The 288,358-nt window shown below is 41.2% G+C and overlaps 4 protein-coding genes across 18 annotated transcripts; 2 read left to right on the forward strand and 2 right to left on the reverse strand.

Moving 5' to 3' along the window:
- The first annotated feature begins 22,495 nt into the window (after nucleotides 1-22,495).
- RBBP7 (RB binding protein 7, chromatin remodeling factor) lies at nucleotides 22,496-35,545 on the forward strand. Of its 4 annotated transcripts, XM_075175579.1 has the most exons (13): nucleotides 22,496-22,699; nucleotides 23,037-23,181; nucleotides 24,245-24,373; nucleotides 25,052-25,290; nucleotides 25,756-25,929; nucleotides 26,235-26,350; nucleotides 26,968-27,128; nucleotides 27,560-27,686; nucleotides 27,780-27,857; nucleotides 28,455-28,531; nucleotides 28,970-29,027; nucleotides 29,819-29,929; nucleotides 30,726-31,236. In XM_075175579.1, the coding sequence occupies exons 4-13, from the start codon at nucleotides 25,086-25,088 to the stop codon at nucleotides 30,792-30,794; spliced, it is 1,176 nt and encodes a 391-aa protein (XP_075031680.1). In that variant the 5' UTR covers nucleotides 22,496-22,699; nucleotides 23,037-23,181; nucleotides 24,245-24,373; nucleotides 25,052-25,085; the 3' UTR covers nucleotides 30,795-31,236. The 4 variants fall into 4 exon arrangements, with proteins under 4 accessions (XP_075031680.1, XP_075031654.1, XP_075031672.1 ...); XM_075175553.1 differs by lacking the exon at nucleotides 24,245-24,373 and having other exon boundaries at nucleotides 22,500-22,699; nucleotides 25,148-25,290; nucleotides 30,726-31,264; XM_075175561.1 differs by lacking the exons at nucleotides 24,245-24,373; nucleotides 30,726-31,236 and adding an exon at nucleotides 35,466-35,545 and having other exon boundaries at nucleotides 22,537-22,699; nucleotides 25,148-25,290.
- A 3,832-nt stretch (nucleotides 35,546-39,377) lies between these two features.
- TXLNG (taxilin gamma) lies at nucleotides 39,378-63,619 on the reverse strand. 2 transcript variants are annotated; one of them, XM_075175529.1, is made up of 10 exons: nucleotides 63,215-63,619; nucleotides 54,572-54,884; nucleotides 53,785-53,876; nucleotides 50,279-50,449; nucleotides 49,351-49,545; nucleotides 47,813-47,932; nucleotides 46,714-46,788; nucleotides 44,423-44,515; nucleotides 43,795-43,890; nucleotides 39,378-42,769 (listed from the first exon to the last, which is right to left on the reverse strand). In XM_075175529.1, exons 1-10 carry the CDS (start codon nucleotides 63,602-63,604, stop codon nucleotides 42,449-42,451), a joined length of 1,866 nt encoding a protein of 621 aa, XP_075031630.1. In that variant the 5' UTR covers nucleotides 63,605-63,619; the 3' UTR covers nucleotides 39,378-42,448. The 2 variants fall into 2 exon arrangements, with proteins under 2 accessions (XP_075031630.1, XP_075031639.1); XM_075175538.1 differs by lacking the exon at nucleotides 63,215-63,619 and adding an exon at nucleotides 62,314-62,334.
- A 6,539-nt stretch (nucleotides 63,620-70,158) lies between these two features.
- SYAP1 (synapse associated protein 1) lies at nucleotides 70,159-92,090 on the reverse strand. 3 transcript variants are annotated; one of them, XM_075175593.1, is made up of 9 exons: nucleotides 91,748-92,090; nucleotides 86,251-86,369; nucleotides 83,892-83,958; nucleotides 82,121-82,194; nucleotides 81,636-81,775; nucleotides 79,687-79,832; nucleotides 74,642-74,700; nucleotides 73,469-73,619; nucleotides 70,160-71,320 (listed from the first exon to the last, which is right to left on the reverse strand). In XM_075175593.1, the coding sequence occupies exons 1-9, from the start codon at nucleotides 91,971-91,973 to the stop codon at nucleotides 71,193-71,195; spliced, it is 1,110 nt and encodes a 369-aa protein (XP_075031694.1). In that variant the 5' UTR covers nucleotides 91,974-92,090; the 3' UTR covers nucleotides 70,160-71,192. The 3 variants fall into 3 exon arrangements, with proteins under 3 accessions (XP_075031713.1, XP_075031694.1, XP_075031704.1); XM_075175603.1 differs by having other exon boundaries at nucleotides 70,161-71,317; XM_075175612.1 differs by lacking the exons at nucleotides 73,469-73,619; nucleotides 74,642-74,700 and having other exon boundaries at nucleotides 70,159-71,320; nucleotides 91,748-92,082.
- A 47-nt stretch (nucleotides 92,091-92,137) lies between these two features.
- Nucleotides 92,138-170,672, forward strand: CTPS2 (CTP synthase 2). 9 transcript variants are annotated; one of them, XM_075175690.1, is made up of 20 exons: nucleotides 95,496-95,584; nucleotides 96,357-96,556; nucleotides 96,683-96,727; nucleotides 97,920-98,090; nucleotides 98,377-98,477; nucleotides 100,327-100,443; nucleotides 101,817-101,900; nucleotides 108,530-108,610; nucleotides 112,559-112,710; nucleotides 112,964-113,096; nucleotides 117,314-117,402; nucleotides 118,171-118,265; nucleotides 119,114-119,176; nucleotides 119,806-119,849; nucleotides 150,478-150,574; nucleotides 152,658-152,713; nucleotides 154,398-154,494; nucleotides 157,884-158,028; nucleotides 167,296-167,406; nucleotides 169,095-170,672. In XM_075175690.1, exons 5-19 carry the CDS (start codon nucleotides 98,415-98,417, stop codon nucleotides 167,363-167,365), a joined length of 1,386 nt encoding a protein of 461 aa, XP_075031791.1. In that variant the 5' UTR covers nucleotides 95,496-95,584; nucleotides 96,357-96,556; nucleotides 96,683-96,727; nucleotides 97,920-98,090; nucleotides 98,377-98,414; the 3' UTR covers nucleotides 167,366-167,406; nucleotides 169,095-170,672. The 9 variants fall into 9 exon arrangements, 8 of the variants coding, with proteins under 8 accessions (XP_075031735.1, XP_075031773.1, XP_075031726.1 ...); XM_075175634.1 differs by lacking the exons at nucleotides 96,357-96,556; nucleotides 96,683-96,727 and adding an exon at nucleotides 92,138-92,181 and having other exon boundaries at nucleotides 95,379-95,584; XM_075175625.1 differs by lacking the exons at nucleotides 96,357-96,556; nucleotides 96,683-96,727 and adding an exon at nucleotides 92,250-92,568 and having other exon boundaries at nucleotides 95,379-95,584.
- Nucleotides 170,673-288,358: the final 117,686 nt, after the last annotated feature.

The raw sequence follows: 288,358 nt of genomic DNA on the forward strand, positions 1-288,358 counted from the left end.
GAGGTACCTCTCCTCCTCTTCCCTCTCTTTGCAAGTGCGAGAGGACTCTCTTCACTCGGCCTCTATCAGAGGATACAGCCCCTTCGATTAGAAAATCCTGCTTCTGTGCCCGAGTGCATCATTTGGAATCTATGGCCGATGCCACCTTTGAATATTCAGCTCTAAATTGCAGCAAATTTGTAACACTGGAGATCAGCTGGGTGGAAGGAAGGAAGGAAGGAAGGAAGGAAGGAAGGAAGGAAGGAAGGAAGGAAGGAGGAAGGAAGGAAGGAAAGAAGGAAGGAGGAAGGAAGAAGGAAAGAAGGAAGGAAGGAAGAGAGAAGGAAGGAAAGAGGTCTGTCTGAAAGGATGCCTACGGCAAGAGGTGCAGGCAGAGTTCAGGCTCCTGCCTTTCCCCCAGGTTAGGTGGACAGGTAGGTAGTTGTGAGCAGGAGGCTGCCTCGGTGCACCGCTGCGACCATCCTCCCGTCTGCTGTCTCGGCCAGCTCTGAGCATAGCACTGGCGAGCTCATGTCTGCCTGCATGGATCCGCCCGGACGTATCCTTTGTCTCCCCTTGGCACGCACCGCTGCAGAACAAAGCGATAGATGCAGCCTTTCCTGTTTACTCCTCGGGGTGTGGTACATCAACCGCTCCTGGCCCTGATCTTAGAAAAACAGTTAAAGTTGGGCCACAGGATGTGTAGCTACTCTCTTGCCCTTGGCCAGTTAGATGTTTTACAAATATTTCCTACAACAACACGCCAATTCTGTTCATAACTGATGCTGCAATCCCCGCTGTTCGGGTGTAAGAACACTGCAGTGAAACTCAGGATTAGTCTGTCCTAAAAAAGCGCAGCTAGAGACAAAAGGCTTTACAAAATATTGCCACTCTAAATTAAAACTCCTAGGGATGTCTGGTGGTGTTGCTTTAACATATGAACCGATTCAACCGTGTCCCTGTCTTGTAGCCTTGCGGAAGCAGTAAAGGGACCTGAGGAAGCCACAGAAGAACCATTTTGAAGTAGGATGGCTCAAAAGCGAAGCCCTCACTACTCGAATCCCTGGGTTCCTAGTGAACATGTACCCTCTTTTTTTAGCAAGCGGACAAGCATTTTTGAACAGTTGTATTTTGAACACTGTTGTACTTTCCACAGAGTTTAAATAATGTAAATAATGTAAATGTAAATAATATACATTTGGCAAGTCTTGTCTTGTCTAAAACTATGGATAGCTTAAGGGAGGAACATTTGAGCGTGTCTGTTATAATTTAATGAGTGTACTTACTCAAAGTGTAATTGATTTGAAGGAGTAAGATTTGCTCAGAGAGGGCCAGAGGTTTTTTTTCTTCTTTTTTTGGTTGCTAATTTATTTTTCTTATGCTTATTCAGGATAAACAAAATAAATTTTTAGGAAGTCTATATCCTAGTATAGTTACAGAGGAGTGTATTAATTCCTAGAAAAGTTTATGCTGTCAGTGTCATATTTATTAACTTGCAATATTGGGACAAAACAATATGAAAAAGTTCATAAAGTATGAAGTCAAAACCAGAGTATGGCTATATGGAGTTTGGGGGTTAATTTTACTATGTTCTGTAGCATAACTGAGTCTTTCTTCTGCTAACTCTTGCTACAATAAATACAGTCGGGTAATCCCATACCCTCAGGGCCACACCTCTTTGTACGTGCCTAACTTTAAAATCCATGAAAGAATACTGAATTTACACAGGGCTATACACAGTTGCGAGGTTAAGCGTGTGCAGGACAATGGCCTAAAAATTTACTGCAAGATAGATAGCACTGTGAAGATTTGCAATAAATGAGCGTGCCAGATGAGGCTATTTTAGTGAATTGGCATTGAAGCTTTAATGGAAGAGTGCATCCTGAGCAGGCATCTAAATGAAAAGTCATCATCTGAAAAGTCATCATCTAAAAAGTCAAACAACTTTTCCAGTTACAACAAATGCCATGGAAAGAAAATTAAATACAAAGGTAAGAGAAAACTAAAAAGAATAGCTGACCAGCATGAGTGGGTATCAGTTTTACAAAATCCTTCAAGATTTAAAAAATATGTAGGAATTTAAAAATATGTAGGAATTTATCAGCCTTCAGGCAAATATATTTCTTCCAAGTTATGCACATTAAAAACATTTCAGCAAGGGGAGCGAAGATGCATGGCAATACTAGAGATGCTTGAAATTTGCAGTACAACACCAGTCTCTCCAGGACATTCAGTGAACAGATGTTCAGAGGCAGTCTGCTGCTTGGAGTACTTACAAATCAAAACCGTATGAGAAATGTTATAGCTGCTGATGTTCGCAGGAAGGACAGATTCTCTTGTGTGGATTTTTTTAATGTCAGCTCTATTAATCCTTGATGATCCTATAGATTCAGAAAAATCCTAATAACTTATTCCGAGAAAACTCAGAAGAGATATGCAGATGGAAAGTAATTTAGTTATCAGCATTCCTCATTAAAAAAAAAATGGTGAGAAGCAGGGTTTCTGAAGTGTGGTTTTCCCACAGTTCTCTCTTGTCCAGCTACCTGGGTACCCACAAGGGGTTGAAGGAACCCCACAGACTGTCCCCAGTGAGAGCACTGTTTTGGTCTGTCTCTACCTTCACAAGACTGGCAGAAAGCCTGAGTCAGAAAGGTTCTTCTCTTCCTTGGCGTGACCTTTTACGTGGCGCAGTCACTCAAGCCAGTGCACAGCGACCTCCTAACATCATTACTGAAGCATTTATTTCTTCCTTGGTAGATCCATCAGTTTTCTCTTGCTTTCTGCAGTCCAGATGACTACTGACAGAAGAGAATCAGCCCATTGATTCCTCTTTCCTTTCCTGAAGTTCTGTCCTACAAGCTGGGCAGAAGAATATTGCCCAAATTCAAGCAGCACTTGCTTGTAGCTTCTCCTGATCATCTGTGAAATTTAGCATCGTATGTAACAGGGAGAAAAAGCACTATAGCTGCCATAGCAGCTATTAGCCAAATCCTATGTTATCAGTTAAATTAAAGCTGAGAAAAATCTTCATGCTCAGGAGGAAGAAATTAGCATCCAGTTGGCAAGGCAGCTATATTAAACCAGATAGCAATCTCAGCAGCACGAGAATTAATTAGGAGTAATTGCGATCTACTTCTGCACTGGAGAGAGTAATTTTTTTATGATTATATATTTTCTTATCTTTATGTTTGAGCCTTTAAGATTGTGATCACATTTTTAAATGTTACTTTGGTTTGATAACCGAAGATGGTATCTGAGGATAGATGCCATTGTATTAGGACTGTTCTAGATAAAACATCCTTCACAAAAATAAACATTGAGATTAAAAAATAAAGTGCCCCGAAATTAGGAAATGTCACAAGTAAGATAGCCTACACAATGTTATTTCTCTCCTGTTATAGGCACAAAGGCTGATAAATGAAAGGTAAAAATGAATTCTTTAATATTCAGCTATATTTGCTAAATAGTGATGGAATGTAGCAGATGATCTGCTATGTGGGAGATGCAACCTTACTTGCTTCCCAATAAAGAGATGTTCTAACAGTGCACAAGAGCATCGTGTTTCGAAGTGCTGTTCGCGAGCCTTGAAAGAGGTGATGCTAAACAGGGCGGGGGGCTAGGCAGGAGCAGGCGGGGAGCCTACTGCCAGCCCTGGGCTGCGAGCCGAGCCTGGCAGTTACGGCAAGCAAGGGAGAGCTGGGGAGGTGATTTGTGATATTTCTCCGCCTAACTCATTCATCACTGAGCTTTGCAAAGGTGGATTGTGTATCACAGCTGCAAAGGAGTCAACAATATGGTGCTTCTGTTCGCAAGCAGCATAACTGATGAACTCCAGTTTCTCTCGCCGGGGTGTAAAATGTGTGGTGTATGTGGTTCATGGCAGTCTTTGCATGCATAGGCACAGAGGTGCACTTTCGTCATGATTAAATGATTATGAGAAAACACTTAGCAATAAGATTGTAAAGAAGAAGAGGTGAAAGTATAAATCATGGTAACTTGTCTTTTAAACCAGGACTCTCTCCACAAGGTCGAAGGATGTAGTTGGTGAAATAAAGGGCAAAAGCTTGCAGTGCGCCTGCTCTCACAAACCTCTAGAGTGCTATAGTAAGTTCAGCAAGCTGCTTATGCGTAGTCTGGTCTGACTTCTAAAGGTATGGTGATTTTTTAACCATATTTCTAAATATAGCTTACTTGTACTTCCACAACAATAAAATACCAGCAAGAAAAAAAATAATCTTTTCTTTTGCAACGCTTTAGCACATCTGTGCAAATTTAAATAACTATGTAGCCAGCGAAGTAAGAATAAGGCCCAGACTTGCTGCAGTGAATTCTACTCTGTGATTGAATCAGCGTACGTGCACCTCGGCTCTGTAATTAGATGAAATGCAAAGACTGTTGCGCTCATGTATAGCAGTGCTGACTATATTGGTTTCCTCGTGAATAAAGATACATATCAACATACTGCACTAATGACAGGGCTGCTCTGTAACGAAATATCTCACAGTAAAGGACAGTCATATGTTAAAGAAAGGGGAATAAAGAGGGGAAAAAAGCTCAGCCGCTCCATTTTTTCAATACTGCTCAAGACATTAATTGCCGAAAATGAGGCACCTAAAAATATCTGAATATAGATTTCCTCACAGTGCTGATGTTGTCAGTTATGCTCGTTTCTCTCCAGTGGATCTGCCTGCCCAGTTCTGTTGGTCTTTTCCTTCTGCCGCGTGACAGCAGAAGCTGAGGATGTTACTGTCTCCCAATATTAGTTGGTAAACAGATGCTTTTCAAAGCAACAGCTGCACTTCAACAAAAAACTTTAATTTTCTTTTACAGTTTTACAAGGAGATAAAGCAGCTGGAATGCCTTGGAGATAAAGGAGCTCATGAATAATTCACTTGACACCTTTATACTGAAGTATGGCTGTCTTCATTAAATAAAATTGCCTCCTGTCGCGGGCAGTGAGAGGGTTTTGGGAGGAAGGCAAAGTTGTTTCCACTTGAGACCCCAGATAATGATAGTTGGTGGCAAGGTGGAAATTAATGTCGGAATCATTTTGCAACTTTTTGTTTATCATTACCCTTTAGATCATTTCAATATAAAAATCACTTGGGTTCAATACTCTGGAAAGTAATGCAAAGGAAAAAAACTTCAGCAGGTATGTAGATTACAAATACTTCTGGCCAGCGAAAAAGAATAGATTATGCGTGTTTACACAGATGGCTAAAACCACATACTGTGGCATATGAGGTATTTTATCCTTTTTTTAGTATGAGGTGGTGCCGGACGCCCTCCCGAGTGCTGCTGAGGGGTGCGGGGGGAGGCCCTGCCAGCCGGCTGGGGTTCCCCCCCCCCCGGAGCCGGCTCCGCAGGCCAGTGCCCTGGGGTGGTGCAGCTCCTGAGCTTTGGGTTGCGAGCACCCGCCTGAGCAGGGCTTTGTAAGGATCAGCCAGACCCTTGGCCTGCCTGTTCCCCCCCCAAGGCAGAGCACAAACTGCGGGCGTTTATCGTCCTTGCTGCTGTCTCGCTGGCAGCATTAGGAGAGGTGCCGCTGCAGCTCGCTGCGGCAGAGCAGGGGTGCCAATCTGGCTCTGGCTAGCGCAGGACGAGGATGGAAGGCGCCGGGGTCTTTCTCTGGAGGTGGAAGAAGGCTGCGGGGATCTGAAGTGAGATGAAAGCCTGCTGCTCTCCTCCAAAATACCTGCCTGCTCCGACCCAGAAACAGGTTTCAGCTCTCAAGCAAGCCCCTAAAGCTCACAGAGCACAGAAATGTTACAGCTGGCAGGTGTAAGGGAGCGGGCAAATGTCTTAATCGGGTAGCAAAGGATGTATTTAATAAATTGCACAGACAGAAAAGCTGAGACAGGGCCTACAGCAAAGAACGGTCCCGAATTGCCAGCAGAAAAGGCACAGCCCTTCAGTCGGGGTCTGCCAAGAGGGAGGTATACAGAGGAAGCCGTATCAAGGTATTTACGAAGAAATGAAAAAGTTTTGGGGAGCTGGTTGAGAAGTAACAGTGAGCTACCTCCTTCCAACCAAGGGACCTGCAAACGAGTCTGGAGTAAAAGAGGGTCAGAATCTGCAGGCTAGTTCTTCAGAGGAACTCCATATGTGGACAACGACTACTACAGAATTATGAATGCCTTGCTAATAATGCATTACTCACCAGCAAAGTTGAATACACTAACGCAGAAAAAGGCAGTCTTATTCCACGCATCATTTCAGAATAATCCTGTGTCAATAGAGCCCCCTGGGGAGAGGATATAAAATCCTCGTTAACAAATAGTTTCTGATTGCCAGTCAACTCTAATGAACACATAGAGAGCTTGACCACTAAAAGTACCAAGTAAAATAGAATATGTGCCCATACTGCAATCAGTATGTGACTGCAGCTGGCAGGGACAGTCTGGAGTTATTTTCCAGGCAGATGATTTGGAGAAAGATGTTGTGGCAGCTCGGTGTGGGCAGCTATGCAAACTTTTACCTGGATACTTAAACAGGCTTTGCAGCCTCTACTGACCTATGTGGCAACACCTTCTATAGTCTCTCTAGCTAGCCTCAAGCTAGCTTCAGTATATCTACTTAAGTTATACTTATGTCTTTGCCTTCAGGGTAGAGATGCCGTGAGCTATGTCACCTGACCATGCTCCCACAGCTGGGGAAGGAAAGGTGAGTACTGTGACTGCAGCACCACTAAAAATCTCCCACTGAATATTTTTTCCCGTTTCCACCCTTGATGGTGTGTACTCGTGCATACTCCAAATAACTGCAGCCTTCTAGACAAAGGTACTGTATGGACAAGAGAACTCTACTATCTACCCCAGCTAGATACAAGAAGCATAGCTGTTCACACTGGGCAGCTTTTGGCCAGGCTTAATGATATCTCTTCTTTTTGATGACAGTGCATCACTGCTATTTTGAGTCAGCTCGAGTTTGGTGCACTGTAAAGAATTTTGCTCACAGTGATTCAGCTGCACTGTTGTTAGCAGCTTTAGCACGGCCAGTTCTGCCAGCAGAAGCCTCAGGAGCAAGGATAACTGACATGATACCGCGAGCAATGCAAAGCTGTTGACAAATACAGCTCTTAGTACCACTGACCGTGCTAAGCAAGGACGGAAAACTTCCTGCAGCTTCCTCGGTACAAGCATGAGTGCAAAGTCATTCCTTGGGTTTTCACATTGTCTAGTTGAAGGAAAGAACGCTATGGGAGGCTGCTGAGTGATGTTGTCTGGCAATGTTCCCATACTAAAAATACAGTGGAAGATAACTGCTATTTTTTGGGGGAGAATATTCCTCCTCAGTTTTCTGTGGATTTTATGCTGTGCATATATAGTGATGAATGGGAAGTATAATGCCTCTTTTTTCACGCAAGCTCAAAACTTCTTTGGTCTGGTGCCTTTTTGTTGGTGAATGTTTTTGCTCCTAGCTACATTTCTGAGAAGGTGTTTCATGGCCTTAGCATGCTGTCAATTACAATTTATTAAATCCTAGGGAGGCCTTTACACATTATTTTACCTCTCATTGAGAACAACTGACAATTTATGGGACAAAAAAATAGCACCTATTATATTTTGGAATCATTCTAGCCTTTCATTCTTCATGCAGATTGTCTAACTCAACATTCTGAAAGCTGCATTTCAAGGCAAAAATCAAATAGTATCTCCTTTTCGATACAGTGGAAAAGCCAAACTTTGTCTTAAACTGTCTCCTGAGTGACTAATGGCCATACTTCTGGAACGGATGTAAGTGAGCAGCCTATCTATTCTGAACACTCTTATCAGCATTTCCAAGGGGTTTGTAAAGGACAACAAAAAGCGGTGGTACAGTAATTACTGTGATGGCAAACTAGAATTCCAAGGCTTGTGTGCTTTTTCATTTAAGAACCAGTTGCAGTGATTTAAGATGTTGCCAATCCTTACTCTCCTTTCCGCCCAGCTCCAGTTATCTTTTCCAAACCTCTTACAAGTAACATTTAAATGTTCCTAAGCCAATATCATATGAAATCTGGAAGCTCAGCATCAACTGCCTCTCACAGTAAATTGGGTTCTATTACTAGACTACTAGATTTCACATCAAACTGGCTGAAGGACCATTTTGCTTTACTGATTCAACAGGGGAGGACGTGGAAAATGTGGCTGTGTTCACCTCTGGCAGAAGGACAACAACAAAGAGTTGGTCAATAAGGTATCTAAGACCTAAACTACAATTTTGCAATACCAAAGGGAATAAATCCAGAGTTAAACTCTGCAGCTGATCACCAGGTTAGTTACTGCACGAACTTTTTTTTTTGAATGCTGTGTAATTTTGGTGACTACTAATTGGTTGCAAGCCACTCTAATAAACCTCGTCAAATAAACCAATCAATCATTTTTAAGAGTCATAAAAGAAAAGCTACTCCCTTTGGCTCCACAGTCCTCCATTGGCTAGATGCATTTGTTGAAGACAGAGCTCCACTAGACTGATTCAAGCCAGGATGACAATATTTCCGTATTTCAGATGACAAAATATTTTCCATCAGGCAAAGAAATTTAAAAAAAAAAAAGAATCATTATCTTTCAGAGATAGATCTCGTCCATATTGGTGACTCCAGTCTTGTGACTACAATTTGTTGGAATTCGAACTGTATACTCTTTATTTTCAGAGTGTTGGTTTGAGCTTGTCAATAATATTCGGTAATAACTGAAAAAGCGTCAAAACCTAGTGTGCTTACTGATACGAGAAAATAATAAAGGATAGATTTTACAAGGTCATTATCAAAATCTCTTCACAGGCACTAAAATTGGACAACTTGGAAAAAGGTATATATTTTATTCTGCAGCTGACCTGACATAGTACATCTGCACCCCTGAATATATGCAGCAAGGAGAAACAGCTTGGAATACATAAGTATTTGCAAGACTTATGTTAGTCATCATTAAAGTGTTTTTGTACCCTGAGTGACCTGCTGAAAGAACTTTGAACTTGTCTTTTTTTTCTCCTGTTATGCAAATAAAAAGTATTACTTCTTCATATACGCTTTGTACCTTCATATAAGCTGTGAGGCATTCCCCAACTTCTTCTTTGTGATATTGGGAGGAATAGTGGTTGGAAAGCAGGAGTAGTAGCCTTGAGTCAAAGGCATGTGAAATGACCTTCAGCTGACTTCATTGCAGAGTGACGGTTATTTACGCTCAAATGATGCCCCTTGAGGTAACGCACTGGAGAGCAACACTTGCACATAGCACCAAGATTTCCAGGGCCATACCGCCAGCTTCTCAGTACTCTAGTAAGCTGATGTGTACTGTGAGTTTCTTTACAGTGAATGGTGGAAAAACTTGTTTGCCATTACGGGCTGTAAAGATATGTAACAAAAATCCTAGAATTGGTCTGGATGGAAATGCACATGTGAAAGCACCAGAAGAAACAATGGAGCAAAGCGGCAAAGCTACATCATACTGGAAGTGACATTCCTCCTCCTGTTATCGCAGCCTTAAGACAGACCATAATCATAAAGATATGTAAAATGAAGAAGCAAACAGAATGGGCAGCAACCTTGTTGAAGATTCATGGAGGATAAAATAAACAAGGTTCTGACGCAAAAATATTGCCCCATAGTAATTGTTGACTCCTAAAGAGTATAAAAATCTGTCCAAACCCAATTTATCGTCAACAATGAGAAGGAACCCAAGAGATGTAGTGAGGACCTGAAAGCTATTTGCTGTTGCTATCCATATCACATGCAGGTGATCCTGGCAAAATTGCTTAGGCATGCACATGTCAGTGCTTGCAAGTATGTGGGCATGACAGCGTGAATGGGTAGAATCAACTTACTTAGTGGACTGTAAATTAAAATCATGTTCTGCCTGCCTAAGGTCTTGTATTGTGTTTTGTTGCACTAACGACCTACAAGTACTGTGTATCTCCTGTTGTGTAATACTATGTTATGGACTTACTTAATGGGTTTGCCGTTCTCTTGAATGGCTCAGAAATTCTGATTCTGTTCTCACAACACGTTGTTCAGCAATTTCAAATTCAGGTAATTGTGGGAGAATGGAGGTTTTCCAGTATATATAGCAAGACAAACTTAGTTAATGGTTTTGAAAGTGAGAGCTGATAAATTTGGATGGAAATGTATGGCATGATTGCTTATGCAGAGTAAGAGCTGGCTCTGATAACTCTGTCAGTCCCTTCCAAATCCATATCCTGAATTGCTGTGACCAGTTCGGATGATATTATCATACAGCTGTGTATGGCAAAATGGTTGTACAAATAGCTGAGGACATGAATTCCTGTGAGCTTTATGCTTTGTTTTCTGCTAGGTCAGACCTCTTGAGTTAAAAGTTTCAGTACAACTAGAGATAACCATTCCTGCGCGAACAGGAACTTAAAGGCAATATTCAGTAAAGCAAAGCACAGGAGGGTTTGGTTAGAGGGAGTACAGCCACTTTGTGTCACTCAGTGGTCCAGGATAGACAGAGATGACACTGTCACATTACTGATTCTGGTGATACTGTTCCTGATGAAAGCCCTTATTTAAGATGAAAAGATTGCACCTGATTTAGCTCGTGGGAAGTATAAATTTCACATTTTTAAGCTAAATCTTCATTTGCTTTGTCAAAACAAGGACCAACTTCATCGGCATGTCCCTAAGTAAAAGCATACCCCTTAATGTCTAATTAAAGGTGCTGAAGGATAGAGAGTCCCTGGATGTACCTGAAACCCCCTGCCAGAACCAGAGAGGGAAGAGTTCTTACTGAAAGGGATATAGAGAAGAACAAGAGCAGAAGAACAAGAGAAAATGAACTAACTGTATCAATTGTTGACAACCTGACAGACAGCGTCTGCAGTGGATATCATTTGCTTTAACATCAGACTCCCAGTACTGTTAGTCCCTGTTGCAGGATCAATCATAAAGAGGATAACCTTTGCTGGCCTGAAAGCTACCAAACAAGATGCCTGGGAAAAACACAGTGATTGCATCAGTCTCTTGCCTCATCTTTCTGCTACACTGCTTTCCTCCCTCTGCTTGCTAATCTAAATGCTGGTAGGAGCATTGCTATTTTTCATTGTGCAATATTGTGTTATGGACTTATTTAATGGGTTTGTCTTTTTATTGAGCAAAATGGCACAGAAATTCTCTCACAGTTCACCCTTCAGCAAACAAACCGTAACTCAGGACATCACAAGAGACAGCATATTTTAGCTATGGGAGCTGTGTTTCTTCCACATTCCTTTGCTTGTTCTTTCCACATCTGTTTCTTTTTGGGGAGAAATGGACAATTTTGGTGGAAAGAAATGCACACACACACACACACACAAACTCAGGTATTTCATATCTTAAAAAAATCTAGAAATATAGCCAATTGCCCACTTACACAGAACTCCACAGCACTTGCTGGTGTAAAGCTTGGTGAGGTATGTCTTCACCCAGCTGCAGGTACAGATACACTCTGAGTGCTTCTAGCCTTCACTTTCCCATGAGAAAATTAGTTCGCAGCATGCTGTAACCCCTATGTGTATTTCAGCATTACTCTATGCAATAAACCAAATGTTAGTTGCTATGCAGCATGTTCACTAACATTTGTAAGGAGTCTCCTCGTCTTTTTCTTTTCACTTAGCACAGCAGCAGCAACTGTGCCAAAAAGGGTTTGGGTTTTTTCTCTTTTCTTTTAACCCAAATTCTTTTTGCTGATTAGAATTTCTGAAGACATCAAACATGACCCTGTTAGCTGGGGTCTGCTCCAAGACCCATTGGAATTCTGTGCCCTGTGCAGAAAGATCACCTATTAGGTGTTATCTAGGTCTGCTGCATTCTGAGCATAAAGAAATGAGAATCCTGAATTGAATTGCGCCTTCCTCTATGGCAACAACTCCCAAATCATCTTGCTGCCCAGCACTTGCAAGACTTCAGTGGCAGCAGCTGATCGCTTGCTTTCCTCTGAGACAGTAGCTGCTATGGCACTTCTTTAGGCTTCCTGCAAGCTGCTGTTATCCCAGAAAAAAAGGGGCAAGCTGATGTCTGAAAAAAACTGGCATCGTGGCATATTGCGACATGCTGCCCTACCTGACTCGGTCTTTACATAGACTTAATTTTGTATTGTGACGTGAACAACATACTTCATGCCACTATCAGTTGCTTAGAAAAATACTACTCAAATATTATGTATTTTGACTATTCTATTCTATTAAAATAGTTTGTCTTCATAGCACATGTTTGAAGTCCTTTTAAGAATGAATTACAAGTGTGACCTGACACTTGTAACATGCGGTTTAGTATTCTTTTATTCCTTCTTAGGAGAAGGGTTCTGTGTTTTTAATTTTAGCATGATTTTGTTTTGTTTCTTGCTATTAAGTGCCTATGTTGCTACTTATTTATATTGTATTACAAAGGCTTTGCTGAATAAATGTGCCTGAGATTTGTGGTGACAGGTGGTGAAATTTATTGTCCTTAATTCTTGTAGGAGTTCAGTCCCAACGAAACTGGGATTCTTCTGGGACCGCCCTCTCTGACCACCACCTCATACATATACAAGCCCTAAGACACAGCGCTACAGGAGAGGCTGTGGGTAGCTGTACCAGTCCAAGTCAAGTCTGAGGGAAGAACCGGGTTTCACCTATCTGGGGCCCTCTTTTTTCCTGTGGTTGACTGTGAGAGCATGCTACATTACTCCTTAACAACTTGTGGTAAATTATTCCCTTCCTTCTCCTTCAGTGTATAGAGACAGGGGAATGTTTCCATATTTCTGCCCACTACTTCATCTCTTTGTGTTCCACATGTTACCAGAATATTTCTCTTCTGAACTCTTCTGTAGGAGCTGAAAATGTGCTAGGCCTTAATAAAACACATACGAGATCAACAGTACACTGCCCCTACATACTTCCGTTGTGGAGCCAAGTAGGTGGGGAGGAGAGACTGCTGAATGACTCTATAGCCACACATAGGAAAGAGGGAAAAGTGTTTCCAAATGTTCTCTTAAAACCTGTAACATACTCTTTAAAATTCTCACATTTCAAGTCAAAATCCCCTGAGACAGAATTTCTGACCTTCACTATCTTCAACTGTTTGTTTCCATATGCCAAAATGCTGAATAGGCATTTGAGATTTACCTTCAATACGCCATTTTAGCTTACAAGATGCTTACCGTGAATCTAGAAACTTTGTCCTGAAATAGGTGCAATTTCACTGCAAATACTACGCAAAGCATATAATGCTACCTGAGCAAATGCCACTGAGGCATTACAGATGATAGGATATCAGCACACTTAGAAAAAGTGAAATATAAGCAGAAATACAAGCAAAGAGCACTTGAAACTCTATCAAAGAGCTGTATTCCTTTCAACAAAACAAAACAAAACAAAAAGATAATTTATGTCTACATTAGCAAGTAGGACCATGCAATAGGAGTGGATCTGTAGAGTAAAGCAATTGGTTTTGAGGATCTTGATCCCGTGGTGAATGTATTTGTGGGGATTTTAAAATTATTTAGATTATCTCTTGTCTGGTTCTGTATGTCTGACCCCCCATTGGAAGTTGGAACATATTTCTGATTTAGTTTCACTCAAAAAGAATCCAATTCATGTGCTCTGAGACCAGTCTGTGGTACAAACCAACGTGCTCTAAGTGGGGACAATCAAGAGGTTTGCTTCAAAAGTTCACTCCTGACCCTAAACTGAAATGTTAATGTTAACCCCAGAAGATTTACAATCAGGGTTCTGGAGCAACTCTTTGGGGAAGTAGCCTAAATAGAAAACAAACATTATCTGAAAAATTATCTATCCCTTTTTTTTTTCCTACTTACATGTTTCACCTAGGCACAGCTCTCCCATAAGCATTCACAAAGCCACTTTGTGGCTCTTTCAAATTCTCTTTCTATATTATCTCTGCTACCAGGGAGGTTGCAACCATGATGAGAACTGCTGATTTTGCTCACCAGTAATTGTCACCGTGCACGGTCCCATCTTCCTGTATCCAACTGTCTTATTCTCAAAATCTATGAGTAAGATAGATCTTCAGGTCAATAATTGACGTCTTCCTATGGTGTCTGTGGAGTGCTGACAGAATCAGGTAGTGACTTGGGACTGTGGTATGCAGATGTAATGATAACACATAACTAATAACAAAGCTGTCCTGGCATCCAATGTACTGCATCTGCGTCACTATTCCAAAAAAGAAACCAGGTTCTTCACACCCTCCTTAACCTCCTGTGTGCAATGTTTTTTAAAGTGAGAGATAGCCAAAAATGACTTCTCACACAGAAATATGTTATCATGTAGTCTGTACTTCTCTCCCCAAGCCTCAGGAAAAAACAGGACCTTCCTAAGAAAGAGGGCAGAGGTGTTATGTTAAGAGTCTTCACTGCTCTACTGTTCCCCCAATGTACCTCACAGCAAAGACTACAGGAAAAACAAAAAACAATAAAGCTAAACATTAGCATTCCGGGCATGTGGCTAGAAACTTGAGCTAGGATTAGCAGTCAGCAGTTCTGATTCCCTAAATTACTTTGGCCAAGTTGCTTAGGCCCTGTTTACATTAACTTTCCAGCTGCATGGAGAACTAGTTCAAATATGAAAGCTTAGATTTTTCTAAAGCCCCTAGTGTTAAGGATTTCCTCAGTTGATGGATGCTCAGTCTCAGACACCTTTTAAAGAGGCTCTCTGCAGTATCTCAAATCACAAGATGCTTTTGAAATTCAGATTTTATTTAATTTGATCCAGTTGTGCTGCCTCTCAGCAAAGCAGCAATTTTGTTAAAACCTTTTTCCTTTAAAAAACCTCTTTGAAGAATATTTTAAATGCATGTCATGATACTGGGAGTCCCTGTACTCACATTTAGCTCCGTTGTCTCCCACTGAATTCCTAGTTATATATCCCATTTATACCAGTAACTAAGTAGAAATTTTAAAGCTTTCCTCCCATGCCAGCAAATGAAAGCATGTGAATGGAGTTTTCACCTTCTTTCTCAGTTTCCTCATCTGCAGATGAGGAAAGACAGACAAGTGGCAGAGAGACAATACTACTAGCCGGCTGTTCAGGGAACCGAACACGCCAGACACAGCAGTGAACTAGCAGTAAAGTGCTAACACTATTGACTTGCATGGCCTGTGGTGCAATCTCACAATTGGTACAAACTAATCTGAAACCAGAGCCTGAATGGAGCCATCCCTGCCCTCGCCCTTGGCGATGTGCTCCCCATCGTGCCAGGTTTAAGACCAGCAAGACATGCAGTGAGTATGCCCAGCTTGATCATCTGGCTGAATAACAACTCTGCTAAAAAAAAATAAAATCAATTAGACTATGGGGACCTGATTCAGCTCCCCATTGACCACATGAGTGTTAGCGCTGACACAGGGGCAGGGGTGGCTAGCAAGAGGGGAGATCAGGTCTACTCCTTTTAGCATTATTATGGTCTTAGATTGGCTTAAGCTGTTCATAAAAACATACTGTGAAACTTATTGCAAAATGGCATGAACAGCATGATGAACTTTGAACTGGCCCACAGGGAATATAAGACAGACTGCTAATTGCAGAACATGTTCAAGTACAGTTCTGACCTGACAGGGCAGTGCCGCTATCTTTCTTTTCTCCCACTTCTGAACACGTGGCTGTGCTGCTTTAGCTGCAGACACCACTGGGAGTAACTAGTATAAACAGCAGCAAAGTTTATTTGCTGGATACTCCTAAGATAGTTGGGTACCCACCAGTTTTAGACCTGACTGCAGAAATGTAAACAGGCACCAACCTGGTCTCAGCAGATCTTCTGTCTGCCTCTTCCTTCTTCCCTTACATGATGTCCCTATCACACTGAGAATCCATAGTTAATCTGGCCCCAGCCTCTGCCTCCCAAAGTGAAAAGCTGTATGGCCATCTGACATAACACCTATCCATTACTACATACTCTGTGCAGTGGTCCTCAGTGTTCAAAACACTTGGAAAGAAGAGAGGATATAAAATTCAAGATCTCTAGAGCTTCTGAAGACTGCACCTGAGGGTGATCTGCCATAATGACCGAGTAGATCAGACAGAACAAACAGAAGTTTTCATTAGCACAGAAACTGATCAGTGAGCTAAAACAGCTTGCACAGTTCCTGTCTCAGTGGATTCACCTCTGAGATATCCAGAACCTTGAAGATAATGCCATTATTAATTGCTTTAAAAGAGTAAGAGTGAAGAACAAAGAAAGAAACCATATGGTGACCTCAAAGACGTCTCTGAAAAAGGTGGCCTGGCAGCTCAGGTGGGAAGAGACATTCCCAAAGATTAGAAGGCAAGAGCAGAGATCACTTTCCTTCACTGAATACTTGTATAAAGGCTTTTTAGCTCTAGAGTGGAAGATGAAGAGGAAATGGATTATAATAAACATCTCCCTTTCACCTTCTTTGGCACGGAAGGCTTAGACTTCCCTGTGCTTCACGATGCTTCAGCACATCGTTGAGAGCAGCAGTTTGCCTCGACTCCTTTCCATATAACTGAAAACAGCAGCTTCTGGATTACAGTCTCCTTTGATTCCTGTGACCCAGACACAGGCTTAGACCTACCCCATTCCTGCTCCCCAAGCTCCTCCGAGATCACAAGGAGAGAGGCCAGGGCAACAAGCAATGAGGAACTCCACTGAGCCAAGTGCTGGAAGCTTCAGCATTCAGATGTCTCCTTCCATTTTATTGAAAATCCCCCTCTTGGCACTCATTTAAGCATTTATACTTTCAGGAAAATAGATTGTTTGTTGTACAAATTTGCATGTCTGTTACTTCTATCAAAAAGCCAAAGTATTTTCTGCAGAGCAAAATATTCTCTGCCATTTCTTTTAATATCCCTACAGGTCTGCAAACTCACATAGGGGCAATAATCTGTCCAGGCCAGTACGCTGCAGAACTATAGCAGACTATACAATGAAAGCACACCTGACATCCTGTTGGAAATGTATAGCATGCAAACCAGCACATATTGCAGCACTGTTTCATAAGATGACCTGTTAAAACCACTTACATATACCCCTGCTCCACAGTAATTCCACCAGTTCCACTACTTTGTGCAAAATTAATAAAAGTGTACCAAGCCAGTTACATAAATGTCGATATCTATGTCTCAAATAATTTACCTGCCATTCTAAATGGAATTATTAAAAAAATGCATAGAAAATGCTAAGCAAATGCCGCAGAGCACAGACATAGCCCAGCAAGCCTAAGTGTTGAGGAAATGCTGCCATGTCCATGGCAAGCAACAAAAAGGTGTTCAGCAGGGTTGGATTTATTAGTCTGGGCTTAGTGCAGTGTTAATGTTATTTCGGGAGGGGAAGGGAGGGGCTTGTTATATGAGAACAAGCTTGGTTTGTAGTTTCCAACATACTCTACATCAAAGGTAAAACACTGTATATTCCTGAGTACTGAAGGAATGAACAAAGCTGCCATAGGATTGCTTCTCATTTGCAGCATGAAGTTCAATACAATCTACAGTGGTTAGCTGAAAGCGTGACAAATGGTGCTAGTTATCCAAAACATGCAGATCATGAGCTCCCACTACAGCATCCCAACAGTGGGAACAATTCCACCTCCAAGGTGCAAGAGGAGTTTGTCTACAATGCTGGATATAATCCGAGTGAGTCATGCCTTCCCCTAAGTACTGACGTTCCTACAAACATACTTTATTCGTTGCAAAGCGAAAGCCATCATTTGCACATGGCTATGCAGCATACATATGTTGCATACCAGGATAAAACACAGGCAAGCCTATTTAGAAGTGAACCGCCAGAGACATGCTGTCATTAGACAAGCCCCAAACTGCATGTCACAGAGAACAAGAAAGTCCAAGACGCTGTTACACTGCTACAGGTCAAGATTTTCTGTGACAGCGGGGTATTGGTTAGGTGTGATTTATATTGGGGAGATAATAATTGCTGGGTAAATACAAAGAAATATTGGATGAGCAGTGGGGAAAATAAACATGGTCACATTTCAAGAAATTCTGAATGGATGTTTGGATCAATTAAACTGAGGCGTGCTTTTCTTATCTGCATGTTTTATGAAAGTGATGCTTTATTCCAAACAGGCTACTGAGACTATGCAATGACAGCAAATATATTAGAGAATAATAAATGCTGAGGCTGCTACTTTACTTTTCCAATGGGCAATTTTGAGTTTTTGTGCAAACACGATTCTTTAAACAATTTTCTGACTGAGATGGTCATTCATAGTAATACCTATATCTTCTTGCTGAGTTGCATTATGAACATCCATCAGCTCTGCATAATGTGCAAGAGACATAAGCATCAGCAAGCCAGCTAATTCTTTGCAGAGTAATAAATCAGCATACATGTCCTCAAGCTGAAAATTAATAAGTACATGTAATTCTTCCTAAGTATATCTGGCGATTTGAGGCACGATGCAGCACATACAATTGAGGATGCAGGAGACAGATTTTTTTTTTTTACTGAAATGAAAATGCAGTATTTCATGCTTAGGTTTGAAAGAAGTATAGCTTAATAAAATAAAGCTTATGATTCAAGTCACTCTTTTACTTCAAAACTAATTTATCGCACACTTCACACATACTGCAAGTGATGAACAATGGTCTTGGGTAATTATTTTCCTTACAAAGTGTGGGAATCAAAGGATATGTTTTAGATGTGTGGTCACAGATATGACCATGCTGATGAATTGCAAATAACCAACCTAAGAGGAGATGATGTGCCTTCTTTGCTAGCTGTACTGTTTTTAAATTGTCTTTTCCATGACAATCTCAATGGGAGAAAAGCACTTAATAATAGGATTTTTGGTGCGTAGATTTAAATTAAAAGAAAATGTGGCTGTGTGCAAGTATAATTGCTAAAAAGGAGATTAGAACTGTGCTGGTTACTTACCAACTATTTTGATATATAAGCGTGACAGGTTTTGTTCACCAAAGCTAGTACTAGTCCTGGCAGCCTATTAGAATCCAACTCGATTTGCAGATCCTAAACAGACTCTGCAAAAATCTGTGGAGGGTTAGGGAGCAAATCTTCTCTTCACTTATAGTTCAGCCAAGCCCTACATGACATCATTGAAGGGCAATTTTGTTTATCATTTTCCAAAACTAATTCACATTTTCCCCATCATATTCCAGGCAAGCTGTGGCAACAAATACTGCTGTTTACAGCAAAAGGCACAAACAGCATCCCACCCAAATGCTCATACAGGCTTGATCTTACATGATCCAAGGGGCCATGTAATCATCCTTCAGTGAGAGGTAAGAGAGGTCACTTAAAGCCAGGAAGCCTGACAGAGATTTCCTTTACGCAGTATCTGAGGTTTAAGTGATCAACACTCTGTAACAACACACAGACTCTGAAAGGTTCAGTCTTCACTCTCCAACATTTTAGGAAGGCCTCAGCACTTTGTAGGAGTAGACATACACTTGGCAGCAAATACCAAAACAACAGCGCTGTTGTAGTAAGCGCTGGCAAAGGCAAGGTGGTAACACAGCTCGTATGATCAAGGCTCCGTGTCTGTGTTAACACACTCACTCGTGCACTCCTATGTAGCAGATTATTTTACAGCTTCCAATTAATTTAACAAGATTCCCATTTTGAATACGTAAGCCATGCATAGCTTTAATTCCAATTTGTGCAGGTTTAAGGGGAAGATTAATATATAGTTATTTAACCTCTTCACCAAAAGATTTCTATTTTTCAACACTCTGGCCAAAAAGCAACGGTTCATTAGGAAAGGCTTCCTGTTTGAGGAGCTGGCTGCCTACCTCAGCCTTCTTCCCAGATCCGATGCTACAACCTTCAGCTGCTATTACCAGCCTCTGACTCTCCAGCCTCTCCTAGACATAAACATTTTCCGTAACTGGATTCCTTGTTTGAAAAACTGGAGTCCAGACCATAGACAGCTCAGCCCATGAAGAGTGTCCTCACAGAGGGAAATTAAAAAACGCCGGCTCTTACTTGGCTGCGTGTTCCCCTCTCTCGCCTGCCACTATCTCTAGCTGAGCACAGCGGGCTCCACTAGAGAGCTAATTTCCTCCCCTTCTGGGACTCAAGGCATATGAGCCTTAGTGGTACAGGATTCATCTCTCTGAGTTTAACACTGAAGCAAGAATTCATCTTAAGACTGTAAGTCACATGGTAAGAAACCCGATGCAATTCGCAGCCAAAAAGTTCCTTCTCAGGGGGGGTTCAGGAGAATCTAACCTGATTCCTAACTGCCTCTATTTCCATTGTTCTGCTGGAAAGTAGTATTAGCTGCCAGAAAGATCTACCCTGGTTAAGGCTGTTACCCGTGGCAAGTACTGTTCACTTAAGCTGAATAGAAAGCAGTTAAATTAAGTGGTCTTTTGGTTAGTGATAGCTGAAACAAGAGAACAGAAAGGCTGGGTAGGCATGGGGCAGCTGTATGTTTGATTTGTATGTGACTGCTTAAACGAAGCTGTGTCACTTGCCACAGTGGTCAGACAATACCACTGACCCTATTAGATAACAAAAGAATTTAAAACTCTTGTAAGACTGACTGATACTATGTGACTGAGGATTCAATAATGCAGTTCAGTGTCTTCCATGCCCTAATTGCAATTAACAAATAGTTCGAACATGCATTTCTTCTAGAAAATTAAGCAACATCCTGTTATCTTCAGCACCATTCCTGAAAAATAGTAACTATTTAGCTGTGGCCTCTGTAACCATTTTTACTCACAGCTTTTCTAGTTGTAAACTGGGATTAGTATCTAAGTTTTTAATATATTTTAGGACTTATTAGATAAGACATACTAAATACAGGCCATTCTTTGCTGCTAAATGTAAGTTTGTTTCAAATGCAGACAGGGTGCCTGGCAGCTGCTGGATCTCCAAGAAATTTCTATTTTACCACCAAAGCCCGAAACCTCCGTATACCGCAGACCGCAGATCAGAGAAACACGCTGCTGTGGTGAGAGCCTCCGCAGCCCCCTGCGCCTGGGGCTGAGCACAGCCCTGCACTGCGCGGCTTGCCCCACAGCCCATGGCTGGCTGCCCAGCACCGCACCAGCTCTGCATGGCCGGCTGCAGCACCCCACACCCCCGCTTCCCCGGCCCCTCTGGGTTCCCTCAAGTCTCCTGGATGTATCGGCCTCTGCTTGTCTCCACGAGGCTAATCTCTACTTTTAATTTGTGCCGGGATCATATTTTAACTGATGTGGGCTGTTCTTTCCTCCTTTAATGGCTAAATTATTGTCATTTCTAACTGGTGGCAAGGGATATCTTGCATTTTGTATTTTGGACGCTTCCACAGAAAAAGTAATTTGTTCTCATTTCCCCCTTGTTGACTGCACTGTCCCTCCTTTCTGAATGTACCCCGGGTTCTGTTCAGGAAAACTAATGAATGACTTAAGTAATATTAAAACTAGTCCTGTTTCCCAATTTCTACTTCCAACGGGCAATGAGTGATGCCCTGTTTGCCAAATCTGCCTTAGAGCAGCAGTAACAAGTAGGATAGTTTAAGAGGAGGGCCAGAAGAATGTTCCACTTCATCCACTCCTGAGTGTTTTGGGGATTTTATTTAACACCTCTAGAATTTTTAATTTTTATCCCTCTGCAAGGAAGACGAGTGTAAATGACACTGCTGGATAGCATTTTGGTACTCTGATCTTCCCCGGGATTACTGACGAGAGCGCTTCCCTGTTTGGCTCGTGGCGGCACCACGTCCGTGGCGCCACGGTCCGTGTTATTACCGGGGGGAGCGCCGGTGCTCTCCGCGGCGAACGTGCCTGCCCCCGCGGGTACCGTCCGGCCAGGAGGGACCGTCCGAGCAGAGGAAGTAACCCCGCTGCGGTGTGCGTGGCTCCGCACAGCTTGTGGAGCGGCCTCTCAGCGGCACTGACGCCCTCCTCCTAAACTGGGATTTCGGGGCAACGGCAAAATTTTGGTGAGCAGATCGCATCAAACCCGTAAGTCTAAAGCGCACTCCACGCCTACGCCTCTGCGGTACGAGCTGAGCTCCCGCCGGGTGCCGTGAGGCAGCTTCTGGAACGGGCGGGCGGGTTGCTCCGCAGCGTCCTTCAACTAGGGTGAAGCAGCGCGAAGCCCGTTTGCTAGCTCCTGCTCCGCTTCCCTCGGTGGAGCCGCTTTACCTACAGCCCCACCTCGCGGTAACAGCGCGCCCAGGCCGACCTGCCTTCCCCCTGCCCGCCAACGCCGCGCGTCTGCGGCCGCGCGTCTGAGACGCCCTGCGTCTCCTCCTCGCCCCCTCCGCCCCGCCCCACCCCACCCCGCAATCGCGGGGCCGCCGCTCGGACGCGCCCGGGTGTAGCGTCAGCCACCTCGGGGCCGAGTCCGGGCGCTCTCGGGGAAGGGAAGGCCCTGCGGCACCGGCAGCCCCCGCCCTTGCGCCCCTCAGCTCCCCGCCCGCCAGCGCTTCCTGGGCGGCTCCTACGCGCTCCCGGCCGTTAGGGTGGCCCCGCCCCACCCCGCGTGGGCTCAGCGCGCGCCAGCGCCTGATTGGAGCGCCCCGGCCGCGCGCGCGCGCCGTCGCGGCCCTTCCGCCCACTCCATTGGCTGCCGCTGCGGGCGGTAGTGCCGCGGGCCCGCTGGCAGCGCATGCGCGGTGGTGCGAGGCGCGGGTTGGAAGTCGGCACGCCCGCGCGCGGCGGGGCGGCGGCGGCAGCGGCAGCGCCGTTGGGGCCCTCGGGGCCTTCTCACCGGCGGCCCTCCCGCCCTCCGCCTCTCCCCCCTCGGCGCCGTTAGCGGTTGCTTTCTGCCCCGCGTTTCGCCCGCGCACACCCAAAATGGCGAGCAAGGAAGGTAGGAACCCCCCTCCTCCCTCTCCCCGGCTGGGCGGTGGGGTGAGGACGCGGGTGTGTGTGCCCGAGGTGGGGCGCTGGTGGCGTGGCGGGGCTGAGGCGCTCCGGGCTTCCTCTCCAAGGAGCTTCCGACGGGGTGGTAGCGGGGGTGGGGCGGTGGCAGTTGTCCTCCCGCCGGCCGCCCCTGAGGGCGCTTTGGGACCCCCCTCTCCTACCCCGCCCCCTCCCTGGTATAGTCCCGGCCCGTGGTGGCGCCCCCCTTCCCCCCTACCCCTCCGCGCCCCGGTACAGCGGCGGCAGGCGCCGAGCCCCTCGTTCATCTCTCTCCCTTCCCGCAGTGCTGGAGGACACGGTGGAGGAGCGCGTCATCAGCGAGGAGTACAAGATCTGGAAGAAAAACACCCCCTTCTTGTACGACCTGGTGATGACACATGCTCTGGAGTGGCCCAGCCTCACTGTGCAGTGGTTGCCTGATGTGACCAGGTGAGAGAAGGGAAGAGAGGCCTGGAAGGTGCCAGGGATGCCCAGAGCTCAGCTGCTGATTTGCTTAGTTTGCAAAGCGGGAGCTGAGGCTGTGTGCAATTGCTTGTTTCACTGTTCTTTCTGTCTCTGTTAACCGTTTCTGCTAAGTAATTTGAGGATAAAAGCCATACAAGAGGAGAATAATTTGTGTTAGACTCCTCTTTGTGAGCTTGTAACACTTTATTTTGCTTACAACTTTAAAAACCCTTTAGGTATGCAGAAGCTTTGAGGAAAAAAGTCACAAGTTGATACTTTACAGAACTCTAGCTTAGCTTAGCAGAAGATGTCGTGAGTGTGAGGAGGGAAATATTTCTCAATTTATTGATATGTTAGAGACCTAACACTCTTCTATAGTTAATTCTGATCAGAGAAGTCTATGTACTAAATTAGCTTTTTCTGTTTTTCCTCGTGCACTACAGATTACTATTCTGTAGGAGCTATAGTATCTGCCTCTGATTTTTTTTGCTTGTTTGTTTTGTTTGAAATCTGGACTTATTTAAGAGGATATTGTTCTAAGACTGATGCTTCATGTCCTGGTTCTGTCCCTGGCTCACTGTTGACTTCACATATTTTAATTTTCCCATTCTGCCACCTCTCCCTGAAAATTGCGGGCTCACTGGTTAATTTCTTAAAGAATTTTGAAGGTGGGGATAGATTCTGTTTATGTGCCAGCTACTATAGAACTTAAATTGTCGCAGCAACCACTCAGGGCTCCATTGAGGTAGTGGACAAGGACTGGGTCCCTCATGTTCTTGTAAACTGGATACAGCTAGGTTTTAAAATATCTTATGTGTAAAGTTCATGCAGTAATCAGAGGATGGTCTCATTCCTCTTTAAAATTCCACCTTACATATGTGATGTTATACGTGGTGGTTAGATGATCACTTAATTTTGTATACCAGAATGTTTGGGGAAGATGTTGAGAGATGTGAGCTAACTAGTCATGGTATGGAGAAAATGAAGTGGGGATGTGAGGGTGTGGAGCCCTTATGAGGAACACTTCTGCTTACCTCGTATTTTGCAGATTGACTTAATATTCAGTTTAAAACCTGGTATTTCCAATTATCCAGTGTCAAAATATGTAAGCCATTTAAGGCAAGGACTGTCTCTTTGTATGGCACCTGACATGATGGGACACCTGTTCCTGATGCAAGTAAGTGCGTGTGCATTGTGTGTTTTTTGTTTTGTTTCGTATTTTTCTTTCCCCCTCAAAATGTATGATGATGCCTTGGAAGTGGTGTAGCAATACCTACGGTGGTTTATGATTGCCCAAATGATTCCTGTTTGCTTGGATTCAGGCAGCATAATTAGTTTGTTGCTTTCAAGAATGCAGAAGTTGCTTTGTTTTGATTGTTCAGTTTTCCTTTCAGAAATAAATGGCACTGTCCCTTCAGCCTTTCACTTACTACTAAACATTGCATTTAACCACCAGAAGAGAAATTCGATTCTAGTTAGCTAGGATTTGTGCAGTGTTTAAAAATGAGCCTCTGAAATAAAATAATTACTGGTAAAAGCTTCTAAGAGAAGTAGCTAAAATAGGTTGCCACTTGTCCTCAGTATTTATGTTTTATAGAAGGTAGTATTGATTGTTTTCTAAATCAATACTGTGCAACTGCCAGGGGAACTAAAGACAGAAGTAGGTATTAGTGTCACTTGTAACTAATTGTAATTGTCCCTTTCAAGCCATAGTGACAACGTTTACTGGCTTGTATTGTCACTCTAGCCTTCCTGGTTGTATCTTTGGCTTGTTTGTGTCAGAGGCTAGTTCACTTTATTGCACAAGTCTCTTGCGACAAAAAAAGGATCTCTTACATGAGTCTCTCTTTTCTAGCTTCCCGAAGAAGTTTGGATCTTGAGCGTTATTGATGCGTCAGATTTCTGGAACTGAGCACATAATTTTACTCCATGCATTTATTATTCTAAACAGGCCAGAAGGAAAGGATTATGCTCTACACTGGCTGGTTTTGGGAACGCACACGTCCGATGAACAGAACCACCTGGTTGTTGCAAGAGTCCAGATTCCCAATGATGATCAGTTTGATACTTCGCAGTATGACAGTGAGAAAGGAGGTGGGCATGCATGCATTCTTAGATTATGTTTTAGCAGTAGCGTTACTAAGTGTTCTGTCTAACGGTATTCTAACTTACTGTTAAATACTAGAGCTGACATATACTTATCAGTTCACACTAATTCTAGATCATTAATTGTGACTAAAAAGAGGAAACTTTTTATTTCAGAAGAACTTGAGTAACATTACAATAGCATTTCTACCAGCTCTGTCAGTTGTGTGAAAACTAATACACATCTACCTCAAATAGAGACTAAAGCTCTGAAAGAGTTTGTATCATAGAGGATTCAAAATATCTAAAGTGTTAATGCTGTTGTGTCACATGGTGCTAGTCTTTCATAGGCTTTATTGTATTATGGTAAGATGCTTACTACTGTTTCTTCGAGTGGGGGAGATGGTAGGAAATGCTGTTTCACCCATTTAAAACAGTTGATGTGATAAATGGACCTTTTTCTGACAAATGCAGAGTTTGGTGGCTTTGGATCTGTGACTGGCAAAATTGAAACAGAGATTAAAATTAACCATGAAGGTGAAGTAAACCGTGCTCGTTACATGCCGCAGAATCCCTGCATCATTGCTACAAAAACACCATCTGCTGATGTGTTGGTGTTTGACTACACTAAACATCCTTCAAAACCAGGTGGGTCAGACTCCTTGAAGTTAAGCAAAATGCCTCTTGTCATTGAGGGGTAAACTTGTGTTTAACTTGGGAGGAGGGGTGATGGACTCTGGAATCCGAATAAGAAGGCCCATATCTTCAGTGACTTCAACTGCCTGGTTATGCTCAATATCATAAGAGAATCTTGATAGAAGCAGCGCTCTCCTAAGAGGCTGACGTATAAAATATGATTATTGCAATGGAAACAAAGTTCTTAAATGATAATGATGCTCTTATGGATTGATGTGCAAGGTGGAGCTAAATGGAAGGAACTTCCTCTCTTTCAGACCCAAGTGGAGAGTGTAATCCTGACCTTAGATTAAGAGGGCACCAGAAGGAAGGCTATGGCTTATCATGGAACTCAAATTTGAGTGGACATCTTCTCAGTGCATCAGATGATCATGTAAAACCCACATCTTTTCCCCTATTTAAAAAAAAAAAATCAACAAAACAACCCCTCCTAATTTATGCTGTAATAAATAATTAGAGAAAAACTGGGTTAGTGTAGCTGTATATTGTTACGTGGGGAAGCTCTCACATATTGTAATTATATTTCTAAAGGCTGTCAGTTGACTTTAGGCTGTAGTCAACAGCCAGTTCTTTGTAACATCCTTGATGAAGTAAGAACAGAATGTTTTTTTATAGTTGTCTGCTGAAAGAAATTGTTGTATAACAACCCTTTAAACTGGCTTGGATCTGAGACCGTAAATTAGTAAGATTCTCAAAGATCAATTGAACTAATACCTTATAAATTTCTTTGTGGGCTTTAAAAGTGTAGATTGCTTTTGTGATCTTATAAATAATTCTTGAATTATTTGGGCCTTGAATTTGCAGAAAACCGATGGATAGCTTAGCTCACTTCTCGCTTATGGCATATTAAGTGTTCCTTTTCAAAAACAAAGAACTCTTTCAGCAGTGTCATGTCTCTGTTTATATGTAGAATGTGATTATTTATTTATTTATTTGAAAGATAATACAGTCAGAGTCTGTGTAACAATAGAATATGACTCTTATTTCCAGACTGTGTGTTTATGGGATGTAAGTGCTGGACCAAAAGAAGGCAAAATTGTTGATGCGAAAGCAATCTTTACTGGGCACTCTGCAGTAGTAGAAGACGTGGCATGGCATCTGCTCCATGAATCTCTGTTTGGATCTGTGGCGGATGATCAGAAGCTTATGATGTAAGTTGAGGTTAAGCAGTTTCTGGGTAGTGCCTGCTGTGTGCTGTCAGTGGACCAGTCCAGAGCACTCGAATAAAAAAATCTGAATTCTGGTTTGATCTCATGTGGCTCTTTAGTGCAATCAACTATAGTAATGCTGCAGAATCACTGAAATCTGCATGTCATTTAATGTGTTCACATAATTTGAAAATAAGATGTAGTTAATATGTATGTCAGCTTCCTGGTGCAAACTGCTCATGTAAAACAGACACAAAATACTGAAAGGTTATGGAATAAAAACCACAGCTTCAGACTTAGGTTTAGTAATAATGTAGTCTCTTAAATTAATGTGTAGTGTAGTGAAAAAGAACCTCCTGTGAAAACTTACGTTTGTTCACTCTTGCTCTCTCCTCCCTGCCCCTCACCCTCCCCCAAACCCGTCATTGCAACAGTTGGGACACAAGATCTAATACCACGTCCAAGCCAAGTCATTCTGTAGATGCTCATACAGCTGAGGTCAACTGTCTGTCCTTCAATCCTTACAGCGAGTTCATTCTAGCAACTGGTTCTGCTGACAAGGTTTTTACTTGTGTATACTTCAAATTCGTAAGTATTCTAGGTGATAGTTTTATAGCCGTTATAGTAAAAACAATTTCTTGTTACTTCTCCCAGACGGTGGCTCTATGGGATCTTCGAAACTTAAAATTGAAACTCCATTCTTTTGAGTCTCATAAAGATGAAATTTTTCAGGTGGGTAAACTTTTCTCACAAGCTGTCTTAAAAACTAGAAGAGTACTGACTTGGACAAGAACATGTAGATTTTCATATGGTGACCAACCACAATAAATAAGTCTGTTAAACATTAAATGGTGAGTTTTGGTTCAACAAACACAGACAGTACCACTAGTTCCTTTCTGCCTTTCCCCTCTGGACTCTGAAGCAAGTAGTCAACAACTTACTGCTAAAAAGATACTAGGAGTTTGCAAGTACCTTCAGTACACGTAGAAGGTTTCTCTAAAATGTCCTGCTGTAGAAGGGACTTGGGTTCAAATCTAATATTGTGAAATCTGCCTATTTAGTAGGTGCAAGTAACAGTGAATTTTAGACAATTAAATTTCACGGTACGGTAAATCTGTAACAGTGAAATAATGTTGGCTGTTCAATTTGAGAAAACTTAAGACTTTAAAGCACTCTATTTGAGCCATAGGATATCCTTTGTGCTGGAAGAAACTGATTTATTTACTGAGTATAGTTGTTGAAAATTAGTGGCCAGGTGCTGATGATAGTTATTCAGGGTATGCTTTAGAAATCAGTAACTGCTCCAGTCAAGTTGTTTTCTTTCAATAGGTTCACTGGTCTCCTCACAATGAAACAATTCTTGCTTCAAGTGGTACTGATCGTCGGCTTAATGTATGGGATCTAAGGTGAAGTGCAATTCCTTTCTTCTAGTATATATGAACAGATGGTAAAAAAAAAAAAAAGGCTGCAGACCTACTTTGTTTGGTAGGCTTGATTTGTGCTGTTCTCTAGCCTTCCTTGCTTGCTTAACTTGGACCTGGCCTTTCGGGTATAGAGTAGAAGCAGCACAGTACTTCTAATGTTACTTCTCTGTGAGGATTTCTTGCTGATAGAATTGTTTTCTGTGGTCTTCAGTAATAAGTGATTTCTGTCTCCATGTGCTTCACAAGTTAGATTCTATTTCAGTAATGATAACGCCAAGCAGTTGATGAGGCTTACAGTTACTTGACAGTGAGAAAGACCAATAGCAAAAGCAAATACTGGAAACAAAGGCTAGGAACTGTTAAGATGATATAGGATGCAATTTTCATTATTACTAAAAGGTATAAACTACTTCCTTACAGTAAAATTGGAGAAGAGCAGTCTGCAGAGGATGCAGAAGATGGGCCTCCTGAGCTGCTGGTATGCTTTTGTTCAGGTTTCAGTCTGCTGACGTGCTATATGGCAATATGATGCCTTATGAATGTGCTACTAAAACTGCAGCAGTTCATAAATCTTTTCACCTTCCCGGTTTTCAACCCTACTTGCAGTAGGCTTCCTCTGTTCAATTCTGAAGGTAGTTGTTTTTTTTTTTTCAAAGCTGTCCTGGACATGACTTACACATCTTCGTTGTTGAACATATTTACAGTTCGGCCATGTGCTTGTCAGTACTCTTTTATAAGTAAATGTGTGTAAAGCCAAGGCCTCAAATTGTTTATCTTGCATTAGACCAATTAGGTCCCATATAGCTAACCTTACTGATGTAGAAAGTACAAAGGCTTATGTTTTGTTTTCCTTCATTAGGAAACAAACAGTTAAAAATGCTTATAGTTTGGTTTCCCCATTTCCTGTGTAAGTAAGTGTATAAGTGCTCATATAATTAGGTGAGGTAATGGGTATAAAATATGGCTGGATTTCACAGCCCAACCGTGTGAAGCAGCACCATTTTGAGGATGTCAGTCAGTTGTTGCTATAATAATATGAACTGTCATCCTAAATGCTGTCTCAGCATTTGCATCTGTGTCCATAAGCAATGAATGGAATGCGCTGTTTCACACACGTCTTCTTTACGTCTGTATTGTGAGTCTCTAGTAGCAAGTTTTTCTTCGTTGTGTAGTCATCAGCATGACAAATTTAACTTCTGAATCTTGGGTTTTAACAGATTCCTCTCTAGAGACAAAATAGCTTACTGAAGCTTGTGGTTTTTTTAACAGTTTATTCATGGAGGACACACTGCCAAAATTTCAGACTTCAGTTGGAATCCTAATGAGCCTTGGGTAATCTGTTCTGTATCGGAGGACAACATAATGCAGATATGGCAAATGGTGAGTGTCACAACAGCTCTTGAGTTGCTCTGAAGCTTGTTGCATGAATGAAACTGAAATGGCTTGTTCTTCTTAGGGCAGCTTGTGCCTTCAGTGACTGAAAGTAGTCTAACCCTTGTACTACTGTTTGATTGGAGAGTAAGACTTTCAAAAGAAAACAAAGACTAAACCAACCTGAATAAATGCAACTGCTAGCTAATTCTTGACTCCGAGTCTTAGGTACTAGTTAATATGAAGAGTAAACATGGCAGTTGTGAACTTACATCTAGTACTAGCCAAGACTTTTCCCCCCTCCGCTTGTTGACTGTGAATCAAGATGCCTTTTAACTCTCCAGTTAGTTCATATTATTTTACGTTACAGGAATTTGATCAGTTATCTTATAAATGTGGAATAAAGTCGCTTGGGACTAATTTAAGTTAAAAAAAATGTAACAGACTTAAATGTGTGTCACAGGTCAGGCTTTCGGTTTTTTATACCTGTTCTTTAACTTGGTTTGTGTGTTCAGACTGAGGTTAAAATAAGTCCAAATAAGATGTTCATGGTAAGGCTAATGGTTAAATGGCTGATGCTTGTGCTGTTGAAATAATGCGAGAAGACAACTGCTGAAGTTTAGCCACTGTGTACACATTCGTAAATTTGGCTGCCCTTTAAGAAAAGGAAGGGAGAAGATTCCTTTAAGGAGGGGATGATGTCTGTACCTTCTTGATATTACCATGTTTTCTCTATATAAAGTGTAGAAGATTGTTTAAAAACAATTGTGTCTACCATTTGTAATGTAATATTTTGTGTCTTCAGGCAGAAAACATTTACAATGATGAAGAACCAGATATAGCAGCAGCCGAACTGGAGGGTCAAGGAACATAACTTTTCTTCCTTAAGGAAATACTGGGTGTGACATAGTAATATAATTTGACTACTGTATACATTTAAAAAAAAAAAGCCCCTAAAAAAACCCCAAAACCCCCCAAAAATCAAAACCAAGCACTGGGCATACATCAAAACGAGAATATTCTTAATTGGGCACGAAAAGCTTGTATAGTAAGTTGTCATGGGATACTTTTGGTTATTTGGGCACTTTGAGCTATTGTATACTGTACAGCAATTAGCTTTTAGGAAAGTGAGATTGACTTAATACCTATGTCTATATTTTTAAACAAACTTAGTGGGCTCCTGTAAATAAAACAGTCAAATCCTCACTTCCCACACAGAAAGTGCACAAAAAAAAAAAGTTTTTATTAATATGTAAAAAGAGCTTTTCACTTTTACACAGCACTTTTGGATTGGCTTTGCATAAATAAAATTTATTAAATAAAATGTTTGGTGTGTTTAATGTCCATTGACATAAGTTGCCTGAATGTAATTTAATTTTTGCATGGTAATAAAGATATGTAGTTCTTAGTTTATAACTTACCCTGCAATTAAAGGTCTGGGGAGATGAGAGTTGTCTTGATGCGAAAAAAACTTTTGGAATAGGTAACTTCGATCCTGGTGCTGGGCAATGCTTGCACACCACATCAGCTGGGGGGGGCGCGAGGTGGGGAGGGGACACAGCCAGGACCGCTGACCCAAATTGGCCAAAGGGGAATATTCCTTACCATGTGTCATGCTCGGCAATAAAAAATGAGGTAGAGGAAGAAGAAGGGGGCCTTCCATGGTGGCCATTGCTTGGAGGCTGGCAGGGCATCGGCCTGCTTCTGGGTGGCGGCAAGTGATTTCACTTCCCCCCCTTCCTTTTCTCACCGACCTATTAATCTGTCTTTCACCTCTACCCATGAGATTCTCTTCCTGTTCTCTCCCGTCTTGCTGCGGGGGGGTGTGAGCGAGCAGCTGTGTGGGTGTTTAGCTGCTGGCCACGGTCAACCCACCACTCTTCCATTCATGAATGGAAAGCTGCTATTTGAGGTAAATATTTCCATTTTTTAGGGATGAGAGTTGAATGAAAAGAATTTTGATTTAGCTCCTTTTGTGTTCTGTGTGGGAATTTGGTAGGCTAGACGCTCCCTAGGTATAGTAGACCTGTGTAATGTTACATCCCATTCTTAAAAGCGTTGATACCTGGGAGCGGGCTGGGAACAAACAAAAGACGGTTTTGACAAGGGAGCTAATTCACTTTCATGAGACTAGCACCATGTGCTAGCACTGTAGTATTGATTAACGCTCAGCCAAAGCTAGCCCTTTCCAGGTCAGAGGCGGCAGTTGTTAGCTGGAACTTGACTCTCGATGTCTGTGGTTCAGCATTTTGTTCTCAGGAGGGTGCTCACCTGTCTGCCACTGAGAGGACCAACTTCCAGCATGCCCCCTCTGGTCATTGTCTGCAGCAGGGTATCCCTGTGCTGGTGCCCTGAGGGAACGGCAATGAAGCTGTGGAGCGGAGGTATTGCTAACTTTACTGTTTACTGTTTGGCTAACGGTCACTTGGCTAAAAGAGTCAACATCCATTGACGAAGTCTTGGTATGTGTAAGCAGGCCAGCAGTTTTCTCTTCCTTGCCTCACAGGAAGGGTTCCACAATGATATCTAAGGGGAACTCTAGATGCTCTGGATGCTAATTTAATTTGCAAGTGACAGCAAATGATAAGCATTCAACATACTGAACTTGGGGACGGCTTTTGGTCGGGTCCTACTTCCTTTTGACATTCATTTTGACTTACACAGCTCTTGAAAAGTAGGAAATGAAGAGGTCAATGGCCTGACTGATTGTTACTGGAAAAACAGGAGCGTTTCCCAGAGAGCATGGTGGTGGCTCTTCCTGGCACAGATACGGCTGTGGGCTATGACCCCTCCTGCTGCGGGCGCTCTTCAGCGCTCACTTCAAGAAGACCTACTGGCTGATTTGCACTGGCCTGTCCAGCGTAGCTCATTCCTATAATTAGTGATTTCAGCTTTGTGTGTCCATTATGGTTGGGTTGTTAATACTTCAGTCTTCTTACGGCCTCACGAACCAGATGGAGTGGGAAGGAGGAGCGAACTACTAATTGCAGCGCTATTCTCATTGCTCTTCTTATGCTGCTTATTTTTAGTCCCTTGCCTGCAGGACCCCCCTGCGTTGTAGGCACTGGGTCATCGTGCACAGACATGTCTCCTTCCACACCTTTTTCCAGCGATGCAGGTAGGTGCAAAAGCTCTTGACTATTCCCGTGGAAGGCTGAGGTGCTGTCAGAGTTTAGCAGGTAGGCAGCAGCTGGAGAGGATGTGCTGAAGAGCATGAAAGGTCAAAGCTGCTGAAGGACAGCTAGGCCACTACCCAATTAAGCGTGCTTCCGTCTAGCTGGTCTTCGTGGGTGTACAAACACTAAAGTGCCACGCCCAGGAAGTGGAGGTGAATGCCTTCGCTACGCGTGGTTTTGGTTTGGCTAAGGGATACACAGGGCGGGGCTCTGCTGCTGAAGGGAGCGATCCGGCCTGAGACAGGCAATGGAGATGCCGTGCTAGCAGTTTCTGGCCCCGGCTGTCCAACTTGCCAGCCGGCTCCAGAAACAGCTCAGGCCCCCTCAGGAAGCTGGAAGCTGGTGACATGGTGAAGTGTTAGAGGCCCTGGTGATAGACTGGCCCTATAACTTTTCCTTCAGCTTCTCTGAATTCATTTCTGTTGGAAACAGGGTCTCCTGCCGAAGCACCACCGTGTCTGGCAAGACCCAGACAGATTGCCACTCCTTCACTCGTAAAAGCCTAAAGCCATTCTGGTTTTTTAATTACCTTGTTTTGCATCCCTGTTAATTGGATGAAATTAAATTATTGCAAAAACATACCTATCTGATTAGCGGCATATTGTCAAGAGAAATTTTGGTGCTGATACAATGCTATTGTACAGACACCCCTACCTTTTAAAAAAAAAAAAAGTGGTTGTCAGTGTTCCTGATTTGCTTTACCGAAATACCAAGAGCTCCAAGCTGGAGCTGTACGAGTCGCTCACTGGTGGATACCTTCAACGTCCCACGAAACCCTGCCGCTTCCCTGTAGCGCACCGAAGAGGCAGCTCGCTGGGGCGTAGGGGTACCACTCTCGTACAGCTGAAAGGCAGCAGCGTGGGGTAATTTATTATGGAACAAAAGGAGAGCATAATTTCATTACCTTTAATATACTTGTAGTTCAAAGTATGTACAGTATATTTGGAGTAAATACAACCTCTGTACTGGTTTCTTTTCCTCGAGTCTGAACTGTCTTTCACAATGTATGTGTACACACATACCTTCCTTCAATAGTGGCAACCTTGCACAAGCTTTATTTAGGTAGCTATAGGACAGCTTGGTCCCACAGCCAGGTCACAGGGCCAGTAATTAATTGAAGAATTAGCCTACATCTTGTTGACTTAAACCTTTTCATTACTGAGTGAGAATGGGCTGCTGCTGGGATCATTATGGTTTTTAATTTGCAAGTCCTATACTTTTTTTTTATTGCCTGAGTAGAATGTTTGTGAAACATGGGAACATCATCATTTTTAAGCCTCTTTGTCTATCGGAGTGCTTTAATATTTTGATTTGAAAAACTGGTACCTCCATAGTAAGTAGATACTGCTTATGTACTGCAGTTAGTAGTAAAAATAATGGAATTTGAAGTTTAAAAAAAAAAATTCATAAAGTAGTCAACCTGAACAATGGCAACAGCAAGGTTTTTATTTCTTTATTGCATTAAACAACAGCTATTTAGGTGTACTTACACAGTACTTACGGCGCATACTTAAAGCAGCACGCTTTCCATCCATTGGCCTTTCTTTTCAAGGGAACTGCATATAGAGTTGAGACCTACCTTTTTTCTATTAGTTATTTCCAGAAGTGCAGGCATAACAAAAACTACAGAAGGCAATTTAAAGTGAAAAATTGCCAGTTTAGGGTGACTTCCTTATTTGCTCTCAACACCTACGCATTTTATGGAGTTTTTCAGCATAAAGGGTATCTTCTCTCTAAAGCGTTTTCAGCCTGCACCAAGGAAATTGTCATGGTTTAACCCCAGCCAGCAACTAAACGCCACCCAGCCGCTTGCTCACCTCCCACCCTCCGGTGGGATGGGGGAGAGAATCAGGAGAGTAAAAGTGAGAAAACTTGTGGGTTGAGATAAGAACAGTTTAATAATTGAAATAAAATAAAGTAAAATAGTAGTAGTAGTAATAATGATAAAGGAATATACAAAGCAAGTGATGCACAATGCAATTGCTCACCACCTGCCGACCGATGCCCAGCCAGTTCCCGAGCAGTGGTCACTGCCTGCCGCCAACTCCCCCAGCTTAAATACTGAGCATGACATCACATGGTATGGAATACCCCTTTGGCCAGTTTGGGTCAGCTGTCCAGGCTGTGCCCCCTCCCAGCTTCTTGTGCACCTGGCAGAGCTTGGGAAGCTGAAAAGTCCTTGACTAGGGTAAGCACCGCTTAGCAACAACTAAAACATCAGTGTGTTATCAACATTCTTCTCATCCTAAATCCAAAACACAGCACTATGCCAGCTACTAGGAAGAAAATTAACTCTATCCTAGCCAAGATCAGGATAGAAATCTAAATTCTTTCACCTACATTGAAAACATGCTATTTTATTTCAACAGACCTGTGTTTCCAGAAGTTGAATCATAAAATCTTCAGCCGTGCTATCTTGTCAGACCACTTGAGCACTTCAGAAGAGAGGTCGGTAGCTGGAGAGTCGTGGCGGTTCATTATTAATAAGACCAACACACATTACTGGTGCACATGACAAATTTTTGTTCCTATTGTTTTCTTCCCTAAGAACCTGGTGGTTTGCATCACCAGCTCCTCTGAATGTAAACTTGAAAAACAGAAGTATCTCTGTGAGCAGTTGCAGGTGGTTAAGAGTAACTGATACTGAAATATTTTAGAAGACTGATACCTATACAACAGCAAAACTGGGAAAGCGTGTAACATTCCTGTATTTTGCTTCAGTGGGACAAAAAGCAACTTCAGGGTTTTTCCTTTATTGTGTATGAAGAACTGCATTTGCTTTTATTGTAGCATGCAAGACCCTTAAGTGTCAACTGTTTGATACCAGGCAATTTTTGATACGTAGCCATGTGATTTATGTCCTTATCCATACTGTATTTTATTATTGTATAGTATCCATACTATACTTTTTATTATATATTATTATATAGTATATATTTTACATATGAAATTATATATTATATATAATATATGCTATATATATTACATATAATATTATTACATATAATATATATATTACATATAGTATAAATTATATTATTATATAGTATAGTATCCATACTATACTTTATTATTATGTCATGGCAGTCCAGTTAAGTTCCCACTGACTGGAAAAGGGGAAACATAACCCCCATTTTTAAAAAGGGAAAAAAGGAAGACCCAGGGAACTACAGGCCAGTCAGTCACCTCTGTGCCTGGGAAGATCATGGAACAGATCCTCCTGGAAGCTATGCTAAGGCACATGGAGGACAGGGAGGTGATTTGAGACAGCCAGAATGGCTTCACCAAGGGCAAATTGTTCCTGACAAATTTGGTGACCTTCTACAATGGGGTTACAGTGTTGGTGGATAAGGGAAGAGCAACTGACATCATCTACCTGGACTTGTGCAAAGCATTTGACACTGTCCTGTACATCATCCTTGGCTCTAAATTGGAGAGACATGGACTTGACAGATGGACCTCTCTGTGGGTAAGGAATTGGCTGGATGGTCACACTGAAAGAGTTGTGGTCAACAGCTCGATGTCCAAGTGGAGACCAGTGACAAGAGGCATTCCTCAGTATTGAGACTGTTGCTGTTTAACATCTTTGTTGGCGAAATGGACAGTGGGATCGAGTGCATCCTCAGCAAGTTTGCTGACAACACCAAGCTGAGTGGTGCGGTTGACACGCTGGAGGGACAGGATGCCATCCAGAGGGACCTGGACAGGCTAGAGAGGTGCAAGGTCCTGCACTTGGGCTGGGGCAATCCCAAGCACAAATACAGGCTGGGCAGAGAATGGATTGAGAGCAGCCCTAAGGAGGAGGACTTGGGGGCGTTGGTTGATGAGAAGCTCAACATGAGCCAACAATGTGCACTTGCAGCCCAGAAGGCCAACCGTATCCTGGGCTGCATCAAAAGCAGCGTGGCCAGCAGGTCGAGGGAGGTGACCCTCCCCCTTTACTCTGCTCTCCTGAGACCCCACCTGGAGTACTGCATCCAGCTCTGGGGCCTCCAACATAAGAAGAACCTGTTGGAGCGGGTCCAGAGGAAGGCCACGAAGATGATCAGAGGGATGGAATGCCTCTCCTATAAAGACAGGCTGAGAGAGTTAGGGTTGTTGAGCCTGGAGAAGGTTTTGGTGAGACCTTACAGACCCCCTTCAGGTACTGGAAGGCTGCTACAGGAAAGCTGAAGAGGGACTTTTTACAAGGGCCTGTAGTGATAGGACAAGGGGTAATGGCTTTAAACTGAAAGAGGGTAAATTCAGACTAGATACAAGGAAGAAATTCTTCACTATGAGGGTGGTGAGGCAGTGGAACAGGTTGCCCAGAGAGGTCGTGGATGCACCATCCCTGGAAGCGTTCGAGGCCAGGTTGGAGGGGGCTTTGAGCAACCTGGTCTAGCGGAAGGTGTCCCTGACCATGGCAGTAACATATCTTGGACTTGGCAGAACTGAGGTGGCTATTTTGCCTCTTAACGCCAGGACATAAATTCAGCAGAAGTGATTGTGAACTACATCGTATGGAATATCTATTACATGGCTGTAGTTAGAATAAGGTTAAAAATGAGAGACTTGAATTCATTTCCTCAGCTTGAGCAAATATCACAAGGTGTAACAGGGTATTTAAATTTTTAGATGCTGTAAGTGATTACTTTCTTGAAGCAGAGCTTTAGGAGCAGTATTCTTGGCATAGTCTTGAATTATGCACAAGGCCTGCTTTAAGACTCAACGGTCGCAGTCCATAAGGTAGGCACCCCCCAGATCCTTGACTGAGCAAGAAATCCAAAATAATATTCAACCTCAAACCCAGAAGATCACAAACAGTTTAAAGGGAAATTAAAAGAAAGTCTTTGCAGGCAGCACAATATTCTTAAATTACTTAAGTTCAGGCTAGATGGGTGCCAGTCAGCAAGATCAATAAAAGCTAGCATAGTTAAATGAGACCGAGTTAGGCTGTTAGAAGAAAATACCTCCTTCTTCCAAGACGACATGTCTAAACAACAGGAAAAAGGTGAATAATGGGAAATTTAACTGTAAAAAAAAAAAAAAATTCAGAAAGGAGCAAAAAAAGTGCCTGTGAGGAATAACTTACTAAAGGCCTAAAAGCAAGTATCTTTTTCAAGTACATCACTTGCCAGTCTGCCAGGGAGATGAAGCCCTAGCAAGCAATGGACTGAAGGGCTCGGAATGCAGCTGGTGAAAGAGGTTCTCACATCAGAAATACTCTTCACAAGGAAAGAGTTAAAGTACAGCCTCAAATGCATGTGTGCATGTATGCATGTGCATATACATTATCAGAAGAGACTTAGCACTTAACAAAAAAAACTTTAAAAATGGCAAAATTCCTCAGCTATTAACTGTGATGTATAACCAAATTTATCTCTAGTAAAAGCTTGCAAATCTGACCAGTTCCTATAAAGAATTTCAGAAGACTGGGGAGATCCATGGAACTACTAGCAGTAGATTTGACTTCTGTATCAGTATGCACTGTAAGAAAGGATAGAAAGAGTAGAGATGCTTACATAGAGGCAGAGGCAGCACCTTTCGTGGAGACAAGTCTCAGATGTGAGGGAATACTGTGAAGGAGCAAACAAGTACAGCAAGGACAGCAACTGAGACCAGGCAATGTACTTGGATTTCCAAAATACTTGGCACAGCTCTAGGAAAGGCTCCGGAGTAGGACCGACATTGCTCAGCTTTTATAAAATGGGCATCTTCAAAAAAGTGAATTAATACTATCTGCAAAGAGTCACAGAGTGCATCATAGTATGTTGTTGTAAAAAATTCTATGTGCTATCTAGAAAAAAGTATACATAAAGGAAAACTGAACTCAAAAGCAGCTCTTGTAAATTTAGGGAAGTTGCCAAATATTTAGGAATATGCCAAAAAAGGCAAACCGAACACTCAGCATTATTAGGAAACTGGGAGAGAATCGTATGTTACCAACAAATGACCTCACATTCGTATGACAGAATAGGGAGCACCTGATGAGCTAGACAACCGACTTTCTAATGGAAACCCCGTTTTTCACACTGCACCCAATGGAACTATGGTAGATAACCTTTTGGAGACAGAAGGCACAAGCAGAATTCAGAGCAGGCAGCCACAGGCTCATGCCCCCCACCGTCCCATGCCCCCAAACCGAGGGCTGCTGGGCGAGCGCGGCCGGTGCAGCACTTGACTTACCGTTCTCCGCCTGTGCGGCTTGCGCCGGCTACCGCCAGTAACCTGCAAGTCATCGACCCGAGCCTGTAGCAGCACCCTTCTTAGGGCATTTCACTTGAACAATACGCTTGAACTCAAATTTCACATCTTTTAATTTTCATTCTTGAGTTTTCAAACAAATACAATGAGTTCAGTAGATCCAGTTAGAAGACATGAATACGTTAAAGAAAAACTCAAGAGTCCAATATATTAAGCATACTTATTTACTTAATCTATACAGAATCGAGTAGATAAAATTTCAGATTCACATTAGTGAAAAATCTCTACAAAATGTTTTTGAAAAGCAAAACAAAGACTGCCTGTTCATTTATCATTTTTCCTCATGAAAGCAGACATGGGTTGTAAAAATAAAGCAGTGTGTTTAGCACAAACTAGATTTCTGCATCACTTTTTTTCACAGTTATTTCCATCTACAGTCCAAAGAGGTAGATTTTCTGCAACACCTGAGAATTGAACTGTAACGTAACCAGGTGTAATGAAAGGAAGGACAAAACATTAGAGATACAGCCCTAACTTACTTGTGTACGTATACACATATTTGGGTCTTGCGTCACATATAATTTAGCTTTTTGCAGCTTAATCATGGTGAAACTGTCAATCAGGCCCCAGAGTTTTGACAATTAGACATACTTATTTCAGGCTACATCGGTTTACAGCCCAGGTTAAAGAGTTTATGGTAGTGGGAGAAAGGCATTAATACAAGTTTACTTAAAAACCCTACTGGAGCCAATTTGGCTGCAGACTGGCAGTGCAAGAGCCTGCTTTATGGCAGATCAGTTAAGAGTGCTGAGCTTATCCCTTATATAAATTTGTATTTAATTTTTTTTTTAAACAACACTCTAAGCAATGCATGAAACTGTACCGACTGGTTTCAGGAAGCAAAGTATAGCTCACCTTGGCCAGATAAGTTGATATGATATGGGTATGTTAAGGGTAGGAAAGAGAAAAGATATCCCCCATTTTAAAAGCCTTTCACTTGGGGCGTTCTGCTTTGTTTACATATTAAGTCAGTAACAAATATATTTGTATTGCTGTTCTATATATCTGTCATGTCTCTAAAAGCCCTTTAAAATATTCTTGCAGCAGGGTCCAAAAGTCCACTCTTGCCTCCATATAGAACAAGCACTATAGAAAGAATTGTTAAAGATACAAATGTCCAAATAATGAATTGTAAAAATAGAAAACTGCATGTTCTACCTTGCCAAGGGTATGATGCATCAGATACAAAGTTTTTCACTTTTCCTCAGGAAAATTACTTCATGCTTAGTGTTAGCTGAAAACCAGTTCTTGCAACAACTATTTTTTAAACAGTTTGATTCTATAAAGCAAGTAATTTGAAAAGCAGGTCTGAAATACTTCTTTCCAGTATTTTTTTATGCCATGATTAACATTTCAAAGCTCTGAGTCTAACTTGACTGACTGCTCATCGCTACCTTCTTTTCATTCCTGCATTGTGCTTGGACCACAAACACAAAACCCGCACAAATCTAGGAGAAAGATGGCCAGCTTCCATTTGCTCCACCATTTAAGAAATGTCAGTTTTGCACAGTTCCTCTCAGTGGTATGAGCTAAAACACATTTATCAGGCCTTACATAACCTTACTCTTTCAGAGACAGCTACATTATTTCAATGTACATTACTACAGGAAAAGGATCAGGAGCTCAGTGCAGCCTGAACATTCAAGTAATTTAGCCACTAAACTGTCAAGGGCAATGAGGGTGGGAAGCTCATTGAGAGATGTGCTTGGTTCAGAAATCCCCTCCCAAGTAAGTGCAAAGAACTTTAAGTACCAGAAAAGGCTACACATGCTCATATTTCTTAAAACGACAGCAACCAAAACTAGAAAGTAAATACATGGGAACGAAAGTTAAGGGTAGCTTGTAGTTATTTCACACATTGCCTTGCTATAAATAAACGTTGGTCCTAGTTTCTCTCAGGAAAAAAAGTCAAGATGTGGATATCAAATTTTCTAGGAAATCACTATATGGTTTAAGGTTAACAAGGGAGTGCTTGTGGTATGTTAGTGTAAGAATTTGAAGTACCATCTTTACCAGGTAACCTAACTGGGAAGGCACTCTGCCAACTGGTACAGCTTCGAGGTTGAGTGTGCAAGAATTCCACGTTGTACTTCAGGAAAAGTGTTTGAATCTACATGTTCAATTATAACCAGTATACGCTTAACTAACGCTTCAACACATTGCATACAAGGCTATTGGAGAAAGCCTATATGCCACGGACTTGCGTCTTCCACACCTATGGCAGTAAACGTCTATTTTCCAGCCCTTCAGATAATCCAGAGATTTGTCTAGACAGTAATGGATTTCTCTAGTCAGGATAACCACGTGATGACACACTGCAGCTAAGAGGGCAGAACGTGACCAACACCTGTGCAATAGGCTACACAACTGCAAAATTCCACTCAGTAACGTTTCTCACACATTTATATTTAACATGTTCACAGGTAGGGCAAATAGTCCAAACTAACCTTTACAACACAACCCTGAGAAGTCTGCAAAAAGTTGTACACCCTGTTTCACCAGCTGCAAAGTATGTATTTCAAAGCTGTTTTTTCATACCACAAAGTACATAAAACCCTTTAAACATATCTTTTACTATATTCTGGACCTTTACTTTTTCATTCATATATATATGAAAACATACTAGAGGGGAAAGCTGACATTTTTTTACTGGCCATTAGACATCCTTATGTAGATAAATTTACTGGAAAAATTGGTAATCTTTAGTATACTGAGTGGCAAATCAATGAACAAAACCAGAATGCTGTTCTTTAAACCAAAAAAGTGACATGCTGTCACTATTTTCCCCAGAACAATGTTATATCTGTACACGGTCTTCCATGACAGTGATTTGTGTTGTGGGAAAGAAACACACATGCATCCTTTTATGGAAAAATATTTTCTTTTAAAAAATGAGGCAGATGTGCAACACAGTTGTGGAAAATTTATAGTTTAAGCTATTCAAAGCTGCTATGCAGCTTCCTGTACCACATAAGTCCAGTAGTTCTAAGAAAATACAGATATGGTAGAAAAAGTAAGAAAATTTTCACCACAAAACCAATAGTTACCACCAACAGAGAAAGTTATACACAAAATATATCTCTCAATACAGTGTTTACACTTCATTTTAGTCTACAGATTCAGTGCCAGGAACAGGACTTGTTGGGACAGTCTTTTCAGAACTATTTGCCACACATGATTCCACATCAGGTTGGATTCCTTGTTCCATGTCAGTGGGAGTTCCCAGCTCCTCGTGGGAATTGAGTGTGCAGGACTGCAACACCTGCACAGCTAGATCCACATCTGCTTCTCTGAGAGAAACCTGCTCCTTAAGGACTTCCACCTTCTCATTCAGCTCGTTCCTTTCTGTCTGAAGGGCCCTGCATAGCTTCTCCAAACGCTCCAGTTTTATTTGAAAGCCCTTGTATTCTTTATCTCTTACTGTTTTCTGAAGGACAAAAGAAAATAAAAGCTCTGTGATCCAACTGATGTTTTTTTTTCTTAAATTACTGAAAAGAATCACCATTATTTAATCCTGAATATTAAGTCTTAATTAATCTAGCAGGTCAAATTCCAGCTGCACTAGAGCAAGTTTGCTCAGCATACTGACCACTACACTTCAGATGGTTTGTCTAAGCTGGAGTGGCAACAGACACCTTTCGAAACAAGCAATGAGAACTGTATAACTACATAATGCTAATTGTAAGTGAGGGCTGAGTATCCTGATATGAAGTCCCATAAAGCAGTTAATTACAACCCAAATAATGGCAACTACAGGGAGCAGAAGGGCATCCAAGTGGGAAATCTACAATTCAGCAGCAAAATCCAGGTCAGAAGATACCATGCTCATGGTTCTCCTAACCAGCTCCTTAAAAGAACAGAGAAGGATAAGCAGTGCTATAGCAGAACCTATATGACCTAGCGTGGTTTAGCAAGATCATACCTAATATACTTGAACTAGACATTAGACAGTATAGGCAGAACCGTATGCCTACGGCCTGTATGAAAACTGTTTTAGCTCCTCTCTTGCTGGACTACAATTAAGTAATGGCACCTTATGACCTCAAAAGCAGCAGTCATGCACAAAAAGTAACTGATCCCTTACGCACAGGTTATTTCCTCATGTCAGTCTTGTATATTTAAAATAGATTTCTATTGCAGCACTGATTGAACTTTGCTCAACATATTAAAATATAGTCAATTCATTCAGCTTGTATGATTTCATACACATTATCCCACCAATTAAACAGTAAGCAAGGAAAGATGAGGCTGAATTTTTTTTGTGTCTGAGTTTAGATTTATATAGCAGCTTTTTATTTTCCAATACCATTTACGCAACAGAATACATACAGCAGACAATCCAAGAAGAGGATACTGTGTATTATTTCCAATTCTCTAAAACTGAAAAACTGTATGAAGTTCTCTAGGATACAGACTCTAGTTTAGCCATACTGCTGCTTAAAAGATAATTACCTCTTCAGCCATTTGCAGAAGAGCCTTGTTGTTGTTTTCCCATTTTGTACGCCACACTATGGTTTCCTTTTCCAGTTTCTTAATCTTCTTCGTCATCTACAAAGGATAAAGGACTTAATTTTGTGGCTTGCATTGCAACGTAAGTAGGTTTACATGAATAATTCGACTTCTTAGTGTTACTTTCCAAGTCCAGTTTGAACAAGTTATTTTACAGAAAAGTCTTTCTGCACAAAATCAACCCCACAAATACAGATTCTGCATTCAAAGAAAACAAGATTGATTCTTAAAGAAACAGACTAGCAACCTTCAAGAACAACTAATAAACAGTTCCAGGAAAATAAATTTTAGAACATAAGCCAAAAAGACCGAGAAGTATTGTATGCCTTTGATAAAACACCGAAATTGGGATTTAGGTATTACGCAAGTATGTAAATAAAACAGAAAAAAACCCCATTTCTTTCCATAACATGACAAATTCTTATGCCCTATCTTATGATGCAAATTAAATGTCAAAATACTCCATATATTTTCAGAAGGCAAACACTGTTACAAAATCTAAAATGCATCCCACTAGGAGCATGCATTTTTGTATTACTTTTTATGAAACTCTAAGTAATCCTATAAGTACCTTCTCCATTTCTTGCCTGAAGGTTGTAAAGAGTTCATTACTTTTTGCCATGGTGGTCTGGAATTCTTCAAACTTATCCATGTAAAGAGAAAGCTGTTGGGAAAGAGGCAGGAACATTAATCTGTACAGCTGTATCCAAATACAAAAATATTAAGGTACAAGAGAAAATTAAACTCAAAATAGTAGAAGATGAACTTTTATCTTTTTTATACTATCCTACGATTTCCATTTGAGGACCATGCAGAACTTGTCTGAAAACATGCTATTCAAATTATATATGAAAGGAGAGTTCTATGTTTATAGAACAGTAATATATTCTAAAGAAAAAGGAATGTTATGCTTAATAAAATGTTGGAAGACATCACAGTTCACCACTATCTCATTTTTCCTTCCCCACTGGAAAAAAAAGTCTGTGGACTTTAATATACCGGAAATTCAGCAATGAGAACTGTATAACTACAGTTAGTGAAATTAAACTTAGAAAAGGCCTACCTTTCCACCTTAACCAGGCAAAGCTAACAACCAAGGCTGGGACAAGATAAACATGATTGATTCCAGATATCAAAATACACATTCACAATCTATGAAATCTGCCCAGTGAGCAAAAATCATGGAAAGTGAATATTGACAAGGAATTCATTTAATAGTGAAAAACATTACATTTTAACAAGTGAAGAGCATTAACATTCGATGACAGAAAATTTTCTTGCCCTGCACCACAAGGTCAATCATCAAGAAGTAACTGCAAAATATGTTAATTAACATAGTTTTTCCACAAAAAAAATAGGTTATGCTTCTTATTAAAACAACTTATACTATCAGTGTTGTGATTTGATGTTCTGAGAATACATGACCATTTACTAGTAACTCCTTACTCCATCTGAAGACTAATTCCTTCATTGGGGGTTGCAGGACAATACAATTCAGAGCACAGAAATATTGTATTTTCCTCTAATAGTAGACGAAATTTCATAACAGGAATTAGCCTACCTTGTCAACAGTAGATCATGACTCTACTATTATTGTGAATTAACTTTCTAGCTCATCTTATTCTACAAAAAAATCTGTTGGCCCCGGGAAACCACAACTATACCCATTGTTACTATTAAAAAGCATAACAAAAAGGCAGTGGGATTTTAAATAAAGGGTAACCAACTTGAAAAAATCATAAAAGACTAAGTGCAGCAAAAAACTACTTGGGAGAATTTGGATATTAATGAGTCTAAGTCATTGGACACTCCAAGGAGGGGGGTGGTGTGTATGCGATTACATTTAACTACATGCATACACACACACACTTTGAATATAACTGTTGGAAAGCCTGGAAAAGAATTAGGTACAGTAAGTGTGAAAAAAGGGCATGAAACAGAGCTTGCAAGGAAACTTAACACAAAACCTCACAAAACTGAAGCAGTAAGAGGTATACAACAAAAGGAATAGCTACTGCTTCTCAGATGCTATGATGTTAGCTGACCCTGCCATTTCTCTTTGCCTTACGTGCTGAGCTCACGTACGGCCAATGACTGCAGGTGATCCAGAACCACAGCACAAAAACTGGAGACCAAATCTCCACTCTCAGAGAGGATTTCGCTGTAGCATTTACAGTAAGAAAACAATTTGAAGATACTAATTTTTTGTGGACAGAGACACTCAGCTTTAGGTTACTAAACCTGAATAACTACAAGGATAATCATAACATTGCTTGCTCCCAACCCTCCACAACAGGATGGGACGGAAACAGTAAGGAGCAAATTCTAAAATCTGCATGGGTAAAAATCCCCACCCAAGTCTTTATAGTCACAAGGACCTCTCTGGTCCTGAACAGCTATAAAAAAGATAAAAATACCTTTGGAAGAGAAAACAACAGTTTCAGAGAAGCCAAGGAATGGTAAAGAAGTAGCCACAATGAATAGATTCTTAAGCTTTCATATATTCTAGTCTTCGTAATATTAACGCTATTAATTTAAAAGGATACTAACTCCAGGAATTCAATGTTTAGCACCTTCCAATAACAGTATACTCTCCAGATGTACTAAACAGCAAGTACAAGTCATCAAGTCTTTACAATTTATACATCACACTTCACTATTGAAGAGTTACCTACTGCAAATTAAATTTAAGACTTAATTAAAAAAATACCACGTACTTTTCACAAGTAGTATATTGCATCTGATGAATAATAACACGTAGGTTTTTTTTCTTATGTTGTGTTATGTTCACTACAATCACAAATCTCTTGGTATTTTTTTTCAGAACAACTGTTATTGAAGAGCACTCTATTAAAAAAATACCTGCTGCTTCAGCTGAGCTTCCTGTTGCTTCATCTGTTCACATTTGTGTCTGGACTCAGTAGCTTCTTTTAGCAGCTAAAAAAAAAAAGGAAAAAGCCACATAATGAAGAAAGTACTCCTAAGAATGGCTTAAAGAACTTGATTTATGATGAAAAATGAACAAAGTTTAACATCACCTAAGGGTTATTCAACCATGTTTTGTCACATGGGTTTTTCATTACTATACTATACTTTCACATATACGATTTAAAGCATGTGCTGGCATGCAGAAATTATTTTTATTGAGACATTTTTCTAATTGGTAGCATGAGTCAACCTTCCTATTTCTGTAGCAAGTTTGAACTGCTAAATTTATGAGTAGTTAGTTAATGAACTCTATGTAATTTATAACTGTTTTGTAACATCTCTAATTTATTTTCCACCTCCATTTCTCCAGTCACTAATATTACCTTTACGGACTAGTTCAATTTTGCTTCAACTTGACACCATTTTGTAGATTCATCTTTGAAGAGATTTTAATCAGCTTAATATTCCAAAATTATGTTTTAATAATATAGAACAATCCAACACTGGATGATCATTTTAAGATTATACAGGAAAAGCAAGGCTTTTGCCTAGAAGTTATAAATACACAGGGAGCATAAAAAAAATCTTCACCTAAGTATTACTTTTTAACTGGAAGCCAACTTCTTGGAAGACTGCAAGTAAATTGCCGATTATCAACACACAAATAAAACATTAGGCATAGTTCTGGGACAGATTGTTCAGAAGAGCATATGCTTTATTCTGCATTTGTTATTTCTTATAGCATAAAAACAGAAGTTACAACTACAAAACAGCAAGAAAGTACTTTTGGTGTTTCAGCTCAAGACATTTCCTAGTCTAAGAAAAATCTAAATGATTTTGAATCATTTAGATTAGTGAATGTGGATTCACATTAGTGAATGTGGATGTTAATATTGTAGGCATCATACACAAAACTTAAATCTCAGTCTTGATGTGGAAATCTATCCTAACTTCCAAAAGACAGTCTCCTCAGTTTGCTGTATTTGCTTTTAATAATTTGTTATTTCTCTTAACATAGATAGAATTCACTTACAAACTCCCTTTCTCGCTGATGTTTTTCCTCTGCTTCTTTAATAAGCTGGGTAGTTTGCTGAAGTTTGGCATCCACAAGTTGCTGCTGTAGTTCTTTATGTTTGAACACTTTATCAATATGCTAAAGGAAGAAAGAAAATCATATTAGTCAAACATAAACAGTGCACTGGTCAATTAAGATAAGTGTACATGTATGGGGAGATACATATTGTTTAGAAGTTTCATGCAAAAGAAAAAGCAGAAAAAGACTGTTTTACATGCTTTTTTCCTCCTGTTATTGCCATACATTACAGCTACACATTTTTTGTCTTTCACGGAAGCCAGATGCATATTTAACAAAATTGGTACAATACTGTCAGTCACTTCACACCAGGCGTTTCAAAAATGCTGTAACAAGTAGTCTACATCCTTTCTTCTGAAGTTGGTGTATCTACCTCTAATCCTAATTGTATTTTGTTACATCTAAAAGCTCTAGTCCTCATAATTAAAAAAAGCTCAAAAAGAGCAAGGTTTGCTACAATAGTTTATTTAGCTCATGAAATTCCACATATCATTGAATTTTGCAGTCTTACTTCCATCCGTAAAGTAGCATAAGGCAGCTTCCTACCTCTTTTCTTCCCCAAATTATCTCATGGTAGATACAAATATTCCATGAGCACAAAAAGGTGGGGAACTAGAGTCTACAGAGAGCTTTCTAACTGATCCGGATTTAAAAAAAAAAAAAAAAAAGAACAAAAACAGTTGTGAAATTATATTCCATACCTCCTATGCCAGCTAAAAACTAACTAATCTTAGCTGTAGAACTCCTTGAAGCTTAGTTCTCTCTCTGACAAGGAGAATTGGCTGTTTTCCATTACTGCAGCTTCGACTGGCTAGCTCACATACTGGTGCCAATTAAAGCTAGCTCCGTTAGCCCTAAAACACAGTCATTTCCATGACACCAGTCCAAATATATTCTTAAAGCGTAATAACTTATTTTGATTCTACGCCAACAAGAAGAGCTACATACACAAAGGAGTTCGCCAAAACACCCGAACCTTAATGAACCAAAACAAATAAAGACAGAGAATAACTCTTATACTCCTCCTCCCATTATAGCGTGAAATTATAATTCAGAAGAACTTCAAATATTAATACATATTTATGTTGGAAATAACCTTTGGAAGCCATTTAGTCCACTCAAATCAGGGTCAACTTCGAAGTCTGATCAGGTTGCTCACACCTTGCCCTGTTGAGTTCCAAATACCTCTAAAGACAGAGATTCCACAATCTCTGGACAACTTATTTCTATTTGACCGCTTTCACCGTGAAAGATTTTTTTCAATGCATCTTGAATTTAGATATGCAAAACAAGATAGGAAAGGCAGACAGTGGGCCAAACAGCTACTTAATTTTTCACAGTAGTGAAGCAAAAAGAATAATTTAAAATATATATACAATGGCTGTAAAGAATTAGGGTTTTTTCTCCCCTTTAAATAATTATCTGATCCTTACAGTCAAGGAACTAACAGAATCCCATTAGAAGCATAATGTAAGCACCTCTTCTCGCAATGCATACTGCTCAATGAGTTTCTTCAGTTTTTCCCCCAGTTCAATATTTTCTTGCCGGAGCTTGGCATTATGTATACCATGCTGTTCCAGTTGAGCCTGAATTTCATTCAGCGTAATCTGGAAGTGTGCAGTTGCTTCTTTCCGTCTTTCTTCTTCTTCACGCGCTTGCTGCATGTTTTCTTCCTTTTATGAGAGAATATCAATGTGTTCAAGCCAAATCATGCACCTTTTTCGTATTTTTTGAGTCAGAAACAATGGTAATAATTCACTTATGGACAGTTTCAAGTTCTGGAGTGCTAGAGTTAACATAAGCCACAATCATAATATGCTATGCTGACTACCCATATGAAGTGCACGGAATGAAGAACCTAGAAATTCCAAAACTTTCAGAGAATCTTGTCCTTACCACTACCAACATTACTCAGAGGCTGGTATTATAAGATGCTACATGAATACCTTTGCAAGCGTGAGGATTACCCAGATGTTAAAAACAGCACTAATACTATAATGAAATTTCCTACAGTAATCACAGGTAAGAATCTCTTCGCTCTCTTCCATTTCACTCCCATCCATTATATTATGACAGAATTAAGCCTTTTTTGATAACAGCAGCACGAAATGGTAGGGTATTTCACTTGTGCTATTTTTTCCAGCAGTCATCAGCACTGCTCCCAGAAACAAATATAGTAAGATCACATACTGCGAGTACTATGATCTATGAATCAGTTTGAGGGGAAAAAAAATCAGCAAGTTGAACTATCCCCACATTCTTTACCTTAAAATCAAATACACTCATGCCACATGCCACTCATCTTCTGCAGGTACGGGTGATGGGCAAAGTGGTAAGTAAAAAGCAGCAATCAATAAGTAAGACTTCCACCACCACGGGCAGTGTAATTTACGTAAATAAACTAACCTTCAAAGTCTTGTTATGACGCTGAAGCTCCCGACAGAGAGATTCCAGTTTACTACGTGCCAAAATGGCCTTGCTATGCTCACTCTGCAAGTGGACCTTCTCCTTCACAACTTGTGCTTGCTTCTTCTGCAGTATCTTCATCTGCTTTTGAACATTCCGGCTCTCCTCCAACTAACATTAGAGAGTATATTTATTAAATAAACATAGGTGAAACTATCTTTATGCATCTAGATGAGCAGACTGAACAAACTTTTAAACAATTCAGATGAAAGCAATGAAGTCAAATAATTTCATTAAGACCCCCAAGTTGATCTTAAAGAGAAACTCCCATCATCCTACAGACAATTCTAAATGTGTAAGGACAGAAGATGACAATATACAAATTCCAACTTAATAAACATTTGCCTTTGAGGAACAGGGGCCATGTACCTGTTGACCACAGGCTATCACCTTGCGATCAGCTACAGGGGTAGGACTAGTCCTCAGAAAGGAGGATGTGGCAGATACAATTAAAAGCCAACTGAAACTGGCTTTTCAACAAGTCATAACTTTTTCCACTCTCTTATCTGTAAGGTACACACATCTGTTTATCCAACAGGTCTTGTTTTTACTATCAAAATGAAAAACCCACTGAACTGTGTACAGAGTTCTTTCTTGTCAGCAGGAGCTCCTACCAAAGGAAGCAGTAATTGATACAAGCTTGTAAAATGCTAAGGTATTTCAGGAAAGAACAGATACAACCAGCAGCCCCGACAAATAGAGTAAAATACTGTTAAAGCTGCACAGCCCAGGCTTTGATGACTTAAGAGATCTGTAGTCTCAACCATTTAAAACAAAATTTTTATTCTATTTCCTTTTGACTGTTTAGATGGTAGATGACGGCGTTAAATTTTGTATATAGTGCTGACTTCAAAATCCATTCTATGAATACCTAGTGAATGGAAGTTTCTTGCATTATCTAGTTGAGAGTAAGTTCCATTACACAAGATTTTTGGGCTCCCCAAGAAACCATATTATTTAGAGTCTGTTCTACTGTAAAGAAGGTAACAATGTTAAGGGTAACACTGCTCCTTATTAGATAGTGCCTCAGCCTTGGGACACCACAGGAAAAGAAGGCTGGCAATGAGGAACATCACCATGACAGAGAAGAATACAATGCTGGTTTTCTGAAAGAGCTCAAAATAATGCTGAAGCACAGAAGAAAGAATAAATAAAGTTAAGGACCTCCATGACAACAGTACGTTAAATGTATATTTCATCTAGTTTAGAGAAAAGGAATGTTAAGGAAATGTTTTGATATCCAAACATAAAAAGCCCTTTTCTTGGGTGGCCAGAAAAAATACTTCAAACGGCTGTGCTGTTTGCATACTTATGAAACTTCAGGCCTGTAAAAGTATGCCAGTGTGAGACACACCACCAAGGATGCACACCTTCCTGCATCACAAATTGATCTCCTGATAGATTCCAAATTAGGAAAAAAAAAAATTGTGGAAGATCTTTTGCCAGGAGAGAGGCATTCCTACCTTTATTGTACAGTCCTTTTCATGAGACACCACTGAAAAACCTGACAGTGAGCTTTAAAGATGATGAATCTTTAAAAAAAGAAAAAAAGCATTGTAGGTGCACTGTCATAAACAGTTTAAACCTCTGCTGGCATTAAAGCTGATACCTATGCCAGTGGTTCACCACCACTATCATGAAGAAAAGAATGCATCTTAAAAGGAACACAACTAGATCCAACCTAAACTTTTTAAGGGGAACAGAGTACCTCTAAGACTCATTCAGCTAAAACGGAGCTGCTGTTACACCCGGACAAGTTCCCACCCAACTTCCCAGCAGTTCTGAGCATCATGGGGAAAGCAACTGGTTTTCTAGGATGGTGACTATCTGTGGACTGTGAATGCTTACTCTACCTACAGACTATGGATCCTCTCCTGGGAGAGGAAAAAACATAACATGAACACGTCTCTCCCGATTGCCAAGGTTCTTGAAGGAAATTACAATTCATTTGGTCTAGGTGTTCCCTAATTGTTTTGAGATCTTTCCTCCAACAAGAAAACTCAAAGTGAAGATGGTGCAGACTGTTTTCTTTCTGCAGAAGCGAGGAATTCATGCCAAGCTAGCTCCTCATGTAGGCCATCACCATCACCTCTGTGATTTGACATGGGAGCTGTTTGCTCAAATAGAAAAAGCATCACATGCACAAGCAATTGCTCATAAGAACTAACTCATTTACTGCATTTTTCTCTCACAATATCAAAGCTCATTTTTAAATGGGCTCCCCATCCTTAAGTTGCACTATGGAAGTACTATTGTTTCTCATTTAAATGAAAGTGACTTCTTAGAGAAGCTGCTGGTTTTGAAGCAAATTCACTCATGTGAACAAGAGCGGGCATGTGAGAGAGAGAGCAAGGAAAACAAAGCAAAAACATAACAGACCTCCAAGGAGGACTCAGGATTTCCTAAACAGAACTAATTTAAGTCTATTCTTAAGTAATTAGTATTGCCTCTGCTAGCTCATCCTCAAAGCTCTGGAGACATCATTAACCTCAAAGGAAAAATAAATTTATTTCAGAAGAGTTATGCCATGCTGTGCAGCCATTATGTCATTTTCAGAAACATTTTCATATATAATACACTTGACATCTACAGAAGGCAAATCTTATGCTTTTTTCAAGCTATTAAGTTATCTCTTTAGTTTTGCATTCATTTTATATCTACAAATATGGTGGGAAAACACACACACACAGTATTTCCAGTCTTTCCATTCTTGTCTGTCCCTGACTCAAGAAGACCAAGTGAAGCATTTTTGTCTCCAGGCACATTCTGAAAAGTCAACTTATGAGCATTCCCCCCCCCCCAGTTTTGCCATTAATTAAGTTAGAAAATAAATTATCATTTCTCCTACTTGGGGTGGGAATGCAATTTATGATCTATTACTGCTAACATTTTGCCTTTTTGGTTTGTTACTGAAGAAATGTATACTTTTCTATCCATTCCTTTGCATGATCAGAAAGCACAAAGCAAAATTAAACCTAGATCTTTCCAACTTCCCCTACCCCCCAAAAATCACTAAAGACTTAAGTATAACTGAACTTTGTTTTTCCAAATCTCGTTATCACAGTATATTCTTTCCCTTTATCCTAAAGGGTATAAGTTATAAAATGCTAGCACAAAAGCATTATCAACGGACAAAACGTAAGAAAATAATTAGTCCCAAAAGAAACTCTTAGCTTTTCTGTTAATCCTAATGTTATGCTTCAGCACCAAGTTATCAAAAGGTTATCATAACCTATTTTTTCTTTGGATTTAGGCAGTCATGTAGAAGTGAAATGACTACATGCAAGTTTGGCTGAAGCAATACTCATAATAAGCCTGAGTTCTTTTTTTTCCTACCAACACAGTGAAACATTCAAAATTGTTAACTGTCCTGTATTAGGAGTTCCTGCATTCCACAGTTAATATTAACACATGAATAACTCCTGCTATCTTTACAAATTACTTACCAGATCAGCATACTTCTTGCACAAAGCTGCCAGCTTTTCTTCTGGAGTAGAAAGTGTGTTCAAGGCTTGCATTAATAATAGCACTTCTTTTCCTATGAATTGGATGAAAGACAACCATATTGAGAAAAAACATACCAGAAAAGCAGCCTCTTTAGAAGTAAAATATAGAACCATGAGAAATTAGTGTGAATTAAGTTGTTCTGTGGTTTGATAGCTGCATAATCCAAACGGATGACAAATGGGAAGTTATCACAGTAAGAATAGATCTGCCTTGCCTATGTGCCATTATGCAACTTGGATAGCAAAAGTTACTTTAATCTTAAAATCCCCAAAATATTTTTGTTTTATAACTTATAATAGCACAGATAAAAAGAAAAATTGGAAAGAGTGAAATTTAAAAGGTTAAGTTTTGCTAATAAAGGATATTCACACAAGTGGTCTTAATAAGCCTTTGCCATTTAAATATCAGCACTGCTTTGGTAGCATTGAACACCGCAATCCCAAATTCAAAAGTTAATCCAACAACCAGACAGTTAAAAAAGCTGATTAGTGATTACCACATTATTATTAAAGTTCCTGTAAAAACAGCTTTACCAGCAGAAGGGTTCTTACATATGCATTAAGAACTGTCTTTTCCTAAGCAGAAGTACACATTTTCTCAGAATATCCTGTTAAAGATGACAAGTTTTGGCTACAAAGTAAACTTGAGACAAGACAGAGAAAATGCATAGCTATTTTACAAAAATATTAAAGCCATTTAAAAATCAAAATGCCAAAGAGAACATACCCAAAGTTTTCTCTTTGTGTTTTTCACCCTCTGGATCTTGTTGGCCATCAGGTGGATCAGTACGGGCTTCTTCTCTCCCAGGAGTCTCCTCACGAGACTCTTGAGAGCAGCACATGGACTCCAGGTGCTTTCTGTTCTTTGTGATATATTCAGCTTCTTCCGATGCACCCGTGTTTTCCAGGCCGTAACAGTTGGACTGCGCATGCTGCAACGCTGTATCAGACAACTCATTGCACTTGCTGTTCACCAGCTGATCCTGGTTATTCATTCCCACCTCCTGAGATCCAGCTTCTTCCATTGCACCACCAACCAACTTCAGAAGGGAAAGGAAGAAGTGGAAGTGAACAGTCAAGCAACTGTATTTAAAATGAAAACTTCCACCTTTCTTTTGCATGGACAAATAAGTAAAATTCCACCATTACTCAAGTCGATACTCACTGTTGTTAAGACAGATATATAAATAACAGTACACAGAATGAGCCTAAAGAGTGATGAGGAAAACAGCACACAACAGCCCAAAATGTTAATTACTCTATTATGAAACAACTTCGATACCTTGTCATTGCAGAAATGTTTATACTCTAGAAATTAAAAGTTCACATGGAAGTCTGTTCTTAAAGCTCAAAACTAATGGGCTATCATCTCTGCTGTTAAAGCACACATTCTTAAATGAAAACATTTCTCCCTCGTAGTTCTTAAAAATGTAACTCACAAATTAACACTAAGTATACTAAATCTAAAACCTAGCAAGAGTTTAGCCAGCTTTATGTACTGTTATTTGAAGAATAAGGTACAGAAATAGAGACAGGAGAACACCATTATTAAAAACAACTTTATCACATATTAGTTTGAGAAAACTGGAAGATACCAGTTTTAAAATAACTCAAGAGACATAGTCCAAGAAAGAGGGGGAAAAAATCATCCTACTAGGAAGTCTAAAGAAATCCACAGAAATACATTGTTTCGATAACATACATAGGGTTAGAGTTTAAACTACTTCAATTGATTTGGAGAAAAATCTGTTGGTATTACAAGAATGATAAACAGGACCAGGAGCACATCCATTTTCGAAATGTTAAAATTCACATCTATGAAATCATAAAAAAAAGTGAGTATTAACTGGCTTCAGATTTGGAGTCTTACTACCTATGATTTTTAACAATATATTATTTCTGCTCAATTAAACAGAACTTTCTCAAAAGATTTCTTAAACCCCAAAATGTTCAATCATTTAACCAAAAAGTTAAACATCACCAGTTGTTTTAACACTGCAGTGATATGTCCATATTTTGGAGCAGAATACCTGTTGATAGCACTCTATAGCTTATTAAGCTACCAGACTCCCCTCTTAATCACCAGAACAACATTCTCAATTTCCAGAAACATTTAAGGCTGATGAGAACTTCAAGAATGTTTGATTGGGTGTTGTTTTGTTACACTACAGAGGCTGGGACTCAGGACAGTACTTGGAGATGATTGGGGATTTCCATTTGCAATCCTACCACACAATATGGACACATAGTTAGAAGTATGATAAGCAGAGGTGAACCCACTTTACTGCCAAAGTAAAGTGATCATTCTCATTGATTTATTTTCAGTGAAAGTAAATTTCCTTAAAAAGTCACAAGGAATTATAAAAACAGGGCTTGTTTATACATGCAGAGTTATGCTGTTTAAATACAAATTAATTTCAGATTATCTTATATTTTAATATTAAAAATTGCTAATTCTTAAAGCCAGGAGTTTGCACTGGATTTTATACTATGTACAGATGGACCATTTTCCTCTTCAAAAGGAATTAGCCAACATCAAAGGAACTCAGCCAACACTAATAATATATTGTGAGATATATTTCAACTCCCAATTTGTTCAGCATGCTTGGAAGAGTTATTTAAAAGTCATTAAACAAATATGCATTAATATTGTAAAAAAACATAACAGCTTAGTTGTTCTCTATACTTGAAGCAAGTCTCTTGCTTTAGACCTTATCTCAAGGCAAATTCATTCTTGAGAAGATGGAATTAATACATTCACGAAAGACAATAAGCTTTTTAACTGCAAATAATCTGTAGAGACATTAAGGAGCAACTTTTGACTTATCAAGGAAGATTCACTTTGCACTGCTCTTTACAAGTGTGGAAATGATGCACCTGCTTTATGGACAAATATAAACACACTGCAGTTTTATCATTCTCCAACCATGTCAGACAACATATTTGATAAATGCCTGAAAAGGTAATGCAGTAATAGAATTGCTGTAACAAATAACCAACCCCAACATTTAACAGCTGACTTTTTAGAGCTGTAAAAATGCATATTTTTTTTTCCTTAGATTGTCTTAAACTGTGGGGCTTCTATTGGCATGGGAAAGGCTTACCCCTCCAAGTTTAGGGTCAGCTAAACAAACAAAAGATGCTTCTTAAAAAAGGACAAGAGATGTGAAAACAGCAGAGCTCACTTAACCTTTTTGTAGGTACCAACGGTACCAAACCATGGTACAGTTCTTCTCTAAAAAACACAATACAGAAGCTGAAGATACTGTGTCACATTACATTGACAAGACAGGAAAGATCAGAGGTATCTGAACACAATACATTAGAAGAGTAGAGTACAACTGCAGCACCAACACAACAGCTGAAACTTGCAGTTTTTCCATCACACAGAACATGAACTTCCGATTCAGGTACTTGTGCCTAAGAAGTCTGGCAAAAAGTAGGGAAAGTCTGCTCTAAACTCAAAGTTTCTGGTTTGGCACTGTATTTCCAGACTTTCTGAAATCTATAAACAGACTCAAAATTTTTTTTTGGAAAGCAGAGCACAAAATTGCCAGGAACTCCAACAAGCAGCTGAGGCGGCCTGACTGGCTGCAGCTGTGGTTACACATTGAACAGCAGCAGTGCCCAAACAGTTCTCTTGCTATCATTTCATTCCCCTTTTTCATACCTGCTTCTGTTGTGCTAGCAACGACATTCGTGCAACTTGTTCTAACACAGTTTATAGCCAGATCAGTACCTCAACCCAGTTCACTGCACAGCAATAGGCAATCCTGCCAACCAGAAGTGCTAGCACGGTGGTTGGAAAGAAGCCAAAGCACGAGAGTCGCTAAAAAAGTCAGTCTAATCACAGCCAGAGCACAAGGAACTAAACAAAAAATACCTTATCCTCACCACAGGTACATAGTTAACACTGACTACTGAGGTACTGGAACACCGTCAGCAAGGCGATGTTCATGAGAAGCACTGCTTCAAATTTAGACAACCCAGAAATTTTCACTGGTTTTCATCTGAGAAAATCCTGCCATTTCTGGGGAAAAAAAAGAACAACTACTGGCAGGGGCATACATGTGACCAGAAAGTCATGAAATGCCCACCTCTGCTAGCAAACCATCATACTAACCTAAACACCTGTCAATTCAGAGCTGGCAATTTACATGCATATTCCAAAGCATTTGGAAGTTTCACAGAGTCAACACCACCACCTCATTAATTCAGCAGAGCTTTTTGTAGAAGTCAAATTAGATGTCAGTCCAATTCTTCACTGACAATTTCTCAACTCTGAGTATTCTATATCCTTCGTCAAAAAACCCACGAGGATTTTCAGAACTTCAGACTTATTCTCCAAAATCTAACAGAGCAGGTAGAAATAACCTATCAGAATACTGAATTGAAGAAAAAGGTTTTTGTACAAGTGTCTTGTACATCTCAAATATATTTGAAAATAATACCAATAGTGAAAAAACTACAGAACTTGTCAAAATTCTTTTGGTTTTCCAGTGAACATGGAACAAATCCAAGCTTACTGACAAGCAAGCATGCTCCCTGCAAAACCAAAGCTCAGTGTGGCAGCAGACAGTTTTTGTAATAATATCCAATTTTCTTAGCTCAAATACAATTAAAAATTGGTGACCACAGGCTAGAACACTGTATTTAAAGAAGTGGTTCTACCAGCAGCTAGAACAACCTGATAACATACAAAAACAACTAAAACAACCCTAGTTAAATTCTATCAAGTTGTAGTCTATAAGTTCTAGCAAAACTGACAGTAGTGGCATGACATACTAAAATTCTAGTGTGTTTAACCTAGATTAGAAAGTGTTTGTTCTTCATTTTAAACAAAGAAGTCTGCTATTGCCTGACAGGGGCCACAAACACTAATAGCTAGATGACTTCCTGATTATGACTAACAAAGAATTTTCTACATTAGCTGTCACTTTAGATATTAAAAACATAACCAGAAGTCTAAACAGCCTTCTTATATTAAATTCTATTCTTAAAACACTTTAATTACAGATAGTTTCAGATTTGATCTGTATCAAGCTTCAAGTTGGAGTATAGCAATAATAAACATCACATTGAGAATGTTAAGTACTGAACCGTACTAGTATCACTGAAATTGCCCCCCCCTTACTGAGGCAATGGTCAGAACAACCCCAACTATTACCTCTATCTTTTCAAATGTGTGCTCAGACAAGTGAACTTCTCAGTTTAACATTCCAGCCAGAACAGAGCACTTCCAGCAGCACATTGTATAATAGCGCTGATTCAGTACTGACCGAATAAAAACAAAACAAAAACCACCCCAAAGACCTTCTACTGAAATCACCAATACCTTTTCTAGCTGCTACCATGCTCTCTCAGCTTCCAGCTGGCGTCCAACCTCCAGCTTCTAACCAGCTTTAATGATAGGTGGCTTATAATCTGACAGACCAGAATTAGATTGTTATATACCTTGAAAGATTTTCAGTGAGAGACAAAAAGAGTATTTTGCACAGATAATGTGCCACTTCATAAGATCACAAAATTATTTATCAAAATTCAAAACTCTACTGTTAAAAAAAAATAAGATACTTGCCACCTACCTAGCTGTGAAACCAGCTATTATAAGACACTGACATTTCTGAATAAGCGTATCATCTTCAAGCTATTTAAGACAGAGTTACAGGCCAAACAACTTGAGGATGCCTGTACGAAAATTACTGGTAACTTCGCTTCTGCTCACCCCAAAGTTTTTGTTCAGTCTTCTGCTCTGTTCTCTCAACCTGTACCTTGATCAAAAAAGGTGCACATCAGGAAAACTCTACCTTACTTCATATCTAAAAGGTGCGAGTACAAGATAGCCAGTTTCATAAATAGGATACCTATGATCACAAGAGCCTAAGCCAACTTTACTTCAAACAGCACTGCTTCAGTAACATGCGCTGCACATAAGGACAAAACAGACACCTGGGCAGAACTTATCCCATCATGCCAACATGTATCATGAATGGACTTTTTTTTTGTTCTAGTACCTACAAAAGACTAACATACAGTGCTACTTAAAATATACTGTACTTATTATTGGTACTATGTGTACTTAAGTACCTGTATTTTATACTCCTGTGCATACACACACTCAATCTTTACCTAAAACACCTGAAAACACCTCTCTGTACCTCTTATTAAAAGAAACCATAATTAGTAGCTACACCAACATCCTTTTTTTCCTATATGTTAGCAAATTACCTAAAAAAAAAAAGCACTTGCATTAATCTATCAAAACACCTCCTACATTCCCCATAGTAGCTGTTGGCCCGTACTGTGAAGACACTCTTACAGCCTTAGCCTTTGGAATTGCTAATACTTTCAAAAAATATCCTGGAAGCTCTACAACAAACACATGTACAATAAACAGATTTTCAGAACTGTAAGACAACCTAAGTATACAAGCAAATAAGTAATCATTTGCTCAGCATCAGACTCTAGAAAAGACCATTTGAGTAACATTGTTCAGCTGACTACATTTTCAAACTTATCGCACATGCAGCTGGACATAAAAGCCTTATATCCTTTACCCTGACCAATTACATAAAAAAAATTGTGGCAAAAAGTATGTCATGTTTACCATACATGTTTATGGTTAATAACAAATTTTAGGCTTCCTGCATCCCAGCCATTTACTTTTACCTGCTAACACAGGAAAACTTACTTTGAAAACACGTGTGTAATATACTTTTCCTCAGTGCAGATAATCAAGACTTCATTTAACATAACTGTATTGTGATGAAAAATCAGTCATTATTGGTAGTAATTTTATTCATGACTGCTCCATAAAAACTAGCATTTTGGGATGTCACAAAATTTGGCTTTGAATTTTACAGCAGGTGCACCTTCATCTACTGGTCTAGACACAACAGTTCAGGTGCTTGTGACCGCAAGACTAGCCTATTAAGGTTATTTCTCCATGCAATACTTCTCTGTACTGTGCTCACTGACCTAAATGATCATGCAGTCTAATTATAGCTTTCTGAAAACCTGTGGCCTCTGAGGTGGCTTCCCCACTGAACTAAGATCTTAATTGTGAGATCAGAAAGTCATTTCAAACAAACATTTCACCCTGTTCTGTCATTACATTAAAAATTATGTTCTATGCACTCATTTATCTACTTTCAAAATACTGGACTGAGGCACCTGCAGTATTACTCATCGTTAGTTTCAAAGCACTGCAAGGTTAGAAGTCCCAACACAGCAGGAGGATGATGAAGAAATATCTACTTTGGAAATCTGTATTTTATCTTTATAAAAGTCAATACAGAGTCAATGTTAATAGAATTCCACTACTAATACTGCTGGCCTTCTATTCAAGATACGGTCTTTTGATAATGGTTCAGACATTTATGTTCTCACATGACCCCTGCTTATGGTCCTTACTTTTTTCTGTTACCCTTTCCGTACTTCTTGCTCTGTCTTTCAGTGGCCTTATGACACAGAAGACATCCCTGCTTTTAAAAATAGCTTTATTTACCTCAAACATAACCTCAAAGGGGGGGGAAAAAAAAAGAGGTTGGGTTTCTATCATTTTTCTTCTCTGTGCTCTGAAAAAAGATTAGAAAGATCTCTTCCCTGTTTTAGCTTAAAACATTAAAAAACACTTCCTGTAATTCTAACAAAAATCTCACTGGAGGAACCCAAAGCTTAAATGGAAACTTTCAGTGCACTTACATGCAGCGCAAAGTGCTGCACATTTCACCAGCCCTTTTTTAATGCAAGCATTTGAGACAGGTGCTAATTAAGAAAACATTTAATATAGCATGAATCACTTCCGCCAATGGGGTTTCACTTCCTCTTTACTATAAACCTAATAGTTTTCTAGTCATCCACAGTACGTTTCTGGATAAAGCAGGGTAGACAAGTTCTGAATTCCCAATCCAAACAGGTCGCAAGGAACCTAAAAATAAAGAAGCTCCCGTGTACCAAGGCAAGGGGAGGGAAATCTGCAAGAGATTGCTGAAGAATTTTTAATTGACAAAAAAGTACAAAGTAAAAATTGCTTAATATTCCCTGCCACATTTCACCTTTTTAAAAAATTAAATTCCATTTGACTGTGGGTATATAAAATAATATGGAGATGCTGTTTGTTTGGTTGGTATATTTTTTTTTAAAACATCATCATCTGCTTTCATAGCAGACACCAAAGTTACTTACAAGCCACTTCCTAGTAAAAAACTTCGTAAAACACAGAGCAGAGGAGATGGTTTTCCATTGAGCTCCACAGCCTCCTAAATCTCTCTCCAACAGCCAAAATAAACAACCACCGCCACAAAGTTACTATTTCTGGGATGTCATTATCCTTTATATCACAGAAAAAAGTTACCACAAAAAGCCACTTGAATTTATGCAAGGACGCGGGATGAGATACCAAAGCGGCACATGAGATTACCAAGGCAGTTCTGTCACGTAAGACACTGTGCTGGTGATATTACGTACAGTAAATGAAATACAGCACGTTTTAAGTCTTTGCTGTCCGGTGCCCAAGCACACATATTTTAGGCTTTTCCTACACGGACACGCAACCAGAAGCGCCTGTGAAGTCACCGCGGACACCAGGCCACCGTTGCTTTCAGCGTCGTTTCGGCAGAGGAAGGGAAAAGAGAGAAAAGGCTATTTTTACCTATTATTTCGGAGGGTAAGGGAGCACTGCGGCCGCCCCCGCACGCCCACCGCGCCGTAGGCAGGCCGGCAAAGCCTCCGCTCCTGCCCGGCGCGCCTCGCACCTCCGCCGCCACGACGCTCGCACCGGCCAGCGCCAAGTGCCGGCAGCGGCGCCGGGGCCGCCCGACACCACCGGGCCGCGGCCCCTCCGCCGGCGGGGGACAGGCGTGGCCGCCCGGCGAAGGCCCCCTGCGAGGCTGGCGAAGACCCCGGCCCGCGCAGCGGCGGGCGCGGAGGCACGGCGGCCCCCCGCCCCCCCATACCGGGCCCCGCCACGTGCCGCTGCCCCCAACGGCCCGCCGCGCGCGCCAAGCAGGGGCCGCCCCGCCCCCGCCGCGCTCTCCGCGGGCGGCCAAGCTACCCCCCGGCCCCACGGGGCGAGCGCGGCTCCCCGGGGGCGACGGCGAGACCCCCCCCGACACACACCCGCGGCTGCACGGACGGGTCCGGTCCCGGCCGAAGCGCAGCGGAGCGTGGCCTGCCCGGCGCAGGCTCCCGAAAACGGGGGAAGCGGCGGGGGCGCTGCCTGCCCCGGTCCCGAGCGCCCAGGCCGGCGCGCGGCCGCGGAGCGCGGAGGCCGCATGGGGACGGGGGAGGCGGGGAACGGGGCGCCACAAGCCGGCGGGGCGGGGAGGGGGAGCGCCCTCCCCCCGGGCCCGTCTGCGCGCCGCCTCACCTCCGGGCTGTCGCTGGGGGCCGCCGCCGCCGCCTCCTCCTCGTCGCTCTGGCGCCGGCTCCGTCCCGCTGCCGCCGCGCTGCCGTTGCCTTCTCCGCGCGCTGCCTCCGCTCCGCGCGTCGCCATGATGTGACGGCAGCATCCAAACAAGCTGCCGAACCAAGGGACACCGGAACCTCTCCCTGCGGGCCCGCCCCTTCTCCCGACGACAGCCAATCGCCGTGCAGCCCTCTGCCCCACGTGAGAGATTTGCGCCCTCCCTGCCCGCCGCGGCCCCAGGCGCTGCCGGGGCGGGCGGAGTGGAGGAGTCACTCGCGGGCTCCCCGGAGAGAGGCGGACTGCACTTCCCAGCGTGCTTTGCGCAGCGGCGCAGCCGCCCGGCCCCAGCATGCACTGCGCGGCTCCCCTGCGCGCAGGCCGGGAGCCGTAGTCTGGCCTGCCGCGGGGTGTGCCGGGAGATGTAGTCCCGCCGGCGTGGGCCGAGGGGCGGGGGGCGCGGCGGGAGGTAGGGGAGCGGCCGCAGCCGTACGGCATCATTAATGGCCGGTCCTCGAAGGAAGCTCTGTCCCCTCCCTGCCACGAGTTTTTTTCCGCCTTCCTTGTCGCTATTGCTGCGTTTGTCATCGCTTCGGAGACGCGGCCAGCTCAGCGGCGTGGCCGTGACAGGGGGTCCGAGCGTGGGGTGGTTCCCGCGGGGCGTCCTTGGGTGGCGGCTGCGGTCGGCGGAGCCGCTTCTTCTGAAGAAAGAGTAGGACGTCTGTGGGGAAACCGAGTTGCGCAAGGAGGTTTGGCCCGCAGCTGCTTGGCAGGTGTAGCCGCGGCCAGGGCTGCAGATCCAGCGTCCTCCCAGGCCGGCACAGCTGGAGGAGCCACTTGGCGCCCTCAGCCCTTCTTGGGAAGATGGCGACGTGCTGCATCCCTCGCCTCAGCCAGGCCTGTCTCCTCCCCGCGCGGCTCCTGCTAGTAGGAAGGCAGCTATGGGTTTAAGGATTGCTCCTCGAAAGAAGGGATGACACCATGTGTCGAAGGAAAGAATGAAGCTGCAGAGGCACACGTGCAGTCCTTTTTACCCACCGCCAGTTGCATGTGCACATGTGGGCCTTGGTCTTCTGGTGGACCGCTGTAGAGTAACTTAAAACTGATGCAAGAAACATCTTGGAAATACATATGTTTCTGCTTGCCAGGGAAATAAACTTAACCTCTTCATAATATGAGGGGAACCTTTATGTTCTTTTATGTAGTTACTGAACAAAAATATCACTCTAAGCCTCCCTAAACACTTACTACTTCAGAGAATAGGTAGAGTGGATATTTGTGTCGAATAAATTAGGTTCTGTGAGGCAGTACCTGCTTAAATTATTTTGTCCTTACAGCCTAAATCTATATTTACCAGAACTATTCAATTGCTAATTTCAAGATGAAAAATAATTTCATTTTTCATTTTGTAATTTCATAATTTCATCCTGGTCTTTAGATGGAGTTTTTTTCACCCAAAATAACACTTGTTTTTTTACAAACATGCATAATACTGATACAATTCTTGCAAAAAGAAAAAAGGGCAGAATTTTGATGCTTTAAGATTTTTCCCACGCATCCCTTCCAGTTGAGAGTAGCAAGAGATCCATGCAAATATGCTCCGGTTGATACCAGGAAGGCTCGTGCAATCCTTGAATAGGGCTTTTAAGATTACTTTTAATTTCTCCCAAGCATTATTTGAAAGTGTATATATATAGTAAAACATAAATTACTCTTATGCCCTCCTTCCCCTCCCCGATAGGCACTTTTTGGAATAGCAGGAAGTTTAATTACAAATACGAGCTACTTTGAGAGAGAATGGAATAAAGAAGCACAGAGTTCTTGCTGGCTGTAAGCCTCTACCATAATAAACTTCATTATAAGGCCTATTTTGGTGAATTTGGGTGCCTGAGAGGTTAGCACACATTGTGCAGCAGAAGCAGGCATGAGGCCATTCCATCAAGAGGAACAAAAGTTTTCTTCAAAAACTACCAGATGTTAGAGCAGTAACAGCTGGAGAGAGTTTTCCAGCAGTAATTTTCACACTTGAACTGGCAGGGTTTTTTTTTTCTGTTGATACAGGGACACAGATCAATTATAATCATTTTGTGAAGAAAGATGCTGCTTCCTAGTAAGTAATTTTTTACAGAAATTTAGGTTGTTTTGAGGATAGCTGCTGCAGGCATAGCGAGAGAAGTACCATCAGCTTCCAACCTCAGTCACAGATCTCTGGTGCACTGATTGCTTCCTGTGCTGTTGTCCTCTGAAGAACACAAACATGAAATTGAACAAAATAACTACTTTCAGTATTTTCAGCTACATTTATGGTTCTCTCCCTATGTGTCTCTGTTGTTTTTTGTGAACTGTTTTCCTTCAAAAATGCACTTACCAGCAAAGTGCATATCAACAGTACTGGAAATTCATATTCCACTCCTGCAAGTAAATACAGGTACTGACAGGAGGATGAGAACATACCTGCAGTTGTGCCCTGTTAATGACCCTGCTGGAGATTGCTCGTGCGAGGGAGGAACGGTCCTGGACTATACACTAGGAGCAGCCGAGTAGATATTCCACCCAAATGGCCATTTCCAAGAAGCTGCTTAATTATTGGGCATCAAAAGTAGTGGTTTCAGCTCTTTCATTCACATGCCCACTAATTCTTTGACACCACATCCCACCGAGAGAGATTGTTGTCTCCACATCCACACTAAATGTCTGCAGAGGCTCCTCTCCACCCAGTAATGGTCTTACAGCAGCACTTTTCATCCACTCAACACATGATGGGCTTGAAAGTCTTGTTACACATGATACAGGATGCAAGGCGGTGACGATATGGCAAAAGCAAAACTGTTTGATGTTTAGATTGCAGGCATCAAAGTCACGAAAGGGCCCATGGCCAGCATGAAAACATTTCTGTAATTAAGTGGGACAAGAAGCTGGGTGTAATCACTCTATTCGCTGGCCATTATTTGACTGTGAGGTAAATTTGTCTCATTTCTCCTCGGGAAGGATAGGAAATGCAGAGAAACAGTAGCTTTATCTGGCTCTGAAACCTTCAAGTTTGAGTATGGAAACCATAGCTAAGAGAACGAATAAATCAAAGCAACTGCAGAATTAAGGTTTTGTGCATGCATACAATTGAAAAAAAACCACACTAAACATGGTTTTCTTTAGAGCATCATATATCAAAGCAGGCATCAAATCTTTATTCTTCTAATTTTATATATAACCCTTAACTCACTGCATTTTTCTTCTGTCTTTCCCTACTTTGTCAGGACCACTTATACTGAGAAAAAGTAAACTTTCTGCCCATGTAGTTTTGGATTAAGCATACCTCCCAAGTGTATCTGGAGAGGTTTGTCATAGCTTCGTGAATCCCTGAGTTAGCAAAGGAAAACGTTCCCAATCTATGCCATAATGAAAACCAGGCTTTTATGAAATGAAGCAAGTGAGTCATTCTTCCAAGATAATTTCTACAGAGCGCTGTCTCATTAAAAATGATGGAGTGACAAACTAATGATAATTATTTTGGTTGCTCCTCCTCTCGCAATGGTATCTACTTAAAAGTAGAAGCTGAAAAGGAAAAAAGTACATTGCGATTTTTAAAATATATTTAGACACACTAATAGATGTGGGTTTGCATTTATATATATGCATGATCTTCAAATGTATATATATAGACCTGTCCTGGTTTCAGCTGGGATGGAGTTAATTTTCTTCCTAGTAGCTGGCATCGTGCTGTGTTTCGGATTTAGGATGAGAAGAATGTTGATAACACACTGATGTTTTAGTTGTTGCTAAGCAGTGCTTACCCTAGTCAAGGACTTTTCAGCTTCCCATGCTCTGCCAGGTGCACAAGAAGCTGGGAGGGGGCACAGCCAGGACAGCTGACCCAAACTGGCCAAAGGGATATTCCATACCATATGACGTCATGCTCAGTATATAAACTGGGGCGAGTTGGCCGGGGGGCAGGCTAGGCATCATTTGGTGCGTGGTGAGCAATTGTATTGTGCATCACTTGCTTTGTGTATTTTTTGTTATTATTATTATTATTATTATTACTACTACTACTACTACTATTTTACTTTATTTTATTTCATTTATTAAACTGTTCTTATCTCAACCCACGAGTTACTTTCCCGATTCTCTCCCCCATCTCACCAGAGCGGGGAGTGTGAGCGAGCAGCTGTGTGGTGTTTAGTTGCTGGCTGTGGTTAAACCATGACAAAAGCCAATACTGGGCTATACTGAGAAGAAAATGAAGCCATGCACATCTTCTGATGTTTTGTAGGAATTGTTATTTTCTCAAATAATTAACTTCAATATAATACAAAGAAAACATAGCAAGAAATTAATTCACAGTAACTTGCCATTTCGTTTAAAAAATTGGAACGCTGATCTAAAAAACCACTAATGTTTAAAACAAAGGTAAAAAACACTGAAAATGAGTAGTTCGGGAAAAAAAACTAGGATGGATAACATCATTTAAGGCTAGGCTACTATGCAGTTGTTACAGAGATATCGGTCAGCACTTACTGCGACCTACAGCATCAGGCCATACAGTACATCTTTCTTCTAAACTTCTGCTGAATCGAAACCCAGACCATTATCAGTGTGGTTCCTGACCCTGTAATGGTACAACTGGATTCCAGATACAGTGCAGGGACTGAGGGCCCGATGTGGCTGCTGTTGCTTGGCAGTGCACCAGTAAGTAACCAGACACACTTCGTTCCCTTTTATGTAACAGCTATTTGCAAAGTAAAAGTCAATAATATGTGAGCAGCCAAGAGTTCAAGGATGCATCTCATGGTCAGGTGACATCCTCCTGTACATAGGATTATTCTTTTAACGCATGAGGTTAAGATTGACATCCTGTGCTTCAGTACTACATACCTAACCTCACCACACGGACACCGAGATAACCAAACAGCCTGGAGGAAAAAAATACTTTCATGACCCAACTGAAGTGACCAACTAAAGAAATTCAAAGTTTACTGAAATAATTCAGGAAATAGAAAGCTTTGGTTAACTTTGTTTAGAGAACAGCTGTAAATGATCGAATAAAAATGTAGGGGAACATTCTACTCACTTTTTTTATTCCAGGATTTTACGATCTTTCCTCTTCCTCCTCCTCCAAACAAATTACTGAATCAAAAAATTCCATACACACATATTAACTAACAGCAACTAGACTAGGAAACGAATAGTGGAAGAGGATGCTTCGGTGCACAGAATAACCAGAGATGTTGGTATCTCAGCAGAAAGCTGTATCACTATTCTAAGCTAACCTAAATGATTCCCGGGCAATCTTTTCCCTGTTTCTCAAAGGTTAATTCCATTAGCTGCTTTTAAGAAAACTTGTTAACAATCTTTTTATTTGTTTGCTTTTCCTCAATGTTTTAAACAACTGCATTTTCTGTTACATTGTCTCCACAGGTTGGTATTATTTAGATTCATTCTTGGTTTCTTTTGGTTTTGTCCTTGGTTTCGTCCTGTTGTAGTTTTGCTAGATTTTAGCACCTGCACCATCCCAGTGCTTGGAATGATGCTGTTAAGAAAATGCCAGCATACTTGCTTATGAAGTATATTATTAAGACACATTTGGGCTACGAAGACCTACAAAATTTGCATGAACATGAAGAGGTCTACCTATGTTCATCTCGTGTGACAAGTGGAATGCAGAGACCTTCCCTCTTACCATGCACAATAAAAACTGCTAGACGCTTGTAGCTCTAACCTAAATGAAAGGCATGGGCCAGTCCTGAAAACTGCAGGATTACACAAAACTTATTTCAGAGCTCAGGTCAGATTAAGCCTTGCTACATTATTGCCTTTCTAAACGCAAATTTAAATAGTGTTTTTTTTCAGACATACTTGCTTTTCATGAGACTTGGAAAACATATGTAGGAGCCATCTTTTATGAAAGATGGAGTTTAGTATCTATAACCATTATATAGGCTATGCTTACATGAAAAGGAAGATGAGGCTTGATGGGCAAACCCCATGCAAATAAGTCTGTCATATATTTGAAAACACTAGGAATGATCAGGCTGGTTTTTAAGAAAGCAGACATTTGGAGCAGTGATTTTGCGCTCTCAGTCCTCTGGGGAAGATTTGCCACTGTCAGAATAGAACTACCTGTCTTTTTAGAAGGTGTCGTGTCAAACTGTACAGTAGACAGATTCTAATGTCTCCAGCTGAAATATGTGAGCAGTTGTATTTGTCGCGTAAACATTGAACTTTGAATAGTCTCATTTTTATGAGCGCAACAGATTTAACTTTTGTGGCCTTTAATTAATCCCAGATATAAAAAGCTCCTAAAGTACCCCTTATTTACCATGACTTATCTTGCATCTGTTAAATAAAAGTGAAAAACACTATAAAAATACAAATTGTGCTTAAGATGATTTGTAGTTGAACAAGCGTATGTATGTATGTAGTTTCTTCTCAAAGAAACTACTTTGAGAAGTCCAATGTATGCAGATTTGAAACAATTCATTTTCCACAATGAGAAATACAGGAGGGCTTTCTGTCCAAGTTGCTAATAGAGACAATTTTAAATAGTCCTTTCTTACAGTTAACAGCAGTTAAAACTACTTAGCTCTCTTCAATTCCCATGGGATGAATATTGACTGAATAATTAAAGCTATAATCTTTTCAGTCTCTTTACAAAAGTTTTCTGCAGAATTATGTCATTAAGACAGAGCTTACTGTATGTAACATGCTTATAATTCAGTTGTGCTTGATGGCTCCTACCTACTTCATTTCACCCTTTTTCCTTCATATTTGGAACTTCATGAATGTTTTGTCACAAAAGTTTATGAAATAGATGACAAATAGAACATCAAATTTTCATTTATACACATAAAGATACGGACTTGATGGTAAAACTACAGGAAACATCCAGATACCTAAGAAGAATCAAAAAAATCTTTTTAAGAAAACTATTTTTTATTTAAATTCCATGTCTTAAGCACCATGACAAAGTATATTTTTGAAATCTGTATAAGTCTGAAATATGTTTGCCCCTCACTCTGCCCTCCCGCCAAATAAATGAGCCAATTTTATACATATCTACAATATTTAATAAAGATGTCCAAACCAGCTGAAGTTTTACATAAATGTTTCAGCACTTAAAATAAAGAGAAACATTTAATTTGCTCTCACTCAGACAGCAAAATTAAATGGAAACATAACAGTCTTCTGAAGAAAGAATGCATTAAAGCATTTCTCTCTGTGGGGAAAGGCAGTATCTTAATATGATGATTTAACAAAAAGAACAGTTTAATTCAAGCAGTTAATAACTTTGTTCTTATTTAAATGCTTAAATGTTTGCCAGTTAATCGTATCTGATCAATAATTAATCAGTACTTCTTTTGGAATCTGAATTAGTATTTTTTAATAACAAATTATTGGAAGTTACTCAATAAGGTTTTCTATAAATTCTTTGGCTACATATATTAAGGAACTTAAATACACATGAAAGCAACTAGCCACAAGTACCTTAAAAATAGGACACATTTACAGATTATACAGGGATCAGAGTGCAAACGGTATGAGAGTTATTTTGAAGGACTAAGTTACTTACAACATCCATTTTTAATCCCAAACAGAAGGCTGTAGACAAACAAATTGAGATCCTTAGAAATCTCTTTGTAGAGCTTCTTGACCACCTAGAAATGCCTCAAACTAAAGTGTTGCTTCATGTAATAATGTTATCACTTTTAATTATGACATATAACCTGCAGTGTCTGTCTCCTCTTTTTTTTTCTTTTGAAGAATGTAGAAGTTCAGAAACTGCTCATAGAAAGAACAGAAATAATGGCTGTATCCCCATATGGAATTATAACGATTTTAGATTCTTTTATGTCTTTTGAAGATCTTTCGTAAGCAAAATATGAAAGCAGAAATCCATGTCAGTCCTCAGAAAAAGCTTAGGGTTATAGTGATTTTATGAAAATGCTTAATTTTCTTCTTGCAGCATTTCTTCTATTTCTTTATCCCAATTTTCATCACGCTTTTCTGATTCCGTCACCACCTCATACTCTTGAAGCTCTTGTTGTAATTCCTTTTCCCAATCAGCAGTTTCTTCTACAAGAGATAAAAGATGTGTAAGAATTAAACTGATAATATAGAATGTTGCTTATTTATATAGAACTAGATGAACTTGCACTGAATCTCTCTTATAGGCCCTGAACTTTATGGACAATTCTCCTTAAAAACTAAAGAAACTTCAGGATCAGAAATTTCATCTTCTTATTGACCACAGATAAGAATGAATTAATATACAAATCTATGTTCCTATGTGCATACTATAATAAACACATAAAAAGCAAATATGCATCTTAGACGTAACAAGCGTCCCTTTGCAAGCTCATTTCCTACAGTATTTCAGTCTACTATCAGCTAAATCTCCTTTTGTACTTTTAAATCTCCGGAAAAAAATGAATGAAGTTTATAAGTTTGTTGAATACACTGTTAGGAAAAAAAAAACCAAAACCAAATCAAGATCAAATACTGTGGATAATTTAAAAAAAGAAGCAGGAATTCTCCTCACTGACATTTGTAGCTAGGCAAGCTCATTTAATCAGTGTTAAAGGTAATCATATTTCGTACTTCACGGCAAAAATGAGTCAGAAGGCATTCCTGTGTTGTTAATCTCTGTTTTAATTAGCTCTACCTATCATATGCAAGAGTATGGGGGAGGAGATGGGTGTTTGATGTGTTACATGTTGGTTAGTACTTCAGCCTAGATATGAAGGTACGTAATTCCATAGTCCAAGTCAGTAAGGCCAGCTGAGATTTCCCTGAACAAATTACACATTAATGACTTATTGAAACACTTCCATCAAAAAGCTAGATGCAAGGAACTGATACTACTTTTAAGAATACCTCAAGCTTGGCTATGCATTGGAAAAAATAACAATTCCAGAAAACAAGGATTCAGCAATGTCCAAAACACATTGTAAGATGAATTCTGAAAATTGTATTATGATAAGCACCTACATACACAAGTGTCCTTATAGTAAATAGTTCATTGTGTATGGCCAGAGTAACATCATCACAGATGGTTTCTATGCTTTTTACACTGATATTAGTTCTTCTGAATTAAGTATAAGCCCCACTTTATTTCTTCTCATCATTCTGAAAGCCATTTGTTAAAATTTAACTGTTCCAAATGCATGTAAACCTTTTACAGCAGAGGCTGTAAGCTCACAGTCTGGTGCAAATACCGCCTTTTTAGCTGGTGTCACAAGAAGAAAACATAGCCTGACTTCCAAATGCTGTACTTCACCTACAAGGATGTCAATTAGAGAAAGAAAAATTCGTACACATAAGAACTTATGAAAGAGAAGGCAGGGAAAGGAGGAGGTAGACAGAAAAAAATACTCCACTGTCACCTTCATAAAAGAGCCACCTAAAAATTGTTAGGTTCTTTGGATTTAAACTTCTCACAGCTAACATTCTGTATAAGACGTGGTTCAACTGTGGTAAGAATTGTCATTAATTTCTGCAATATTTCATTGCCGGTTGTTTCATACACTTTGAAAAATGGTCACAAATCTACTTCCCTAAATTGAATTATGATTTTTTTCTTAAATCAACCTATCTTAGAATTACTGTATTTAAGACTGTCGTGGTTTAACCCTAGCCAGCAACTAAATACCACACAGCCACTCGCTCACTGCCCCCCCCACTCCGGTGGGATGGGGGAGAGAATCAGGAGAGTAAAAGTGAGAAAACTCATGGGTTGAGGTAAGAACAGTTTAATAATTGAAATAAAGTAAAATAGTAGTAGTAGTAGTAGTAGTAGTAGTAATAATAATACTACTAATAATAGAATATACAAAGCAAGTGATGCACGATGCAGTTGCTCACCACCCGCTGACCGATGCCCAGCCAGTCCCCAAGCAGCAATTGTTGCCCCCCCAGCCAACTCTCCCCAGCTTATGTACTGAGCATGACATCATATGGTATGAAATACCCCATTGGCCAGTTTGGGTCGGCTGTCCTGGCTGTGCCCCCTCCCAGCTTCTTGTGCACCTGGCAGAGCATGGGAAGCTGGAAAGCCCTTGAATAGCGTAGGCACTGCTTAGCAACAACTAAAACATCAGTGTGTTATCAACACTATTCTCACACTAAATCCAAAACACAGCACTATACCAGCTACTAGGAAGAAAATTAACTCTATCCCAAACAAAACCAGGAAAAAGACACAGAAGGTAATAATAGCTTTACCTTCTACTACTGAAGGTGTCTCTTCTCTCTTTTTGTCTAGCACCAGTTGTTCCATTTCTTTTCTTAGGTCTTCCTGATTCAGATTACAGGCATCAAAAGCATCACTCACAAATTCTGATACACCTGGACTTGTGGAAATCTCTTCCTCATCCTGTAGGAAGATAGTTTTGTATAAGCTCATCCAAAAAAGGGAAAAAAATGTCACCAATACATACTTCCACTCATGTGACTGACTGCCTTTAGACAGAGTCAGCAAAAAAACAAACTAAATGCATTACTCTTACAACTATTTTTTTTATGGGCTATTTTTCTTCAAGAGTATTTTTGTACAGACAAAAATGTTAGATAGTTATACTGAAAATGATCTGCTTTTCATCCTAGGCTCCTTTTTGTGTTCTCTTAACAACTTCAATTCTGTTTTTGCAATCCTCAGACACAATAATAAACTCATAAGTAGTTTAGAACAGTACCTGAGACTAATATTAAATTTTGACCACAATTCAGTAACAGTTTCCTACACACAAATAAGATTAAGAGAGGACAGTTCTCTGGAAATCTTCCTAGCTCAATTTAGTCCACTGCGTATTATTGGCAAGTGAATGCACAGCTCTGCTTCTGCCAAGAGTGTTCTCTGGCACTGATTTTACAATCCAGAAATGAACAAGGGTCATTACGTGTCTAAATTAAAGTTTTTTGCAGCATCAAGCAAAACTCTTCTTGCCATTGCAACAAAAAAATGTTGCTATTGCAATGCATCATTTAGATTTCCGATAGTTAAGCCTGACAACTGCTGAAGAGTTGGACAGAACATAGCACATGAATATATTTTTATGCAGGCATCCCTCGTGTCTAAATATAATGCAAACCTTCTACTCCAAACATTTTGGAAATATTTTGGAAATGTCACTCTTCAGAGTAAAAACATGTTTTATTATAATGTACAGGATACTAATGAAAGTATTCTTCAGGTAAACTAGTGGTTTTTCTACTGAAAATGAGTTTAAAGTGTATGCACTAAAAATTAATATCACAGCAGAACAGCAGCAGGTTAGGACTGTCAGATATTATATTATTATGGTTTCATAGCACAACTTACTCAAAAGGATGCATAATTACCTATTAAGTAACAGTTTCACATACTAAATACCAGAAAAAATATAACAGCATTTTTACCTCTTGAGATTTTATTTGAGGCTTTATTGTAACAGGCGGTGTTTTTGGCCGTACTGTTTCTATCAAGAGGGAAAAAAAGGGTAGATTACACTTAAATATATAAAGATCTCATTTAATTTGCATAGCTATTAAATGTACAAGGAAATATTGTATTTTAAGTTTTAAGGAATCCTGGTGGTTAAAGGCTGAAGTCAGCCATAGGTGAAGCATTTGCAACAACAAAATGGAAGAGAAGCAATTTTCTACTCTTAAGGCAAATTTAGCAAACCATTTCCTCATTATGACTCCAAATTTAAATCATAGGAACCCCTCTGCCCCTCAAAACGATCCAAAGAACTATGTAAATAGGAACAGTTGGCAATTTGAAAGAGTGTCTTCTATAAAACACAGATTGCACCACATGTCACAAGATCTTTAAAGTTACAAAGGTGTAGACTTGGTCATGAAATCCAGTTGCTGCCTATCATAGGAGTTCTCAAACTCCCCTGGTTGGGTACTACTACTGACATGGGCACTAGTTAGCTCTTGGGTATACCGGACTACATCTGTACGTACAGATGCACACGGAAAGAGTGCTCCGCAGCCTTACCTTCTTTCACACAGGCAAAGGAAGTCACTGAAAAACATAAACCCTAGAAGCTGTTCCCAATTTCCTAAGAAAACTCACTGTGCATTCTGTATTTAGTAGCATGGTGCTAGGAAGACAACGATTGTTTACAAGCAAGGACAGATCTTTTTTCTTGGCAGGTAAAGGAACACCTCAGCTTTCCTCCTCATGCAACTAGCAGGGCAGAGGAGTCACAGTAAAGAGCCAGGTGGCTGCAAGAACATTTAACCTACTGGGCAGGTTGTGGTAGTGATGGAGTGCTTGCTTAGCAGTTCTATTTGTTTAAACATGCAAAGCAGCTCCGAGCTTGCAGCTCTGCTTACTGCAGTGTGCCCAGGCAGACCCTTCCTGCTTACTCAGCAATTTCTGAAGGGGGAATTTTTTCAGGTTTAATTTTTAAAATTAAGATCAGCTCTAATTAAAATAATTCCCTAATTGGTAGCTGTCACTGCTTATACAGCTCATCTATTCAATGCTCATTGCTCTGTCCCATCCTCTCTTCCTTCCCCTTCCCAGTCTTCAGAGGATCTGTTATTGCACGCAACACCACAGCCAAAGAGGGTCCAGCACTCCCTGCTCGGGGAGGTTGTAGAATATGGCACTAACTCATAGCTGTTCAGCACCGAGTGCCCAAAGCACCGTGCAAGAGAGGTGCCTCAAGCTCCATCTGCTGCTCTCACGCAGAAGCAGCACAGCAGCTCTGCACTGGGCCATGCCCAGTCTGATGTGACTAACATACCATTAGCACTGTTCTGGATCTACTAGCCTGGCATCGTCTCTTCCACTGCTGATGTGCTCTCTGCCCCTGAGGTAACTTCATTCCCAAGTAAATAGTTACTAATAACTGGAGAAGGACTAGAACTGGCATTTTGTAATAGATCTTATATAGTCTCTACACTAGAATGTGGAATGTCTTCCATATGTCCCTTCTTTTTTCCTTTCTTTTTTCCTTTCCAACCATGCTAATTTAACTTTGTGAAAACAGCAGGTAAAGAGGAGACAGACAGAGATAAAAATGAAAGGCAATTAATTCTATTTTATAGACATCAGTCAGCTTTAAGAAGAAACTCTGAATGTTATGAAGAGTTACCAAAAGGCAATTACTTCCCGTTTTAGCCTCCAATTAGGGAATCCAACCTTCAAAAAGGTTATTTAAATCAAAAATAACAGATGATTCAGAGCTTCCCAAATCTATGCAATTTTTGAATCAAATAAAACACGTATTTACTACAGCCTGGTAAATGTATCTTTGCCATTACAGAATATACAGTCATTAGGACAGTAAATTTATCTGCATATCCTATACTGGTCTTCTGAATTGTATGAGATCCGCAACAGGGCAAAAGACAGTGCTTTTTTTTTTTTGTCTTCTCTCGCTCTCTTTTTTTTTTTTTTTTTTTTTAAATGAAGATATGTTTTTTTTTCAGTCACAATGGTAATTTTACTAGAATAACTCTTTGGATACTCTCCAGCAACTTTCTCTTTGACTGGCAATTTCCAAGAGTTTGGATGACTCAAAGATTACAGTTTTGTTGTTCAATAGGGTCAGTTGCCATCTCTCCTGTAGAGTCACTTCAATTAAAACAGCCATAGTTTGGCAAATGTGACTACTGTACTGTTAAAAAAAAAAGGAGGTTATGCTGCCCTAGGAACTTACAGTTTAAGACTGCCCATTTAACTACATATTTAGCTTGCATAAAGGAAACCTTCAGCATTGTAATTAATGACAGAGTAACTTCTATTTGACTAGTCAATCAGCCACAACAGTGTCAGCTTTCTTTTTTTCTGAAATTGGTTTACTGAAGCAATGATATGCAGAAACAGAAATCAAATAAAAAACTCAGTGGAAAGGGGAAGCATACTGATAGTAAACAGACTTCACAGAGAATATGCTTATAAACAACAGTGAAGAAAATATCTTCTATTTACGTTTCTAATCTTTCCAAATGCAACCTTTTCCTCTATTCAAAGGACTAAATGCAGTAGCAAATGAAAAGATCCAATACTCAAAGATCTATTGTGAGGCACTACAGAAAGCAGAGAAGACGACAGTCACTACTCTTAATAGTCTATAATATAATCCTATCAGTTGGTGTCATAAAAAACCCAGAGGAACAGAAATCCAAAAAAGATTAAAAAAATCACAACAATAAAGAAATCCAAGAAAGAAAGAAAATTAGATAAACACATTTAGATGCCACTTAGGTGCAAAGGTTTACGAAATCATGACAATCCCAGTGATTTCCTGAGTTGACGGCACCTGCACAGGGTAACAGTAAACACAATTTGCTTACAGAAAATGACAAAAACGGGAGCTGAATATGGTGGGAGTGTAGAAGTGGTATGACATGAACAGGTAAGTAGGAAACGAGCCTAAATACAGTCTGCACTGAAAGGTAAAGACAAAAGAGTTAGTGTAGCACATTTAACAAGGAAAAAAATTAAGTCTCAGCTTCCACAAAACTGATCAGTTGTTTCTCCATATAATCACATTTCCTCTATTGCTCTTCTGTTTCTATGGAGAGAAAAGAACATGCTTACAAAACTACAAAAACAGTAAGAAGATTCACTGAGCAAAAGAATTACATCATTATAGTAAGCACATAAATCATGTTGGGCTATTTCTATACTGTCTTTGTCAATCTTCCCAGGGAGGGAACCCTGGTCCCCACAGCCCACTGGTGTGTGCTGGCAATAGCTACTCTCCTCAAAGGCTAGCATACTCTGGTGGGCACATGACTTGTGGTCACTTTGCACAGATTTGGCCTAGATCTCTTCTGTGCTCCATGTAATATGCTCAAGTGAGGCCATGATTTTTTTTTAAGCTTACAAAGCCTGAAATAGCATGAGTAGTGTTTCTATGATTGACAGCATGCTGTTCAAAATGGGGACTTGCTGCAATATTTTATTGTACATAGCCCATCGGGACATAAACAACTGTCCTGGATAAAAGTAGTCAGAATTGGTGTCTCTTGGTCTGAAGTAGATTCTGGAGTGACCTGTCCTGTCAGCATTGCTTGGATTTTAACTCAGAGAAAACTATTTTGTTCATTCTAGATGGGGACCTTGCCTATGCCAACACATGCGTGCTCTGAACAGAACCTATGAGAAACAGAATAAGACAAACTGACAGCAAAGGCACACACACAAAAAAAAGCTCAAGGAAACTACTACAGTCCTTTTTGAAAAGGTATCTTCTATGCAACATGCAAGCCTGGCTCTGTAATTCCCATTGTAACTTCCACTTCACCCCAAGGTTCAGCTGCCTGTGTCTAAGGAGCCAAGGCTCAGCTGAGTAACCTTAGCTCAGGCTGTGCAGAAAATTGCCAAGTTGTGCAAAAGACCTGTGAGAAAATCTGTAAAAAGATAAGAAAGGTGAAATTAGAAACTGAGGTAGGATTAGAAAGATGGGATCATTAGCAGTGCAAGGGCTCAAGAGGAAAAATACCAATATGGAAAGATATTATATCCAAAAGGGGGGAAAAAGAAGTCAACTCGGCAGGGATCAGTTGGTTGTCAGTCAGGCCAGCAGTGTCAACAGGACATCAGCATTAATGGATTTCATAGATGATAATTTATTGATGGGCATATGAGAATCTGTTCCATGGTGCAGCAAAGGCTTTTTCCTTCTGCCTAATGCCTACCCAGCCTGCCAAGATTCTTCAGGTGTCTTACCAGGGGTGGTGAGCGTACCTAGCTTAAGCTAAGATTTAATGAGCTACTAGTTATCTTTTGTGTCTTAGCCAGTAACTGCTTTATACTCTTTAAGCTGCATATATTGCTGCTTGCAGAATTTGTTTGCATGCAGATAAAGATGCCCAATGGTTCATAAGAGGGTCAGTAAGAATAATTGGTATAAACTGATCAGTGTAACTGAAGACGCCTACATTGAAGTGGCTTTTTCATCTCAAGGTTGAATCCCAGGTAGCCTCCTGGTCCCTATCTTCCTCCATTTCTATAATACACTGTGTGCCTTTCATGTCCTGCATGCACCTCTGCCTCCATCACCAGAGTGATTCTAACCCCATATCACTAACTTTGTTTGGACTAAGGCCTAAGCAAAAGCCAAGAGCAAACCATATGCCAGCTGGCTGGGTTGGCTAGTACCTGTTGTCTTATCAGGTGAACCAAAAGTACCTCCTACTTCTTTCTGACAAGACAAAAAAGCACACCAGAGACCACTAGTGGTGTTGAGCTCTTATAAGCCAAGTACAAAATTTCATCTCTTGAGATTTCCACTCTTCTGGCTGAAATTGGAAAACGGCTTAAAAGCACTAGGAGCCCCCTCTTCCCTCATCTGGACAAACAGACCAGGTATGATGAGAGAAACTCTCATTTCATAGGAAATCCAGGATAAAAATTCAATGTGACTAATGTATACAGTCAGTATGCATGACATTAACTTAATGAGCTGTGTTAAAACAAATCCTTTCCATACCTTTCAGTTGACTATCCTCTTCTCTGCCTTTGTTCTCTTCTTTTCCTACTGCTTGCTGTTGAGCTGCAAGTGCGGTGAGTTGTGCAGACTGTTTAATTAGGGACACCCTGTAGAAATAATTTCTCCAGAACACCTCCTCCTTTACGCTAGAGAGAACAAACAGATTTTGATTACTACATTTGGAAATATGGTTCCTTTTACCATCTAGCGATGAAATAAAATTAAATATGCAGAGGAAAGGAGTAGACATAGCTGCCTTTTAAGTAAAAACTTAGCAATTTGTGATATTAACACAGTTTAAAAAAAATCCATCATTGTACAAGTTCTTGATCTCTTACAAGACAGTTACAATGGACTTGGACATATAACATAATAATAATAAAATAATTAATAATAATTAATAATTAATAATAAATAATAATAATAATAATAATAATAATAATAATAATAATAATAATAATGTTATTTCTTTAGAAAAAGCTTAACAGCATGCAGCAATATGTAATCTGGAACAATATCATGCTGTTTCATCTCTCTTGCCAAATTATGTAAATAAACCTAACAAGCCAAATAACCCTGTTCTCTTCACTTACTCTCTAAAACCAACATTCTATTATTTTCAAACCATATTCATCACATCTTCCCTAGACCTCAGTTAGAACTGGAACATCTTTGATCTATAGGCAGAAGCCATTCCTAGTTTGCAGCAGAACTATTTCACTATCTTCACATCTTTCAGCATGTCCGCAGGACCTTTAGTAACTAGAAACTGCCATCTCGGAAACGACCAGTTCTGGTAAGCAGGAGACTATCCCATTTTTTAGGTAATATTTCCCTCTGATAATCCTCCAGCAAGCAAGAAAAGACCCAATTTTAACCCAGAGGGAAAAGAAGCCAGAAATGGTAAGGCCCATGGGGAGGAATGTGTGTAGGTCAAAAAAGAAAGAAAGAAGCGAGTGAAGTTACCTTCCCGCCCATTCAGACAAACAGTGACTACTGAGACTAAGAACAGAAAAAACCTTATTAAGCAATGGGGTAGGATAGGCAAGAATAGCATGACCAGAGGCTGAAGACAGAGCATCAGAGACAGATCTGATGAAGATCTGGAATATGGGCAGAGGTTTAGGACTGACAGCAACAAAGAATAGCAGGGAAGGGTGTAAATAAAATAAGGAGCTGGGAAGGCTTATAAAAGGAGGAGATTTAAGATAGAAAAGTGCACAAAGAAAGATGTTTTCTTTCCTGTTTCCATCCTTAGACAAGAGACTAATGTTGGGAACTCCTACTTAACAAGAATGTTGATCTATGAAACAAGCTTAAGGAGCAGAGTCTGGGACTGGGCAAAGAAGGAGAACAGCACTGGAATAAAGCTGGGATCAAGAAGCCATACTGGAATAGGCCATAACTGCTGGAACAAAGACCTTATGGATCTTTTAGTTAGGTCCACTAGAAGGAAGGCAGTCACAACACAGAGCTTTTCCCATTGCCTATTCAAACCAGTTTTTCTTGCTTGCATTGCTGCTGTTTTGTGATGCATTCTTTTACCGTTTCTCCATGGGGTCTCTGACTATCTCTAATAACCTTTTTGGGGTGTCAGTTACATCAATAGATCTGAACATTTTTTTTGCTGCATTTACCTTTGTTTGGGAAAAAGATTTTCAATTATTTTAGCACAGGGGACATGGAAAAATTTAAGGTCTCTCCTATACTCAAGTCAACAGGTCCTTATTAGTTCTGAATGTCTAACAGATCTACTTCTATTTTTTCCTCTAATTGCTAAACTGCAATGCACATGCAATATTCCATGCATTCGAAATTAGCAGATATAAAATACATACAGAGGAAGTACATAAATAAAGAATTGAAGGAAGTGAAAAGAAGTAATTTAGGAATATTTATAGAAACATTAAGAGTACAACCATACATAGTTACCAGCAGAAATTACTTACTGTTTGGGAACGAGATCAAACCTCATCCTATTGAGAAGTTCATCTTCTTGTAACATCACCATTGCAACAGGGTACATTTGATCAAAGTCAAAATTAAACTGCACACCTGCTGGAGGATCTCGCAGAAAATTTCTTTTATCCTTTGAAGAACATATTTATGGTTATTAACTGATATCAGAAAAAGGATATCATATTTCATACACAAGACCAGGAAAACAATTCCACTTCCCACATAATTCTATCACACCACAAACTTGTAAAGCCTTTATAAAAACAAAAAATTGTATTGGGGATCTACTTTGGCTCAAGTTCATACTGAAAGAACCATTTTACTCCTGCACTCAGTGCAGTGACAGACACATTAAAAGAAGTATACTGAAAATACATAGTTTAATAATGCCAGCCAAACTTACTTTAAAAAAAAAAGGAAGTTTTAACCTCTCCAACAGAAGAATTTCAAATCCTACAGAAAATGAAATACTTACTGCTGATAAGGCCAGTATTTGTTGTTGAATTGTCTCTTCTTCATTGCTGTCTACCCAGGGAGGCACTGCTGCTTCTGTTATTGAAGGGAGGAAAATAATTGCCTGTATTACTTTAAAAAAAAAATCCAACCACCTTACATAAAGTAACATATAACGTCACAAAAATAAGCAGACTTATACCAGTAAGCAAATTCATTGTTCCTTTTTCCTAAACTAAACTCAAGGCATAAGAGAGAAACTCTAGAAATGGATCTTTGCTTATCAGAGGTAAAAAAAAAAAAAAAATTAAATAGTTGCTGATTTCTGTTATTGTAAAACTAAAACTGCGGGGATTTCTTTGCAGTCTGTTCAGTCAGAACTTGGTGCCTCTTAGTTTACTTACTGAAGTAGCGATGTATAACTGGTTAAGCTGCCTGCAAATAGAAATTTCTAGATTCACTTTAAACATGTAAACTTTGTCTAAACTGAGTTTTCAAAATCATTTACTATTGTCTTAATTTTCTAACAACCAGAAGACACCAATACTTTAATGATGAAGAAAAGTAAGTCATAAATTTGTTATAAATTACAACATGTTATACACTGAATAAGCATACTCAAGTTCAGCTGATTTATATATTTACACAGATACTTCCAAACTAGTTCTGTAGGCTGTACATAGAGGAAAATAAACTATTGTAGATGTATAGAAATCTATTAATCTCTTCACTGTCAATGCAAATTCAGCCTACAGAGACATTATGATGCACCTGTAACAGTTAACAAATAATTCTTGTGCACTTAAAACTAACAATGCTTATTTGCCTATGCACCTGACATCAGCAAACTCTTTCACCACATAGATTCACATCTGATGCTAATGCTTCTTGCAGTTAGGCCATCTGTTACTCCTTCTTTCGTCAATCTAGCTACCTATTTTCATGAAACTTGTAGAAATACAGTAACAGATGCCGAAGTTTACTAACAGAGACGAAGAGATAAAAATACAGACAACACAATCACATAAGCAGTCTCGCAAGAAGAAACAGACTAACACACTACAACAGACAGTATGAAAAATTTTATCATCATCCATTTAAAACCAAGTCATTTTCAAGATTAACAATAAAGCCATCAATTATTCAAACTGTCAGAAATTACTGCATTCAGGTAACACATTAAAAGAGATAAAAGCCAATGATGAAATGGAATGTATAAAAAAAAAATTTAAGTCTCAAATAGATCCACTGATGTCAATAGTACATGGGTGGATAACTCAAAGGATTTAGATCACAGATAATTATAAAGCAAATGACGTATGGGAAAGCAAAAGAGCAATTATGCCTTTAATGTAAGCAGAGGAACTCCTACAGAGAAACTAATTAAATACTATAGTGCAAACCCTAACCTATGTTTTTCATTTCGTTACGGAAATGTGACATGATTGCTAAAGCTCAAAAGAAAGGTAATCAGCATGCCTGTTTTCAACAAATACACAGGCTTAAGATTCAAAGCAATAAGAGATCAGCTTTGCTAGTACAGTGAACTTTGAGTTAATTTCATAAAGCTGAATTTGATTAAAAAAAGCAAATCTAAACCAACTAGACAATGTAACACTAACTTCACTTAAAAATGTCATCTTCCTATTCCACAATATATGTTAAGTTTTGCCATAATGTGTTTCATTAAACAGAGTTTTGATAGATTAGGTTTAGATATAGCTCAATTATTCAGCTTCCAGCAAGTTTTAGCTTATGTAATGTTATGCATTATCAAAAAAAGCATACATTACCTGATTTTTTTGTTTGCTGCTCTTGGACAAATTTTTTCTGTTCCTTCTGAAAATCTCCAATAATTGTCTAAAATAAAAATTAGGGAACCACAATAAAAACAAGATTTCACTCCTCTTGTTTCATGTTCACTCTGAAAGTGCTTTCAAATACACTGCTGTATCATATTCTTATATCCTGTAATTAACTTTTTGGAAGTTAATTAAAGGTGTTTCGTGTAAATCATACATTCCTCTTTTTCTGAAACATTTGATTTTACCTTTAAAAGTTTAAACTATTGTGTACGCTTTCAAAATTATATTATAGTTTTATCAAGTTCAGGGGACAAAAAAAAAAAAACACAAAGGAAAATCCTAGCTGGTAATTTGAACATCAGCACACTATGCATATACACTTACCGCCTTACCATATCAAATACAGACAACATAGACTAACTGTTTAGACCTATTTAAGCATGTTTTTAAAGCACTAGACACTTAAAGATACCCTTGGCCTTACAATAAGTTTCAAGAGTTGCCTAAGAAATATATCCATTGCAATAAATCAGACTTGTAAAACTGTTAAGTATGATTTTCAGAATGTATGCTTAGCTGAAATAAAATCATTTCTCCATTTACGTTGTTGACAAATTTTCATCAAAAAAATGTGTTCAGAAATATCCTACATTGAATTTAGAATTAAAACATGGAGAATGGTCTCAGAAGTCAGCATGCCATAATCTAGAAGTAACAATGCAAATGTTGTTCTGTAGTTGAGAGCAGAGGCAAAAAACCATGAAGCTAGAAATGAATACTTAAACCACTCGCAAAATACAAATTTTACACAGTGAGGTCTATGGCTTAACAAGTTGCCAAAAAGCATGCAAGTCTTCAAGCTAAATCCTGATAAATTCCTATAAATTTTTTTCCTTCAACAACCTTGCATTTCAGTTTAATATCAGTGAGAGAACTACTGTAGTGCCTGTTATACAAATAGATCATTGTGGTTCCTCCTGGTTGTAAGTTATATGAATTTTTGGTATTTATGGAATAAAATAATTTATATAGTGTAAGACAAAAGCTTTACGATGATATAGCTATAATCTGTTTCTCCCCTATGTAAACTTACTAGTCAAAACAGGGAATTCATATTACTCTAAGGCATTCACAGAAAAAAGAAAATGGTATTTTAGGCATAAAATATGCTATAGGTACTTAGCTACAGTTTCTTATGAGCATTATTATTTGTGTATTAAATTACCAAATAACCTTCTTACTCGATTTTTCCTTTTTGATGTGGATCACAATTATGTTAGACTCTAATACACTGTAGTAGGAAATATAACTTTGCTATTATATATAGACAGCTGTCACTAAAAAGTCAATGAAATCTGGAGAAAAAATTTGATCGTAACAGAAATTTAGAAGTGTCATTTGATGATTAATTTGGAAGACAACATAAAAACTAATTATATCAAGAAACTGAATTTCACTGTATTTAAAAAAAAAAAAAAGGAAACGCTTTAGTTCCCCTGAAGGGGTATTTGAGAGACAGGAGCTGGACAAGGGGTCTGGCTGCACCTCCCATGTCTGACACGCCTGCATGCACAGTCCCACTACAGCTGTGTTGGTTTTGGCCAGTTCCCTTTCCCTTTCCCTTCCGCGCTCCCCTTGCTAAAAGACACAGAACACTACATAGTACTTATTGCTGCTTTTTTTTTTTTTTCTTTCCGCCAAGTTCATGACTTAAAGCACTGGAAGAACACTTGCTGGCAGAAGTTAAGCCACTGGAGCTAGGCAGGAACAGGGAGAGCAAGAGGTAAGTTGGGTCGGGCGGGGGGAAAAGAACAGGACAATAGTAAGCTGTTTCATTAACTCACTGGGTCTTATGAAACCATACCTGTATAGCTCTAGGGTCTTAGTATACAATATCCACAAAGCTGAGCTAATTCTGAATCTTGCTTCAGAGATGCATTTAAGACGCAGGCTATGGCACTCCTCTTTCCACCTAAATAAACTGGGGAAAAAAACCCAACCCACACATCTCCCAGACACGCCCCAACTGCCTGTCTCTACTAACTCTTCCAGCCTTTCCTCCTACGCCAGCATTTTTCATATTTTCTTCTCGTCTTTCTCCAGTGTATCTACATCCTGAAGGAATGGAACACAGGTGCAGTACTGAGTAAAGCAGTGACCATTTTTTGGCATGTCTACCCTAAATAAATATTTCAGTCACATCATTTATCATGACAGGAGATATCTGCTCTTGAAATACCTAATTCCTAAAGCCAGCTTAAAGAAATGTTATCACATGCCAGATTTGCTACACATTACAACAGTAAGCAAGCAGATCTTTCAGATCAAGTATCTAGAAATAAAATACCTTGTCAATGATACTGTCGATTTTTCCTTCTTCTACAGACTTCTTTATCGTGTGTGCTGTTTCAGCAACGGATTCAGATATCTTTTTTGTAGCAGCAGTGGCAAAATTGAAGAGGTAACCTTTCACAGATGAGAAGAGAAAGAGCTGAAAAAAGATCTCTTTATATCCACTTCTCTTACTAGATTTTCCTTTCTCTTTAGACATTTGGATACCTACTTGAAATCATCTTTTAAATTCATTCAACCCAGCTTCTGGCCTACAAAGAACTCCCAAAATCCTATTTATGCTTTTCTAGTTCATATTCTTTAGTGATGATGATCAAACTGTATGTTTGATCACAACTTTCTGTAAATCAAACTTTTATACATGAACCTTGTTTACTAAATCAAACATTCCTAATGGTCCTTGAAATATTGCTTTCCAATGAATTTTCTGAAGCAATGTGTCTTTCCTAATTTAAGTACTTTATTGCTTAATCTCTCTGAAATAACTTTAGCAACAGTATTAAAACAGAATTATATTTTTTTAAGAAAATCAACATGCACAATAGTCTCATGAAGTAAGGCAGCAAACGCATTAAAAATTTTACGCAAGTAACACTTGAGATTCCTTCAAAAGTCTTAAGATAGACACTGCTCTTGATGTTTGCCCTTTTCTATTTTGCATTGTCTTCCTCTTTTTAGCTCCGTGAGAAACACTGTGAGCCTGTTTGCTTATTTTTCTGAATGTGTTCAGTCTCAGAACAGCAGTAACAAATATTTTCAAAGACTAACTAGCATTTTTTATATTAGCAGTGCTGAAGTGAAGAAAAGTGGCAGGGAAAGAACTATGTAGCACGGACAGTTGCCTTGTATTGCCTTAATTAAGGAGAACAAACTTGCAAGCAGCAAGATGTATATCATGAACGTTCAAAAACATTAAATATCAGTTTATTGACAAAGCATCTTAAAACAACACTGTTATTGCTTATTTCTCAGATAGTGACACGATGTCACAAGCACTTTATTACATTTAAACAGTTGTATTATGACTGTAATATCACAGTTACAGTTTATACAATGATACGTCAGTAAGTGCCATAGTAAATATAATAATACAATAATTGCAGAGGGTTCTAGATAGATTGGAGCATTGGGCAATCATCAATGGCGTGAAATTTAACAAGAACAAATGCTGGATTCTGCACCTAGGATGGAGTAACGCTGGGCACAAGTATAAACGGGGAGAGGAATGGCTGGAGAGCAGCCTTGCAGAAAGGGATCTGAGGGTGCTGGTCGACAGCAGACTCAACTTGAATCAGCAGTGTGCCCTGGCAGCCAAGAGGACAAACCGCATCCTGGGGTGCATCGAACACAGCATAGCCAGCCCATCAAAAGAGGTGATTATCCCGCTGTACTCAGCGTTGGTGCGGCCTCACCTTGAGTACCGTGTGCAGTTCTGGACCCCGCCATTTGAGAAGGATGTGAAGCTCCTCGAATGAGGAGGGCAACAAAGTTGGTGAAAGGGCTGGAAGGAATGTCCTATGAGGAGCAGCTGAGGACTTCGGTCTTGTCTAGTTTGGAGAACAGGAGGCTGAGGGGCAACCTCATTGCTCTCTACAGCTTCCTGGGGAGGGGAAGTGGAGAGGGAGGTGCTGAGCTCTCCTCCCTGAGATCCAGTGACAGGATGCCCGGGAATGTCTCAAAGCTGCATCAGTCAGGGGAGGTTCAGACTGGACATTAGGAAGCATTTCTTTACTGAGAGCATAGTCAAACACTGAAAAAGGCTTCCTAGAGAGGTTGTCAATGCCCCAAGCCTGTCAGTGTTTAAGAGGCATTTGGACAATTACCTTAATACCATGTTTTAACTTTCAGTCACCCCTGAAGTGGTCAGGCAGCTGGACTAGATAATCATTGAAGGTCCCTTCCAACTGAACTATACTATTCTATTCTAATTCTAGGGTTAGAAGTAGTAATGGTAGATCTAAACTACGTAGTACCTACCAAAGATATATTTGAGGCATTAGTAAGAATGCAAAGCACACGGGATTGTAAGAATATTTTAGTTATTCCAGAAAATCAACTTTGACTTTTATACACGGGATTTTCAAAAAAACCAGCACTTGCATTTCAAATAAACAAAAAACCACCTTCCTTCTCAAGACGTCACAAAAATTCCAGTTGCCTTATAGGTTAGGAATGTAAGAAATAACATTACCATCCAAAAAAATGGGAGTTGTTTTAACACATAGTTGTTAGCCACTGGTAGAATGAGTTACTTTGGAACATTCATGTCACTTTTTGGAAAGATGACTGATCTTGGTGGCATATAAAATATTCTCTCTTTAATGATATCAGCAAATCAATACTGACAAATGCAGAGGTCTAGCCAGCCCTCAAGCAAGCTAGTTTTTTATATGTAACTTCCATTTACAAGCCACAGAATGGCGGCAACCAAACTTCCTTCAAGTACTTGCTGGCATCTTTCGTATCTGTTATCAGGCTTTACAACCCATCACATGCTTCACATTGTATAAAAAAAAATGCCTATCTTCTACACTTTAGGTATAGACGTATATATTGTCCCCCTTATGACAGTAGAGGAAGCAGCAACCTACCGAATTGTTTCCTCCCTACCAGCTTTTATTATCTTTTTATGTATTCCTGGAAACTTTCTCATATTGTCGTGGTTTCGGCTGGGATAGAGTTAATTTTCTTCCTAGTAGCTGGTATAGTGCTGTGTTTTGGACTTAGGATGAGAATAATGTTGGTAACACACTGATGTTTTAGTTGTTGCTGAGTAGTGCTTACACTAGTCAAGGACTTTTCAGCTTCTCATGCCCTGCCAGCGAGAAGCTGGGAGGTGGCACAGCCAGGACAGCTGACCCCAACTGGCCAAAGAGGTATTCCATACCATGTGATGTCATGCTCATATATAAACTGAGGGGAGTTGGCCAGGTGGCGGCAATCGCTGCTCGGGGACTGGCTGGGCATTGGTCAGTAGGTGGTGAGCAACTGCATTGTGCATCACTTATTTTGTATATTCTTTTATTATTATTATTTTTCTTCCTTCCTTTTCTGTCCTATTAAACTGTCTTTATCTCAAGCCATGAATTTTACTTCCCCCTCCCCCCCCCGATTCTCTCCCCATCCCACCGGAGGTAGGGGGAGTGAGCGAATGGCTGTGTGGTGTTTAGCTGCCTGCTGGGTTAAACGACAACACTTATGCAATTGTTCTAGGTGCAAAAGGTACCGAAACATTTGCTGTCTAGCGACATTTTGGTATTGTTGGGCAAAGTGGTTTTGGCCAGTCCTGGAACCAGTCTGAAGAGTGAAATGCTTTTTATTTCCATTAAGGGCAAATATTGTTCTGATTTGAGGTATTAAAAACCTCAGTAAGAGGTGGTACTTGGCCTTAGAAAAATAGAATCAGTGGTGGAAAAGCAACACTTCCACTTTCAAATGACCAAGAAATTTTCCCTTCCTCTTATAAATCTATGCCTGTATTATGTATCTAGCAATATTTCTATTATTAGTTCACATTGACAAACTCTCACAACCTTTGTAATGATGTGATAATGAGCAAAAAATAATATATGTAAGTTTTACCAGTAAAATTCTTTATGTGCTAGGGGAGTTTTTCCACACAGCTACCCTGGTTGTTAGTCATACAGATATTTCTAGAGTAATCATGTGTTAAAACAGTGACATCCAAATCTTTACAGAAAAGCCTTTCCACCACAATCTTCTCTGGTGTCCAGACAATGAATGCATGGATCACTAAACCACATTCTCATTTCTAGAGCAAATTATATCTGTAACAGTCAATGCTTATTCTTCCCCTGAAAATTCAAAGTCTTTTTTTCCTTCCTGAACAATCAAGGTGACTACCAGATTAGGATCAATTTACAACAACCTGACAAGTATTTGACCAAACTACGCAGATAATCTGCTGCAGCTCAGATAGCCCAAGGCAAAGCACAGTAACGAACCATCTTAGACTAACCTTTCAGTTGATATTGATCCAGCATTTCAGAGCATCAGTAAGAAAACACTTTAGTAATGAGTATGGAGCTGTACTTTGGATTAATTTTATCTCAGAATCTACTATAGTAAAGCAGAATTCCTACCTATAGTAAGGTAAGCCTTGCCTCATTACAGACAAGTTCAACAAAATAATCAAAACCCATTACTTTCCTATGAAAAAATCACAGAAACCCCATCCCCAATTAATGAAGTAGGTTATTCTATATGTATACGTCACTTCTCCCACAGTGACAACTGAAGAGATACTTAAAGAAATGCTGTTCATTTAGTAACAATTCTGAAAAATGATGATAACTGAAAGGAACACTTGCAGCCATTTACTTGGTTCATATTTTAAATATCCAAGTTTTTTAAAATGGGATTTTTATCTCCAGTGAGGCAACATCCTTTAACAGTGCACAGAATTGTTAGCAACTTAATCAAATATTTCTCACTGTCAGTAACTGCTATTTAAAAAGAATCTCAGAAATGCAGAGAAATGAAGATGAAATTATAGAATTAGGTCACTTCCAAACTTCCAGCTTTAGCAATTGCATAGGATTGTTTCAGAACTGTGGAAGAGACTGGACAAGCAGCATGAAAAACTACATGGTAGTGATGCATGCCATAGACTGCAGTTAACAAACATCATTTAAAAGAGATGCAAAACAAAGATACGTGAAAACATAAAATAAAAAAGGGTAGGGAAGAATGACTTTTAACGCTTCTTCACTGAGATCATTTTCTGTACTAGGTAAACTGACCTGAATTACCATTTACACTTGGAAAGATATGCTTTAGAGCAGTTTTGCTTTTTTAAAAGCGTATTCCGGTCACCTCAAACCTGCGTTCCCCATTTTGCATCGCTATGCAAGCTACACTGGAGTTGTAGCTATCTAGATGAAAAGTGATTTTTCTTTTACATTTGTTGAACTGAGAATAAACATGCTTAACTCATCTTAAAACCTATCTATAACCGTTTGGTTCAACTAAAGCTTTGGTTTATGTGCCAATGATAAGTACTGATACTTATCCAATCCCTAAACGTGCAGTAAACTGGTCTCCCTTCACTTCTCCACTCACTAGCCTGCTCTCACCACACTAAAGGTATTTTGCTGCTAAGGCTACTGTTTTCTTTTTTTTAAAACAGACCCATAGCAGCACTTCCTGCGTGAAGATGCCTGGGCACGACATACCCTTCCAACAAGTGAAGCTATTCTTCTACTCGAGCCTTCTCCTCGCACGAAGGCCCCCAGCAGCGATGTGTGTGTGGGACCGGGGGAAGCCCCACACCTCTCCCCTGCGGCCCAGGCTACCGCGGGGGAGCGGAGCGAAGGGGGGGGGGGCGGGGCACTTCGGCCGCGAGGAGCCGCAGGGGCCGCGCGAGTTGCGCTTCCTAGTCAGGTGCGGGTGTGCCCCGGGGCTGGCGGTGCCGGGCCGCCTCCGCCCCGCTGTCCCCACCAGCACCGGCGTGCGAGGGGCAGGACACTCACTGCCGAGTCCCTTGGCCTGGCTGAGGAGCGCCTCCGAGTCCACCTGCACCTGCACCTCCATCTCCTCCGAGCTCTGCACGGCCGGCTCCGCGCCGGCTCCTGCTGCTGCTGCTGCTGCTGCCTCCTCCTCCTCCTCCTCCGCAGAGCTGCTCCTCTCCTCGGCCGACAGCAGCTTCTCCTCGCCTGCCCGCTCCAGCCCCAACCAGCTGCCCAGGCCGCGCAACATGACGCAGGAACGGCGGCGGCCGCGCTCGGCCGTTAACGGGCACTCCTAATGCCGAAGGGCGAGCAGAACTGTACGCGGAAGCCCGGGCTGCCCGCTCCTTCCGCATACGCCACTTCCGCCCGTCGCGGGGAAGGGCGGTGCTCTAGCCTCTCTCTTGCGCCGCCGCAGGGGGTGGGGAATAGGCGGGGCCGCGGAGCTGGCGCGCGAGGTGGGGAGAGCGCCGCGGGCGGGGGAGCGGGAGGCGCGTGGGGCCGCCCCGGGGCACCTGTCCCGCGGGGCCGCCGCCGGGCGCCCGCGCCCGCCCGGCGTCGCTGCCTGCGTGGGCAGCGCGCGGGGGGTGACCCCCTGACGGGGAAGCGGCGGGCTGGCCTCGCAGGCGTTGTATCTGCGGCTCGGGGCCGGGCGGCGGTGAGGGGCGCTGCCGCGGGGCTTCGCCTTCCTCGGGAAGTTGCCGCCGCATCCTCCCCCGGGGGTTCGCTTCGGTTTGGCAATCCCCGGCGGTGACCCTGCGGCGGTTACCGGGCAGCGGGCGCACCTCATCTTCGCTCTCGGGTTGGAGTATCCGCCTTTAAAGACAAAAAGGCGGCGCGGGGCGGTAAGTCACAGGCCGGCGGCTTGCGGTCGCTCGGGAGGGAGCAGCTCCCCCGCCGCCCAGCCCGGCCTCTGACGGCCCTTTCCGCCCCGCACCTGGGTCGCGGCGGAGCCGCCCGCCGCCGCCGCCCTAAGGTGACGGCCGGCTGCTGGGGCAGGGCAGGGCAGGGCAGGGGGAGCCTCTCTCCAGGGCTCGGCTGCAACTTCTTGCTGTAGTGCAGCACGTTTGGGATGGAGCGCTCCGAAATGCCTACAGCAAGCTCCTGTTGATAAGACTAAACGGAGTAATTCGTGTTCCTCTCTGCTTGTGCCGATTTCCAGTTCCCAGCAAAATGTTTGCTTGCAGTATTCTCTTCTTGCTTTCCCTCTCCTAACTATTTTCTTCTCCTTTTACAAGTGACTTCCCAAACCACCTGAAGTTTTTTGTTTCTATTGCAAGTAAACACTGTGGTTCCTTAAGCTGCTGGGAAGTCGCTGTTCTTGCTAAAATCACAGTGAGCTTTTTATTTTGGCTCCTGTAAGCAAGGTGATAGCGTTTAAGAGTTTTGAAGCAGCACATATTCAAGATTTATACCTGTTGAATTAACCTCTCCCTCCCCCCACGTTCTTTTTCTGGAAGTAGCTTTGAAAATGGCTTAGATGATTATGAAATGTTAAAGTTGACAACTACATTAGCTGATTTATAAAGGAAGAGTCTGAAACAAAGGAGGTAGGCTCCGAGTCTTAAAATCTATGCTATTAAAAAAAAGTTACATGTTGAAAGTAGCAGGGAAAAGTTAATTCCTGATGATCCTTTTCTCCCAATGTGAATACTTTTGATGGTTGTGGTCTTCCTTTTGTCTATATTGGCAAGGAAATAATAGTTTATTAATTCCTATTATCAATCAAAAGACCATTGATAACAAGCATCATTACATTCCTGAACTCTGCCTTCTGAAGATCCAGGCCTTATTTATGTTACTTCAGTACAGTAAGAGGAAGAGCTACAATGTTCATCCACTGGCTACTGCTTACTACATTTGAAGAACCATACTGCTTTGATTTATCCTGAGTGCTGTTAGATCATGTGCTGTTGCATATTGTTTTGAACGAATTAGGTACTTAAGCAGGGAAAGATTTTCTTTACCCTAGAATTTTTGCTCTGTGGTGAACCATGCTGTCATTGTTCAAAAGTTATTCCAGTGATTCGCCTCCACAGCTGCCTGAATGGAATGTGAATGCAATTATGGATGAGATACACACAAGAACATCCTGTTTCAGATGGGGTGAAGAAATGGTGGCAAAGTCTATACTTGTGTGAAAGCCAGGTGAAGTGGGAGAATTGCAGGGACAACATCAATAGCAGTCAGAGAGAACAGCAGATTATAGCAACAAGAAGGATGATGAAGAATTTTTAATTAGGATAGTAATTATGAGAATTTTTAGGGGGTGGGCGCGTCTCATCATCTGTTCTAATACTTCTGGATCCTTTACCATTCATACTCGTACACAGTGCAAGCTGGCATAGATATATTAGCACCTATTAGATTATTCCCCCCCCCCCAATCATATGATTTGCCTAGTATGATATTTGAATCTCTTAGTTCATAGCAGGTCCTTTTCTTTTTCAGTTTTAATTATCCAGGCTTCTTATAAACAACAAAATTTTCAAGAGAGGAAGTTTCTGTGTCTGAATAGCTGTTGTTGTTTATGCGAGTAGTATTGTAGAGCACTGTGAAATATGATGTTATATCTGATCAAGGCTTCAGCACCATAATATGCATTAACTGTCATGTTTGTGTCTTCAGGATATAGTGTTTGTGAGTACTCATGGTTGCAGTTCCTTCTTGTGAAGAATCATTTATTTCATGGTCTAGACAGGGAAGCAGAGACTCTGACAAGTTGGCCATGTTGAAGGCCACATGCCATAGCTCTCAGAGCTACTCTGTCCAGGGTTGCTGTTCTGAATTCATGATGCTAATGTCTTAACATCAGATGTTTCTCTAAATCTGAAACTTTAAACAGCTACAATGTTGCTTTTTAGAACAGCATCAACTCTTACTCTGCATCATAGTCCAGTGATTCTTTTTCTGATTTTTTTCTCTCAGAGTAATTACCTGGGGAGGGAAAATGCGTAGGCATGTGAAGAAAGGACTCCAGGCTCTTGAGCCGTAATGTACTGTAGTATAAATATGGACATTTTCATTCAGTTTTTCTTTCCTGGTCTTATGTTCTATTGTTCTGTAGGGTATTGTAAGACTTTGGTGAAATACTTGATACTCTGTGAGTTGGAGAAATGAAAGCTGCTGAAAAATGGAGTGGATGGTATAACATTCTGGTTTTAATAAATATTTGAAGCTAGAATCACTATTTTTGAAGGTAAAGCTACTGGATGGAGAATGTGAATGTTCTGGCTAACGTAGCAATGAGCAATCTTTGAGCTAACCTCTCAAAACACATGTGAAATGATTAACTTCTTTAATTTAGAAAGAATCTAGGGTGAGATTCATCTTGCCTAACTTGTGGTTCTAAAAGTTAGATAGCTTTTCCTGTCACAAGAGAGAATAGGCTGGATGAACTGTGCCTCTCTTTGGCATCTCCACAGGGCAGTGTATCAAAATGGTATCTGTTTTTCCACTGCGGAGTGGACTTAGGTGCTCAGCTTACATATTGGTGTATAAGCTGGGAGAGATGAATCCTACTCCCAGATTCCAAAATGATGATTTTGTTTTCTGTTTCTGAAGGTCGTTTCAGTTTGGATTCTTTGCATACTGAGGTTGTGTTTTTCCCTGGCATGAATTTGCATTCATCATATGTACATCTTTGTCATTTTAGATTTCCAGCTCAAGAACAGTTTGCTTGTGCTGATTTTCCGATGAAGTACATCCTGGTAACTGGTGGTGTCATCTCAGGCATTGGCAAAGGGATCATTGCAAGCAGCATTGGCACCATACTGAAATCATGTGGTCTACGTGTCACTGCAATCAAAATTGATCCTTACATAAACATAGATGCTGGAACATTTTCACCATATGAACATGGTACGAAGGGCAGTGCTGTTCCCTTTTGCGTAAATATTTGTATTCACAGTAATGTGGTGGGTTTTTTGGTTTGGTGTTGTGGTTTTTTTTTTTTGAAAAACAATAGTATGGTAGTTACTAGTCATTTTATAATCTATTTGGCAGTGCAACTTTGTTCCTTACTATGTGTTCTCAAGGGCATTGTCTGCTCTAAGTAAAGAGAGGAGAAGCCTGTTTGGTGAAGATACTTTTATGAGCACATGCTTCCTTCCTGTAAAGTACCACCTTGTTGGGAAAATCCTAGCTCTAGGCCTTGTTCAGTCAATGCTATCTTCAGTTCAACTTGATTAAAAAATCAGAAAATGGAATAGTACTATAAAACTTTTTGAAACTTAACTCCTTGACGGTTACCTATGAATGCTGTTACCTGGATGGCAGTTGTCAGTGCCTCTAGTATGTCTTCATGAGAGTTAGATTAAGTTCCCATTTTAGACAATGAGGATCTAGTCAAAACCATCAGTGAAGCTTATAAAGCCAACTAGTGATATCATTTTGAAGTAGATGCTTAGTTTGGTTGGTTAGTTGTCTAAGCTACATTGATTGTATTGACTACATCGCTGATGAGCTACAAGGCAGTCTGACGTGCATTTATAATTTTGAACGTTCCTTCAGCTGTCTGTCTTGTTACTTGTATATTTATTTAAGACAATGGTTTTCAAAGTTCTGAAGTACCTTCAGCCAATAGATATTTCTAATTCTTTTTATTTGTCAGATTTTGTCTGCTTACTTTTAGTTTAGACCAAAATATTTGGAACACGTTTATCTCCTGAATTGAAAAAAGACCACTTTGCTTTTTAAGTGGAGGAAGAGCACAGCGCATCAGACCTCTCTCAAAAAGCAAAATTTAACTAATTCAGTAGTCCTGCACTTTCAGAAGTGCATCTGGTGCTACTTAGGCAGTTGACTGGGGAAGTTATGCCTTTACCTTTGGTGGTAAGACTCCTGCGATGACTTGAGACTGTGAGGATGTATTCCTCCCCTGGATCAGGTACAGGGGAGAAGGGACACTATGGCATGGAAATCCCACACAATTTTTTTTTTTTTTCCTCTGTTTGGCAGTGAGAGATTCTTACTGCTTGTGAAGAAACACTGGCTGGGTGGTAAGTAGAAATTCACACGAGCCAGAATGGCAAGCCTCTTTTGTTAACATTTTGGCAGAAATATGATTGAGTCAAAGGATTTTAATTTGGTGATTTCCAACCAACTAAAGAGGTTTTTTTAATAATGTGGTTTTTTTTCTTCCAAGACCTGCTTATGAGGAATGTTGGTTCTGCTCTGTGTCTGTTGGCTTAAATGATAACTTAGTACAGAGGAGATACTCAGCACCTCACAGGATCAGGCATAAATCTTCCACTCTGTTGTATGCATTGTGGTGTTTTTGTTAAACTGTTCATTGGAGTGGAGTGTTGTGTCTTGGTGGGATATATATTTCCGTTTCCGTAGTCTACACTATACCTTCAGGGGGATTGCTTCTTTTTTTCTTGTGTATTAGTCCCATAACTTGTTTAGCCGTTGATTCATTGGGTCATGGCAAAATATTTATGTTTTTTCCGAAGAACTTTCCAGCCTTACCTCAAGATCTACCAACTTTAGTTCCTTCAAAGGTTGACTAGATTCAGAATTTAGAGACTCTTTAGAGGTCTGAGGAAAGTCTGAACCTGAAGAATATTTTCATTAGGTTTTTCAGGGTCAGAAATAACCCTCGCTGTGGACATAGTGAACCAAATATGCAAGATGAAACAACTGAATAAGGAACAGTGATCACATTTGAAGAAGCATTTATGTTCATTGTAACTTTACTCCTGATCCAAGCTTTAATCATTAAGATCCAAACAACACGAGTTTATAGTGAAAGGCTTTGATCATGCGTAATAATTCATGTTTATAAAAGCACAGTTTTTGACTGCCATGTGTAAATTAACGTTTTATTTGTTGCTGATTTATGATTCCTGGAGATTGTTTTCTTCCAATCAAGGATTGTAGCATGCTGTTGAAATGCTGGTTAAATATTTTTAAGTCACTTAAATATTTTGGCAATATAACTTAAATTTATTTGCAAAACTATATGTGACTGAGGGATAGGCATTCGATGTAAAAGTAATGACTCGGATATTAAGTCACACAGAATGACAACACAGATTGAGCTGCAGCATGTGCTTTATTGATATGTCATTGTGATATGTCATTTTAAAAAACATTTCTTCAATTTTAAGATGTTTGTGGTATTCCTGATGTCTGTTTAATAATTTATGATTATTTTATTGCTTTTCTGTCTGTTTTCACTTTCTTTTTCCAGGTGAAGTTTTTGTATTGAATGATGGTGGAGAAGTTGACTTAGATTTGGGAAATTATGAGAGATTTTTGGACATCAATCTCTATAAAGATAACAACATCACCACTGGAAAGATATATCAGCATGTCATTAATAAAGAAAGACATGGTGATTACCTGGGAAAAACTGTTCAAGGTGATATTTTTAATTCTGTGGGAATACTAGTCCATTCAGTCTTCACAAAACAGTGATCAGCTGGAACAAGCTGCTCCTTGCTGCATCATCTTATTCCTTTCTCTTTCCCAAGAGATATGGGCATATTCCTATGATGTTGGGCTTCTGGGTTCAAGGAAGGGAGGAACAGAAAAAGGAGCTAGTAGTTTCGTTTTGACTTTCTGCTCATTTTCCCCCTTTTGCATGCAAAAGCTGGTGTATGGGCCTAAAGTAAGATATGCTTGCCTTCTTTGGTTTTGTCTTGTAGTTGTTCCGCACATCACTGATGCAGTTCAGGAATGGGTAATGAATCAGGCAAAAGTTCCGGTGGATGATGACAGAAAAGAGCCACAAATTTGTGTAATTGAGGCAAGTATGGAACCTTTTAGGATATATATCCGCAGTGAACACAAAGAACTAGCTTGCTTTCTCTTTGCTACTTACTGTAAAAAGGTCAGACTGAAGTTTTATGGAGAGCAGCAATGCAAAGACATGTTTTATATTCTTTGATTTGTTCTGAGAATGATAGACATGGTCTTATCCCTACAGCTTCTGTTTACTTGACTAAATCCCTTCTAGAATACTGCTGAAACTGAGTTGCTTAAGAGTTTATTAATTTATAAAATTAAAGCAGCCAGTTACTGTAATATGAAGTATCTATTCCAAGATACAGACATTTGACTGAAGCTTTATACTGTTAATAGTATTGAGAAAACTTGTGTAATACCTGAAATCTCCTATGGGCAGTAGGAGAGCCTATAACATTCTAGCTTTCCATGTGGCTTCAAATGTCCATTTTGTTGCTCATGGTCATGTTTAAAGGAATATATTTAAACACAGTATAAGTTATTTTCCCACTTCCTGGTGTTATTTTTAAAATCTTTGGAGGCAACTTTATTAATCACTTAACCTGCTGATGTTCTGCACGATGGAAATAATGAGTTTTAACTATCCTTAGTAGGGCATTGAGACAACTGGAGGAAGGGCAGTCAGTAATTGCTAGCATTACTATTACAGCAGAAAATACAGAAAAATATTATATCTGAGAATTCGACAGAAGAATATGTCATAGATTTAATGCCAGAAGCAACCACTGTAATCAACAGTGTGGTAAATTTTGTGACCCAGGTCATAGAATTGTTCAGTATTTCTTACGCAGAAGAATCTGCCTTGATTAAAATATACTTATTGGTATAGCTAAAGATCTTTTTTATGATGTGCACAGTGAAAGTCAAACATTTCATTTAAAACAAATGTAAAACCAGTAAATACGGGAGTTGCAGAAGAACATTAATAAGTGATGGGCTTGTCAGTTCTTTAACTTCAAACTTAATTTTCTGTTTCCTCCATGTATGTTTTTTTTTTGTTACAGTTCCAGCCTGATAAAAATATTTTTCTTCACGACTTTAAGGATAATTGTAATGTTTTTCCATGGCAAAATCCTGAAGGAGTTAGACTGAATATGTGTGTCACATACAAATGTAGTTGTCAGAAGTTTTTCTGGTACTGGGGGAACACAAATACGCAATTCTGTCAAAAGCCACTTGGTGGCACAGAAAGATCATTCTGAAATACAACTGCTTCACTTAGACTTAAGTGCTAAACACTGCTTTATTCGGTGCTTAGTCTACTACAGCTCTTTATGTCTTTGAAAGACATCTAATTTCTGTCTTTATAAATAAGTTTTATCATGGACTTAGTCTTGGGTTTGGTAATAAATATTTAAAGTCTTTGATAATATGAAATATTATTTCATCTTGTCCATATGGCATTTACTGATGTTGGAAAGCTATGATAATATTGCTAAATGTCTGTATCTTGTGGGTCACAACTGTTCATCAATCTGACAGACAGGAAGATAAAGTTTTTCTGTACAAAAACCTTCACATCAGCTTATCTATTGATTACTTTTTCACCACTTTGAAGGCAGTGTGAGAGCGTGTACCATTCAGTAGCACCACACATCTTCCCATGAGAAGATTATGTGTTTGGTGTAAAGTGAATATAACAAAACTGGAAAGTTGTTTTATGTTTTCCGCAGGAAACAAAATGCGCAGAATAGATGAGGGTTCTTTGCAGAGTATGCCTGCAAATTTCAATTGTCAGGTTTTTTTAAGATAAAAATTTCAGAAAACTTGTTGAATATGTAAGAGGTAGACTTTTTTTTCTTTTGTTTTTGCTTTCTGCCACTTTGACGTATCCAAGCTTTCTTTTTCAGCTTGGTGGAACCATTGGAGATATTGAAGGAATGCCATTTGTTGAAGCATTTAGACAGTTTCAGTTCAAAGCAAAAAGAGAGAACTTCTGTAATATCCATGTTAGTCTAGTACCACAGGTAAGTTATTAAAATGAATAAACTAGATTTTACTCTGTATTGGGCTTTATATTTGTTTACTTCTCCCATTAACCCTTTCATGCTGGAGGGTTTTAGAGACAGAGATATGAAACCCAGCTGCACCGGGGTAAATAAAGGCCTTGATAATTACTTTATTGATGTGAGAATCTGTTTTAATATTCTAAGTTACCAAAAAAAAACCCCTTATCAACACTAATTTATCTAGAAGGCTGAATATAGTTGTGCTTTGCACTGGAAGGTGCTGGTACATTATAAACCCAGTAAGAAAGGCACTCAGACTCTCTAAGGTATCGTTTAAAATTCTATTTGTTGGAGCTAACACTATAAGAAGAGAACGGTATAAATGACCTTACCTCCCTTTAGGTGGTGGGAACCCCAGGTGGTGTTGCATTGAATGGCCCTGACGTGCAGCGTGCTGGGCAGACCACATCCGTAGAAAAGATTCTCCCCTTTGGGTCATTTGAGCTAATAGATAATTTTCTTGCAAGGAAACAACTGTATCATTTTTACCGTCAAACAGAAAGGATGTTCTCAGTAGAACTTCTTGCCGTATCCCTAGATAAAAGCAAGGCCACACAAGTGATGTAATTGTGGGAGCTGCCTGCAGGCTCCTCTGTTACAACAAGCTGGCTGGCTTTGTCCTGTGGCCAAGGCCAACGGGTTTGTGCAGCACAGCACAGGCTGGAGCCTCCTCGGGTGAACTCTGATGTGGATCACTAACTCCTCGATGTACAACTTTTTGTACAGGGCTAAAAGTATTTTTCCATTCAAACTCTAAGTTTTACTTCACAAATAGGTTTTCTTATTATTTTAAGAGGTAAGCATTCACTAGGGAGATTTTGGTAAGCAAAGGCTGGTAATGATGATATGATTGCACCTTGTACAGATAGAAGGAGAATTACTAATCACTGCAGCTATGGATTAGAGGATTGATCAGCAATTGGTAGGATTGATTCTGTGTATTTCAGAACAGAATTATTTACTACATCTGATTATTTCCAAGGATAGTCACTGAAGGCTTTGTGCTATGTTGGACATTCCCCATTTATTAGCAAAATCCAACTTTTGGAATATTCTTCTTCTTCTGCCTGAATCAATTATATTGAAACTTTTTCTCTGAAAGAAAAAAAAAACAAAATAAACCTGACCTAAATTAGGGCCATTCTTCACAGAATTTCTCATATAAGTAATAACAGTGGTGCCATTTCTGTTTCTGGCATATTGTGGCTCTGTTTGGATATGTTTACTTCCTGCAAGTATTATTACTTGCAATGACTTTTCTCTTGTAACCTGTAATTGCTCTGTTGGTAGATGTTAGTTGCTATTTGAACTTTCAAAATATGTCTTTCCAGCCTAACGCCACTGGGGAACAGAAAACAAAACCAACACAGAACAGTGTTCGAGCACTGAGGGGTCTAGGCTTGTCTCCAGATTTGGTGAGTCAATAAGTACAGATTTTTATTTATAGATCATCTAGCAGTGTCCTTGCATAACCTGTGTTCAAAGAATAAGCCTTAGTCTCCCATGAGAGACAAGAATTTTATAAGTAGTGCAACATATATGCTGCACTGCTTCACTATAGCCACAGGAAATCAAATTACTCAAATTCACTCTAAGTTAACTTAATTCAACTAACTCCTTGCAATATCTTGGGACTGTAGTGATGTTCTTCTAAAGGGATCTTTGCAGAAAAATCATTCTGCACTGCTAAAAATAATCTAAAGTCTCAGTTCACTTTGTGGGAAGACCTAGGACGCTTCTGGTTTCTAACATTCTCTCACAAATTTCTTTTTATGCATGATTAAGAAGAAGCAATTCTACCTTTGAAGTACAGCCTTTAAAAATATTCCTGTTTGGAAATATAAAACCTGTGGGTGAATCTTCAAAGTAAGGTTCTTTCATGGAATTTCTTTCATGGAATTTCTTTCATAGAATAGTTTGGGGTAGAAGGGACCTTTCAAGATCATCTAGTCCAACCTCCCTACAGTGAGCAGGGACATCTTCCACTAGATCAGGTTGCTCAGAGCCCTGTCCAACCTGACCTTGAATGGTTCCAGGGATTGGGCATCTACCACCTCTCTGGGCAACCTGTGCCAGTGTTTCACCACCCTCATTGTAAAAGGTTTCTTCCTTATATCTAGTCTAAATCTACCCTCTGTTAGTTTAAAACCATTCCCCCTTGTCCTGTCGCAACAGGCCCTGCTAAGAAGTTTATTCCCATCTTTTTTATAAGCCCCCTTTAAGTACTGAAAGGCCACAATAAGGTCTCCCCGAAGCCTTGTCTTCTCCAGGCTGAACAACCCCAACTCTCTCAGCCTTTCTTCACAGGAGAGGTGTTCCACCCCGCTGATCATTTTCGTGGCCCTCCTCTGGACCCGCTCCAACAGGTCCCTGTCTTTCTTGTGCTGAGGGCTCCAGAGCTGGACGCAGTACTGCAGGTGGGGTCTCACCAGAGCAGAGCAGAGGGGCAGAATCACCTCCCTCGACCTGCTGGCCACGCTTCTTGTGATGCAGCCCAGGATATGGTTGACCTTCCGGGCTGCGAGCGCACATTGCTGGCTCATGTCCAGCTTTTCGTCCCTCAGTGCCCCCAAGTCCTTCTCAGCAGGGCTGCTCTCAATCCCTTCTTGCACCACATAGTATAGTGAACCTAAACCCAGCAAGTTTCACCTCGTGCCAATTGGCAAATGATGACAAATGCTCAACTCCTTCCATTCTTTCTCCCCAGTGCTGTAGTAATGAGTATGTGCTTATTCCTTAGATGCAGTGTTTGCCTCCCTGGCACTTTTCCTTGGGAGCAGAGAGGAGACTGTCGTGGTTTAAACCCAGCCAGCAGCTAAGCCCCACACAGATGCTCGGTCACTCCCCCTCAGTGGGATGGGGGAGAGAATCAGAAGGGTAAAAGTGAGAAAACTTGTGGGTTGAGATAAAAACAGTATAATAGGTAAAGCAAAAGCTGCACACACAAGCAAAGCAAACCAAGGAATTCATTCACTACTTCCTATCAGCAGGCAGCCATCTCCAGGAAAGCAGGGCTCCATCACGCATAGCGGTTACTTGGGAAGACTAACGCCATCACTCCGAATGTCTCCCCTTCCGTCTTCTTCCCCCAGCTTTATATGCTGAGCATGACGTCTTATGATATGGAATACCCTGTTGGCCAGTTGGGCTGGCTGTGCTCCCTCCCAGCTTCTTGTACACCTGGCAGAGCATGGGAAGCTGAAAAGTCCTTGACGAGTCCTTACTAGTGTAAACACTACTTAGCAACAACTAAAACATTGGTGTGTTATCAACATTCTTCTCATACTAAATCCAAAACACAGCACTATACCAACTACTGGGAAGAAAATTAACTGTCCCAGCCAAAACCAGGACAGAGACATAAGTAGATTGCAGCTCCCGGTAGTGATACCTGTCTGCCATTGGAGATGTTAATCCGCTTGGTCAAGTGTTGATAGCACTGAAGCCAGGGCAGCACAGCTTCAAATGCCAGTACAGCCTCAGTTCAAACTTATTCTAATATCTTCCTGAGCTGCAGCTGGTGTAGCTGAAGACACACTCTGTTTCTAGGTCTGCTTCAGAAACAGAAAAGGACAGTTTTGCTCTTTGGTACGAGGCTGCTTGTAAGTCAAAGGATATTTTCCATAGTTGATTCTGGAAGTTGTTGAGCACTTTCCATTCCCATAAAGTCCACTGGGAGAAAAAGCTTCCTAGCCCTTCTCAGAAATGAAAGAGTAGTGAGAATAGTCACTGCTTCTGTATAATATTTATATCCTCAAAAAGGAAAAATTATTCTTAAAGGGATAGTCACACAACTAAATTTTGTGTTGTGCTTCTTTCTGATTTTTTTTTTGAACTCTTGCATTTTACATTTATCAAAAAGCATGTTTATAACTACAAAACCAATGGCTTTATAAATAGGATATGTGAAGGATGAGTTAGGTAGTTTCCAATTGTTGTGACTTGGTAACTGTAATCAGCTTGTGATGGGATAGACTTTTATTAACGCAATGCTGCTCTATATTCCAAGCTTCAGGGCCTAAATTTCAAAATCCCTCTTGAGGTGTTAATTGCATTTGGAAAGTTGCATGTGATTTTTGAAGGACTTTAAGATAATTGCCAGTGCCTGCCTTTCCCGCCCCCTCTTCCCCCAAATTAATTTTTAAAAGCCTGTTAAGTGTGTGTGTAATAAAAGGAAAACAGACTAATCTAGTGACTTTCTTAGATCTTGAGTTCTTGCCTGGGGCAGTTCTGGGACTGCCAGAAGCACAGTACTTTTTTTTTTTTTTTTCCGAACTGCTGCTGTTGACCACTAAAGCACAGAGAGATTACCCTCTGAGCAAAGCCTCTTGGTGCTGTTGTAAAGTTGCTTGGGCACTGCTTCAGGAAAATCTTTAAATGGTTGCTCTCTTGGGCAGGGGCCCAAGGCCAAAACAGCAGGGGAAGCTCCTAGAACAGCAGTCAGGAGGTCATAAGCTGTGCTGCCAGGCTGCCTGATCTAAACTTGGCTAGACCTGTTCTTAATACCTGCTGCCTTGCTGTCTGGTCTGAGGCTTCCCCAAGGTAGCATGCCGGGCCAGTCTCAGCCGTGTATGTACAGGAGCCTTTGTGTTCTCCATGGGGTGTTCTAAGCGCTTAATGAATATGCTGTATCTGCACATTTAATGGACTCTGTTACAGCATTTTGAAAACTGATTATATGCTTGTCAGTGCTGCCCTATTCAATTGAATTGTTCCTATAATCTTTGTATTATGTTTCTTTGAGATACATCTCCGCCACTGTTATTGTAGTTTTGTATTTTCATGCTGATTCTCATGTTTTTGATTTCTGTGACTCCATTAACTTTAAATTTGTCTCGGCAAGGTCAGTGACAGATTTCAAAGTGGATCTAATCATGTGCTCATCCTATCAAGGTTTATGAATTGTGTCTTCCAACAGTACCCAATTTTTAAGTATAAGTTGTGCTTAATTGAATAGAATGTACAAATTGTTTCATAATTCTTTTTTGATTATTAGAATGTGCACTAATTTTCCCTTATACTTGGCATTGTTTTTCTGTTTCTAGAATTTCTTGCAAGGGTAGGGGTCACAAATGAGTGGTTTTAAGGCCGTGTAAAGAATCACTGGCATGGTATTGGCAAAGGGTGATTTTAATAGAAATTTGTAGAAACGTGACTTAACAGAATTTGATGGCAAGGTTCACTCTATTACTTATTACATGAATTAAGTTACACAGGGGAAAATTGTATTAGAATTGTGTTGGAATGATTTGTAAAGAGATTAAGAGTAAAAGGGTTAAAAGATAAAAGGATAAAAAGGTAAAAGGTAAGAGGGGGACCCTCTCGTTGAGTCACGAGGTTCAGAAGAGATCCAGCTGGACCCAATCTTAGTCTCAGACTTGGACAACAGTTTATGTCTAATACAGAAAGAGATAGGAAGGACCTCCCATTGGGTCATGAGGTTCAGAGTAGACCCTTTTGTTTTCTAAACTCCTTCTCAAAAAAAAGGAGCCTAGGTGTGGCTGGATCTACCCGTAGTCTCAGACCTGGGTAAGGGTTTATGACTAAAGGGTTAAGGGTTTTTTAGCAGCAACTTAGAGTCTTACAATCCTTAAACATTGATCTATTTGACAGCTTGCACAAAGAATTAGTCAAGATACTACAAAGATTAAAACAACTTAACTACAGGTTATACTTGTTAGTAACTATATAGATAAGCACGTAAAAAGGTCTAGATCAATTTATACATATATATATAAAACTACAGATTATAACTGTAAGCGCACAAAAAGATCCAGATCAATCAATAACTACAGATAACTGTAAGCGCGCAAAAAGATCTAGATCAATCAATACACATATATTATATATATGCATATGAATATGGTACCAAAGCTAAATGAAAGGCCTAAAGTTAGTTAATTTATAAAGGTATACCTGTTAAAAATTCCCCTCGAGTCCCGTGAAATACTCACGTTAAATGCTTTGGCATTTCCCAACGGGCAAAGAGTTGAGCCCCGAGGAGTGTCTCAGCCCAAAATCTCGGGGATCCTCCGAGTATCGCAAATTCGAGTTTGCGTACTCTGAGAAGTGTCCCACTCAGAGGGAGGTTCTGGATGCAGCCCGCTGTGGTCCAGGAGAGCTCAAAGGGTCTCACTTGGTACCGCTGTTTATAGGTTTGCAAGATGATTGGCTTTAGTCATCAGTAAATTTCCATTTTGGCTACTATCCGAGATGGTCCAGGGTAGTAATTATGGTATTGTTCCACGGTGACAATGGTATTGTTCCACTTGAGCTATGATCCAGGTAGGGAGAGCTTCAGAGCTGTCAGAGATGATGAATTATCTCTTGTTTCTGTTCCCTACCTTGATCCTGTAGCGAGTGTCCCTGGTACGATCAGTGTCGTTCCCCACCTTAACCATGCAAGAGTGCTTGGTACAGCCAAGGGACGCTTAACTGCCCAGCTCATACACAATGGCTAAAGCTTAACAGAAGGTTCTGAGATCTTATCGTAGCCCAGAGGAAAAGAGCTGAGGGGGGAATGTACCACCACAATATGGGAAGTTAATTAGACTTCTTCAATATCAGCGTGGCTAAGCTGCATTCTAGCAAGGTGATCAAAGATCAGCTACAAGTTTTTGAACAAAAAAGGGCTTAATGCAGTAGTTGCATTTGCTAGAAAGATGGGGAAAATAATGACTTAAGCTTTTAACAGGATCATGCTATTACTTTCTGTTATACTTTCAGTATTCAAAATCACTTAAGGTAGTAGACTAAGTAATTAGTAGGCACACTGAGAGAGCAGTTCAGCATTTTGAGTTAGTTGCCTGACGTTACATAATGCAAAAGAACCCCTTCCAACAAACACCAAAACACATGCTTATTTTCTTTGTTGGTAAAAATTGCCAGTATTTTCTAAAATTCCCGAGTTTTACGTGTATCAGCAAAATAATAGCAGAATAATTGCACTAGGAAAAAACCCACAAAATTATGAAACAGTTTTCTCTTCAGCCTCTTTCTTTTTATCATGGTGTGCAAATTAAGAATTATGAAAAGATGCTGAAATACTGAAACAGTAGAAAACATGCATATAAGCTAAGTATTATTGCTCGAAATTTAGCTGATAAGATCACAATATTTCTTTTGATTCATCATATTATTCATACTTACAGAACTGTTAGACTTTAGCTAAAGAGTGTTACAATAGTAGCTACAAGAAAGGAGAACATGAGGAAGCAGTATTACAGAGAATGTCAAAGAAAGATTAATAAAAGTGAGTCAGTATGGGCAGGTGACTGATTTATTTCTGCCTTGCTGGCAGATATGTGTAAGCTATGATTGTCGTGGTTTAACCCCAGCTGTCAACTGAGCACCATGCAGCTGCTCGCTCACTCCCCCCTGGTGGGATGGGGGAGAGAATTGGAAGGGTAAAAGTGAGACAACTCGTGGGTCGAGATAAGACAGTTTAAAAGGGAAAGCAAAAGCCACGCGCGCAAGTGAAGCAAAACAAGGCATTCATTCACTGCTTCTCACCGGCAGGCAGGTGTTCAGCCATCTCCAGGAAAGCAGGGCTCCATCACGCGTAATGGTGACTTGGGAAGACAAACGCCATCACTCCGAACATCCCCCCCTTCCTTCTTCTTCACCCCAGCTTTATATACTGAGCATGATGTCATATGGTATGGAATACCCCATTGGTCAACTGGGCGGCTGTCCTGGCTGTGCTCCCTCCCAGCTTCTTGTACACCTGTCCGAGCATGGGAAGCTGAAAAGTCCTTGACTAGAGTAAACACTACTTAGCAACAACTAAAACATCAGTGTGTTATCAACATTCTTCTCATACTAAATACAAAACGCAGCACTATACCAACTACTAGGAAGAAAATTAACTCTATCCCAGCCGAAACCAGGACAATGATAGAACTCCAAAAGAGGGAAAGAGAAAAAGAGACACATTTGTTTGTGCCATGCTTCCAAAGGAGATGAATATCTCCATGAATGGTATTGAGGATCTTCTATTGGTTTGCCTAGTAAATATTTAAGATTTTTCCTTCTGTTATGACAGATTGTCTGCAGAAGTGCAAAACCTATAGAAATGGCAGTGAAGGAAAAGATTTCCATGTTTTGCCATGTGGAGCCTGAGCAGGTCAGTACTTTAATATTTTATTATCATTACTTAAACATGTGGGAAAGCATACAAATATTTCTGTGCATTTCTGATTTCAACTTCAGACTGTTTCATTAATATGTAATTGTTTTTACAGTTTTCATCTTGCTGTCATGTACATTATATCACTTTAAAAATATTGGGAGTTAGTATGTTAAATTTTATGTCAAACGGTCATTAACAATTTAAATGCATGTTATGTAAAAAGTTAATAAAAGGAATAGATTTTGAGTGCATGGTTAATTGCTATACATAGTTGTGAAAACTGTGCAGTTTCAGGCTATGGTTGGTTATTGTCCATAAATCATCTCAAGTGGTTATAATAATGGATGAACAAAGTGTGATTAAAGCTAGGGGTTTTGCTTATGTCCATAGATCATCACGGCCACATGAACACTCTTATTGTGATAACATGTAATAGGCTATTCATGCCCTTTAACATGCTTAGAACATCTACTGTGTGGTTATATATCCTTTTAAAATTCATCTGTGATTTTGGCCTTAATAGTTTCTGTGATTAATTGCTATTCAAATATTAATTTGATAAATTAAATGCTCTTTAATATTTTTGCAGGTGAGAGCATTTTACTCTTCAATGTAATGGATGATATTAAAGGGATAATATATGCCAACAGTTATGCTGTATTTCAAATACGTATCAGTGTTGACCTCTCTGATAGCAGGTGTGTAAGGAAAAGCTTTTTATAGTAATATTCCAGATGAGGACATAGAGGGCAGTGTGGCCATTACTTCCCCTCCTTGCTTCCATCTTACTGTCTGTGGAAGACAACACCCTTGAGCTAGCTTCTGGATAATCCTTCAGAAATGCCTTTGTGGTTCCTCTCCAGCCAGAGAGAGACAACTGGAAAGTTCAATCAAACAAAACTGGTGTGTGCTTTTCTGGCAGTATCAGGCCATGTATAAGCATGTACCTACTCAGATTCCAACTGCAGTTATTATGCCAGTCTAACTGGACCAAGAGTCCCATGTGTAAATGAACTTCCCTAAGAGCTCCCTGGCAGGGAGGAAGCTGTCTTCATGGCACTGCTTTTTTTCCAAAGTTCTGCCTTTTAGGGTAGAAGCTTAATAGTTGTACCAGTCACAGCTTTCATGAGAAGCTGAGTATATGATCCCGGGCAGAGTGCTGCACTCTTCTTGTGCTGTTCTGGCTAGCTCAAATGTCTGTCCACACCACTGCATTGTAATATAGGTGTGTCCCTGCCAGTTAGACTCCGTGGACTGAACTGGGATGGTGCTAGATGCCATACTGTGTGGCAGTCTTTTTTTTTTTTTTTTCCTTTCTTTTTTTTTCATCTTCTCACCTTTCATCAACTGTATTCATCAGAATTCTGCAACGCCATTCTTAAGTCCCCTGTGTGTCTTAAAATTAATGAACTACTTCTGGATTTCAGAAGACACTGGCCACATGTCTATATATTCCTTAGAATGATCCTGGATTTCTTGTGAACTGAAGGATTAGATGCATCATCAGTCTTCTTCCTGGAGCTATGTGAAACGCCAGTAGAGAAGAAGTTACAGTTTATTTTGTGACTAGAACGGTGGTTTACAATCTCAAGGGGATCAATTTTTTCAGTCCACCTTTCCCATTCATTTGCTGTTGTAGAATCACAGAATAGTTGAGGTTGGACGGGAGGTCATCTGGTCCAACCCCCCTGTTCAAGCAGGACCACCTAGAGCCAATTGCCCAGGACCATTATTCAGGCAGCTTTTGAATATCTCCAAATGGAGACTCCACAACCTCCCTGGGCAACCTGTGCCAGGGCTTGGTCACCCTCACAGTCAAAAAGTGTTTCCTGATGTTTAGAGGGAACCTCCTGTGTTTCAGTTTGTGCCCATTGCCTCTGGCCCTGTCACAGGGCACCACTGAAGAGGGCCTGGCACCATCTTCTTTGCATCTTTCTCTCGGGTATTTCTGTACATTGATGATATTGTTCACCCCTACCTCCGAGCCTTCTCTTCTCCAGGCTCAACAGTCCCAGCTCTCTCAGCCTTTCCTCATTTGAGAGATGTTTCAGTCCCTTAAACACCTTCATGGCCCTTTGCGGGCCATGGACTCTTTCCAGTATGTCCATGTCACTCTTGTACTGGGGAGCCCAGAACTGGACCCAGTACTCCAGGTGTGGCCTCACCAGTGCTGGGTAGAGGGGAGAGATCACTTCCCTCAACCTGCTGGCAACACTCCTCCTAATGCAGTCCAGGATACCATTGGTTGGCTCATGTTCAACTTGGTGTCCACTAGGACACGCAGGTCCTTTTCTGCCAAGCTGCTTTCCAACTGGGTGGCCTCCAGCATGTATTGGTGCCTGGGGTTGTTTCTCCCCAGCTGCAGGACTTTGCATTTCCCCTTGTTGAACTTCATGAGGTTCCTATCAGCCCATTTCTCCTGCCTGTTGGCAGGATGGCAGCGTGACCCTCTGGCGTATCAGCCACTCCTGCCACTTTGGTGTCATCTGAAAACTTGCTGAAGGTACGCTCTGCCCCATCATTCAGATCATTAATGAAGATGTTAAACATGACTGGACTCAGTACTGACCTCTGGGGTACTCTGCTAGTTACTGGCTTTCAACTAGACCTTGTGCTGCTGATCATCACCCTCTGGGCCCAGGCATTTCACCAGTTTTCCTCGCTGTTTGCTCATCCTGCCTGTACATGAACAGGTTGTCTATGAGGATCTTACAGGAGACAGTGTTAAAAGCCTTCCTGAAGTCCAGGTAGACAATATCCACTGCTCTCCTCTCATCTGCCAGGCCAGTCACTTCATCATAGAAGTTTATCAAGTTGGTCAACTATGACCTCTCTCCTTAGTAAATCCATTCTGATGACTCCTGATGATTTTCTTATCTTTTGTGTGCCTGGAAATGGTTTCCAGGACTGTCATAACTAGTCCAGGAAGACCACATGCTATTTTGTCCACAGACTTCCTCTAAGTGGATTTTTTTTTTTTTAAATTTGCTTTTATCAAGCGAGGAGTCCCTCCTTGCTTCAATGTGTGTACCACCAAAACAAAAGCAGTGTCTTCAGCTTGTTTCAGCATTATAACAGTCTCCATAGTCAGCACGGCTGTAACCTAGAGCAGCTAGTGATTCTGTCTTAATCTCACATCCTTAGGATGGTAGCTGCCAAGTTTGAAAGAAGAGTTGGATAAGCCTTATTCCTACTGTAGGAGGGTTGTGGTTACCCTATTCTTTTTGCTGTTGAATGGGCACATAGCGAGGCATGGGGCAGCATGCATGTGTACATATTTATGTGATGAACAGAAGTAACTCAAGGATAACTAAGTGAATATCCTTTACTTCTCGTGTATCAGGGAAGAGAACACTTGTGCTCAGGATTCTGAACTCTGGGGTCTCATGTAAGCCAAGCGCAATAAACTTAACTGCCAGCAGCTTGGACGTGGTTTATAAATGTGTTCTAAACTAAATGGTCCTTGAATGAACTATACTAATTCATTAATTACATAACCTAATTCACTAACAAAATTCTTTTAGGAGACTTTATTGCAACCTAATTGGGTCTGCTTTGTTAGGTTCCATTTGTGTTCTTTCTTTCCCAGTTAATATTCTTCAAGTTTGTGAGAGAGGGAGAAAGAAGCGTTAGCAAGAATGACTGCTTGTGGGGCCAGTTTGTATTAAAACTGATGCGTTGATAGGCTTGGCAAGCTATTTTTGTATGATGGTGCGATGAAGAAGTGAAACACATTTTTACCTTTTGGGTAGCTTTTTCCTTGTAGATTTAGTGGAACCTTAAAATTGGCTGTGCTGCCCTGCTCATTCAAAAGAAAAGTATTTAAAAATTAGAATATATGTAGAATACAAAACGCATACAGTATACAAAAAATAGAATGTATGTTTCCTATGAAGAATTTTTAGGTAGGTAAGTCTTTAATGTTGTGCTTTTTTTTGTTAGGTGATATTTATCCATGACGTTTCTTCCACTTATCGAGTGCCAATCCTGTTGGAGGAGCAAGGCATCATTAAGTATTTTAAACAGAGGTTAAATTTACCTATTGATGACCAGCCAAGTGATCTTCTAATGAAATGGAAGAAAATGGCTGACAGGTATTCTAACTCCTGCTGCTTTTTCTAGAAGTGTTTTAATTCAAGTTAGGTTTTTAGCTGCTGTGAAGTCACCAAACTGGACTGGGGTCAGTATCATGCTGCTGATCAATACTTGTGAATGGTCCGGGTTTAAAAACGTTGTCAGTTTTGAGATTCTAGAAGATGTTTTATGAAGTTAAAGAAAAAGCAAATACTGTTAAAATGTTTTCTTTGTGAAAATTGGTGTAATAACTGAAAAATTTGTTTTTGTCAGATACGAAAGGTTGCTGAAGGTGTGTTCCATAGCTCTCGTTGGCAAGTACACAAAACTAAGTGATTGCTATGCATCTGTTTTCAAGGCTCTGGAACACTCTGCGCTGGCAATTAATCACAAACTGGATTTAATGGTGAGGATATTTATGGATTTTGCTGTCAGGAATACTTTGAATATACTCTACTAGTTCCCATCATGTGAGGCAGTTTTAATTCATGTGGAAATTAGAAAATGAATCATGCAGATAAATACAGACTGGCCAAGCATCTCATTTTTTTTAAAGAAGTGTTTACAGATTTAATTATTTTATTTGGAACTAAACTTACCTGAAAGGAACACTGCAATTACCCAAAACTTGATCTGATGAAAAAGCAGACTTTACCTGCAAATTTATTTTTACTATCAAAGGTAGGTTTCACTTGTTCTCATTAGACTGCTTATCATGTTAATGAGATTAGCTTAAACACAGGAGAAAATAGGTAAATTGGAAAGCAGTTTATTTTCTTTTTAAAATCCGGTGCCAGAAGCTGTTGCTCTTCATTTCAGTCAATATTCTGAGAGCTGTCCATTTTGTCTTCAGCAGGATTCTAATGATATCAGAATTGGGCCATAAACTTAGTTTCTCCAAGATAGTAGTTCCTCAAATAAAGGACTATTTAGGGATCTAATTTGTCTCATTTTAATGAGAATAGAAAGTTGAACTACACGGGGAGAAACTGTTACCGGCTTTCTCACTGGTGGAGGTTGCTGCATTTTGTTGCTAGGGTTGGCAAGTCTGGGGCAGAGAAGCAGTGTGGAAGTGTGTATTATTATTACTTAATGGTTACAGCAGACGCTTTAGCAGCTTACAGTAGCAAAACAGTAATAAATGGTTGCAAAGTATCAGTAACGACGTGCTGCTTTAGAGTGATTCATTAAATGATACAAGATAAATTGATCAAAGTGGGCAGTTGCAGGCTGTACTGCACTCAATAGGTTTTGGTCTCTGCCTGCCTCTGATCAAGGCAAGTTTTTGTGTTTATGCACTTTGGTAACTGCTGAAAATTGCAGAACCCTATGACCTTTGTTGATAATTTCCTTTTCTGTGATATAAAAAATAGAATATATTAGAGTGAAAATTTCAGTGTGTCAAAAGCTATGCATGGGTTGCTTAGATAATGCTTGTGCGAGGCTGTTTCCACTCAGCTCTAGAAAGTTTCTCACTGGAACTAACCACTTTTTGACGAGGAGATCATTAATATCCAGCGTAGCTTAGCAGGTTGCTAAAGGCAGCAGGCCAAACACATAGCCACCATTCTGTTGTCTCAGTCCATCTACCCCAGAAAGAAGCAATGAGAGCACCTAGAAGAACCAGGAGTGCGTGTGTACTTCTTTGATGAAGCACAGAGTAATGAATACATGGGAGTCTTGTTTACAGTGATATTTCTAGTATCTTTTGGGAGAAGATGATAAGTTCCCTAAACCATGAACACTGAGTACTAAAGAAGGAATTTCTCATATTACAAACCTGGTAACATATTTCTGTTTGCTTGAGAACACAGGTCACCAGGAATGTATCACCTCAGGTGTTTTCTTTTCAGTGACTTGGTGGAGAAGGTGACTAGCCCTGTACCAAGATAGCCAATTATGTTTTGTACCCTCCCATCAATGCTTGGTTCTGATGGACTGTTAATCAGATGGTGAAGTAGTTGCAGCAGCTTGTGATGATGTAGAATGTATTGTTCACTGTGGCTTGCGCTGTTGTGGGCTCTGAAATCACCCTGCTTTCTCACAGTATCATTCTGCTGCTTGTCAGCCACATCAGTGAGCTGCAAATCCTTCATCTTTTGCTTCTCATTGTTGATGTCATCCTGGAACCTTTTTAAGTAGGGGAGGCATGCCGAGATGCACAAACAAAAGCAATCTGAACTATTTTTTCTGAAGGACTTCTTTACTGAGAGAAGTGTGTTGATTTATTCTCTGGGGAGGGGGAGGAGGCCCTTCCTGACAAGAGAAAAGAAAAAAAAAAAAAAAACAGAAACTGCTTATCTTAGTGAACTTCTGCTCTTGTCCTCTGTAAAGTATGCTGCATGTTGAATAGTATAGAGACAGTTGCTATATAATGTAAACCAGCTAGGGAACCACTCAAGAAAACAAAATAACTTCAGGTTTAATACGAGGAAATATTGTTCTATATACTAAGGAACTTATGCATAGTGTTCACTGCTAAAAAGTATCTGTGAAATTATAAGGACTAAGCAGAATTCAAGTAAACTTTATGTATTTATGTGACTACGAAGCCAATTGGTAGGTATCATGGAAAATATTTAAAAAACAACAACAACAACAAACAAAACAAACAAACAAACAAAACCCCCAAACCCCACCTCCCTCCGCAAAAAATCCCCAAAAAATCCCCAAACAACCAGCAGAAATTCAACTTATGTTTTAAGACTTAAGCTGTCTCCTTTCCCTTAAAGGGAAAGGGGAGGAGGTATCATGGAGGAAAAAAATAAAATAAATATATTTGTAGGAAATAGATAAGCTTTCCTCCACGGTAAGTTTTCTTCCATGATATACATACACATATAGTTGGGAAGTACTCAGACCAGTTGGACGTACACAAGTCCATGGCACCAGACAAAATGCATCCCAGAGTGCTGAGGGAGGAGCTGATGTCATTGTGAGGCCACTCTCCCATCAGCTTTGAAGCGTCATGACAACTGGGGGAAGTTCTTGTTGACTGAAAAAGGGCAAATGTCACACCAATCTTCAAACAAGACTAAAAGGAGGATCTGGGCAAATGGCAGGTGGTCAGCATCACCTCATTCCCTGGGAAGATTATGGAGCAAGTACTCCAAAAAGTTGTTTCTGTGTGAATGAAAAACAAGAAAGTGGGAACAGCCAGCGTTAATCCCTGAAGATCTTCAGATCCTGACTGGAAATGGCCCTGAGCAACCTGCTGTAATTTGACCTGCTTTGAGCAGGGGGTTGGGCTAGAGACCTCCCAAGGCCCTTTCCGACCTAAATGATTCTGTCACTCTAAATAGTGTTTTATACTGGCAGCTTCATAGGGGGAAATTTTTATGATATGTAAAACAACTTTGCCTTTAGCAAAAAAGTAAAAGGTGCCAAGTCTGCCAATGCACCATTAGCTTTGAGTGCAGCTAGCCTTAAGTTTGGTGGAGATTTTGCATTAACAAGCATGTGAATTGATGATTGCTGGAGCTCCAATGCGATGCTGAAATGTTAACAGACAAGGGCTCCTACTGTACTTGCCTGCATGTGCTAACCTCCTTTTTAGTGTTTTTGTCCAAAGACTCTCCATATAATGTTCTCCTGTGTTCTGAAGGAACTGCTTAATATTGTATGTGGCATCCAGCTCTTAACCTAGCATCCACATACCTGAATGATGAAATGAGGGCGCTGCTTGAAGTGATAAATGTGCTGGCTCAATATGTTTGGCAAGGAAACTACAATTAGCTTCAACTGTAATTAGTTTCTCTTTCCAACCTTCCAGCATGATAAAGTGTCTTTTTAGTTTATCCTATGGTATCATACTAGTATAGAATAACAACAATCATAAGTAGTTATTTTTCTGTTGTATTTTTGATGCCTTCTGGAGTGTGGAAAAAGTAGAAGACGTTTGCTAGAAGGCAGTCCTATCTGGAAAACTTTTAGCAATCTTCTTTTTGGTTTAATTTCTCCGCACACAAATGAGTTCTGTCATTTCAGATGATCTTGGTTTTATGGGGGATGGGCTCTACAGCAGGATGCTATTAATTATGTTATTCTGAGAAAAAGACTGACGAAACCAAGAATCAAACTCTGATCTTCGGTGTCCCCAGTGCAGTACATAGCTGCCTCACTCATTTGCTTTAGCGGTACCTTAGGAGCCATACTTATTAATGGCAGTAGAAATTGTAATGCGGTATTTCTAGTAGGACATAGATAATGAGTCTGCCTCCTCCTCTACAGTTGATGCTTTCACTCCAGGAATGCCTTTCTCACAGGCTAGACAAAGCAGGTTTATCCAGTCTGTGATAAGATTAGATAAACTGTGGCACCTGAAAGTTAGGAAAGTGAACACCCTGGCCACATCTCATTTGGATGTCAGGATAAGGTCAGCACCACCCCTTGATTGGTGCGCTGGTTTCCATAGGAAGAAAACCTGGGTACACAGCTATGGAGCATTCTACCAAGTTGGCTTACCTGGAGGACTGGAGGCTTTGGAGCTATGTGCAAAGAAAGGGGCATGGATTACTGCAACTAATAGATTTGTCTTAATGCTATTAAAAAGTTGGTTATATAGTGTACGCTGCTCTTTCTGTGGAAGAAATGACTATTTTATTGCATATTTTTCTTTATTAGTACATAGATTCAACAGAACTTGAACGTTCTACAGAAGCAGAGAACTCAGTGAAATATCACCAGGCATGGCACAAACTGTGCAAAGCAGAGTAAGTGGCATCAGGTATTCTGTATCCCAAATGCAGACCGTGATATTTATTTCATGTGATGAAAAATGCTTCAGTAAATAATTTCTCAGTGCATCCAAACTTGCGTTACTTACTTAGAGATAGATGTGCATGGTTGGTGACAAGCTTCAGACATAGCAAATTATAGTATCAACCTATATCCTCAAACTCTGCCTTATTCTCTTTAGACAAGTTGCAGTTGTTTGGTTGGGTTTTTTTTTTATTTTTGGATAGCTAGACTTTCTTTACGTGCAGGTCAATTGTCAAAGATTTTTCTTTGTCAACATGCATCATAGTGAAAGGTAGTTAGATAAAAGCTTAGTGAATGCTGGTGACACTCTGCAAACGTCTCTTAAGAATCATTGCTGGGATTTCAATTTGTATTTGTAAAGGGTTGTTGTTTGTTGTCAAAATGCATTAATTTCTTCAGTATTACTTAGACATACAGTTTTAGTGTCAAGATACTACAGTTCTGAATATGTAGCTAATTTATTTGAGCAATACGTATTTAAGTAGTAGAAATTTCACTGAAGCATGAGGTTGGTCAGATGAGAATTGGAGTGAGTAGATGAGACAAATCTCCACATTTAGACTTAAGTTCTGTGTATGCTGAATGGTCATACAAAACATGCCTTTCGTGCATCGTGCTTGCTTTGTTACAACCTCAGAAGTCTTTCTTCAATTTGTATGGACTTCCTTTGCTGGCTTGATTCTACATGTTGGTTGTTTTATATATGGCTGTCATTACAGTGGCATTCTGGTCCCAGGAGGGTTTGGAATTAGGGGAACGGAAGGCAAACTCCAAGCTATCTCCTGGGCAAGAACAAAGAAAAAACCTTTTCTTGGTAAGATCATTAGAGTCAGAAATTATTGTGTTTTGGAGGTGTATAGTAAGCTAATTGGTAGCAAGCTAATTGATTTGATTAAAAAAACCCACACAACAAACACACTTGGGAAGGATCCTGTCTTAGGGAAGTAAGTGTGCTGTTGTGAATTTTTGCCTTATAAATAATGCCCAGGGTCATAGTCATGTACTACATCTGCTGTATAAGGAAGGAAGAAAAAGACTATCCCTACTCCAAAGGTTTTATTTGCTATATTCACATTTTATATGGAGGGTCTTTGCTTCTCATTGTAATTAAATCAGCATCATTATAGATATTAATCTGTGCAGAAAACATAGGTGTCTTTGTACACATTTGCTATAGTAAATAATTTTTGTTGATTTACTGGTATATTTTGTTATGGTAAAGTCTAAAGATGCCATCTGGCCTGTAAGCTAAGTGCTGTTTGTGTAAGTCCCTCTGAAGCTTTGGTTCCTACCCCACATTTCTTACAGTTTTTTAAGGGACTACTTTGACTAGTTGCCAAAGCAAAATTTGAATCTGATATACACAGGCTTTCAGCTTCTGTTTGTCTTTATTTTTTTTATTGCTAAAATAGATGGGAGGAAAAAAGTATTTTTGAAAGGGCTTAAAGCACATAATTGTGTCACATGTATTTACAGTGTGCCAAGTTTGAAGAGTGAGTTTTACACTGAGCAACCATTTTTGTTTTAGCTTTTTGTTAAGTCTGTGTATATACACTGGGTACCAAGATTTCTAAGCAGTCAAGCTTAAGACGGAACAGCAAGTACTTTGTCAGTCCTGCTCTTTGTCCTGTTAAATTCTGGGGTTTTTGTTTTCTCTTCTAGGAATTTGCCTGGGAATGCAATTAGCAGTTGTGGAATTTGCAAGAAACTGTTTGAATTGGAAAGGTGAGCTCAGTATGCTAGTGTGAATATGATTTGCTTAGAAGAAATTTTATTCTATGTGTGAAATGTGTATCTATTATTAGAATTATTATCTAGATCCTATGATTGTTAGGTACTTGGCTCTTGCAACATGATAATTTTCAGCTAAGCACCCTGTGCTACTTTTCTGTACAAGGGAGTAGGAACTCTTACTATGCAGATTGCTTGAAACCTGCTTCTTGATCTAAAGAGTGTAGGAGAAAGTGTTTACAGTTCACCTCTGTAGTCCCTTTCTGGAGTGTGCAGGTGGTGAGAAGTAAAAAGTGAGAAGTGGTTTTCTCACTTGCTTTTATTAGTTGGAGTAGCCAAACCATAGCCATTGCAGTAGTAATATGGAGAGATTTAACTCACCAATGAATTTCTACCACTAAGAGCTGAGGAAAAGGTTTTGGGAAGTAGGAAAGAGAGTGTGTGTGACTGAGGTCATGTGCTTTCTGTGGTTGCTTTAAAAGCGATGCAGTATGTGTTTCAACATACAAGATTGTAGCTTAAATGCAGACAAGCCCTAAAATGCCACAGAACTGTTATGAGGAGTTTGTAGTGCGTGTAGAACAATGGAAATGTACTGTGTTTGTTTTGAACTTCTGTTTCAGATGCAAATTCTACAGAATTTGACCCAGACACAAAAAAACCTGTTGTAAGTACTGATTTTTTTTAATCCTGCATATGTTTTGTGAACATACATCTTTTATTAAAAAGGGAGTTATTTCTGTGTAAGTTAAGGTCTATCTATATTTTTACATGATAGGACATGAAGAGGTGTCCGCTGTCTCTATTGAGTATTGTTTAAAAGGTATTTTCTTTTAATAGTCCCTTGCCTTCACCTGCTTGCTTCTGTGGTTTGCCTTAGCTTTGTTTTTGTAATTTTTCTAATAGTTTCCTTGGCTGTAGACTGATGCTGGGAGTAGACAATAATGATTAGGTTGGCTTTACTGGAGAAAAAAAAATGAAGGGAAGCTAGAAAGTGTTGCACGAAGCTATTATCAAATTATAAATGTGTATAAGAGGATAAGGATTATATGGAAAACTGTCAGAAAATTCTTTATATAAATAGTATAAATAACCACTACAACCGTCCTCCCCCATGCATCTCACAGTCCTCCTTTTGAGAAAAATTTCAATGCTGTAGATACGACAGGCTCTCTGTATCGTGTGCCAATGGTAGAATTTGAGAGTGGAGTTCTTCCAGGTATCTCCTAGTTCAGGAGAGTATGGTATCACATTGTCATAACTGTAAAACTTAAAAATGATCAGTAAGAGAGGCTTTTTAAGAAAATGAAAAAGAACAGAAAACTACGTGTGAGAAATAAAGTGGTATCTTGGTGTAAGATGTAAAAATCTGTTCTAGTGATAAAGTGGGTTGCTCATAGTGACCTACTGTTTCTGTATCAATTTCCTTCAAAAGAGTTTTGTTGGGATTTGTAAGTAAAATACACTTTTTCCACATCTGCTTAGTCTGAAACATGCACATAGGAGGCTTTTAAAGCATTTGACCTGTTTGTCCAGGTTGTTTATATGCATAGGAGACATAATCTAATCTGAACTTTTGAAGGTAAATTAGAGTTTCCTTGTGAGACTTGCTGCTAAAACTTGGTGGCATTTGGAAATGTCCTCAGGTGAACAAAGGTAGACTTTGCATTTGGCATCAAATTTGTGGGTTTGCCATCGTAAGAGGTCTCTTCCTTCACCCTTCTTGAATGTATGCAAAGACATACTCTTTCACTGGAGGGGTCAATTTCATAATAGCAAAATGTTGTAAAATGTGGAAGATGTTGAAAGTTTACTGTAAATTTTTTGGGAAGCAAAAGGATGCAGACAGATCTTCAGGAGTGAGTGAGTCCCCCTTTGGAACTGCTGGTTTCTCTCCATTATTCTAAGGGTTGTTCACAGTAGCTGGCTCCGATGCAGAGCTCCACACTTAGCTGAAAGTCAGGAACATGGGTGCTTGTCTGCTGCAGCCCTGCTGGCAGTTTCTTCTATTGCAGAAATTGTAGTGTATATTAGTACAATATATCTAGGACAAAATTTTATTCCATAAGTAATTAACTGAGTGACTTGCAGTTTGCATTCAAGGGCAAGTAAGGTATATATGTTAAAGAGAAAATTATGTGGACGTAAAATCAAGAAAATAATGGAGTGAATGTATGTGTCATAGAAGATTAATACAGTATTTACAATTGAAGCAGTATGCTTGCAGTATGTATAATGGATATTCTTTTGTTCTGAGCTACATTAAGGTTCTGAAATTGGTTATTACCAGTCATATTTCAACATCTTAATCTGATCTTTGACATCTCAGTTCTGGGCAAGAAACAGATGTAAATCATTCCAAAGGGGAAATTTGCACTATCAATAACTATAACTACTAAATAATCTGTCTTAGCAGAGTCCATCTCGTGCTAAAAACTGTTTAGATATTCTATATAATAACAAATCAATAAAAACGGTTGGAAGAGAAGCAGATTAGTGAAGCTTGTGAACTACTGAACTGATGTAGATATTTCATTATCCAAGAAAGTTAATTGGAAACACTGTATCAGCACTGATAATGTCTTGTGATGCCACTGTGTGATTCAACTGAGTGCTGACTTAGGACCAAAGTAATATACTTTTCTTTTGGTTCCTGCTCCTTTGGAAACTGAAGAGGGAGAAGAAAGGTACTGGTGAGGCAGTAGTTCTATTTTCTTTTATTTTTAAGAAAAAGGAAAAAAGACAAAAGTTCAAATATGTAGTTTGGCAGGGGAACTCAGGGGCAACCATAAAATATGCAGCTACGTATATTCGTTCTTAATTTGCTAAGCATTCAAATACTCAGAACTGAACTCACCAAAGTCGATAATTTCTTCTGAAGTACGTATAATATATCTTGGTCTACTTGCTTTCCTTTTGTCTGCATCTGTGGAAATTTGAACCTTTTTTTTATTAGAAATAAAACCTGAGATTTTCAAGTAATCCTATAAGTCAGAATTAGGCTTCCAAAGGAAAAACAGGAGGATGAAGTAATAAGAAATGATATTATTGGCAACTGTCTGTCAATTAAAATAACACAAGTTATTGTACTATAGAAGAGCATCGTCTGCATTAGTAAAAAGTTTTGAGCATCGTAAAAGGTTTTTATGTGATGAGGCAATTGTGACTTGATCTGTTTTGAACAATAATGAATGCAGAACTGAACGTGCAAATGTAGAGAGTTGCTTGCAATGCTGAATATCTGTTTCATTTTAGCTGTTTATCTATTTCTACTGTCTATCATTACAACAATGTTGCTCAACCTGGGTTCTGCAAAAGCACCCATGAGTAACTTTATAAAGGAGGGAAACCCTGTATAACACTGTATTGCTTGTTTTGGGGAATATTGATATCAATTATATTGGCGTGTAAATGAGTGCAAGTATTGTAGAGTTAAGATTGCAAATACCTTGGAAAAAATAGTAGTCTCTGCATACAAAAAATGGAAGTTAATGACTTCATAATGTAAAACAGGCAAAATTGTGTTTTTAAAATACCGTAGGGAAAAAAAAGTTCGTAAAGCTGAATATCTATGTGATGAAAACTTAAAGGAAATGAGATCTAGAATTTGAAAATATTATTAAGCTGTGATTTATAAGCTGTGTTTGAGAGATTTGAAGTTGCTATTAGATATTTTCATTTAGGCTTAAATTAAAAATGTGTACTCTGAAGAAGAAAAAAAAAAAAGACCTCTGATATGGCAGTTATCTGTATTTACCAGACCGTACCATTTACACTACCAAAATACCACCTTAGGTTTTTGTCTTCAATTCCTCTTTAACACAGGATTGATTTCAGTAGGGAAAATGAGGGATGTACATGAGCACTGATCACAGTCCCTCAGGTTCTTGATCTCATCTTGGTTGCTTATTTGCAGGTCATGTTCCCATTATATATTCTTAAGCTTTCTGCTTTACTTTCTAGCCTTTTGGATAATAATGATAGGTAAATTGTTATTGTTCTTTGCAGGAAGATAGCTGTTTAGAAAAGTAATGCAATTGCTTGAGAGTAGTGCTTAGTATGAGTTTTCTGTTGCAAATGATAATTTTAAAATTAACTCCTTTAAAGGGAGACTGTATAGTCTGTGAACTGCTAATGAACTGGATTCACTGGATGGCAAAAGTGTTATTTGTTTTGTTCCATAGCCCTTGTCTTCCTCTACTATTAAACTTAGGTTTGTTTTTTCGGATGAGCCTTTTAATTATGTTCTTTGTCAATTTTATTGCAACTGCATCTAATACTGTTCTAGAAAAAAAAAAGACTCTTTCCAGAAATAATTCTAAAACACCTTTTTTTTTTTTTTTAATTTAAAAAACCTGATTTTAATTGTGACCATTGTTCTTCATGACCTAGTGCATTTTGTGTAGGATCATGAAACTTCAGATGTTGCACTAGGTAAAATAAGTGCATTTTCTGTGAACTCAAGAAATTGTACAGAAATAGATTTTGCCAGTAGGTGACACTCTTATAACATGTTTGTTTCTTGATGCCTGCTTTTCCTATTCAGGACATCAGTAACCTGATTGAATTCAAAAATTTCTAAGGTTGTCTAAGAGATGAAAAGGAATGTACATCCCACTCATGCAAAAGCTCCTCTTAAAATTCTGTGATTTTTCTTATGTGTGTAAAGTAGCTAACTTAGCTTAGTAAGGAAATGCGTGTGGGGTATATTTAGTTTTGAAATCAAAGCATATTGTTAATTTAGAATACAATTTTTTTTTTCATAAACCAGAAAAAAATAATAAATATTATGATTTTATTTTCTTCCAAGAAACATAACACATTTTAACAACTGAAGGGTTTGTATAAAAGAATGGCCCAGGAACTGGTTAGAACATTCATATAATGTTTAAATGTCATAGTTTTTGAGGCTTCTATTCATGCATCACTAGTGTGCAGTACTTTATTCCTCATTTCATGGAGGGGAAATTCAGGGATAGGAACCACTGCAGTATGGGATCTTGAGTGCACTTGATAAGCTTTGCAATTAAGTTGAGTCTTTAAATCCTTAAGTAACTCTGAGATCTAACTGATTTTATCAGGGTAATGGATGATGTTGGTGTTAAAATTCAGTCCAAAATTCCAAGTTCTCTAGGATGATTAGTGCCTAATCCACTGAATTACTTGTCTTCAAAATTTCCATTCTTCTCATTTCTCTTCTTTCTCTCTAATTTCCTCTTAAACTAAATAATAATGCCCATGAATTACATATGTGAAAATACATATGTCACAGGGAATCATGCAATGAAAAGATTAAAAATGCACCAAATAAATGTAATGAATGTTTTAATTGCAACAGCAATCGCTCTGTTCCTATATATACTTATGTATTCCCATTTACAAGAGTCATAACAAAAAAAAGTACATACTTATGTAAATATAATTTAAATGTAATGTTACAGTCATCATACTTAGCATTGTTACATTGTTATTGAAAATAAGTACTTTATGTTTTAAAAATTTGAACTTTTTACCGTATGGAAGTGTCACCTTATGTGAATGATGAAACTGAACTGGGAGGAGTATTGGATAGTATACACTAGGGGACACTCTTCAAATGGAATGATACACCTTTCCTTTTGTGTGTATTAGAAACCATTTGATTTGAATTGCTCTAGAGGTCAAAATAATAGCTCAGATAAAGCAGGGATTGTTAAACGACACTTTCTCAAATGTAGCGTGAAATAGAAACAGGTAGTTCTGAACTAATTGTGAGGCAGCTTAGCTGGAAAATGTGGCTAGTGAATGTGCAGGAAACACAAAACAAGGCATACTTTGTTATCTGTCAAATCTTTATTCTGTACGTTTTAAAATTGTAACAAATCTGTGGATTTAGGTGTACGTATAATGTACACGAACGCCAGGCTCTTCTCCTTCAAAGCAGTGATATTCTTTCTTGCAGATCCTTACTGTCCTGTACCAGTTATCTTTTTTACAAGCATCACAAACTCATCAAAGCTGACACTTCCATCATTATTTTTGTCCAACGATTTAATTATGTTATCAAGTGAGAATGAATCCTGTTTTTATAGGAAAGAATTAAAAAAAAAAAAAAAAGAAAAAAGAAAGAAATAGATTACCATGACTATTTTCCTATGAGGAATATTGCCAAGAAGTGATGCAGTCAATAACAGTCAGTGTTACTTGAAGGTGTTACTGGTAGTTATTGTATTTACCAGTTTTACTGGTTAAACTAGAAATACAGTGCCTGCTCTCTCCTGCCAAAAATGTTAACAAAGATATGATAACCATTTGAGAAGTATCAAGCATTACTCGGACACATTACTTCAGTCTTGTGGGTAAATTTGGAATTTAGGAAATGGAGCAGGCGGAATAGCTGCAGCATGTACCAAGTCACCAATGTACCTATGTACCATAGTCACCAATAAAAATTAATATGAATACCACATACTGCTTTATTAGATACTAATTTGGGCCCTGCATACAGTATTTGAAAATGTGTCGCTGCTTTCATTAGGCTTTGGACCAGGACCTCAGAGTCTCTTTCCCTCCCCTTTTCCCCTCTTTACTAGGAATACTGTATTCACTGTTGAAAAATTCTTGCTGATGTATTAAATCTTATTTAATTATTAGCTCCTTTTATTTGTCGAGTCTGGTATGAGTGCATGTAACATCCTGATGCAGTGAGTATTCTGATAACATCCCTGATCAGACTAGTTAAATAACATAAAACCAGTTTTGATTTATAATTTAAATTTTTAAGATGTTTTCTTTCTTCATACTTTATGTCCATGTATGTTTTGTAATGTCCTGTCCTGCTTTTATGTTGATTTATTATGATGCCATATATTTCTGCAAACAGACTACATGCTTGAAAATGTCTGATATCCAGACAGAAATCATCAGTATTGCTTTTCCTGAACACTTCAATTTCCACATATCTGGGAAAATGGGTATGGTGCTAAATTGTCTAATATAGCTAATATATAATTGTTTATACAGCTAATATAAAAAGCATTATATTTCTGAATTTGCCATCACATTTCCTATTAATTTTTGGCAATTAATTTCTGACATGTTTTTTAAAGGAAAAAGTCTTTGTGTTTTATTAGTTTGTTTGTTTGTTTTTAATTAGCCACTTCATGTTAATGAAATTACTAAAATGGATTACTGTAGTTCGCAAAATACTGGATTTTTCTATTGAGGTGCAACTTCTTTCAGACCTTTAGCAAAAATTGCTTTTGTCAGCTATCCAAAACACAGTGTTTAAGGGTTTGTCTAGCAAAAGAATCTAAATTGATTCCTAATCCAGTTCAGGAAAGATCTGACAGAGAATATATATGAAATCAGAACCTAGATTTTTTCCAGCTACAGGAAACAGGTATTTCTCTCTCTAGCTTGGTGGCATCTCTTTTCTTTACTTGGCATCTTTCTGGAATGGCAAACCTTCTTTCATTTTGTGATGGTGGGAACTTAACCTAGATAGAAATTAGCTCATGTCTCTTACTTTTAAATTTGTCCTGCTGGTTTATAGATTTTTCTATATATTTTCTAGATTCAAGATTTATTATTTAGACTGAGACAAGAAATATTTTATAAGGCTCAGATGCAATATTCTAAGTGAAATTTGGTTTATGTAAAAAAACCCAAACAAAACAGCTTCTTAGATTTTTGCATTTTATAAACTCCGTACTCAGATATCTGTTTGGAGCTACAGTTCATTAATGTGAATGAAGTTTTATAAGCTGACCCTTATTTCAGGATTAATTATGAAGTCAGTGAAACCATTTGGGCGCAATAATCTGCCTTGTGCAATCATTGCCTGTATTTCTTTTTTCCTATCCATTTCATAGCAAGCACAGTGAACATAAGAAGAGTGGAACTTACCTTCAGGTACTGTGCAAATTGATTCTGAAGTAGATTTTTCAGCCCACCAATGGACAGTGCACTGGTGCTACCCTCCATTAAAGCATACTGAGTAAAATACTTCAGAAGGTTATCATTGAGTAAATGTTCCATGTTTCTCAGATGTTGTCTTGAAGAATAACTGCAAACAAAGCAGACAATAACAATCCTGTGCATCTAAATTTTGAAACACATCTGACACCCCGTTCATCGGTTTATTAACCATATGAAATGATTACTACTTAACCTAGATGAAGAGAGTGGTGTTTTGTTTTTTTTTTCTGTGAAACTGGATCAACTCTCCCAAGGAAAAAAATAATCTAAGTTACGTTCAAAGATTTGAAACACCCAATATGTTTAGGTTATGCTTACCTCGCTGAAAATCCAGAGCTTTCAAATGTATCCAGCAGAAGTGAGAGTCTCAGATTGGGACAACCTTTATAGTTGCTTGCATGCTCCACCCTAATTATGAAACTAGCATTTGTCATTGAGTCAGTGCACTAGTTTTACTGTGTTTTCAATAGTCAAAAGAATAGGATACTTTAGCAGTAGAAATGAGTAATATTTTTTTTTTTAATCTCTGAAATGCGTCAGCATCAGCATCCACCACTGCACTTGAGGTAGGTTTATTTGGTCTTTATAGGCCATCCTGGAGAGGTTTTCTCACTTGAATTTGTGCATTTTATACTTCAAGATGTACCACACCCAAAGAAGCCTGAAAAAGGCTCCTATGGGGATGTGTATAGCATTTGTTATTATAATGGACTTTTGGAAGATGGTAAATACAAATTTGTTTTAAAAAGATCCAGATAAATAAATAAAATATGAAGAAGCTACTTGCCCTTTGTGTGAGTTGATAATAACCAATGCTGAAGCCAGTTCTCCAAATTTTGTGCTATTTCTTAGCACAGGAGAGTGATGAATTTCCTCTGGGATAAAATTTTGGTTGCTACTATTGAGAATCAAAACACTCCATGATGTGAATGGAAAAAGACTGAAGCATTCTAAATGGGAAAAGTGAATCTAAGGTTCTGAAAAACGGTTCCTTCTTGGGAACACCTTCATAACTGAGTATCGTGTTCTGCACGTTCTGTAATCATGTTCCCTTGATGGGGTATTTTTGAGTGATATTCAGCCCGTGGTTGATGTTTCATGACCCAACACTGCTGGTTTTGTAACTGCTGACTTGCTGGCTCTGGCTGTGGTTTCTACATGTGGCTTCTAATCTGCCTGATGTCTGCTTTTGTCATTTTTTGCTGCTTAGCTCCAGGCTGACTTACTAGGTCTTTCACCCTGTGCATCACTTATTGAGAAGCAGTCATCATTGCATCACCTACAACTCTGAGCCAAGAGCTTTGTGGGTCTGTAGGAGATGGGTGGGTTGGAAGGGGTGTTTTTGGAACTGCAGGTGTATGGGTCTAGGGTTCCATGACAGGTAAGTAGGAGGTTTCCTGAGAAGACTAGGCAAGGTTTGCTAGATGAATCACGTAGATACACACCTTGCATTAGCAGCCTGCTTGCATGTGCTTATACTTACTTCCCAAAGTGTCAGAGAGAAGAGTATTCGACGAGTCCTCCAGAGAATCATATAATTCATTCTTCCCTTTGCCCTAGAGTGGGATCACCGGTATATATGTTGGATGTCTGCTTAACATATTCTTAAGTGCCTTGAATAATGGGAACTCCACAACCTCCTTATCTGGTCCATTCCTTGTGATTCCTTATCTTACTATTAGACAGTATTACTAATGTCCACATGCCTTGCTGCAGTTAAGCCCTTTGCTTATCCTGTCTCCACAGATAGGGAGAACAGACCTATCGTCTTCCTTCTTAAAATGGCCTTTAACAGATCAGGGAGATCCCCTGTCCTCCTTTTTTAGTTCAGAAATCCTTGCTATTTTAGTCTTCCTTTGGGAGTCTGCTTTTTGGATCTACTCATCTTTTCTTGACTTTCTCCAGTTGGTTCCCATCCTGCTTGAGATGCCGTGTCCAAAGCTGGGCACTCATGGTGTGGCAGATTGAAATAGTGCCTGAAGCATTTGGTTGATGAGGAGAACCTGTATGTCGTTTTACAGGGAGGTGACAGGCTACAGGTCTTTAATAGTGGAAGACTTTGTCAAGTTTCTTGACACGTTATTTCAAGTTTGTTGTGGGGAGAACAAATACACTGATTTCACATTCAGCGCAAAAGCTCGACATTAGCTTGAGGGTCAGAGAACTGCGGTCAGGCATCCCCCATCTTTGTCTAATCCAACTGAGGAATGAAGCTGGAAACACACTTTCTCCTGTGTTTGCTTTTTGGCTCAATAGAAAGTCAGGGGCTGCTGCTGTCATCACTAGCAGAACCTCTACTGCTGCTATGATGGCGGTAGCAGTGCAAGCAAATCTGGGAGTCCTGGTCTAGAATGCATTGTATGGCTTAGGGCAAGTCCCATACACCAAACCGGGGCATGAACTTTATGGCTGCTCATGACAATAAGATAATCATAAGTCCTTTTCTCTTCTTCTTCTTTCCGCAAACAAAATGAAAAACAAACATCTTTCTCCTACCCTCCTGTTTTCCACCTTTAGTGGAGGATGGTGAAATTTTAGTGGTTGTGCATGACAAGGTGATCTGCTAAGGCTTCTGCTCCCTGCTAATTCTTGCCTACACCTCCTGCCTGTGGTAGCCTCACCATGCTTACTGCTTTATCCCTTTTGGAAGCAGTGTCAGGAAGCTGGTGTGCATGATGTGTATTGTTGACATTACAGTATTTGCAAAACTTTTTTTTAAGTATTCAAATGACTTGTCTTTACTTGTACCAAAGGCACCTCCCTGTCTTGGAGATAAAGTAGTAAGATGCTTAGCGGTATGGAAGAAGAATTGCATTTCGAGGGATCACAACTCAAGGAATTCAGCACATTAGCCTTGTTAATTTGTTAAGGGTTCATTAAAGAATACCACCTAATTGCAAAATAAAATAACCAGTTTTACTGAAACATCTTCCCATGAAAGTGAGAGACCAACATCTGGAAATTTAGGTGACCTGCTCAAGAGTTGCACGAGAGTTGCGTGCCAAATCTGGGGATGAATCCAGTCTCCTCGGATCAGCTTTATTCACAAGGTACTGTAATCTATAAGAGGCTATCTGAATGAGAGAGTGGCAGAGTTGGGATTTGTAGTTTGATCTCCCAACTCTTTGTCCTCTTCTCTCTCATTTAGACCTGTGCCCTCCTCCAGTAATCTGTGTGGCATCTCTGAACTCTGTCAGAATCAGCAACAGAACTCAGTTTGACAGGCTCCAGTACGCTGTCTTTGACAGAAGACCCCTTTGTAAGACATAAGGGCTGTTCTGAAATAGGTACAGCTTATCCAGCCCAACCCAGCAATGGCAGAATGATATCCAGGGGTAAGGAATTCTGGTTGCTGACCAAGAATTCGAACAAAAGTAGGGGAAGATAATGTATTACTGTTGCCCCTATTAGATGATGTGTGACTAGCAGATAGCAGCATTTATCTATGCTGAAGAACTGCACTTGGTATCAAGCTGTGATATCTGTGCAAGCTGATTCCTGGTGTAGAAGCAGCAGTCCAGATTTGGTTACAGTGTTTTGCTGCTGTTTCTTGGCTCTATGAATATATATTGTTCCTGCAGTTTATGACATAATTCAATTGGGTTTGCCCTGGGCTAGAGAAATCATGTTAGTACGCACCATATCCTTTTGGAATTGACATTTTTATTGTAGCTTAGATACAAAGCCATTAGCAAAAAAAGAACTAAGTTGATGATGTGTTGTAAGTCTGTTTAGGGATGCACGTCACACACATGTCCCTGGGATGATTGTGTGTCATTTTGTTTCAGTGATGGTGTCTGCAGATTCAATGTTCACTCAAAATTGGCTATTGCTGAGTATTGCCCTAGTAAACTGGTTTGCTGGCATATTTGGAGCAAGCGATTCCAATCACATTGGAGAGTAAGAGAATACAAGCTGCAGGGATGGCTGAAGTCTGGGCACCACTGCTAGTGGTAGGAGTGGTGAAGCTTATGGCATCATGGGTACACGGTCTCATGCACATTTAGTGATGGATTAAGTGGGAAGGTAACTCAGGTGCTATCTCTTTTGCCCTTGTCACATCCTTCCTGCTGAATGGTATGTGAATCTGTGCTCCTTGTTTATCTTAACGTGCTGGACTATAAATGGGTTGGTCTACAAGTGGATTTCTATGCCATTCACTGACACTGTTGGAAGGGACAGGGCATCTTCCACAGGGGCGGGGCTGTCACTTGAGGGCAGCAACTATCTCGGTCATCCTGTTTAATCCTCCGCTGATGGGTTAACGCCCTAACCCTCCAGTATTTTTCCACCTTCTTAGGTGTATTTTATTGTAGCAACACCGCTGTTACTTGTATGTGAGCCCAACTACTTTAAAGCTAGTTGAGGAATCTCTGTGAGGCTTATGTTACGGTCTGACCGCAGTATAGAAATGTCCACGGTCAATGTGAAGTTGGCTATAATTGAGAATGTATATTTGTGGATGTTGTGCATTTGGAAAGAAGGAGCAGGAGGTGGTTTTGTGCTTAATATTACTTATTTCTACTTGTGTACTGCTTGTGCATCATCTCTATCTTCCAGACATCAGTCACTAGATCAAAGCACTTTGTTAACTTTGGTTACTTTCTGGAGTGGAAGTGGACAAAGATGATGGGACAATTTAAGTAAATTGGGCTGGATTAGGAAGTCTGTGGAACATATGATTCCTTATCTGATTGCAAAGAAATCTTGCACAGGTGTCAAATAAGTTTGATTTCTTATTGAGTAAAGAAGCAGAGCAGTATTTGTATAGAACTAATACTAGTATAAAGAATTTACATGTATCTATGCCTGTTGTAAAATACCAATCCCCATGCTGCATCTGAAGTTAAATATGGGATACATATGATAATAGATCAGTAGGAATACATTTTTTTTCCATAGTTGTACTGCAGATAACTTGTAAATAATAGAAGGAAAGCCGTGGAGATGCAGATGTCTGCTGCTACCACGATGTGCGTTCATTTTGGCTATAATGGCTTTGGTGAGTTCTGCAGAGAATCAGTCCTGCAACTGCAGTCATCTTCAGACATTCTTGCGCTGTCTGCAAAAAGGAAAAGGCTTTAAAGTTGGGATACTGATAGTCTACTACATGGGACCTTTTTCAAAGTATATGTTGGCAAATGTGGAACCTAATTCTCTAGTGCAAGTAAGGGGAGCTGTGATAGAACTTTTCAATGTTGCCAGTGCCATGGGTTCTTACTGTCAGGCTAGGAGGAGACAAAGGACAGACTGAGAGAGAAGGAACATCCAGTTAACAAATTTTCTGAAAAAGATCAAATAATTATGGGCGAGAAGTTTAGCAAACTGCATTACAGCCATTGCAGAGAACCTAGCATTGATTTGAGGTATGGAACTGTTAGATGGAAGTTGAGGATGGGTTGTAAAATCCTTTATGTGTCACAGGTGATGCATTCCTTATGTTAAAATTGCCATTGTTTGTAAAACCTCCACTGGTGACTTGTAAAAGTGTTGTCTCATCTCACAAATTAAACTTGAACTACATAGGTTATCCTGACAAGAATTTCTTCCAGGCTCTCCCTTCTTATACTATGACATATATCTAATGAGACGTTGAAGGTGTCTCCCTAAACAGGACTGGGTGCGGCTGCTGCAGGGGTGAATGATTTAATATGATGCGTTGTTTGTAGTCAGCTTTAAATTGGTGATGTGTTATTCATTGTAGCTATATGTGTCAGCTTTGGCTGTCATATGTACACATCTGACAGACAAACTATTATATCGCTGAAACTTCCTGTGATGTAGATACTCTATGTTACACGAGACAGTTTTGAGGGAGAATGTATTTCAAGAAGAGGTTTTATCCTTCCACCTTCTGAACCTTGGCTCATGCAGCAGTGCAATAAGGTCATTACTGCCACAGCTGAAAGTTACAGTTCGTGTAATTGCTAAAACCCTAAAACTTTTTGTTCCTTCCTAAACTTGGATTTGGTTTTTGAAATTCTTAAGAGTGCTCAAAAATGCATAAATCTTCGTTCCAGCAAGGCGCATATGGATTTACGGAGGAGTGATGTTTTGCTGAGTTTCAGGTAGGGCAAAGTAAGTATAAGTAAGGTAATGCTGTACAGGGGGCACTAGCAAGTTTGTTATTTCCCTGGTGAGATTAAGTCTTCTCTCAGCTGTCCTCTGACCTTGGAGATGCCTGGACTCTCTAGATGTCTCAACTGTATCTAAGACCCGTTCTTCATCCTGAAAACGAAATTGATGAGGAGAGATAGAATAGAGTTCTGTAGTTTGTTTTCAGAGCATTATTGTTGCTCTTAACAATGCAAACCTGATGGACTGTTCAAAAGAGGTCTAGAGGTGCACCTAATAAACCACATAATGTAGGAATTACTTGGCACTGAGATGCCTAAATCCCAAAGTTTAAAAATATTAGTAAGAAACTCCTTTGCCCAGCTTGCTTCTTGCCTAGAAATACCTATAATCTGTTTTCATGCAAGTCCAGGATTGCTGTCTGTCAATGTAATAATCTAGCACAATCCTACTAGTGAGTCAGAAATGACACATCTGGTTGTTTCAATCCTGGAACGGCCTAATTCATTATGTATTCCTGCAATTTATTTAATATGATTTGATAGAAAGGGGCCTGATATAATGTGAGTTAGTGACACTTTCTTTTAAAGCACGCTACAGCTTGAGATGGTATGGTGATGTGATAGGATACTCTTGATTTTCTTTGTGTGCATGTGGGGAAGATGGGGAATCCTGGGTTCTGACTTCTCTGTCTAAAACAATTTAGCCTTTTACATTAAACAGCAGGAGCTGGGAGAATGAGTATTCTGAATTTTTGACGACATGGGCCAGTGTGTGCTCTTGTGTGGAGGTCTTTGTACACTGAGTAGGGACAGTGGGCCCTCAGCACAGTTACAATGCTCAAGCCCCTAGAAATTGGGCACTGAGGTCTTTTATCAGAATTGTGCTGCAATGACCCTCTAGGTCACGGTGACTGTGCTGCAGCTGTGCTGGCCTCGCTGCAGAATTAGAAGGGAATTATTGAGGCAGGGCCACAATACTGAGTAAAGATGCTTGTACTAGGAAACGACCACCTGCTTTCCTCCAGGAATAAGTAAGTCTAGGGAAAACAGCAGCAACCATGAGAGGTGCTCTTAGGGAGAAAGAAATGGAGGTCATTTTGCAAGGCTTCTTTGGTAGCAACCTCTGAATCTCTCTTTTCAATTTCTTTACCTGCAGCACTCTGTAAGAACAACTAGATCAGACTCGGCAGCACAAAATGCAGAGGCAGAGAAATAAATAGTATAGTGGTAAGAGCCTTGGAGCTCTCTCTTTGATTCGGAGGAAGAGGCGCTTAGATGCACTGGTTAAACTCTAATAGTTGCTAATTCTCAGTCAGAAGTCTGCAGGTGTGCTATGCCACGTAAAATCAGATTATTAGTGGTATTCTGGGATATGTTTTGTTATCAATGTGTGAAACGTAACAAAAATGATGTTACGAAGTAATGGCTTTACCTTTGGCATACAAATCCCTCATCTGTTAGCACTTTGATGTGTTGATTTGTAGGTATAATAGATACTTGCTAAATTCTTTCCAAAGGAAGACTGTCAAAATGTTCTTTAAGTAAATTATCATGAATAACTTTTCAGTTCTCTCTGATACGAGAATTTGGGACAATGGAAGCAAAAGGCTGCTAGAGAAGTCTCCCCACTCCCCACCTCCTCTTTTGACCAAGTCAAGAGTTACCCTGGGACATGAGGGAAAACCAAAGATTAAGTCAGAGAGAAGTAATCAGGCTTACAAGAAGAGTAGCCGTTGTCTAACTAACAGTATAGAGCAATCAGTTGTTGAAATATTTTATATGTGATTATGGCCTATTGAAAGAAATGAACCTATTACTACTTAACAGAAACTGTAGTCAAGAAAGGATCGTGCTTGTGTACCTAGGTTAATTTTAGATTTTCTAATTACCTAATGTGATTATTAATTCAAAGCCAAATTATAATAAAATCAGTAAGTAACAGCAGTAATAGTTTGGAAGTTCTCAGTTTACACAAATGCATCAAATGAGCAGTTTATAAACAACTGTAAAACAGAACTTCAAAGAAGTAGATTTGCATTTTGTTATAAACTGAAATTAAGAAATTACGCACGTCAGTCCTAACTCATTTCTCAGTTGTGCTGGTGAGGAACCCGACTATCAATTATGTTGAATTTAAGATTCAACCATAGAGCCAGTTTCATTTATTTTAGATTAGTGACTAGCCTTGCCTTCAACACAGAAAGGCTTTGCTTTTTGCTTTTCTTTCTTTCCTGTAGTTCACAGAAGTTCACAGCTAAGCTGTAACAAATTACAGCTTTAACAAGTTTCTTAGGATTCAGAACCAAGAGTGGAGAGGATTTTATATGAAAGTTTTAAGTGTCTTTAGCTTGTAAGGGTATGCACCAGGTGCCATGTGGAGCTTGGCCTTAAAGCTAGCATCAGTTTGGAACAGACCTGTGTAACCCCAAGATACCTGTGCATGCTATGTGGCCTTTGTATGTCAGAACTGCCAAAGCATCAAAAAAGGAGAAACATTGGTTTTCCTCTGAGACGTTACTAAAGTTGATTTTTCCCACCACCTCTGCACACTCACCTTCTGTTGTCCATCGCATCCTAGGATTAAAAAGCCCTAATATCTAGCTATGAAGAATCTAGAATTATACATTTGAAAATAATGAAAATATATATGTATAAAAACACTTGGTGATTATTGCATTGCAGCTAAAAGATAATATAGATTTAATTAGCTGTGGCTTCCATTGGGATTATCATTTGGCTGGCTAATTACAGAGAGCCTGCGTAGGGATCAGAGACATAACTTGCCATGAAACTGTTAACATTGGTCTTCACTGATGAGAAGGAAGCTCAACAGTTGCCCAAGAGCCTGGCAAAAATACCAAAGCCTCAGTATTGCTCAATCTGTAAACTGAAAAATAAGTTTTGACAAATCACAGCAGACATGCTGTGTCTGCAAACAACACAGATCGGCGTTGCTTTCTTGCACAGCTTGACTTTATGCAAAATTTTTTTGTCTTGTGGCAGAAAAATACTCTAAACTTTCTCAAAATAATCCATTTTAAGTAGAGATAATTAGAGTTCTTGCAAGGTTTGTGTTGTCTTGCTGTTTCTCTCACTGTGAATGTTGAATTGTAAGTGATGGTATACGGAAATCATATGAAATCTGTAACACCAAATAAATTACCGTTTTTGAAATTCAGTATCATTAGCAACATTATGTGGTGAATATATTTGTATTAGCACCTTCTCACCCAACTTAACTGCTTTTTACCTGTGTTTTCTGAGCTGGAACTTAAGTGACAAGACACATTTAATCATCTCTGTCTTCTTGGGGGCATTAGAGAGCCAGTACTTTAAGCAAACTGAAAAAGTTTCTAAAAATTCTTTCGTCAGTGAATTTATTTAATTTCTTCTTCATTGCACCACATCCTTGCAAACTCAGCAAAACCTGAAGTTCGAGTGACAGGTAGTACTGTGAGGACCTTTATTTGAGATAACGAATTAAAAGGAAAAAACCCTGCTTTCCTCTTAGAACAGAGATTGAACTGATGAAATGTATTTGTGAACTAAGCACACCTATGGTTATATCACAGGTAGACGATGCATTTGGTGTTCTCCAGTGCATTTTTCGTGATTCTTTCTAGTAAGGCCTCGTCTTTATTACCCTCAGTAAATTAGGTGTCATCAGCAGGCTGTCACCCACTGTTCATTCTTTTTTCTTTTTATCAAATAAGTTGAATGTACTATTCCTAGAGCCTTCTTCAACTCCTACTAGTGACTTTCCTCCACTGTGAAAAAATGCATTTTTTTCTACCCTTGTACTTTATCTTTTAACTGTATTTTGTGTGTGTTAATCCCATAGCTGCTTTGTTTTTTATAAGTCTTTGATAACATGCCTTACATGCACTTCTAACATCTGTTAGAAATCAAAGTGGACTTTGATTATCAACCGAATCTCCCTTATCCATGTACCTTTCCTCTGAAGAACTTTAGTAGCTAGGTGACAGGCAGATAACCTCCCTTTACAAAGTCATTGTTGGCAGCGTCCTAACCTGTTATAGCTGCCCAGGTGCCCCCTACGTCTACATTTTTGTTAAAGGTTCTGCTAGGTTGCCTGGCCTGGCCGTCAGGTGTTTCAGACGATAGGTCTCTGTATCTCCTTTGAAGCATTTGCCACTTCAGTCTCTTTGGGTAACAAGACTGATGAGAGGTTATTCACCACAGTTGCTAGATCAGCTACTTCACTGTTCAGTTGCTTCAAAATTGAGTGAGTACCATCCGTTTCCAGTGATTTCTTACTGTCTATTTTATCTATTTGTTTTGTAACCACTCCTTTTAACACATCAGTTTGAGATGGATGCGTCAGAGTCTCCCATGAAGAAGGTTTTTTAGCTTGGGAATGTCTTTCAAACTCCTTGACAGTGCACACAAGCAAAATGCTCATTTTTTTATGCCATGGTCATAGCTCCTTTGAGTATGAGTTTGTTGTTTGTTTGTTTTTTTTTTTTTTTAATCCTGATAATTGATTAGCTTTACAATGCCAGATTTTTCTTCTTAAATGAAAATGAATGAAAAATAATTTACTCTTAGTTATTGATGCCTTTTACAAGTTGCTTCTCAAATATTTTGCAGGGGGGAATAATGATTTGGTATTTATACATTTAACTTAAAAGTATTTGTGTTTCTTTATCTTCATTTGGACATAGGTTTAGTTTTTGTGAAGGATGCCTTCTTGCTGTTAATAACCTCCCACTTTTTGCTTCTTAAGGCTTTCTTCATAAGAACGAATTTTCTAAATAGAATTGCATGTTACATTTTCAGAAAGTCTTTGACCTTTCCAGTACTTGGATAAGGAATTACGTGTAACTAATTGTAAATCAAGTAGGGAAGTTTATGCTATGTACAGAACAATTTTCTGGATTAATTGGACATCAGTGAGTATCTGTCAGTGTCTGATTTAACAATTAGAGAACATTTATTTTACAGAGGGCTGTATGCCCAAGTCTGTCTTGGTAATGCTGCAATGTATTTGAATAGTGTGTCACTTCAGTATGAACTATGGATACTCCAGAGGTGGTATATATAGTGTTGGCAAAGTATGGATGTGGAAGGGCCATTCACAAAACCGTTTTGTGCAAGGAGGTTGTACGTGTTAGGGCAGAACAGCACCGCTTGCCGTGTGGCTTAGATGAGGATTTCAGGCTGCCACATTTTGGTGTGATTCTCCAGCTGGAATGTATTGGCCTCTGGATGTGCTCTGCTCCCTACAGAGAGGAGCATTCATGTGGCTCCCTTAAATTATCTATCTGAAAGTTACGCAAAGTTATGTGAGGTGATTCCCACACATAGGGACTAACTCGGAAGCACTGTGGTAAACTAGTTCCTCACAGTTGTCCTGTTTGGCAAATTAAAAATGCAGTACTGATCAATGAAATAAAGTAAATGTGGAAGGGGGTTGTCCAGATCCCTTAATACCGTGATTATATCACTGAATATAACGCCTCCAAAACACCTCCTCCACCCCCCTGGCCTCCAAAAAACCACCCATGCAAACAAGCTTGCAGAAATTGTGTATTAAAAAAAAAATTAAAAAATTAGGAAACATGAAATAGATTACCTGCATACTGCAAATTCATATGTTGAAAACTACATGAAATCACCTCTAGTATTATGAATGCCATTTCCATAGAAGTTTCTCCTACGTAGATAAATGACCAAGTTTCATTAAGACGCTTGCCTTGTTAGAAGCTCGCCTGGGAATGTGCGAGTTTCTTATCGTTAGCTGCCTTGTTTCTAAAGTATAGGGACAAGATTAGGTGTCACAGAAGTCCTGCTTCTGCTAGGTTAAACAAATTGCTTAATCTGCCTTATTTTTCTCATACCAAATGGAGGTAATGAAACACACTTGCTTTTATAAAGTGGCTTGGTACCTGCAAAGGAAAGGTCTGTGCAGCAGCTGAGGACTTCCACCGTTTTCGTAACAGCCTTATAGACATCCAGGAGTGACAACTGGAATTGAATGTGTGCCTAAGAATGCATGGGCAAGAAAAACCTGAGGATTTCATATTGGTTGCATAGTTGTATTGGAGGGTATATTTAATAAGTGAGTGGTTTGTTCCTTATGTTCTGAACTTACGTCATTTTAATTAAAAATAAAGAAAAACTATTAGCCAAAGTTTTATTTTTAATAAATACTCTGCCCCCCAATCAAATTATCTGTTGGAAACGAGGTAGAAGAATAATACAAAGTTCCGCCAAAAGGAAGACTTTTTTATTAAATGAGGTTTCCTGTTTTCTTAATTCTGTATTTATTTTCCTCCCATCCTTGACTTGTATGTGATGATAAGATATTCCATACTGTGAAGTTAGGCACTGAACAACAGAACTGCATTTGCAATGGATTTGACAGTGATTCACTGTAGACCTGTGCTTTTTAAGTAAAAATTGTTTCTCATGCTCTCTGACTCTTCATTCTGCCATTGGAGACATAAACTATTAGAGGTGTAGGTGAAGGATAAAAATGATTTTTGTACGGGCACCATTAAATAACTGATTACTTTGTCTTTGCGAGGTGGTAGCTGTTCTGTGTTGCCTTGTATGAGAGCTAGCTGCTGTCCTAGCTGCAAGCTGTGTGATACTGTGCCTGGTTAGTGACACAGCCTAGAACTTCTGCTGTGTGGCAATATCTTTTGCTGGTTGCTTGGTAAACATTTGTAGCATTTGAGAGGATCACTGCATTATCTGTTGAATTGATCTGTACCTGGCCACCCACACTTTTCACAGAGGATGTCTGAATTATGCTGGGTGTGTTCATCTGATGTCATGCTAATTGAATGCCTACTTGATTTGTGGTAGTATAAAGGTGACATTATTCTATAGATGTTACTTTCTTAGAAACAATACTGGTAAAATATTTCCTGTAGGCTTTCACCATCTTGTTGCTAAATAAGAAATGATCTGAAGATCCATTTCTCCTCCTCTCTGGCCTTCTTGCTAATGGTTCTCCACATGCATGCACACATCCTCTCTGCTTCTCTCTTCTTACTTCCTCGTATGTATCTCTTCCTATCTGATTATATTTTAAAAGTGTGTACCATATTCATCTCTGAAAATGAATGTGTAGATTTGCAAGTCTGGTTTTATGATCCATTAGCAAACAAGAACTGCACAGTTATGTCTGTCCTGTCATGTCAACTCTGGACCTCGGAGTTGAATCCAAGTATCCTAGTGGTGCTCACCGGTGCCTTGTTGGGGGAGGAAGTGATTAACATTTGAGCTCTGCCGATGTAGGTGGCATGGATGCAATTGGTCAAACCACTTGTCTTTTTAAACGCGGTCTGAACTTGACCCCTGATACCTGTATAAACACAATTAAGGAAAGCAAATTCCAAAGAATTCTTGTCATTTGATGTTGAAGGGGATAGAGTTAACGTGCTAGGGAGAGAATCACAAGGAGAGCAGAATTAAATTAAGATCCGGACAGTGATGTTTATCAGGTTTTTGGAGGAGGCAGAACAGACAAAGCGAGATAGGAAGGATCTTGCTCAGAAGGAAGACATCGTGGTTTCTGCTTGAAATGAAAAATATTTGGATTGTAGGTCATAAATCTTCTACCAGCACTCAGATTCTTCCAGGCAAGATGATCTTTGGCCAGCTGAAGCTTTTCTGAGTGGAAGCAGGAAACTCTTAAATGTAATGTGGAACATGTGACTCAAAGCATCCCTGAAAGTGCTGGCAGAGGTAATTAAGATAATTAATCTCTGCTATGATATTAATATATATCATTCCTTTTGGTTTTCTGAAGCTGATGAGATGTGTACTGTTGGATAGACAGTAATGAAAATGCCAAGGTACTTACTTGCAAGATAATCTAACTGGTTAAAGTTGTATCATTGTAATTATCTCCCTATGCTGTTGTCTTTTTTTTGTTCTAATATACTTTACAGTATTCTTAGGAAATTCTAGAATTAAAAGTCAGTGCCTTGATTACCATTATATGATATCCAGCACTTGCTTTAGTTCTTCCAGTTCTCCAGCTGGAATGAGAAATGTTACGATGTATATGTGGGAGGGAGGATAACGACTCATGGAAGTAATCTCCACTACTGCTATTGACTTCATGGGGGTAAGAAAATCCCATTCCTCATTGCTGGAGAGCTTTCCAGAGAACTAGATGTCCATTCTGTATGCCTAATGAGATATCCAGCATTCAGATTGTTCTCTGTAATTTAGGAGAAGTTACAGGCATGAAAGACCAGATAGGCCAAGGTACTTTTATTGTCTTGGGCATGCCATGGAAGACAAGTAGTAGTAGTTAAAACTACAGTGATTGTGCCAGAGGCTTTCTGCCTAGAAACTCCCTGTTATAGTATGTCTGTTCTGCTATTAGTCCATAAGATTGTCATTACTAGAATGTCTCAAATTAGTAAATTAAGTGGGAGGACCACTAAGTAATGGAGTGGCCAGCTTCAGTTCTTTAGGTCCTTTCATTTTGTATGCTTTTGTTATGGGAAACAGAATGTTACTGCGTAGTAGAGGTGAGGGAACTGATATGACATTTAAACAGGAGTTAAACCAAACCAGAAGCTTCCAAAGAGGAAGAGAGAAAGAGGGCAATACAAAAATGCATATAAAATATTCCAAGATATCTACATAGTAGATACGAATCTCTGTTTAAACAGTAAAAGTGATCCTGCTTGCCTTCCAAAAACAGTTACTTTAGCTTGCACAGTGTTGTTCCTGGTTGTGATCCTTTGTGAGATGCCATTTCAAAATGCAAAAATGAAAAAAAAGAAGGAGATGGAAGGTAGGAAGAAGCATGACTATACTGTAAATTAGTATGAGAACTACTCTAGCCTTCATTATTTACATTTCTTCATTATCTACATCTATCTTCATTTCTACAAAGTTACAGCTTAAATGCATGTCGTGGTTTAACCCCAGCCAGCAAATAAACCCCAGGCAGCCGCTTTCTCACATCCCCCCCCCGGTGGGGTGGGGGAGAGAATCGGGAGGGCACAAGTAGGAAAACTCGTGGGTTGAGGTAACAACAGTTTAATAATGGAAATAAAACAAAGTAGAACAGTAATAATAACAATGAGAACAACAACAATAACAGAATATACAAAGCAGGTGATGCACAATGCAACTGGTCACCGACCGCTGACTGCGTGTCGACAATGGGGGGTGAGCCCCCCCCATCCCTAGTTTTTATAGTGAGCATGACGTCACGTGGTATGGAATACCCCATTGGCCAGCTGGGTCAGCCGCCCGGGCTGTGCTCCCCCCGCCAGCTTCCCCTGCACCTGGCAGAGCATGGGAGGCCAAACAGTCCCAGTGCAAGCACCACCCAGCAACAGCCAAAGCATCAATGGGCCATCAGCGCTCCTCTCACACCAAACCCAAAACACAGCACAGCCCCCCCCAGCTACTGGGAAGAAAGTTAACTCTGTCCCAGGCGGAACCAGGACAATGTAAAAGAAGAGTTGAAAAGGAAATAGACTTGCACATCAGAACAAATTGCTTCAATTAAAGGTTACAGTGATTGGCATGAGCTGGTGGTTTTATGTGGTTTTGCAGAGCGGACTCAGCTGAGCTGCTTGTTAATGAATTAGATTGGCACAAGATTTTGGCACTGGGACTAGAGTAACGTTTACTTTCACAACTGTCTGCAGTTGTCTACGACTTTAGTGGGATTTTTTTGCAAAGATATACCACCTGCAAAATACCTTGTAGAAGTTTAACATGTTTACTCAGCAGTGTCTTTAAAACACATTTCAAGATATTTTCTCACTACTTTGCCTTTACTTGGGATCTTGGATTGTACTGTGGTTTTTATGTTCTTAGAAATTAAGAGTTAAACATTAGGGAATTTTTTCTCAGTAAGTGTATTCTTTTTCCTTCTATTCAGCTGATTTTCATAAAATGCTCACCTTACATATTAGCTCAGCTAGTAGAGAATTACTTTTTTGATATGGAAATGTCAGGTTTTAAATTCTGGTGCCTGTTTTGAAAGGTGATCAATCAATCATTAAAGCTCATGGCCTGCCACTGATCTTTGGGCATGATGTGAAGCATGATATCCTAATTGGAAAGAGTGGTACTGGGCTGCTTCCTACATATCTGTAGCACAGAAATCCTTGTGGAGCTCGAATCATTCATTTCTGTTTCATTCATTTACTCCAAATTCTAAATAAGGCATTTTCTTGTGGCAGTATCAAGCAATGCAATAGTATTTTTTTTTCCTTCACTTTAAAACCTCTGTTTAATGAGATATTAATCAAACATACAGTAACTAAAGCTAGTTCGTGAAATCATCTTACACTGCACGATGTTGTTAATCTCAGTCAAGCATGTGTTGTCAGATAACGTAAAAATGATTTATCAGGCTGAATCACAGACAGAATAAAACCATTTCTCTTAAAACAGAAGTTAAACCATAAAAAATATAGATATGTTTAGGTTTGTATTCTTAAAACTGACATGGATTTCAAGCTCTAGATAGTGTTTGCACTCCTTTCTTTCTTCTGGGAGTAGAGCTCTTACTTGAAAACTTCCAGTCTCTTTTCCAATTTCAAAGTACAGAATTGTACCATTACCTTACTTTTTTTTTTCTATTCAAATAGCTATCCTTTTGATAGGATGCTTTTCCATCTCCAATAAATGAAAGAAATAGTCCACAGATGTATTTTATTTCCATTGCAACAACTGCTATATTTTAGCACGTGCACACACAATTTCAATAAATTTATGGCAAATGTGCCTCTGCACCTGTCTTGGCAGGCCGGAAAAAGGAAGAGGGCTTACAAAAAATCCTTAGAAACAAATGTCTGTGGCTTGCTGTTCTGATTAGCATTTGAGAAAGATTGCTCAAAAGAAATCTTTCAACTGATCCAGGACCTTTCCAGGGTTTTCTTCCCAGCTCTGAAGTTAGATGGGAAGTTTTACACCACAACAAAAGTACCTTCCAACTAGAATAAAAATTAAAATAGGGCAATCTATAATTATCTTCTTGCTGCCCACTCACTTCCTTTCTAAAAGAAATGACTCAGTTTCTGCGTCCCTCATCATCAAGTACCAAATCACCACTGGGCAGATCTGGAAGATGGACAGGATATCAGGATGATTGGTGACACCGTTCTGTGAGAAGGATCAGTGGTTAGAATCCAGGCAGTCTTACTCACAAGTCTGGAAGGGGTCTGATTACGTTAGGGAAATGGGATGGAAAACAGTTGCTAGTTCTCCTCATCTTCCCTACGAGGATATTGTTTTTTATCGCAGATGAACGGAATTTCTTCAAGAATTACTAGGATAGTACAGGTCATGGTACTGAGCATTGCCTGGAAGCCAATACCAGAAATTCTCCCTGGTGAAGGTCTGGAGTAGTGAGCACTTGAAGTAAGCAATTTTCCTGCTTACTTTCCTTGAAGTAAGCAATTTTCCTTCTGCCTTGCTTGCTGAAGTTAGAGGTAACTGATAATGAAGTGATTCTAACTAACGCTACATTGTTAATGAATGAGAAAGAAGTGGAATGGATGCTTGCTCATGTGGTAACTCAGGGTAGAGGAAGTACAGAACACGGTGGACAGTTTTGAGGGTAAAACGTGCTGTGCTTTGTCTCTACTAAGGACAATCTCGCGTCTCCTTGGCTACTTTGCGTAGCTTAGCTAGTGGGGCTTGTCTGTGGCCGAGTCTTCCGTGGCAATTGCCTGTAGGATATAATAATTCTCCGAGTCAGAGACCATCAAGCATACTACTGTTTGAACAATCTCGGGCTGTAAGTGTTTGATTATCCCTGTCTCATCTTTGTGGCTGGGGTGTTTGATGAAGAGAGCACCAGGCTCTGTCTCCCTCTCTAGGTTCTTCCCTCTGCTTTAGAATGCTCAGAGACACAGATTTGCTTCATGCATCCTCCTTCTGATATATCTAATGTGGATTTAAGTGAATTTGGTAAGGGCAAAATTTCACCTACTAGCAATCGCAGTTGGAGAAGTCCCTCTCAAAGGCAGTGAGAGAGTTCTGATTTTTTTAATAGGTATATGTGGTAGGAAGGGAAGGATTTATCCTAGCTACAGACGTGCTGATCTTTCTGAAATTAAATTAGTGAGTATTTGGTTATTAATTGTAGTGCAAGCTGGACCAGTCCAAAGCCTGAGAACATTCTTCCACTTTCTTTTAGTTATTCAAGTCTGTGGCAAATCCTGCACCTCCTGGCATGGCATGACTGGCACTCCAGTGTATTTCTGTAGTCAGCACTGCCTGACCCTGTTCATTTCGCTAACACTAACAGTTTGAAAATTTCTGCTTGATTAAGTCTTTAAGCTGACTCTGGGATATGTGGTTGGAATAACTAGAATGAGTTCTAAAATGCTGTTAAGCAATATGTATATGGGCTTTGCATATCAACATCTCCATTAACTTTCTTAGTTCACTGCACTATGCTTATGAGAGAGTAAGCACTGTTTGAAAAAGAAGTTACACCCTTTATGTCTTTTTCTGAAGGAAATGTTAGAAAAACATTCTGTACCAGAATTTCTGCTTATTCAGGCAGAATTCTTAGAGAGTTTTTAGGCTTTAATTAAATAAATGCTGTAGGGCAATCACTTAATTCTAAAATAGGAAACAACAAACCTCTGGAAAAGAGGATTGCCCAAACTGAAAAATGGTTGACAGTAACATGCTATGGGATTTTAAGAGTCTAAGAAATTTAAGCTGGTATTTGTTGGAGTATTTGGATACTGTGCTGTAGTTTAGTGAAGAGAGTAGAGGATAGGATTTTTCAAGCTGGTTACTCATATCACTACACAGCTGCATGAATCAGCTATTGATGATTTCTGCTTTGATCTTATACATGATGGTGGTCATCTTTTTGAAAACAAACATTACTGCAGTCAGAGTAATGGAGCACTGAGTAGTGTGAAATCTGCAAGTGGCTTTATGGCAACTAGTTCCATCCTAGAGGGCTGAGTGCTTTAGATAGGTGGGCAATGATGGGGTTTGCTTGGAACTAGGATATCTTTGGGGGATAAGGGATTCTGGCAGATATGTGATCCTTGCATCTTTGTTCAGTAATTGAAAATGTTAAAACTCTGGTTTTGAATGAACGGGGAAAGAGTGTCTTTTTGGTTTACTTGCCAAGTTGGAAGCTATCAGTACCATTCTTAGTGTTGCATCTGTCAATTTTTTCTTTAAAATGTTTGTACTATTGTTTCTAAAGTGTTAGTATAAACATCGCATTTGTAGGTGACTGGGTCTGTTTACTCATGAACTTGTGATTGAAACAGATCAGATCGAATCTAGAAAGTACTGACTAATCCTGCAGAGAAATGATGGAAGAGTCAATAGAAGAATGGATTCCTCTAGTTTGGGTTGAGCCCTTGACAGTTTGTGTTGCTGGGTTTTTTTCATAGCTGTGTTCAGCAGGGATTAATATTCATCGGTACCTGTCACTGTATTCCCTGCTCCTGTCAGCTTTCCCTCTGCACATCTCTTGTGTGCTGAGTGTCTTAGAGCCTCTTTTCAAGTGTTCAATTAATCTTTAGGGTCAGAGCTTCTTCTGATGCTTTGATTGGCGCTTACATGTATAACAATTTCTTTCAGCAGTGACAAATCATTTGCTCACCAGACAAGGGCAGAGTAAAAAGGCAAAAAAACCTAAAAACCTGCTTCCAAAGCTGACTTACCAATGCGTTGTTCAAATCAAGTAATGCTCCCCTCCTTCCCTCCCCGCTTTTTCCCTGCCTTCCCCCCAGAGAACCAAACCCCCAAACAAAACCCAAACAGACACAACCTCCCTGCATCCCCCCCCAATCCCCCCCAGGTAACCAAGGTAGATGTATTTCTCAAAATGGCATTGCAGGCCGTGAGGCAAAACAAAGACAAAATTAATGGTCCTGGGGTGATGACTAAAATGATAGGTGTTGGGTTTTCAGGGCCTTGGTTGCTCTGTGTTGAGTGTCTGGGCTTCAGAGGTTTTCTCATTAGCTTTTATATGTTTCCTAACAACAATGAAACGATCCAAGCAGTAGATTTCTGAAAGAAGATTGCAGTTCATGGGTAGTTAAAGTCACTATTCATCAGTAGCATGATTTAATACTGATCAGACTGTTTTATATCTAGAATGTGATTTGTGTTATGCCAGTGTGATTCATTATTTATTTCATGTTGGCTGATTGGTGTGTAATGCGTGATCTCTGTAAAATCCCTGTAGCGTTAGCAGTTTTCGGAGATTTGGGTAAGAAAGACCTGATTAATGCTTTATCTCTTCTTGCACCCTCCCTGCTGATGCTTTTTTGTTGCTTGTGGTGTCTGTTGTTCTGTGCTGTTCTCCGCTCTTCAAAGAACTAATGCATAGTAAGAGCTGATAGCTCAGAAAGCTGAGCTTTTCTTTTGGCAGGAAGCATAGCTCTTTGAAGAATCTATTCAGTTGCACAGTTGTTCAAAATAACCACCACTTGAAGGTTTGTCTTTTACCTGATCTAATAAATTCTGTAAAATATGGCAAAATTTTCCATAATATGAGTTGCTTTTCTGATGCTTATTGCTGTCCTTGGGCTGTAGGGCAGCAGTGCCACTCTGCTTTTGAAAGCCTCTTGCACAGACTTTGTTGCAGAGAAACTCATATAATATATAAACATTGAGGGTTGTGCTGTGATAGTTGCTGAAGTTGATCAGAGCCACAGAGCATATCAAAAAAGAAGATCCAGAGTCAGAGTAGCTCTGAGGTATTACTTCATAAGTAGCTCCTTTCCTCACCTGACTACAAAAATTAATATTTGAAGCCTTGTCTATTTTCTTACCATCATAAGCCTAAAAATCTTGGGGAAGATGGAGAGCTGGTTTATAATGCACATATCAATAACAAAACATGAACACACACAGTAAGCCGCTTGATGTTGAAACTCAATACAGCTGTCATTTGCAGAAAATCTGCCGCAGATAGAAATAAGATTGAACAGTTGTATCATGCAATGTTTCTGAAAAGACACCTCAATTAAGACTTAGCAGACATTAGTGAAAGTTTTAAGGGTTGGATCCCCTTCTGAATATGTGCCCCTGACCACACTAATGTAACTGTTGAGACAAGGAAGCAGGCCTTTTAGAAGACAAAGATTAATTGGGGAAAAATGCCTGAATCTGGGTATTACCATGATTCAGTTAGCAAAGTTAGAGCAACCTGCCTGAAATATTTAGGAAGAAAAATCTAAAGCTGAGTTAAGGCACAACATTTAGGTGCTTGATAAACTTTTGAGAATGAAGGAATGTCTAATCTTGACTTTAGCCTCCAAACTTAAAAAAAAACAACCAACCAAAAAAAACCCTAATTTTTTTTCTTGTCAATTGCAAATAGTCATTAAACAGCCATTAAAGTGAAATTTTTGTAATTGGAAGAGAAGCATGTACTTGAAGTACTTGATAGCTGCTTGTTACCACTTCATCTCTGTTTGACAAGAGTCAGGAGCACAACTTTAAGGTTATCTGTAGTATGGGTGTAGGCAAGTAAATAACACCTCATAGAAAACTTGTGTTTGATTTAGAGTGTTTGACATAAACACACAGTCTGCTGTATACATTCTAACTGCTTCTGGTGTCCTGTGGGGTTTTTTGTGGCCCCTACTTCAGAAAAAAAGTGAAAGTAAATGGAAGGAAATAAAATAAAGGCAGACAATCATCTTTTTTGAAGTAATAAGGATTCAGTGAATAATTTTTTTTTTTTTTTAGTTTGTGGGGTTTTGTTAGCTGAATGTGCTGCATAGTCCTCACCTTCATGATTTGGGAGGTAACTAGAGGATTTGTAATATCCCACTGGTTTTATCACAACTTCTGCTCGTGACATTTTATAATGAGTGTATAGCTTATAAATAACATTTTGAAGGTATAAGGTTATGCAGAGATAATTGCACAGCTGAAACACATTGGCACAAGGCCAAAGGCTAAGCACTTTCCACCATCCCTTCTAAATTGAATAACTTCACTTTATGAAGTGTATCATCAGAAATTGTTTTCATTACTCCCAGAGGGCAAATTAAGGTTAATAAAAATCCAATTCCAGATTACCTGTATGTGTGAATCTTTGTATTTTTAGAACCTTTCTTTGTCAATTACATTCCTCACTGACTGTGTATATGTGAATACAAGCACGTAGGTCATAGTTTCAGCTCATGTGTTTCTACAATTTTGAACTGGTTTACCTCTTTGAGACAGACTTCCTCTAAACATGATTGTGAGACACAGCAAGATTTTTCAAACTGAGCAAAACTAAACGCACTCCTTCCACTAAGCCGTTGTTTCTCACATCCCCTGAATCCCACCATCCTGAATTCCACTTGACCCACATAGCAGTCATTTGACCCATCCACTTCAGTCCTCAAAACCAGTATTTGTACGTCCTCTTCTTTAAATGTTATGTTAAATAGCATATTCTTCATACAAGGCAACCCAGTATTTTGTGGATTCTTAGGCAATCTGAGAAACCCTTTAGTAAAGGTGCATTAGGGGGGAAGGTTTTTGCGTTTTCTCCCCGTGATAACTTAGTTACACATATAATCTGAAATAGCACACACATGTTGGAGTCACCTCTTTTAGTGCTTCGCTTTTACAACATGAGATTATAGTCTTGTTACAAGTGCCCTCTTCTTTTCTCTTCACTCTGCTGCTCCCTGCCCTCTTCTTCTCCCCACTTCCCAAAAAAGAGGACTTCCGCTGTCTTGATAAGACACCTGTTTCTGCCTCTTAGCGTAAGAAAGAACATTGTGTGTAAAGAACAGTATAAGAAAGGGCGTAATATTTACCCAGGATAATCTTTCACCCTCTCTCACTGTGTGGTTCAGGGACTCGCTTTTTCAGACATGGTGTCTTTATCACTTGGTGGGGTTTTTTAATCTGTGAATTTATCAGTTTTTAAAAATCTATGCACTCTTACAGCACCAAGAACAGCTTTTGGCGGGATTATCCTATTGCTAACATTTTGGTACCTTTTTTTAAAAAAAAGCTTTTTTTTCCACCACCAAAATTAAATTAAGGAATTAGTAAGCTTTTGTTGATCTTAACATTAAATGAAAAAGTTTCACACTAGTTAGTTAATATCCTCAGTCTATTACAGTCCCAATACTGAGAACAAAGCATTAGGAACACCAAAGAGAAGTCATAATTGGGAATGCTTGGAGGAAAAATAAATCATGTTACCATTTATAAATCTATACAGCCTGTTATGCAATTGTGGCTTTTTTTTTTGTGTGTGTGTGTTTGATGAAACAGTGTTTAAACAATTTTTCTCTACAGGTTATTGACATGCCAGAACACAATCCTGGAGATATGGGTGGAACAATGAGACTGGGGAAAAGGAGGACTGTTTTCAAAACACAAAATTCTGTTTTAAGTAAGTTAGATTTCTGCTCTTACGACTTGCCTTTTGGATAGGAACTCTGTAACATGGCAAAGCAAAAACGCCAAAGCACATTTTGTTAAAGGACTACGACCTCAGGCAAGCAGCTGGGTGACAGGTTCCCTGAGCTCATTCACCCTGATCTTGTTCCCATATACATTTACCCAGGATCAGAATGTAAAGAAAGAAATGAGAGACATCTGGAAATCCCAGTGAAAAGGTCAATTAGGGTCCAACGCTTTAAATAAACAATGAGGAGACTGTTTTGATAACTGAAATGCATTTTTTGGTAGTTTAAGTCATTATTTTCTTGGGAAGACCAGAGCGTTTTCTTCCTATTTTCTTTGTGAGTTGATAGGATGTGTGAACCAGAGCTTCTTGTTCTACCCCTGAAGCTTTTTGGTAGAACTAACCCAAACTCCTACCTGTTATGCACTTGCCAGAGCTAAACATTGCTTGTCATTTCCTAGAGTTGCCAGTACACCTCAGCCTTAAACGTCATCTGGCCTCGCTGCCTTAGTCCTCAACTTGTCTTGACAATGTTTGCTAGTTTGTATCTTAATTATAGCCAGGCCCTGCTTAACTCCAGTCTCTGATCCAGCACTGCCCTACGCCTAGCCCAGCCCTGGAAACGCTCTTGTTTTGGGAAAGCAAATTATTTGTTATAGGAAAGGAAAATGATTTCCTGTAACAGGATGCTTCAAAAGGCAAAATAAAAGCAACCAGAATATAGAACAAATGATTCAATTTGATCTATATGTATTTTAAAACTGAAGTAACACTTGTCTCCTATTAATCAGCCTATTATACAGTAGTAATGCTGAAAATGTGTAAAAAGTGGTTTCTTGCCCATTGATAAATATGGGCGTATTTTTTATATTGCCCTGCTCCTGACATTGATCTGAGCTATTACTATATTTAGCTATGTTGAACTTATGGAATGTATCCTTCTGAGCTTTTAAAAATGACAACTACTTCAGCAGGAGACCAAAGTGTAATACATATGCACATTTAATCAAAAATCTGCCTTTCTAGAGAATGCCCATGCTAGTGATCTGACTGACTTGGGTGATACTTTGCTTAGGTGCGTTATAGATATACATATCACAACGTACAAGTTGTTCTGTGGCCTAAACACTTCTTGGAAAAGTTAATAAAAATAAATATGTGTTGTAACTCTTGACCAGTATTATGAGTTGTTTAGATGAACATATTTATCAAAGACTCATAGAAAGCTCTGGTAGTTTACTCAGGAAATCTGATTCCTATTTCTAATGCTTTACAACTTGAATGGAAATAATGGTTTTGAAAAGGTGGTTCCTTAAAATTAATACATATACCACTTTTTGTAAAATTGCAGTACTGTCACACTGCAACTTTTGGAGATCTTCCTGGCAGTCTAGTTCTTGTACCAACCCTAAGCGAGATAGTAATCCTAATGACACTGGGATAAATTGAGAGCAAAGTTTAAGCTGTGACTGTAAGTAAGACATATGAATAAATTCTGGTTTACTGCATACCTCTAACTTACTCCTTGTTGCTCTGGCATGTAGTGTTCCAGATTAGGCTCAGAGGACTGCAAGAGTCATTTGGGTAACGAGATCAGGAAAACAGAGAAAAACAGTATTTTCTGTTTGTCATTGGAGGTATTATGCCAGCTGCCATGCATAATCTATTAAAATGGAGCAGATGCTATTAAAAGGCTTTCTTCACTGCACCTTTTGCATACAACTATTATAAAACCTTGAAGGGATTTTATGTTGCTTGTTCACTCAAACTTTTTTTATTTTATTTTGGGCTTTACAATTTAAATTAGTTCAAGCATGGCCTTCAGACTCTAGTCTACCTAAGCTGTTCTGGTCAAGGAATGTTGAATACGAATCCTGAATAAACTCGGGTAACAGTAAATTAAAAGAAACTAGTCATCACTCAGAAAAACAGAAAGCTGGAGTGAGATGAATAGTGTCCTGTTATGTTTTACATGTGAAATTTTTTTGAGGTTTAAATTACAAGAAATAGTTGTAACAACTATTAAAGCAACACATTAGCATTAATTTCTTTTTTGTTGTATATTCAGGGAAACTTTATGGTGATGAAATGTTTGTAGAGGAGCGACACAGGCATCGATATGAGGTAAGCACTGCTAATGTACTTTGTGTTGAAAAATTAAAGCTTAAGCAAATTGTGTTTCTTTTGGTAGGCATAATTCTCCTTAAAGCCAATGGGAGATTTCTTATATAAACATAACCCAAAATTTTGTAATGGTTAGTATAATTTAGGTTGAAAGAAACCTCTGTAAGTCTTCTGGTCCAACTCCCTGTTTGGAGCTGAGCCAACTTCAAAATTAGATCAGGCTGCTCAGGATTTTGTCCCATCTAGTTTTGAATCTCTCTGAAGAGAGAGATTCTACAACATCTTTTGACAATCTCTTCCGCTGCTTGACCACTTCTTTGTGAACCCTTTCTTCTCTTATATCTAATAGGAGAGTTCCTTGGGCAGTTTGTCTTTTATCTCTCAGTCTTGTGCTGTGCATCTCTGAGCAGAGTCTGGCTAAGTCTTCTTTATATTGTCCCATTAGTTGAAGTCAGCAACGAGATCCACTCCTTACCTTCTCTCCTCCAGGCTGAACAAATCCAGCTCATCCAGTCTCTCCTCCTATGTTGCATATGGTCCAGCCCCCTTAACCATCCTGGTTGGACCTCTTATGGACTTGCAACATTTTGTCAATCTCTTTCTTGTACTGAGGGGCTGAAACTAGACACGGTATCGCAGAGGTATCCTTGCAAGTGTTCAATAGAGGGGAATAATGTAGAGTACTGTTTCTGTGGTAGAGAAGGTGTAGTGTCTTAGCAAAATGGTCTTGGAAAGTGATGTCAGAGATTACCCAACTTGACTTCCTGTGAAGTATTTGAAAGGTGAAGGCTTATAATCCTTAAATGCATTGCTCCTTAGCTGATTTGGCTTATTTAAAGGCTTAGATTTTGTTCAGGTAGTGCACATTCTTTCATAGTCTAAATGTAGGCAGACTTCAGGCATCTAGAACTCGGAGGCTAATTCAGATCACGTGCTTCCTATCATCCAACTCTGTAGGCCCTTTGTTTAGGTCCACTCTTCTGTTTGAGAGCAAAGATGTCTGTGTACATTCAAAATACTGTCATTCAAGGAGATGGGCAAGAGCTGGATTCCTAGAGTTATCTCTGAGATAGTTCAGAAGGGACTGGATTCCATCAGTATTTCCAGAGGGGCCTGAGCTGTGAGATGTGAGCATGCTACAAACTGATTCAGACAATGTTAAGTCTCCTTAAAAAGCTGGGAGGAGAATGTGATGGTGGTAAAGGTGCTCAGAGCTTGCATATTAACTGAGTGGTTAGAACATCACCAAGGAAATGAAACAGCTCACAGCAGAGCTCCTCAGTTTGAAGGAGGAGTTGAACCACAGCTTGTGTCATAACCACTAAAATGCAGCTTTCAAAGAGGAGGTGACTCTTTATGCCTACTGTAGTGGGCTGTTTAAAAAACGAGGAATGCAAGCTGCTCAGAATCAGGAGGACAGCAAGCAGAAGGGACCCTGGCTTTAATGTTTTGAGTGTTATGTACTAAGTTTTAAAATTACTGATGCATCTCTTATTAAATAAGCATGCCCATTTTTACAAATTTATGCCAGAAAGTTGTTAAAACAAGAAAGCAGAAGTTCCCAACTCTTTTCTCAATTCTTTTCATTCTTGTATACATACTAAAAATGTTACAATTAACTACTACTGTTTGTTAAATCAAAAAATAAATAGAACTACAATTATTATTACTTTCAATATTTCAGGTGAACCCAGAATTGACTCACTGCTTTGAAGAGAAAGGTTTGAAATTTGTTGGCCATGATACGGAAGGGAACAGAATGGAAATTATTGAACTGGAGAGTGAGTGTCTTACTTGTCTGTAGTACTTTCTGCATCTATTAAAACCATGTAAACTATAAGTTGTTAAATGGCATGTAGGCACAATATTTAGCTGTCATAACAGCCAAGATCATGTTGGAGAATACTGCTGACTCCACCTGTGTATTACAATCAGTGAAGATTCAGAGGATGTTAGGAGAAGTCTTATACTTCTCAAGGATTGTACATGTATTTGATTACAGAGAAAGACATGCTCCTTTTCCAAAACGTCATAATTCTAGCTCAGTGGGATTTGGCTACGTAGAAACATAGGGTGATTTAGGAGGTCGTCTAGTCCAACCCTCTGCTTCAACACAGGGTTACCTTCAAATATAGAACAGGTTGTTGAAAGCCCTATCAGTCAAGTTTTGAGTATCTCCAAGTATGCTATTGGTTGGACTTCAAACCACTCACGGCTACTTTTTGAACCCAGCAGTCCAGCCATTTTTTAACACACTTTGTAGTCTACCCATAGTCCATAGCTCCCAACTTGGATGCTAGGAAACTGTATGAAAAGCCTTGCTAAAGTCAGGATAAAGGAAGGCTACTGCTCTCCCTGCATCCAAAGACTGATTGTTCCCAAGCTTGTTGTGCCCAATTATCTTCCTGTCCTTCATGTATCTGGAAATGCCTTGGAGGAGGATTTGTTTTATAATCTTGCCATAAACTGAGGTTAGGCTGAGTGTTCTGTAGTTCCTTGGATCCTTCTTTTTGTCTTTCTTGAAGAAGGGCATGGTGACTGCCTTTTTTGAGTCATCAGGGACCTCTCATGATCGCTTTGGCCTTTTAAAGATAAAAACCAGCTTCACGATGACATTGGCCTGCTCCCTAAGCACCCTCAAATATTCTTAGCCAGGTCCCGATAACTAATATATGTTCAGTTTGCTTGAGTATATGAAATATGTATACGTGCAATATAGCCAAAGTATAAAACATCACTGGAATATATTACCTAGAGAGGCTGTGAAATCTCCGTCCTTGCAGATAGAGCACTTCAAAACTTGACTAGACAAAGCTGTCAACAACCTGATCTGACTTTGAACTTAACCCTGCTTTGAGCAGGAGGTGGGACTAGAGACCTCCCAAGGTGCCTTCCAATCAGTTTGTGTCCCCTTCAGTTATCCTCTGTTTAGAATAATAGAAAAAAGTATGAAAATCAAATAGAAAGCAAGCTCTTTTCTTTCACAGAGGTGATTCAGATAGATGAGGGTTTGATACTGTGGAAATCTGGTAGATTTGGACTACTTTACCAAGTAAGACTTGATGTCTTTTCTAAAAGGTTCTGAAATAAAAAGGAGTTACCCTGCATATGTTTGTTGAATGCTACACAGAGTAGCTCTTAGAAACAATTCCTTTGATTTTGCTTGATTCTTTGATTAACTCTTTGCTGTTAAGTCACTGTTGGCTAGATGAGTATCAGGCACCTGAAGATGCAGGCTACCTTAGAAGATCTTTTTTTTTTTTTCTTTTCTTATGTGGCCCCTAATTGCCATTGATTAGGACAAACTCCATGCACAGAAACATAAATTTGTCATAAGAATACTTTATCATCCTGTGGAGTGCTATTTGTGACATGATGCTCCTGAGAATTCATGTTGTATACTCCATGGTATGTTGAAGAACAGTGCTGTAATTTTGAACCAGGGTTTGAATATAGATGCCTACTTACAATATCAAGCAACTGCGCCATAGAGAATAATCTGAGAGCAAAGGATACATGTGAATTCATAAACTACTAATTGTCATGGTGTTCTTTGCTTAGTTTGTTCCTGATAGATTACCTCTGTTATGCATGCTGGTGTTGGGAGGCTATTTTGTCTGCTCTGCATGAAACAACACCTATAGAGAGCATCGTGAAATAAATCAGGCAGAATTTTTAAATTGCATGTTACTGTGAAAAGAATAAAAGCAGCAGTAAAACCTGGAATAATTTCAGGTTTCAGGCCCATAATAATGGGCCGCAAGGAGACTCTGATTACTAAAGAAAAACAATCATAATAGGGAGGAGGGTGGGTTGGAGCGGAAGCACAGAAATAACAGTACAGCAGATAACTTAGGCAAAGCTTTTAAGCAATATATCCCAACAGGAAATATTTGATGCTTTGTCATTGTCTTGTTTTACAGCTTTAAAGAACTAAATTGCATGGTAGAGAAAGAAGTTATGGGATAAATTTAGGATCCAGGTTCTCTGTAAGACATAGCAGCAGAGAGAAGGGCAATATACTAGATCATATAGTTTATCTTCATGGGAGAAGAACCCAGCTCTCTTGTTGTCACTTTTTCTGTACTGCAGAGAAATTCCTTGAATGTTTGGGATTATTTTGGAAATTGTCAAACCAGAAGAGATCTGTAGTTAATTTCGTCCAGTGTCCTGGTACTAGAAGTGGTTAATGTTAGGTCTTTTAAAACAATATTCAAAGAAGGAACAGGTGCACAGCGTGGAAGAGTATGAAAATATTTTTCCTTCCTTATCCTTTCAAAGAAGACAGAAGGGAAGCAGAAGCAGTAGTAAAGAGGTGCTTTGACTGGGAAACAGAGAGCTGAAGATTTAAGAGAAGATGAAGCAGCGTGGCTTGTTTAGCTTAGCAGGTGGAGTTGAATAATGGTGATATTGTCATCTTTAATCACACAGGCCAAACAGCAGGAAAGAAGAGCACCATAAGAAATGGATATAAGTTGGCTGTAACAAAGATGGCCTGTGAATTAGGAAAAGGTTTCTAAGTAAAAGGAGAGGCTATCAGAAGAGCTTTCTAGTGGGAGCAAAAAAAGCCTTGACCCTTTGTGCGTGAGACTACACAATGTAGCTGCATTCAGTAACAGTAGTCTGGACTTAATGTCCCAGGAGATCCCTTCCAGGCCTAATTATTTGAAGCTTGTGTTCCCCAGTTTTCTCTGTAAGTTGCTTTCATATCCATCTCTTAGGGTGTAAATAGTTGCTGCTTGGTCTTTTAGGAACTTTTATTTTTCCCTCAGATATGTATGGGTGCATGTTCTGAATATACATGCATAAATGTATATTGGAAACCAAAATACTATGACAATAACATGATAAATGTAGACTTTGTGGTTTTTCCCCCTCCCCCCCTCTTACATGTTGGTACAGGTTTATTATTCAGCTTTTAATTACATCATTGTGCATGTTAAGGTTGAATCACAGGATGGTTTTTACTTAATTTGCCTTACTAACCTTCTGGCTCTGTTAGTTGCTTTTCATGGAAAAAGTTAAGGTTCCTGCTGCCTCACCCTTAAATTCACACATGCTGATTGGCTTCTGGACTCCTGTGTGAAATCTTCAACAAACTTTTTTCCTAACAGTTGTTCTACTATCTTCTTCGTACATCTTATAATTTTCTTTGACATCTATCTTGTAGATCACCCATATTTTGTGGGAGTTCAGTTCCACCCAGAGTTTTCCTCAAGACCTATGAAACCTTCACCTCCATACCTTGGACTGTTGCTAGCAGCAACTGGGACACTCAATGCATACCTGCAACGTGGATGTAAATTGTCTCCAAGGTAATCTTTCTTCCTTACTTGCCTGCAGTTTGACAGTCACATTTTTGGCGGGACTATCCCGTCCTTCAATTCAGAAGTCCAGAAGAGGAAAAGGAGTTCTTCATGTATTGATTTACTTGTACCTGTTCATGCCTGACATAATCCCTGGTGTAAAAGTATCTGTAAGTAGTAAGCACAGTTCCTGACTTCCTCATTTTCAGAGGCTATTAGGGCTAAAGCCAGATCCATACATTGTAACCATAAAGAAGTAAAAAACCTTTAGTAAATTCACGTGAAGTTAGTGGCCTCCTGTGTTAACTTCCATTAATGGTAGTTTCCCAGGAAAAGAGATTTGCTAGAGGATCAAGAAATGAAGTTAAATTCTTACCTAGTTGTATTTGAATGATGATAGTAACAAAAAAGAAAACACTGATTTTATTTTGCAGTAGCTAAATAATTAATACCATCTAGCAGAGACAGGTCTGAAACAAAACAGTTGGGATATCTTTAGACTTATGGAAGGGTTTGGATCTAGATCAAAACTGGATGGCTCAGCCAAACTAAAATCCTTTGTCCTAGTTCCCTTGGACACAGAGTTTTTGGTTTATTGAATGTAGCAATAGTTTTTAGCCAGTGTTAACTCATTCTTGTTTATTTCAATGATATTAATAATAGTTACCGTTTCATTACAATAACAATAATAAAGAAGTCAGAGGGAAGCCTAGGGTACGATAACAAAAAAGAAAAGGAAAAAAAAAAAAAAGAAATCACAGAGTGACTGAACAATAACACAGAACAGATCCAGCTCTGGCTTACTGGCTTTTCCTCTAAACAAGCTACCAAAGTTACTAGTTTTGTGGGTGTGGTTCTTTTTTTTTTAGCATTGCTTTCTATTAAAACGAAGTCCTTTTCTTAAGCGAGAAATAGAAATTTTATTCAGGTTGCAGTAGTAATGGAAAATAGCCAAGCCAGACCAGCTCAATCTATTTTGATACCCTGCTCCTTATAGGTATCAGTTGTCTTTCATAAATGTACTTCATCTTTGCTCACCCTGGCCAATTGTGCAATGATGTACATACAGAGAGAATTTCTTTCTGATCTGCAAACTACAGTTTGGTTGAAATACGCCTGTTACCTTAGCCTGTCATTGTTGTTAGCGGTCATAACATTATCTACCTTTTAAAATTTGTGCCAGTGCATTACACAGATCAAATTTTTGTGGTGCTTGGCAGGAGGGAGTCTTCAAACACAGTGATCTTCAGCCTTTTCCTCTTGTGGGCACTCTCTGCCTCACAGTTCATCTTGTTTCCCAGGTCCCAATATCCTTTCTTTTACTGCTTCCTCCCATAAGTATACATATTCATCTCTCCAGGATAAAGAAAAATTACTTTTTTTGAATGAGCGATCTGCTTGTGTCCTGCTAATTTAAATTTAAATCCCTTAGCATTATAGCAAATATGTTTTCTAACCTTGGCTTTAGGTTTCAGCAATTACTGAATGTGCCACACTTACACTTACTTGAATTAATCAATAAAACAGTATACCCAACTTTTTTCCTTCATGTTCATACAGTAAACTCCAACCAACACTTAAACATTTAGCAAAGACAAAAATTCATACCCCAAAATTTTATATATAAAAATACAAATTTTACCATTTACCTAGTTACACAGCAGTCAAGCAAACCCCTCTGTCTTGAGAAAGAGCATTGGAATAGGAAAACATTTTGAGGCTAAAAGAGGAGCGTTTTGCAGGGAAGAACGTTCAGGAGGGAATTTCAGTGCTAATTACAGCACACCCACTCATATTAACATATCCACCTGCTGAATGGAAAGGATTTCCAGTTTAAACCTTTAAACCCCAGAATGGTAGTGATTTCATTGAGCAGTAAAGCTAAGGCATGTCATAACAAGGCTGAAACAAATCTGAGGAGAGGATTTTCTGCACACCTCATCCAGTACTCCCTACATGAATTGTAGTCATGCTGTTGACTGGAGCAAGGATGTAACCTGAGAGAGAATTTGTGGAAGCCAGCAAGTTGAGCAGATTACCTAAACTAGGCTATAAAAAACACTAAAAAAAGAGTTAATGATGAAGTCCTGAGACAAAAGGAAATACATATTTCAGCATGAGATTCTTAACAGCAAATCATTACTGCAGAACATTTAACAGCCCCATAATTAGGATACAATTTTAGAACATCTGACACCTGGACAGAAGCCGTAGCTTCTAAGCAAAGTAAACAGTAAATTTAAAGATGCATCACACCTCCCAGGAGAGTGCCCTAAATAAATAAAAGCAAATAAACCTTCTCTTAAATTTTTGTGAGGCCTAGTCTGGTAGACATTCTGAGAATGGTTACACATAGGCATGAGCATACCTAGTTTGAGACCGGAATGCATCCTCCGGCATAAACTTAGTTCCCAGGAGCTTTGGTGTGTACAGAGACAGTCAAGAACTGAGCAAAGGATCGGAGTAACTCAGTGATGACTTATTACTTAGTTACCTGAAGCGGTAGTTGGGCATCTAAGTTGCCTTTGTGGTTTCAGCCTCTCGTGCATTATGGCATGAGTGCTTAACCACCAGACAAAGCCATGCACTTCATTTCCTTGTGAATGTTTTTAAGTCATGACCTTTTCGAAACCTTTCCATGGAAATACTGAATTCACCATTTCATACGGAGCTGAGGAAGGTGAGAGGCTGCCAGTTTACATGTTTCATTTTAAAGGACAGAGAAAACTAGAACCATAGGAGACTCTCAGAAAGTGTACAATACCCACAAATACGCTGCTTTTTAAGAGAAACCGAAAGGTTTTAATAGAAAACTAGTAGATGAAGAGGGGAACTTCACATGTAATGTTGTTGGCTTTTACTGAGTCTTGCTGAGTTTAATTTTGAAAAAGTAATAAAAACTGGCTTATCTTTGGGAACAGTGTCATATGGATTGCAAAACCACTGATGTACAATAAAGCTGTGTTGCTGTTTTTTTTTCCCCATAGCAAGTTTAGCGTCAGCAAGCTTTATTTCTTCTTTCCCCTCAACCAACATCTTCATTAAAGACCTGCAAGAGTAGGCCACAGTGCATTAATGATATTTGCAAATAATGTAATTTAAATAAGAGCTGAAAGCACTATTCAGAACAAAGAAATAACATAAAAATATATAGGGAATTTAGAAACCTGTGCTGAAAGTAATGAAATCATGTTTCTTTGGAGGAAGAGGGTAACAAGCTAAAGAGAAATAATTTGAACACAAATGTCCAGTAGATGGGAGGAAATGTAGGAAGTGAGAGATGTTCCCAGGTGAGAAAGTGTGGGCAACTAGGACTACCACCAAAAGAAATTTTTGTAAGTCATTAGTGAATATGCTAATGTGAGGCACCAATCCAATGCCATCTAGTCACAGAATACTCTGTTTGGTTCTGGGCCGGTTATTAATAAAAGATGACTTATGAGTTGTATTCAGAGACAAGGAACAGAAGTGGCCAGAGGACAGGAGTGATGCATAAAGAAAAAAACCTCAGAAGACTTGCTGGTACGGTGCTTACTGAACAAACATGGGCCAACTGTCTCCCAAATCAGCTGTGTAGGGAGGTTTGGGCAAGCACCTCTAAACAGAATAGGAAACAGCCTGTGTGACAGGTTCTGGTGTATGAGGGACAAAGAAGGTATGGGTAGGGCTCTCTCTGATGTCCCCTGTATGTTGTCCCCAACCAAGAACACATCTGGCACAGCATCGTATTTCTGCCATTGGCCAAATCCAGACATTTCAGAGGAAAGTGAAGGAAATCTTGTGGTTTGAAGACTATCAAGAGAGCAGCAAGAGAGGGGCTGCTCCACAAAAGAAGACAATCTAGGAGCCAAGGGTGGCAACTGTACTGGTAGGGGTAGTGTCCTCACCAGCAAGAGTCACTACCACCGTCGCCAAAGAAGGCAGGCGGACTGGCTCCAGTGACAGTCACCATGTCCTACAGACAGTCCAGTGCAGAAGTATGAAGTGATGAGTTAGGTCTGAAGTTAATCCAGGAAGTCCAGTCAACAAGTGACTACAGAACTACAGAGATGGGTACAGGCATGCCTGCAACATAGCTCAGGCAAGGATTGGAGCTAAGGCTCCTGGGCCCATTGGTGGAGGCCCCAGCTGAGGATGGTCAGGGCAGCTAAGACCTGTTGGTACCCTCAGAGCTCTTACAGAAAACTACAGAAAAAATTTTAAAGGAAATCCCTTCTCAACCGTAATGGTACTTAGTGATGAACTTAGTAATGGTTAGTTGTGGCAGTTACTTTGTCATTTTCATGTTAGATGTTTACAGTGAAGACGCTTCTGAGCTAGTCACCCCAAGTCTTTTTCTGTAGTCGCTAAGTGAATATGCACTTTACAGGAGCCAAATAGCTCATGATAATGGTTAAGCGAGTCAGAAGCATTATACCCTATAAGTGCCCGTTTCTCTCCATTGATTGTAAGAAGCTGGTGGTAGCTATCTCAGATGAAGATGTCTAAAGCTGAATGAATTGAATCCTATGCATGAGACTCAGCTGAGATTTTTTATAACCCCCAGATATGTTCTGGCGTCTTGGTTGTGATTTTTGTAATGCTGGGTCCTAATAAAACCGTTATCCTAAGTCCAGTTATCTGAGTGCAGATGTCTGGCAGGTTGGAACTGGGGAGTCTTAGGTATGTGCTGAGGGATTCTTTAATGAGATGATGTTTCATGGAAGCATAGGATCATATAATGATGGTGATCATCATAAATGATACATGATCATTTTTATGATCATAAAAATATGCACTGATCATAAAAATATGCATGACGGCAGTTATAACCATTGCACAAATACACATTTATTTTATATTATTATATAAAATATATATTATATATATTATTATATGCATTATTATTTTAAATAATGTTTTAATGACTATAATAATTTTAATAATTTAGCTTTTTGTGGGGGGAATAAATAATAATAATTGACAGATTTCTTTTTGCTAGGTTCTCGAAAGCTGTGACAATTGTTTGTTTTAAACAGCCACAGCCTGTACTAAATGTAATTACATTTATCTTTAATTTGCATTGAGGAAGAAATGCACTTAGCTTAGCTTCTGCCTTTGCAGGGAATAGTATTACTGTAATAATTGTTTAAATTGCTTACATTTCTGGAAGAGGACTTTTTGTCAATTATACATTAAAAAAGGATGAAAAAAAGCCCCTATGAAATTGTGTCAAATACTTCGTTTCTAAAGAATGTTGATCTGGATTTTCCAAATGAAACAAACGGAACGTTCAAGGAGTACCCATTTTACAGATGCCTGTGTTTCTTAATAAAAACATTGAAAGCAGGCAGTTTGGTGCTTTTGAATGGCTGTTTGAGAAATATAGGTTTAAAATTGATCTTGAGTCTTAATTCTAGTGGTTTTACAGCTGAGATTTGTTGCTGAGGTGATGCATTCCAGCTTCATGCCGTGTGGCCCCAGCTATCGGCTGCCTTCCGTACCATACCAGTAGGCAATCTTCTCATCTTGCCTCCTTCCGTGCTTTAGACTGATGCATAGCAGAGGTGTGATGATACCTCTGTCAGTAGAACAGAGAGATCTGAAATGGGCATGAATTTGGTAATAATGGAACACATGTAGGGGGAAGCTCTTTTTATTGCTTACGTCTTGAGAAGACGGGGATCTGAGGATGAGTGAACTTTAAAACAAAACAAAACCCCTTAATGTATTTCCTCAACAGAGGATGTTTTTCTTGGTCCAGTTGGGAAATATATTGCAGTTCACTGCAAAGCAAAATACCAGCTAGGTATTGGTCGATGTTTCACTTTGCAGTCAATGTATTTCTATTAACTACAGGTAGATTAAGTATAAGGATCAAAGTGACCAAAATTCTTCATCTTGAAGACTGAAGTGACTGATTAGATGCAGTGACACTGCATACTCTGAGTTTTGTTCTGTTTTTCTCTTGGCCACATCTTTATACTCCAGATCCCATGAAAAAAAAAACAACGGAATAAAACCGCTGTGACGGCCTTAGATCTGCTCACTAGTTCCTTTGTGTTGCAGTCCACTGTTGTGGGAATGGTTACAAACAAGATGAAGTGGGTGTCGGGTTCCTACCCAAGATAATTACTAATTACTTTGTACACAAACTGAGAGAAAACTTGCTAAAGGAAATGTAAGCATATTTTTTCAGTTGAGGGCTCAGTGTGAAGAAGAATTTCATAGAGGAAAAGCCGGGCTTATGTGATTTCCCACCACCACCACTTTCATAGCCAGCACATTTAAGTAAGATTACATAATATTAGCAACTGTGAGCACAAAATATCCATTTTGTGTTTAATATCTGTGTAGCAGCTCCGTGTAATTTGGAAGGAAGTACACATTTATTGCTAAAAGAGGTGATGACTCATTTGTGGTTAATACCACCTGGGGTTTTTCTTCAGATTATTTATCAATTGAACACAGTTCATATCACAGTAAATCTTACAAACTGGACATCAGCACTGGTTTGAAGCTATAGCACCCAGGTGCAGATATCCCAAGATTCATGAGTCCCTGTTTACTTTAAAGTCCACCACACTGGCAGCTTAGCTCTTGAAGAAGTTCAGGTTTCCTTGGAGCCCAAGTTCTTGTTAACATGATGCCACAGCTTCTGGGGGTGCTTAGAGGTATCGTTCAAGGAGCTGAAACTGTGAGACTGACGGTTACCTAAGTCTGAAGCCCAAGGGCTGACCCTTACCTCGGCATTTCCCCTACCTTTCTTGCCAGTGTGCCCTGCCTGTTAGAAACAAAACTGACTTTACACCCAGCAGGACAGCCCTAAAGTAGGGAAGACCGTGAAGTGTTACTGTAAAACAGTCAAGAATGCTGTGACCAGAGCCCTACTCTGGGATGTGGAGTCAAACCTTGTACTGAATTGGGCAGTGTGGGAACAGGAACAAAATTGTCATGGGCGAAGTAAGTGTTTTAGCCTCTGGGCTAGTGGCTAGCCAAGTGACCCTCAGCTTGTGCAAACTGGAAACAGGCCTGGGAAGTTAGGGTGGTAAGTCATTGAAATGACGGAAGCAACCAGCATTGTGTGACTGCTTCTATGGGCGAATGCCTTTAAAACCTATGTCATTGAGTGGGGGAGGACCGATGATGAGAGTGCTGGGTGGGGATCAGCACCTGACTGTCTTCAAGAGATGAAGCTGGGTAGTTCTCCACTCACCTCATTGGTCTCTCAGCATTTTTACTGAAGCATCTGCCTCCCATACTGTGTTGTATATGGAGCCCTGGCATATGTTTTTGGGGTATGACTGCCACTGGGCAGCAGAGCTGATTAAAAAAAAAAAAAAAAAGTCCTCTGAAGACTTTGGGCTTAAACCAGGGCTATCATAAGGTTATGCAGCTCTCTACAATCACAGTTTTACCCTCTGTTCTGTGGACGATTTTTGCTATTTTGCTGTGATGTGAAAATGCAAAACCGTTTTAATAATACTGAATTTTTATTCCATGTTTCCATGGGTACTTTCAGAAAGAAGTAAGTACAATGTTGGTGATGTTGTGTTTGTCTGTGTGCATCTGGCATGCTTGATCATACTGTTAACAACACTTTCCTCACTTGAACTGTGTAAGTGTTTGTCAGCTGGTGAAATGATCAAATTGAGCATTTCTCACTAGCCCGATTTGACACACTCTTTATAAGAACCGCATCAACCACACGTGTGTCAGGTGAAGAAAGGGCAGAATGCTGTAGGCAGTCTTAATGTTAGAACAGTCGGAATATCTATGCTGTCTTGTACAGAACTTGGTATAGTGATTTGCTGTAACTGTGGGAGGCTTTCCGAAGAGTCAGAGGTAGAAATTAAATGAGATGACTGTTGGTGCCATTCCTCCTGCCCCACTCTATTAAAATGGCTGTGTTTTTACCTAATCTTTGATTCCCTGCCCCCCCGCCCCCCCAAAAGAAAAGAGGGTAAAATTCAGGCTACAAAGGAGTGCTCAGTAACAAGCACCAGCATTGCTGAGTGCAGTTTGTTCACTGTTCCACATTGCAGTCCAGATCAAAGATCTCCAGCTGCGGGGTTACGTAGTTCCCCTTGAAACATTACACAGCAGGCAGTCACTGCGGCTCAACTGATAAGGCTGTGTCTAGGTGGGTCGTTGGCTGGTTATGTGCTTGATGTCTCAGTAGGAGGTCATGCCCGGAGGTGGGGAGCATGACGTGACTGAGGTGCTGTTGGTTGGAGGATGAAGGTGTATGTGATAAGAGATGTGACAAGACAGATGTGCAGTGGCTGGAGTAGAGTTGGTACCCAAGGCTGACACTGGTGTACCCACCAAAGAAGGTCTGAGATCCCCACCTGTACTGTGTTAACCATAACCTGCTCTCTGAAGTATGACAGAACTGACCAGAATTATTGCTGCTCAAATGTACTTGTCAGTTCCCTGGGCTCCCGTTGCTGGCTTCTGATCTTGGGAAATTCAAGTATCTGGAAAACAGGCTGTAGAAGTGAATGTAATAGGGAGAGGTTGAGTCTGGAGGCTCTTCTGAAGAGTGCAGTTTGTGCACTTAGAGTTAAGATAAACCTGGAGACACGGTAAACATCACAGCTGACTGAAAATGTGGTTTGTGGGCACTTCTTTCTATCAGTTGCTGTGGTGATTCCTGTCCTTCACTGTTTACTTGTTCTGGCCACTTATAAAATGATCACTTGCATGGCAGTCTGCTCTGTGAAAACCAGTCTACTTCTCTCAGGAAACAGCAGAAGGGGATAAAACCTCAGGAAAAACTGTCAGGATATTGCTTTGTGCAATGAAAATGATTTATGTTCTGACTGGAAGAGCAAGAATTGTAATTTAAGTATAAATTGAAGCATTCTGAATAAATAAAGTTAAAGTTGTGTTAACTTTTTCTTTGGTCAAAACAATAATTTTCTTTATCATAAAGGAGAAATTCCTTTTAGTCTTGCTCTGAATATCTGTTACTCTCCATGTTGTTAATCATGGTCGCAGGCACACAGCACCAGCAAACTGTAGAATGAATATACAGGAATCAAGCAAAAAGAAATTGAACATACTGTTTATACTGTAGAATATTTTTTCTCATGAGGTCTTAGACTCCAAACTTAAGCCTGTTCCTGTAGAGGAAGGCGTTCTAAACTACCAAAATTGAGCATGAGCTTAAAGTAGTTTTCTGGAAATGGGTTGCATTTGAGGAAAGTGTTGGTCATATGCATCATCTGGGTTGGAGGGTTTGAAATAAAATATTTGGTTTGGATCCTTCTGACTATGTATTGCTTTTAACAGTGACAGTTACAGTGACCTCAGCGATGACAGCTCTCCAGAAAAAGAGTTTCCTAATTCAGAAACAAGCTGAAATGATTGTATGAGATCACAGAAATGGGTGATGCTGTTGAGGTAAACTGAATCGCTTTGATACTGCTTTATGACATTTATTTCTTCTAGACTTAAAACAGGAGACAAAGTTATCTTGATTCTCCGTTTTGTTTCAAATCCCATCTGAGAGCTTATATTTTCTTCCTTGCCTGCAGCACTTAATTGTTTTCCTCTTCTGCTGCTTAACTCTGCAATTGTGATGTTAAAGTCTGCTAAGTGTTTTGGTTACAGCTTATATGTAGGATGCTGTACAAAATCAAGTTGTGGTAGTGTTTGAAGATACAATGAAAATACATTTTAAAATTGTTTTCTTTTTTTTGTTACTTCGGTGTGCAAGTTTGGATCACTTCGAGTACACTATGTTGATGTTTTTATTTGTTTTTATTTTGCATTAATATTCACCTGTAATTGCATTTGATGCATTGATACAACAAAGACATCCCAAGATAAGTACTTGGATTTAATCTGCAGAATGACAGAGATACAAACACGTTCTATAAAGTTGTGGCTTTGTTTGCCATAGGCTTTGCCAAAGTGATGTTGGATTGGTTGTTTTTTCACCTGTAATCATGGTAGCCATAGATTTCCTTTCAGTTTGGAGGTTGTATTTCCTGTGAGACACCTGATCTCTGCAGGATCTGGGTTTGAATCTTAGTCTTACTGTATTTTCCCTACACAGATTCATCAGAGTTGTGGCTGGTATAGTACTCTGATACATGTGTGCATTCACGCTTTTCAGTATTTCTGAGCACTTCTGTAAGCAGGACACAACTTTCCTCTCTGATTTTATTCCTCACACAGGGTGTAGTCACTAAGCAGCTGTGCCAAACAGACGATTAAGGCTGCATATGAATGATGCATTTCTGCCTGATGATCTCCTGATTAAAATACTGGCATGAGGTGCTAGAAATTGGAGTTTAGTCCTTAGCCGCAGCATGGGTTTCTTCTGTGATTTTTAATTAATTTATTTTTCCCTCTCATGTACCACATGTTAAAGATAATAACACATCCCCAAATCATGAGAGTGGAGAACAGAATGTTAAAGGATTTCATGACCTGGTGCATGCAGATGCAGTACTGATGCATGTCCTAGGGTGACCAAAAAATAAGTAGACAAAATGATCTTTGTCACTCTTGCCCATACCCTTCCCACCTCCAAATGTCACTATGGCTCTGTTTCTTGAGACCAACACATAGTACAGGACAGCCCCTTTAGCTTTGACCTTGCTTTCCTCGATGGAATTTATGAATGGTAATTCTCTGTTTACCATTGCAGATGTGACTTGGATGAATGTACTTTTGTGATGTTTTTAAGTAGTTAGTAGTCAAGCTGATTTTGTTTGAACATATCACTAGTGGATACCAATTGTATTGAACAGGATCACTCTAGAAAGGATTAAATAACTAGATATAAAAGAAGTATAGAAGCATTGGCACATTTATTTTTATCTCAGGGTTAATTCTACCCATTAATCAGAGCTGGATACACATGTAGACTATATTTAGCTTTGTGGTTTTGCTTTATGCTGTTTGACCTAGATGAAATGCATCTACTTGTAGTATTTACCGTAGGACTACTTTGAAGTCAGTCAACGGATTTCAGAGAAACTGACATAAGCATGAAATAAACTGAGTTACAGAAGAACTATTTTTAATCATTAATTTTTTTCCATTTATTCTTCCTTCCCCTCCCTCTTTTTGTGTTACAGAAAGTTGGGAACAGGACAATATTGAATAGAAGAAAGTAGAAGAGTAAGCTGCTTATGGTACTCATAGTGTTTCCTCCTATACTGTTTTCAATAATCCTCTTTACAGATGGCAGTTTTACTGTCCTGTAGCAAAAACTGTTCTGTATAATGCTGTTTCTCTTTAAAAATGACAAAATAGTTGTGCACCTTAGCTGTTAATCATTATTGATCTTGTCCTATATTTCATAATGATCTCAGGTGAATAGGTATTAATTCACTAGTTCACAACTGTTCTTGATTTGAAGGAAGATTTGATTGTTTTCAGTTCGCCTTAGAAAAGGAAGATAAAATGCATTAGTTTTTGTGAATGAGAGGGAATGCACTAAAAAATTTAAGGGAAAGTTGTCTTATCCATGAGCAGTAGAGAACTGTTTCAGGTTTGTTTCCCTATTAAGCTTGTTGTATATATATATTTTTTTACTTTTTTGCTGTTCAGTATGTACAAATGAGAAATTGTTGCTGTATTTCAGCTCTTTGTGATTATAATAATTGATGTTGAATACAAGTCTTTTCACTTTGCTTTTATAAGTGATTTCACTTTACAAAAGTTTCAGTTTATTTGCTCTATTTCTCCTGAAAGTCTGATAATACTGAACGTAATTCTGACTTACAAAATTACAGAAGTGGTGTTAGAAGGCAGTTTTGCATTTGTATTTTGTAAGAGAGAAAGTAAATACGTTAAAATGTAATTTGAACACTTGTAAGAAAGTTGTAGAAGAACCAGTCATAAACCTGGAGCATTATCTGGGCTCCAGCCGTGCAACACTCAGTTAATTTCAATAGATGAGTATAAAGGTGAATTAAGGTTCACCCTTGTTATCCCTCATCCAGTGACCACTCCATGGTCATGGCATTCATTCCCCAATAGAATAGAATGATGTATTTTAATTTAGAAATCACAAATTATTCCACTGCATGACAATTGCAGGCAGCCCTGCAAAGCCAGGACTGCAGCCTGAATCACTGAGACAGAAGGGGAAGGCAAGAGGTGCTATGCCGTGTTTAAGGCTGGATCCCATTAGCAATGTGGCATCATCAGACCTGTCACAGAAGCTGGACCTGGACGATGTAACTGACGGGCTCCAAATACCTGAGGCACCCTTTTCTGTAAAGAAAACTTCTGAATTTTGAGCTTTGTGTTTCATTTTGGTTTTGGGCAAAGTGGCTTTTTTAATTCATCAAAAGGTAAATACATGTACAGAAATAAAAAGCGCCATGTCCCTTAGTACAGCTTTGTAAAAGAGTAAGTTTGAGAGCTTTGCATTGCTTTAGAAAATCTCAGGTTACACAGCCAATTTATCTCTTCGCTAAAAGAAGCTTTAATAGTAATGAAATATAAAATGTATTCCTATGGCAGGTTTTCTAAAGTGGTTTGCAAATGCGTGCCTTAGAAATAGCAGGTATTGACAGAATTGGTGTCACTGTATGTCTTCCCCAATGAGAGACACTGGCCACTGGTTTGTGAAAGGTGAAGTGTGTCCTAAGATTGTCTGTAATGTGCAAATGTATTTTCAAATATATTAAATTGTGTTATTCAGATGTGTTTAGCTACTGTGTTAAAGAATCATGGTGCCGATTGTGAACTGTGGTGTCCAGGAGGGAATTTTTCAGTTAGTCATGTCCCAGTTGTACTGTCTGTGAGAAGCTGTGATTTATCCAGGCAACTGAGGGGACAAAAAGACATACAACCTGGAGTGAGGCTGGAAACAGCGCCCTTACCAATCCTCTTCCTGCTAACTGTGCTACACAAAGCAGTATCCTGGAGACAAACGCATCACTGCCACAAGGGATCCATCTCCTATTTGAGCTGACAGAAGCAGCAGCATGCCATTTCCAGAATGGAAGAAGGCAAATGAGCCTTTTCGAGCCAAATCCTGGGCTGCATTAGGAGTGTTGCCAGCAGGTCGAGAGAAGTGATCCTTCCCCTCTATTCAGTCCTGGTGAGGCCACACCTGGAGTGCTGTGTCCAGTTCTGGGCTGCCCAGTACAAGAGATATATGGGCATACTGGAGGGAGTTCAGCAAAGGGCCACTAAGATGATTAAAGGACTGGAGCATCCCTCCTGTGAGGAAAGACTGAGAGTGTACTGGTTTTGGCTGGGATAGAGTTAATTTTCTTCATAGAAGCTAGTATGGGGCTGTGTTTTGGATTTGTGTGGAAAACAGTGCTGATAACACAGGGATGTTTTCGTTACTGCTGAGCAGCGCTTACACAAAGTCAAGGTCTTTGCTGCTTCCCACCCCACCCCACCAGCGAGGAGGCTGGGGGTGCACAAGAAGCTGGGAGGCGACACAGCCGGGACAGCTGATCCCAACTGACCAAAGGGATATTCCATACCATATGACGTCATGCTCAGCATATAAAGCTGGGAAAGAAGAAGGAAGGGGGGACGTTCAGAGTGATGGCGTTTGTCTTCCCAAGTAACCAAGGGGAGCAGCATCCAAGTTTGAATGTCACTGTGGGGTAGGTATTGCACTTAACTGGTACTGTGGACAGAGCTGTATCTTACTGAATACCTCTAGTCAAGTATTGCATCTCGGCAGCATAGGTTCCTGTTTCACTGTAAGCTTTATACATGAAGTCCTTTAGCATCTGCTTAACATACTTTAACATGTACTACCTTGAAGCTGAGGTTTCTTTCCTAGTTTATTTGGCAGCTTGGAGAGATAACCTTCATGTGCTAATATTATGCCTGCAGAGGTTGAATGTAATCCTGAGACACTGAGGAGGATTTGCTTGGCCAACCAGACTATTCCTCATTAGGGAGTACTTGTGGAAGGGTGAGTCAGATCCTGCACTAGCTTGCTGTTTTTCTGAAACCACTGAAGTGATGCCATATTCGTATCCACAAAGTGTGACTCTGGATTACAGGGTGGTACCAAAGAGGGCTGTCACCTGGGATTCATGGGACTCAGGCATGGTTCTCCTAAATTCCTCTGCAGGCGTCTAAGCCCTAGCTTGCCAGGAAAATGGTTTTGAGCACCAGCTTGAAACACTGGAGGTTTTGAGCAACAGCTTGAAAGTAGAGGCTCAGTTCTCTGCAAGAACCTGTGTAAGCAGGAATTGCAGCCCCAAGCTAAAGGAAGTTTTCAAGAAAGAAAAGGCAGATTGGCAGTGACCGCAAGGGCAGGGGCTTGCTGCCCAAAAGGGTGTGGAGGAGGTTAAGGGAGGATCAAGTATATGAGCAACAAGTGACTTACCAACCTGAGCTAACTTCCTCATGGGAGCTATATTGCAGTTACCATAGCAATGCAAATGAAAGGTTCTCCCCAAACTCTGTGTGTGTCTTGATGACAGTAGGGAGTGTAATTACAGCATACAGGACTTCTGAGTCAGCTTGGCTACAGCTGGCAGTGAAGCCAGATCAGCACAGAAGTGAACAGGGGCTGTGGAAATCTATGTGGGACTGGCTGAAGCTCATTTCCCCCAACTTCACTGTTTGCGTATGTGAGGTGACTAAAATTTGCTGAGAAAGGGAGTAAGGTGGATCAAGGAGGGAATCGGAATAACATTGCCCTTGGGAGAGCACGTGGCCTCCTCCAGCATCCTGGGGAAACTCACTCACTGCAACATGACAGGGAAGCAAACAATGAATATAATCCTTTCTGTACCTGTTATTCTGCACTGAATAACACCTCATCCTTGCACACAGGCTTGCCTTCACTTGGTCATCTTCATGGGAGTCGTGATATATTTCTGTGCCTCAGCATTTTATCCCACATAGTGCTTAGTTTTTCCCTGCTGGCATAGTGAATTGGTAGTTGTTAACTCTGTGATAACTTCCAGACAAACTCTTCCTCTTACCACTTCACCCTGTCCCCACTGTTGACATGGTCAGTGCTTTGTTCAAGGATTTCACTCATTTTCCCAATTAGCAGTCTTTATATTTTTGATGGCAATGAACTTAGTGTCTCAGATATTTCTCCCTGTATCAGGTTCTCAGTACTGTCTAGATTCTTCAGGTATTCAACTGCATCTGAATTGTTAACTACCATGTGCTGACAGGGCGAAATGAATTAAGGACTCCTCTAAAATAAGGATATGAAAAGAATTTACGTATTTTCTACTGTGTAGGAGGTTCATATTTGTGTAATTCCCCTAAAATAACTCAAAATATTTACGTGAGCATCTATTAGACATCCAAAGAAAATGTCTGTGTTGCCTCAGTTGGAAGTTCATTCTGAATAGCAATTCCAGAAATGTTGATTTTCCAATCTCTGGTTGATTCTCTTGCTTTTATCTGTAAGCCTTTTATTATTATTTTTTTTTTAACTATGTATTTTTTTAATGTGAATTGACTTTTCATGGAGCACAGAGGTGGACCAATTCTCTTGTTCTTTATTCGTATACAAGTGAGTCACCTTCAGTACTGTCTGGTTCCTTGCTCCTTAAAATTCCTCATGGATTGCAGGATCTAACATCCTGGTCTGACCTAGCTGACCTGCTGCTAGAATAATGTCTGTTAAAGTGTCTTTCATCTTGTAAAAACTGTGTACTTTAATCTTTACACTTTGATGGTTTGTTTGTATATGAAATATTTTCTCTGCTTGTAACATCCTAGTTCAGTTGAGGAAATTGGTTGCTTTATTGGACTCCTGGTAACATGCTCTCACAGATTTGGATCAGAGCCTAGAAAACTAGCTTTGCCTGAAGTGTAGACAACATTCTGTGTTTCAGGAGTGCTGGAAAGGTAAGTCTATCTTTTCTACCTCTACGGCCTCTCTGTTAATAATTTAAGAAACTTAACAGTTGGAAGCTGCTAGTGAAATTAACAGTAGCATAGTTTGGATAACCTAAGAACTGACTCAAGTCTTGGATTAAAGCATAATCCAAAGCTCCATGTATTTAAAGGAGTAGTTAGGATAATCTGCTCTGAGCTTCTGCATAACATAGCGTCACCCAATAGCAGCTTCAGTAAACTCCTGATTTCACAGAGTCAATCTGAAAAAAAAATGTGACCTCAGGTGTCTTTTAGTTTGAATATCACTTTTGCTACCTTTGGAACATGCTCCTCTTGTGCTAAGTCTGAATTAGCAGAAACCAGGCAGCACAGTGCTCGAGTCACCCTGGATGGCCTGATCTGGGTCCTCTTTGAGCTTGCTAAGTGTCCTGCTTGAGTGGTGGGACATTATGCAAAATGCAGCACCGCAGTCCTTGTTTTAAAATAGGTGAACCATGCTCATCCAAGCACCTGCACAGTATCAGTTTAGCTAAATGTCAATGCCTATATGTGAGCTACTCACCACAGGCTCCTTTTATAATCAGCAGAAAAAACAGGTGCTTTTCAGTCATCCTTAGCAGATCAGATGAATCGCCCGTGGGTATTGCTTCTTTCTTGTCATGAACCTTAAAGAAGAGCCTGGCCCAAGTGGCTTGGATACCTATGTTTGGTCAGATGATCCCATTTGTGATGTGTAGGTGCCGAAGTGGGGATTAGTCACTACCATCAGCTCATCGTTTCTAATCAGCTAGATTTAACTGGCTCCCTTGTTTTTGGGGGCTCAGATAAGCAGGCTCACCCTGGGTAGCCTAAGCTCCCACAGAGTACAACATTCATCCTTCCCATGGGCCTCAAACCATCTCCGTGTTAGTCAAGGCCTGAAATTTAGCAACGCTTTCTTGCCTAAGCCCAGCCAGGACCCGGTACCAGCGTCTCCCCAGTGTGGGTGCTCAGGTAAGCGTTCTCTGAATGCCCCTGCTGGGCCCAGCTCCGCACAAGTCTCGGCAACAGCATCTGCTGTCGTGTGTTACCATGTAGTGTGCCTCCCTCCCTTGTCGAATAATAATCCATTTCCCAGAGCGCTCCCTGGGGATGTAGGAGACCTGCCCAATTTCTTCCTGAGTTTCAGAGGCAGCCAGGCCCCCTCTCCTTTGGGGGCTGCCCACTCAACAAGCTTAAAATCAGTTCCCAGTGCCAATGTTCATAACAACGTTAGGGCAATCTGCAAAAAACCCCACCGGTCCTGTGTTGGAGAAACAGCAAGTGTGTGATTCTGTAGGTGAGGCAACAGGAGGTTCCTTGGGAGGGAGAGAGGCAGGGAGAGCACCTGAGCCCAGGTCTTTAGACCGTGTATGTATTTTAAGTAGTTACTGAACCAAAGACAGAAACAGTCCTTGGCAAAGCAGCCAGAGCGCAGGACTCCTGTTTGCTAAGCCAGTGCCATAGTAAATAGGTTAAAGAACCCCTCTTGCTTTCTCTTTTTGGCCAAGTAAGTCTTGAGCCCTATTCTCTGGGTTGGCACAGATTCAGCAGGAAAGAGTGACAGCACCTCTTTTTTCTCTCTGATGGCTGGAACTTGCTGCATCACTGCTTTGTCCATCCAGTTATTATCCCTGCTGGTTCATAAGAGCCTGTGCCAGCTTCTGCTTCTGCTAGTGCCAGCCTCGGGCTGGGGAATGCTTATTGTCTTTTTCTCTGCTGGATGTGCTACTCATTCATCTGTCCTATGCAGGATTTTAATTTAGTTTATTCCAAAAGGGATAGAAGGAAGCTGGTAAACATAAAAGAAAACTGTTCTCAGCATAGTTCCAATGCAAGCACTACCTGGAAGAGCTTGAACTCCTGTTAACATACCTGCCTAATAATATGCCTTGGTTGAGTCTCAAGGTTTGAGAAATTGAATAGGCATCCAAAATTTTGAACAGTCAAAACATTAACTTCTAAGGCTTGTGGCTGGCTAATGTACTTTCCTTGTGTTTAGTCTTGGGAGCATAATGCGACATCTTTTACAAAGTTTGGTCAGTGCTAGTTTATAGTTGAATGTAAAGCAGGTTCCCAATTTAGAGTTACTTCTGCGTATGCTTTCTTACTCCTAACATCATTATTATTGCCAGACTTGTGGATACAGGCTTATAAGGATACCACTCTTGGGAGCATCTTCTTTCAGTTTTACACAAGCTTCAAGAAAGAAAGGTTTTGACCAACAAGTATTTCCCTCCCACTAATTGAAGATACAAAGCTCTCCCGGCTAAGTGAAGTTAGATAGAAGCACAGTATTGTGAGCAGGAGAGAATCAGACCTCCTGAGGGGCATGAATTAGGACATTTGCTACTTGCATAACTAAGTGAATTAGGGATGAGATTATACATGTAATGATCTGCTTTTTACTCAGGGTTATGCAGCTCTGAGTTCACTGGGGAGCAAAGACATGATTGCTTGTTAAATTGAAAAGTGTGTAGAAGAAAGCCTGGGATTGTTTTAGTTGAAACTTTTGACAGAAAGCTGACTAGGGCAGGTTAGAGTAATCACACAAGGTTTATGCTTATGTGCTTTTATATTTAATGTTGCAGTGAAGCAAATGTAAAAGTTTAACCTATGCATAGCTTAAATATGACTGTGTAAAGTAAAATCTAGGTACAAAATGAAATGTGTCAGTGGCAGTTCTCTGAAACTGCTTTTTCTGAGATGATGCCTACAACAGCAGTTGGTCACCTCGTTGTGTGAGGCACAGGAGTATGTGAGTGTGAAAGGGGTAAAAGACGGTTACCCAGTCTGCTTGCTTGCTTGCTTTTTTCTTTAACAGTAAGGAGCCTTAATTTACAAGGGTGCTTATTCATGTCATTTGTGTTTCTACTGTAGAGACATAAAAATTCTGGTCATATTTACTGCAGTGTTCAGCAGCATGAAGCTGATAAAAGAACGGGTGTCTACTGCTGTCTGCACTAATACCCTGTGCTTTGCTGGCTCTTTGACGCATTGGTTAACACTTTGACTGAGAAGTTGAAGAGGAGAAAAAAACTTGAAGGCAGATGTAACAATCTTCATGAAATGAAAAGATTTATCTAGAAGAGTTTTGACAAGCTTTTGAGTCATCTGAAGGAGAGCTTGTGTACCTGAAATCTAGTTTGTTTTTCCCAACAATATAACTTGATCTAATAAAAATACTACTTCTCCCCACAAATCATGCCTCACTTTACCCTCAGTTCATCATTGCTGTGACAACAATCCTGTAACAATTTAGCAGTATTTTTCCACTGTATTTCTTTCTTTCTACTCCAGGGTGGTCTGTGATGCTCTGTTACCTTGTTTTTATTCTTTAAAGAAGTAAACAGATTTTTAAGTAAGTTTTTAGGTATTTCAGTACAAAAAACATAAATAGATCTATCATCAGCTTCTCATTCATGTTTCTGTGACAATCCCTTAATAAGCTAAATATTTACATTTGTTATCTCTCTTGCAGTTGAAAATTACAGTTTTTCAGCCAGAAAATGATTTGACTTATAATTGTCACAAAATAATCACCGAAGATGAATCCTTAATTCATGGATTCCTAAGTGTCTGCCAGTAAATGTTGTCCAAAATTATTTTCAACAGCGTGGATGTTTTGGGTTGGGGACAACAAGGTGAAGTGGTTCTTTATACTGAAAGGCAAAGACATTTTTCATGTCTGAAACTGAGAAATTTTGCCTGGTAATAAAACCACACTTTTTTGATGTTGCTTAGGTTGGTTTTTAAGAGCTGCATCAGTGATGTGAAGACCAACACTATGGGTGCTTTTCATCCTGAGACTTGCCGTACTCTTCTTTGTCTTTTGACTCACAACAGAAGAAAGGAGGACACCCTACATAGTCTCCTGGGCTACCTTTTATGACCATTAAAAATATCCCAATACTAGAGAAAGCATTCTTTTACTTTATGTTCTTCCCCATAGAGTTTTCAAATATTTGACTTGGAGGGTCTTTACTTCCCAAAAGATTGCGTTGTAACATAGCCTATTATGCCATCTTATTTTATGTCATGTCATGCACTTCAGGTATCTCAGATCTTATCATCACTGCATAAGTGAAATTCCCGAGGAGGATTTTAAAGGAAGAAGCCTTTATGTTTGGACAAATAATCATTGCTTCTGGCAAAATATTCTTGCTGGATTTTCTCACACCTCATTGCAGATTTTTGACCAGCTCAGTCTGAGGACTTACTTATTTATATGTTGCTTCTAATTTCTCTTACCCAGGGGCTTTTAGCCATAATTCCCTCTAAAATGAGTTTGAAGTCCTCTTTGATGAATCAGCAACTGGATGCCTAGTATGCTTTGTTCCATCTTTCTCAGATGGAGCCCATCTGTTCTTAATCTTACCACTTTGTAAAACTGCAACCTACAGTGAAGAAAATGATACCTTTTTGTCCATACTCTCTGTGGAACCAGTAATTCATTCCCAATATTGCTGTATGTCCTGCTCCTTATTGCCATGACTATGCAGTTTCTGCGAGATCTTATTTAAAGATAGCTTTAGTATCTCTGACCTGTATTGTAGTTTGTAGGACAGATATGATTATATCTGGTTTAGAATCTGGAGAAGATGCCTTCTTGCTAGAGCCCAGAAGTGAGGATTGAGAGATGGGATTTTATTCCTCACAGCACGACCTTAGGTGAATGAATTTGTTAGTGCATGCCTCAGTTTACCCAATGGATGTCCTTTGTAAAGCATTGTGGATGAAAATACTTACTATGTAAGTATTTGGTGAGATGAAAAATTCATTTAAGAATGATTATGGTTTCATACATAATGACCTAAGCTGAAATATATTTTAGATAACAGCTTCAGAGTCAGATATAGCTCTTCTGGATTCAAATGAGAATTTGTAACTTCAAATACCAAATGAAGTTCATTCGTCTGTCTATGTAACGTACATTAATGTGCCCAAAGGCAACATTTGGCCCTCCCCTTTCAGCTAAGCTGAAAATGGTAGGGAAAATTTATGTTACAGTGGCATTAAGAACTTAATTGCTTTAAAGCTAAATTACCACGAAGGATCATCTAGTGCTGGCCTACAATTAAAGATTTGTGCATTACGGTGAATCTGAAAATAAAAGTCCAACTTTGCAGAATGACTTTTATTCCATCTGTTTAATAATACAGAATTGAAGCACTACTACAGGATAACCATTTTACTTGCCTGAACAAATAGCTATTCAATAATGAGTTTGTTTATTAAGAATTCAATTCCAGAACATAATCCAGAATTTCCCCTCCTCTCATGAAATGAAATTTCACTATTTTCTTTGTAGTTTTAATTTCTTCTACTAAATACAAAAAATAATCTTATTTCAAGTAAGATTTTTAAAACTTATGTGTGCTAGCCATATTCTTTGTAGGGAAATTCCTTTTTAGGGGGAACCTGGAACTTTCTTGCTTTCACACAGTCTGACTGTCTTTACTAACAACAGTGTTTTCTTTGCCATTTATTTGTAGGAGACTCCAGCCTGAAAGTAAAATATATGCTGCTCCTCTTTTAGATGCTTTTTTCTTTAGTCATCTAGAGACGGGCAATATCATAGTGACATCATTCTTCTGAATTTCACTTTGATTTCAGCTGCTGCCTCTAAGCCATATATTTTGGCTTCAGATTACTTCCCACAGCCAAGGAGACTAGAATCTCATTCTGGCTTAATTGAAACAAAAATGCCATGGAAACTGTGAAAAGGCATTTCCTAGATGTAAAATCCTAGCTTTGTTGAATCCAAATACTGGATAAACCTACTCCAGAGTTGCCTTGGTCTACTTCTGACATAATCACCATTAAATACAGTGTCTATACTCAGTGTCTTCCATATGCAACCAATGGGGATTCTGCCATGGTAGAAGTCCCCCTGTCCCCTCCATTTTAAGTTTAGAAAGCTGAGAACTGTCTGTCTCAGACTGGACACATTTCGCATGTTAGGATCTGGTGGTTGGCTACAGATACTCCCTTGGACATGGCTAAGCCTTTTTAGAGGGTGACCTGAAAAACAAGTCCTTCTAAGCTAGTATGGTTTATTAGCATAATACAGTGTTATCTAATCTAATTTAAGATATTTATATGGAAGAATAAAACAAGAATAAAAGTTGGATGTATATAATTTTTCTTGCAGTAAGTACCAGGGAAAGCAAAAGGGGAGGGGGAAGATATAACCTGGGAGAATACCTCACTGGTATATTTTCTTCTGGTGCTTAAGCGGAACATGTCTAATAACCATTGCAACAGCTGAGGTACTATTTTTATTTGTCCCAAGTGTTCTAGAAAACTGTGGAATATATGTATTTTGGAGCAAGGTGTGCCATGTTTGAGCATTCTCGTTACCAGCAGAGATGAGGGGGTAAGCCCCAGAGCAGTTGCCTGTGACTCCAGGCCAGAAGAACTCCTGCTACAACTTGGCTTGGTAGCAGTGCAGTCAGCCCAGCCTGCACCTAGGCGATGCGCTTGCCCGGCTCCCTGGTGCTTTTTGTCAGTAATCACTGCCTTTTACCTAGTTATTTCTAGCCTGTTTCCACAAAGTTTGGTGGAACTTAACATTTCTGACACCCCTGTTTCTTTGTTGCCCCCGATAGAAAATTCCCCAAAGTTATGAGAAGCTCACTGACAGACTGAGGAAGAGATGGGGAAAAAATGGTGCAGTCACAGAAGTCTCTTTTTCTTATGAAACAGGACAAAAATTATTATTCTCATATTTTTTTAGCATCCCAAATCTCTTATTAGGATCACAGCCTTACGGCATGTTGATATGACAGAGCTCTTACAATAAAGAGGTTATAATCTGTTTTAACAAGATATACAACAGAGACAAGCAATTCCAAAGCGTTTAATATATCACTTTAGAAACAATTACGTATTCAGAATTGGAGTCCAGAAGCTGCCTGCTGTCGTGTATGCTCATAGTCATTTCCATTTAGTGCAGATTTAAAAATCCAAATATTTAATTTGGTTATGTGTAACGTATTGGGGGGAATGGGACATTAGAAAAAAAATCTGCAAGTGCTATGTCTACCCTATGTAAAACTATATCCCAAAGCCCAAATTACACTGTAATGTTACTTAACAATGCAATGAGCTGTAAAATAGATGATTTTTATGCAGCTGAGCCCTCAAGCTTATTCTCACTTCTAAGGCACGGCTTTCTTGCTGTGGAAACAAACAAGTGAATAATATACATTGCTTTCTTTAGTGTTCGTTATGCTACTATCATTTTTGACCAGGGAGGACAATGAGATAATCTAGATGATCTAGATCACTTGTTTTCTTCCCTAATAGGAAAGATAATGAATGGCTTTGTTTTGATGGCTTTATTGCCTGCAAGATAATGAAATATCCCAGCATGGATTTCATTAGACTTTCTCTAGTCTCACCATGATACACCCATTAAGAGGCCAGATCTCCTCTTTGATGTAAATGGAACCAGATATTTCAAAGAGTGTAGCACACAGTGAAAATCTGGGCGCAGGTGTCACCAGTGCAGTCACTGGGTCTTTAGATCAAGGCTGGCTTTGGCCATGAGAGACACAGAAGCACTAATGCAGCTTATCGAAGCGAAATAGTTCATGATGCCATAGGTATGAGGCTATGAGAGCTTTGGCATTTAAACTTCCTCATTATTCGCAGGGTTCAGGGTTAGAGAATGTGTGCTGCTTAAATATCCAAATGCTCACACTGGTTTCGTTTCCTGGCTTCCAGGGGGTGGGGAAGAGCACAGGGCTGTCTCCTCGCCAGCAAGCCAGTCCTATGGAGAGAGTCAGCATCAAGACAGCTGCAAGGAAGGACTTCTTAAGGCGTCAACTGGGAAGCAGTTTAACAACCTGGGATTCGAAAAGAGAAGGTTGTAGTGTCCTTCAAGTGGTCAAATGGACTGTATTCTCATCTCAAGGATGAAAGGAGGAGGCTAGGACTGCAGGGAACAGAGAAATTTGAGCCCCCCGAGCTATTTTTCTGCTAAAACGTCACGTTCTTGTTCTTATGAACAGCTGCATGTTTTATTTCTACAAGGATGACAATGAATGCATGTTGGAATGAAACCAGGAGGACACATTGTATGAAAACAAGAATATTATCTATTTGATCCTTACATGAATAGAAGTTTGGGGCTGGAAGTATGAGAGGCCAGAGGGTAAGGTTATGCACTGACTTTAAAAAATTGGCAATTTGTTGTATTTCTCTTTTTTGGCAATTGTTCATGCGGAAAAAGCCTAACAGTTCTGAGGTTTAATATATGCCTTTTGGATGCAAGGGAGCAGGAACCATAGAAGACCACACAGAGATAAGTTGCAGCAACTAAAATAAAAAGAAATGAAGGCTGAAGAGAATTTGAGCACCGGAAGGTATCAAGGTAATGGGCTGCACCATAGCCAGCATTTTATCCTTTCTTTCTTTTCTTCTTGTCGTCTCTGCGATAAGTAATTGCCAGCTCCCATCAGTGATTATTTTCTTGTATCAAAGTATTATAACAATGTCCCAAATAAAAAATTGGCAGCAATTCTCTAATGAATTAGTGCAGGGGAAGAAGAGTTATTAATACTTAAAACTGCTTGCTGTAGTCTCCTTAGGGAGGCCCATACACCCTCTAAAGCCAATTGTGCCTGCCAAGGGAAGAGGATCACAGGTGCGATGCCTACCTGGACTTTTACCTCCTGAGTTTCCTTCTTCTCCATGGAACAATTTATGTGAGGGGTTCCTGGCCAGACTTGGCCACTGCACTGCTGACACCATTAAATGCTGTGACTTGAGATGAAGAGAGGAAAGTGGGTTACTGTTCTTCTCTCCCTCTCCTTATACTTGCCTGAAATGAGATTAGTCCTTTGTTGTGGCTGGAACCACAGCGACAGCTTTCTAAAGGTGGCTGGGGAACGGTCCTTGCACCATGGTTTTCCCACAAAACATGAGTCAGTTCAAAAGCTGCCCTGAAAAAATCAAAATATCTGATAGCTAGCATAGATTGAAAGGTTTCAGGTTTTCGACATATTTTGTGAAGAAGGAGTTGGAATCCTAAGAGTTAAGAGTGTTTCCAGTTGTTTCATAGCTCCTTTCCCACCAGTGCGGAGAGGGAAGCTGAAGGGAGATGATGTAATACTCACCCAGCCACCCTGCCTGTCTCCGTGACTGCCATAGACAGATAGCAGTCGCATCGGCGGCTCTGTCTGATGAAGCAAAATAGCAGAAATGCCAGGTTGGACTGCTGGTTGATCTTCTCATCGGTCACAATTCTGCATGTCTGATTCAGTATTGTACAATGACACCTGCTTGTTAAGAATACTGAAGCCAAATTATTTTGGGATGACAATCAGAGAGAGATTTGCCCATCCATGTGCCACATTCAGATGCTTTCCCTGTGTCCAGCCTTTTTTGTCAAAACCATGCAAATTTTTGTCATTTTTTTACAAAGTGTGACCTAATGCATATTTGAATTGCCTTTGTTTTTCTTCATGCATTTTCAGAATTCCGATTCACAGGAGAGGAGATGCAGGGAATAGGCCAGCCTTCTCCCATGACAGATAGACACTATAGGAAACCCTAATATGAACAAAGAGTGGACATTACTTTGCTCATCTGCAGGTGTTTGCATGCCACCCTGCCAACATCTCCAACCCAAATGTTTGTCAACTGCTGAAATACAGCATCATCTGCGTTGTGCTCACTTTTCTTTTTTTCAGCATTGTGTGGGCTAAATTGTGGTAGCAAACAGATGCTCTGGGACATAAACTTTGCGTTAAGCATTTGCACAACATAAGTTTAGGTTGGAGGCAGATGGTTCCTGCTGGAATACCTCTGATGATTTCAGAGGTGATTGCTCCCCCAGCTGGAGGAAACATGAGGTCTCTTCATCCGCCTCAGGGCGAAGTAAGCCAGGGTAGGTTAAACTGCCTTCTGGTGAATATTAAATCAACCTAGCAGCTGGCGTAGGACGGATTAAGGAGAACTCCGACAATCGGTTCTCCTGATTCAGCTGGAGAAGTGTTCACCTCCAGCAGGGAAACGATAACGTGTGGATCGACAGTCATTTCTGCAGAGCACATCTGACCATGGTTAGATTAGCCTCTGAAGCCCCAACCCAAGGAAGTGAGTAGAAAGTTTTTGGAGGTTAGATTTCTCAGATAAGAAATGAAAAAAACCCAAGCCCAAACCCATGGCAAGTCAGATAATAAAATGTTCAGTTTTGTTTCTTCCCCGGTGGCCCGAAAAGATGATTAGAACAGATCATCAAAGTCTGGTCTGACAGCTACTCCCAAGCTCATTGGGACTTAAACAGGTTAGGAGAGAATTCCCTTAGGCATCCTGGCAACAGAGTTATTGATGGCTCCGTTGTGTGGCTGCATAATGCTTGGTTACCTCTTGTGTTGTGAGCCAGGAATAGCCAGCACACCTGCTAGAAGAGCAAGAGCTTTAGTAACAATTAATGTGTTAATTTTGCCTTACTGTCTTTTTAATATTTATTGATCAGAACTTTAATTTTTATAAGAAATATTCGTCTTTTTTGTGTGATGATGTGAGGAATGAAAGAATGCATCTTCCTGTCCCAGGCGTAGGTCCTCAGAATCTGCTGTACTTTGATTTGCATCCCTTCCTTATTCAAAGTGGGACTGGTCCCTCCCTTGGGTTGCTTGGGTGCCACCAAAGGCACAATTAAATACAAATTCTTTGCTTATCCCAGGTAAGTCCGGAATGGCTGAGAGCAGCTGTTCAGGGGAGTTTCCCACCCCTCCTGCATGTCGAGCGGTCCTCTGGGTTGTGTCAGTGAGGGAGCTGGGCGCAGTACACTCAGGGAGGGCTGGACCTCTGGGCATGGCAGCTGTCAAACTCTCCAGAGCATCTGTGGAGTGTCTGAGGACTGTGAAGCTTAGCTGAGCTTGGCTAGACCCTACGGGGAGGCGCAAGTCCGGTTCCTGATGCTAGCTTCCACTTTCTACTGCATTTCAAATCCCTCCTCCAAAGCAAAGGGTAAGAAGGTGGAAAGAAAAGTCCTGGAAAGTAACAAGGCTGAGCAGTATCCTATTCACTATTTTCATTCTTGGAAATGGTTGGACTCTTCTTGCTAACATTTTCCAGTCAAAAGTAGACATCACATATAGAAAATTTCAGTCCAGACAGATGAAGGAATAGTTAGCTCAAAAGCGGGTCTTCTAATAGGAAATGTCCAGCCACCTTCATAACAGGCAACACTACTAAATTTACCATGACTAATCCTTGGTATTGATTTTGTTGGCTGACTCTTGTAATTTAATTCAGTTAATTACAATAAATGACTATGCCATTTGCCAGGACCACTGCCTAATTGCCTGTTTTCTTTTTTTGTGCATAGCTTCACTTATGCTGCCCCAAGGACCATTAAACCATGGAATAAAGTTCCCACAAACTGATATTGTCTGTTTATATCTGAATGCTATCTCTTTGTGGTAGCTAAGCCAAATGTTTAAGTAACCGTGTTGCATGATTTCCAAGACTCCCAATGGGAACTGCTTGCAAAGATATATTTATTGTCTTGCAGGCATTTACTACCCTTATCCAGTTAGGGTATTTTAGCCATGGCACTGCTAGCGCTGAGGCCCACACAGTACTAGGCTCTCACTTTAAAAAGACAAACTAGCTGCAGTGGGTGTTTGCAGTTCCTTAGTGAGTCAAAGGCTATGGAGATAAACTTTAGAACAAATGAGATGGAGGAGCCTAAGTTTTGTAACCTTGTCACACCGCATCTTAAGTCATTCACTGCCTGGACATGCCTCCATTCTGATGTTGGGTTTAAGAGCTGTCAATCAAGGGGTGTTTTAAAGCAGCGACAGCACAGATTTGATGCTATTCTTGATTGCCCAGTTTTTCAGTTCTGGAGGCAGCGAGCTAAATTTGTTCCTGAGTATTGTAGATAATGATGCACTAAGGGGGCTCTTAGTGTAGGGGCAGAGATGGAGGAAGGTCTTTCTCCCTCTGCCTCTCTCCAGGGAGGAAATTCAATCAAGACATTATTTTGCTGTATCTAGAGAATGGGAAACTTCCTGTGTTGCTCACAAAGGGTGATGCTGATTAGGAGGGAATTGGTACATTGAGTGCTCGGCTGGAACAGGAACAAAGAAGAGGTGACGAGCCTGGGATGTGTCTCCACAGCGAATATTGCTATTCAAGGTCATACAACGCGTTCTCTTCTCCTGCCCCAGCTCTTCACTTCAGCATAATCTTTTCCCTCATCTCCTCCTCCTCCACGGATTCAGAGACTCTCCTCTACGCCTCGCAGGAACGCTGCTCCTCTCTAAGGCAGGGCTGGGAGCCAGGAGAGCCGCCTTTAGGGGCAGGTGGGGAAAGCACAGCTCGCCTTCTGCTCTTCTTCCCTGCTGCTGAGCGCTAGGAGTTGCTTGTGGAGCCAGGAATTAAGAGGCTCTGGGGCTGGGTTGCGCAAAAGGCAGCTGGGCTGCGCGGGGCTGCGCACTGTGACGCAAAGCAGGGCGTAATGCCTCTGTTCTGAGTGCTCTGCATTTTATTTATGCATACGTGCCCGAACAACATCGGGACTGTTGGTATTTTGTTTGTGTAACACCGTAATACGCTCACGATGGCAGACTGCCCACTAGCAGGCTGAACCCGTTCCTGCCCCCGTTCTGTGTGATGGCAGAGTACTTCAAAGCCTAAGATGTACTGGGAAGTGCACTAAGTGTTCTCACAGAGAACCAGGTAGGACATGCTCAAGTAACGTTAACCCTTTGCTGGGGTGCATTTTATTAATGAAGCTATAGCCCGTGAGATCATTCTGGTCTCAACTTTACTTATGGGTCTAACAGGTCTTTTGCCTCTATCCATATGGGCCTCAGACAAACCACATCTCCAACTTTCCTTAATGAAGATTTTTTTTAAAAAGTTATTTGATGTCAGAAGCAACCTGTCCTCAGAGCCTTCTGCATCAATCAGCAGGATAATTAGTGACTAGCCATGAAAAACAAAGCAAGGACTAGAATGAGCGGCACGATCTGAGAAGGAAAGGAATGCTTTACAGAGCACTCATGGAAACCCAGATTAGTTTCTATCACGCTGTGGTGTGGTAAGAATCTGCAGCAATCAGCTTTCAGAGAGCTACCTGGATATTTCTGAGATGAAATCCAGCTTCACATACTGCTGGCTTCTCCTGGGCCCCGTGGATCCCCAGGGGACCTTGGAGAATGTGGTTGGTAGCTGCTATGGTATGGTGAGTGTAATCCTGCAAGAGAAGGACCTTCCCAGGCAGAAAAAACCTCTCCACTGGCATGCAAAGCTAACTACTGCATACGCTACCATAATCCTTCTTGCACAGAGGATAGTCCAAAAGAAGAGCTGTAGCAGAAGCGTGGGCAGGCTCCAGCCAGGCTGTGCCCGGTTGGGGACTGCCCCTCAGCCTGGGAAGTCAGAGCAGTCTAGAAGGACCAAAGAGTGGGGAACGCTCATCCTCATCACAGCTCCCACAGGGCTTGCGCATCCTTTGCACCAATTTGTCAGCCCTGTTGCCTTTGCAGCTTGGGTTTAGTTTGCCTTCTCCGACGGGGTGCTGTCCCGCAGGGGCTGATCAGGGCCAGGTTGATGACAGTGGCAGGATCCACCAACAGTCCCAGATGAAGCAAGGTAGCGAGTCAGGTCAGGAGTCCAGCCGGCAGCAGCAGAGACACTGCTGCGATGTGGGTTTGAGGTTCATGCAGGAGGCAGAGCCAGGCAGGACTGAGGACACGACGATGACCAGGATGCCCAGTCGGTAAGGGGTGTCACAGGGGAAGGGACCTGCCGTGTAGCCCAGGCAAGGCCAGGGAAGCTCCTGGTTTACACATTTCAAATCTTAACTCTTGGCTTTCTCTGAGGGGGTTTTACAGTGTACTGTTTTGTAACAAACATTTGGTTTTGGTCAGATGCTGATAAGGTGAAATATGCATCAATACAGACTTAAAAAGTAGGTTTGCTTTTCTGAAACTCTTCAGCACTACTGTGAAGTCCATTATGAAATATTAAGAGTCTACTCAAATGATGCCATTCCGGGAATAGTACTGAAACATCTTGACAATTAGCTTCCTCAAACCAAGGTTACCTCATTCTTTTTTGTGACATAGAATATTTGGTTTGATAAGGAATAAGGTACAAAATGAGCTGAAAGCAACGTTGAACACAGCATTTGTATTTCCCATCGTCTATATATGACATTCTCAAGACGGGCGCGTATGCACGTATTTCAGTGTGTGGGCCCAGGAAACAGCCTGGCCCAGTTTGAGTGTGGTGGAGAGCATTACCTGAGCAAATTACTGTAACCCTGGCAACATCCTGCCTTAAAAACCTCCAGCTTCTTCCTTTGTCTGTCTTGTTTCTCTTAAATCTAGCAACTAGATCAAATTCTTTAGTTCTCTTACTACGCCAGAAATAAGTGTGAAGCTAAATGCTTCAGATGACTATAGAGACGTTAGTAAGAATGGCAACGAGAAGGGCTTTTTTCTACTAGTGTTACTAAAGCAAATGTACTACTGTAGTGTGTGCTGCAGAATTATTTCACACACATCTTTGACTTTTTTTTTCAGTGTTTATCTCCGTGCTTGCTTGTGTAAATGCATTTGAGTACATTCGTATTTGAGTACTTCTTCAAGTTAAAAACATGCTAAGAATTGCGATATGAACGAGGAAACTACCTTCTCAGGTGTAGAATGAAGAACCATGGTAATAATAGTGGGGCACAATTTTCCTGGATGTGGTTAGTGACAAGCTTCCTCATTAATTACCTACAAAAAATCCAACAGGACCATTAGCATCATATATGTGATTTTCACAACACAGGCCTCGGAGCCTTATATTATGCATCAAGTCCATAACTTCTGAATTAGTTACAGTGTGTTTTGAAAGACTCCCAGGCTGATTTTCATTTTTCCTGGCTTCAGGCATCTGCAATGCTGATGAAGACTTGCTACACTTGAGCCACTGAGAGCCTCTTTAGAATCTGTATTGAGAGACAGGCACCTGTCAGACTGATCAGCAAAAAAAGAAGAAGGGGTAGATCAAAAAAGAAGGGGTAGATCAACAAAAAATTGACAATTTGGAAATCAAGATGATTATGACTGAAGTCAGAACTGCAGAAAAATGGCACTCATTTAGACTTTGTAATGCCCTTTTTAAAACAAATAAGAAAAGTTTCTTCAGCGGTATAGATGCCAAAATAGACATATAATCGAAAGATAGCCTTACAAATAATTGTTACCTTATCTTCAACTGAACCCAGTAATTCTGAACTTGATGGTAAAATATGCTGATTGCTAAAATGAAATATGAATTCAAAATGCTGAACGCAGTCAAACTAGAAAGTTAGGCAATATTCATCCCAGAAGTCTGAAGGAGTAATTAAAGGCAAGGAACTAGGTGGGGAATGGCATAAAACACAACATAGATTTACAATTTCCCGACAGTAGATTGTGCCAGTCTAACCTAATATTTATCTCTTCTGAGTCAATTAATTTTTGATACAAGGGAAGTGAAATAGATCCAATCTGTCTGGACTTCAGTAAAACATTTCCTCACTGGAAATGATTAATCAGTCTGGGGTTTTGTGTGTCAGTTAGTACACGATAACTAAGGAAATGGCCAATAAGCAGATGGCCAGAGGCTTGCAGTGGAGGGGAACTAATCAATAGGAGGAAAGAGAAGACCTGAATTCCTTGGGGATTGGATGTGGGACTCAGAAATGCCTTAGAGTTTGGCAGAAGAAGTAGGAACATGCTGATGAACTCTTGATGGTAACAGCTGGGAGGTAGGAACAGTACAGGAACAACAGGATGACCTTAAATGTTGACATAATAGAGAAATAATGAAATTGTAAAAGTCAAAATTACAAGGTTGCTAAGTAGCAAAAATTCCTGCTGTAAGCAGGAATTCATCAGCTGGAAACAAAGGAGGAAGGAAAAAGCCCTTCTTGTACTGAGCAGCTGCAGGGTGAACAGGTTGAGATGCGGCTGCGGGAAGGGCAACACGGGGCCTTTGGTGGATCAGGCGGAGTATTTCCAGCAGAGGCTGAAAAAGTCTTATTTTCCTTGCGTGAACCGCTGGTAAGTTCCCACCCAAAACACTGTGCACAGTTGTGATGATCCTTCCTTTCTGAAGGGGAGTAAGGACTGGGGCAAAAGGGAGAGAAGGATCAGAAGAAAGGAAAGCCCATTTTCTGGCAGTTAGCCAAAGGACCTTCCTGCATTTAACTGACGTGAATTCTGATACAAGAACAACTGGAAATAAACATGGACAAGAATAATTTCAAAGTGGAAATGAACCCAATGTTCCTAACTGGTAGCTGATTAAAAATGTTATGTACTTGTTTCTTTATGAAAAAATGTGCATGACATGGCTGATAGAGACGACAGAAGACTAGATCGGATGAGCCAAGAAGATCCTTCCAGCCTTCTTTTCTTAATTAATCTCCTCCCGTGGTCTTTTCCTCAGGAAAACAGAAGAATTTGGGTAAAAATCCACCAAGTTCTCATGTCTTTCAAATGGGTGTGAAATGGGAATAGGAAAAGGGGACATAGCTAATGTCTGTCTAAGTATTGTTCTCATCAGATATATGAAAAAATTTCCGATTAGAATAAACCAGAACAGTGTGTACAAAATACAGTTTCTCAGTAACAAGTAGTGAGTAATGAAAAAATGTTCTTGATAAACTTATGTAATCCATCACTGTTCTTAATATATTCAATATTACTAGTCTAAAAATCTAACTTGTAAAACACGGATGAGACTATACAGAGGCGTATTATAATGTATAGACATGTGCAGGGATATTCAATGCAATTACAGAATAGGAACAGGTTGTATAAGAATGCAACAGTTATTTACATAATCTTAACTATGAGTGGTAGGTAAAGGGAGAGTCTATAAATGTCTATTTACTCGAGTGACTCCCGTTTTAGACATCTTGTGATATTCTATACCAAACACAGGAAATCCAGAATAGAGCATACAGGGTTGATAGGGCCAAATCATAAGAGGGATGGTGATGCTAACAGAAACTTTTGCCTGCGACAAAAGGTATGCTGAAAAAGGAGAGGTGCTGCAGGACATAGATGTCAGGTTTGCGCTTGACCAGATTATCCCTGAAATCCAGTTCGTTTATGAATCTGCTACTTGTATTTTAAAAGGCCTCCTGTGAATAGCTGTATGGTTTACAAAGTGAAATATTGGCATGATGAAATGACAGGAAAGGACATTTTATTTATTGATATTTACAAATAGCACCAACTTCTCTTTGCTGCCTGGTGTTGCTGCAGTTTTCAGAGACTCAACTGCATATTTTGCATCATTTTTTTCATGAGTTTGGAATTAAAACCAAAACCTGCATTATATAACTGCATGTAATAACTTAAATAACTGCCTTTTGTATTTATTTCTTGCTCTTGTAAGTAGAAAATGTTGCTAAATGGCTGATGCAATTATTTCATTCCTTTGTATCTATGTAATAGCTTCTATTTGACTATCAGGAGGTGATTATGGTAAAGGCTTTTCGTTTACAAGAAACAACAAAAAGTATTGCTGTTACTTCCAGGAATGATGATAAAATTGTCCCATTAGGGGGGTCGTATGTGCTGGTAATTACTTTTATATTTAGAATCGGAAATGACAATCTGAATTCAGAATACCTCATTAGTGATAATGAATTTTAATTTCTGACAAGTGAAGTATTCCCAAGGAAACTACAGATGTTGTTAGAACTACAGTGAATGACATGGGGTTTAAGATGCTTCAGTAACTGAAAGCCAGGAATTTTAAAACTGTGAAAACATGATAAGACTTCTTTAATTGCCTAGAGTAACAGTGTGAATCAGTTTTTCCTAATACTCCACATTTTTACTAAGTGAAGAGAGATTCTGGTGTGAAGTCCATCCTCAGGACAAAAACAAAGCTTGGCTTAATCTGAAACTGCAATTATTTTTGAAACAAAGCTGAGCTGGAAACAAATCTAAGCTATTACAGCACTTGCACCTTCTGGGCCATTATCTGCATATGAACATGAAGGAATAATACATTACCTATTTTAGGTGACTGAAGTGAAGTTGACTGGAGTGGCAAGAGAGAAGCTGTCTCTCCAGACAAAGGCTGGACAGGAACAACTTTGTTTGATGGCACCTACAATCATGTTTTCTGGGAAGCCCTTTGAAGATATCAGGTTATAACCTGAAACTTCTCTCAGGCTCTCTGCTTTTATTCCAGATGTGGGGCAATGAGTAAACAGTTTCCAGGACAAAACCTCCCCACAGAATTGACTGCCAAAAACTCTGGTCAACAGTGAGGTGATGTTTGATGCCCAGGGCAACGGTGTAGCCCCACGCTCTGGAGAGCCTTTCACTGACCATACTTCTTGCTGGCAGGATGGCTGTCCCACCCGGTCCTCCCACTTCCTCGCCCATCCCGCATTTTGCCCCGTTTCTCCCTCCTTTTGGGGAGTTCAGTGTGTTATGTCTCTACACAAGGGCTTTTGGGTATTTTTCCTCAAGAATTAAGAGGCATATGCCAGCCAGGCCTGCAACCATCGGTGGTCTTCTGGAGAAGATGTTGTGGATGCCACCCCCAGATTTGAGCGAGAAGTGTCTCTGCAGGCCTCCGCAGTGAGGACTGCCGAATTCTTCTCCTTTCCCTCACCAAGACCATGGCACAACTGATGTGACATCCGCGCTTGAACCATCGCACCCAAGGTTCTTTTGCTCCTGCCTAGCTTCAGAAAGTTCAATGGACTGTTTCCCCAGCCCTGCTAGCGATGGCTTATCCTGAGGGAGACGGAGTAAGGTGAAGCAAATCTATAGAGCTGAGGAATAAACACTCTCCGCTCTCTCACGTAGGAAAATACACCTTTATTGCCAGAAAGACACCTAAGAATAAATAACAGAGAACAAGTCAAAACAGTATGAAATGCAATAACAAAACTCTTCTAGAAAATCAAGGGGGAGATGTTACTTTTGTGCCTGCATTCAAGATACACATTCAGAGAGGAATGCTCTTAAAGGCAGCTGCTTTCGCTTGAAATAACCCAGGCCCACTGACCCTCTGGGTGTGCTGCAAGAGACATCTGGTGAAGGCGGTGCACGGAGAGAGATCAAACTCCTCACAACAAGAGAGCGGGGAAAGGAGCTCTTGAGAGTGTTTGTGGCAGAGTCCCATTTCTATTTCAAGTACTGTTTTGTCGATACGTTTGTGTTGCTGTTGTGCTCAGGAGCGCTTGCACAGAGCGGGATCCCAGCATGCTGGGTGCTGGCCAAAGCCCATCCTTGCCCCCCACTGGACGATATAATTAGCTGACAAGCTTCCATGGGTAGACCCGGACAGATGGGCAGCAATTGGTAAACAGCAATTGAAGAAACAGCAGGTGCCTTTGCCGTGTCACCGCTTCAGCAGCCGCGCAGCAAAAGGGGGCTTGCAGAGGAGGGTGAAGTAGGCAGTGAATGAAGGAGCTGAAGAAGGCTTCTGTAGAAATAATTGTGTGCCAGAGCGCCTAAAGGTGCTTGAAAAATTCCAACAAAACAGCGTTGCCCGGCTTCTGCGGAGAGGCAGAAAATAAAACGTTCAGTGGAGACAGCCCAGTTTCTATCAAGGCACAGCAGAAGCCGGGGAGAAAGTCAGCAGCTTGACTGCATGCCAGCGTGGCTCCTGGGACCTGGGGCTCCGAAGCCACCAAGCAGATGTTGTGCAGGAACCGCACACTCATGGATATCCCTGTCATGTAGCATCATAGGAAAATTCTTCCTACTTGAAATCCAATAAAAAATTTAAAGGTTGCAATCACGCCCCACCTTCCCCCTAAGTTAGCCTTTTTCATGCAGACGTCTGTTTTTCTAGGCAAACAGTTAGTTAGGAAATAAAGCTGTATTTTAAACAGGATTCAGTCTCTAGGTATGATCAGTGACAGAAACACTCAGGGTGAATAAACCATTCCCTGTCATTGCTTCTTGAAGGCTACCAGTATTTGGGAAGCTACCAGCAGTGGTATAAAAGTATTTTCTCCAGTAGGAAAAGACTATTTCAAATCAGGAAACAAACTGCAAATCCAGCAAGCTGACAGATTTGGGGGAATACGTCTGTGTGTGTGTAGTCAAAAAGCAATCAGTGCACAAGGGAAAAAGACAGTACCTTAACCCTGCAGCAATGTTCTGAGGGCTGTAAGGAACTTGGTATTTAACTAGGCTTTGCCTGCGCAAATGCTTTATCCCCATATAATCAAATAAAGAATTTAATTTTTTCTTAAAACGTCTAGCCACTCTACCAGCAGTGCCATTTATTATGAAATATACTGTTTGCAGATGGAGCACAAACTATTTTTGAAAAACAGATCACAGTCAATTGCGAGATTGTTGCCTGGCCGTGCCCCCCCTTCTCTTCCCCACCCAGCAGACCACCTTCCTCCCCCTTCCTGCCTTTATTAGCTTTCTAAAAGCTAGAGCAACTGCTTATTTGGAAAGTAGTTTATGGTTTATTTTAACGCAGTTCGGCAAGTGAACAGGGTTGGCGCCACGTGCCAACAGCTCTGCACAGCACATTGGCAGCTGTCGTTGGGTTAGTCCGCGATCGGCCGATCCGCAGCATTACTCTGCCTAATGCACAATGTCTGTCTCTTGTGCTGCAAATCCAATACTTTCACCTTTTGAGCATGGACAGGAGCTACCACAGGAGCAGATGGGAAAGCCACTGGAAAGCCATTTAATAAGAGCCTGCTTTCTCACTAGAGCTTGTGCTAACACTTCTTCATCTATTCACAAGGTGCTATTCCTTGACTGCTGTCCTTCATGCATGCAGCTTTGACATTCACCTTCTGCAAACCTATACTCTAACAAGACCCTTTCCTTCCCTTGTTCACAACAAGCAAATACAAAAATACTGTGGAAAAAAGTAAAAAAAAAATAAAAATCCACTCTCCTGCTGCTGCAGGCAACAGCATCATGCAGTCCTTTTCAGAAACACACCAGGCTCCAGCTTAAGGATGACTTATTTTTTTGTCCCCACAACTCTAACAAGAAGGTTGTTCTAAAACCTCTTTGCTTTGATGTCTTGAAGCCTTTATCAGACCCTGATTACACGGTTACATGCCATCAAGGATGTGATGAACTATATATATCCTGTGGTCAATTCACTCTCAAGTGTATACTGTGCAAATCTTATCATTCCCTGATTGCCCCCAGCTCAAGCTTCTTCTGTCATCTATTATTTCAGCTGTAAGCTTGTAAAAGGACAGACTATTGTTGCATTTGTCAAAAGAACGATGCGTACCTCAGGAATTGAATGAATAATGCGTTGCACTAGTAAAGACTCAATATGGACTTTGAAAGGTCAAGCAAAATGAAATAAAATTATTAAGTAGCACAACTTGTGAATAAAAATGAAGCAATTTTAGTAACTAAAGCTTAGTAAAAACATGGGTGATTATGTATTTACATAAGAAACACTGCAACAGAAGAGAGAGAAAATAAGGTGTATCAGATAGGGAGACTAACAGAGTAAATAGACAGAAAAGGTGTAAACATTATATATGAATGTGGTGAGCTTACCTTGGCTGGCTGCCAGGTGCCCACCAAGCCCCTCCATCAACAAGACGGGGAGAACATATGAAGAGAACTCGTGGATTGAGATAAGAACGGGGCGATCACTTACCAAGTGATGTCATGGGCAAAACAGACCCAACTTGGGGAAATTAATTTAATTTATTGCCAATTAATTGTAGCAGATTAGGTAGAGAGAAATAAAATCAAAATAAAACCACCTTCTCCCCCACCAACCTTCTTCCCAGGCTCAGCTTCACTCCTCACTCTTCTGCCTCCTGAGTGGCGCAGGGGGACTGGGAATGGGGGTTGCATCAGAGAAAACACGTGATGAACTGACACTCTCCTCTGGCTCCAGTGCGGGGTCCCTCCCATGGGATACAGACCTTCATGAACTTCTCCAGCATGGGTCCTTTCCACGGGGTGCAGTCCTTCAGGAACAGACTGCTCCAGCATGGGTCACCTGTGGCTACCATAGGCTCACAGGTCCTGCCAGAAAACCTGCTCCTGTGTGGGCTCCTCTCCAGGGGCTGGAGCTCCTGCCAGAGGCTTTCTCCAGCGTGGGGTCTCCACAGGCTGCAGCTTCCTTCAGGGCACGTCCACCTGCTCCAGTGTGAGGTCCTCCATGGGCTGCATGGTGGATATCTGCTCCACTGTGGACCTCTATGGGATGCAGGGAGACAACCTGTGTCACTGTGGTCTTCACCATGGGCTGCAGTGTGGATATCTGCTCCAGTGCCTGGAGCATCCCCTCCCTCTCCTTCTTCACTGACCTTGGTGTCTGCAGGACTGTTTTTCTCACATTTTCCCACTCCTCTCTCCCAGCTGCTGTGCAGTGGTTTTTACCCTTTCTTAGATATGTTATCACAGAGGCACCACCAACGTCGCTGATGGGCTCAGCTTTGGCCACTGGCGAGTCTGTCTTGGAGCTGTCCGGAACTGGCTCTGTCCAACGTGGGGGCAGCTTCTGGTGTCTTCTCACAGAAGCCACCCCTGCAGCCCATCTGCTACCAAAACCTTGCCACATAAACCCAATACAATGAAATAAGAGAATAATTTGAAACAGCTAGTGAGAAAGGCATTGACTGATGTTTTTCTCATTTGGGGATTTAATTTAGAAAACACTGTTTTTTACAGTCACTGAGAACTCCTACCTCTAGTCGACAGTCTGTATATACTCAATATTTCTAAATGTCAGACTAACTGAGTTTGAAAGTGATGACCTGGCTCTACAGGTGTGTTGGCTATAATAAACCGTACACTTCAAGCACTCACTGCAATAGAAAGGAGAACTGGCCCAGGGATTTCCCTAGTGTTCTCCAACCTTCCCACTGGCCTTTTTAGAAATACCACATACTCATGCCAATTACTTCATCTACACAAATTTTGTTTTCATTTTTTCAGACTATATTTTAATACTTGTTTTTACACTTCTATTAACTATTTGCTGTATCAAGATTCTTTAACATGGTCATATTTGTTGAGAAGCGTTTGGGAAAACATATCACAGGCATGCAATTTATGAAAGAAATGAATAAGCCAGAATGAAATAAAACAGTGACATTTTATAGCTGCAGCTTGCAGACCACATGAGACAGAAAGGCACGGCGCACATGAATACTAAAGCATTCATCAACACTTTCAGTTATGAGAACCAGACAGGGTAAAAGCTGGGACATAGCTGGGAGTGAGGGAAACTCATGAAATAATTGATTCTTGGGATTCTTTGGGAACTTTTCTCATCAGGAGTTACAAGGTTAGATGAGGTAAAATTAACAAAGTATTGAAAAAAAAAATCAGAAACACACCGATAACTAACCGAAGTTGCAAACTTGAGAAATGGCAGTTGAATCTGTATGCTTCTGTATGTGCAGCAGGGCAACAACAGTGAATTAACCCAATTAGCTGTTCCTATTACTGCATCCAGTAGTATAGAGAATAAAATAAAATGCATTAGAAACACCGTACTTAACAATCAATGTTAGTTTGTATAGGAGGCTCTACAATAAAAATTCCCCTCCTTCCAAATGCAAACCAAAGAAAACCCTTTTTAGGCCTTCACAAAGAGCAATAAGGGACAAAATTTCACACACCCTTGGGATTTGTGGAGTTAGTTATCTAGCCAATATTTTGTAAACAAATCGAAATAGCTTTGAGTCTCTTCTCAGTCTTTGAAGAAGCCTCTTCATAGTCTTTTGAAAGTGGGCATAAAGACTGAAAGAATTATGTTTTGAAATAATTATGTTTTGAAAAGCGCTGAGGCTGTTTGAGTTCAACATCACCGGAGCGGTAGCTGCTTGCTCCATCTCCGTGCGTGAGGAGAAAGGAGTCTCTGCGACCGCCTGCTCCCAGGCTGCACCGTGAACACCGGCCACATATAGGGAGCTACATTTTCATTGACTGTTTCAGCACGCAAGCAAATTGATCTCTAACAATGCACCTGCCAACGGTGTCTTGTCTTGATGTCGGTCACTCCTTTTACCCATTCAGTTGGAGCAGTTTTCTGTGTGAAAAGTTATGTGATACTTAATTTTAGAGAGTAGAAGGCTACTTCTCTAGAGTTTGTCCATTGAAAAGAAACACCTGTATTAAAGGCCTGGACCTCCAAAGACAGAGGGGCTGAGAGGAATACGTGTAGACTTTTATGTAGATGCCATCAGCTTGGTGACACTATTATCAGCTAGCCCTGGGAACCAGAAAGGTGACAATAATGAAAGTGTATCTATTATTAGCCTCGTTTCCAAAGAAACTAAGCTCATACTCCATTGCTGCACAGATATTTCGACTATCAGCTCCCTTCTCAATAACTTTCAAACTTGCGGCTCAATTTCGACCAGATTTGACAGACTGCTGAAGGCCTCAAAGACACTGCATTTCCACTCATTTCCTTACTGAGGGAAAGATATTCCAGCCTGAGCTCAAATCGTACTCGTTGCCAGAGGATCCTTACGGAGACCGAAGGGATGCTCTGGCTGAGTTCAAGGCCTGCAGTGATTTGTGTTTCCTGGCTGACTTTCAGCTGCACAACGCCCAGGGTCAGTAACAAGCGAAGAGTCCTCTCCTTTGTCAACTGTTGGCTCCTAAGGAGATTATCTGGCATTTACTACTACTAATAAAAAAAAACCTGGCTAATTGCAGTTTTTCTCAAAATTCCTATTATTTCTTTCTCCTCAGAGGGTTCTCTCATGTCTACTGACACGGTGAGTTCATGCTGCGGCCTTCATGCGATTCAGCTACCCACAAGACACAAATCCATTGGATACTGGGCTTCACCGCTTCTGCAACTACTTCTTGAATTTTTTTGTCAAAGTAATACTTTCTCTACAGCTGTTAGCAAGCACAACGTTAGTGTGTACTATCCATCACAGCCCTTCCTCTCTCCCACTGCTGTTTCATATGATGGGCAATTTGTCTATTCCAACCCAGCAGAAATGTTCCCGTCTTACTCTTCTATGGCACAATTTGCTCATGAAAAGGAAAACCAACCAAACAAAAAAGCCCAAACCAAAACCTGACAGCAGAATTCATTGCTATAATTTAGGGAGGTTTCAGCAAAATTAATGAGGTGCCATTACCAAGGGAACATGGGCTGTTTTCTGCATAATTACTACTATTTATATAACCATCAGATCCAATGTATTATTTCACACGCTGGAAGCAAGAACGAGGCTCCTTTGTGTTGGTGTGCATGCATAATACATTTCGGTGTCCAGGCACATCCCGTAGGAAATGAATAGGGACCAGTTTAAAGTCACAGAGCAGCTGCCTATTGGCTTTCTCGAGAGAGAGGCATGAAAATAAAGCAGGATGTGAACTAAGAGGCTATTCGGTTTATTATAATATCCCATTGTTATTAATTGACAACAGCTGTGTGGCAAGTTGTACGACACCCACTTCTGGAATGAAACAGCTCCAAGTGAATTGAATGTATAGGGTCCTAAAAAGAGGCAGATACTGCATCGAGAGAAAAATCACATCCCTGTCTGCTCCTACAAGGGGAGTTAGTTTCTTGCTCAGCTGTTTACAGTATCAGTGCTTTTTCTTGTGTATACTGGCATAAGTATGGGTATTTTTACATTTAATTCTCTATACTACATAAGGCATATTGATACCTTAAGGGATGAACTGTTTGTAGACCCAAGGGCAAAATGTTCTAATATGCTTTGAATTAAGCAGACCAAATTTTGTGGGTAGGGGTGTGTGTGCATGTGTATGTGCGTGCATATGTTGGAATATATTTTAACTCTTCAAAATAAATCTTGCTACAGATGAAAATTAAAACATCTACTTACTCTCACTGATACAATCATCACCCCCCCCAAATCAAAGCCAAGTCATTGTCAGAGTTTGTTCCTATGCTGCTGACAAAATGTATTCTCATTTTCCACAGTGATATTAGTGCAAACAACTCCCAGATGTTTTATTCTGCTAGTGGAAGTGAAATCACCAGTTCCCGGTGACCTTAATGGGCTTTCCCTGGGCTAATATAGAGCAATTGCTTTAAGTGGTACTAGTCACGCCAAACTGAGCCATCAGGGGTAAGGTAGAGCTTTCATTTCCCCTTGGTGTCCTCTTTGCTCTACCCAAGAAAAGTGACCAACTCTTAAGTGGTGTGGAGTGTCTTACATGATTTTCCCTCACCCCGTTTGATTCAACTTGAATCTGTCTCTCTATGAAAGGGCTGCACCTGGCCTGTTCACACCCAGCAGCGCGCCCTTGGCCTGGAAAAAGAAAATGTGCCTTTTTCTCTGTATGACTATGACAATAGGGCCTAAGTATAAATAAAAAAAACCAGTTTGCGGCTGTGAGGGAGAGTCTCTGTGTTGCTTTGTAGTAGTTAAATCTCAGGGTCCGTAGGAGAGAAACTGGCAGAGGAATTGAAAAGGGGGTTTCTGATGTTAGGAAAATGTTTCTAATGTGCTAGCTAAAGGTCTTTTCAGCACAACTTGAATCCACAGTCATGGTCTTGATTTCCACAAAAGATATCTTGCAGTATAAAAAGAAATTTCACCTTATTTTCCCTTCTACGCCACCCAGAAGTGTGTCTTTTATTCTGTGGCATGCTACGTAATAGCAAACACAGTCAGGGTTTGCCAATGGAAAAATACTTCCCTTTACGGTCTTGGCCAGTAACGTTCGAAATGTCTCGGGTGAGTTGGTCTCTCTTCCTGCTCACAGAAATGGGGAGGATGGAGAAATTTTGACTGGTGGTGAGGACCACCACCACTAGGCAAGCCCCTGGACTCCTCTGCCCACATGAAGACCAGCCTGCTGGCAACTCAGAGCATCCCTGCCCTGTCCTGCTGCCTCGGGCCCAGCGCCGCAGGGAGCAGGAGCCACGAGCTGGACCTACAAATGCTCAGCCATTTCTTGGCTGCACCAGCAAAGCCAGAGGACGTGTACCCACTTCTACTGCTCGTTGAAGGGCGTGAGAGTTAGGAGACATCAAAGCTTCCTCAGACACCGTCTCCACCCACACCCGCTTCCATCACCATTGCAGCTACATCTGGTATTCAAACTATGGGGGAGATGGGGGGAGCTTGGGGAAATAGGAGGAAGGGGTAGGAAGAGATTTTCCTCTGTTCTTTCCCATCTCTCTCCTTTTGAGAATAAAAACCTGGGAGACTTGATACTTTTTAAGAGTGCAAGAAAAAGCCAGGGCCTTTAGGATTTTTTGAAAAAAAAAGTTTGGAAAAAACATTAGGCATGAGGCTGGGCAACAAATTCAATGAATGTAACAAAGCCCAACCCCTTTCTTAAAAAATGGAAAAGAGATTACTTTTTGTGATTTTTGTAAACTTCATCACTGGGACAACATAATTCACTGCAAGCTATTGAAAATCAGCGCCTGCAGAAACTGCGCCATGTTAAAAGCGGGAAGTATGGAGGACTCGCAGCAGCTGCAGGCAGTGCGTAGTTGTCCAGTCAGTGGACGAACCCATATACAGTGTTGTCGGGCAATAACTCATCACACGCTTTTGTGACATTTCACTAAAAACCTCTTCAGTCAGGCTGGGGTAGCTTGGTCCAGCTATTTGACTCAAAGGCATCTGCAACACTGAGGTTATCAATTATATATAAAGGTATTATCTAAATCCATTCCCCTTGGCTGCTTATAAATTAATAAATTATTTGGTATGAGGTGGCAGGATTTGACGATAATGAGTGATATTTTGAAGATGTAGAAAATAACTCGATTTCTGTATTTATTTAGAACACATGGTGTGTATCAAGATGTTTACTTTCCATTTGACAGAAGAAATGAAAAAAAAAAACATTTGGTAAAGAAAAGAACTTCTTCATTCCCTCCCATGGATTGTTTGATTTGAGAAACCTGCATAAAATGAGTTACCACCTATAGATACACATCTGTAAAATATCCATATCTGCTGTTTATGTAATTGAAGTTTCTGTGATTATGGATTTTTTGGGTGGCCCCTAAGTAATCTTCATAGAAAATTATAATATTTGAAGAAAATTTTTGAGCCAATTTATTTCTTTAAAAGAGAGACAAACTAACTATACAATTCTGGGGGATAAGTTTTAAAACTACAGGGAAAATAAAATTCAACAGAAACTACCATAAAGCATGCAGAATTTAACAGAGTGCAAAAAATGTTCTCTAGGTCCCTTTTAGCTTCCTTCCAGTGAAAGGCCTATTTTATCAAGGTGATACCTGCCATCGTTGTGATGTTTCATAACTGGAAGATACGTTAGCAAAGCCCCAGGCTCTCAGATGCTCTCGTTCCTGCACGTCTCCCCTCCCCTGGGGCACAGCGCTGGGCCAGGCTCCCTCCCCACCCCAGAGCTGTGGGCAGTCCTCTCCCACCGGCTGGTCCTGTTTCTCCCCACAGGTTCAGGATGTTTAAAGCAATACTCCCTTTCCTGGGGCCAAGTGCTGCAGGACATAGGTACAATTCTTCTGACCTTGTTCTTCCTCTGTACCTTGCTCCCTCTTCAGCCACAAGTCTACCTTCTTCAGCTAGATCAAGCTTTCCTCCTAGATCTGTACGGACCTGGAAGGTTATAGGTGCTCATGTTTGGGGAGTAGACACTTTTGCGTCTGAAAGCAGGAATGGGTAAACTATATCATAACTTGCTTGACAAAAGGTTATTTCAGTGGTCATCTCAGGGGGGCTGAGTTTCTCAAGACAGCTTTCCAGTCATCTCTCAGCTCCGGAGAGTTGAAGTTCATGACCTCCAGAGGGCTGTAGCTCGCTGTAATTCTGAGCTTTTTCTTGTCTTCAAGCATTTCGGGCTCTCTGTCGCTCCACTCTGCAGGACACAGGAGGTTCTTCCCTGCGCCTTACGCACTGACAGCAGCTGCTTGGCAAAGGGACAGCTCCTCCTTCTCTCCTCGTTCACAAGATCATTTGGGCAATAATGCTTTACCAGACAGAGCTGAAAGTACTCTTTAAGCATGACATGTAAGTACTTGAGCCAGGCTCTATCACTTCTCAACTCCTTTGGGAGAATGCCTTAGTCCTGCCAGGGAAGTCCCGGCGGGGAAGCAGCCCGCAGCACGGCGAGGCACGGTAGCCATATGGTGCCTGCGGTCCAGGTAGCTCATGCTAGTTGCAAACTGGGAAAAACTCTTCTGGATCAGAGAAGGAACCACACTGGGCCAACCTGTACTGCTGTGGGGTCAAGGGCTCGGCTGTGATGGTAACTTCACTGCCCAGTGTGGCTTGGTCTCAGATGCTGATCCCATTTCACAACAGTTCTGCTCCTTGGGTGCCCAAAGCAGCCCTCCTTGGGTTTACTGGTATTTGCAGTCCTGTCTAACACATGCTGCTTTGTTTCCCTGCACTCCTCGCCGCAGCTTCTCTAGTCCTGAGACTTCTGGAAGAGACTTGATGAAACATAGCAGAGCACTTGGTTAACTTCACCCGTAAGGAAAGGAAACCCCATGTGTCACCCGCAGGAGCAAGCTCCCTTTGTCCAGCATCTCTTTTCCGCCTTTAAAAAATTGTTGCACTCTGCAGTTACTGCAGATGAACAGGCGAACCTGTGGCAAGGCCAGCCTTTCCTCGAGTTTTGTTTCAGGTGGTCTTTACAGAAGGTGTTTAGAAAACTCACTTGCCTTCCTTTTTAATGCTGTATGTATTCAAATCCATAAATATGCAGCAGTGCTTAGAGTTCAAAAAAAAAACAGGCAAGAACGTCCCAGTAAGTAGAGCTAGCAAAGCAAGCAGAGTTTATTTATTTTCAGCATGTATTTGTGTTTGAACTTTGGAAGAGTATATGAGACACAGTATTCTGCTGATAAAACTTGGAACACTGTGGACTAAAAATAAGGTTACTTTTGTCTGTTAAAAGGATTTAGAAAACTATATGTAGAGTGAACTGCTTGAGCATAGGGTTCATACACTTGGAAAAGAAAACAGAACATGTTTGAATCCATAGGTATTCAAGTCTTGTCTTTCATAGACATGCTGTATGAATTTAAGCCTCTAAACAGCAAAACTCTTTTTCTGAACTGTGCGCTAAACATTAATTCTTTCAGCACTGTAAGGACTTAGCATGTCTGCTGGGGGAGACCAAATTTCAATGTTGAAACCAGTGAAGTAGATTACAGACATCTTCAGCTGTTGTGAACATTTACACTGTTACTGTGTTGCTGTATAGCCCAGAGAACATTTCTACTAAATACACCGCTCACTCCTTATTTCCAACTCAAGCTAAAGTTATAATAAGTTGCCCGAAGAGCAAACTAATCTCCTGAAATTAAGGTTCTGCTTTGATGGCCCATGAGGAGTTTGTGGAGCTCTGGCGAATGGAGAGCAAGGAGCAGTGAGCAGAGCCCCGGTGATGGGTGCACCGGGGAGATGGCAGTGCTGCAAGGGGGGGTAGCACCTCGGTTTTAGCCACGGTCCTGTGACCCCCAAGAGGCAGGTGAACACCTAGGAGGTCCTTACAGCCTCTGACACTGTTGGACAGACTGAGTTCAGCTTCAAAGCTAATGTGTTTTTTTTCTTTTCTTTCTGGAATGTCTTAAATTAATGTGTATGCTTTCAATATGGTAGCTTTGAACTGACTAATTATTATTAGCGTCTGCAAGCTCCATCAGGACGGAGCTCAGCTGTGCTAGGTGCTGTGCACCCTCAGGAGCACACAGACCTGTGTCAGGGACCTTGCTGGTTTGTATTTTCTTTTCGAGGTTCGAGAGGAAGGAATATCACCTATTGAGGAATAAATGTGTATTGTCCCTTGAAGGTTTTCCTAGAAGACTGCTTGATGGACAGACAGTCTGATGGGGTTTGATACCAGTTCGCACGATACCTGTTTTTATGGCTCCTACTAGCTGGTGTAACTAGTTAGTTATATTTATATAACAATAAATAGCTACATAACAAGTAACGGTAGTGAGTGAGCAGCATTCCAGCGTTTAAGAATCCTCAGTAGTAATCACTCTGTGTTTATTTTCTTGGTGATCTTCTAGGAGGAAGCAACTTTGCCTTTTCTTGATTTGGTTACATTATGCTCTGTGTATATGAATTTAATGTATATATATGTTAAAAAGAACTTAAGAAGAGAAAGTCAGAAAAATGGCTCTGCAGTCAATGGGGTGAGGTAAGAAATTACTGGGTTTGTCCCTTCATAAACTCTTGTTTCCATGTATTTTGTGGTAATCCCAACACAGTGCAGTACGGGCTTGCCTGTAAAAAGGGATAAAAATGAACTGGATTCCCCCTAGAAATGAGAAGAAGTAAGGAGAATAGGAATCACGTGTCATACCTTAAGTATATTGTTCCAGTACCTTATCTCATATTGCAGTCCCTTTCTCTTGAAATACACTTGCCTTGCATTATTTTGATTTTTGTATCTACGTTTGTCTGTAACTGCGGAATAAAAGCTGTATTTTATTTTCTCCTGCTTGCCAGTCCTGCTTTAGGAGGACTTTCGTAGCACCCACGTTTGCCCTCTGGTCTTTGGAGCGTACGAGGTGCTGGTCCTGGCTCCTTCAGGAAAGCACTGCAGCCGCGAGAAGCAGGAACGACTTTAGCACCGCTGCCCAGCCCTGAATTTGCTTTAAAGACATTTTTACATTGAAAAATAATTGCTCGGGTTTATTGTAGATAACAAATGCTGATTACTTCAACCAATGCATCTGCACTTCAAGATGCTGAGATGATTATACCGGGTACAACTTACCAGGATTCAGCTGATAAGTCTTTATACCTCTTATCCTATTTTCTAGGCACAAGAAATTTGTACCTGTTGCATATCACTTAGTAAATCAATGTTAGACTCACTGCTGTTTGTGTCATTTTGCACAGTCCACTCATGTAACGTGGTCTTTCTGTTTGTTTCAGAGCCCCCCCTCCCATTCCGTTCGATTTGTTAATGTTCATACCGCCTGTTGCCATAGCAGTTAAAACCAGCGATATCGGGAAGGTGCCCTAATTAGAGAAACACTCCCTGCAGTAAGGGTTGGCTTTTGATCTGCTGTGTTTTGCTGGTCAGTAATGGTTTCTGTTTTCACGCTGTGAACAGAAAACTGGTGCGGAGGCGAGGGCGTCAGGTACTGCCGCATGGCCAGGCTGCACGAGCATCTCTGAAGGGTTGCTAATCAGAATGACAGTGTTTTGTCCTTGGGCATGGAGGGGCAACGCGACCTCCCACGCTCCCAGTGGTGCTCGAGGCCGAGATTTCACCCAGGACACCGGGAAGCAGGGATTAAGCCTCTCTGTGCTAAAGCTCCCCATTTTCAGGGCTGGATTTCGAGGGGGCGTGTGGGTGTCTGCAGGGCACAGGCGTCCCTGGAAGTGAACGTGAACGCACACAGCCGAGTGCAAGCCCATTTTTTCTGGGCTTGTTTGCACTGCTCTGAGCCTCTTCAGCCTCACCCCGAGCAAAGTGCTTACCCAGAGCAGACTGCACCGAGCCCGAGGCAACAGGCTCGTAGCCCTCGCCTCCGCTCTGCTGTCTGTCCCTGTTACGGAGCGTGTTTGGGCGCTGTTATCTGGGAGGAAAACCTGCTGAACTGGCTGTTAGCGAAGTGCTACTATATCTTAAGGAACAGTAAATATATGATGTTTAAAGTTTTGCGATAAAACACAGGACTGGCTGAACCGGTGATGGAAATGCATAGTGGAAATGTGAAAGTTCAGTAAAATGACCTGCTTTGCTGCACTTACCTCAGTGGTTAAACATCACCTGGGACCTGGCTAGCCGCTCCGGGCAGCTAGGGACACACCGAACCGGCCTCGAGGGACCTGTCTGCACCGACTGGCAGGAGGGGAATAAAGAAATGAAGCTGAAATACAGTGCAAACTCTGACGTTAATAGCTGAAGAGGGGAATACTGAGAGATGGAACAAATTTTGAAGGTTCATTACTATTTAGAGATTTTTTTTAAGAAAGCATATAAAGAGGGGACTGTGAGCAGAAGAAGAGGCAGGGTCTCCAAAATAACACTCTGGTGGGTATTTGCTTGTTATTATTATGGTATTATTATATTATTATATTATCCATGGCGGCAACATCTGCAAGCGACTCCTGACAGAGCAGATCAGGACAGAGAAATACTTCAGGTGGCTGTTATCAGTATTTTTCTTTTTTTTTTTTTTTTGTAACTTTGTTCCCAATTCCATAAATAAATTACATTACTTCTGTCTTATGTGACAATAAATATGATTTTGCTTTTCTCTTAAGATGGGTCTAGCAATAAACGGGGTTACAAGGTGAGCTGACGCTGGGGGATCGTGTGCCTACTGGAACAGCAAATCTGGTTAAAGCCTGGGCTGCAGTGCTCGGGGAACGCGGGCTGGCCGTGGATCGCAGCAGCGTGGTAGGGGCACGTTCTTCATGCTTCAGCCAGGGGACTGGTGATGTATGGAGACTATGTCAAACTTTTGACACACTGACTTTCCCGGGGTTCCCTCCAGGGTAAACCAAAATGCAAACACCCCACGCTATGCTCAGGCCCACAGTTTAGATGTAATTTTACACAGGCACATTGACTTCAAGACCTGAGGCAAACTCCTGTCCCTGTTTAGCTCACCAGGAGTATTACAACTGACTTCACTGAGGCCACTTTTTTTGCACCACACACAGCCCCACCGTGTGTATACATATACCTATGGAAGCGATGATAGGAAGACAGTGAGCAGAGATGTATTCGCGTGCGGGAGGCTTTTTGCAGGGAAGCCGTTAGCAGCTCTGCGTGTGAGTTCTCATCGCGTTAGCAGGGTGGCTGGTGGCTTTTCTTAGCTCTCCGAGTCATGCTGGAGGGTTTCAGCCCTGCCGCTATTCTTGTATTCTGCAGATAACGTAGAAAGGCAAATCATATAAAAAAGAGAGCTCATTTTTTCACACATAAGCGTAAGCAGCAAGCTTAAAGGGGAAATGTCTGCGTGCAGATCAGAAGAGCCTGTATTCAGTGCTGGCTCAGTTGTAAGGACTGTTAACTGCAGTTGTACCCTACTTATTTACTGAAGTGGCTTGCTAATGGTTGTATACTTTGTATGTATAAAACCATCAGTAAATAACAGCCCGCTATGGGGCTCAACACTGCTAGTATCACAAACCATATTTTCCTTTCGAGCAACATACTTGTATCAATGTCAATTTTCAATTAAAAGCTGTAATTTTATACATTGCAATTTCTGCATGTTAATAAGTATTTTTCACCATACAGAAACATTTTAGGTTATCTGCTGAGAGAAATTATATGGTTTTCCTTCAATATGAAAGAACACATAACTGCTAAGGAACACTGAGAGAAATTATCCCTTCCTGTCCCCCTCACAATTTATATCAAAGTGTCTCAAAGGGTTGGTCACTGGGACTTCCCATTATGCGTATAATGGGGATTTTCTTGCCCTTGGCCTGCCTGGAGGAATTCCCTGTGACTCAGTTTTATGAGGACAGGAGCAGGAAAGGGAAAACCCATGTGGGCTGTAACTTCCCTCTAACCCCTTTGGATGGGATCCACAAATCTGTGCCACAGTTGCTAATACCCAGCAACATACAGCTTTCAGATGGCTTTTTTTGGGTGCACAGTGCCACCTAAACTAAAGACTTTGTTGTCCTAAGCTGTCTCTAGTAGGGGAGATGATAGATAACCTTCCAATTACAAGGCCTGGCTGCATGGCCAGCTGGTGCAGACTGGCTCATGTCTGTATTGCTCCCACCGTTAGTGCAGATAGATTGGTGATGTCTAAGCTGCAGGGCACTTGGCCCTGGGTTTCTTCTGGGCCCATGTGGATGCTCCTCTGCCGCAAAGCTGGGTTTGCTCTTCTGTGTGTTCTTTTCTGTGCCTGAGACAAGAGGAGGGCTGTGTTTTAGACCATCAAAGTGATATTTCCATAGAATGAGATGGAAGATACATGTCCTAAAGTGGAACATCTGCTTGAGGGAGCTATTCTACTACCTTCTGGGCTAAGCATGGGTGATACCTTAGAGGGAATTGATTGAAGCAATCAAAAAACATATCAAGGAATAAGGAAACTTATAGACGGTCAAAGATTCAATGTGTCAACTTCCTTCCTGGCCCTTTTTATTTATGCACATTGACAATCCTAGAGTCTGGAGGGTCTATCTTTTTTGTTAACTGCAGAAGGAGGTTAGGAAGGATGTACATCCATCCTTGCATAGTTACATAAATGACAAGAAAGCTGGCAGAAGCATACTTGGAAGAACAGACGATAATGAGATGCTGGCTCAAATGAAGAGTAAAATCTCAGTTTTCCACCCAGTTCCTCCAGTAAAACTTCCATGGAAATCTGTTTTGGATTTGGTTATCACTCTCTGACATAAGTAACTATATTTGGAGCTTATGGGATGATTCATAAAACCAAATGGTACGTAGGCCAGAGAGTGACTCAAATGTGAACATAGGTTAAGTTACGAGTGAACTCCTTTATTATTGCACAAGGACAGGAAATCATACTGCTTGCACCTGCAGATCCTCAGGAAGTGTAAATCTGCATAACATGAGGCAGTAGAAATCTGTCTGGCCTGCAAAAGCACAAGGATGTTTAATTGATGTTAATTCGTGTCTTGTAGTTTTGTTTTTCTTTTTTGTCCAGACATGCAAGCAGACATATAGAGATTCATTGAGTTGCCTGAACATGGTGTCGTTTTTGCTGCTTTTGATAGCTGAGACATCTGTCTGGGACTGGAGAATATACAACCATGGGAGGGCTGTACTCTTGTGGAGCAACATCTGTCAGCTGGGACGATCTGTAGGACATTTCAAATGACATTAGATGCCTCTGTGTTGGTGATTTAACTGTGGCTACTGTGTCAAAAAAGATCCTTTTTTTGCAAAAAAATTAGAAACCAGACAACAAGATTGTTTTCAGTTCTGTTTTTTGGCCTTTTCCCACCTGGACCTTTATTTAACCCAGAGCGAGGAGATTCTCCATGTTCCTCTCAGTCATCACTGGTGAATACACTGCAAACAAAATGCCTAGCGTTTCCCAGCAGAGTTTCACTCTGCCTCAGAGGAAAACAGGAAAAAACGTGGTGTCCAGGACCCCTGCAGACCTGCCAGCACTGGGAGCATCGGCTGTATCTCCAGGTGTTCCCCACCACAGGTCAGGGATGAATTCTTAGAGCTTCCCTCGCCCACTATGGCCCATGTGAGACGGACACAGGATTCCTTAAATGCACCCTCTGACCACGTAAAATAATACATTTCATAAAGAGAAGCACATCCCAGCCGTGGTGCCCTTCTCTCCTCTTCCTTTCACCCGAGCAGGGGTGCAGGGGGTGGTAAGGAAGACCCCCCCCTTCAGCGGCGCTGGTTCTGCCCAGGGACCTTCCAAGGCAGAGCACTGGGTGAAAGGGGGAGAGCGCACAGGGCCAAGCAGGTGTTTGCAGGGGCTCCTGGAAGTCCCTTTTCCCCCCTGCCTGGAGGCACCACTGGCACTGGGGGATCCGCCGGGACAGCTGCCGGGAGGGGAAGGGGCGGATGGCAGGGACACGGCCTCTGCATGGGCTCTGGGTCTTCAGCAGCACCCAGGATCCCGGGTGAAGGTGATCTTCCTTCGGGCAATTTCCCCACCTTTCAGCTATACCAGTTTGAGAAAGGTTGAACAATCCCCTTGAAAAGTGCAGATGAACTGGAGCATGCCAAAAGCTGGAAGGCAACATTAAAAAGACGGATGACTTGAAGACGTCACCTCTGAGGGGCAGGTTGAAAGAATTGCCTGTGTTTAGGAGGAGAAGATGGAGGCGGGGAACATCATAACAGATTTCTAATATGGAAAGGATAACTGTGAAGAGCATAACAATTAACTGCTTTCTGTGTCCAGTTGTTTTCCACAGCTGGCAAGAAATAATCAGTTTAATTGCAGAAAAGAAGATGTAAGTAAGTCCAGTTTTGGAAAAAAAATTCAACTCTCAAGATCATAGTGACAGAGACACAGGAGGCTTTGGAATACCCTTTGTCAGAAAATTTCGAGAAATGACTGGGCACTGATCTGACAGGGCATTCTCTCCATCAGTGCGGGGCAGGGACCAGACGGTCTCTTGAATTTCTCTTTTGCAGGTGATTCCTCCTCCGGTTGCTCCATAGCAGTATTCCCAAGCAGTTTCCTGAGAGAGCAGCCCGACCTATTACAATAGCAAAGCAAAAAAAGAAAAACAAATTGAAGACAATGGAGCTCTGTGATAAAAATGAACAAGCTCTTAACTCAAGGACCGTAAATAGACCCTGTGCAATCTTGAACAGTTTTGGCTTATTCTTCTATAAGCAAAAAAGTTAATAAGCAACTTTAAATGCTGGCCTTCACATCATACCGGAGGAGAGGTAAGGGAATGCACACACAGGGCTGTGCATGTGCTGCCGTACTCAAAGCCTTAGAGAACCCTCTAATTTTCTTTGATACAATACCAAGCTTTGCAAGTTTTAATATGTCATTTTAGCTTTTGGAGAAGGTGGTTTTCTTGCTAGCTTTTTATGTGGATGCTGAATGGCTCATTACAGCATGGGCTATGCACTTCTATGCAGGGACTGTTGAATGATTTCATACCAATTATTAGGAGTGGGAGAACCTCATCAATATAGGTTGACATCTGTGTCTAAAGAAAAATGTTCATCTTATATAGGCAGGGTGCAATAATGAGACAGAGTTCCAAGAATGCTAATATAATACTCTACCTGAACATAAATTGGGATCTGGTATTTATTAGATGACATATAGCCTGAAAATGGATTTCAAATGGGCAAAAAAATACAATTCTGCAAAGGAATTCTCTGTATTTGAATGCACAGCTTATATTTCATACAATACTAGCTCACAAAAGCCAGATTTGTTGCTGTAGGGGAAAAGGAATTGCTGAACCTAATATATAATTTTAACATATATATGTTGAAATTCCTGTGGTAGGTAGTTTTGATGCTCTTGGTATGTTTGGGAGACCAGGTATAGCCTAGAACTATACCAGAATGAAGGTAATTACATTTCCCTACTGCCAGTAAAAATTAACCACCCAAGGAGAAGGGAATCAAACATTACCAACTACTTAGTGACAGAGAAGTCTTGAAGGGATTTGATATTAATTCCTTTTCTTCATCACCATACTGTAAATGAAGGAGATGGAACGTAAGTTTAATGTGCCCGAAGCTATTCCCATTGCAGTGAGTAGAATACTTTCTGATAACTCCACTGGCATTTTTGTTGAGCCTACACAAATCCTTTGCACTAAACAGAACAAATGTTTTCTGAAGAATAAATTAAAAAAAGTAAAGCCACACAGGCTATTTCTGAGTGCAGTTGTCAGTCCTTTTTAAAGAAAAGAAAAACAAGAACAATTTGAAGAACAAGAGGATTATATTATTTGTGAAAGTTATAACTGTGTAATGTGGCGGCCGGTGAAAATACTGTTCAAAATTTATGAAAGGTAAAGGTTTATTACTGAACCTTGAGATACATCATGAATACCAAGGGACTGAAGGACTCCGTAATAACCAAAGTAGTAATTGCTTTTTTACCAAAACAATATATTCTGTAGTCACCTTTTGCTTATTGACTATAACTTTTCTACCTATTTTTATTTTGTTATTATTCTATCATGAGAAAAAATATACCAAACACTACTCCTAATCTTCTCAGCCATTATAGCTTTGGCCTCACGCTAGAACTGCATGTTCTTAGAGGAAGCTGAATGGCAGCATGGCTGCAGAGCTCTTAATGGTCCGAAGCTGATGCCTGCTCAGTCGCTCCATGCTGCAAGCCATGGAAAGCATCCTTCCATGCTTCTGAAACTCTCCCTCCGGATCACCCACTCCGGCGAGGGAAATGTCCTTACCCACTCTGTGTCACCTCAGCTTGGCCAATATCCTCAGAAAGGCTGGTCCGTGCCCAGAGGAGGTCCCTGGGCACATGGGAGAGGCTGCTATATGAGCGTGGCAGCTGCCCTTGACTCCTGTGGGGTCCGTGAGACCGGCGAGTCTCTTAGGTGGACAGTTCCTGTTGTCCAAGCTCAGGTGGCATTGCCCGTGGAGGAGATCCTAACTTGGTCACCTCTGTGAAGTTCCTGAAGTTAATGGGATGGATTGACCAGTTGATCCCAATATTATATCGATAGCTTTAGACCTGGACTCTTGGGCTCTATTAGATGCTGCTGCTCAGATTTGGTTCTCCCAATGCAAAAAAAATGAGAAAAAACAACCGCCCTCCCAAACTCCTCCCTTCCCAAACTCCCACATCTGAGAAAACTATAGATGAAGATGTTTAAAAGGAAGGGTTTAATTTTTTTTTTATTTCTGAAAACTTCATGGTCCACGTAGGGAGAACAGCAAAGTACAAACCTCTCTAAGATATAGTAATAAATCCATATATTTTTTTCAAAATGCTGTTACCTTCTGGTAAAAAAGTTATTGTCTACATAATTTATGCTTAATTTTATTTCTCAAATATCAGATTAAATTGTCCATTGTCACTAAAGTGTGTCTGTGCTTTGATGTCAGTGAATTACCTGAACAGGCAGCAGGCTGAATTTTCAAGAAAATTCTATTTTTACATTTACATCTAATAGAAAAAAATTACATTCTGCACTTACTTATACATTTTTTCACTGATATAAGAAAGAGAAAAGTTTTCAATACACACATACTCAGCAGAGATTAAAGAGCAGAGGGCCAGTCTGAAGTGTCCTGATCATCTTAATATTACAGGTGCTTGAAAAGAAGCTAGCAGATGAAAGAAGATTCTTTTTGGAAACACAACTCTTCCTTCCCCCAGCCTTTGCAATGCAATTAATTCCTTTTTATTTGAATTTTCCTTCATAGGGACAGACGAGGACGTATCAGCTTCAGTTAAATGGACGTGGCTGCAGTAGAAAGATGGCTACATGGTAAGGGTTTGCTTTTGCTTTGCCATATGACATCCCAGTGAGGAGGTCCTGCAGACTAGAGTGCTCTCTGGCTTACGATAACGTCATTTAGCTTGTCTCTTCCACGTTTGTATTCCCAGGGGAAGAAATCCACAGACTGAGGGCAGCATGAGGAATCCCAGAGAGTGACTATCAAGGCTGGGCAGAAGATGAAAGATCACAACAGTTATCCCTTCGTACTGTGCTGGGTGGCACACAAGCTGACAAACTGAAGTCGTCTGCAGCTGGTGAGGTGAAGCTTTCCATGTTGCCAGAAAAAAGCTGTCATTAATCAACGGATAAATAGCCTTGGCTGTTAGACCAGCGAGACATCTTCCTACAGACCTCAACCTGTCTTCCAAAAGTTAGTCATATAGGCTGGAAGAGAGCAGTTGAAAGCATGATTGCTCTGTTCACCAGGGTGCGTGCTCATGTATGTTAAATCCATGCTCAGTGCCTTTCTAGAGCCATTGCCAGAACCATTTAGAAGTAGTTTGCAAATTTTAATTTTAATCTGTTAGATTATGTAATAAAAGCTGGTCTGCACACCCAGCAAGGAGCAGGAGGGACAATGGCAGGGGGAGCCCAATTCACACCCTGTCCCGGCTATTCCCAGGCCCATCCTAGGGGCCATCAGCCCATCAGAGGCCCTTCTTCACGTGCCCAGAGGAGTGCCAGGGGCACAAAGGCAGGTGGGAACCTAAATTAAGGACTCGGAGGAACAAACACCCTGCCTGGGCCCCTCCCAGGGCTGCCCAAGCAGGGCCTCAGCCCCAGCGTCCAGGCATGAAACCCATCATGAGGAGTCACTGGGAGCTGCTCCCCAGATCACCTTTTGGACTAAGGAGGGTTTCTGCCTAGGGGTGGGACGCATTATGGGATGCAGGAGAAAAGCAGTTTGGGATTGCACAGGACTTATTATGGGATATTTAGGGGATGACACCCTGCCCCTTGACCGATATCGGCAGCTAGGCAGGACCGCCGACATTGCCCACCCTTGCCCCTCGAGCGACATGGGCAGAGTAGGCAGGATGCCACCCACATGATTTGTGTAAGGTATGAGTCTCTCAAGTCACACTGACCTTGGTGGAGCCAAGGAACGGCACAACTCTTACCCACGTTCAAAAGGCATTTGCACGATTGGCTGTTGCTACCAGATGATCTGGGACGTTCCACGTCCCTGGCAGTCCACTGGAACCATGGCAGTACTTATGATCCACGTAAAGGAGAAGAAAATCATAATACAGAGGAGTTGTGTGAAATGAGGGCAAATGCTGGTCTCTACAGCTTTATTGAGTGTAGTGATGTGCGACTCACAAACAGAAGAGCTTAACTTGGAGACCTCAGCTGATGGCAGAGCTTTTTTTAGGAAAAGGAAATCTCTAGACTTGCAAACTGAAAAGCTACAATAAACTTATAGCACGATAATTTGCATCTAGAAAGTCAGGTTGCAGAGAGCGAGGCATTCCAGAGACAGGATTTAGACACCCTGACACAAGAAATGAAAGCCCAAGTCAAAACGATCTTGTAAGTAGGTGGCCTTGTAATATGCCCTGCAGAGTGGTAGGTAAAAGGTGCACAGTAAGGAAGGACTAGCATATGCTACACTGGCAAAGGCCCCACGCTGCCCCGGATGACGACTCCACCACCCTTTACAGAGTACTGGTCCAGCTATTCCCCTGGCAGGCACTGACCTCGCGGCTCCCACCCGCCGGCAGCAGCCGAGGCTCCGGCTCAGGAAGCACAAGGGAGCTGTGCACTGCGCAAGCCTCCTGCCCCGGTCAGGTTGCACCGGCTGTGCATCACAAATGCCATAAAGCTGTTCTCGTAACATACAAGTGATGTTACTGTAAGGAATATTAATAATGAGTAGTTAACAAACCGTTATATCTCTATGTAACTATCCATCTAGCTGCCTTATAATGGATCGCCATTTTTGTAGAGTGAACAATTAATGCCCCTAGAACAAGGATGTATGTGTGACTAGGTTGTGCTGCTGTTAAATATCAGTCATGTTAGCAGGAAACCATAGCATGAAGACTGTTGAAGAAAGCCCGAGGGACAGCAAGGGCCCCAAAAAGTACAAGAATGAGGTGACAGAGACCTTGAAAGTTCAGGCACAGGATGGCAACAGCGGCCCAAGATCTATAAATGTAAGTCTGAAGTGGTTGATTAGTGGTGACTAAAGGAATGCAGCCAGCCTTGGGACCTGGCTAAAACAGGTTTTAAGGATAACACGGGAGAAACAAGCATCCAGCATATGTAAAACGTATTACACACAGAGAAAACAGGTATAAGGAGGAATGAAGACCAACGAAGAAAGAGTCTGTGTTAGCTAACATGTAATCATAACCCCCACGATCAACGTCAGATTTCCCCCCAGGGAGGAGGGCAGGGTGCTGAGGCCGTGACACAACCCCCATTCCTCTCAGGGAAGGCTGGTGCCACTGACCTTAGGAACCAGAAGGGCAGGGGAAAGATCAGCAATACACCACGGGGAGGGTGGTTACGAGGGAGTTCATGTAATACAATTTTAACTGTATTTTTCATTAGGCTTTTCCTGTAATAATTACATAATTTGGACAATAACTTTAAGCGTCATCATAACTGGACTAGTAATGGCTCTTCGATTAGGCTTTTACAACTTTTATTAGACTAATAACACATTTTGGCTTTGCATATAAGGTGCATTGCTTTAGCCTATGGAAGTTGCATGGGGTATTTTGTCTTGAGACTTACTTGCCGTTTGGATGCACTGCATCCATATCTTCCATGTGCTTCAGCCAATATTTGATGTCCGAAATTGGACATTCCCTGCCTGTCTTAGGAAATGCATTAGAATCTGGTGCTCTTTGGTATTCAGCAACCCTTTCATAGTAATTTCTACGAAACAGTTAACTTTAGCTAGCAGAAATTTTCTGTCATGACAAACGTGTCAGATTTAACATTAACACTTCAGTTGTGGCGTTGTGAAAAAAGGGGTGCATTTTCCTCTTGGGAGAGGGAACATGTTGCTGCTCCCTTCCCCCCTGCACGCTGCTAGTCACATTGCAAATGAAAATATGTTCCCTGATGATTTGAGTCTGTTGGGGTGAACGATTTTTCTCACACTGTTGTACTTTTTCTGCTGCCCCATATTTGTTATCAATCAGTCTGCCTTTCAGTGGAAGACCCAGTGTGAAAAATGCCCTTCTGTGTTTTGTCTGAAGGCCATACAGCCCCCTGTAAATGAAATGGGGGAGCGGGGGAAAGCATTTGGGCTTTGCAGACTTTCAGCCAGCTGTAGAGATTTCTACAGAGAAAAGCAAAGAAATTTAATCCAGAGGAGACTGAGTTTCTCACAAAAGATTGTAAGGCTTATGCATATCGGGCAAATTCGTACTCTATCTGTTCAGAGGATATGAAAGATAGAGACTGGAAAAAAAGAGATGAAAGCGCCTCTATAAATAGCAGTTCAAAATCTTATCAGCATAGTGCTGGGAGCTGGGTGATATTACAATAGGAAGGATGCTGCCGTCTCCAGCTGTGGGAGGCAGGGTGCCGGGTGGAATCCTCGCCCAGCCCGCGGATAGCAGCAGAACGAATGGAAGGGGGAGCTGGGGGTCTGCACCTGGGGCTCACGCTCGGGCTCGAGACCTGCCGAGGACAACACATGATGCTCTGGCTTCTCTTTCCGTCTGCACACCTTGCAAGTTACTCATACAGCTTACAACTATTCCAGAGAGAGCCTGTAAAATCTGTCCCAAGAGACATGCTGAGAGTTTGCACCATGCTCTTTTTTGTCCAGTTAAAAGTTGAAACTGTGGATTTTCCTTATGAAGAAAAATAATCATCTGAAGCATTTCACTGAAGCTTTTTAACCTTTCTATATTAAAAGTTATGTGTTATTATGAGAAAATAAACCAGAAAATGGCAAAACAGATTTTCTTTCAAGTCAATGTGTTTCACGGGATGTTTTTTCCTTCTTCAGATCTTCTTCAGGAAAAATTGTTCTGTGAGAAAAATGTCAACAACTTCATTTGCAATAAAGGCAGCAGAAAGTTGAACTGTGTTCCTTAAGTCATCTGAGTTCAAATTTTCCTGATTTTCCTTAGCTTAGCATAGCTACAGAGTTCTCACAAGGTTTCATGTTCACATCATGTCATTTGTGTTTACAAGGTTATATTTTATTTCCCTCTGCCACTCACATGCATATGAAAGTGCTTGGAATTTGGGTCTGAATGACTATTTCATAGAAGAACAACTAAAACCAGAAAAGGAACTTTATGTAAGAATAGGGGGAAAAAATTGTCAAAAAGGTCCTTTATTTTTGCTCTGCAATAGTCAAGATAAAGGTTCTCACTTTATCTGCAAGTGTTGATGACAATCCTTATGTTTCAATCCTTATGTCTGCAAACCAACAAAGGTAGGAAAATGTCTTCGTCGTGTTTCTAAAACTTGAGCCTGGAGAAAATGTTAAAAGGGAACCTCCTGCCTATCGAGCTGTGGTTCCTTTTCTATCCACTCCTTGTTGGTAGATTAAAGAAAGAGAGCTGGGAAATAGTATCTCCCTGCTATTGACTTGCTGTTGCTCATTAGGATGGCACAAGCGTGTGGTAATTCAATCTTCAGTTGAATTGTTGCTGTACAAGTATTCTGTTATTTGATCTCTGCAGATTAAACAATTTCTCTCAGTAAAAAAATATATTCAATTTGCTGTTACTTAGGGTAAATCTCCAGCCTTATGGAGCCTGTATGAGAGGCAAAGTGGATAATGAAAGGCGAGTTTGCCAAATAATGAAAATGTCAGCACTGTCTGAAAGTTTAGATAACATCAGCAGTAAATTATTTGACAGCAGTCTATCGAAAGGGTGGCAAAGACTTTTATCCTGAGCAGCATAAAACAAAGGTAAGTTTGGATGCTCAACATGGCATTGACGGACTTCTCAGATCCCCACAGTCCTTCTGACATGTAGCTGCTGGCACCACAGGGGATGTGCAGAGATGCTCTCACAGGGCTGAGCTCCTGGTTTGCAAGGCAATGGCACAGCTCCCTTACATGCAGCATCCTCCAGGCTTATCACTTAATCCCCTAGAATCGTAAGGATCAGTTAAAAGATCTGACAAATAGGATGAAAGTTGTTCAGCTAAGTGCAGTTTCTAAATTCCTGCACTCCGAAGTATTTTTTGGAGCGTTCAGAGACTGCATGAGTACTTAGTGCATTAGTGCAGACAATAGATTTAATGAGTTGTCTTTCTACTTCTTAGTGGAAAATGGAGAGTCTGGACATGTGTGAATTTGTCTTTGGTCAGACACAGAAAAGAGGGTATAAATCCAAGCAGTCAGAAGTAGATTGCACAATAGGGGTTGAACAGAGGTACCAAATTCCTTTCCTTAGTAAATGAAATTACTACAATGATTGATCCAGTTTTGCAACAGGTTACGTACAGCAGGCATGGGGAATCTGCAGCTTGAGGCTTGCTGGTATTTCAACAACTTCTTAAAATCCCTGGCCTGCAGCTGGGAGCTCTATGCAAGTTTAGAAGATGAGGCTGGCCCATGACTCTCTAAGGAGAGGAATAACTCCTTTTGCATTTGGTTGGACAACCAGCAGCACTCCTGGGATGATTGTCTGCCCTGCGCTCTTCTGCTTCAGTGATTGCATACCCTCCCTGTGAGCCCTGCCTTGGGAACTGTTGTTAAAGATGATCTGAACAATTTATTAATTGACATTAGAAGAAAATCAAAACCTACAATCTGTTTTAGGTGTTAAAACTACTGACTGAAAATAATTGAGAATTTAGGGAATTTCTTATTTCAAGGCAAGTGCATCTATGCATTTGTCTTCTGCTTTAGTTCTTTACAGCTTATTTTTAAAGATATTTTTGGGTTTCAGAGAAAAAAAGTTTTTTATTATCCCTATATACCGTGTAGCTTGTAAAAATACTGTTCACAATCAACCATCAGTTCTTCTAATGGAAAATTTGGATCATTTATTTGTCTTTGATATCTTATCTATACTATTTCCCATTGATTTTCCCATATGTCTACAACTACAAATTTTACTTTCTAAAATGTACAATATGATCATCACAAATACAGATCTTTTCTTCTTGTCACTCCCACTTGCCTCACCAGCAATGATATTTTCTTCTGCGCTTTTTTCAGAAACACAGGTATTTTTCTCAATCTGTAACTGAAACTTTTCTCATCCTGCAAAATCTCTTTTCATATGTGTATGAAACCAATCATATCATCAAGTTGTTCTCGTGCCTCAGAGAAAAGAAAGGATACTCTGATTTTTAGATTTTTGTACTTCTATTTTTGCAGAACTTACTGTTTCTTGATTTCTGTAGGGCTGTATATTCCTGCTTCGTATTCCTTGTTCAGCTTCCTTGGTGTTCCAGGATAAAACTCTACCTCTTTTTTTTACTTTGTCTTTTGTTCTCAGTCTTTTCTTTCTTTCTCTGTAACTCTCAGATTTTCTTTCTGATAGCTGAGTTCTCAAATGACTAGGCTCCTCTTAACTTCCTTCTCTTACCATTGTCTACCATCCCATTGACCTTAGCATTTTCATTCAGCTTCTCAGCTCTCAAGCGTAATTCACTCTTTTGTTGCCATTTCAAAATAAGCCTTTCTTTTGCCAGTTCCATTTTTTTGAGGGCTTTCTTCATCTAGCTATTTTTATTCTACGATTGTCTAAATGTCCTCCCAGAACAGACTCTTATTCACACTTTGTCTTTTCCTTTTCTTACAGGTCCAGTATGTTACTTTCACCTGTAACCTCCATACATTGACTATTACTATTCTAATGGAATTGCTGTGTCCATTTCTACCACCTAGGTAGCTCTTGGATCTGAGGTGCTTCAGAGGTGGTTGCTACTGCTCCAGCTAAACACAAATGCCAAAGTTGTAGTTCAGATAATGGAGAGCAGACACTTTTTTTTTGTAAAAGCACACACATGTAGGAACAACTGTGTAATGCTCTTGGGGACTGGGATTTTCTTTCCATTCTCTATCAGTAAAGCATCTAACAAAACAAGATCCTGATCCACATCTAGGATTGTGTGCACTACTACACACGAAGAAAGGGATAATAATACCAGTTACCTCACTTCATCACTTAGGCACTAATTCCAAGCCACTTACTGGGGGCTTTCTTTCACACCCCTATCCATCTAGTTGGTTACTTATGTCCATATGCTTTGGATAATGCACATGACAAGCCATAAAAACAACAGCAGTACAATCCCCTCTGCTTTGGTGCAATAAGAGTCTATTGCTGTGCTCTGGCAGTTGTAGTGACCCAGGTTAAGATTAAGAGTGTGTAAAAATTAAAATGCTGCTTGTCGTTGTCCTAGAAGTGATCTTTTTAACACCTGCCAAGGCAACGATCTCGTAAAGGGCGCTTGCCTTGGCGGTGCTGTACTATAACCTCAGGCTCCACATCAAGAGTTAAAGAGAAATGTGGTCTTCAGCAAGGGAAGAATTTGTGATACTTAATCTATATTATTGTATTTCATGTTAATTATGCCCATCTGTGATTTAAGAAAAATAAAATGACATTTAGGCTCATGAGCAGTGCTGGGATGACATTTCTGGAAAATGAGGCCCATCAGTTACCACTGAACAGAAAGAGCAGCCAAAGCGGGTGTACGAGCAGCTCTGACACGACGCAAACAGCAGGAGCAATAGTGTAGGAAAGAGTTATTATATCTACTTACTTTACTCTCGATCTCCTGCGAGTGCCTCCCAGCATCCCTGCACCGTCCCCAGCTGCACTTCCAGCCCCGCCATGCCCTAGGGCCGACCCAGCCTGCTTGGGAGGGCCATGAAGCTGCTGGGGGACAGGGGGAGGCCAGGTCTTTGTTGGCAGCAGGGCAGGACGGGCAGGGCTTGGGGAGGGCGGAGGAAGGGGAACTCTGTAGAGCACGGTGGGGAGGAGGTCTTGGGGAGAATATGTGGCATTTCACCTCTGCTCCCACTTTCTGGTGATGACCCCACATGCTCAACCTCCTCAAGCATTTACATTTCTGGCTCAGACCATATGGACGACATAAGCAACAGCCCCAGTGCTTCCCAAAAGCGCTGCCCACACACAGGGCTCACTCCATGCCCCCACCTCCTGCCCTTGCTGCTATCCCCCAAACAGCTGGGAAAAGGAGGGTCAGGAGCGGTTGACCACCACGGCAGAGCGTGTGTTTGCTCCTGAGGTGGGCTCAGGAGCTGGGGAGGGGGTGCACGTCTGGGCAGAAATGGTCCTGGGGGTCAGCAGCTGAGGTGCAACCTGCAATCCCCATGGCTTGACTGCTTGTTGTAACACATATCAAAACATGAGGAAAATGAGAAAAAAAGAAAAACAAAAAAAACCCCTTACTATGAAAAGACTCATGGATTTATCCAAAAAGAAAAATGAGTTTGAAGGGAATTAAGTAAGCTGATGGAGAAAAGGGCTGTTACATGCAGTGATGAGTAGGTGACCTCTAGCTCAAGAAAATATTGCTCTCTAGAGGCTGGGAGGATCCATAAGGGCAGAAGACTGTTTTTTACACTCTTCTTAAGCATCTTTCGGAAAGATGCTGTTAGACTAAAAGACCCTTGCTCTGCATCTGGGTGTGTTTGTATTCTTAAGAGCCCTCTTAAAAGTTGCCTGTAGCACTAAGGTGTATCCCAAATCCCAAGTTTATAGCTCCCTTGAGCCACAAACTCAGAGCAGAGGATGTCTAGGAACTGCCCTGTGGTCGATTTGTGAAAACTTCACCCACGTACGGGATTTTACAGGGCTATAAGATATACAGGGCGACAGCTCTGTGCGGATGTTGTCTCCTGCCCCGGGGCAGAGCCGTGGGGAGGTAATGCAGAGCCTCTTCAGAGACGAGTCCGGAAGATGAGAAAGGTGATGAGCAACCAGGCAGGACAGATTTGGAAACCTCCACAGAGGATGTAGCTGACATGAAGCAGTCAGCTGCGGCTGACCTCTCCCTGAGGCAAGCTGCTATTTCTGGAGCGGGGGAGCCGCAATTTGGGTCACAGCATACTGCAGCCATGAGATGAATGGCAGTGTCACCCTGCCTGTGTGGGGCAACACAGTTCCATGGACAGGCACGAAGGGCATCCACAAGCCATCAGTGCACCATACAGCATGGGAAGGAAAGGGCCGTGCAAATGCAGACGTGCGTCTTTTTTGCTTCTCGGAGCCTGTCTTCTCTAGATAGCTGCAGCATCATTTCAGAAATGAGCGGATAGGGGATTCCTTCATTTTGTAAAACACTCCGAACTGGGATAATTCCTGGGGGTACCAAAAGAAAAATCTGCAGCTGGGCTTCTTCCAAAATCCATCCTAAATTCCTTACCCAGCGAAACTGCCTCTTAACACGAATGCGTAGACACCCATGCCGTCTAGTTCATAAAGTGGACGCAATTTGTGGAGTATCAACCACATCAAACATTAGTGATGGGCTCAAAGCTGATTGTGTTTCACAGCCTACCTACCAGTTGCCTGTTGTGAGAGTGGAATACACTGTGTTCAAAATGGCTAATAGGAACAGCCAGCTAATTTTCTTGTCTGGCATGTTTTATTAAAGGAGAAAGGAAATGTGAACAGAAGTACCATCCCCTGCATCATTATGTAAGGTGTAATCAGGAAATACACTCTTAATTAATTCTAATTTAGGGGGGAAATCGCTTTAATTTTGGGAGAAGGCAGACTAATAGAATCAGTTAATGATTAGCTCACCTGCCTTACAGTTGTTCAATAATAATCTGTTTTCCTGCTCTATAAACTGCATTTTAATTGCTGCCTAATGGAAGAACTTGAATTTTCCTTACCTCCTGCAATGAGAATGTGTTTTTACTCCATACATCTCAATTTCATGCCTCCCTTCCACTGAATGTTTTGCTATATTTTGTTTTAATCTGTACTAGAATAGTCTGGAATATGTTAAAAGTGATTAGCAAAGGATGTCATTGCAACAGTCGTGACATCACGTAACTTGTACTCATCAGTTATATAGGGCTCAGTTGTGTTAACAGTGCTCAGTCCTGAGTCAGAGGTGGAGAAAATCTTCCTCCAGCTCTGAGAAGTGTGAAGATATCATTTAATGAAGTGCCACCAGCACCCTGCCTGCTGTGTTGCCTCTAGATGGGATGCCCTGGTTATTCTCCTCCCTCCTCCCTGATGAGAGGCAGGGCAGATGTGGCTGGGCTTGCTGTGCGCAGGCTGGTGTTGCTCCCCAGCAGCATGTGTCAAAGGGAACGGCGATGGGAGACGACCCATCTCCCAGCATCTTTGCCAGATCCCGGATTCCCCTTCCTGGGTCTTGCTGTGTGGGGAGAATAGCGCAGACACGTGGCAGTCACTTTTCTCCAGAAGTGAGACTCCAGCTGTCTTTGGCCAGTCTAGAGCCATACTGATGACATGTATCAAAGGGTTTATAGGTCCCATGTGGCCTGGAAATCTTTGTCCCTCCCTGCAGCCACCATCAGGTAATACAAAAAGTGCTCAGGCAGGGAGTGGGCAAAAGTAAGTTTGCCGTCATGCTGCCCCAGTAAGTTCTCTCACCCACAGCCTGCGGCTTAGGGGCTTCTTCAGTCAGAAGGTGTGGGTTTATGTTACGAAGTCCCTTCCTTCTATGAATTAATCTAATTTTTTTTACATTTTGTGTCCATAATTTTATGCAGCAATGAGCTCAATAGTTTAATTATATTGGGTAATTTGGCCTTGTGATTGTTTCAAATCTGCCTGCTATGTGATAGTCTCATTTGAAGGCTCTCAGTTCTCCAACTATTCCATTACCACCCATTTGTCCCATTCCTGTTCTAATTCCCTTCTGCTATATATTTTCCTACTTGAAGGATCTTGGTCTCCTTCCATACTGTCTTGGTTTCGGCTGGGATAGAGCTAAAATTTCTTCCTAGTGCTGTGTTTTGGATTTAGTATGAGAAGAATGTTGATAACGCACTGATGTTTTCAGTTGTTGCTAAGTATCTTGTCAAGGACAACTACCCTCCAGGAAGCTACCAAGCTACTACCCCCCCAAGACTGGGAGGAGGGAACACAGCCAGGACAGCCAGCCCAGCTGGCCAATGGGGTATTCCATACCATGTGACGTCATGCTCAGTATATGAATGGTAGGCGTGATCCAGGAAGTACCGATTGCTACTTGGTTATCGGTCAGCACAGGTGGTGAGTAATTGCATTGTGCATCACTCATTTTATATATATTATTTATTATTATTATTTTTATTATTATTTTCTCTTTTCTGTTCTATTAAACTATCTTTATCTCAACCCACGAGTTTTTTTTCCTCACTCTCACCCTTCTGATTCTCTCCCTGCCCTGTTGAGGAAGGGGGGAGTGAGCGAGCGGCTGCGTGGTATTTGGCTGCCTGCCAGGTTAAACCACGACACATACGGGCCTGTTCTCTTTCCAGAGCAATGATCATCCTTGCTGCTCCTCTCTGCACCTTTTCTAGTTCTTCAGTGGCCTTTTTGAGATATTCTGGCCTTCATGAGCAGTGATAAGGAAGAATATGATGCCAGCTGTGTGACGTGGTGTGCCTCTTCAGAAGAGCTACACAGCCACTGACCACAGAAAAATGTTTGGCTATGAAATGTGGCAAAGAGCGGAGAATAAAGACTTGATGGCACCAACTGAAACAATGGTCAGATCTGTCCATGAAGTTTTGTCAGATGCATTCCCATGTCACTTACTTTCTCTCCTCTGTTTGTTTCTGTTTCTTACCTTGTTACTCTTTAAAACCCATACTGTCTCCACATGGCAGATGTCACGAAACAATCCCTGAAACAGTGCACTGCACGCAGTCTTCAGTGGCGGCCCTGGGATTTACAGCAAAACAACCGTTCATGATTTGATCCCCTGACTGAATATTAATTCTTTCTTGAGGAAAAACAAAGCAACAGGAATTTGCTACTGCTGCTGGGTGCCTCTGCCGCTGCGGGAGTGGGCAGGGCTCCCCAGGAGGAGAGCCGGCCAGCACCGCGCTCGGCAGCCCAGTTGTTGCTCTGGTCCTTCAGCAGCTCCAGAATGTGGGACAGAAGGTAACCCCAGTGGGAAAGCAGCTCCTGCCGTTCTCACTGTCTCTCACAAGAGGTGCCCTTTGGCCAGGGCTAACCTAGCGTCCTTTTTGCACGGCTGCTCAGAGAGGTCAGAAGGTGGATAGATGTGAGTGGTGGGGATGACTGTAAGAAGGGACCAGCCTTCAGCGGCATTCGAGCTGTTGCGGAGGATCCGGTCCATGCCGCAGACCGATGTGCCAGCAGAGCTGAGCAGGACCCATGCCAGGGGTGCCTACGGGCAGGGCAAAGCAGCAGAAAGCATCACCCTGGGCAGAACTTCTTGCTCGGTGTCATTCCAGTGTGGACACCTCTGGGGCAGGGCTTGCCAGCTCCCTGCTACAGGCAGGAGCCAAAGCACAGGCAGAGGGGCTTTCTTTCCATCCCTCCCAAGATGAGACAGGTTTAGAAGCAGAAAATTTTCTCAATACTTTTTGGGCCATAACTGCAGCTTCAGCTATAAGTCTGGGAACTAACTGACTTCCAAGAAGGCTTTAAATGCCTTAAAAGTCTTAAATGCAGACGCACCACGGGGCCATCACCATGTGCTGTCCACAGGAACCTGCTCTCATCACTGGACATCTGCTCTGCACTCGAGCCCTGCCACTGGAGGTGGTGGGTGCTCCATGTGCAGGGATGAGTGGACCAAAGCAACGGTGGTTTGCAGAATCCTGTCTGATATCTGAATGTTAAATTATACCAGTACCTCACTGCCATTAACAACTGAATTACGTCTCATTACTGGATTGTAGATTTTGTTAATACTATCTGAGACACATGGTCATTGGCAGTTATCTTTTATTTATTATCACCCTGCTCATTGTAATGATACTCTCAGCTCAGTGATGGTGATGAAGGAGATTTTAATTATGTCAGGTTTTAAGGCAATAACTGTCTTTTAAAACACTGTCCCTGCCCGGCCCTTTCTGAGAGGAGGAAGAAAAACAAGAGAGAGAGGCACAGGCGGAGGAAAAATAACAGACACTCAGAAAAGTACTTGACCATGCAGCGCCTCCCTCTCCCATCTGCTCTCCCAGCAGGAACAAAGACAACTCATTTCACTCCAAGAGTGGTGTGTGGAGGGATAAATAAGGGTGAAAACACAGCGATGTTGCATGCTGTATGCTCAGTGGAGGTAGGAGCCTCCAGTAAATACCCGGCTTCCCTGCTGCTCTGCAAGGCACTGTTCGGACACTTTTTCCAGCAGGTACAACCTCTCTGCGTAGGGTGGGCAAGTTAGAGAAAGGTACTCTGGGATCGCGGAGGTGGCGAGGGCTGGCTGGGGGAATAGGGCAGATGAGATGAGCAAAGGGGTGATTTGTGAATTAAAAAACCCAACAGACAGAATCAATGAAAGATGCATCTCTGGCCCATTAATGCACAAGCCCTCTTCCTTGCTGGCCGTCTGGCAGCAGATCCGAGAAAAGAGATGTCCGTACTCCCGCGAGCTGCATGGCTCTCTGCAGATCTGGGACCTCTCCCGCATGCTTCCCCGGGTGTGCAGGTCTCACCACAACGGTGCACTGGGGCTTAGTGCTTTGTAAAAGTAACACAGAACACCCTCACCTTCTGATGCCCCACTAAACCTGTAGCACTTCTAATGCATCGTCCCACAGAAGCACTTCAAGGCAGTTCTGACAGTAAGCTCCTAGCCTTTGTAACTCAAATACTTGAAAAAAAATCAAGCCTTTGAGGAGTCAAACATAAATTTAACATTTCCAAGAAAGAAGTGACTGCCCAAAAGGTCATTTCTGTGGCAACAGGGCCTTGGAAAGGTGGTAGTTTGATAAAATGTGGGGAAATTTAATTTCACACACCTGTTGCTAAATTTCTTAGGTGTTCACTTTCATCAGCTGATTACTTCCATACTTATGAATGATTAATGTGTTAGGTTTTGTTTTCTTTAAAGAAAAGCTTCTTGGTGGTGTTCTGATCTTTGTGACCTAGAGATGCAAACAGCTGGTATGGTTCTCCTCACTGGAAGTTGCTCAAAATGCCTCCTCAAATGTGTCTGCATGCTGCAAGGCCCCTTTTCTGTCTGCCCCTCCTGACCCTCCTCCTTGGGTCCATCTCTTTAAACAGCCCCTATATTGCTGTTAGCTTTCTGTCCTCTTTCTTGACCAGTATATTGAGAAAATAAGTTTGCATATTCAAACAAAACTTTCTGAGAAATGAAACATGGAAGTGAAAAAATGACCTCGACAAGAGAAAAAAAAGGCTCGCCTTGAAAAATAAAATGAAGTTAATAGGCAGGGATGTGAAGACTTAAGAGTGGCTTTTGGAAATTCGCACATACCGGAGCAGTCTATATTAGGCTTTAAGCAAAAATACATCAACGTGATGCCTATGAAATAGATCACACACATGACACTTCTGATGCAAGCAAGGACTAGCTTATGTCTGGATTTTCTTTTTTTGTGGGCTCTTTTTTATTCCTTAGAAAGTGTGAGAGTAAAGTAAGTAGATGCAATAATTCATTCCTACGCTATTGATTTAACTAAGTTTGTTTTGCTCCTCCATTCTCTTGGGATTATATGAGGGATCTGCCCAGTGTTTTACTGGATTGCTCAGTCATGTGTGTGATTGCCCTGACAAATTAAATATGGTTGCCATTTATCTTGCACTTTGGCTCAAAAATAATTGTTTTGACGTTTCCCGTCTTTTCATTAGCCTAGTTTGTTCCTTCAAATAACCTCAATTTTTCTGAGAAATTAGGACCCTATAGGTAAGTTTATATCTATCGATGTAAGAATCAAATTCTGAAGAAAAGCATTTGGCAGAATCAACATGAGGAAGCTCTTTTGGTGGCCCTGTGAAATGGCCTCCCTCCTTTCCTCTGAAGCTGTGTGGTGGTGCTGGCGCTTGCCTGACACACAGTCCCAACAGCGAGAGCTGGAAAGGGCTATCTTTGTGCTTAAATGTGTCTCCCAGGTCCACAAAGGCATACAATAGATTGGATCTGTATGCAGAGTGAAACCCAAACCTTTCCCCACATTTTCCTTGCACTATTACTTAGGATTGAACATCCATCCACAGCCGAGAGCTTTGTTTGCAGCATTAAATATGGAGCAGGAAAACATCCTGAATGTAACCACAGGGCTGATGGAAGAATGTGGACCTGCCCCAGAAAAAGGCTAAAACACCCTTTCCTCTATTTCTACTGAGCGAAGGTACAAGCAAAGAGAAGACAACCCTCTGCCACAAAAGTCCTCCACCAAACAGCATGGGGACCATCTTGAAATACTGTGAAGGTGCTCTGGTGCTGATCTGAGTACGTGGTGGTGATCTTGCAGAAAGCCTCCTATCATCACATACTGCCAAGGGAAAATGTTTTTAAAGTGTACATCATCTAGCCACTGAGCAATTTGTGCTTTCCTGCCTAAGTCATCCCCCAAACAAATAAATTGAGACAAATTAATTATCCTAAGTATGAAAAATTAACATTAATCCTGTGTAATTCTAACTCTGGAATGAATCAGTAGAAGGAATTAAATTATTCTTGCACATAATTGCATGTATTTAATGCAATTACATAGTAAAGTTGACAGTTTTCACTTCATTTATTGTTCTTTAAAATGATTGTGTGTTTCTCTAATTCTTTGGAGGGCATGAAAAAGAGAAATACTTGGAAATGGAGACTACTTGGCAACATGTTTTTGGAAGAGAGTTGCACAAGCTGCTGCAAGTTCAGCAAATATATTGTATATGGGACAGAAAGATCTATAAGATGCTGGAAGGAAAGCATCCTTCATCCCAGTTCTGCTGAACTTGGCTTCAACGTTGAGCCCTTTGATCTTATTCTTTACTTTTCTGTTTTCTTCTTTGATCACAAGCCACAGACAGATGTGCCTGCATTCCTTGCAGAAGCCCAGTGGTTGTCACCCAAATCAGGAGTGAACCCAACTCCAAGTGTTGTTGCGAAGAGTTGAAATAACAGGCACTGCCGGCAAAGCTACCCTGGCTGGTGTCATGTGGGGCACACTTTAATCACATCTTGCATGTTAAACTGACTGGTTTGTGTTGGCAAATGGAAAAAATCAGTTCCCTGGCTGCCATAAAGTTTGGTGTAATTTTTTGAGGTTCCTGGGTAGAGCTTCTAGGTAGTGTTTCAGTGGCACGTCCTTTAAATTGGATACCAGCCCTTACTGCAGCTGATCACTTCCTGGAGAAAGGGCAACCCTTGGGACTGACTCTTTGGACTGGATTCTCCTGCCTACTGGGGGGCTGGCACCAAAAGAAGCTGATGTCAGCCTGGAAAATAACTTACTTTAATACCTCCCCCGCCACTCCTAACTGCTTGGCTCTACTCAAGCTGCAGTTTTGCACTCCATCTTCAGTGCCAATAAGATGATTTGTGAAGTTATGCTGTAATCCAAATCACTGAAGTGACAGTGAGAATCTGCTGGAGACTTAACCCTGCAAATAGCTGCACAAGAAGAACCCGGAGATTTTGCTTGCAACTTCTGTACAATACGTTCCTCAATGTTTTCTAGACACTAATGTCCTGGTTCTGGCTGGGGCAGAGTTAACTTTCTTCCCAGAAAAGAAGCAAGCCGGGTGTGTGTGTGTGCTGTGTTTTGGGTTTGGTGTGAGAGGAGCGTTGATGGCCCATTGATGCTTTGGCTGTTGCTGGGTGGTGCTTGCACCAGGGACTGTTTGGCCTCCTATGCTCTGCCAGGTGCAGGGGAAGCTGGCGGGGGGAGCATAGCTGGGGTGGCTGACCCAGCTGGCCAATGGGGTATTCCATACCATGTGACGTCATGCTCAGTATATAATTAGCAGGCATGGTCTGGGAATGGGGGGCTCTCATGGCTCAGGATGGGCTGGGCGTTGGTGGTTGGGTGGTGAGCAGTTGCATTGTGCATCACCTGCTTTGTATATTCTATTATTGTTGTTGTTATCATTGTTATTATTACTGTCCTACTTTGTTTTATTTCAATTATTAAACTGTTTTTATCTCAACCCACAAGTTTTCCTACTTGTGCCCTCCTGATTCTTTCCTCCATCCCACTGGAGGAGGGGTGTGAGTGAGCTGCTGCGTGGGGTTTATTTGCTGTCTGGGGTTAAACCACGACAACTAAAAAAGCCCAAAACCTTAGAAAAAGAACTTGACAATTGACATAGCCAAAATCAGTGCAGTGACCTCCCAAGATATCTCTTACTTTGTGGATAAAATGTAAATTAAAAAGGAAATATCTAAACTTGGAAACAAATTCTACATCTCCAAAATTAACAGAATTAAATGTATCATGTCAGGGCTGTGTCCCAAAAATCTGCAACCACATTGAATGCTGTTTCTGGTTCTGTGCAAATGCCAGTGCAAAACTACTGTTGCTCTCACTGACATCAAAGCAAGTAGGTTTAGGTGCCCACGAAGTAGCTAGGGACAAGCTCACCCTTAAGAAAGAGCCTATAAAGCCAATGATTTAATTTGGTGAAAAGTAGGTGCTGCTCTGTCTTTAATGTAAGGACATACTGAAAAACCTGTGAAGGGTTTATGATTTTAATATCAGGCTCAGAGTTTTAAAGATCTCAGCCAAATTTTCTTGTTCTCTAGCCATTAAAATAATTATTTTAACATTTTCCTTTTATTATTTATCTTGCTGTCGTGGTTTAACCTGGCAGGCAGCCAAATACCACGCAGCCGCTCGCTCACTCCCCCTGCCCCCCCAGCGGGACGGGGAGAGAATCGGAAGGGTAAGAGTGAGAAAAACTCGTGGGTTGAGATAAAGACAGTTTAATAGAACAGAAAAGGGAAAATAATGATAATAAATAATGATAGAATATACAAAATGAGTGATGCACAATGCAATTGCTCACCACCCGCGCTGACCGATAACCAAGTAGCGATCGGTACTTCCTGGATCACGCCTACCGTTCATATACTGAGCATGACGTCACATGGTATGGAATACCCCATTGGCCAGCTGGGCTGGCTGTCCTGATTATGTTCCCTCCCACCTTGTGTACCTAGCTCAGTCAGTAGGCACGGGAGCCGTCCTTGGACTAGGAGGGCACTTAGCAACAACTGAAAACATCAGTGTGTTATCAACATTCTTCTTGTACTAAATCCAAAACACAGCACTAGGAAGAAATTTAACCCTATCCCAGCCGAAACCAGGACAGTATCCACCCCTTATTCCATACCATTTACGTTATGCTTAGGTCTCACATTTTTCGATACATTTCAATTAATCACCACTATCTTTTTTATATATATACATATATAATACATATACATACATATATATACATATAATACATATACATACATATATATACATAATATGGCATAATATGGCAGCCAGAAGGGCTGATCTTACTTTGGACTGTAATGAAGGAATTCTTGACTCACGTTTGCAAGAAGTGAGAGATGGATACTATGACCAGAACTAGAGGGGCCCTGCCTCCGGCCAGGTGGAGGAAAGGGACAACCGGGTTTACTGGACTGTGTGGATTCGATGGCCTGGCACATCAGAGCCACAGGAGTATAAGGCTCTCGTAGACACTGGTGCACAGTGTACCCTGATGCCATCAGGCTATAAAGGGGCAGAACCCATTTGTATTTCTGGAGTGACAGGGGGATCCCAAGAGTTATCCCACATGGCATAATATGGCAGCCACTTGGCTGCCTTTGACTCCAGTTCGTATTGAAGTTCTAGCATGTCCGGCACGGCAGCACTCAGTGGTGGCGTCACTTCGTTCAGGCCACGGTAGTCTACTGTTAGCCTCCACTCTCCATTGGACTTTCGCACTGGCCATATGGGACTGTTAAAGGGTGAGCGAGTCTTGCTGATCACTCCTTGGCTCTCCAGTCGACGAATCAGCTCATGGATGGGGATCAGGGAGTCTCGGTTGGTGCGGTATTGCCGCCGGTGCACTGTTGTGGTAGCGATTGGTACTTGTTGTTCTTCAACCCTCAACAACCCCACAACAGAAGGGTCCTCTGAGAGACCGGGCAAGGTGGACAGCTGTTTAATTTCCTCTGTCTCCAAGGCAGCTATACCAAAAGCCCACTGGTACCCTTTTGGGTCCTTAAAATACCCTCTCCTGAGGTAGTCTATGCCAAGGATGCACGGAGCCTCTGGGCCAGTCACAATGGGGTGCTTCTGCCACTCATTCCCGGTTAGGCTCACTTCGGCCTCCAATACAGTTAACTCTTGGGATCCCCCTGTCACTCCAGAAATACAAATGGGTTCTGCCCCTTTATAGCTTGATGGCATCAGGGTACACTGTGCACCGGTGTCTACGAGAGCCTTATACTCCTGTGGCTCTGATGTGCCAGGCCATCGAATCCACACAGTCCAGTAAACCCGGTTGTCCCTTTCCTCCACCTGGCCGGAGGCAGGGCCCCTCTAGTTCTGGTCATAGTATCCATCTCTCACTTCTTGCAAACGTGAGTCAAGAATTCCTTCATTACAGTCCAAAGTAAGATCAGCCCTTCTACTCTGTCTGGGGAACTGTTCACTGGAAACTGGACCGTCGTGAGACAGGTTTTTCCTGACAACTGGAGCAGCATTTTTCCTGGGAGAACCCCCTTGTGTGATTGTTTTTCCTTGCAACTCACGTACCCGTGCCTCTAGGGTCAAGGTAGGTTTTCCATCCCACTGCCTCATGTCCTCTCCGTGGTCACGCAGGTAAAACCACAGGGTACCCCGTGGTGTGTACTTTCGATATCCTCTCTCTTGAGGAGAAAAACGCTGACTCCTAATGGCTGAGATACTGGTCCGTACAGGTGGGGAATAGGACATACCCTCTTCGAGTTGCTGGACCTTTCGGGACAGTTTCTCCACAGCCGAGACAAGGGAGGAGGAGATAGTTTCTTCAAAATCCCGAAGTCTGCTAACCACCTCATCCACCGTTGGTGCTTCTTCCTCTTTCCAGCACAGTACTGCCAACGAACTGGCGTACGATGCTGGTGCGCTCCGTACCAACTTCCGCCACATGGGTCGCGTGCACTGGACGTCATCTGGATCTTTGGGTGTTCGGACATCGTCCAGGTCACTATAAACCACCTCCAGCACGCCTAGTTCTCTCAGGTACTGGATACCTCTCTCCATAGTGGTCCATTTGCCTAGGCGATATATAACATCTTCCTTGAAGGGATACCTTTCCTTTACGCCTGACAGCAGTCGCCTCCAGAGGCTGAGGACCTGTGTCCCTTTTCCAATCGCTTTGTCAATGCCTCCTTCCCTAGCAAGGGATCCCAGCTGTTTGGCTTCCTTCCCCTCCAATTCCAGGCTACTGGCCCCATTATCCCAGCATCGGAGCAGCCAGGTAACAATATGCTCGCCTGGATGACGGCTGAAATCTTTCCGCATATCTCGCAGCTCACTCAGGGATAGCGATCGGGTGGTTTCCGTCTCGTTTATGAGTTCTTCCTCTTCCTCCTCCTCTCCTTGTGATGGCCCTGGTCTTTCATCATCCCTTTCTAAACGACCTGATCTCCGCTTCCAAGATTTCCTCTTCTGTACAGGGGCAACGGATACCAGCAAGGGTTGGTCCTCTGGTTCAGCTGTAGTGCCTGTTGCTGGGGTTTGGGTAGCTGCAGTGCCTGTCGCGGGGGCTGGAGTAACTGTAGTGCCTTTTGCCGGAGTTTGAGTGGCTGCAGTGCCTGTTGCAGGGGTTGGAGAAGCTACGGTGACTGTTGCCGGGGTTTGAGTAGCCACAGGGGTTGTCATGGGGGTTGGAGTAGCCGCAGTGCCTGTCGTGGGGTTTTGAGTAACAACTGTGTCTGTAGCCGCCCCCGAGACTCGCCGCTCCGCCCGCCCCGATGAGGCACCACTGCTTGCCCTCCCTCGTTTCTTGTTCCTGAGGGTTGATCTCTGGACAGTATTCCTGAATAGTTGTTTAACCCTAAACAAGGCCTGAACCACATTCAGGAGACATAGCAATATGAACATGCTTGTTTGAGCATCCCAAGGATATTCAAAATTCTCAGGGAATATTGTGGACATCTTTGTGAAGAGGATAGAAGAAAAAGGAGTTTCTGATGATATGGAAGGGAAGATGAACAAGTGGGAGAGAGTGTCCCATCCCGTCTCCCCCTTAAATTCATTCTCCGAGGAGGAACAAGTGCAATTACCAATAATTTCTAAGAGGTGGTTCCTGAGGTACAGAAATGACGGCAGTGCCGAGTACAGATACCAGATTAGACTTACGACCAATGATTTTATCACCTCATAAAACAGCAACAAAATTATAATCTTGGCCCAGTTCCGACTGATGATAAACAGCACAAAAGGGAACACATACTGCAAGCAAGGTATTACATGACCCAACATTGAGAGCCAGCCCCACAACTTTGACAGCCAATACATCAACATTGTGACCAATCAATATAATGGATGCCTATAACAATTTTGCCTTAACACACTTTGATCAGATCTATCGTTATCTCAACCCTTCGAGCCCCATGTTGGGTGCCAAAAAGGACTGTCGTGGTTTAACCTGGCAGGCAGCCAAATACCACGCAGCCGCTCGCTCACTCCCCCTGCCCCCCCAGCGGGACGGGGAGAGAATCGGAAGGGTAAGAGTGAGAAAAACTCGTGGGTTGAGATAAAGACAGTTTAATAGAACAGAAAAGGGAAAATAATGATAATAAATAATGATAGAATATACAAAATGAGTGATGCACAATGCAATTGCTCACCACCCGCGCTGACCGATAACCAAGTAGCGATCGGTACTTCCTGGATCACGCCTACCGTTCATATACTGAGCATGACGTCACATGGTATGGAATACCCCATTGGCCAGCTGGGCTGGCTGTCCTGATTATGTTCCCTCCCATCTCGTGTACCTAGCTCAGTCAGTAGGCACGGGAGCTGTCCTTGGACTAGGAGGGCACTTAGCAACAGCTGAAAACATCAGTGTGTTATCAACATTCTTCTTGTACTAAATCCAAAACACAGCACTAGGAAGAAATTTAACCCTATCCCAGCCGAAACCAGGACACTTGCCCTTGGTGCTCCAGTGAGAATGGCTGGGAACTGGAGGGTGGGGAAGGTGGGCAGGCACAAGGCTCTGTGCAGTACGATAGCATAAGGAATACAACTCTTGTTTTTGTGCTATCTGTATGCACAAAGGGTTGAAAAGCCATCGTGTAACAGCTATTTCAGCATCCTTTAAAATGTAGATGGCATTATTGGGAAGATCTCTCTGTGTAAGAAATTTATGATGTGCCTGGGCACTCTTTGACTGGAAATCAGAGATAAAAAGGATTTAGTGGATTCACAAGCAAATCAGAAAGATTATTCTTGCTTATAATATTCCATAGTTTATAATACTTAGAGATTTTTTCATCTTTTAACTTAGTCTAAATTTCTATTAACTTCTTCTATATATTTTTATATATATACATATATACATATATATACATATCTATATATGTATAATGTTTATTCTTGTGAGCCATCTAATTTTAGTGCTAGGGGAGATGAGTTTATTGGATGTACTTTCTGTAACCTTACAGAATTAATCAATTCACTGTTTTTCTACAGTACTTTGGCCTAAGCAATCTTGACTGATGTTTCTGCCTTATGATAATGGGGAAATGGGAAGAAATGTTATGCTTCAATAGGAGACATTGTCCTGTAGTCCAAAGCTTGAGAGAAACCTTTAAAAAAATATTTTGCTAGTTGTGCAAGGTAAGGACTAACTGTGCTTCATTGTTAACTACATGATATATTAAATAGCTAATGCATCTTAGTGGAATGGAAAGACAGGTGTGTTTTAGATGTGCCTGTTTATTGATGGCATATTTTTAAAGCCATGAGACATTATTTTATTAACGTTAGATAAAGCTCAAGATATTATCGACAATCATCAGTTACCCAATGGGAAGAGACACAATGGGCTGCATGCTTATGTGAATTCAAAATAGTAGATAGGTGTAAGGATGCATTTTAGTTTGATTTGGACCTGCCCTCTAGAAAAAGCAATCAAACAAAATCTTTCCAATGCGTAAAGAACACATTTTAAAATCTTTTCCATAAAATTATAGTGGCACATTACGTTTGACAGACACAGCTCTAATGCAAAGAGAGTATCCTGGGTACATACTTGCTAAATGCAATGTTGTTTTCCTGCTGGTTAAAATGGGTAAAAAAACCAAAGCAAAACACAATTCCCAACCTCCAAAACATCTTTAGTTGGCATTGAAAGGGAGTTGAAGAGCTGAGAGAGGTTTGACAAGTGTCTGGGGATATGGAATAGTTCTAGATATCCTGGCCTAGGTTCAGCAGAGCGTATCATCTTGTACAGTGTATGGCTTAAGAGGCTGGGGGAAAGGCAGGTGTTGGTAGGTCTTCAGATGTCTAAAGACTTAGGATAGACAGCCAATGCCTTAAATTCTATTTAGTCGCTGTAAAGATGTAGGTAGGCAGCCAGTGAGCCTTTTCAGAGGTCCTACCACACCGACTTCCAGTTGGTGTCAGTGGACGCTCACTTTCTACACATCTGTGAAATTCATTTGGATGGTTCTCAGCCTCTTTAAGCATCAAATTCTTAAGAAAATGCACACCTGAATGTTCAATTAGAGATTCTTAAAAGTGACCTATCCAGGAGTAACTGTTTAACCATTTGTTCCTATAATATGCCAGATCTACTTCGGTGCCAAACTGACTATGGTTTGTGTAATTAGTTTGCGAATGTTCCTTTCTGTATCATTAAACGTCCTTTCTGGTCTTCAAATAGAGTACTAAGTGGCAAGTCAAATTCAACTCGTCAGCAAAGAAGCTCAGTTACCATGACAGCACCTGCTTTCTGCAGGTGCTGATTATCTATCTCTGTCCTATGGAGGCTAATGACCTTACAGCTTGTTTCTTTTGCTTGCACCTAGCTCTGCTCCACTGGGATAAGTGCTCTTTTCCTCTCAAACTGTTGAATGGATTAATATAATCATGTGAAATTCCAGTAATTGCTCCTCAGCCGGACTGAGCTTCAAATTTGTTGTATTGTAAAAAACATAAACAAGATTTGTGGGCACATCAGCTGTTCAAAAGTGCAACAGTTAAGCAATAAAAGGTATTGCAGCTCCTACTACACTTGCCTTTCTTTTACCTTTACACCATTATGAAAGTAACAAGTGCCAGGTCTTTTATTACATGCTATATACCTCTTGACCCAAACTCCCTGTTCTGAGCTCAATTCCACTTAGACTTTTGATTTGTTATAAACACGGAAAAATTGTTACCAACTTTGTTAAGAGTATGCCTTGAGACTTTATTAAGAGTATGTCTTTCCTTTGATCTTGTGCATACTTACTACATTGCAGCACTTTCCAGTTCCTGTGGTAGATTTTCACCATTCACACCATTACACTCCTTGAGGAAGGGTGTCTTCTCTTCCTTCTTTCTGGTCTTACTATCTTCCACAGATATCTCACGTTGCCATCTTTCCGAAACTGTTTTCCAGGCTCTGGGTTTGTCATATGTGCTGTGCACAGAGTTGCTGCTTTTCCTCTTCTTGTACTATTTAGTCATATTACAATGAGGTTCAGAGCAAAATTTTTGTTCATTGTTTCCTTCCCATTGCCCTGAATTGATGTGAGTCCTGGCATTGTCTCAGCGCACCTTCTTTAGCAGAAATTTGAGTTTTGAGTGTCACATACAAATTAAACGGATGGGTGATACATTTGTAAACAAAGAGTAGAGTAAGAAGGCTTGCACTTAGTGCACTGCCTTACCAGAGCACTGCAAATGGCTGTACCTGAACTGTGCTGGTGCTTATAACTGTCATCTTCTAAGATAAAACCTCAGTAAAAAAAGGTGAAAATTATATAAAATTTTATCAGCAGACTAAGGTAAAGAATTGGTCTCTCAACTTTGGGGCCCGAGTCCCTGGCAACGCCTCAAACCGGGACCACTTTCTGCTTGCGGTGTTGCGGTGGCCCCTGTACCCGTCTCATGCCCGTCTCGTGGGCCGTGCAGCCCCCCCCAGCCCCCCGCCGGAGCGAGCGGGAAGCAGCTGCTCTCAGGAGTGGGGTGGCTAAAGGGAGATCAGGAAAGAGCCACCCACGCTTTTCTTCTCTGCTGTATAGAGAGGGAAAATAGCAGCCTAGATGATTATGGCCCACAACTCTTGCTTCTGACTCACCTGTGTATCGGCCACCAGGGAAAAAAATGCAATTTTCTTTCAGATGTGGGTTATTCTTCTTTCTGTCAGTGGCAGCATACCAGAATAAAAGGAACTTTTAGGCAATCAATATTTTTGTGGGTGTTTGAAATACAGGAACATAATCATGATGAGGTAACAGCAACTGCTGCTGACGTGGTGGAGGGGTGCTTTCTGGTTCTGCCTTAGACTCTAAAAACAACAGGCAAAGAACAAATTAGGAGCATATGTTCTTGTTAAGAATTTCATTCTTCCGCAAGTTGGTGACTATGATATCCATTCTTTGTACAAAAGGATGAGAAGAAGTTTTTGAGTTTGACCTGCTAGTTACTGAAGTCGGCAAGAATTTATTTAGTGACTCCAGCAAAGTCAGCATCAGGACCTCTGCATGCATCCACACCATGCAGTGTCAGCTGGGCTATACTCAGTACTTCTCCTCCTAAAACATATGATATCATGGCTGATTTGGTTAGAGGAGTACTAAAGAAGTTGTAGACATTACTTCGTATGGCTTCAGCCCCGTTTCTTCACCCACACGGCCTCATTGCCTGCACACAGCCGATTCCAGATTGGAGTTCATCTCTACAACAATCCCTAATGTTCTCAAATGTCCAATCTTTCTAAAATTAAAATATTCTTAATTCAGTTGAATTACAACGTCTCCTGCAACAGACTCTGCTTGCCTAATGTTCACATTTACATAGCAGGGACAAACGCTTACCAAGGAAAATTAGCAATGCTCTGATTCATTGACAGCAACAGAGAGAGGCCGTAAAGCACCTGAAAGATCTTTAAAGCACCAGAAAGAAAATCAGTAATCTTTAAGCTGTGTTTCTGCAGACATGCAGAGAAGGTGTACAAACACTCTGGCTATTTCAGCAGCTAGGGATACAGCACCTTAACAATATTAAGAAGTCATTTTAATAGTAATCTATTTGTTAAAAGGCACAGGTGTTTAAGGAGTGAATGCTGTATGCTCTGATAGAATAAACCTGGGTATCTGTGCTCCTCGCCAACTGCATAAATTATGTAGCAGCAGTTATGTCAAAGGTTTGAGGCACATCAGCATTAATGAATGCACGGTGGAGTTTTACACTAATTAATTTGTCTTGTCAGATTATGACAAAGTACTTTCCAGTGAAAGTTGCCAAGTCACAACCCCTGATAAGAAACTAGACAGCAATTAACAAGATACTTCAATGATTTTACTGTAATTCCTCATCTGCAACTTCAATGTAAAAGCCTGGAGTATCAGAATACACTAGCCAAGGTAGAAGGAAAACAGACTTTGAAACCAGTTAGGGATATCTTAACAATTCTTAAATTAAAAAAAAAAGTTAAATAAAAAAGGGCAGTAAATAAAATATTTTACTTTTCAAGCAGTGACTACCCTGGTGCAAGGAAGAAGTAAAACAATAGATCTGGCAAATGGATTTGGAACTCCAAATATTGAGGATAGAAAAAAGAAATGTATCTTTCTTTACTGTGTACTTCATCACCTGTTTCTTTTACTTGGTGATCACAAATGTTATTTGCCAGAGCTCTTACATATAAATGTCAAATATTTTCTGTCTCATTATTTTCCTTCCAGAACTTGTGGTCTGGAAAGTCAATGGTATTCATCTCTTGCTTTTATCTGGAAGGATATTCTTGGAGGATGAAATGTGATTATTCTGAAGTTCAAATTCATGCAGCTCTGCCTTCATTTTCATTTCCTTATGCCATTCTCCTCTATTCACGCTATTTTCCAACATACAGCTTTTCCTCTTTTCTGTATGCTGACTTTTTTTTTTTTCTAAAGAAAATTTGCAGCTTATTTTCAAGGGGAGCACAGAAGATTTGCCTCCTATCAGCTTCTGGCACAGACAAAGAATTGATCTGCAGAAGCTGCTGCTGACCTTGTATATCCAAACAACACACAGTTCAGTAGCCATAGGAAACCCTTCATAATGCTAGCATATAAATCAATATGTTAAATTTAAAAATTGACCAGATGTCAAAACATATATTAAGATATGAGCCCCCAAGGTTGCCTGTGCTGATGCACTTCAGCATTGGCCTGATATTCCACAGTGTCCTATGGGTATGTCCTGGTTTCGGCTGGGATGGAGTTAATTTTCTTTCTGGTAGCTGGTGTGGTGCTGTGTTTTGGGTTTGGTATGGGAGAAATGTTGATGGCACATTGATGCTTTAGTTGTTGCTAAGCAGTGTTACATGGTCAAGGACTTTTCAGCTTCCCATGCTCTGCCAGGTGCATGAGAAGCTGGGAGGGAGCATAGCCAGGACAGCTGACCCAACTGGCCAACGGGGTATTCCATACCATATGATGTCATGCTTAGTATATAGACTAGGAGGCATGGTCCAGGAAGGGGGAATCACGGCTTGGGGATGGGCTGGGCATCGGTTGGCGGGTGGTGAGGAGTTGCATTGTGCATCGCCTGCTTTGTATATTCTATTATTGTTGTTATTATTATTATTATTACTACTGCTCTACTTTGTTTTATTTCAATTATTAAACTGTTTCTATCTCAACCCATGAGTTCTCCCACTTTTGCCCTCCCGATTCTCTCCCCCATCCTACCAGAGGGAGGGGTGTGAGCAAGCGGCTGTGTGGTGTTTAGTTGCTGGCTGAGGTTAAACCACGACAGGGTAATAAAAAGACAAAGAGTAAAACAGGATATTATCACAAATGCTTTGAGCACAAACCACTCAGGCCAATGAGACTAATTTTCCTGCATCATCTACATTTTATTTGATGAGAGGTAGAAGGAAGTTGAAGTTGAAAAGAAACTTATTTTTTTCCCCTTTTAAAACATTCCCCTAACGATAATTACATGTACTGTGTCAGAGTAATGATAGTATCTCAAACCAGAGCCATCTCAGTCTTTACAGCCCTTTCACTTTGCTGTTACTGATGTGATCCCAGTCGTTTTCAGGATGCCATGACAGACAAGTTTCTTGTCCTCCAAAGGATCAGAAACGACTGCCCAAGCATATTGTTATTCAAGGAAGCCCTTGTGAATGTGCTCAACTTTCAGTCACCTCTGGGATTAACAATGTGCTTAAAATACAGAAAATGCTCAAGGTAAAGAAGGGGGAAAAGTGTGTTTTCCCTAACCGAGACCTAAAAAGATGGAGTTGGGTAAAATTACAGTTTACATGAATAAGGGCCAGGTTATGTCCAGCTCTTCGTGGCATGTGGTCATGATAAGCTGTCTGCAGCTCTGTGCCAGATCTCGTTCTCTGGCTGAGCCAGGGTTGGCGCTGAGCTCTAGTTGGGTTGCTGCCCTTTGCAGACTCCCCAAGGCTGGGTCAGATCCCAGTATGTGAGGTAACTCCATACGGGCATATGACCCCGAGGGGCCTCCATAGATGTGGCTGACGTGTAAGTGGCTGTGAAGTACACCCACAGGCTACACCTCTACAGCTTGGCAGCTTTAAATGTGTGCAGCAAGCTTGTGGCTGCATAGCTGGTAAGGTGCTGCCTCTTGTGGGCTCAAAACATTTCAAAAGGGGCATACTTGGGAAAGGACTCCCGCACTGCCCTCTGTGAAAGTGCCCACAACATGGAAAGACATGTGAAAAAGAGCATTTAAAAGTGTGAACATTCCAATCATTATGCTCTTTGAATGACATCTGAATGATTTCTCTCCTTAGGGACTGATAGCATCTGTCCAGTGAGTTTCAACACATGAGGATATGTTCTGACAGGACTTTTGCATATTTATATTGTATAAAGATGCTTATCCAATTTCTATTGACCACACTTTGCTGTTTGTTTTAGTTTCAGATTTGGAAGAAAAATATTTTATAATGAGATAGTGCTGTGGTCTCCCTTCAAAGATACGTATAATGTGTTCACCATACACAGCTGACATTTCCAGAAAAGAGTAATTGCAACTGATTTTCTACCCCTGAATGAACACTTTAAAACCAGTGGATGCTTGTGATTGCTGTTACCATCTGACAGACTTACACGCACACTGTGTCTATAATTTTTTTTGTGTCTTAAGTAGCCAGAGGCTTCCTCTGTACCAAGTACAGAGAAACAGTGCACAGATGTGGGTATACTGAAGGAGAATAGAATGAGAAAGTAATATAGGAGGGTGCAGGTGCCCGTTCTCATTTTCCTCCTATGTTAAGACATCTCCTCTGATGTGTCATTATTATCAGCAACACTGTGGACACAGCCTGCTCTGAAAAGTGTTCTGGATTTTCTTCCTGCTGCCCTGGCACATTTGACCATTTTGTTAGCCAGACAGCAGGCTCCATGTTTCACAGCCACTTGGCAAATAGCTCCAAGCATCAAAGGCCGCTCTGGGCACAGAGCAGCCCTGGCAGTTTCAGGTGGTTTGCACTGTTGCCCACTCTGGCTGATGACCCAGACCTGTCTGGGTCCCTCAAGCTGATGCTGGGTGAAGGTAAATGCCGCAATGGCTCTGTGCAGCTCCCGCCCCGGGCTGGCGTGGTGCCGCAGAGCTCTCTCAACATCTGGGGAGGGATGTGCTTCCTCCTCTTTCTGCGCCTCTCGCACTGAGGCGATGGAGAAAGGGGACAGCCACTAGACCCTGGAAATTGCGGCGTGTATTTGAACTCGCTTTTGTTCCTAGCCACCTTGCTTTTCATTCACGTCTCAAAATAGATTGGTTGATGCCCGGTGTGTCGATGGAAAAGACCAACAGCAAAAAGCAAATAATCATTCAAAGGCTGCATCAAAATAAACTAAAAATGCATTAACAGCATGATTATTAGAAAAAATCAGATTTTCTCTCCCAAAGCTACTGCCAGACTCTGTTTTACTCATGAGACACAGTCCACTACTCTATGGTGGCTGATACTGCTTATCTCCAAGATGCCAGAGCCTATCAGTTATTTTCCAGGCTGGGTTATGTACAGCAGTATGCCATGGCACCAAAAATAGTCTGAAAACTTCCATTCATCAACAAAGCATTTCAGACATTGCTTACGCTGGCAGAAGCTGCAAAAGTTTTATCAAGATATTTCTTTTTCAGGCATGAGCAAGCCTATGAAATGAAAGGTAAATTGAGTTTTTTCAAAGCATTGTCCAAACCAAGGAATCTAACACACACAGCTGTTCTACATAAGAGGTTGAGATCTTTGCTGCTTTGAGAAAACAGATATATATTAACCAGAGCCACATTTCAAATCTCTTTTGTTAGGCAAAACTTACAGACTTACATTAGCAAGAAGAACCAAGTAATGACTTAGGAAATAGGAGTCATTTACAAATAAGTTGCATGGAAAGCCAGATAAAGGGGAGAAAAGGCATAACAACAGCTAATGATCAGGTATCAGAGTAAAAGGGCTTTGTGTGCTGAAAGGCAAACAAATGCCCAAAGCTATCACACCAGTTGAATTTCATGGGTGTACAAACTGTGCACTTCCCTGTCAGAATTTCACAACGAACAGATCTTATACTTTAAGGTGCAATGCTGTCTTGGCCACAGACTTCACGAAAGGATTGCTGGAGGCTCAGGTTTTTAAAGGAAACGTTCAAGCAAAGGAAACCCACACATTGGAGAGCAGCTCTTGTACCCTCACTTGAGACCACAGCTCAGTCAAAACCAAACCCAAGCACCATCATTTTCTTTCTTCTTTTCACTCATCTCTTCTTTTTCCTGATTCTCCTCTTGCCACCAACACATATTCTTTTCTTTGGAGGATCTCCATCTCACTTTGATGTGATCCACTGCAACTGCTGCGAGGCATGTTTATGTGGCGACCAGCTTAGACTGCCGTGCTGGCTCTAGGCTTCTGCTCTCGTTAACCTGACGTTGCTGTCTGACTCAGCCCAGCTTCTCCGAGGGACTTCTCTGACTCCCGCTTGGAGGGGACAGAGTTCCGTCACAGGGGGCTGAGGAGTGCTGTGAGAGGGTCTTACAACTGAGTGTTTCAGCGGAGAGCACAAATGCGCTTGAGGAAGTTGCAGTGAAATTCCAACCCATTTACCAGAGCAACTGTGGTTTCTATCACACAATTGGGGAAAGAATTACAAGTAACATCTTGCTATTTACCTGCTTTCAGGGCATTTTAGAGACATTAAAATTCAATATAACAAGTGCTCTGTGGACTCCTAGTCTTTGCTGACTCTTGTTTTAGCAGGTATTCCATCAGGAAACCTACATGAGATATTTCTCACTGCTTGTTTGCTTTGCATATCACTAAAGCATATTTCTTATGTATTTTCTCTTTTCCAAGATGCCAACAGAATAACTTTCTCGGTGTTTGCTCCCAGTATGCCGGTAGCACTTACACTGGCCCCCCAGACAGCAATTCTTCACAAGTACATTAACTTTAGATCAATGTAAGTTTATGGGCGTATTTTCTCTGCAGCAGATCTTTCATTATGCTTAGATAGAAGGATGGCCCTGTGGATAGGCTGTGAGATTGGATGTCAGTAGAGTTGGTCAGTCCATTCTTCTTGTCTAGTCCTTGAGTGAATGTTATTTCCAGGCTACCCGCCCTACAGATATCTAACCAGATGATTTATTCCCAGCTTAGCTTGTTATGCTATATTGTGACAAAACACTTGATTTCCCCGTGGTACAAATCCCTTCTGAAGCCTCACATCTTTAAAAAACTTAAATCTGAACGTTGAGTCTAAAATGTTTATTTCCTTAAAAAACTTGTTTGTCGTTTCTTTCCCCTGCCTGTAGTGCCTCTACAGTTGGTTGGGTCAGTGGTTCAGCCGAGCCGGCCTCAATTGCCCTTGCAGGCTCTTACGCCTCCTCTGTTGTAGTTCATCCGTTCTGTGTAGACTAGTCAAATATTAATGGAGAAGAGAAGGAATGGGACACGATTTCTCTAGAAATTCAGAGGATGAATCTGAGGTGGCAGAGGGGGCTACTCAGGAGACATAGATGGTTCATCTGTGACATAGATGGTTAAAATGGACTGCATTCAGTGGGGCCCTACATGTAAGCCCCGCGTTCAGACTGCAGCTACCTCTTTCCCTGTCATATCCTCCATTATGCCTAGATAGTAATGCAATGTAAGTCTGCGGTGTCTTGCATTGGCTTGTACAAGCAAAGAAGACATTGTCAAGTATCTTTGCACAGAGGCCCTGAAATGTATTTCTTACACATATAGATATCACCATAACTACAGGTAGGCAAACATAGCATATTTAGCACATAATGTATGGTAATCCCCAATGTCTTGTGCAGGAAGGATATCACAATACCTTTGTACATTTAGAAGCATACTGGCAAAGAGGCAGGAGAGCTGATTGCTACAACCAGAAGTGATGGTTCCCAAAACTGGAGACCCACCAGCCATGGCTCTTGGCTATGGCTCAGTCCACCACCTCGTACCACAGATTTTATTTCTGAGTACTCTAAAAGGTTGTAGGTTCTCCATCCTTGGCAATTTTCAAGCCTTGACTGGAGTAAGCTCTGAGCAGCCTTGTCTGACCTGAAAGCTGGCCCTGCTTTGGTGAGGGGGTTGGCGTAGAGACCTCCTGAGATCCCTCTCAGTCTGAAAGACTGTCAGTCTGTGACGGCTCTCCCCAGGCTGTAACCCATACAGCATGCTGCTCCTGCCCAGCTCTCTGGGTTACTGTTCCCCAGCCTGCAGCAACCCTTTCTCTGGCTGGGGGCCTCTCATGTCAGCCCACCACCCCTGCACAGGCAGCAGTGGCTCCATGCTCATGAAATCAGATGGTCTGATTTCTAGAGGTCTTCTGGTCCCCTCTCCTGCTCAAGATGGGACTATCCCCCGTGCTGGATTGGACTTTATCTCACATTGTGTAGATTGTCATACATGAGGAAAGGTACATTGGTTATATTTTGGGTAGTACTAGATGGACATAATGAGCATTCATCACCCAGCTGATGACATCTACTTTTGGTTGAGCCAGCACTGTTGCCTGCAGGAACGGTTCTGGTTTGAAATGAATGTGTTCGTGCCAGTGAATTTGAAACCAACATGAGCAGAATGAAATCCAGGAAGCGGTGGGTGTCGCTGGGTGTGAGATGAGAGACCCTTGGCTTAACATCAAGCACTTTTCATTCGTAAGTCATTGGACCAAGCAGTACCACCCAGCAAGAGCAGATGACCCAAGCAAGATTTCCACTGCTTTTGTCACTCAGCAGACATCATCTGTATTTCTGGCTCTGCCCTCAGGTTTGGAGACCAGCATTTTCATCTGAGTGGTCCCTCAGCAGGCTATCAGAGACACAGCCTGAAAACCGACCATCTCTTCCCTAGTGCTCTGCTTACTTCTTCACGCCAAACCTTCCAGTGTTTTTGTACCAGTGTTCCCAGCCATGGGGCTGGGAATCCCATTACCCCCACCAGAAATGTGAGTGCCACCAGACCTCTGATGTGGTGCCGTATCTCCCTTAGTAACATTCTGCTCCGGCTCTGCAGCCCTCCCTGTCCCCTGTGCCTCAGGGACTCCCCTGGTCAGGCCCATGCTCTGTGGTTGTTTCAGGTGTTTCTACTTCCATCATGGTTGAGCTTCTTGACCTTTCCAGAGCTGATGGGCTTCCCCATGGGGTCAATCTGAAGCTGGTGTGCAAAAGGTCATATTGCTGCTGCAGCTTAATTTTGCTTCTTCAACTGTAGATGTTTACACCTGACTCCTCCAGCTCTGTAGAGCACGGCTGTAGCACCCTCCACGCAAAGTATGACCTATAAAAACCCTACTGCTTGCCCCCAAGCCTCACGAGATCTTGATGGGAGTGCAGAGAGTAGGGAAGGAAAAGAGCAATTTTCATGAGCTGGGACATTTGTTTCAGAAAGGCCAGGGCACCCTGCTATCATCTGCACCCTACTGTGGAGATGGGGGCAAGGCCATGGCACATGAGAAGCTGCTTTGCAAAACCCCAATGCTGTCCTTTAATTTTTCACCTGTCCAAGTTTGTGAAGAGATATTTTAAAAAAATAAGCAAAAAGCAACTGAGAAAGAAACATAAAAGTGATGAGATAATGACATTGTTTTGCATAAAACCAAATTTAAAACAGTAACTACAGGCTAGGCAAGCAGCTCTGGCAGGTCTGACTAGGAGATTTTGCTGAGAAAGAGGAACAACCTGTCCTGCCTACCCGCTGCCTTAATGTGGCTCTGAGACAGTGTTTGCTTTCATGTCTTCTTTTTTGGTGCATCTGTGAAACAACCAATTCCTGATGCTTCTGCTTCTGCTCTGCACAACCTCACTGTCAGCCAGGCGCCTTTCGCAATGCCCTCTTTACAAACCTGAAATAAAATCTTATTTTGCAGTTGTCAGTCACAACCCTGGAGGTTCTCCAGGGTCTGTTAACCATTTCAGTGTGAAGCCCACCTCACCTCTGCAGTAATATTTTACCACTTTGTAGATGGAAGAACTGATTGCATTCAGTTCCTGCCTGGGCAACTTGAAATTTAGTGATGTACTGTGTGTGACTAGTGAACCCACCCTTTAGTCCAACTGCTTATTCTATGGAAATGTGCAGAAATATCCCCTCTCTTCTTGACTTTTGCATTGGCTGCTGAAGCGTGAACACTAGTTCATGTGATGAGAGAACTGCTCTGTGCCATAGCTTTCCATCAACGTTTTGGCTCCATCTCACCCTGAAAACTAGGATTTTTACTGAGAGTGAGAAAATTGACATCTCTTCAGTCAAAATTGGAAGCTAGAATTTTCTCTCAAGGTGGGAAAACTGAGCTTTTCAGTCAAAGTAAGAATGTGTTAAAAGCACAATTAAACCTAATAAGTCTGCAAATAGCATTTGGATTTCTGCAGCTTGCCAGAGCTCTGAAAAGAAGGTTCTTTAGTGACAAAATCATCCACTGTTTATGTAGGAAACTGTTCTAGTCTTCTTGTTTCTTGGTTTTTTTTAAACATTTCTTTAGAACCTGAAATATTCTACCAAATTCCCCTTGCATGATGCATAATGTAGACTACCCCAGATTTAATAAAGCCAGCACGCTAAATGAGCCATATCACAGAGCCTTAATATGACTGTTGCTGCTTATTGATATAGTTCAGTTCCAGTAAACGCCAGCCTATTCCTATAGTGTAAAGTTATGAGTCAGGTCTGCTTTGACCAAAATAATGCTAATGCGCACTAGCAAAATGTATGTTAACACTCTGCAACAAATCTTACCTGTGTGAAACCAGGACTCTTTGGGAACCATAAAATAAGCATGAAATGCAATGGGGAGAGCTGCATCCAGCATTAGCCTCAGTGCTGGGTTTGCCTTTTAGACCGTGCAAAGGTTCAGCTGCTTCCGTTCTGTGGGTGGTCACTGCCAAATGTCCACGTACGCCACGACTGTGCAGTGAGGCTTCAAACAGACATTGCTGAGGTAGAGAAACATCTTGAAACGATCCACTCTCTAGAGTTTGCTCTTCCACTAAAAGTTGCCTCTTCTAACTGCTCCAGCCCACCCAGAGTTATTCTTTAGACTCAGCTTTTCAGTTTGTACTGGCAAGGAAGATTTCCCTCATTAGCTGCTAAAGAATAATTGCACTTTCTTAGACTTGCTTGTTTCTGATGAATCACTGCGGTGATGTTCCAAAGACATAAAGGGATATTTTATTTTTAGAAACATAATGTATTTCTTAACAGTCCAGGAGTACTTTGCATGCTTTACTGCTGTCTTTGCTGAAATACAGCAGCAGCAAGAGTAGAAATCTACTCCACAAGTACCAGCTAGATCAGAAAAACAGCCTCAGGGAGAAATATTTCAGATGTTGGAAGGTGCAAGTTTTACAAGTATTTTGGCCTCAATAGTGGCAATTTTCTCCCTGTTGTTTTAAGCTCACACTTTTCATCCTGTAAACTTGGGATGTTATATATGAAGGTGGAGTATAGATCAAATGAGGTAAGTTTAAGGGTAGAATACACTCCTGTTATCCATACATTGCAGGGGCTTGAGAGAAGCTTGCATTCAGCTGAGTGATGGGTGAGACCATTTGAAGCCCTTGAGCCCCCTGCGCATTTGAGCCCCTTGGCTGGACTATGCATGCGGGACCAGGTTCTCTCTCCATCTTGCTCACTCAGCTGTTGACCCATTTGACCACACAGGGGAAGACGGACTCATCCCGAGGACTTCTCATGGTGAAAACTTTCCCAAATGCAGGATGTCCTTAGCCAGCACGGCGTTCTCATTCCCTTTTGGGGGTCTACAGGGTCCTGCTGATCCAAACCCTTGGCAGCTCTGCTCTGATGCCTTGCTGGGGAGAGGGAGGAGTGCTGCTGGGAAGAGCACATCACACACCTCTTATGAATGCTGGGGGATATTGTTCAGATGATATTGACTCACCCCTCAGTTCTCACTTGCACTATAAACAGAGTAGGGTAATATTGGGTCCACAAAGGAGGCAGCGAGGTACAGGCAAAGCAAACTTGCAAGGTTCTTCTGAATTGGCTTTTGTCCTCTGACTGTGGATTATGCACAGACACAGTTGCTGTGGATGGCAATGGTTTGCTCACAGCTGTGTAGATCAGGATGAGAGGTTTAGGACTTTGCATTGTATAAATGAGAGAAAGCAGAGATGAGGAAACACATCATTGCACAGTATGCTCATGAACAAACTTTTTGCCTTAGGGTTTGTTTTACTGTAGAGTGTGATTGAAGAGTTTGATCACCTCTGAATGAGGGAAGCCTGGCTTTATTGTGCACTACAAAAAGAATCAGCCTTACAGAGAAAAGAAAAAGAGGAAACGAAACACAGGAAGACTTCTGCACCTTAGGAATGCCTTGCCAGAAATGCAATGGTGGACAATGCTGTGCAAGCGTGCAGGAGCAGCAAAGAAATCAAAGATCACAAGACCTGCAACCAAGTCATAGCAGGAAATAAGCACCTGTAGGGATGACATCTTGTTTCTCTGCTCCCACGTCCTGCAACGTTTTGGTCTTGTGGGAGTGGTATCCATGAGTTATGCAATTTATTTAAACAGTTACTACTCGATAAGTGTCTGCTCCTTTGCTAAAGAAAAAACTGAGAATAAGGAGGCACAATATTTCTGAAGGCAGCTAAAATCTTTCCTGAATTAAAATAAAGATAATATAGTCATAATATTCACAGTCATCAGTTGGTCTTGGTGACGAGTAAGGAGCATTTGAGGACATACAAACTAGTTCAAATAATTCCAAGATTTACCACAATCTTGTTCCAACACAAATGGTTTAGTGAGCCCCAGTCTGTGCAGGTGATGTGGGTCCTTATGGATCCTCATGGAGCCATAAATGAGAATCCATGCTTACTTCTAGCCAAGTGTGGATGCTCGTGGAAGAGCTGGTCTTAGTTCAGTGAAAAATCTAGACGTTTCTTAATCATCAGAAAGCATCAGCTTGGTTCCGAGTTACTGAGTCCAGGGCTAAACTTTGGCAGCTAAATACCTGGAGCTCTGCCACATGCTCTTTAACTAGAGGTTGACACAGGAGAGAGCTTCTCAAAGTCTTGCATTAGAAAGCTTTTCCTTCTTTACTTTGTAAGAAGTTGTCAAGGCTCTGAGACTTTTTGACTAAACTTTCTGAAGTGCTCTGGCTCTCTTGCAGCTGGCTTCTGATAAACGGAAGCCTTGTTCCTGGTTACAAACCATACCAAGTTTAATGAGTGTGATGAGCTTTCCACTCTCAGATTGCTTATTGACTCTTCTAGACAGCAGACTAATTTGTTAGTGAAACAGAAATACACGTTAGACATTCAGTTGGTCAGGGGATTTTAACTCATATACTTTATATAAATTATACAAAACTTGTCATTTTTATACAATTTGGACTTGGCTTCAAGTTGACTCTCCAGGATGGTTTTCTCAGTAGGACAACTATTTTCTTGGGAAACTGAAGTGATTCTTGGGACATTCAAAGGATTTACTCAGGGGTTTATGGTCATGGTATTGTTTTTCTTATTCAGTTTCTCAAGAAGTTGTGAATAAACTGCTCACAGTCCAGAGAGATTCTGCAGCATGGAGATTCAGAAAACCAGTACAGAAGTAGCTTGTGCTCCCTCACAGATGGTAGTGATCAGCAGTGGGGAGAAGCTGACACATTTGGTGAAATGGGAGTGAGGGAGTCTTGTTCAAAAAGCAGCATTTGGAAAGAGGTGAACGCTTGATCGGTGGCTGCCACAACCACCCATTTGCTTTTTTAACACTCTCAGTTTGCCCACAATTTGTCTATAAAGCTGCCTACTGTCACTGCTGGTGAGCTGAGCGCAAGGGAATTACTTATGCAGGATGCAATCAAATGTTTCCATAGCTCTTCAACTTAATTAACGAACTTCCCCCAATTACAGCGTGGAAGCAGGCAGCTTCCGCACACGACCCTCCGTCGTGCTCAGAGCAGAGCGCGCGGGGCTGCTGCGCCCCGGCTGCTGCAGGGAGCATCGGATGCGGTCCTTCGCTCTCTCTCCCTCCCTCTGCTCTGAAGGCTCCTTCGAGGGTTTTAGCATGGCAAAGGTGGTGGCTGTTACCACTGTCTCTGGGACTGGCTCACGTCTGGCTGCTGCTTTTTTCTCTGCCAGCCGCTGAAGCAGGAGTTTTTCCTAGCAGTGCTGCTCAGCAAGCAAGAGCACTCACTGCTCCTTACTTTCTCACCCCAAGCATTTCAGTCACCTCTTCAGGGAAGGGGACTGGTACTATTCAGGTGCACATGATCAGTAACAGCCCATAAAGAGAAGGTTCCTGAAGCGAGTGCCTTGGGAATAGGCCATTAGATGAAAACTGTTCTAAATTTTTGGCTTACTCTTCAGGACAACAAACTCTCTGACAAATTAGGATCCATTTGTGGCTGATTCACAAGAGGAAGATTAAATTCATCAGACCGTGTATTTAAAATGAATAGTTCAGCATGCTCCTAGCAGCAAATGTATCACTCCGCTAAATAAGTTTATACAAACGATTAATACAGGATGACTCTCATATGTAAAGTTCAGCTAGTTCATGAATATTTTCAGAATAATGGTTTTCATTTCCCTTTGAGACAGCCTGCAAATTCACAAGCCTCTTTCAGCTCCTGGTTTCTCTGTATGCTTTGAACAAGATCATTGTGTCCTGAGGAACATATCATCATTGAAGACTGAAGATGGCTTTCTCATGAGTTGCTGTATTTCAGTCACATTAACATTCACTGTATTTTCGGATCTTATCACCACAGCTAAAGTAATATAATTCCACAATTTTGCATTTTTAAGTGATTCCCAATTTCATTTTTCATAGTAGCAATTCTTTTGTTTTCCAGCACGCTTCCTGCTGGGCAGGAAAGAAGCTATGGCACCATCCTCCACCTTCACACAGAAGTGAATACATTTACACCATAAATGGCTCATATTTTTAGACGTCAGGATTTCATTGGGTAATTTTAGACTTTGGGCCAGAAATGTTTTAGTTAGGTTTACTTTCTGTTTAAACGCAGCTTGAGAAAACTGCTGGAGAGTTTCAAAGCAGGGTGTCTGTCAGCACAAGAGCTGCCTGTGGGTGCCATGGTCAGCCAGCGCCTTGTGGTCAGTCCAGCATTGGCCAGCACTGAGCTGGGGCCCAATCGATCTCAAAAGCAGTATTCAGCATGGTTTTAGGCAGGAATAAGTTTCAACATGGAAAGCCTCTGGGCTTCTCCCATCCAACCACCATTAAAAAACCGTGACAGTTATTCAGCAGGTGGAAAAAGGGAAAAAAAAAGTGTGGACAAGTTAAGATTATTAGTACAAGTCATCAATAGTTACAATTCTTTATAAAATGCAAGTTGTTTATAAGTCAAATTATGTCTATTGTATTTAATTTGAGTGTAATCTTGTTAATGTTTATATGTTCTACATAACTATATTGTAACTTCTGGTTATGCTAAGGTCTTTAATCACACTTCTTAAATAGCCTCTGGTGCTTTATTTTTGGTATAAACTCAAAGAATTTTGAATCATTATACATATTATTTAAAGCTTATTGAGTATAACTGTTACTTGTGTGAGGCTAGTGAATACTACCCAAGCCAATTTTCATAAAACGCCTCTTTAATTAAATTTCCCATTTACTATTCCCCTTGAAATATTATGTGTGCAGATGCAGGCTCTGAAAAAGAAAGGAGTGAAAGGAAAGCAATTTCTTAATATAAGACCCCACTTTATTGCTTCATGGCAAAATAAGAGAAAGTTTAAAACCAAAGTAGGACAAAACTTAAGCTTAAGGCCAGGAGTTTCTCCTCTCCTCTCTCCCGTGAGTCGGTGCCTGGAGCCTTTGCCTCCTGGCAGACTGAGACGGCGAGAGAGGCACCTCCTTCACCTCCTCCCTCGCCAAAGCAAGAACAGAAAGTATGTGCCTGTGGCCGCATCCTGCAGTGGGGACAGGCATAACATAGACCCTAACGCGGTTCCCTCCAGTGCTTTATTAAACACTTTCCCTTGGCTGATTTTTCACCTCCTTTTGTTATTAGTGTCCTCTCAGTCCCTGGGAGAGCACTCACGTCCAAATCAATCTAAGTGAATTTGGAGCACAATATTTATGTGATATGCTACCAATGCCTTGCCATAATTTAAGTATGACACCCACCACTTCTTTGCTACCTACTAATTTTGTTAATCCATCCAGAAAGCAATCAAGGTGGTGTGACAAGAAGTATCAGGGGCTGCTCATCACTCACAATTTCATTACCTCGCGAAGGTCTAGTGATTTTTTGTTGTCACATTTATTCTAATCATTTACAAGGAATGGAAGTTAAGAGTTGATCATGAGTGTCGATTCATCTCTGTCAGAGACCCGGGATTTATAGCATGTGAAAACATTGCTGTCATTCACTGTTTGCAACAGCAGTGATAACATTAATGGGAAGAGAACTCTTCACCGGTGATTTTCTGTCACCCCCAAAGTAAATATTGAAATACATTTCTCTTTGCTTGCCCTTGGCTTTTGTGTTCTCAGCATTTGATCACGGCAGGAGAACAAACACATATGTCATTAATATTTCACCAAGAAGGTCAATTCAAATAAATCAAAAAGTGATTAATGCTAAGAGTTTCCAGTTGGCGGTGAAAGGACACCTGCATCTCTTAATAAACTGTATTTAACTTTCTTTTAATGGTAATGCATCCCTTTTGGCCCTGAGGGGAGGAGGCAGGGCAGCCGGGATGGCATTTAGATGCTCCAGAGAGCTTTTGGACATAGAGTCAACCTGAGGTGGGGAGGCTTGCAGACGGACTTGCACATGAGCTTTTAAGGACCAAACAGATAGAGAAAATTGGGGTATGAGAGTAGCAGGGGTCTTTTTTTTTTTCCTTTTTTTTTTTCTTTTTCTGGCAACCACATGATACAGGGCTGGTAGTGCAGGAAGCTGAAGAAAGGAATGCAGTAAGGAAACTTAGCGTGTGAAGTCTTCTCTGAACTGCTCTGCCCACAGGGTCACAAAGACTGGTGCACTTCCAGTGACTTGGACTTCTCCACACTGGAATGGTCTGGTGGCTGGCTGGGCTGAAGAGGACTGGCAGGGTGATTTGTTCCGGGCTACAGAGGAAGCTGCTGAGGGTGTCCGCTAATGTACTTTAAAGGAGGACGTGGGATGAATGGACGTGGGGATTTCAAGGACGGCTTTGCACTGTCTGAGCTGACTGCAGCAGACTCAGCCTCCTGAAAGCCTTCAGCGTTATCCCTCCAGGGGCTGATGAGATGCAGAACAGATGTGGCTCCTCTGCCTGCTGGCACACCTCCTCATGGCTACAGGTGGGCAGGTGTGACTCACTGCATTAATTCATGTTTTGCTTGCTTTTTAATGGACTCATGATTTTTTCAAATAAAAAATCAGTCCTGTAACACTTGTGTGGACCTAGATCCCTACAGCCTGCTTGGTTTGTGCCATTTCCAATGAAACATCACGTACACACTTTTCTGTTCTCCCTCCCAAAGCACTCTGCCCCTCCAGTCATACCGTCTTCCTTAAAAGCATCCATTTCCCTCTGGATAAGAAGCATGTGGTGTGTGGCGTCTGTTGCTCTGAGAGCTCCTCCTCCCCAGTGCAGATGTCTTCACCTTCTTGCTCCATTGTCCAGCCCAAACAGAAGGACTGGTGTACAAACCCCAACCTGATTTTGGGTTTGTTTCCACAACAGTTCTTATTGGTGTCGGCTTCCTACTACAAGCTCTGCAGCTTTTACTCCCTACCTTGCTGTGCCTGCGTCTCTAGTTTCACCACTAAACTCGCTGTGTCCAGCCTTTGGTTTGTATCTGACTTTCGATGACTAAGTGCTCCCTTTGCTTCAGACTGAAGGTTTCCCCCGGGTCAGTGTAGGTCTGCCTGTGAGGAGTTCCTCTGAGCCAGCCCCACTGCCTGTTTGCATCCATCCTGTGCACCCTCGGCTCAGTTTGGTGTCTGATAGCCTTCATTAATCTTCTTTCAAACGCTTCCTTAATTAATTAATCTTCTTTCAAATTGCTTCACCGTGTGATGCTTGCTTCAGCGTGTGCATGGTACCCTGGGGACTAGAGCACCAAACTCTATATATGCCCCTCTGCCGTGAGTGTCTTAAATAATTTCTGAATTTTTTTCACCTCTGTATCATCAGGAGGGTATTCACTGCTCAGGTATCCTTTGCATGGTCGTTTCCCGTTCGTGTGTCACGGGTGAGTTCTGGGTCGTCCCTTCAGGGGCAGGATATTCAGCCACCATCCAGCCTCTGAATAAGGCAGTCTTGTTTTCCTCTTTGTCCTCTGATTAAAAGCATTTCCCACATATTCTCCCTGTTACACAGAAGTCAGTACTTCAGCTCTGCACTACAGTTACGGTCGGCCTCCCAAGGTGAATAACATATCCAGCGCTTCAGCGTTGCCGCTTGTCACGTACTTGCCTGTCTTCCTCTCTTGCTGGCAGTCACTGCCTGTGGATGCAGAGCAAAAAACCTGCTTTGCCTTCGCTTTCTGCAGCTGCTCTCCGGTTTTCAGTCCCTGCTCTAAGGGCTGCTCTGTTTTCTCACCCAGCGTGCTCCTGCCGTTTGCTCGGCGATGGCATGGGGATGGGCTCTGCCAGGGACCTGCCTCTGCTGGTGCCTGCCTTCCAGATGCTCAGCTCAGAATTATGCATCTCTGCACGGCACCAGCTCTACTCAGTTCATGTCAAAGCCTCTTGACTACAATTCTCTGCATTTGGCAACAGAAGCGTTGCTGCTGGTGAGGGACTGTGAACCTTGTGCCCACAATCCCAGGGCTTCCAGCCTCCTCTTCATGGGAAAGGTCTGATCAGAAATCTGCCCAATATCCAAGCGACTTTCTTCTCAGGGGCCTTCAAGCTATCTAAGCCCTGCCAAATGGGTGATCTCAGATGAAGCATGTCTTGACTCGTCACCAGCTTCTGTGGTGCTTCCATAAACACAAGCTGTGCCACTGCCCAAGGAGCTGCCTCTTCTTGCCTTTCCTAAAATTCTGGGTATATCACTTCACAACAGTTGCTGATCTTACAAAGTCTTCCCAAACCAAAAACCATGAATGCAGTAATATTGCCTCTAAATGTGAAGTGCTATGACCAGGGAATAATCATCGTAATCCAAGAATAAGAAAGCAATATGCAGAACACCTAATTAAAGTCAGAGTACAAAGCAGTTGCTGGTTCTTCTTGCTAAACTTATTGCCTTAAAGATTTCGTAAGGGTTGAGATCAGAAGGCATTGATTCAATACAAGCAAGCAGTAGATGTGGTATATGTGGAAAAGAGTAGGAGAATACAAATAAAATGACATTCACTCCTGCGCTTTATGGGTGAGGTGAATTCCAAAATGCAGTACTTGTCTTCTGCATAACCTGGATACGAACCTTCCTTACAACTTGGCTTTGACTGCTAGGAAAGGAATAACTCTAACCATCCACAAAGCCCAGAGCATGTGCCTTGATAAGGAGACAGACTAAAGAGCATATGCAAGGCAGAGTTGGAGCAAGAAGGGTCTTCCTTTCATCCCATCTCCTTTCTGTGAGCGTGCAGACATGTGAGTGCAAGCAGGCACACTCATATGCACACATCCAAGTTAGTTGGGTGAAGTTTACCCAGTTAAACAAATCACAGCCCTTCTGTCCACAGCCATTCTGGATTCTCATCTGTACAGGTAATCAGGTTGCAACCCTCCTGTATTTCTTCTCATCTAGTCTGGTGTCTCTGTTGGTCTCTCTCTCCCTTCAGTACACTTATTCCTCTTTCTAGTTCTGACTCCTCCTTTACATGCCACTCTCCATCTCAGTGGTCAATTCTGTGCCTTCCCTCAGCTCATCACTTCATTTTCAACACTCCCACTACACAGGCTTCACCCTGTTTTAGAATTATTCAACCCATTCTCTCTAGGACTTGAATAATATTTATCATTTCTTTAGTATTTTAACTTTCACTTTCTCCCCATTTTTCTGGCATTCAGCTCCCTATTAAGCGTCATGATCTTTCCAAAAACCTTCCTCTTTGCTCTGCAGAAAGAATGCCTACAGGGTCCTTCTAGCTTTTCCTTCTTATGTATGCATTTCCCTCTTTCTTTTTTCTCTTGGAGGTCAGCAATACTGGGGGAACATGAGCACAAAGCTGGCTTCAGTTCCCAAACAGGATTTCCCAATTCCAGAGAATGGCAAACCCCAATCCATCATAACTACAGCACTTGGATTAATCTTTCCTAGTTGTGGGACATTCTTACTCTGTGTTCAGCTGGTGTGTGCAATCTACCACTACAACATTTTATTTCAAAAACTGTTCAAGTCCAAATTACATCCACTGCATCAGACAGGATGGAAACCATAAAACTGATGTCAGTCCTTTCAGGGTATAGTGGAGTTCCGACTTTGTGGGGAAACTCTGTAAAGATTCCTGTTAAGGAGAGATCATAACTGAAATGTCAAAAATAGGGAATTTAAATGCTCATGTAATTGTGAGTAACTGGGAATGCAGTTAAGAACAGAAAAGAAATAACAAAATTTCTGTATACATGTATATGCACGTATGACGAACTGGAGCACCAAATATCTCCTAATTTAAAAGAAATGAGATCTGATTATTGCAGTGCCATGAAGAACTTTCCCTGAATTTTGAATTAAAAATATTCACACAATCTGTGAAAAACTAACACCTGCAATTATGAATTAAGGCATTAAGTATACAGTCTTGCTCCCACTTAAATTTTCCATTTGGATGCCCAGCAGAGAATGCAGCAACAGGAAATAATTAATCTAAATCCCTTTTGAGAGAAGACTCCTTCCAATCACATTTCATGGGAAACAAACAAAAAAAAGAAGTTGATAGCATATTTCCTGTGTTTCTGAATGTCATAGGGAAGTAAGAATCACTCTACTGATTCACACCAAGGATCCACTCAGCCTTTTGATCACTGTTCCTAGGAGTGCCCAAAGCACTGGGAAGAGCAAGAAGAGAGCATATACCTTACTCACCCAAGTATCCTTTCAGGCTCCAAATTTTGTCAGCTCATGTGTTTTCCTGAGTCTGATGTAGTTCATTTACTGAGTAGCTCTCAGTGGGTCCCTCTTCCAAATTCTTGTCCAGGTGTCTCCTGAACCCATGTAACCTTCTTCACATGAAACATCCTTTGACAAGCTCCACAGAGTGTGCTGCCTGTTGCGTGGCAAATCACCTCTGTAGTGTCTACCTATACAGATGATCTGTCATTTTACTGCCCATTCACCTTGACAGACCTTCACCTTCTGCAATTTTGCTCTCATCTTTACTACCTTGAAGAAATTCTTGTTAATGACTCACCCCTCATTGCTTACTTCCTCGTCCAGGTGCTATATGGATATGTGGAACATCACAGGTCACAAGAGAGGCCCTGCAGAAGTCCTCTGACTACGTCTTTCTGTCGTGTGAACCGACCGTTTATTTCTCTCACTTCAGTTTTGAAGAGATCTTTGGCTGAATCTTGGAAAAGGAGTGAATCTTGGCACGAGATTCACTCTTCCAGTGTGAAGAATTCATTTCTCTGCTGTGCAGCTGCCTTACCCTCTCTGAGAGGTTGCTAATACCCTCAGCATCAGTTGGCACTATGAATTCTTTCTTTTGATATGCTTGAGAAAGGATTTAGTCTATTTTTTACTTCCTTCTGCTAGTTGCTCCTCGGATTCTTTTTCAGCTTGCCTAACTGTATTTTCTCACTTAGTTTTTCAGACTTGCTGATGTCTTCTGTTTTCTTCATTTGAACTGACCTTGCTGTTTAGGCTTACTCTTTGCCTTAACTTGTGGTATGCATGGCTGTTTCTAGTGTAGTGCCAACCTCCACGCTTTGTGTAGGCATTTAGCCTCACTGGAAGGATTTAAGGTGCCCGACAGATAGGAAAGGTCTTGAATTCAAATGAAATATAGGCTGTAGCCTTCAAATATAGTCCGAAAACAAACATTCCCTTTTGAAGCGCCTACAAGCCTTACTGAAAAGGTGCCTCATGTTTCAGCCGGAGTAAAACCCAGTCAGACTTCAAACCTGATCAGAGCTTTTGACTTGACATCTCTCAACCGAACTGAAAGCAAATAAAGGACTATAATAACCAGTAGACACAGTGGGTAGGTGAGGCTGTGGGATAATGGACGTATGTTTTTAAAGGCCCTGGAGTGGCACAGGCTTGTAGCCATAGCCACGCCAGTACATTTAAGGCTGTAAAACAATACATCAGTGCTCTTTTTCTTGATGTTCTACCAGTCTTCCAGCCACTCTCAGGCCCTAGGCTGAGAGCCAGACTAGTTTTTCATCTGACTTTTTTTTAACCTGCTGTCACACAGAGTTTTCCAGTGAGCTGTCCAAAACAATGCTTACCATCTGTAGGCTCTTACTGTGTGTCAAAGCATTCCTTCCAATTTTCTTGCTTTTATCCCTACTTGAAATAATTTGTCACTGCTGAAAAATCATTACTGCCACTGCTCATTCACCTAGTTTTATTTAGCTTCTGAAGCCCCTGGGCTGCTTCAGTCCCCAGAAACTCCACTTGGAAATAAAAATGAGCCACAGGAATCTGGTAACAGCAATGACTGAGAGAGCAGATCCTCTGAGATCCCTCGTTTCCACCCAGTACTGTGTGATGGAGGTCTTCTTGCATCTTGCTCACTAGTAAGGCTTCCAAACCCAAGGAAATTAGATCTTATCTGCCTCTCACTGCCATTTTGGGCCTCCTGGTTTTTTATTTCTGCTATGCCCCCCACCAGACTGGGGCAATTGACAGAGAGGGAGGTTAATGCCAGCAGTGAACTGCTTGTGCTCAGTGCTCGGTTTAAGGGTGACCTTTCCTGGCTCACGTACCTTAGCTGTCAAAGTGACCAGCAAAGCAGCTACGCTCACTTCCAGCAAAGTCTGCAACTCCCTGCGGTCTGCGCTGCGTGGGCTGTAGCGAGGCTGTTCCTGCGCCTGCTTGCCAACAATTCCACTGCCATGGCAGAAAACATCCCGCCTCTCCCAGACCTCGCACCGGCATGTCCCAGCATGCGGGACTGTGCTCTTCAGCTCTGCGTGGTCAACACACAGAGGAAACTCGGCCATCATGGGGACCTAGGCTGGAACCTGCAGCCACCACCATCGGTACAGGGGGAAAACCCTGCAGCCCGTGGACACATTGCTTGCAAAGCAGCCACCTCATCTCTGATCTCTCAGCCCTGCTCCTCAAGGGAAACCTATAAGTAATTTTGAAAAACAGGTCTAGGAATGAAAATTAATAGTAATATTGAGAAAAAGGTGGTTTCAATGGAGGTGTTGGTTTTGTGGTAGGTTTTATATCCTCTCTATATAGACTATAAATTATTTTTCTAGCTGTTTCCCCTAGGAGATAGCTAGCTGATCATCTCTCACCCTCTCTCCCTTTGCTGCACGAGTGCCAGCTACCGGCTTTTAATTGGTCTAACTCGTATACACCCAGTTAAACTCTGAATAGTTTTCTCAACTTGTATTTAGCTTTGGAAACCCAACAGCTTGTCCAGTTTTTCGGTTGATCTAATAAATTATATGTCCGCAAATGCAACACTTGTCTGGGCTGTGTCTTTAGATAACTGTGGCTACAGCAGAGCACTGCAGGTCTCCTAACAACACCATGGTCTTCTCCCGGCACGGCCAGCCCACGGGACTGGGAACCCAGCCCTGCACCGGTCTTTCTCAGCCCAATCCTGCTCTGGGGAAAAGCAGGCATGCATGCATGGAGTCAAGAGGTAGGTCCTTTGTATTCTTCAGGAGCTTCCCTTGGTTGGAAAATAGAGATAGTGCACAGTTTCTGTGCAACATATATATGCAACATATAACGTGCAGTTTTCTTTACGAAGTGACTGCCCTGTCACAAACCTGAAGCCATCAGAGAGGCTGTAGTTTGTTTGTTGTGGAACAACAGTTAGTTGTGGGAAGTGGGGTGAGGCAGCAGGAAAATGGCTGTGAACAGGACATAAGTCATGAAGTCATACTGGACATAAAGGTAGCTTGAATTCAAATGACAGGTGCAAAAAATGTAGTGGGAGGTAAGTTGATAGTAATTGGATAATGATTTACAATAATTCATGGCATTCTCTTGCAGCTCTTCCTTTGGTTATTAGAGTCACACAAAACCAAAAAAAACCCCATCCAGCCCAGAAAAAGATTCAAGTATCTTCAGAGTTTTTATTTTTAATTTCCAAAATTACTGTAGTCAAAGGTCTCATTGAAATTCTGAGGAGCATCTGCTTTTAAAAGCCTGACTGTAAAAGCCTGATTGTTCATCTTAGATGAACACATGGAAATCGGAATTCTCAAACCAGTCGCTAGGCCTCAAATGCATTTAAAAATGCAAGAATGAGATCTAAGGGATCACTGTGTCTTTACCGCCAATATTGCCCTTTTAGAAAATAAATCCAATTTATTAATCTTCTGAAACTCCAGCATACTTTCCAGTACATTATAGATAAATCCATAATTTTAATATATTATTTTAATTTTGTTGAGTTCCTACCTGAAGTGCTAGAAAGTTCACTTATTATGTTGCATGTATCATTCAGTCAAATCTATTTTTGACTGGACTTTGAAAACACAGGAATTTGTAGCAGAATTGATTTATTAGAAAGCTGAAGAACAAATGTTAAATTCTAGATATTAAAAAAAAGCTTCTTTAGTAGTGGACTCTTGCTGTTAAAGTTTGACATCCCTTTATTTGGAAAATTATATTTAAGTAGAACTGTTTTGAACAATGTTGAGGAAGATGAAAGCTGCATCTTTTAAATCATGCTGTATTTTGTAATGTTTTTATAGCTACTGTCAATCGGTTTAAAAGGTTTAAAACTGCCTGGTAGATGAGAACATTAAGTTCCTGGTTCGTTATTGAATGCAAGCAATGATCTTTCATCCTATGACTGGAATAGATAATTGAAATGTAGGACTACAGGTTAGCTGCCGTGTGAGGAGTGGTCCTTTTTTTTCCATAAGCATCACCAGTATGCCCTTTCCATCTACCCTATCTGGATTGCAGGGGATTGCAGGCCGGCCAATTAGCCACATTAACAGCTAATCTGGGATGGAGTGAGTCAGTGGAGAAAACTGACATTTTTGTGATCTCTGTTTCAAATGCTCTGTCTGTGTGGGTTTAATGTGATAGTCCAGTTAACATGGAAATAGGCTTATTTGTCAACCATTTTGTCCGTATCTGTAGTAATAATTTTGAGTTAAAAATATACCCTTGTAGACATATGTTATCAGCCAGTGTAGGCTGACCCTCTGGCTCAAACAACAGTAGCGGTGAATCAACCCCATGCTTTATTACAAAGGATGCCTTAAAGTACTCTCGGTAGAAAACAGGAGCACCGTTTCCTATTCCACTACAAACAAGACTAGGAACAAAAATAGCTTTGTTATGAAATGAGTTATTCTGTTCTCCCTAGATGAGTACTAACAGTTTGAAATTTATCCTATACTCAGCACTGCAGAAATAAGCTTTTTAATAATAGGCAGTATTATTAGAAAGAACAAATGTCAGCACTGATTAAAGAAGAATCATACACAGAAACACTTTTTCATCCTGCACGAAGGAACTTCAGAGACTCAGTCCGTAAAGCTATTAAAATAATTGAAATCAGCAGCTGAATTTAAGAGGAAAAAGTTATTTTCCTTTGCCTGTTTTAAAATGAGAGACTACTGTCTGGTACAACTCTGAGTGAACAGAAGAGAGTTTCATACAAGCATTCATTCATAGCACTGGGGAAGCTGAAGCAAAAAGTGTCCTACTGCAAACTCAGATTCATTCTTTATCCTTCTTTATAGGATGTATATTTGTTCAGTGCTGTCTGTATTTCTCATCCACGTACAAGTTTGTGCTGTTAGAGTGACAACATAAATTTTGTTTTGAAAAAGAGACTGAAATTTGTATCATAGTCCTCAAACTTAATCAAGAGTCTATAAAGAGCTGAACAAAACATTGCTCAAATGACAGAATGAGGAAATCCAAAAAGTGCCAAGTTTTCTAGAAGTTTTATTTAAAATGCTAAAAAGAAAAATAATAATCATCTCCACTTTGTTTGCTTAACAAAAGACTGTTCACAACACTGTGGTTCAAAATGATGAAACAGCATGTTGGGCTCTCACTCCTGCAACACAGTCTGCCAGAAATCCAGCCGGCCGCTATTGAAGCACTTCCACTGTATAGGCAATTGTGGTGGCATCTGCTGTGAGGCAGGCTCTCCTCATGGCTCTTTGGGGACCATCTCTGTGAGGGAGTGATGCTGTTGATAGCAGTATCCCGCCTGCTGTGCCTCAGAGGTGCGGCCAGGTTTGCATTACGAGAGGTCTAGTGAGAGGCTTCATCTGCCAGATCACGTCTTGTGTTAGGATTCATGCTTTTCCTAATGCTGTTTGACGTCAGTGTAAAGATACACATTTGTTATTAACACAGAGATCTGGGCTGAAATTCCTCTTGCTGGTAAACCTCTAATTCGATATTTTCTTCCTTCTGGATGTTTTAATAAAGGCCGCGTGACCAGCAGCCTAGACACCAGCTAAGGTCCTGCTCGGTTTCAGCCAGTGGGATACCAAGCTCTTCACATCAAAAGCTGCAGGCTCAGGGCACAGTCACCTCTACCTGGTTGGCTTTCCCCTGGCTTTTTAAAATGTTTTGTGCCCTTGACTACTTTGTGAGAAGGTCATTAAGAATTTCTTCCATTAGCATACGTACGTGCAGGTCTTTGAGACTCACTGCAGTTCCTCTTGGGACACACTCTTTCTCAGAAAACCACTGCTACAAATGATAACCCGACCCTGGTAGCCTCTCTGTGAATTTAGGGAGCAGCCGTGTGCAGGCAGGGGGGAGCTCAGGGCAAAGACAACCCTGCACATAGATGATGCGAGCGCCCTTGCAGAACCTCACATGTCTGACCAAAGGGGCCAGGCTTTCCAACCTGAGCTGAACCGTTCATTTGGTTATAAATCAGCAAGCGATTTATGCCTGAGCGCAGAATTAGCCTGTGCTGCGGTGAGCCTATCCATCCCCCATTGCTTTCTGATTGCATGGCGGCTCCCCCCGGTGCCGGCTGTGCACGTCCCCTGGCACTTGTATTTCCCCCTCGCACAGCTACTCAGTGGGACTCTGTTGTGTTCCCCCCCCCCCCCGGCTCAGTAATCTGTTCAACAACATTTTATTTTGGGATCTTCTGCCATAGGCTTTCCTGTCATGTGAAACATGGTACTGAGGATTTGTCGGTGGTCTTAGATTTACAGGAGCTCTGGTTTTGCCTGTGGTCCTTACACCTACATTTGGCTGCCCCAGGGTACTTAAAGAAATTAGTGGAGGGATAGAAACAGGGAGACTTACAGTCTACTTGTAAATGATTTTTGAGCAGGGGAAGTTGTGAAATCATCGAGCAAATTATCTGCAATGAATTATTGGGAAAAGAATTATTGGGAAGATCTTGGGGAAGAGTGGCTGGAAAGCTGCCTGGAGGAAAAGGACCTCGGGGTGCCAGTTGACAGCCGGCTGAACATGAGCCGGCAGTGTGCCCAGGTGGCCAAGGCGGCTAACGGCGTCCTGACCTGTATCAGAAATAGTGTGGCCAGCAGGAGTAGGGAGGTGATGGTGCCCCTGTACTCAGCACCGGTGAGGCCGCACCTCGAATACTGCGTTCAGTTTTGGGCCCTTCACCACAAGAAGGACATGGAGGTGCTGGAGCGTGTCCAGAGAAGGGCAACGAAGCTGGTGAAGGGCCTGGAGCACAAGTCTTATGAGGAGCGGCTGAGGGAACTGAGACTGTTTAGTCTGGAGAAGAGGAGGCTGAGGGGAGACCTCATCACGCTCTACAACTACCTGGAAGGAGTTTGTAGCGAGGTGGGTGTCGGTCTCTTCTCCCAAGTAACAAGCGATAGGATGAGAGGAAATGGCCTCAAGTTACGCCAAGGGAGGTTTAGATTGGACATTAGGAAAAATTTCTTTACTGAAAGAGTGGTCAAGCCTTGGACCAGGCTGCCCAGGGAAGTGGTTGAGTCCCCATCCCTGGAAGTATTTAAAAGACGTGTAGATGAGGCCCTTAGGGACATGGTGTAGTGGGCATGGTGGTGTTGGGTTGACGGTTGGACTTGATGATCTTAGAGGTCTTTTCCAACCTTAATGATTCCATGATTCTATGATCAGTCCTGCTCTAATTTGAAGTCTAAGTTGGAAAATACATAGCAGATTTCACAAAAGCTTTTCTCCAGCATTCATCCTGATCAGCAGTTTACACACACCCTTTTTCACAGAGAAGCAAAGTAGCTGCTAAGTAACTTAATTCACAACTCAAACTTTCTCACTGGTGTCCCTCCCCACTTCTCCTATTCTGGCCAGAAAGTGCCAGCAATCTTTCTCATTATTTATGTGTTTTGCTAATCTACCCATGCCTGGTAAGTCATGATGATATGTGGAAGTGCAGATGGGAGCAGCATTGGCCGCAACCGAGCTTACCTCTCCTGGGGCTGGATACACACAACCACAGAGCTGGGCTTTGAGAATAGTTCATGTTGGTAAACCTCTGACTTTGTTGTTGTTCCTGCAGGGAGGTGCACTTATACTGAAAATTGTGGCTGTCAGTGGAAATAAAAATCTTGAGAACCACCCTGACCCCTTTGAATCTAAGGGCAGGTTTCGTTATGCCTCTGCCCTGACTCTCTTGTATGAACCAAAGCTACTTAGGTTGCATTCCTGACAAGTGACAGTTCTCTAAAATTATTTTATTTTTCTGGCAGCCTTATTTGCCAGGCTGGAGAGGCTGGTACTATTTTTTTTTAAAGCAAAAACTGGAACTGGACTCTTTTTGACATTTTCTCTTGTAAATTTGTTTCTTAGTTACAGCCCCAGTTCCATTTCTGACTCTTGTGTTGTGTCTAGTCTGTGTGGCTGCTGCAGAAAAGATGCTCTGAGTGGTTTTTGTTTCAATCTATTTCATGGGGAACTGAGCTTTTCTCATTCTTTTAAACTTTATAGACTGTGTAATAGTTCCTTCAAGCTAGACTGGCAGTGAGAAGACTGAAAGATTAATGCTAGCAGAGTGTGTGTCTTCTACACACAGTAAAACAGTTCCTCGGAAGAGATGCTTCATCCTCGTGTCCGAAGCCAGGTGGACACAGCTAGGCAAGATGCAATGCTCACCAGCCCCGGGGCAGGCTCCTGGCCACTGCCTTTTCCCAGGGCCTGCCCAATGTCCTCGGCAGGCAGTGTGGCTGTTTCAGCATCAGTCTCCTGGTGCCTGGCTATGGGATCCTAGCCTGCAAAACCCAGGCCTGAGGTGGCTCCCACCTGGGCGGTGACCTGGGGTTTCCTTGGCATGGCAATCAGGTCAGGATGGTTTTCCTCTAAAGAGGGGTTAGCATACCACTGTTCCCAGCTTCCATGGCTTAGAAGGAGCCTGCAAGTCTTTCCATTACATTCAATAGCCATCTGATGAGACTGAAGAGATAAAAATGCAGGCCTTGTTGCAGAAAACTTCATCTCTGACCTTTTTGTTCCATTACATGTTCTCTCCCAGCTGGTTAACCTGCAAGCAACCAGGACGAGCTGTATTGCTGGCTCAGGCAGGCAGGAGTCCTCCCAGCGCATTTGCAAAGTAACTTCTTGCTTTTCCACTGGCACCATTTCCATGACATGTTCCTTACCTGGCTTCACACGGTCTGGGAGAAGGCTGTCCCTGTCCAGCCCTGAGGCTGCTGTGAACGGGGGCTGTGGGGCTCATGGGAAGGAGCTCCTGACTGGTAGAGGGGTAATGTCCCCTCTGCCTAGGAGCATATTTCCTAGGTCTCTCAAATTTTAGATCTTCTTTGAAGCACCTTTGCTCTCATTTAGTCCTATTTAAAAATATTCCTAAGAGCATGGCTGTCTCTGCTACTCTTACCTGAGGACCACTGCTGCCATGAAGACCTTAGCTTTTGATGTCCCTGTGATACTGAAGGATGAGCCAGAGGGGGACACAACATGAATGATGGCTGCAGACAAGGGGGATGGATCTGAAGGGAGAATTTGAGCTTTCTTTCTATTTTCTACACAGAATTCTTTATCATTTTTCTCAAACAACGTGAAAGGCATGATCTCACCTGCCTTTTACCAGGTGCCATAAAATGTTATCTTCAGCCAGTCATCAAGAGCCCAAACTATGAAATGAATTTCCACATTCTGATTATTTCCAACATTATTATGACAGTAGATTAAATGTCAAGGACCCTAGGTGTTTTATTAGTATCTATAATGAGTTGAAAGACATGTAGTCACTTTATAGCATGTGACTGGGTTGTCTATAGATAGCGTAAGCCTGAACTGCTCTCGTGATGGAAACCAGAGGCAAACTCAGAGAGACAGAAGTTGAGGTTGAATTTGGGGATTAGATCTTCAACTGCTGTAAAGTGGTGAGATTTCCTGAAGGCACTAGAGTTTTCCTGATTTAGGGCAACTGTAGATCTGGCCTTGGGGAGGTGGGTCATTTTAAGTTAAAGTCTGCTACCAGTGCCTAAGGATCACACAAACAGCTGCTTCTTTCTTGAAGTTAGGTGATTTAATAAAATACAGCACATATGCTTCTACTATAAAGGAATACACAGGAACTTGTCAACTGCTGATTGTGTTTGCTGTGATTACCATCTCTTTCAACCATATTTGCAGATGACTTAGAGCATTTAACTTGTTTCCCATAGCTTGTTCAGTTGCAAAGGCAGTTTTGGCAGTCTCCTGTCCATCCGTGTTGACCTACAAGAGCATCTGTTCTCTCAATGTGTGTCTCAGTCTCACTTTGGACTTGCACATCTCAGTTTGCCACCCTAAGCTTCCCTCACAGTCACTGGAGAGCAGGAGGCACGGTCAGGATCTGAACCACACTAGAGGTCTGTTGTCACCTCCAGGAGGAGGTGAACACAGGGGATGTGTATTTCACACAGTAATTAAGGCTGGTCTGAAAAAAAGACAACAGAGGGTTTTCTTTGGTACTTAACTAAATTATTGCTTTTGATCACAATCTTCTGGAACCCAGGAGGGATGAAAGCTGTCTGATGCTCGTGTTGGCTCTTTGGTACCTGCGGTGCTCAAGAACAAGTACAGCTCAGCAGACAGAGCGCCTCAGGGCTAGGCTGTCAGGACTTTCTCTTTGCAGAGAAACATTGCATCTATATTTCTAATCAGGAGAGGCAAATTTTGAGGCATCAAAGCCTAGGAAATGGAATTACCTTTTTCTGGCTGTGGCTCTGGTAGGCTAGCTCTATCCTGCGTAATTGCTTTGGCCAGATGCACCTGCTTCATCGCTGTTGTATCCATCATAGTGCTGTCAGCCCTTGGACATCACTCAGAAGATGGCAACGGACAGCTGAGATCCCACCAAGAACGGCAACCTGAAGTGCACCTTGAGGGTGGCCAGGACTTGCCTGCTTGCCTTGCCCAAAACAGGGTGGGGCTGCTCCCAGGCTTAGCGCCGTAGGTAAGTGATTTTGAGAGCTGTTCCTCACGGAGAGCAGCCAGCTGTCCCTGCTCCACCCATGCTGTGTGCAGGAAGGTGACCCGAAGGGTGAGCCAGGATGCACTGTAGCTCTGGACTGAGTCAGGATGCACTGTAGCTCCGGACTGAGTAGGAGCAGTGGACACAAGCAGCTAAAGCTCAGCAGCCTTGGGCTCAGGTGTCGGATAAACTTACTAAGTGGGTAAAGCCTTAGGCATATTCTTAGCTGCTAAGTGATTATTTTAGTAGACACCCTTAGAAAAGTCAATCTCCTTCAGTGAACTGTCACTGCTTTTCAGGACAGCCAAGGTTTGAGGCCAAACTGGCCATTTGTCCACTTAACAGGGCTCTGCATAGCCTGAGGAAAAATACTGGCTGCAGCCTGTGCCTTAGGGAGCATTCAGGAGTCCACTCCTTAGGCCTGGCTACCTCCATCCATAACTCCAGTCATTGCAGCAACATCACGACTTTGATACTGGGCAGACAAGATGCTCCAGTGTCCTTCTAAGAAGACTTGAAATGTCACTTTTTTCAGGGGCAGGATAGATTTATACACTGCCTGAACACTGACAATCATCAGAAAGTGTTCAGGCCGGCTGCAGGGCAGCTAGGAAATGCCTGGACCTCACAGTGCGGTCAAATAGCATTGATGTATTGCACCATGTATACTGTTACAAGGATACTCACTCAAGCTAACGGCTACAGGAAAGGTCTCCCTCATGAGCAGGAGAAAGATGACACAACAGAGTTAAGAAGAGTAATGTGGAAATGCGAACAGAACAAAGGAGTACAGCAACAGCATGAAAAAGATAAAAATGTGCCTAGGGCATCTGGCAGACTGATGTGACTGGATCCAGATTTAGACTCTGCCAGATGGCTGAGGAGAGCTGGCATTCAGATTTCTTAGTCTATGTGAAGAGGGACCATATTTATGAAACAGACTCAGCGCATTGCAGCTCTACGTTGAGTTAGAGATCATTTCTAGTCCTAGAGAGGAAAGCTTGAGGAACATTCTAAGGACAAGTTTGGGTCCCAGCTTCTATTTTACCTTTATGTTCCCTCTGGTTTCTCACCCATCTCCACTGCATCTCTGCCCCCTCCCACCCCCCCGCCAAGTTTTGTAGGTTTTTTTTTAAAAAGTTCTTTTTCTATGCACTTTGAAAAATAAGATACAACACAACCAGGTTACCCATCCTTGGGGTACCCTCCTGTTGAAAACAAGGAGGTTAAATAGGCATTGAAAGTGTTTTTTTAGCTAGAAGTTTGTTCTTCCTTTCACCTAATCCCATGAGAATCTCCCTTCCAAATCATCCCAGACCCTGTCTGAGCCCTTCTCATCTGGTATGTGTGGTCAAAGCCCTCACACATTTAACTCCAGAATGAAGGGAGCTTTATTTTAAGAGGGTACCAATGTAGTTCTGTTGTTTGACCAGTGGGAGGCCCTTAGAGACCATCAAGTTGTAACAGTCTATAAAAATGATACTTGGAATTCATGTAGCCCTCTTTATCTGCAGACCTGCAAGTTCTTCAGAGATTTTGAGGAACAGGTCTGGTCCCAGTTTTACAGACCAGATATAGATATAGATAGAGAGGAGAGAGGACTTTCCAGTCATTGTAAAATAAGTAAATGACAATAATTTGTGGGATTTTACAGAATATAAAAGAGGGTAATATCCCTTCCCTCACAAACAGTAACATCATGTTCATACACTCTTATTGTTGTTTTCTTAAACATTTGGTTTGCCCTAGGAGTTGCTTAAGAAAATTAACCTTTACAGCAATTTCTTTCATTTGTCCTCATGTACATAGTTATGTTGAAAAAAAATAAACTGTAATTAATCTCATTCCTTTCTGGCTCCAGAAAACCAAATATCCAATAGAAGTATTTTGCCTTTTTCCTTTGAACAGCTGCTTCAAACACTGAGCTATTGTTGTAACTTTCTGGATCACCTCCTCTGTTTTCTATTTGTTTTATTGATACAGGTTTGAAACACAGAAACTCCTGTCTAAGGCAGTCCTCTTAGCAGCTGTGATTTAACCTGGAAATGTCTCTGCAGCCCTTTGAGCCAATTCATCTTCTAGTAAGGAATGAAAACCTGCTGGGAGTTATCATCTTTCGTAAATGGGCCGAACTTTGGTCTCAGCTGCATCCAAAAAACTTTCCTGTGATGGTATCAGTCTCTCTGAGAGCTAGAAGCTACAGAGTATGTCAAGCAAGGAAGACTCCTTCGTGTGAATGCCAGTTTTTCTGCTAGACAAAACATCCATATTTCAACTCTTGCAGAAATATCTGTTTATCAAGATGACAGTAATGTCCACATTGATCTGCTTGCCAAGCTTGAAATGGTACTTTTTTATATTATTAGATAAATGGAAAATGCGTAAGAACAGCATTACACACTATGAAAAAATATACCCTGAGTGGAATAAAAAAAACCATTGTAACGTTCCAAGTCTCCCTCTGAAGGTATGTGAAATAACTTGTGTTAGGCAAGAATAATTTTTTCTTGTATGTTCAGGTTATGATAAAAGCATGCAAACTGGTTGTAAATGTGCAGCAATGGATTGAAATTTTAATTCCCTACAGTCCTTACAGTCTCTGCTTGTGGCAACAGCCCTTAATTGTTGGACTGCAATACTAACTGTTCCTGTTGGCAGTTTGATCCTGATTCAGTGGCATGTAGCATCTCCAAAATTCATTAGCAGAAGCAAAAATCAGTGTTGCGTATGTATCAGCTAAAGCAACTCGGCTGGCATGATATCTCTGGAAAACAGAGATCTTTTTTTATATGTTTTGTACCAACCATGTTTCATTGTTCCCAACTTTTCCCATTCTGGGAGAAGTGACGCTTCACAGCTTTTCAGGCAGGAGGTCATGCAAAGGTGGTTGCTGGGGAGGGGAGGTGGGCAGGAAGGTTTTGCGGACCTTTTTGCCAGTGTCAAGACAATTCTTGCAAAATTGTGGGATTTGACCTTCTGAGTATGAAGAAAACAAAGCATTTCAGTTCCAGCCCTGTCAATCAGCTTCACACAGAGTGCCAGCTTTCAGGCTGGGCTGCCCCAAGGCCAGCTGAACTCCTTTTGCAGTCAAGCAGCATATTTCTAACCATCTAACTATGAATGTAGGTAGCCAGCTCCAGATAACAACTTTTGAAAACCTGATGGGTAAGGATTACTGTGGACAGCCCTGCAGGGAGCTTGACAAGAGGTGGCATGAGTGCCAAGGCTGAAAAGGAGGGGAACCACCCTGCAGCCACCTCAGCTCTTGAGCGCAGCAAGGTTTGCAAGTGCTAACTCTTAGGCATATCGTAGCTTCAAAGAAAAAGGTAAATACACTGACAGTTTCTGCTCTAAGGCTGCCAGGTGTCAAAGTGCACCACATAAAAGCCAGAAATTTAACAGCTTGATTAGAGGTTGTAAAATGCCACGGAGATGAAGAAAAAAAGCCAACCACACAGCATCTGATCGGTTTAACCTGGTTCCTGCAGCAGAAGGCGCATGCTGATGTTTGCTGTGAGGTTGCTTTTCATTTCATACCAGGCCCTCCAAAGGAGTCAGGTTTATTCTGAATGAAGCAACAGGGCACCGTTCTGTGAAGGACGCAGCAGGGGTGAAAAGCAGAGGAAGATCAAGACAAGACAGCATGTCACCGAAGGAGGAGAGCAGAGAGAGGAAAGTATCTCCCTTACCTTGGGCTTCCCAGGATGATGCGAGAGGAGTATGTGAAAAAGGAAAGTACAACAGAGGGAACCGTAGCCCCGAGCAAGAGTGGTAAATATTGTTGTATTTTGTTCTTACATTGAAATAATGGAGAAGTAGGGCTTTTTGAAGAGACTCAGGAGATCATCTGGTTCATTCCTCTATCCAAGACAGGATTAACCCTTTCTAATCAATGTTTGCCTAAACTGATGTCAAGAAAAACCTCCAGTGATGGATTAAAAAATGTTGATGGAGGCCATATTGGTAGAGTAGAGCAGAGGGGTTATTCTGCGTGTTTTGCAGGATCTTTCTATTTAAACAACCCTGTATTACATCTGGCTTTTTCTTGCCACAGACTGACATTACCAACGGCTCAGTGTTTGTCTCACAACCACCACTAGATCTCATTTTGAAGAAAAACAGTGCAGCCAGGTGCTCTTCGTCCTGCCTTTGTGATTATTTCTGCCTGTGTAGCAGGGTAGCTTGCCCCACTAAATTTAATCTCAATTTTTGCAAGCTGTTTCCCAATTGGTCATGGCAATTCAGAAGTCCAATCCTGTCCTCAAACGTGCCTTCAGCCTTTCCTAAAGTAGTGTGCCCTGCAGACTTCTTAAGTGCAAACTGTCTTATCAGCTCAGTTATTATGGAAAGTACTGGGCAAAACCATATTCAGAAGAGACTCCTGCTGAACCCTGGTTGTTCTTTGACACTGAATTCTTGATAGCATCTTTCTGAACATTGTTTTCCAACCAGTTTTTCATCCACAGGGTCCCTAGCTACCACAAAAAATAATTTCAAAAGTGATGTCATATGCAGCATCTAGTGCTTCCTCCCCTCCTCTCTGTGAAGCATGTTACCCTATCATAGGAGGTAATTAGATTGGTTTGATACAATTTGTTCTTGACAAATCATACTTAGTTTCTGAATCATTATAAACTTGCTTGTGCATTAAAAAGCAATAACAATTGCTTTCATACATGCCTGGAGATTACAAACTCTTTACTTACATTTTTGTTTTTAGATACTTATTTTATTAAATTAGAGGCTAACCAAAGGAGTTACAGGAGGTTTCTGTTTTCTATCATCCACAGGCAAACCTCAAGAGTCAAAAAGGGTGACACCCTTGGCCTTAGAATACCTACTGTGCTTCTTTAGCCTTTCTACCTCCTAGTTTGCTTTACCACCTGTGCTTTTATGAGCTTGGTTTGGGAAATGTAAGTCTTTGCAAGCCGTATTTTAACAGAAATCTTTAAGAGAAGTTCTGGGGTTTTCCTGGTTTATACCCATTGTAGGGAATCCTTCTTCAAAAATCTAGGACCTCAAAACCAATGCTTTTGAGTCATGGAGGCCATGCTTCTCTTGGTCCCCCATGCATACGGAAGGACACAGGTTACTCAGGCGTTCCCAGCTCTGCTGTTTTATCTGGTCCCACTGCTGACAGAAAGATGGAGTGTCCTTGGTTTCACCTGAATCCACTTGCTCCACCTGACATACAGGCTTAATGACCAAAAACCCAACCATACAAAAAACTGGGCCCTCATATATGAGAATTCAGATCAGCTTTCCAGTAAAAAGAATAGAAAAGAGGTAATTAAAAACTCAAGAAAAAATCAGGCTTATAGCAGAAGGTCTGTGCAATAACTTGCTCTATCGAGAATCCCCAAGATGTGCCCAGAGCCCAGAGTTTTGAGCTGTGGTCAGCCTTGCAGCAGCATCCTGCTCTTCTCAACACTGCCTTTGCTTCTGGCTAGCTCTCATCTTTGCCTTCCCTTCTTTACAAGTAAGATTTGAGGATACAAACACCTAAATCCTATCCAGAGTCATCTTCTGCAGTGAATATAGGTAATTTCTCCTATAGCTTCTGATGACCTGACTGTGTAAGTGCTGTTAATTGCTCTTGCTAGACCTGAGCACCTGGGGTACCTGATGGCTTCTATCCCTTCGTTTGCAGCCAGTGTGCCTCTTTGCCGTTTCCTTACTGTCTCTGCACCAGCCCCTTCATCCAAGACTATTTGTGTTTTCAAATCTGCTAGTATATAAAATGCTGCTTAAACATGCAAACTTGTGATTTAGGTACATTACCAGATTTCTGCAGAGGTGCTCAGTACACACTAACAACTGGTTTCTCTGTAAGAGCTACCACTTCTCTCCCATCTCCTCCTGGGTGTTGCTGGGTTGCCAGGGGAGCTGCACATCGCAGGCTAGCTGGAAGGAGCACCTACGGCTCCCGTGGCAGAGCATCAGCCATGAACTGCTTTCTCAAAGGGCAAACAGGCAGCAACCACCTTACAGAAATGGACACCCTTTCTTAAATAGATAAGGAGCTGGCACAGGAATGGATGAAGTTTTATCCCAAGAAAACAAATATCACTTGGCTAGGAAAAAATTGACTACAAGAAAAATATGTTAGGGTATTTTACTTTTTAAGAGAAAGAAATGTCAAGGATGTTTTAAAACCAATATAAACTATGTTTTAAAGATTGACCTTTGTCACGTCTCTTCTGATTTTCTTCTGCTTGAAGAAATCCAGCCTTTACTTTAAATAGCTTTTCAGTATATACTTTCTCTAAAGCTTTCAAATCCTAAAGATTGGAAAATGTTCTAAAGGAAATGCTAAGCCTTTTTATCTAACTTCCATTTTATGTCAATGAGATAAACTTCAGTTGTTCTTTAAATGCTTGAAATATATTTCTTTTGATAGATTTATATTAGGTCTCTTTAAACAATATTTTATTTAATTACCTCCTGACATCTTTTTTAATGTGATAGCATGAAGAGTAACTTACAAAGAAGTCAGCTGAATTCCCCAGTCAATATAATTGTTACTTGGTTATACACCGAACTCAACCACAAGAATTAATACCCTGAGGTTTTAAAGCAGAAATTCTCTTGACTGGGAGAGAGAACAGGCTATTAAATACTATAGATTCTGTTCAAGAACTAATCTGATATGGAGTTTCTATTCAAAGGCTGGAGCTTAAAATCACTTTTCAGAAAATAGTTGAATAAAAGAAAGCTATAGCTCTGAATATATCAGATAATTTCCTGAGAGCTCCTGGGCAATTTCCAGCTTTATATACTGCCGGTTGTGTAAGCAGGAGCCAGAGGTATGATTAACATCAGCCCGGAAATATGCTGACTGAATGAGAAGACGGCAGCTTCAGCCATGTCAGAAGGAGGCCCCAGGAAACCCCTCTCCGTGGAGAAAGCAGAGCTGAAAGGTTCCTCCAAACCGAGCAAAAAGTACTTTCTTCATCTCCTGCCTGACAGTGACAGTGCTCATCCGGTCTCCTCGTCTCACCTCTGCAAGCAAGTGAAGGAGGCACTCTTCAGGGGGGAGAATGACAGCAGCCTCAGTGCCTGTGACGAAACCTGGGTTGTCCCTGCAGGGGTGAGGTGGGGGGACCAGCGCTTCCGCAGGAGAGAGGGTGTTTGGAGTGTGTGGTAGTGGAGAGAGAGGAGGCACAGGTGCACGAGGGGAAATAACTAGATTTAGGAGCTTTCAGTAGTTGCCCTGTGGCCTCACAGCTCCTTGAATGGCTTGTGATAACTGCTTTACTTTTTTTTTTTTAAACTTCCATAAGGTTTGCCTGTACACAGACATATTCAGATTATTTCAAAACCAAACAGATACACCAAGGAGAACTTGCACCTTTAAAATTAATTTTGCCCATACATAAGCTCTTGGATCTATGGCAATCTGAAGTAGAGCTCAATACTAGTTTGGGAGATAAAGTACTTCAGTCCCTTTTGAGGGTCAATTTTCTCTCAAAAACCTAATCCCTTTTAGAAGTCCTTCAAAACGAGGTATATAAAAAGGGCAGAGATTGAAATAATTATTATTTCTTGTTTGTGTTCTGTTTGGCTTTTTCTTTGGTTTCTTAAACTTTCTTTGATAGAAGTTCAAATTCATTTTCAAATACTGGCAGTGTTTATCTTGTCTTTAATTTTCATGGATGATGACATGTGGTGGAAAGACCAATACAACAACAACAAAAAAGGAAACAATTTCCCTGATTTAGGATTAAAAACTTCAATTTACTTACTTTACCTACTTTTTCTACATTATTACATGTTTACTAAAGAAATTATCTGGCACTCACAACGGAAAGACCCACTTCGTGCTGTCACAGAAAGGTGGAAGGAAACCAACCATGGATTTTTTTGAACAGATTAAGGTTCACTTGTTACAATATGGGAGAATAACAGAAATATGGAAAAAACCGTAATCTGTGACTCCCATGTTTTATGAGTCAAAGTTGCTTTCATGCTTCAGTCTCTGAGTTCTGCTGAAGCCTCTGTAGCCCCTGTGTGCCTGCGGATAGATCTTAAAATAAAGTCGCTTTAAGGTTAAGTCTCTGTGTTTTTTTCAATCTATTTCTGTGTGTACTCAAGGTCAGTATATACCTTTAAAATGTTTTTGCAAATGCCGCAGTCTAAATCGTCACATTTAGTTCATAATCAGCATGCTGACATAACACGGTTTATAGTCTAGCCACCATGACAAATGGACTGCATAACAGCCAAAACCAGATAAATGCTTTCACCATTAAATAAGGGATTTATTTCTCCACATACCAATTTTCTTGCCTTTATGTTGTTATTTGTTCCATTTTATTTTTTTCAGGCTTTATTTTAAATATACTTACTTGTGCTGTGATTCTTCTGGTAAATTAATTCTTCTCCCTGCTAATAATTTCAGAGAATCTACAAATTCTTAAATCACTGAATCAAAATCCTATGAAAATTTAAATAGTGGATCCAAACAAATCAGAAGCAAGTGGTTGTTACCTGCATACCATTACCTGTATGGAAAAAGGGTGTTAATACCGGGAGAGCAGCCACCCCAAAATGCAAGTTATATGATTAAAATATGCTATATGCATGTTTTAAAGGGCTCTCATTTGGAAAATTCCCACTAGCTTGTGCCCTGAGATTCCTTTTATGTGCCACAGATATTGACAAGTATTTTCAACAGAGAGGGAAAACACACATCAGAAATAAAATATTCTGTAGCTAGGTTACAGAAATGGTCAGGAAAACTAAAACAAGTAATCCTTCACAATTTAAACTTATTTGTGTACATAGCTTTTGTTCCTTTCCTTTCCTTTCCTTTCCTTTCCTTTCCTTTCCTTTCCTTTCCTTTCCTTTCCTTTCCTTTCCTTTCCTTTCCTTTCCTTTCCTTTCCTTTCCTTTCCTTTCCTTTCCTTTCCTTTCCTTTCCTTTCCTTTCCCTTCCTTTCCTTCCCTTCCCTTCCCTTCCCTTCCCTTCCCTTCCCTTCCCTTCCCTTCCCTTCCCTTCCCTTCCCTTCCCTTCCCTTCCCTTCCCTTCCCTTCCCTTCCCTTCCCTTCCCTTCCCATCTTGTTTCAACAGTCTCCCTGACGCTGAATGCAAGGTAAGACAGGAGGACAGTAGTTAGTTTGTGGAGGTTACAGCCCTAAAGTGACCGTTTGTCTAACCTCTAATTGCATATGCAATTTCCAAATTTGAAAGTGATGTAACTGCCTCATGTCTTAAAAAATACCCAGGAAATAGTGGCTGTAGGTTGTGCTACTGCATAACTCTAAAAATATTTCTTAAAAATAGGCTTAATCAGATTTATAAAGCTGAGTACATTTTCAGAGTCAGACATTCTTCTATCAACGTATGCAGATTTGATTACCTCAGGTGAAAACCCCTACTGCAATGGAATTTACATTACAGAGTATTCCTGCTCAGCGGTTGGCATGTGTAATTGTCAGATGGAAATTAGACTGCAACTATTTACTGAGGCTAGCCATGTTACCCCTAGAAGAGATTATTCTTGGCACTTATGTTACAGCAAAGGTAACATATCGCATCAGCACTTCACTAAAGTAACTGTCTGCATCATATTGCAATTTAAGATTATTTTTCAAATCTCCCATTATGCCTAAATAAAGACATTTTAGTCTGTTATTTTCTGAGGCATAAACCTCAGAAGCATAGCTATTAAGCTATAAGCATAGCTATTAATCTGATGCATTTATTTTCTACTTATCAAGAAAAATGTTGCTATGCCACCGATGGCGGTTTTCAAATAAGTAAGGCTGAAAAATAGCGGATTGGTATCAGCTGCTTTGTCTAAGTTACTCATCACTTTTTACTTGTTTTTGTGAGGGTAAAATTTTCTTGGGGGTCAATATAACCCTCATTTTCAGAACTTATGCCTGTGTGCCAAGATTCAGTGTGTGACCAAGACGGCTCTTGTAGCCTCTAGAAACCTGCCCAGCTTTGGACCTGCCACCAGACCCACAGCAGGTACAGGTTGCTTTTCCATAATAACAAAACATCATTCTTAGGTCTGTCAAGGCTTTGCCTTGGAACTTAGCTCGTAGGTTAACACACCAGGAGCTCCTCACAGGGAGATCTGTGAGCACAGAGCTCCAGCTGGGGTATTTTGCAGCAGCACTTGGAGCTGCGCTCATCCTTCTGCGGGATGACACTGCTGCCAAAATGCCGTTTCCTATGGTTCCCGCTGCTTTGAATGGGGGCCCCGTGTTCCCTCCTCTGCTGCTGCCTCCAGGGTGTTTTGGTCTTTCTGCTCTGGGTGGAGGAAAGTCCTTCCTCTTCCCTCCCAGTGCCCCAGCTCACACTCCCAGGCCCTGGGGTCCCTTGGATGCCCAACCGTTGTCACCACGGCTGCCCATAAGCTGCAAAGACAGGGGACGGCGTGTGGGAGAGGTTCCTGGAGGAGATGCTCAGTAGCTTCAGGGGCAGGAGCGTGGGGTGTGTGGAGCGCCTGATCAGGAGGAGAGCGGCTTGCTGGCCACGGGGCATGGGGCCAGGCCAGGGAAAGTGCTTTCCTGTAGGTGAGCAGGCATGAGGCTCGCATTGGCCTGCAATTAACCTATCCTCACAGAGGAAGGGGAATTTCAGCCAAATATTTATTTATACAACAATGGACGCAGATTAGGATGATGTTGGACTTCCCAGGGGATGAGTCAAGTCACAAGATGAAACGCTGTGTGGAAAACATCGTGCTCATGATGTTCCCACCTGCTGCTGCTACTGCTGCTGCTGCTCAGTCGTTTACCACTGGAACCTCTGCCAAGTATTTCTGCCACTCCAAATCGCAGCCTATGCTGAAGGAAGCCAAGTGGTTTTGCTTTCCTGAAGCTGTGCCTCTCCAGAGCCACCCTCAGCAGCCTCAGCTGGCTCTTTCCTTTAGTAAAGTGAAGATTAGCGCTGGCTCACTGATTAAAATGCACCTCAGCTTCGCCAGTCACATCCTCCTTCGCGATTCACGCTGGTTCTGCTCTACCCTGTCCTCCGTGTTACAATCCTTATAGTTGTATTTGGCAGATATTTGCCCTGAAACTTAATCATACCTACCATATATCATGTATATTTTCTGTTATTAGGCCTGCAATTTGCTGCTGTCTGGCTGTGTCCCAAGAGATGATTTATGTCCCAGCAGTTTATTATTACCCTTGCTGAGAACTGACATTTCATACTGTTTAACATCAGCTCATTCAGCTACACTTCACATGTGCTCATCATCATGCCTCAGGCCGAGTCAAACAGCAGCGAGGGTATAAAGCTGTATCAGGTACAAGCCTGGAAACACCGCAGCAGGGTCACCTCCCGTCCCGCAGCTGCAGGGACCTGCTATCACAGGCTGCTCCCTCCTTCCCGCTTCTTCGGTCTCCGTTCAAGGGCTCTAATTTGCAGTTTGGAGCCACACAGAGCTCCCCTGCTCAATTTCTTATTTCTGTGAAAGAGCTCAGATGTTGACCTAATGCCAAAAGTTAGCTATCAAAAGTATTCTTGCAGTGCTCTGTACATCAGGAGGTGAATTTATGGAGGAGATCTGTTGCATGAGCACGTTTTGGGAGTCTGGAAGCCAAAGAAAACAATACTTCTGTTTGAGGCTATGGGTATTTAAAAAGCAAACAAACGGCTCCCTGCAGGGCCTTGCAGACTCACACTGTCTATGGCAGGGTAAGAGCCCCATAGCAATGAGCCAGCATGTCTGTGGAGATGGCTGTTCGGTGGGGGCTTGGGCTGAAATGCAGCAGCCAGGGACTCCTCAGCCCCAGCACTTCTGCCCTGAGTTGGTCAAGCGCTCGCGGCACACGGAAGGACACACGGAGATCTTTCCTCAAATGTTTTTTGGCTTGTTTGTGTCTGTGTTATAGTTTCATCCTATTGGCATAAATGCCAATTGTGACTTTTTCCTTAAAGACTCCCTAGGAACATTACATTCATGTTGCACTCGGTTTCCTCAAGAAACACTTACCGAGGGTGGCCTTTGCAGCATCCTTACAGAGTCGCTGAAGCCTGGCTGGTGCCCACCCAGGCTAAAAACTTCCAGCACCTGCCCAGAGGCCACACTGATGGGTACCCCTTGCTCTAAGAATACAGACTTTTCCCCACAGAAGCAAACCCACTGGTGAACTCGGTGTAGCTCTAGTGCTGCTGCAAAGCCTCAAGTTGGTATCAAGCCAGAAACAAAAGAAACACCACATTAACCATAGTTTCTTGGATTTCAGAAAATATTTACCTTCAGTTCACTTATGCTGCTTAGAAGAAGGTTAAACCCAGGTTCACTCCTACCTGCTGGCTCATTGTTAATCCATACCATGAACTGATCTCCCAGTGAATTCTCTCCGTTAGACGTACTACCATGAGCCTGATAACCACATACTAGTGCCTCTAATTCATGGGTGCTCAAGCCCTACCACCACGCCACTCACAGGGTTGCTTTACGTGCACTTGTTTTAGACTCAGGGCATGAAACAAGGATACTGGTCCGAATTTACAAAGTTGTTTCTAGACCTCTCCAAAAGCCATTGGTTTCAGTGAAGGTTGGGTTTCCATATATGTCAGAGGATTCTCCTTATAATAATTACAAAGCCTGGGTAACCTGGACATATTAAGATCTGGGAGATACACTTTTGAAAGCATATTGTCCAGGTATCCCACACAATTCAGAGTGTCTCAGTTGGCTTTTCCTGAAGTTGGACAGGACATATTTTTATTCCAGGCTTGCCAAATTTGAGATTAAAACCCCAAACAATGTAAGAATTGATTATTTCTGTCCAAAATAGAGAAAAAAACCAAATTATGGTACTTCTCAAGAACAGAATCCATCCTTTTCTTTTCACCAAAATGTTCAAACGATTCGTCATTCAAATAATTTTATATCAGAGATTTTGCTTCTGATTTAGAATAGAATTCACATTTTAAATCCTAACCTTTTAAATGAAATTAAAACCCTTAGTTCAGGGAATGATGAAATGAAGTATGTGGGCAGTTTCATAATTCTGTAATGTTATCCAAATGGGAAATTCCACCTTCCTGCTGAAAAGGTTGTTTTCATGGCAACATTTTTCTATGGAAAAACATTATTCACAAATTCAAAAAGGTTTTGTGCTATGGTATTTTCTTACGTACAGTTAGGATAGATGAGAGGAGCAAACTGTGTTTATATTGACTGAGAAACAAATTATCATGTCCCATCTTAGGGCCCTTTATGTTTTTATTTTTCAAAGTATTTCACTATGTCCAAGTGTCACATCTCTATATATACTTGATTATTTTTCTGCCAGAAGGACACTCTACACTACAAACCAAAGCAAAAAAAAAACCAAAACAAAATAAAACATTAAGGGTATTACTATAGCTACATCTGTGGTCCGAGCTTTGTGGAAAATTTTTTTGCCTCATAAATCTGCTAAATAACAAATATCAGACTCAACAAAAAGTGTCATAAACTTTATTATCTAATGTCCACTCAACAAATCTACACTTCTATAGGACTCTGCAAAATTACTTTCTGTTTTCCATGTACTTTCCCAGACCAAAAATTCATCAACATAAAACAGACGACAGCATTAGAAGAGTGAAATTTGCCAGAGATGACTTGTTAGGTCTCGATTTTTATAACAAAATAAATCTGAAGCCAAAGGAGAATGGTTTTGTTTGACACGTTAGTTCCTTTGTATCAGTAAGTCAGTCCATAGACTGGGCGGGAACATCCTTGTCATGAGCACGGCATATTTCAGAAACGTAATGGATGTGTCCCTGCTTACTTCTTTATAGGTCATAAACCGGGAGAAGCACAGACCTGCAGAGGGTTTCACTTGGCCTGCTACCTGGTACCTTACAGGTATCAGGAGTGTCACGTTTGGCTCCTCTCCTTTTGCCGATGGCTCCCCAGAAACCTGTGAGGCGTTTACTTGCGTGCACAACCCTTTCATTGCCCTATCTCCCTTTGCTCAAAGTGCAGTCGAGTCTCTGATGTTATCACCAATGCACAAACTTCACAAGTTTTATGACACCTATTACAAAAATCTTCTCCATTATTTAAGTTTTCACTCACTTTTTTTCTGTAATTATGCTTATTGTACCAGTATTCTGTTATCAGGGTTCTTACATACTAAAACATGTTTTCCAAAATCAAGAAACATTTAGAAAAACAAAAATAATGTGTCCCCTTCACGTCTTAAGGCACACGTTTGCACTAGTTATCTCGGGGGGGGGGGGGGGGGGAGAGGAGATTAGGAGAAGACCACCTTAAGCCCCCTTCCCTGCTGTGTTTCTCTCCCACACCTCATGGATGCTCAGCCTTCCTGTACAAGAGAGGAGCTGGGGATGCGGGTGATGCCTGGACAAGACCCATAGCATAACCTCTTGTGCTCTACACAGGCAAGGAGACCTCCTGGTATCACTACTTACCCCCTACCTAGGAAGCAGGTGTTGTTGGTTGCTGTTGGGTGAAGAAAAGCTCAAGATTAGAGTATGACTAAATCTGGTGAGAGCATCAGACTAGTCACTGTTCTGGGGCTGAGAGAAAAATCTGTCCTCATCACCAGACCAGCCTACACAACTTTTCTTTCTTCCTGCCATCAGCCCTGAGATCCAGTGTTGGTAATTATAATAGTCATATAATATGTAGTATATATAGAAATACTATATTATAATATGTCATTTATACATGGTTATATATATACATATTTAATTATAATGGATTACAAAATACATGCTGTCCAGTGGCAAAGATTCAACCTGATTTTGATGTTTGTGGTTGAGCATCTTCAGATCAGCTAGTCATGTGGAGGTAATTTTCCCCTTTTTCTTCCCTCATTCTCTACTGACAGAGAATATATTAACAGCAGGTCTGGTACTCAAATAAACCATACAGGGAAATAGAGGCAGGAAATAAAGCTGGGGGTCCCCAGGTCAAGTGCAGTGAGCTGACTCCTGTCGCTCTGACATGTGTAACACAGCTGTCAAACATAAGCAATCTGATTCAGTGCTCCTGGACATAACTCACATACATAAAAACATGTCCCCACTGGGAGACACTAACATCAAAGTTAAGATCAAGATTAAGACAAATGTCACTAAACTAATATTAAAAAAAAGGATGTTGAAATAATTGTGAAGATTTATGGTCTCCACTTGTCCTTGGTAATTTCTTGAGTCACACTGGGAACATGGACTAGGATGTAGTGACAGAAACCTGCCACAGACAGAGTCAGGTTTGGTTTTACATATATCCCATAATATGACAATTGTCTAAAACTCCTAACAAGGCAGCCCCTCATCAGTAAACCCATGGAGAGGTGAAGTTAGATTTTACAGCTGTCGGGAGAAAACAAAAGCAGCAGTTCCCTGAAGTGATTTAAATCATCCTCTGCCTATCTAATATGTAACAAGGATCCCTTGCTCATGAAAAAAGCAAGAAGCACCTTCCTCCCTCCCTCCCTCCCCTCCCACCATCTCCAGCTCTGTCAGTGGGATTCCTGGTGATCCTGTAAACACCCCGGGGAAGAATCATAGAATCATTAAGGTTGGAAAAGAGGATCATTGAGTCCAACCATCAACCCAACACCACCATGCCCACTAAACCATGTCCCTAAGCGCCACATCTACACATCTTTTAAATACTTCCAGGGATGGGGACTCAACCACTTCCCTGGGCAGCCTGTGCCAAGGCCTGACCACTCATTCAGGAAAGAAATTTTTCCTGATGTCCAATCTAAACATCCCCTTGTGCAACTTGAGGCCATTTCCTCTCATCCTATCGCTGGTTACTTGGGAGAAGAGACCGACACCCACCTCGCTACAACCTCCTTTCAGGTAGTTGTAGAGCGCGATGAGGTCTCCCCTCAGCCTCCTCTTCTCCAGGCTAAACAACCCCAGTTCCCTTGGCCGCTCCTCATAGGACTTGTTCTCCAGACCCTTCACCAGCTTCGTTGCCCTTCTCTGGACACGCTCCAGCACCTCCCTGTCCTTCTTGTAGTGAGGGGCCCAAAACTGAACACAGTATTCGAGGTGCGGCCTCACCAGTGCCGAGTACAGGGGCACCATCACCTCCCTACTCCTGCTGGCCACACTATTTCTGATACAGGCCAGGATGCCGTTGGCCTTCTTGGCCACCTGGGCACACTGCCGGCTCATGTTCAGCCGGCTGTCAACCAGCACCCCCAGGTCCTTTTCCTCTGGGCAGCTTTCCAGCCACTCTTCCCCAAGCCTGTAGCGTTGCCTGGGGTTGTTGTGGCCCAAGTGCAGGACCCGGCACTTGGCCTTGTTGAACCTCATACAGTTGGCCTCAGCCCATCGATCCAGCATGTCCAGGTCCCTCTGCAGAGCCTTCCTACCCTCCAGCAGATCAACACTCCCGCCCAGCTTGGTGTCGTCTGCACCTCATCCAGATCATTGATAAAGATATTGAACAAGACCCCAAAACTGAGCCCTGGGGAACACCGCTCGTGACCGGCCACCAACTGGATTTAACTCCGTTCACCACAACTCTCTGGGCTCGGCCGTCCAGCCAGTTTTTTACCCAGCGAAGAGTGCACCTGTCTAGGCCGTGAGCCGCCAGCTTCTCTAGGAGAATGCTGTGGGAGACAGTGTCAAAGGCTTTAGTGAAGTCCAGGTAGACCACATCCACAGCCTTTCCCTCACCCACGAGGCGGGTCACCTGGTCATAGAAGGAGATCAGGTTGGTCAAGCAGGACCTGCCTTCCATGAATCTACGCTGGCTGGGCCTGATCCCCTGGTTGTCCCGGACATGGCTCATGAGCGCCCTCAAAATGAACCGCTCCGTAATCCATAATAAGAAGAGATGATCTGCCAAGGTCATGGTCTTCACAACGTGTTTAAAGAACCACACTAAGTTCCTCTAGCAGGTGTGATCTCTCTTTCCTCCTTCCCTCCCCACTGCCCTGAGGTGGCAGATTGCTTTCAAAGGCAGTCATACTTCCAGTCCCTTTCCCAGGGCCTTTTCCCAAGGCCTGCTCTTTGTGCCGTATTTTCTTAGAAATACAGTTGTCTTCCTCCAAACCAGTTGGGGGGAGGCAAAAACCAACCCCAAACACGTTCCTCTGGTGCTATTCCTCCTGTTTACACCGGTGTGAACTGTGACCCTCCCATGAAGTCACTGTTACAGCGTTCAAGCTTTCTCCCTTTTCTAAGTTTAGGTAAAATAAGCACAACTGTTCTTCCCAGCAATAACAAAACATGAAAGGAGATGGAGCAAGTAAACTCATCTTCTCCCAAAATGTGCTTCTAAGCTCCAGATTTTCTCCCTGAGCCAGTGTCTCTGACATCTCTTCATGAAAGACTGGTACTTATGCCTGCCCTTGACCAGTTGTGTTGTACCTTTGACAATGAACTGAGCAACCTTGTGATACTTTATAGGGCTTTTACAGGAGGAGGAAAATCCCACATAAAGGCAACCCTCTTTTTCAATCTCAAAGTACTGAAAGCAGCTGTTTCACATACCTTTTTTCCAGATTTTTTTCCCCTCAACGCTCTTCTCCAGCAGCTCAACTGTTTTCAGGTATTTAAACAACTTGTAAAATGAGCAGGAAACAAATAAGGCTTGCCCTTAACAGTGATCTGTATTAAACTGAAAAAGGTTATGTTGGCTAAAATAAAAATTGCTAGTTAGAGGTCATGGCTCAAATACTTCTTAGCGGGGAGCATTTGGTATCCTTGTTTAGCTCAGCTGTATGTAAACACTAATGCACTCCTTTCTGCCTTCATATTCCCTGCAGCGCAGCCAATAACCCATATCATTCTCCCACATGACTTTTGTTTTCACATCAATCTGATGCTCAAAAGCAATATGAACCCCAGTTACAAAACCTTCACTGAGAAAAATAAGCAGTGGCTTCATATACTTTAGACTCTATCAATTAAACAGATCTCAAACTGCTACAACCTAGTTAAATCTGGGGAGCTGGCATCCTCCTCGAGTCACTTAAGCTTCTGGGCTGAAGTACAAATTTGATAAAACTGAGGCAAGTATTGCTCTTTGATTGCTCTGGTAAATTTTTTTTATCTTCCTAGGGAAAGACTCTTTAAGAGATTCAAATATTTACCTGAAAAATAATACAATGTAGAATGTATTATCACAACTGACATCAAAAGAACAGATGTTAAGCTTTTAAATTTCTTGCAAAAAGAATAGAAAAGAAATTTCTCTCTTGGAGAAGAGCTATCTCAAAGTGGAGTGGTTGAAGAAGTCTTAGAAAAAAATTAGAGAAGGAAAAGTAATAAACAAACAGGACTAGATAGCATTCTTCCCATATTCTCAAAGAATTCAAATACGAAAATCCCAAACTATTATTTGTGACGTGTGTATCTCTCTTAAACCACTCTTGCTACAATGAGAACAGAAGGGTCCGAATGTGATGACAAATTTAAAAAAAAAAGACAAAGTGAAGGAAGCTGTTGAGGATCACAGCTTTGATGTCTTCTCTACCAAGAAAACTGGAAGAAATTAGTAGACTCCTGGATAAATATGATGAAATTTGAGAAGACACAGCATTTTCCAAATTTCCAAATTTTCCAAAGGCAGAATTTATTGTCCTTATTAGAATCCTGTAAAGAATCAGTAAGGAGATGGTATACGCTGATTTCCGAAAAGGTTTTAACAAGTTCCGTCACCAAATATTCTACAAATGGTTATAAGAGGAAAGTTTCT

Source organism: Calonectris borealis, chromosome 1 (genome assembly GCF_964195595.1).
Source record: "Calonectris borealis chromosome 1, bCalBor7.hap1.2, whole genome shotgun sequence".
Classification (NCBI taxonomy): Eukaryota; Metazoa; Chordata; class Aves; order Procellariiformes; family Procellariidae; genus Calonectris; species Calonectris borealis.

What these genes read in the sequence shown, in the direction of transcription:
- SYAP1 (XM_075175593.1), bottom strand. Translation starts at nt 91,973, where the DNA reads ATGTTGCGCGGCCTGGGCAGCTGGTTGGGGCTGGAGCGGGCAGGCGAG. An exon ending in GCAGCAAACAAAAAAATCAG is followed by an intron (nt 82,195 to 83,891) that starts GTAATGTATGCT and finishes CTTCAATAACAG; the next exon opens with AAGCAGCAGTGCCTCCCTGG. An exon ending in AAATACTGGCCTTATCAGCA is followed by an intron (nt 81,776 to 82,120) that starts GTAAGTATTTCA and finishes TGTTCTTCAAAG; the next exon opens with GATAAAAGAAATTTTCTGCG.
- RBBP7 (XM_075175553.1), top strand. An exon ending in GTATGACAGTGAGAAAGGAG is followed by an intron (nt 25,291 to 25,755) that starts GTGGGCATGCAT and finishes TGACAAATGCAG; the next exon opens with AGTTTGGTGGCTTTGGATCT. An exon ending in CTTAATGTATGGGATCTAAG is followed by an intron (nt 28,532 to 28,969) that starts GTGAAGTGCAAT and finishes ACTTCCTTACAG; the next exon opens with TAAAATTGGAGAAGAGCAGT.
- CTPS2 (XM_075175634.1), top strand. Translation starts at nt 95,419, where the DNA reads ATGAAGTACATCCTGGTAACTGGTGGTGTCATCTCAGGCATTGGCAAA. An exon ending in TGGAAGAAAATGGCTGACAG is followed by an intron (nt 112,711 to 112,963) that starts GTATTCTAACTC and finishes TGTTTTTGTCAG; the next exon opens with ATACGAAAGGTTGCTGAAGG. An exon ending in ATCACAAACTGGATTTAATG is followed by an intron (nt 113,097 to 117,313) that starts GTGAGGATATTT and finishes TTTCTTTATTAG; the next exon opens with TACATAGATTCAACAGAACT.
- TXLNG (XM_075175529.1), bottom strand. Translation starts at nt 63,604, where the DNA reads ATGCTGGGGCCGGGCGGCTGCGCCGCTGCGCAAAGCACGCTGGGAAGT. An exon ending in GCAAGAAGTATGCTGATCTG is followed by an intron (nt 50,450 to 53,784) that starts GTAAGTAATTTG and finishes CTCTAATGTTAG; the next exon opens with TTGGAGGAGAGCCGGAATGT. An exon ending in GTCATAACAAGACTTTGAAG is followed by an intron (nt 49,546 to 50,278) that starts GTTAGTTTATTT and finishes CTCTCATAAAAG; the next exon opens with GAAGAAAACATGCAGCAAGC.